The 286,030-nt window shown below is 37.7% G+C and overlaps 7 protein-coding genes and 1 long non-coding RNA gene across 14 annotated transcripts; 4 read left to right on the forward strand and 4 right to left on the reverse strand.

Moving 5' to 3' along the window:
* Positions 1-6,991: 6,991 nt before the first annotated feature.
* On the forward strand, positions 6,992-122,760 carry syt7b (synaptotagmin VIIb). 5 transcript variants are annotated; one of them, XM_028443009.1, is made up of 13 exons: positions 6,992-7,543; positions 59,479-59,582; positions 72,744-72,823; positions 73,375-73,509; positions 77,029-77,199; positions 85,056-85,403; positions 92,478-92,600; positions 110,956-111,094; positions 117,447-117,717; positions 117,796-117,965; positions 118,222-118,336; positions 118,540-118,739; positions 118,837-122,760. In XM_028443009.1, exons 1-13 carry the CDS (start codon positions 7,495-7,497, stop codon positions 118,909-118,911), a joined length of 1,980 nt encoding a protein of 659 aa, XP_028298810.1. In that variant the 5' UTR covers positions 6,992-7,494; the 3' UTR covers positions 118,912-122,760. The 5 variants fall into 5 exon arrangements, with proteins under 5 accessions (XP_028298810.1, XP_028298808.1, XP_028298809.1 ...); XM_028443007.1 differs by having other exon boundaries at positions 119,813-122,760; XM_028443008.1 differs by having other exon boundaries at positions 110,959-111,094; positions 119,813-122,760.
* Positions 122,761-129,453: 6,693 nt separating this feature from the next.
* sdhaf2 (succinate dehydrogenase complex assembly factor 2) lies at positions 129,454-134,269 on the reverse strand. Its single transcript, XM_028441910.1, has 4 exons — positions 134,112-134,269; positions 131,549-131,772; positions 130,818-130,927; positions 129,454-129,950 (listed from the first exon to the last, which is right to left on the reverse strand). Exons 1-4 carry the CDS (start codon positions 134,136-134,138, stop codon positions 129,820-129,822), a joined length of 492 nt encoding a protein of 163 aa, XP_028297711.1. The 5' UTR covers positions 134,139-134,269; the 3' UTR covers positions 129,454-129,819.
* A 112-nt stretch (positions 134,270-134,381) lies between these two features.
* LOC114459738 (cleavage and polyadenylation specificity factor subunit 7-like) lies at positions 134,382-143,450 on the forward strand. The gene is made up of 9 exons (XM_028441898.1): positions 134,382-135,101; positions 135,593-135,802; positions 135,902-136,005; positions 136,150-136,295; positions 136,381-136,753; positions 140,673-140,776; positions 141,626-141,770; positions 141,893-142,095; positions 143,163-143,450. Exons 1-8 carry the CDS (start codon positions 135,018-135,020, stop codon positions 142,089-142,091), a joined length of 1,365 nt encoding a protein of 454 aa, XP_028297699.1. The 5' UTR covers positions 134,382-135,017; the 3' UTR covers positions 142,092-142,095; positions 143,163-143,450.
* Positions 143,451-144,449: 999 nt separating this feature from the next.
* polr2l (RNA polymerase II, I and III subunit L) lies at positions 144,450-146,471 on the reverse strand. Its single transcript, XM_028441742.1, has 3 exons — positions 146,339-146,471; positions 145,653-145,757; positions 144,450-144,694 (listed from the first exon to the last, which is right to left on the reverse strand). Exons 2-3 carry the CDS (start codon positions 145,745-145,747, stop codon positions 144,586-144,588), a joined length of 204 nt encoding a protein of 67 aa, XP_028297543.1. The 5' UTR covers positions 145,748-145,757; positions 146,339-146,471; the 3' UTR covers positions 144,450-144,585.
* A 1,112-nt stretch (positions 146,472-147,583) lies between these two features.
* LOC114480961 (uncharacterized) lies at positions 147,584-150,244 on the reverse strand. The gene is made up of 2 exons (XR_003676203.1): positions 150,102-150,244; positions 147,584-149,503 (listed from the first exon to the last, which is right to left on the reverse strand). It is a non-coding gene; the product is annotated as an uncharacterized LOC114480961 (long non-coding RNA).
* Positions 150,245-152,510: 2,266 nt separating this feature from the next.
* dagla (diacylglycerol lipase, alpha) lies at positions 152,511-194,140 on the forward strand. Of its 2 annotated transcripts, XM_028475329.1 has the most exons (21): positions 152,511-153,424; positions 172,538-172,639; positions 173,270-173,481; positions 175,159-175,260; positions 175,361-175,499; positions 175,609-175,696; positions 176,524-176,658; positions 176,748-176,825; positions 177,810-177,934; positions 178,235-178,385; positions 179,217-179,300; positions 179,982-180,059; positions 180,247-180,327; positions 180,588-180,730; positions 184,464-184,532; positions 184,616-184,688; positions 185,116-185,324; positions 187,472-187,598; positions 191,527-191,693; positions 191,926-191,943; positions 192,367-194,140. In XM_028475329.1, the coding sequence occupies exons 2-21, from the start codon at positions 172,545-172,547 to the stop codon at positions 193,436-193,438; spliced, it is 3,246 nt and encodes a 1,081-aa protein (XP_028331130.1). In that variant the 5' UTR covers positions 152,511-153,424; positions 172,538-172,544; the 3' UTR covers positions 193,439-194,140. The 2 variants fall into 2 exon arrangements, with proteins under 2 accessions (XP_028331130.1, XP_028331131.1); XM_028475330.1 differs by lacking the exon at positions 191,926-191,943 and having other exon boundaries at positions 152,512-153,424.
* Positions 194,141-196,548: 2,408 nt separating this feature from the next.
* ext2 (exostosin glycosyltransferase 2) lies at positions 196,549-222,336 on the forward strand. 2 transcript variants are annotated; one of them, XM_028443046.1, is made up of 16 exons: positions 196,549-196,683; positions 197,593-197,935; positions 198,018-198,241; positions 198,377-198,466; positions 200,547-200,663; positions 200,819-201,014; positions 201,815-201,954; positions 202,052-202,145; positions 206,903-207,034; positions 210,529-210,718; positions 216,757-216,923; positions 218,298-218,441; positions 219,523-219,651; positions 220,265-220,347; positions 221,078-221,217; positions 221,311-222,336. In XM_028443046.1, the coding sequence occupies exons 2-15, from the start codon at positions 197,621-197,623 to the stop codon at positions 221,214-221,216; spliced, it is 2,160 nt and encodes a 719-aa protein (XP_028298847.1). In that variant the 5' UTR covers positions 196,549-196,683; positions 197,593-197,620; the 3' UTR covers position 221,217; positions 221,311-222,336. The 2 variants fall into 2 exon arrangements, with proteins under 2 accessions (XP_028298847.1, XP_028298846.1); XM_028443045.1 differs by having other exon boundaries at positions 221,078-222,336.
* A 3,637-nt stretch (positions 222,337-225,973) lies between these two features.
* alx4a (ALX homeobox 4a) lies at positions 225,974-249,017 on the reverse strand. The gene is made up of 4 exons (XM_028439154.1): positions 248,452-249,017; positions 235,185-235,504; positions 230,445-230,573; positions 225,974-228,239 (listed from the first exon to the last, which is right to left on the reverse strand). Exons 1-4 carry the CDS (start codon positions 248,843-248,845, stop codon positions 227,919-227,921), a joined length of 1,164 nt encoding a protein of 387 aa, XP_028294955.1. The 5' UTR covers positions 248,846-249,017; the 3' UTR covers positions 225,974-227,918.
* Positions 249,018-286,030: the final 37,013 nt, after the last annotated feature.

The raw sequence follows: 286,030 nt of genomic DNA on the forward strand, positions 1-286,030 counted from the left end.
ATTAACAGCATCATCTGTACTAATATGTACTTGTGTTAAAATAATCATTGATAGCTAGATTTGTAGTATCTCCTTCCTCACTCCAATTGAATACCTTTCGTTTCCAATTTTTTTACGGTTTACCCTAAACCAAATATCAATTGTTTTAAGAGGTGCAAGTTAGCACTAAATAATGTTTGTAATATTTTTCAACAGGTTTGTAAAGACCTCTTCACATCTTTTGCTCTGTTTCGTCATTTATGCTTTGAACACTTGGCCACTTTTTAAAAAGGTGAGTTTTACAGCAAAGTTTTTGCTTTTTTTAAGATGAATTTAATCAGATGTCCTAAAATTATTTCTTTATTATTTTAAAACACAGACAGATAATCACAGGCACAAACTGGAACTGGAAACTAATGATTTCTCAAGGATAAATTCTACAAAAGTATGAGCCAATATCTTACCCTCTACAGGGATTATTTGGTTCAAAAAACAAAAACCTTGTTGTTGACAACACGGAAAGTCCCAGTTTCCGGACCTTTTCTGGATCGGAGCACAGACCTGTTCAAAGTACGATCCCAGAAAAATACATTTTAAAAGCAAACCTATGATCCAGGTTTTTTTTCTCTTGGGAAAAGAAGGCAACAGCTGCTTCCATCGATTGGCATTTGGCAATTAAGCAAATATTTTCACAGCTGCAATCATTTGGTCCATTCCTTTCGAAACAACTACTTTGCCCCGATCAATCTCAAATTCTCATTTATATCAGTAATTATTAACTTTATGGCATGTCCATAGTTTTCTTATGGCACAAGGTGCAGTTTAGCCGATTGGAGTTTAAAGATTAAAGTGTGAAAAATCTTCAAAGGAAAAGTTTTTGTTTTAGTTTTTAAATAAAAACTCTGTAGCACTATATGAAGTCTGATTACTTTAGCTGTATCTAAAAAAGACATTTGTTTCCCCCCAAAAATCATGGGGTGACACTTTTTTATAGACCTATTGCTCTTGCTAGCATTATAACCAAAGTTGTTGAACGTAGTATGTATTGAATGTATTGTTTCAACAGATAATCAATTTGGCTTCAAATCCAAACATGGCATAAATGTGTATATAAATGTCCTAAAATAACTACAGTATTAACTAACTACAACTCATCCATTTTTATGTGTTTTCTAGATACCTCTAAGTATTTGGTCAGATTCCTGTCTTATTTGTATGCCCATCAGAACAGTGGGGTATAGTATCTCCTATTCTGTTTAATTTTTACATGAATGACCTTTTGAATCAGTTATGCTCCTGTAGAACAAACTGTATGAATAGCAGTACAGTGATAAGCCATCTTATGTACGCTGATGACTAGGGATGTAACAATTCACTCAACTCCCGATACGATTCGATTCACGATACTGGGTTCACGATACGATTCTCTCACGATTTATTTTACAAAATGGGGCTGTAGAAAAATGATGACTGAAAAATATTCCTTTATTTTTTTGGGGGAAAAAAAACTATAAAAAACTGTAGTTTTCCTTTTATTTTTCATTGTCAAAAGAATCCCTTGATAAACTATTCAAACAATGCAATTTAACTAAAAATAAATCTTGAATGAAATAAATAAAGGAAAAATACAAATGAAGAAAATCCCATTAATTTAAATTCTGGTTCTATGTAAACAATGCAAAACTGCATAATAAATAAATAATAAATGCAACTGAAAATGTATTTTGTGCCTTAACAATTGGACTTAAAAAAACAGTCATTTCACTGTATTTAGGTCAGATATTTGTTTGGACCAGCAGAGGGCGCTGGTAACCCAGTGGTCGGTTGGCATGCAGATATCTTGCAGTGAAGAAGAGATGCTATGGTAGCAGACAGAGCTAATAGAAAAACGTGAGTTTTACAGATATTCACGTAATATTACAGATATTCTTTCGGTGTTAAAGGGGTAAGGAATCATTTATGAACATGTTTAAAAGTAGAAGGCAGCCAGAAAGAAAGTATTAGCAGATTCCGCCCGCAGCCAACACTTCTGGATAGCGCCCTCTGCTGGTTAAAAAAGTACTGCGATTCAATTTTCACAGTATCGATGTGAATCGTGATACCCATTAATTGATTTTTAACTGCCTTACGATTAATCGTTACGTTCCTACTGATGACTGTGTAATCTGCAGCCGCTCCATAATGTGTGCTTTACATACGGGAAACAATATGATGTAAAGTGCAATGATGAAAAAAGTGTTATTAGGGTCTGTAGAACCAATGAAGATAAACATACGGCTTTTCTTGATTGTAAACTAGACACTGAACACTTGCAGCGATCTTGGTCTTGTGATCGGGGATCAGTTGGCCGATGACGAAGATATTTATCATCAGTGTCGCATGCACGTTGTACGTACTACAAACTAATGCATTGTCTTGTAAATGTAGGTACTGCACTGTTATAGTGAAACTGACTCTGTTCAAAGCGTTGTGCACACCTCTGCACTGGCAGTAACTCAAAAGTTACATGTTTTAAAAGACAAAATCACAACAAAACACATTAATATTAAATACATGCACCTCAGATATATCTGAGCAGGCCTCTCTACTTGTCAATGTCAACTTGATATGTTAGCAGTCATTGATTATATTCAAAGTTACATCAAAGTTCTAAAAGCAAATGGTAAATCATAAATTGACCATTTGAGCAGTACTCTCCTGCCAGCCTGTCAAATGTAAACTCCTGACCCTTCACTCAGTTTCAACACCTGAATAACACAGCTACAAGCAAAAGTTTGGCGGCTTCCTCTTCAACTCCATCTAGTGGCGTTGAACTCCATCTTCCACCACCTCTTCATGTTTTCTCCTCATCCTTATCTCTCTATGATTTTGGTTGAAGTTGCATCACTCTGAATCTGAAAATAACAATAATATTAAATACATTGTCAAAATAACCACGGGTTTCGTGACTAAAGCTGCAGCTGCCAAAATTTTGACAACTTGACCAACTTTCATATAATAGACAACATTTTTCATATCCAAAAATGCAAAACCAAAGCTAAAAATAAAGAAACTCCTCTTATACTGTTGCCCATGGGTGCAGTGGTGACATAATGGTTGAAGGCAAATCTATGGTTGCACTTTTGAATTTGATTAGGGACATCACTTGATACACATGATACATGCATGTACCAGTAAATATGTGATATCAGTGTGTTTTTGTTTTAACTTATTCATCTCTTAATATTTTGCTCTTTTATATTGCCCTTTTATGTTTTTTTTTTTTCAGAATATTTGTTTATTTATAATCAGAATTTTTTTAATTATTTTTTTCTATTCATATTCTTATGTAAAGCTTTTCCATTTCTTTCTCTTTTACTAATTGAAAAAAAAATAAACACTGTAGTTAGTTTTAGATGTGATAAATATGAATATGTTTCATGCTGTGTTGTGGGAAAGAAAGAAAAAAATGACTCACTGCATCGCAAGCTGAATCCACCAATAGGCATTAATAAACTTTCTTCGAATTAACAACAACAAATAAAATAAGACACAGGAAAAACCTGGGCTGTTGAAAATAATCTCTGTTAACGTGTCTGTTATATAACACAAACCTCTAAAGGAATACAGTATTGTTAGACTTGTGTTAGAAGAAAAGTCAGTGAAGTCAAACTAAATACTGTAACAGGCTAATAGATTTAGGGTGGAAGAGTTTTTAATCAGAGAAATAAGAAACGCTGCAATCAAATGCTTAGGATACAACATGTGGCTTGTTTGTAATATCTGATTGATAAAAGTGAGGTGAAATACATTCCCTACATGCTATAAAGCAGAGCCAGTGAACACTATCTGCTCCATGCAGATGCTCAAACACTGAACACAAGATGTCAGAGGTGCTATCACCCTGAAGGTGTCAGACAAAAAGGAGATGTAGACAAAGAAGCAAAGGTGTGACTGTCAGGCTGAGCACTGAGCTATGCAGGGATATTAATACGTGACATAATGAGGGGTAAACATGTTTCCTCAGATAACATCTGACTGTGTTAAAATACTGCCATAAACCCTTTTTTCAAAGAGCCATGTGGGAGTGTAATCGGTAATAAACGTGTAAATTGAGGACTAACCACTTCCATGCAAAGTCTTCAAAGGTTTTATGAATACTACAACAAAAGAAACATGAATGAATCACTGAGTCACCGGTTCATCTGGCATTTACACCCAAAAAAAATAAATATGATCATATGGAGTCACGCATTGAGAACTTTGTGTATTTCACTCCTTTGGTAGCAAAAAGCTTCAATATAAGAGGAAGATGAATACATAATACTGTGATGGACTGGCGCCCTGTCCAGGGTGTACCCCCGCCCAGCGCCCTATGAGAGCCGGAGATTGGCACCGGCAGACCCCCGCGACCTTGTTAAACGGGAATAAGCGGGTATGAAAATGGATGGATGGATGAATACATAATAAATGATTTTACTATATGAATTAGATTTTCTTTTTTGCAGTCTTCAGAAAAAAAAAACAGGAAAAACAACACTTAATTGTCTAATTCTTCAGTCAAAAGGTTGAAGCAAAGCTTATACATACAATATCTACCCCGTCACATAAACAAAACAAGGCTCTCTAGATAATATCACACCCTAAATTGTGTTAACTTATATTACTATTTTTTACAATATACAATCAATATCTATTCTGCACAAGTTTTATATATACAGTTTATACATGCATATCAAATTTATATATTTGATGTGCATATATATGTACACACTGAACAAAAATATAAACGTAACTCAAAGATCTAGAACATTTTCTATATACACAAAAGACATGTTTCTCACAAATCTGTCTAACTCTGTGTTATTGCAGACATAATCCATCCCACCTCACAGGTGTGGCACATCAAGATGCATGATTATTGCACAGGTGTGCCTTAGGCTGGCCATGTGTTGTTCTAGCATATTGTATCTCAAAAAGCAGTTTTCCTCTTAAATTACATTCCCTTTTTCTCTCTAAAAATATTTTCTGCAACCCTTTTGGACGTGAATCTTAACTTGCTTTATAATTCATTTGGACAGTTTTGAGTTGGATGAGATCTGGGAGTTTAAAATCTGGTGTTTTTAAGAATATTCCATTTGTGTGTTATTTGTATCCTGTGTTATGTAACCGTCGGATGGCTCTTTTTTTGCATTATGAATAACGGTTGGATGTTAGTCATGTACAGTATGTATTTCCCCAAACATCTAGACAGTAACTCAAAAATGGTCAAACAAGTGTACAGTGAAGCGTGTCTGCCCATGCATGTATGAATATATATACACATGTAGTTGTTTGTGAACATGTACTGTATGTATATATGTATGTACTTGTACAACCGGATGCATACGTGTGTATATTTATATATGTAAAATTCTGTACACAATCTTTTCCCCTTTTATAACATTTAAATTGTACATTTTGTTCTACATACAGTATATATAGTGAAAGCCTATTTTATTGTAATCTGATTGCTTTGCAAAAATGTAACTAACATTTAATCTTTCTGTGTGCACATGGTTGTCAGTCACACTTGCTTTGGCAATGTAAACCTGTTTTCTCATGCCAATAAAGCTGTTTTGAATTGAAATTGAATCGAGTGTGTGCAATGCTATCATGATGAAGATAAAGTAAATGGGTGGGTGCTATGGTGGAATCATACTGTTAACTTTTGAACGCACTGATGCGCCTTGATGTCGTAAATTGATCACGTTTCATTAGGGATGTAACGATTAATCGTAAGGCAGTTAAAAATCGATTCATAGGTATCACAGATATCGATTTTCTGACAATTGAATCGCAGTACTTTTTTTCCTATCCGGAAGTATAGGCGGCGGGCGGAGTCTGCTAATACTTTCTTTCTGGCTGCCTTCTACTCTTAAATATGTTAATAAATGATTCATTACCCCTTTAGCACCGAAAGAATATCTGTAATATTACTTGAATATCTGTAAAAGTCACGTTTTTCTATTAGCTCTGTTTGCTAGCATAGCTTCTCTTCTTCACTGCAAGATATCTGCATGCCAACCAACCACTGGGTTACCAGCGCCCTCTGCTGGTCCAAACAAATATGACGTAAATCAGTGCAATGACGGTTTTTTTTTTTTTTTTTAAGTCCAATTGTTAAGGCACAAAATACATTTTCAGTTGCACTTTTAAAAGAAAAAGAACTATTATGCAGTTTTGCATTGTTTATTATAGAACTAGAATTTAAATTAATAGGCTTCATTTTCATTTGTATTATTCCTTTATTTATTTAATTCAAGATTTATTTTTAGTTAAATTGCATTGTTTTGAATAGTTTATCAAGGAATTCTTTTGACAATGAAAAATAAAAGGAAAATAATACAGTATTTTCTAGTTTTTTTTCCCAAAAAAAAAAATTGTCTACAGTCCCATTTTGTAAATGAAAAAAATCGTGAGAGAATCGTATCGTGAACCCAGTATCGTGAATCGAATCGTATCGGGAGTTGAGTGAATCATTACATCCCTACGTTTCATACAACAATGATGTGTATTCATTGTCAGACTCCAAAGGAGCGCCAATGGTGAAATGTGGACACTAGAGGTCAGCAGTGAGCCGTGTGCAAACCAGGATGACAGCGGACGTGAACAGTGAGTAAATGCGCCTCTAATCGACTCAATGGCCCAATTGGCTGAAATGGAACGATGATAACATTGAGAGAGAGAGAAAGCGCAGACTGGTCCTGATAGAGACTGACAGATCGGAATCCTAAACACAGAAATAGAAATAAAAACGTCATCTACAAATATCATGTAACCAACATGTAAACGATTGTAAAACGCGCCTGTTGTTCCATAAATAAAGTGGAGAATCAGAACAACAGATACAAGGGAAAAGGACACTTGTGCTCATATATTTGAACAGAATAGCACCAGACACCTCTTGTAAACAATGTTGGAGAAAAAAAGAAAAAATGCTGATATTTGTGAAACGCAACAAACTAGGATAGGAGTGTGCGTGTGTCCCTGAGCCAACGTGCCTTTTAAAACCAGAGAGATTCTAGCGACTTTGTCCCAGCTTGTGCTGCTGAAGAGATGGTCAACCATCACTGGACCTGTACCTTTTTCTGAGCTGTACCACTAGAAGACCCCCCAGCTCTCGCAGACACACGCACACGCACGGATCCGTCTGCCAAAACGTCTCCTCCCTTAAATAAAACCCTCTGCTGTGATAAAACCCGTCCTGCCTTTGGAGCGACTCTGGCTTTAGAGCAAACACACCCCGTGAGAAAGTAACACACACACACACACACACAGTCCCAACATCAGCCAGACTACCTGTTCCTGTTCCAGCACAACAGCAGGACACAACAACAGGAGCAGGACGCACAAGTGGAGGCGCGTCCATGCGTGCCATCCGGAGGAGACGCTGGACTTTATTTCCCTGAACTCTTTGAGAAAAGCGCACATTCCATCCATCCATCCATCCATCCATCACTGCTGCTGTGAGAACGAGCCTGCCTCAATGAGTACATGGTGATAAGAATCATGCATCTGAACGGAGGAGAAGACCACGGCAAAGGTAGGCACAGGGTGTCACAAATCTCCCCCTTTTTTAGTTCAAAGCTGTCGGGCTGCTGTCAGATGCCCTTGAGTGTCTCCATGTTAACAAGTGAAGATGCTCGGGGTCATTCCAGAATGCTAATGAAACGCTGTCTACAGCCTTTCAACGAGAAACGTTCAAGAAAAATCCAAACATGGTACCGAGAAGACTGTTGATTTCACCCCCAAGGTGGCATTAGGCTGACTGTCTGGGTGGATAAACACTTGAGCACTTGTTGTAATCCTTTTGGATCCACTATGGAGGCTCTCATCCACGGTCATTTTCGCTCTAGGTGACCTGAGCATGTATGCACAAGGTCATATTGATGAGCGTCCAGCCGCGTCAGTGCAGCCAGAGGAGCGTGTGTTTGGGAATTATGGAGCAGACCTATGTATCAGGAGCCATAGCCATGGGGTAAACAGGTTCAGATCTACTGTCTATATAGACTGAGGTCGAGGTCACTCACAAACACCTGATGCTGGGGGAGATTTACTACTATGGCTGCACAATTCATTCAATTTTAATCGTGGTCACAATTTTGGTTGCCATGATTAAATAACCCTGATCGGGCTCTGTTATAGTGTATTCATTCAGTTAGTCTTCTGTACATTTTCAATTGTTGGGTTTTTTTTTTGAATTAAAAAAAAAATTACATTTCTCATTTTGCACTGTAAACTATACACGTTTGTTTAAAAGTAGTGAAAAAAAAAAACATTTTTTATAGACTTTGTTTTTTTGTTGCTATTTATAACATACTATATAACATATAACTTACAAGTGTAACAAAAAAAAACTATACAAAAATAAACAAGGGTAAAAGGGTAAACATAAAGACATTACATTTTTTTTTTATTATTATTATTTATTTTTTTTTTTTTACCAAAGTTGATCAATAATTGTTATTATAATCGTGATTACAATGTTGATCAAAAATAATTGTGATGATCATTTTAGCCATAATTGTGCAGCCATAGATAATTCTAGGGCTGCACGATAATGACCAAAACTCATATCTTGATATTTTTTGTCAAAATGGAGATATACGATATTAATCTAGATGTTTTTAAATCAATAAAGTCAGACCAGAAAGACAATTCTGGGTTAAATTTGCTGATTACAAATGCCACATAGGCACATTTATTAACAAACAGCTGCACGATATGTCGCTTTTATATTGGCTTTTTCTCCTCTAAGGGACAGCACGTGTGAGTGAGTTCTGTAGTGTGGCTTGTTCAGGGGCAGGTCTGGGTTAGGATGTACTCAGAAATCCATCAAACTGTGCTTTACATGCTGTTCTGAGAAGTAGCAAAAGCAGCGACTTCTAAAATGAATATTTTAATACAAAATAAGCTATAAAATAAATGGAAAATTGTAAAAGACACTGTTTTACTGTACTCTATGAATAATATTAAATACTTGTATGATGTGATTTGTACTGTGTGATTGTATAAATAAATACAAGTAAAAAAAAAAAAAATATATAGATATATATCAATATAGGTGATATTGTCATTTTCTATATTGCCAAAATAGAAAACTCCATTTATCTTGAATTACAATATATTTTTATTTATTTTATTTATTCAGTTTATTTCCGACATGGTTGCATTCACAGAAGTTTTCTGTTTCTCTTTTTTTTTTTTTGTACATGCCGAAAAAGGAGATGAGAGAAGCAGGTTGCTTATCCGAGTCCCGTCCCCTATTTTGAACACAGAAAATTTACATCAGCGCTCGTCTCTCTGGTCAAACGTTCTTTGGTTCTGAACACAATTTCATTTTTTTTCTTTTTTTTTTTTGTCCTTTTTTGTGTAGGATTTATTCTCATCTGTCAGTCAGTGTTGTCTTCTTTTTTTTAATTCTTCCTCTCCATCGTTGTTCGTGTCGTCCTTCTTCCCCGTAGATTTCATTCCCAAACGTTGTTTGTGTTGCTCCAGTTCAAAAGAAAAGTTCATCTTCTTTCTCATTGATGTGTTGATCTCGTATTCTTGCAAAAATGTTTTCCGAGTTTTTTCTTTACATCTAGCCAAGTTTGCAGCTTGTTTTGTCTCTGCATCAAGGTTATTCCAGTTGGTAACAGCTCTGTTGACAGTGCTGTATTGTCCAATGTTAGATTTAACCCTTTCTTGTATAAACACATTATTATGTCTTAGTTCATAAGCAGTGTGTTTGTATGTGAAACGTTTTTGCATTTGATATGGGAGTGTTTTTAGTGATGCCCTATATGCGAGAATTTGTGTGTTGTAGTGTATTATTTCTTGCAGTTTTAGGTATTTGGCCTTTTCAAATAGTTCATTTGTGTGTGCGTTGTGTGGTGCCTTATATAAAATCCTATTTGCTTTTTTTTGTAGTTTAAATAAAGGTTCAAGATACTTTTTGTAGGTGTTTCCCCAGATTTCTGAGCAGTAATTTAAATGTGACCCAACAAGGGAAGAATAGATTGTCTTCAGTGATTTGGTTTGTAGTATTTGTTGTAATTTCCATAGGATGTAGCTGCTTTTAGCAACTTTGTTTTTAACTACTTGTATGTGTTTTTTCCAAGTCAGTTTCTCATCTATCCACACTCCTAGTGCTCTATATTCTTTTTACTTCTTCAATTATATCCATGTCTAGTTTCAGTCTAATATTTTCTGTTATTTTTTTTATTTCCAAAGCTGATGAATTTTGTTTTTCTGACATTTAGGGCTAGTTTATTTACATTGAGCCATGTTTGGATTTTTGATAGTTCCTCATTCGTCGTTTCTATTAGAGTTTTAATGTCTTTACCTGAGCATAGGATGGTTGTGTCGTCCGCAAACAGCGTTAGTTTAAGGCAATTTGAGACTTTGAAAATGTCGTTTATATACGGAATGAACAGTTTTGGCCCTAAAATCGGGTATGGTTTGGCATATTGATATGTTTTGTTCAAAGTCCACATATTGTCTCCTATTTCTCATATAACGTTTAACCCAGTTTAGGGCGTTGTGCCTAATGCCGTAGTTTTGAAGTTTTTCCTCCAGAATATCATGGTTTATTGTGTCAAATGCTTTTTTAAGGTCCAAAAAAATGCCGAATACAAACAAAATTATTTTCTAATGCATCTCTTATATTTTCCGTGGTATCAGTTATAGCCATTGCCCAGCCCTAGATAATACACACCATCAGGATACTATGTGTGTTCAGTCACCAAAACCCACAATGAAGAAGTTTTGAGTAAATTGAATGGATCTAGTCCCAATTTAGCAGCACATCCACACTACAGTAAATTTACTTTATTATTAGAGGTGGGACGACATAAAAATTTGTGAATGATGCAATACGATATGCAATATTTTGGAGAGGTGCTTTTATTGCACTTTAACTCTGGACACATACTTGCATACTTACTTAGCGTATAACCTTTTCAGCTCAATGGGAATATAAAAAAATAAACAATAATATAAATAGGATAAATTTCTCCTGTTTAAAGTGCAAAAAAATTGCAAAACTGAAAATAAAATGCAAAAAACAGAGACTGACAATTGATGCCAGTATAAAATATCATGACATTCTTCAAAAAATATATTTTTATTTGCGCATGAAATTTTTTTTCTTCTTTTGGACATTGACTGTGTCTCCTGCAGTTGGAAAGACACACTCGCTACCACAGGTAATCACATTCACTCAGATGATGAAAATAGTTATCCAAATGGATCAGGAACTCAGAAAATGCATCTACACATAAGATCAGAACCACTACCGCGTCCTACTTTCTTGCTGTGCAGCAATGACGACACTTAACATTTACAGAGTTGCCCCACAATGACATGTAGTTCTTTTTTTTATTGTGCCACCCACTTGTTTTAAGGGGAGCTTATATCTCTTTTAAATTGCTTTGAAGCTTTTTTATTCAGCAAGGATTTCCCTAACACACCCAGCACTGTCAACCATGCAAATATCTATAACTAATTTCAAGATACAAAGACTCTAGCGATTCAAATGAGTTCTTACCTCCAACCCAGAGATACATAACAACACTTTGACAGGCTTAAGTATGCTTTAGTGTGTGTTGTTGCTATGAGTTCCTATTACAATATGATTTTAAATCTGACTGATTATTCCAACAACAACCACACCATTGGGACATTATTGGTGAATTTGTATGTTTGGGTGACGAGTTCTAGTTAAACTTGGGTGATGTGCTGTGGGTCGTTTCTAGACAAGTTACTTCTTATAGAATTGAGTAGAATCTGGTGTATTTAGTACATTTCATGAGGCAGGATGCATCCTAAACCTTACCAGTCCATCACTGGGATTTTATTTCACGACTTGGGTATTGTTAGTGTTGTTTTTGTTTAGTTTAATTCATTGATTTTTCTTTGTTTATTCTCGTTTGGGTTTAGTCTGTCTAGTCATTCCCTTAGGCTTTGATTTGCTTTCAATGTCTTGTTTCACCTGGCAGCTCTGCTTTGATCAGAGCCCAAGGTTATGAGTTCTCATACCGATTGTGCTTCTTTTTTCTGTTGAGCTTTACTTTGGTTGAAATTGGGTTTGATTTATTTGTTGACATATTATCCTTAACATGTAGACATTTCGGCGGTATTGTGTTTGGTTTATTCTTTGACATCGTCTCTGAGTATGAGCTTTAAACAATTCTAGTCTTTTCAGTGTGCGTGTGCACGCGCACCACTTTTCCTCAGGCTATAAAGTTTAATGTGTGTTTTTGTCTTTTCAAGTGTTTATTGCGTGTGTCAGTCAGAGGGAATGTGTGAGTTTGTGTATGTTTTTAAAAACCACAGATTTGCAGCAGATGTCACTCTAAACATTATCTGCACTTGTGCTGAATATAAATTTTGTAAGTTATCAAAATGCAGTAAATACAGAGTATGGAGTATAAAATTCCCAAGCCTTTTACACTTTCCTCTACATTCACCCAACCAACACGTGCGCTGCACGCATGCGCGATCAGATGCATATATGCTGCTGTTCAAGGCCGTAACCCTTAGCAACTTAAGGTTCACTGTCTTGCCCAAGGACACTTAATCACATGGACAAGTACAGCCAGGGAATGAATCCACGACTTTGAATAGAAAATTACAGTTAAATACGAATAAGTCAATAATTGATTACAGAGTGGTTAAACCTTTTGTTTGTATCTATAAAGGTTTCAGGAGGCTTTAGTGCTCTCATCTCTTGAATGGATAAGAAGGGTACATAAAATGTTTTCAATTTTTTTTCATGTTAAAATTTAAGTTTTTTTTTTTTACATTGAATGTAAATATTCCAGGAATACATTTCTTGAGGTTACCATTTTGACGCTATGCATCTCCTACTGATGATCCACTTGCACTGTGGACGAACATCATTAAGAGACGTGAAGCCATATTAGGATGTTTTAATTCACAAGTGTGTTAGGCTTGCACAAGTATTAATAGAATACATTTTCTAAAACCTTAGGAAGTTGATAAATCTACAGTACATGAACTCCCTGTTGAAACAGATTGTGTTTTATTCTCATCGTTGTCTGCAGTGTCAGAGAATTAAAAAAAAAAAGAGTCCCAAACTCATTACCAAGAAATTATAGCCTGGCCTGCTGCCTTCGTCACACCTTCACATTGTCGTCTTGAAAAGGATTTGTATTTTTTTTTCTCTGCACTGGAAGTGTTTGGAGGTGTTCAATTACTGATGTGGGTTGAGGTTATGTCAAAAGCGAAGGAGAGCAAAAGGATTTTCTGTCGCAAAGGGACTTTTGCCTGTGCATTCACAAGGAAGAAAAAAAAAGGCAATTTAATCTGTTTTTTTTTTTTTTTTTGGAAACTTTTGATGTTAGTAGAGCTGTAGGCAAGTCAAGGCAAGACTAATTTATTTGTATAGAGCATTTCATACGCAAGGCAACTCAATGTGCTTTAGGTGATCAAAAAGTGCAACGGAAAACATTCAACAGCTTAAAATCAATAAGAACATTACAATCGGCAGCAAGAAACATTTACAATCATTAGTAAAAACATTTAAAATCATCAGCAAAAAACATGACCAAAAATCTCTCTCTCAATCATACGCAGGAGAGAAAAAGTGTCTAACTTTGATTTTAAAAATGTTCACATTAGATGCTGACTTCAGCTCTGCTGGCAGTTTGTTCCACTTCTTTGCAGCATAACAACTAAACACAGCATCATCATGTTTACTGTGAACTCTGGGCTCCACTATCTGACCTGTGACCGTAGATCTGAGAGACCTGCTGGGTTCAGATAGAACTAAGTCTCTTACATCAACAGCAGCATGTTGTCCATTAAAGCATACAGTTCTTTGGCAGCATTGTCAATGTTATTGTCTACATGAATATTAAAGTAACTTGTTATTATTGAAAAGTTGGATTCAGTGCATATAACTGACAGCAGTTCAGCAAACTCAGCCATGAATTCTCCAGAATATTTTGGGGGTCTATAAACGACTAAAAACAGAACTCTTGACTCACTCTTCAGTAAGAACGACATATATTATTATTATTATTACATAAAGGAGATAAAATCACCTAATGTTATTTCTTTGAAATATTGACTTAAAGATGGCAGCAACTCCACCACCTTTCCTGCAAGTACGACACTTATTGAAATAAAGAAATTTAAATAAATATCACCACTTTCCCTCTGACAACAAAGCACAGAGTCAGCTCAGTGTGTAAATTTCAGTTTGTCGGTAAAATCACTTTCAGTTCAAAAAGGGTTTTTTTTGTGCAATTTTCTTCAGAGAGATGCGTATCAATGTTTTCCTTTTCTTCTAGCGGGACCTTGTAAACTGTCAGATTTTCCTCTTCTTTATAATCATTAGCAAATACTTTTTCAAAAAAGAAAACCAGCAGTCTGTCACAGGCATTGCTATTACGCTTATTGTTTTTGATGCCAACTATTACAGTGAGTCATCTTTCACCTGCTGAGGAACAGTGAAAAGTGTAACACAATACGACAAAATCCAAGCAAACAAACTGTTTTCAGATGAATCGTTTCTGTAAATAAAAAAAATCAACATTGGCCGCCACAAAAAAAGGACTTAATCACTTTTAAGTTCCTGATTAGTCTGAATTATATATTATCTACACACATTGGCTGCATCTGCTACATATGCACATTTAGGCTCAGGACATGATAAAACTCCAGCGAGAGGACTCCTGGGGGAACCCTTAAGCTGTGAATCAATGTTGCTACATCCTCAGCCCTATTGAGCAACCAGTGTTGCACAAAATGTGAAACATAAATGCACAACTATATTCATAAATAATAGCATTAAATGGGGCTGCTTGGAGTCTGGATTTGGAAGGTGCATGCTTCAGGATATGGGAATAATTTGAATAGAATTAATTACACTGAAATTGAAATGCATTGCGTAGTGTGAAGCTGAAATCCCCTATTTTCCTCATGCACAACACTCCACTCTACTTGCCATCATTTCCCATCAATTCTGGGTTAAATTTGCTGAAGAAAAATGCCACACAGGCACATTTATTTACAAACAGCTGCAGAATCTGTGGCAGCACGTGTGAGTGAGTTCTGTCGTGAGGCTTATTTGGGGAAGGTCTGGTTTAGGACGTACTCAGAAATCCATCAAACTGTGCTTTCCATGTTGTTCTGAGAAGTAGTGAAAGCAGCGACTCCTAAAATGAATATTTTAATACAAAATAAGTTGTAAAATATATGTCTCAGAAATATGGAAAATTGTAAAGGACACTGTTTGACTGTACTCTAAGAATACTATTAAATACAAGTGTGATTGTATAAATAATAAGTAAAAAAAATATAGATATGTATTGATATAGGCGATATTGTCATTTTATAAAATTAATTACACTGAAATTGAAATGCATTGTGTAGTGTGAAGCTGAAATCCCCTATTTTCCTCACGCACAACACTCCACTCTACTTCCATCATAAGTTGAAGACTTAAGGTCAGTGGGCGAGTTTTAATGGCCAACAAGTGTGAGTTATGTGACAGAGTGGTGAACGGTGTCAAGTCTGTGCTGCTGCTCTCCTCGTGTGAACTTGAAGTGGCTTCACCACTTCACCTCACATCTTCAGGAAAATATGATTTGATAGGAAGTAACAAAAGCCATTTGGATTTTGAAATGCATTGTTCTTGAAATAAATAAAAAATGAATATATATATATTTATTTTATTTTATTTTTTCAATTTATGAAGGAAATTTCAGTTGGCTTTGTAAACTGAAGGTGTTTTGGTGAGATGTGTCAAAAGTGGATCAGGGAGGATGTGGTTGTGGTTGTGTCGAGGGGAAAGCTCTGTGATGCATGTGGGGAGTGGAAGGTGGCCAGTGTGGTCCCATCCCACAGATAGACTGCTGTAGCTGAAATGACTGAAGAAGATAAGGCTGGTGTTGATGGAAGCCACCATCACAGTTTGATGGAGGAAGCAAAGGGAGAGCAAATACAATATATAGTTATAATGTTATGGCCGGGGTTGGGGTCAATTATAATTGTAATCACATAAATGATAATCAATTACAATTATGTTGTCATTATAATTGTAATTTAAAAAAATCTGTCGCTGTCGTAATCGTAATGGAATTGTAATTGACTTCCGATCATTGACTTTGTAATTGCAGTTGCCATGAAAACTCTATAAAAATTGTCAATTGTTATTTAACACAAAACTGGGGAACCACGTTGCAGTTCATGTACAGTTCTACACATAAGTAGTTAAAAATTACTAAAATATGTTTCATATCAAGCTTTCCCACTTTTTATAGTTAAAAAAATAAAAAATACATCGAGAGGTATACTGACACAAAAAAGGCTCATAAACCCACACCAAAAATATTAAAACCTACATTTTCATTGAATAAGAAACCTAACAATGTAACCAATAGGAATTGGATAGATATTTGTTTTTTGTGCATTTTACAGCTGATTTAGGACCAGTTATCATAAGAGATGCTAACAGAAAGCTAACAAAAGAGAAAGGTTAACTTTTATGGGATTTTTTCTGGCTCAGTAATTGTGATTGATTGTAATTAAACTTTAGTAATTGAGAATGTTATTGTCTTTCTGAGGATAACAAATAATTGTATTTTAATTGTAATTGGAACAAATGCTGGTAACTGTCATCGTAATTGAATTGTAATTGAACATGGGTAATTGAAGACGTGATCGTAACTGAAAAATGTATATGACCTGAACCCTGGTTATGACTGATATAAATGTGTATTCTTTCATTTAACCTGAAGCTGATGTCGTTCTCTTGGGATACAACCCTAGACGCGCTTTAAAAAAGGTGCAAAATCCACTCAGGAATGCTTATTGGATGGTTGTTGCTGTTTGTTGGGGTTTTAAAGTAATGTTTAATCCTTCTGTTGGCTTTTTTTATACTGCATTGGAGAAGTTTTACTCAACCTCAGGTCAGGTGTAAATGTCAAGTAATAGGTTTAGAGGAAAAGTAGATAAATGATCTTAGTTAATCCTTCATATGAGTTGTCAATGATAACTGATTCATATAATGCCCTTCAAATCCCACAAGAATAGTTAGTATTACAATTAGAAATATCAAAAGAACTGGAGTTTTAGCGCTCGGGGTAGATAAAAAGAGAACAAGAGCATAGAAAGAAAGCAGTCATTAACGTAATGTAGTTTTATTCCCTCTCCAGCTCTTCATCTCAGCATTAGAAAACATGGCAGACGTACACTGAAGAGGCCAGGTCATGGGAAGATGAAATATTGCTTTGTTCTGCTGAACATGTCTCTCATTTATTACTAAAGAGGAACATATACAGTATAAAGGAAATGATAAAGGATCCTTTTAAAATGTCAACTGAATTGAAACTTCAGACAAGTGGATGCCTATAAGAACACTCTATAAGTCACTGTATTGGTTGTTTCTGCTGAGCAGGAATGGACAAATACATTTATCAGTTTCTGTGAAAGGTCATGTTGATATATTGATTTATCTTATTGTGTAAAATGATATTAACAGCTGTTAAAAAAAAAACTTCTAAACCGAAAGACTATTACAAGCAAACTTTACTAGTAAGAATGAGAGGTGATTTAGAAGATAATAAGCATTTTAAACGCACGTTTGTAGAAATCAATATGATTGAGAAACTGTGACGTAGTGATTACTCAAGGAAGTGCGTCATTCACGTAACGCCAACTGGTTTCATCAGGTTAAAGGCATCCAATGGTTCCGATGGTGCGTAGACTTACCTTGCATACTTATTTCTTGTTCAGCTGGACGGATCTGGAGTGAGGTGGCATTGTAAAGTCCAATTTGTCGTTTCCTGGTAAATGCAGTGTCATCATCCATTCACCAACATATTCCTGTCTTTTTAGGAAAACTGTCATAATGTCAAATGAAGTGGACGACACATAACTTAGTGCTAATACATCATATTGAAATGCTATGCTAAGAGTAGTCCGGACATGACAAGAACATAAGCGAATGCTGATTGGCTGAAAACTCCAATATGGTAGCGCACTAGCGCCCACATACAAAGGGATATTTTAAGTGTTTGGAGTCATCTATATCTTGTACCTTTAGCCTTCAATGACATTTCGTACACAAATTAGTAACAACGTTGTATTATTCAGCTTTAGACCCATCATCTAAAGTGTATTCATGTGATGGGTTGTGTATCGCTGTGACAGGTTTGCGGAATAAAATCTCAGTGAGCTTTATTTGCCTAAAATCTAAAATTTCTAATTTCAATCAATCTCTTTCTGTATGTGATGCTTCACTTCCACGTGGTCATGGTGTACGTGAAGCCGTGAGCCTATTCCAGCTTAGTCAGGGCAGAAGATGGGATAGAGACTTAATTTGCTGAGTCCACCACAAGACTTACCTGTAGACAATCACAGACATACAAAGATTCACTATGAAGGCCAATTTAGACAGTTTAAAGGGCCCATGTTAAGCTAAATCCACTTTTCTGTGCTTTAAACATCACAAAAGTGCCATTTGTTTTGCGAGGTGTTTTTTCATTGATTCCCTCAATAGTTAGTGATTTGCTCCTTTCTTACTGCAGGGTGAGCCCAAACACCTCGCTCCAATTTGATGACGCGTTCCCACTTTGATGACGAATTTGACGCAGCACTGAGCTGGAGAAGCCACGCCTCCAGGAAGCTCTCTGCCGTGATTGACATGTAAACAGACGAAGGTGAGCATTTCAGCGTCCTTCGCGCAGTGCAATGTATGTATTTTCTACAGTCTATGTACAGTATGTACCGGCGAACGCCCCGCCCCCACGCTCTGTCTCCTGTTTATAAAGCAGCATGAGCTCAGCTACGGAGTGGGTGGGAGGAGGGCGGGCCGTCGTCTGGCCCTACGTCACCGTGCGGGGAGGAGGAATTCAGGGTCACGTCTAGAGACACGCCCATCCATGAATATGCATAAGTAGGCCGCAAATCAGCCTGTTTGTGTAGAGTTGCTCAGAAAGTGACTTTTCAGAGGCTAAAACTCTGGAAAACAGGCGAGTTTGAGAAAATAAACCTCAAATACTATGTTTTTCGGGTTCTTAGAACAAATGGAGATGGGTGAAAAATAGCATGATATGAGACCTTTAAAAACGTTCGGATTAAACGGATGTACCCAGTGAAAACGCATGCATCCACAGGGAGAACATGCAAACTACAATGGTGCTGGTGGAATGCAAATCTCCATGCTGTAAAGCAGTGAAGACACTTGAGAGGCCCTGTGCTGAATGTGAAATGTCTTTGAGTGTGCTTTTGTTTCTCCTCCTGCTTGTCTACGATGTTGATATCCAGCCCTTTCTTTGTATGCTTTGATTCCAGAGAGGACTTGGAAAAAAAAAAAAAAAAAAAAATAAAAAAAAAACTGGCTTAGGAAATTGAGAAGAATAGCAAAACAGTGCTTCGGCAGTGTAGGCTGAAAATATTCCAGGCTGATACAGGGGCCTGGTATAGGAAGACAGAAATAGATAATTGGAGACAGAGGCAGAGCAGATAGTTGAGAGATGATGCAGATTTTAAGAGAATATCTATGGCATTACTTTCCTCTTGTAAAAAAGAAAGAAAAGGAGCAAAATAAACCTACAGTGAGGCTTATGAAGTCACTGGAACAATACACATAAGCAGTAAATAGAAGGGGGATCAGAATAAACACTAGCAATATTAATGATCATGAATACAATAATAATAATACAAACAAACTATAAATAAGTAATGACGTTTTCCCCTAAGAAAATATTCCAACAAACTCCCATCCATTTCTGCCACATTTCCACGCACTTCCAAATTCTCCACAACTCTGTTGTCATTAGGGATGCACCAAAATAAAAAATTCTTAACTGAAACCCAAAATGAGAAAACCAAGGCTGAAAAATGAAACCCAGAAATAAATGATTATGCAAATGATGTAATTATGTTATATTATTATGCATTGCATTTATGGCTCTGAATGTGTACTAACGTAACTAAATTTAAAACATTTCAGTTATATATATATTAATATTAATGCTTCAATGAATAAATCAAATAAAAATATGTAAATATATATCTACCACTGACATTCCAACAAATGCACAATATTAAAAAAAAAAACTACAATGTTTAGCTTGACCCCACTCATACATTAAGTAATATTGTACAGGCCTATGACTGACTGGGCTGCTAAGAGAGAGTTGAATTAAATGTCCCCTCATTAAAACACAAATTACATTCAAGTTTAGGGCTGCACGATTTTGACAAAAATGTAATTAAACTAAAATGTATATTAAAATTTAAAAAAAAAAAAAAAAAAGTAATTAAAAGGTAAATATAAGTTATACTGACATGGATTATTCTGACTGCTCATTTCTAATTATTTATGTCATATAAAGATGTATGAGCATTGTCACTCAATTCCCCTCATGGATCAATGGTTTACTGAATATGAGCAGGTTTAAGTTTTGATCAACTTAATTAAAATTAACCTAATTTAAATGATCCTGATGACATCATTCCAGACCGCAATGATTAAACAAAAATAAATGGACGCAAGGATGCATCAGTTATTTCACCACTCGGGGCTAGAATATATTACAGTATCAGAAGTTATCATTAACCTACAATGTTTCAGACTCTACAATCCCTAGCATTGATGGTCTCGTCCACAACAACAGAACAACTTTATAATAATAATAATGCATCAATTTTATATAGCGCTTTCTCATAGACACTCAAAGTCGCTTTACAGAATTAACGCATTATTCTTTCACTTCATACTTAGTGGTGGTAAACTACGATTGTAGCCACAGCTGCCCTGGGGCAGACTGACGGAAGCGAGGCTGCCAAAGTGCGCCATCGGCTCCTCCGACCACCACCAACATTCACTCACACACTACATTCATACTAGGCAATGTGGGTGAAGTGCCTTGCACAAGGACACAATGACAGATACCATCCAACTACTAACCAGGCCCAGACCTGCTTAGCAGGGCAATGACAGGCTGGTATGGCCACAGATCTTCTGAAGCTCTGATGAGATGTTGATCAAACACTCTGAGCAGGTAAAACCGATTTTTCTGGAGCTTTACAGACACAATAAAGTTAAGCGGACACTGATCGGCTCTGATTTAGGAGTCAGTGATGATTTGCATAGTTTCTTGTCAGTTTAGACGAAGTTTTGGGTGGTTTAGGTAGTGTTTGAAGCGGCCAAGATGAGAGTGGAGAGGGCGGTGTGTCTAATGAGCGGTCCCCAGAAACATTTCCCAAAAAAAAATTGTCCTTTTCCTCATGGTTGACGTCATTTCATCCCGATTCTTTCCATTTCAGCTTTCAACAGTAGATTCCGTTTTTGTTGGTCGATTCCGTCCGCGATTCCGTTAACGTGGATTTTACAGGGCCGAGTGTTGTAGTTGTTAGAGCACTGACTGAGACTCCTTGCAGGCATACAAGCGTGCATGGTGTAACCATCTCTGATTGGCCAGCAGCCCAGGAAGGTGGTTCTTGGCAATTCTGATTGCAAACATATATGTCACTCAAATGATGGAGACAGAAGAAAAAACCTCAGCGTCTGAGGTCAATATCGATGCGATTAAGGTTAATCATTCAGCATTAGTTCCTAATGAAGATCAGCTTCTCTGCTTTACACAGGCTCTCTGTGCTATGATGATGGCGTGCATCAATTCTGGTGCGCGCAGGTTTATAACGCAGACTAAGTACAGTCGGGATGAAGATCAGAGGATCTCTGTGAAATGTGTGCTGACAGACTAAAACCAGATGCTGATGTGCAGCCATGTGTCAGGCTGCCGTGTATGGATCCGTGTTAACGGAAACCGAAAATTCACTATTGGCGGCCGGAATTTTGGTGCCTCACTAGTTGTGATGAGCCTCTTGATGGTTTCCACACAATGAAAATAGGTCTGTCATTGAACTCTTGAGGTGAAAGAAAATGGGAAATAAAATGAGGTAATAGAAATCAGATCAGGTCCAGTGTAGAGAAACTTTGCTTCAAAGCTACACTATACTTCTAAGCCAACAACAGCCAGATGATCCAGGTTGTTGCAGCACGCATGTTGTCAGAGTAAAATCACAATTCTCAGTTGTTTTTTTTTTTCATGCACTGAACAAAACCAATACCACTTTATCTCCTTAGAAACATAATGGTTACTTTGTGGCTGCGAGGGTTTTCTTTCACAGACCATATGATCATTATTAATGTGACTTTTCTGACTCAACCTTTTATGCCCTTTGAGGCATATTCAATTGTGTTCTCTACAAATACACAGATTTGGATCCTTTTTATTCAGGTTTGGTCGCTTGAATGGCAGAAAATGTCTTGATCCAGTCTGTGCAGATCAATGCTGTTGATCCGTTCCACGGTGTCCCATGAAAGAAATGATAAATTGTGAAAGAAGTGTAGTACGGATGCCTTGGAGTTTGCAGGGGTTTGAGGTTATCACGTTGAAGTCGCACTCAGCATGAGAACAGGTGCACCAGTCAATAGGAGTCATTTGTTCTGTGACAAAGACGTGACCCACAAACGCAGCCAATTGTTTGTTGGAGAAAACCAAACAAACATCATTCTTTTTATATATGCCATTTGGCTTTCGAATCTTGAAAACATTTATTTTGAAGCCTGGTGGGATTTAAGTGCACCAACAGAGATAAAATCATGAATAAGAATCCCTTCTTTGCAACCTTGGTCATAAAACTTGATGACCTTACTATTCATTGTACATGCTGGTTTTTGGTGTTGGTTTTCTCCTCTGCAGTCATATTTTTCTTTAAATATAGTTATGATATTTAATCATCACAGTGCTTCTGATCTGATAATAATCATTTTATCTATAAAATCAATTCAAATTTCATGCTGTTTTCTATGATGTTCACAGGATGTATTGAGTTTAGTGATAGTCAACAAATTGATTCAGTCACCAATACCTGCATTGTGATGTATCAAGAAGTTAGTTAAAAGTTGAAAATTAGAGTGGCCAAAAAACGGAAAGAAAAGGACTCAAAGTGTCAAAATTGGAACAGTTCGTAGGAACATTTAGTTTAAACTGTCAAACTGTAGTGGTTAAATTGTCAAAGAAAATATGGCAAAAAGAGGTTAAAAGTGACAATAATAGGTCAACATACTGTATGTGATAGGTAGGTAAAGTGGTGGATATGGTTTATAAGTGCAGAAAATGTCTTGTAAGTGGAAATAATGTGCAGAAAAGGCATTGAAATTTCATGAAGAAGTGGCAGAAATAGGAGTAATGTTGCAAAAATGCAATAAATGGAGCAAACATATGGCAAGAAAAAGTGATGAAGATAGGTTGAGATATAGCAGGTTTGGTGTAGTTGCAGAAAAAGGGACATAAAGAAATACGTAACAATTTCCTCTTATGGCAACTTTTGTTTTACAAGCTACATGTCACACATTGTTTAGGACTCCTGTTTCAGCCAAGGGTGGCCTTGTGTGGCCTTGTGTTACTGAAAGTCACAAGATGAGTAAGGCTATTTGTGGTTCACTCTCTTGCCCAGAATTGAGGCCTCAGAGTGGATGCTGAGCCAAGTCAATTGCAAACACAGAGTTTAGCTCCTCCTGTACGGTTGAGCAGGATGCACAATGTTAATTGGTAAAGCTGAAGAGCAGATGAATGAATGTTTAGAGGGATGTCAAAAAATAATCCATGACATATGCTTTAAACCATCACTGAGAGGCTAACATGATGTCATGAAGAGCTTTCAGTAGTCCATCCAGGAACAGATGGTGGAATAGAGGCACAGTATACTGTACAGGCTTAGAGCAGCGAGCACCACCACAGACACATATGAACAGTCTTTGATTTTCAAAGATCGTGATGAAAGTGATCTCAAAGTGGGTTGTCACTGTCACACCCTCAGCCCTTGACTTCCTCTTGCTTTTTTTTGCTCTCTTTCCCTTTAAACTCCTTGTTACTGTACTGCTTTCATCTTCTTCCACCAACACTCATAACCCAACCCCCGCAATCCCAATGTTTGGCACTTTGATATGACGCCTTTTTAGAGTCCTATTCCTCACTAAAACATTTACTTCAAACTGGTTAATTATTCATCCCAGGTAGTAGTGGGGCGATGTAATTAAATAAGCTAATGCTAAGAAGCTCTCAGAGACTATTAAATGCACCACAAATGTTTGGTTCAGAGTTAATTAGATTTAAAATTTTTGTGATGCACATCAGACATCTCAGCCTAAGTACTGCTCAAGGGAAAGTCTGGCTCCAACATTAATCCAGGTAGCATGTGGAGTCCGAGAGAAAATAGCTGGCCTAGTAAAAGGGGTTGAGAACACAGTTCAGTTTACCTCTGCAGCCAACTTTCATACTGACATCCAGAGCTTTTTTTTCCCCCAGCACCTCATTTGCTTTTAGGTGTTTTGATTAAATTTTGAAGTATGATGTTTGGGCAGCTGTGTCTTTTATTGAGTGCAAATCACTGGGATTTTCATTGTACACATAAAACAGAATGTAACAACACGAGTGAAGAAGAGAGGGGAAAGTGAGGCCACGCCCACGCTACGTCTAAAGTGTGATTTTCCTTCTCAGCTTGGAAGACGGTAGAAAATGGCTAAAAAAAAGGCTCTTGGATTTAAATAGTTTTTTTTTGAAGCCATTAAGTGAAGCCAAGCCTGAGGTAAAGAAGTTCAAGGTTGTTTCTGTGGAAATCTTGGAAAAGAGCAGCAGCACAGCAGCAGCTAGCGTAGCATGTAGCAGCACCTGTAGAGATGATGCTAATGCAGGAGAACCTGCCTCCAACAGACAAGACACGGGAGGGACAGAGAGAAAAGAAGTTGACAACGGTGAAATTTCTGCTATGGACGTTAAAGCTGCTATCTGGAGTTTCTGAGAGAACGTCTCCATGTCCCGCCCTCAACAGCTCCACTTCCTCCTCTGCCTCTGCCAATCTACCAGAAGCCACGCCTCTACGTTTGTGCACAGGCATTGCAAAACATAACAAAGTCACATAACTACAAAAACTACACATTTATTGTTAGAGTGACATAACTTTTGATTAAAACATCTTTATTACCTGTCCATGAAAAATATCGCCAAATCCTGGTCCGTTTGGAATCCTTTTGAAAGCAGCTCCGAGATAAATCCTGTTGCGGTCACAAAGACGTTTATCCACAAGCTTTGTACCCAGACTTTTCTTTTGTCTTTTAGTCGAAGCTTTAAACAATGGTAATCATGGAATGGGTAACTTTGGAGTTTCAGAGCGCTCCTCCATGACGCTCTGCTGATTGACAGTCCTCGCTCCAGGAAGTCAAAGCCTATTGGCTGGGTGCACTCAGCAATCGTTTCCATTTGTAGAGGGGTCTATAGGATGAAGGAGGGACTTATATACATTAATGTATATGAATGACCACCTGCAGTAGACCACAGTAAAAGACTAGTTAGGTATTTTTTTGCATTTCAAAAGAATCATATATAAACATAGATTTCTCAGAATCAGCTTAAGTCCAGGGAAGTTTGGCCAGAGGTTCAGTTTAGAGCCAAGATGAGCTTCTACTCTTGGCTTATGAAAGACAAGGCAGGGCTCGGCTGTGAAATATGTAAAACAGTGGTGAGGATACAAAGTTCTCCATGGCTGTTTTTTTTTTTGGCTGTTTTGGACAAATAAAAGGTAAGCACACGTTACATTTTCATTTTCTGGTGTGTTCCTGATTCATTAGAGGAGTTATGGCCTCATGGGTGTAAACATTCGTATATATTTTGTATTTGTGTTCTGAAAGTTTGGTGACCTTTGTGATCAGAATGGCTACATTTGCTGTTATTTGGCACTGTCCTTGGTGCTGAAACATGGCAGATTTTTGACAGCTGTCACTCAGAGAGAGAGAGAGAGAGAGAGACGGATGCGTTCCATAACGGGTGAATGTCCGTGCTTCTTTGAGGCTGATTCATCATTCTTTTATTAAACATATAGGTTAATTGGTTTTTTGTGTTTATGTTTTATTTTTTGACATTTTTTTTCTCTCTCTCTTACTGTCGAAACAACACGTGGCTGTTGTTCCGGGACCTGATGATTTACAGATGAAGCACTGCTGACATCACAACACAACTCACTCCTGCTGAGTCACTGAAAAGTCCAAAACATATTTTGCGACCATCTTGAACGTACAAATAAGCCATTACGACATCTTATCTTAAAGAGCTGCACAACACGCGTCAATACAGAGATTCATTTGTAAAAGTCACGTAATAAAAATTATGATTGTATTAGATGGTTAATTGAGTACATTTGAAAGGTTTTTAGCATCTTCTCCTTCACTGTATTTTACCTGAGGTTAAAAATACAGTGAGCAGCGTCTCCTCCGCCCACCTTATCATTCTGCTCTGAGCCCCCTCCTAATTTTTGTCTCACCTGCTCTGATGAAAGTAGATGTCTGCATGTTTGGCTTGGCGTGACGCTTCATTTGCAGCCATCAGCAGCTGGTCACTGTTTAGCCACATTGTGTGTTTTATGGCAGAGGAGCAGTAGCTCCAAATGTGCAGCAGTGTTCCTCTCCTGAGGCCCTTAGGCCGTGTACGTGACTCAGCTTTGCGCTTGTAGAACAGACTAGACAGGCTGTTCCATAGTCAGGGAGTTATTTTAGGAAGTCGTTTTGTAGGAGACAGATACATGTATCTCACTTTGCTCTCTTGATTCAATCAACAGGATTATATTTTAGCATTGCAATGCATTCAACTAACTTTTTACAATATTATATTCGGTTTTTTATATCTTTTAGGGTAAACAAAATTACCCATAATGCTTTGACCTCCCGGCACTGATTGGGTAGTTTTCGACCTTTTTGGTGGTTTTGAATTTTAATGAACTTCATGCACACATCACCACGTTTAGCGTAAGAATGATCGTCTATTTCCGGTTCAAGTTGCGCATTTACAGAGATAACTTTGTATTAAGCTCCATGAGTCATAGGTGTCATTTGTCTTCCTCTTACACGTGTGTCAAAATACCCAGTTACCCATGCTAGAATTAGAAAGATTTATTAGTGGCCGACTGCTCCATCTAAAGCATTTAAAGCAGACTTTACAACAAACAGGACCCCTGCCACACATACACCTCTCTCTATACCATTAACATCACTGCAGACACTTTTTTCACATCGTGTATATATTTAGCCTTCTTATTCATGTTTCATTTATTCCCAATGGGTGAAGTGTTATTTTACTATTTTTCTACTGCAAACCAAATGTACCCACTGTCGGACAAATTAAGTTCCATCTTTTTTTATGCGCTAGTCACTAAACAGTCAAAATATTGAGAATATAATTGTTATGACTCATTTTTTTTTTAATCTATTTTAACTGTTATTTGTTATTTTATACAGTTGACTATAACGACAAAAACATATTCTTTTAGAGTCAGTTTCCTCAGAAAGCAACAGTGTGTGAACACAGACAGAACATAGTGTTCCCACAGCTCCCAGTACTCCAGATTCATTTTTCATTTATTACTAATATATTCAGCGACCACAGACATGTCATCAGTCTGCATTGCCTTCGTGTTGGGTCAGCTAATGCTGTGCAATTGTGAAACACATCACACTGTCTTTGAAAAGACACTTTCCTACGTTTACTGGTCGTTGTTCTATGAGCACGCAACATGAATTAAAAGCAACAATAGCGACAAAAAGAGCAGTTGAGATTGTATTTGTGAGTAGCGATCAATGTCACCAAAGCAATCTGCGGTGAGATTTCCCCAGACATGCCGTCATCTCCTGTGCATAGATCCCATTCACAGTAAAGTGGTTAATTAGGTTAGATTTATACAGTGATAACTCTAAAATTGCCGTATTTTTTTGTTATTGTTACGTCTTGGAGATGTGGTGGTAGAGGACCCAAGTGCAGAGAGAGATCCCGGCAGCAGGCAGGTGTAGCGTTCATAGAACCAATCCATTTTTAATTTTAACACAAAGAAGAACCCAAATCCAAAAAGGCACAAAGGAAAACTGAGTGCAATAGACAAAACGCAGCTGCACACAAACAAGGTTAACATCGACAATGATTCAGCAATCATTCAGCATCCAAACACTCAGCTAAATGGTGAGGGAGGTAGGGAGGCTTGATTGGGAACGGGCCACACCTGGGTGCAAAACATGAGGCTGCTAATCACTCAACATAAAGACACTGGATGGGTGTGTCTAAATAGTCCCTAATATCTCCTTTCCTATCCACTGTTCCTTCATGTTGGCCATGATAAAGAGCATTCAAATTCTCTTTAAACTAAGGAAAGGAGGCTCAGTGCTTCCTTTATAACCTCCTTTAGCCGAGGAAACACTGATGCATCCTTTACCAAAGGAGACCAGATAATGCTGACCCACAATTCTTTGCGGCGACATCATTTAAAGGGACGACGCACACGAGTGCTCATGGAAACTCACGATGACTGAAAAGGGACGTAGATCATGTAAGTTAACATTGCAATAATATGCCTTGAACAACTTTAAATAATCTAAAACCCATATTTTATGATATACAAACCATATTCTCAGATTATGACTGACATAAAACAGAGCACTCTGTCATTCAAGAAAAAGGGATCAGAGACATTTTTAGCCACGTTATGTTTTATTCAACATATTTCATATTTCTGAGTAGAAGGTCAGTGTGAGCAACCATTCTCAATGTTAGTTTACCTTCTGTTCCTCGTAGCCTGGTAACCTCTTTTCCTTTGATTTACATTTAAACCTTGTGACATTTGAGATTATATCAAGGGAAAGTGTTATAAATGTGCTTTTGGTAGTCAATTTTTGGAAATGTATTTCCAGTTACACTAAACACTACTATCGTACTACACTATTACTCTGGAGATGAACACTGTCATATTGTTGTTATATAAATATGATTGAGTGTCCTCACCTCTAGGGAATGGGATGGAGAAATGTAACTGTTTGTTTACAGGTTAGCATAATAGAGAGCGCCATGCTTTTGCAAATGAGGGTGTTTGCTCATGCGTAATGCACATGTGTTTGCATTGATAGGTGGAAATTTCTGCACCTTTTTTAAAAGTTAATTTCAAGCTCATGTCTAACTATTCTAACTCCTATTCTCAGTCTACCAGTTCCCTTTCCTGCATTGAATGGATTGTCTTTGTTTTCCCTGCTCAGCTCAATCATTTATCTATAATCTTTTTTTTTCCCTCTAATATGTGACGGATTATTTTTGGTCTTTGTTAAATGTAGAAATTCAGAAGGTGAGATTATGAATTCAACACAAAAACCTGCCACTGGCCTTGCCTGGCTGTCTAAATTATGCATTTCACGTTCCATACATAGTAGCACATTCATATGTACAACCTGCCAACAGTTGACTATGGACCAGCAGACCCCCGTGACCCTGAAAAAAGGAACAAGCCAATCTGAAAATTGATGGAAAGGAAACTGGTTTTGAGTCAGCATTATTTGTTACTACCTCAGGTTATCATTACAAAATAAGTGAAGGTAATTTCAAGCTTTACTAAATTATGATGAATACCACATTAAGATTAATGTCTTGATATTTATTATTACTTAGGGGTATCGATATTGGATATCATTCCGAAATCAGCCTGAAAACAAATATTGTTTATATCGGATTCAAATTTACTTTTTTTTTTTTTTTCAATTCATTTTTTATTCATGTAATTTATGTAACCAATTGGTTAATACTAAATGGGTCAGTTTCACTCATACCTACTGTTGCTGACTATTGTTCTCTGTTTAAGTAACATCACTTGATCAAGCCTGTTCTAACATTCCACACTACAAAATATAAGTAATTATTATTTTATTTTTTTATAGTTATGTATTTTTATATTGTATTTATTTGGTCAACATTCCTCACTAAAAACTGTAAAAAATTAAATATCAGAAATGAAAGGCAACAGTCAAATAGTCAATAGAATATTTTCATGTCAAAAATTCAAAGCCATCAGATGGTGGTAAATTGTTAGAAAAGTCCCCAAACTGAAAAATTGTGGATGTCAGTCGTTTGTGGGCAGATGTGAAAAGAAAACCAAGATTTAGATTTCAGAGAAAGAGAGTGGTTGGTTGGGTTTTTCTTGAATCTCTTGCTTATGAGATGACTTTTGTTGTAATTAGCACTATATAAATAAAGTTCAATTGAATTCGATTGATTTATACTGATTGAGTGCTGAAGGTTACAAAGTTATAGGACTAAAATCTAGACGGCTGGGCCAGTCGGTGTTTCTCCAGAACCAAATGTACTGAATAATTTAGAAGAACCTTCCTTGGACCATGTGAGTTATTCCCTGGGAGGAGCAAGGAATCAGAATAGGAAGTCCTGACACTTGAAGGATCTAAAAATATACCCCAACTTTTTTTCTTCTTTTTAATCAAAAAAAAATGCATAGAGTTGTGCTTACTAACGATTTAACTATATCTTAAATCAGATAACATAAATATTGTTGCTACATTTGCCTTCTTTAAACTTCGCTAAACTGTTTATTATTCTTTTCTTTTTTTTACATTGCTATCTCAATCCGTCAGTCCGGTCTGTCTCTTTGTGCCCCACTATTTGCTCACCACAGTATTCGCAGTGTCTCTATGTCAATAGCCGAGGCACTTGAGCCTACAATCATAAAACAGCTGTGTGTCACATGGATCACAGGAGCGCAAATCAGACACACAAGGAGATAGGTAGAAAAGAAAATAATGTGTGGCAGCAGATTTATGTCTCTGATTGTGTGTGTAAGTGGAGCACAGATGCGTGTGAGTGCCAAAATATGAAAAAAAACAAGGTAGAGTTTTGTTTTTCTCCTGCTTCTTTGATATTGAAGCTTTACTTTGATGATTGGTAGAAGAATGGAACTAACTACAAAACAATGTTAGCAAAAAGGTTGAGAACTATTATTTCTTTCTATTATTTTGTCTGTTTGGTTTGAAAATCTGTTTGACAGAATGAACATTTTTTTAGAGATGGGCGATATTATCGGCCCACAGATATTATTGGCCGATATTAGCCATAAAATGTGAAATTGTGACATTAAGTTGACATTTTTGGACATTTGCGGTTTTTGAGACAACATATTAAACATGAATATGGCACTTTTTCTGTAGCTATAACCTCTTATTTCCATTGAGATTCTGTATATATTATGTTACCAAAACTTAGCTTTGGTGGGGAGGGGGTTTTATTTTAGTGTTGGACAATATCTTCACATTGGACAACGGCAAAAAGCTAATATTGAAATGACATAAAAAAACAAACAAACATAGTGACAATGTATATTGTCTCAATACGACTAATAAGATGGGTTAGTTTTACCATACTTATGAATAGGGGTGTCTTGATCCGATATTGATGTTGAAAATCAGTCCGATATCAGTTAAAAAAAATGTAAAAATTAAGTAAACTATATCTAGCTGCATCTAAAATTGCCGATACAAGCAGTCCATATTTTTTTTTTATTCATTCTATTTCACTGTAGAATAATTTCATATTTAAGTTAAACTAGTGGTTATTTTTCACATTAAGAATATGTATATTTTTTATTATTGTTATGATTTATTGATGTTGTTTTTCAGATCTTCTCATTTATTTTTTATTTTTCTTATTTCATTGTAGAATATTCTTATCCTCAAGCTTCAGATGTATATAACCCATTGGTCAATAATAAAAGGGTCAGATTTTCTCCTACCTACTACAAAATAAGTATTAAAAGTATGTATGATTTATGTTGATCAGATTGATATTAGTATTATTCGATACTGAAGGCTGTAATATTGGTATCTTATCTGAAGTTGGATTGGGACACACCAACTTCTGAATTTAACAATACAATCTACATATTCATCCCAAGCTATACATAATCATGCTGGTTAAGCAGCTTTAATAAAGAAAGTATGACTTGAAAATATTTTATAGTCAAAATTGTGAATTAGTGATAGCCAATGGCAAATATACACACAATAGGTTCATACAACCCAACAGAGAATTGAATAAAACATTCTGATCAGGTATGTGGTGTGTTTTCTGGCTCGTCAGTCAACAGCAAAGGTTTGTGAGACATTTCAATCACTGAAACATTATTATTTCCTAAGAGCCTCATTTTGCTGCTGCCTGTTGGTCATTTGTAGTCTCCTCCCTCAAACTGTTCCCCTCTTCATTTTTCCTCTCCCGCTGTTGTTTCTCTCGACTCTATTTCCCTGTATTCCTCCGAATCTTTTCTGCCTCTTCTGGTGAGTCGCTTTGTTTTGTGAGTAGTTGCACGGATCCGCACGGCTGCACATCCACAACAATGTAGACACAAACAGATCACACATTTACTCACTCAGACGAGAAAGGATATTCAAATATGTAAATATGACTCGAGTGGGGAAACATTTATTGAAAGCTTTCATTTCCAAGCTGGAGAGTAGTGAATTATGTTCAGGTGTTTAAATATGAAACATCATTTATTTTGAAGTGGGATCTAAACACCGGGTATTGAATCCTAAGCCTCACTTACTTACTGCACATCTTTGATGTTTGGCTAAGATGTCTCCTCTTATGGTGCTGAGATTTCTCAGTAAATGAGCCAGATGACGTACTTGATGGTCAGAGGAGCATGGTGATTGGTCAATGAGCCACAGGGGAGGGGCACTAGTGGCTCTAGAGCCATAGGTAGCTGACCCATTTAAGGCATCAAAACATGAGTCAGAAAGGTTTGAGTGGCAGATGTGTGACTAATGCTTTAGTAATTGTAATTGATAATTCATTACATATGTGGTGTATTTATGATTGTACTGCAATTGTTATTTTAGAAAATCTGTAGCTGTCACAATTGCAATTAAACTGTAATTGAGTTCAGATAATGGACTTTTTTTAGAAATGTATTTATTTATTTATTTATTTCTATTGTGCGTATTTTGTTGTGTAATCCATTCAGCCAGTCTGGTGGCAAGTGTGGAGCTTAAGTATAATGGTGGTGGCCGGAAAGAGTGGAGTGGTTATACCTCAAACTGGTATTTGCGAGTGTCTATGGTTTAGCCCAAGACATGCTAATGCATCCATAACCAATGTTGGTGCAAGAACCACTTCTGCGAACCGCAGTGCCGACCAGCCAGGCCAGCAGAAAGAGGGGGGGCAAAGGAGCCCCAGGCCACCCCCCCACGACCGAGCAGCCCCGAGAAGCCAAGGACCCAGTGCACCCGCCACCCCAAGCCCCCCCGCCAACAACCACGCCCCACCCCCACCCCAGCACCAAACCCCCCAAGAGGAGGGCCCTGAGATTCCCCCGCCCAAGATCCCAGCAGAGCAGCAAAGGTTCACGTCCAGTAAATGGCTAGAGCTGCGCCAAACAGGCAGCCAGCGGGCACCCGCTGCGGGCCCAGAGCCAGCAGAGACCGGACCCCAGGCCAGAAAGAACCAGAAGAGAAGTAGCACTGGCATCAGCCCGCCCAAGGACGATGGACATGATGGACGGAGCTGCTGATCATGTTCTACACCTCCATCATTCAGTCTGTTCTGTGCACCTCCATCACTGTGTGGTTTGGATCTGCAACCAAACTAGACAGACACAGACTACAACGAATAATCAGGACTGCAGGTGTCGATCTGGCCTCTGTCCAAGACTTATACCTGTCCATGGTCAGGAAACGGGCAGGTAACATCACTGCGGACCCCTCACACCGTACACACAATCTGTTCAGACTCCTCCCCTCCGGCAGACGCTACAGATCACTGTACGTCAAAACAACCTGCCATAAAAACAGTTTCTTCCCCCAGGCTGTCACTCTGATTAACGCTAAACAGTCAAAGAGTGTCAGACCTGTTGCTGCCCTGAAATGTTCATGCACATAAACATATACTATTTAATTTAAATATTCACCTGCACTACTCATCACTGCACCACTGCACTATTATTATTATTGTTATCTTGTTAAATTATTTTATTTAGTTTTGCACATATTAGTCTAACTACTGTTTATATTTATGTTTATATTTTTTCGAGCTGATTGTTATTATTTAATGTTCACATTTTTAGAGAGAGCACAGTTCACCAAGTCAAATTCCTTGTGTGTATAACATACATTACATGGCCAATAAAGTTGATTCTAATTCTGATTAATGCTATATGTCTGTATAGATTGGATATTCCCACAAAAATAAAATATTTGGTTATCATGGGTTTTTTTAAGTCTGTATGCAGCTAATCCTGCACCAATGCATCCACCACGATAAAAAAAACAACAGAAAAACCAAAGCCTGCAGCTTCATGTGCTTAATGGCAAAGTGCATTAGGTTACCATTCTCATGCCCTCTGGCTTTAATAGAACGGAGCTCAGCAAGAAGAGCCAGACGTCTCTTATGAATTAGATATGACTTATGAGAGAGCGCAATACTAAAGACAGAGTTTCCCATCTTAACTCTTGGAAAATATGCTACCTTTACTAATAACTCATTTCATTATGGATGCTAATTAACCTTGTAATGCAGGGTTCTTAACACATTTTGATTTTTTGAGGTGCTTAAAGTGTATCACTGTTTATTATAATTTTACTACTTCTATATGTTTTAAAAATGGCTCATATTCTTAAGTGAGATTTAAAGCTTGAAACATGTGCCATGGACTGAGCTTGGAGGGCCAAACTAAAAAGGTTGCCAACATGATTAACAGATTCCTTTTTAAGGAAAATCTGTGACACAATTATTTTTCCCCTCTTGCCAACTGCTTCACCTTCCAATCCAGGAATAGGCCAGAGCATAATTTCTCCTTCCACTGAACCTGTCGATATGAGGGCATATTTGAGTCACAAGTGAGTCACTGTTTGCACTGCGACTCCCTCTGTGCTGTTTCTCCGCCTATTGAAACAAAAGATTTCCTTGCATTGAAACAAGATGGCAACTTTACAGTCTGCAGGTAAAATACACAAGTGCAGTTTGCCACATTTATTAAATTATATCACAGCTAAAAAAAAAAATCAATCAAAGATCCAGGTCTTATATAGTTCATGGTGGGTTTATAAAAGCTTAAATGCTGATTAGGATCCATTGTGCTGTCTCACCACCCTCTAGAATCCATTCAACCCGTTTCAATACTCGGTTATTAGAGTCTAAGCTGGAGCATCTCGCACAATCCATTGGGCAAAAAAAGGCATTCAAACACCTTGAACAGCCTGCCAATGCAATCAAAAGACTCACACTGTGACACAGTCATCCCTCACAGTCGCAGCTACTGTATTCAGTGTGTGCCAGTTTTTCAAAGCAACGCACACACTCTCACATTTAGAGCCAAAAATAAATTCTCTATGTTGAAGACAATTGAAAAGTTTTAAAGCAAAAATAGTAAAAAAAAAGAAACCAAAAAAAAAAAACTACTTTGTAGTTTATTGCTTTCCATGCCAAAGAAAAACAAAAAACACATCTCACTGTGCAACAACTTGAGCCGCCACTGTTAAATAGAGTGATTTCAATGAGAGGCACTAAACAAAATTTTTCAAATGAAATTGGATTAGCGGCATGTAGCGGAATTATTGCAGAGTACATGAAGAACAACAAAGCACGACATGAGCTCCCTACAAGTAAGGTATTCACCCTCAACACTGGTAATCACAGATAATATCAGTGCTCTATTTAATAAAAATATACATTATTTAAAGTAAATTCAATCTGTGTGAGCAGCTCACTGAGCATTGGTACTGCGAAAATAAAGATAAATGGTGTGCGCGTATTTGTGCATGTCCACATACTCATATGTTTAAAATAACATTCATCATCAAGACAAGAATGTAATTATTCAAATCTATGTTCTGGCTCGGAGAATATCTGTTAATTCCATAGAAGGGACACATTACTGATGGTTGGTTGGACCGACTACAAGCTGTCCATATGAATAATTAGGGGCAACCACCTCGGTGAGCAATTGTAATAGGTAAGAAACAAATAATTAGGGTTGGAAAAACACAGCACGACTGAAAACTGTGCAAAGTGTGTGAGAGAAAGATTACTGTGGGATTTGTTTTTAAGAATGATGATGAGAATGTCAAAATGTACAGTGCAAATTAGTTTTTAGTGTGCAAGGTTTGGACAGCTCCAGGCTTGCTGTTTTGACAAATATATCACAAAATTTAAAAATATAAAAACTCATTCATTTCTGAACTGCAAAATCCAATGATTGTGTTCCACGCTGCACAGCCTGATTGAATCACCATCTTTGATTAATAACAATGTCTTATGAGACTAAACTTCTGAATACCAAATAGCACCACAATAGACATTTTGATAAAGCCGTGAAATCTTTGTAAGAAAAGTCAACTTACTTTAACTAAATTATCAAACATCATTAATTAGGTTTCGGTCAAGGATCAACAAACTACCGGGAAATTGGATTGATTGAAAATTTGATTTAATAAACTTCTGATTTAATGTTTCATTTATTTTATTTAATTGTAGAATTTTTTTGGATTTAGTTTAATGAGTCAGTTTTTTCATACCTACTGTTGATGTCTATCGTTCTCTATGTGAGTAATATCACTTGATCAGGACTTTTCTAACATTCTACACTACAAAAAAGTAATGTTTGTATGATTCCTGTTGATATCGGATTGCATCAATATCGGCAATGGCCAACACTCAAGGCTAATATATGGGTAGGAAAGTTGAATCAAGACAGAGTAACTATTGATACACATCATTTACTGACAGAAGCTGCATCGTGTAATGTCGTATTTATCTTTTCTTAGGTTTCTTTTACAGTATTTCTTTGATGAGATTCACAAAAGTATCTTATCAATCAAACAAATGTAGAAACAATTATTTTTGAGTGTTTTTAGTCTAATTTGAAATGGTAAATAGTGATAAATTCTTTGTGGAGACATCTGTGTCCCAAAACCAGTAATGTGCACTCTGCTGTAAATCCCCAGCCGAGCCTTGAACGCAGATTAGCCCCATTTTTGGCAGGTTTTAAAAATAGCTTTTATGACTTAAAGTTGGTAAAAGGATTTTTACACCACCACCCCAAAGGCTTGTGACCCATTTCTTAATTTGACACCTCATAAGATGTCACGTTTACCAGCATACCAGTTACCTAAATCTACTTTAGGCTTGTTTCTTGCTCTGTGCTGTAACTACTGCTTTCAAATCAGCGTTTCATGAGTTCAATTACATTATGAAAATTCTAACAGCCAGAAGGGATTCCAGAGAAGAGTCTCATAATATTTACCCCAATGAGTCAAGTGAGGACAATAACAACTGAGGCTGTGTCAGCGCTTTTTCACAACTCAGAAGCTAATATGAGCATTATTAGTATGCTGTAAATAAAATCTGTGGATATTTAGTCTCAGCAAGCGTTAAAGCGTGTTTTAATTTTTTTGAACATTTATGAAAACATGTCCCTTGACACAAAATCTCACATACAGCATGTCATAATAAGCATGTTTGAAATATAACTTAGTATCATTTGATAAAATGGAAACTGTGGTGCAAATACTGGGACAATATGTAACAAATACAAGATTATATCATGATTAACGTTGAAACATTTTTCAGGGGAAGAAAGATGTAGAAATGAGCATTGATTTTTTTTAAATATAGCTGGTCGACTTTATCACTTCTACACTTCTACCACTGAGGCTTGTGTTTGGAGTAGGGAGTCTACAAAACAAACTCTTTCATTTTGACTTTGCAGTTTTTGTGATTTCTTAAGCTCATTTCACAAACACCTGGCAATAAACCATTCACATCATCGGCAAATTGACTCATCAAATATCATCAAATCTTTTGTCAAAATGAAACTCAGCCAAATGGAGACACATTTCTATCGTGTGAACACATTTTCAGATCAGCAGCAACATAATGACTTAACACAAAATACTTTGTTTTTTATTTACTGCTTTTCATGTTTTTATCTGTGAAGCTCAACACACAAATTAAACATTTTAACCAAAGTACCAATTGTTTTTAAAAAAAACTAAAACAAAATTAGAATAATCATGGCTAAGCAATATATCAATTCGACACTGTATACAGTACAGTGTGTAATGCCAAAATAAAAGAATGCAACAAAAGTAAACTGCACAGTTATGCTCCGTTCACACTGAATGCGTCTTCTGCGGCATCGGATGCATTTGCCACACGAAACGTACCGCAGGGTCCGCAGGATCAAAAAATGTCCCCATTTGCTTCATACGCACGTTTGAAGCGACACCCCGCCCACCATTGACACATCCAACTCGGAGAGAGTCACTGCCTGCTGAAGCGAGGAGCTGCGCCCCTTTTTCTCCTCTCATAAACATAAACCACCTGTGAAAAAAGCCGGTGTGATTAGCGGCTAATGCTATCCTAGCTCAGTGCCGACTTTCAAAGATGAAAACTACAGAGAGAACTTTTATCTGCTACTACCACCTCCTCGCTGATTCTCCTCCACGCCAAATCCTTCGTAGTCCGGTCCGGTTATAAAGGCCGTGTCATACAGCTCCAGGTGGTCACACACAGCTTCTACTCCATGGTTGAATGGGTGAACAGATCGGTGTTCGTGTTGACGGCCTGACGTCATCGTCAACAAAGACTCTGATTGGCTTTCGTCATGCAAAACAGTCGCAGGAGTTCAATATTTTCAACTCTTGCGAATGTGCGGATACGCGTAAAATTGGGAGCGCGCTCGCGCGGCCACCGCACTTGACGTGCAGATCGGACCGCACCGCCTCACTGGAAAGATTTCGCATCTGGGACGCATCTATCCATTGACTTTGTATGTAATCTGGACGTACAGACATTTCGTCACGCATCTGGTGTGAACGCAGCATTGGTCGCAGAACATTCTGTTTTGCCAAAGAAGCTGCAGATCTTTTTGTCTGATTGTGTTCAGCCACAAATTATCATTCACCTCACATACAGTGTCTTTCATTGCCAGATATCTACAGCATTAACCCCTCTGGCTGGTCTTCCTCGACCTCTTTCTCTTATTGCCTCCCTGCATAGTACTCATCATGGCTAACCCTAGGCCTTTTTGTAGCTCTTGGGCCATAACTGTCTTGTTGTGTCATATTTTCCTGAGTTAAGAGTTTCAGAATAGTGAGCAAAGCATTTACAAATTGTGTTTGTGTAATTTCTCCATAGAAACCTTTAGAAAATGGTCTGAAGTTGCAGCTTTGGTAAAGAAAGTCAACACATCTCACATCTATTATTTAGCCCTGACAATAAAAAATGGCTTTTGCTAGACTGTACCAATACCCATTTATTTCTTGTACAAAAAAGCCACTTTATACAATATGAGTCAACAACATTGCAGTCCACAACAGTAGCTGATGTAACTTTAAAGATGTCGTCCGCAATGTTGTTAGCAAGACTTCCTCTAAGCTCCACCTCCTCCTCCCCTACCTGTATGCCCCCCTCAGTGCTCCGTCCAAAGCCACGCCTCCACAAGCTTGAACACGCATCTGATATAAAAATAATGAATATATAATAAATAATGAACATAATAAATAATGAACTGTCCAACAGAAAGACAAACCTCTGCATTGCTTTGGAAGGACAGAGGACGAGATATGCTGGCATCTGATTGGTTCTTTCCATTCGGACCGAATGGCAAGGATTACTAGTTTTCAGCTGCATAAACATGTTTTTACTTCAAATAACTGCCTTTTTATCAAACAGAGGGCTGGTAAGAGTACTTGGCACAGTAATTTGACCCGTGGCTCAGTGGCAGGTGTTCACGTCAGCCTGCAGTTTCCAAGCCAAAACTCACCTCTCAGCTAATGTTTCAAAAAGATAGAATAACAAAATTTGTTTCACTATGTTGAACAACTCATGTTTGACAAGCAGATGTTGACTGTCAGCTTTATGCACAACGGCTGCAAGCATGATTGAGATGAAAAAAGGCAACATTGAGGAGAGATTGTTCTGCTCAAGTCAAAATCAATTCTTGAGTGAGGTACAACCGCCGTGCCCTGAGCCCCACACTGAGCACAGAGAGGCACTGACGGTGCTGACGCAAGACTTCAATGCGAGAAACGGTAATCCTCAAGCATCTCTATAACCCAACGCAACTCAGGCGCACAACCAAACCTGGTCCGTGGACTGTTTGGTGCCAGGGTACGGTGGTTGTCCTTGCAAGATGACAGAATGAGCCCTTAGTTTATTTCCAGGTTTAACCTGAGAGTCCGGCTCTGTTAAACTGGGTTCAAACTGAAATGGCCGTTTCATCAAAGAGAAAACACCTAAGTTGCCAAGGAAACAGTCTGTGGCACAAACCTGTTTCCGAGCAGGTTTAAGCAGCAGGCTTGGTTTATCTGCTGCAGGCTGCAGATACACTTATACCACGTCATAATTTTGAAAGATTTTATTTCGTGGTGCGTTAAAACACTCAGTAAAGATCGACAAATGGAAAAAGGAGACAAAAAGTCTTCTGTTGTACATTTTCTCACCATCTCCAGCTTTAATGTGGTCTTTTAAAAGGAAATAAACAGAATGTCATAGTAAACGTGTATTATGTGTACCGTACTTTTTAATGAGATGAGTGCAGTCTCCATGTGTTTTAAACCATCCATCGCCTCTCGTTTACTTTTTACACCTAAAAATGCTGGCGACCCCAGAGACAATTTTTCTCTAGAATTAGCTTTTGATAATGTTTGTTATACAGTGTTACAAATATAGAGTTACCAGGATTAGTGCACAAAGTGACAATATATTTTCACACTGCCTTTCATTTGAATTAGATTTATATTTGAGAAAGGGAAAGTTTAGAATACAGTTGTTTGAGATTGTTTGTGGTAAAGAATAATAAATAAATAATAACATTAATTTAATTGATAATATTAGTTATATATATGTATTTTTTTTAATTGCTAGACATTTCAGGCACCCCACATGGGGTCACGACCCCAAGGTTGAAAAACACTGCTGTAGACATTACCAGGGTTGCTGGTAAATCTGTAAAACTGATTCTGTGTTAAAAGTACACATCTTTGTGTGTTTTTGCGTGTCTTCATGCCGTGTTATGCATCATATGTTATGAGTGACGATGAATATGTCTAGACCTATAGTGCAATTCAGTTTTTATCGGTTAAGGTTTTGGTAGATCCTTGGGTTTGCAGTCTTGAATTTTGGGAAAAATGTACACTATAGGATTATGTTTATAAGGCTGGGTAGACATAGGACTGATCATAAGCATCGGGATGATTTATGGTGTAGAGGACAGGGAGCATGAAAGCAACTTAAAGTACTGTTTTTTGTTTGTTTGTTTGTTTGTTTGTTTTTGCTTGCAGGTGTCCAGCTTGGCATTGCTTACAACATGAAACAATGTGAATGTTTTTTATCAGTTGGCAATTGTTGGTATAGGAGAATACCTAAAGACCAGACAGCCAGTCTACTGAAACACTGGCTCTTATAACTGTATAATAATTCACTTGATGTATTGCTGCTAAAAGTGGTGCTGCAGCATTGACTGTTTTCAAAAGGATTAATAATGCCAAATACAAATGTTACATACTGAATGTAAATTACTTTTTTTTTTCTCTTTGTGTAAGATAAAGCATTTTTATATGAAGAGTATTTGACTGTGTTTGGGACTTGAACCCATAAGTAGGCGTGTTATTCTAATCTAGGTCAAACTGCTCAAAACTTCCCCCCCAAAAAATACAATAGTTTGGAGTGTTTTGGTATTATAATTTTATAATTTCTTACCCAGTAATGTTGCATCAGATGGTTGTGTTGTTTCATTACTTTATTTTGGTTTATGTTGCAACAAATTATCATCACGATGAGGATAATGTTTTGTCCAAAATTTAGGTTAGCTGTACTATACTATATATAAGGCATGACATCCTGTCAGATTTGCAAACCACCATATGAACTGCCATCTGGTGAATAAACTATAAAAAACAAAATGAGTCACTGCTGTGTTAGAAATATTTTTCTTTACTGGTCATCTTTTCTTCTTTGGAGAATAAATATTGAAAGTCAACTGCTTGTGATCTGTTCACCCAGGAACATTTTTATTTATATGTACATAAATACTGGGTCATAAAGTCTTATGACATATCTTGTTTATTTACAAGAAACTATGTCGAGATAAGTACACATGCATGTTTTATCTGATTATTTGAAAGCCATACCTAAAGAAAACACAACGTACCACCAGATGTGATGAAGGTTCAGTGATGCTATGTCTGCACTAATGCAGGAGTTATTGATAATACGGATGCACCTGCATTAATCTGCTAAAAGACCACTGATAAATGGCACAGCGCTCATAAACAATCACTATGAACCACCGCAATAAGATCATTTCTTTAACCTCAAAGGAGTCATGCATCATTTTTACTTGATGAGATTGACCAGCGGACATTAGGGACCCTTTCAGGGCTTTATGTAATTGAAATAACTAAACACTTGGAGGCACACACACTGTCTGTGGATTGGTATTTCTGTTATCAGACCGACTACTGAGCTCCACCAAAGTTCAATAGTCTTAACAGCTTAAGGGAAAAAGCTGTTCCTCGTTCTGCAGGTTGTGATGAGTGCCATGAGACTGGTTGAATATGGTGCTATATGAACATTTTATTGAATTGAAGCTTCGAGCTGTCTCGTTTCCGTCCGTTATCATGCAATCACTAAGATTGGCAAGTCAGTTTTCTTTGGCTCAAAATTAATTCTAAATTAAGCGAGTGATGTAGCCATTCCTATTTTGAACACTCATTTTTCATTCACCACTCATTTTTCTCAACCAATTTTTTGTTCTTGAATTTTTTTCTTCAAAACAAGTGATGTGATAATTAGGGCTGTCACTTTAACGTGTTAATTGCGATGAATTAATTACAGGAAAAATGAACACGCTAAAAAAATAGTGCCGTTAATCGCATTTTTTTAAGCACTCCAAACAGCGCGGAACCATTCTTATTTTAAGAGTTCCCGTTATTAGAGTTCCTGATACTATACAAGATGGGAGTGTGCCGAGCTGCTCAGCTTTGTTTGCATAATTTTGGCTTATAAAGACACCGAATGGAAAACTATAGCCTAGTTGCGTGAAAATTGTGCATGAAAAAGTTTGCCTTACCACCAGAGCTTTGTAGCCTCTGCTACTACCTCAGTGTTAAACATGTAACGGATAGCACGGACAGCTAGCGCAGACATTTGGACAGTGCTAACTGCTACGCTGCGAGCATGCCGTGACTGACAAATGAACAAACCCACTGGATAAATATAATTATCCGAAGTAGAGAGAAAGCGACTAGTTCGGTGTCAGAAAAGTGTTCTTACTGTTTATGACGTGCTAATTTGTAGCACTACATATGATGTTTTATTTCACTCTTATTTTCTATTATTTGGAGATTGACAAAAGTACACAGCAATATGACACGTAGCCCGTGGGACTAATCTCAAACACAGCAGAATGTAATTGGCTATGCCTGCTTCTATTCTAGTCTGTTAAAAACAAACAATAAATGACTTTATGAAGCCACTCTGTTATACATCAATGTTTTGATCTGCCATAGTAATGTCATTTAAATAAAAATACCTCAAGTTGAAGGCATTTCTTAGCATTTTTTAGGTGCAATTAATTAGATTAATTAATTACAGAGCATGATTAATACATCGCATGATTCATTAATCGCACAAATTTTTAAATCTCTTGACAGCACTAATGATAATTATTGAAACTAGTATTAAGCAGCTTTAATACTTGTCCACTTCTGCATGCTCGCGTCATTGTCATCAACCAAAGAGGTAATATTTTCACCGGCATTCATTTATTTGTTTTTTGTCTGCTTAAAGCTGCAGTTTGTAAGTTATTTTTTGGCACAATATGATCAAAAATCCATTATCATCATCATCAGCATATTGTAATCCAAAATGTTCTGAGTGGACAGTGAATCTCATTTCCTTCTCCTAGCCCTGTAAATTAAGCTTATAAGTCCAGGAGCGTGATGCTCCTGGAATCTGGATCTCAGCCAATCAGAGATCTTTCTACAAGCACGTGTGATCCATGAACTGTTTTGGGAGTTTCTATTGGCTGCTCGACTGAAGTCAGGCACGTTCATGGACCATGGGTAATAAACGTGCATTTGCGGACATTCCACCAGAAGTCACCATAACAGCATAAGGCACATCAGTTACACGGCAAATCAAGCGGAAAAAGGCAGACCGAGGTGGAGAAGCAACAGAATAAAGTCACAAACACTGAGGAGGAACAGGCTGTTTTCTCTTTGCATCCTCGCGGAACGCAGTGACTGTGCAGGGTAGGACGGCAGCAGCCGCTGCTCGGGACAGTAACTACAGAATAATACGTGTATTCATGTTAGTCTCTCTAAAGCACCAAAAAAATCTCCACTAACACAAAATAACGTCCCTACATTTGTCACTAGTCCCTATTGAGAAAAAAGTCTTTAAGAAAACAAAATACACAGGTAAGGGAGGTTGAGTTTTGGTTTTGGTTTCAAAATGGAGCGGAGAGAGGATTCTACAAACTGCAGCTTTAACTCAGTTATGTTGGGTTATATCCGCAATAACCACACCAAGTTTCATCCTGATCAAATCTGGATTGCACTTTTCATCGCATTTCTTCGGGAAAAGATTTGGTTGCGGTGCCCATATTATATTTGGACCTATTTTGTCGATATTACAAACCTTTTAAAGAAAGAATGACCATGCTGCCATGATCAGGATCACTGATCCAGATAACTGTTAATATCTGGCAAAGGCAAAGAGGATATTTGGCGCTTGGCGGCGTATTGGTGCTCTCTGAGTGCTCTTGTTTCATATAAATATTCTGTTACTGCAGTCATCCTTGCTCTTGATTTTGACCTTGAAGCTGTGCCATCTTTAATCAGAGCCCATTTTAAAAAGGATCCCGATGTCATGAGTGATGAAAGTATCTTTAGCACTTGTCTATGAGTACAAACAAGCATGTAGGGATGACAGTGCAGCTCTTCCATGAGCAAGACTTTTTGCTGTCAGGCAGTTGGGTGGGAGACTGACTGTTGGTGTGACGGCATCCTGAGGCGATTTGAAGCTAAACCCACACACTTGTGCATCCACGAGCTCATGAACATGGTCGTGCATCCCTCAGCACACACACCTACATTGTTCCTGTTAGCTTGTTGTCAGCTCGACTCACCCTTGTATTTCACAGCTTGTGTGTGCAGATCTCTATCATTGTCTTCCATCCATCTACCTTCATGCCTGAGTGCATCAGAGATATATTTATATTCCCTCAATGAGCAGGATAGGTCATTGGGAACAGAGAATCATGCTACAAGCAGACACAAAGGTGAAACAAAGAAGAGCAGTGACAGACTTACCCAGTCAGGTCCCTCAGGGAGACGGTGAGATGGAGGGACTTGAGGAAACGGGTCCACAAGGACTTTCCTGTCAGAGCCACTTAGCTGTGCAGTCCATCATCATGCTGAGAGGGTGGGTTAACACTGCTCTCAGGTCTAAGTGCGAGTAATGAAGTCATAAAAGCATTCTCACTGGACTATCTAAAGTGACACTTTCAGAAACAGTGGCAGCCATCTCCTGGTGTTCAACACTGAGCTACTGACCTGCTCCACGTCTTCATGACTGTCTGGGGCATGGACTCCTGTTTTATGATTTATTTTAATATTATGTAGTTTTAGGAATTTTAAAATTCCTAGGATTCATGATTAACTTTATACAGGCCAATGATGCCTGGTGCCTAAAGCCGCAGTAAAATATTTTTGCTTTGCCACCTGGATATAATGTTTTGGCTTATGAGGCCTTGGTTTATCATTTAGCTAAAAAAACCAGTTTAGAATGAATAAAATAGAAAGGGCTTAACTGTTTTCAGTTGTTGTTTTTTTAAGAAATGACAGATGGAGAGTTTCCCAAACCCTCGGGGAGGTTTTTAGTAGCTTGGTGTGTTTAAATGAAGGCTGGCTTTTGCTCCTTTTCCAATCTTAAGTCAGAAACAGAGAAGAGGTTTAAACTCTGGAGTGTAACGGATCAAGATGGCATTAATTTATAACCCATGTTGAGACAGATTGACAGAATGAAAAAGCAGCTGAGTGATTTAGATGTTGGGATACCCAATTCCTGTCTTTGCAGTAAGTTTGGTCTCTCTTCGTAGTTCTGCTACATTGTTCTCATATACAGACTGAAATTCTGAATTGTGTCTGAGGTGTATTTTGATGTCTGAGTGATTTGGAAGACTACTCATGTCAGTCTCACTTACATGTATAACACCATTTAAATATATGCCTGCCTAATAAATCACATACACAGACATCAGTGACGTGCGGTGAGGTTCGTGGCTGCTGAGGCACTGACTTTTTCAGAGTCAGGTTTACAGTTATTTGAACCCATTTATAGAGTAGCTTGAATTCACCATTTAACTGGCAGCTTGCACGTTGTCTACTGGTTGTGTTTTATATCTCATATCAACATTATTACACACACAGAGACATATTTGACCATGGAAGGACGTTATATTCATAGCGCCTCAGAGAAAGAGTGCATTTGTGCTCCACCCTCATTGTTTTCCTAATTTGCCATTGCAATTCCACAATTCATACACAATAAAAATAAAACAGGTGTACAGTAGTCCCTCGTTTATCGTGGGGGTGTCGTTCTAAAAATAACCCGCAATAGGCGAAATCCGCGAAGTAGTCAGCTTTATTTTTTACTATTATTATACATGTTTTAAAGTTGTAAAACTCCTCACCACACACTTCACACACTTTTCTCAGACAGGAATTAACATTCCTCTCTTGTTTAAACGCTCTCAAAGTTCAAACCTTCATAGATTTTAAAGCATAAACCTGTTTTCAAACATACAGCACTTCAGAGTCACACTGCTAGCGATCAGACATTGATGCCGAACGCAATCAGTCTTTGTTGACAATGACGTCACGTCAACACGGATCCCGGTCTGTTCACCCATTCAACCATGGAGTAGAAGCTGTGTGACCACCTGGAGCTGTATGACAGAGCCTTTATAACCGGGACCAGACTAGGAAGGATTAGGCATAGAGGAGAATCAGCGAGGAGGTGGTAGTAGCAGGTAAAAGTTCTCTCTGTAGCACCGAGCTAGCATAGCATTAGCCGGTAATCACAACGACTTTTTTCACTGGTGGTTTATGTTTATGAGAGGAGAAAAGAGAGCGCAGCTCCTCCCTTCAGCAGGCAGTGAAACTCACCGAGTTGGATGTGTTATTTCACCAAAGATGCTTTGCTTAAATGTAGCTCAGGGGTGTCAAACTCATTTTAGTTCAGGGGCCAAATACAGACCAGTTAAACCTCAAGTGATTTTAGGCAGTAACTAGAGCAATTTTGGTTAGATCTTACCTTTACTTGTAAATGAAGTTCATTCACCTATCTGTCTGTACAAAAATATTCGTGACTTTCTTGTAAAAGTCCTACTTATCTTTTTTTTTTTGAAGTCTCTCCGTCTCAAATGCCTGTTGTGTTATGCCGCCAACTAGCTAGAGAGAACGTAGTAGCAATAGTGCTGGATCAATTTACTAATGCACTGTGAATGTACATAGAGCATTTAGCATAGCACGGTTACATCCAAAGGCAGCGTAGAGATTTGCATTTTTGCATAAATCGTTTTCCTATGGGGAACTGACTGTGCATATGCAAACATATCCATACACTGATCTGCTGTTCTGTAAAGGCAGAGGAGCAGTGTGCCTTTGGGAGAGGATGTGTCCTCCACCGTTATACGGCGTCACTGCCGTACCAGAAAATAGCGGTGTTGAGTCATTTGAGCTATGAAAAGCACATAATGCTAACACTTTCAAACGTATAGGTACTGTAGACTATCAGAATTTGAAAAATAAAATATCATTATATTGTAATTAAAACAAATAATCGAAATGAATACTTCATTCATTTCAATTCACCCTTGCCTACCCCGCCTACCCTGACTGCACGTCACTGACGGACATGTGGCTTGATAGAAGACTCTGAACACCAGATCTACGACATGGACTGCTTGACCTTATTTCCTTATAAGATACACAACTTTAAAAAAAAACGAGAAAATACATTATCAATTTCCTTGCTGTCATGTGCAGGTGTGCTATGTATTGTACATGGTAAAGTAGAGACTCTTAACGAAGAGTTGTGACTTGTTGGGATTGCATGTGAGTCGGTTCAGCTCCCCTTTGTTTTCACCTTCTTGTTAGGTTTATGTGATTGAGCTGACAGCAGTGAGCGTGTTTTAAAAATGCCAGTCACACTGCTGCAGGGCTCACACAAATGAATGTGCTACTGAGCAGCTGTTGCTACGTTACTGCTGAACGAAACATTGGGAGGTTCCAGAGTTAAACATCAAACATCAAGAGGTGCATGCTTTCTTAGAGCTTTTTCTACTCACACTAGGCAATGTGTACCGTGTCCATGCACGTTTGTCACCTAAAGTGAGTTTTAGTTCAGTGGTCTCCAACCAGTCCATCGCGATCGACTGGTTGATCTTTGAAACATTCCCTGTAGATCGCTTCTCCCATGTATGAAAGTGTGTGACTGCTGGGACACCTCATCTACATTGTTGCTCCGGTCAGACAGCACACAGCCACAACATGTCAACAGTGATAAACTGTTCATTAGTTCACTGATGTAAAGGATAAATGATGTGATGAGATGGTATTTTCCTCATGAGCGCCAAACATTTGCGGGGTGTGATCCTCGATTTCCATTGGATGCGTATCTGCACCGAAACTGCACCGCTGCGTGACTTCAGTGCAATCTGCAGTCCAGCAATCCCCACCGCCTCCGGTTTTGCTGCGCACCTGTTGCAGCAGGCAGAGGGCAGCAAGGACTCAGGAGATCTCGCTAATTCACGTGTAATCACGCGATACGTACGTGTGATTCAACCATGGATATATGCAATATTATTAGCATGTGAAATATGATTTTCAAAGTGCTCGGATTGAGCCAACCATGGTATCAACAGAAAGGTCTGGTCCACCCGAGTCCGAATATGTGTTTGGTTTTTCGATAGAGTCCGAATTGCGTCCGCGAAAGCTGAAACACACCATTTTATTGCCGAAAAAAAAAGTGTTCTTATTTTCGAATATGTTTTATTCCCCTGAGTCCGAATATGTGCTCGGTTTTTGGATAGAGTCTGAAATGGGTCCGTTGGAGGTTCCATAAGGTTGGTGTTTTCCCCCTTGAACGCGTAGTTTATTTTGAAAATAATTCAGATATTTTATTCTGTGTTTATGTACTTCTTCCTGTCCGGGCTTATTTTTGTTAACTTGCTCCAGTGCACAGCTCCAATTAATAATTGGAGTAATTCAAATAAAGTCAGCCTGAATAAAAAGCGTAAAAGTAAAATCCTTTATTTTTTATACACTTCACTGGTTAGATCTTGCCATCACCAAGGTGAAGGTCAGGGATCTTGGGCTTGTAAAGGTTGGAGACCACTGAGTTAGTTAGTGGGAATGGAAATGTTCCGTTCTATGATTTGGGCAGAGGACGGTTACCCATTGCTACGGCAATGTAGGTGCAACCGTAGACTTATGCTTACCCTGGGAAACCACAAGTGTTTAGAAAGCACTGTACCATGGTGCACTACGGTGCCTTGTGAGATCTTCAGAAATTGTCCAATTTTACGTAATCAATGAAAAAATTGTGTGCGTGCTGACAGTTATTTAGGTATCTGTCCTGGCCAGTGGGTTTCAGTAGGTAGCATATTAAAGTAATATCATGTTCATGAGTCTTGCATTTATACCATGTACTGCTGTGCGTGTGTTTGTATGTTTTTTGCATTTTTTTATATTATAGATTTAAATCTAATTTATAAGCCTACACTATAGAGACTGGATCGAGAATCCACTTTACCATACATTCCTAACTTGTCTCTTTTTAAACGCCCATTGTATCAACTGGCTGAAGCTCCAAAATTACACTGCTAAGGTCAGAGGATCTTTAGACTCACTTAAATTATTGTGAAGTGGTTGAGATAAGGACATAACGTTCACATACAGCGTTTACATGTCTGGCATTTAGCTGTCTCATCCATCATTGCTGGCATCCTTATTAGTTATGTCATCTGAATTACTCTGCAGCACCTGTCATTACTGTGACTGCTGTAGGGCTTGGTACCTTAGACTTTACTCAAATTAATGTGTTAAGAAATCATTTCTTTCAAATCATTCCTTTTGTAAAGAACATGAATCTGAAAGTTTCTGTAATTGACATGGTTAAGAGGACAATGCTGTTCATGTCAAACACATTCCCTCTACACTCTTAGGTAGGGCTGTGCAATTCAAAATTCGATTTACGATTTCAATTATTACACTTAACAATTACAAAAATAACATCATTGAGAAAAAACAATTGTTAAAAATGAAATAATCTACATATTTTTTTAATTACCCGTTAATTATATTTTTATTTGCTAAATAAAACAAACTTTGACAATTTAGGCGACCTGCAAAGAACAAAGTGTGGGACACAAAAGAAAAAAATGCATGCACATGCAAGCTCCTCCCCTCCGCCCCTCCCCTCTCAAAGCAAAAGCCAAAGCTAGCCTGCAGGCCAACACGAGGAAAGTTGTTGCTAGTGGTGTTGAAACATGGCAGGAGAAACACAGCAAAAACACAAGAAAGGCAAGTGAAATTCTCTTCTATGGGAACACTTTGGGTTTGTTGATGAAGACCTAGAGCAAAGACACATCACGTGCAACAAGTGTTTTGTTTTGTGCAAAAGTGAACATACTTGATTTTAGATTTTTGTGTTTTAAGGATTTTATTTATGTTTAGAGAATATATTTTACGTTGTTTTGTACAAAAAATAAACAACTTTTTGTTTGATAAATAATTGTTTGAATAATTGGGATTTCAATTATGACTAAAATAATCGTGATAATTATTTTTTCTACAATCGAGCAGCCCTATTTTTAGGTTTATATCATTTATTTGCTGCCCAAGATTAAACATGTGTACTCAGATAATTATTATTCGTTAAAATAGAAAAGTCAGTTCTCATTGCAGTATTATGATTTGCAAACTGGACTAACCTGATAGTATAAGGCCTTGAATGTGCACAGTAACGGCCCTATTGTGAGAAATTTAAGATCAACCAGTATAGTGTGGTTAACTAAACATCCACAAGTTCTAAACCCAATTACAATTTAAACCCAAAGAAAATATCCACACATCCATGATCTAATTGTAACATCACTGAAAGAATACTTACGAACGTGTGGACTGATATTTACACAAATAAAATGACAGCTGCAAACTTGCAATCCAATATTTTCTCATAAGTTTTTTATTACTTGTGCCAATTATTGTTTACATCCACAACTCTCCGGTTATAACTTCTCGAATCTGCCGCTACAGACGCACAAACTACCTTTTTCGCGTGAATCTGCGCTGCTTGTGTTTTGCGACATGAGTTTTGGGGGCATTTCCAGAGCTACAAATCTGTTTTGTAACAGTCGCCTCGCAAAATGTGTTGCAAAACTGTGGTTGTAAACAATAATTGGCACGAGTAACAAAAAAAAAAAAAATGGTATTAAATGTGGATTACTGTCATTTGTGTAAATATCAGTCTTTGTGAATATTTTTTCTGTGACTTCACATTCAGACAACGCATGCGTGAATATTATCTTTGGGTTTAGATTTTAACTCTTAAGGTTCAGATTTTTTACCATTATTTGTGACATGAATTTCATTTCAAATGTATGTGATTTTTTTTTATATACACAAGCTCACATCACATTCTACAATCTCTCTCATTTTGCAACATGTCTTCATTCATACAAAGATTCTCTCATTTAAACAACTTTAATACCTTGTTATGCCCAGTCTAGGAGCTACTGAACCTCAACATGAAATGCGCCGCCCTAAACCGATCTCAAGTAGCACACCAAGATACGTCTTACCAAAACCAGGGGCTATTTAATTACAGCAAGTAAAAGAGGATACGTAAAAACAGGGTTACAGAACCCAGTAGAAAAGAATATTTTTCAGCCAACTGAAAGAGCCTTTAACTAAACTAATAATAGTTGAGCGTCTGACACGCTGTCAACTCTGTCTGAAGGATGCGCTGTGTGTTGATTGGAGCACGATTAGGATGACTCGCCCACACAACAGAAGACAGCAATTTTAACACCGTATAGGCGATCTGCTAAAATTTACTGGCTACCATAAGACCTGGGTGGCTTTATTGTCAGTACTGTCTAATTCGGTGTAAGTACACCCCAAACCAACTTTTTTCTGCTGAATATATGTGTATTTGGGTATGAAGTAGTGCTGTTGATTGATCCTAGTCCCACTCTTCACATTTTAGTAAAAGTATTTTAATTTTGCATATTTAGCTGTAAAAAGTCCAGTATACTGGCCACTAAGGGTTGAACTGCATTTTGCTATTGGTTGAACGGTAAGCTCTTGAAACCCCTGCGTCATCACTTTAACTGTTGGCCCCGCCTCTCCTATAAAACCCTACACCCGCCTCCTTGCAAACTGTAGCGCGTAGGTTGGATTCAGTACCACTCGGAAACGTCACCCATCCTCTCCTGCATCTCCACCTCCTCATCCTCCTGTCTGTGCTAAAGGCTCAAACATGTATGGCTCTGGTGTCACGTACTGAGTTTACCTCTGTACTGAGATTATAACCCTAACATAATCCAGTAAACAAAAAAATCACGTGTCCGTTGACTTTGAAAACAAAAATAAACAAAGATGATTTTTTTTTTTTTTTTAGCAAAAAATCATTTTTCGGCAGTGCACATGTACACGCATGCGCATATATGCACATATACAATCTCGGTACGATGTGAACTCAGTACATGACACCGGACCACCGTTGTGACTGGAGGAGACTCTGGAGGCGAAAGTCCTCCACCTCAAATGACCTCTCTGTGGCAAAAGTGTCCACACTGTCGGACTAGCTCATGTTTAGCTCATTAGCTATCAGTTGTGATGGGTTTTGATTCTGTGTGTGCGGGGACGCAGGGGAGGAGGCGGTTACTGAAAGTAGCTGGGCGTGTCTTACTGCAACAGCAGTAACGCCCATAATCAAGGCTTTTTTTTAATTTATTTCCCTCCTAGTGGCAGCTCAGCAGAAAGCAGGGATGTACTTACCCTTTAAGTATGCATTAAGATGGATGGGTTTTCAATTTCAGATTAATTTCCATGCAAACAACAAACACTGCACGCAATGTTATTATGATACAACTAGATCACCTTAAAGATTCAACAGTAGCACTTTAAATCTGCTTTATTACTGTTGTTTTTCTGCACTTGACAAATAACCCACACCAGATTGTGTTTTTTACCTTGCTCTGAGAGCGCAGTTGTTGAGTTGTTGGTTTTTCTTACACTGGCTGCTCCCCAGTACTCCCGTACCTGTCCCCCATGTGATATGTTATTGTCCTTCATGTTTCTTGGTCGGTATTTCTCTGAAACTGGATTTCCCCTCGGGGATTAATAAAGTATAATCAATCAATCAATCCTGAGTAATTAGAAGTACACAACCCCGGAGGTCATTCTGGTTCTCATTCCATTCAATTTCTTTTACCTTTTTCTATTTTTGGCACCAGAGAAATGTGTGACAATTTCCAAGAAACATTCAAGAAAACAAACATCACAAAATACAACACAGAGGTGTCGCCCACTTTTTGGGACACATTCAGAATATGATAAAGTCATTTTTTTACAGACAGTTGAGAGGTCTACAAGACTCTGTAAGGGCAAGGAAATTAGTGTCCAACTTCATCAGCAGTGTAATACCTTATCCAAGCAAGTGATTTCCAGGTGCTAAACACTTCACCCTGCAGGAAAATGGAAATCTATCCAAGTCTACACATTTTTTTTTAGACAATAAATAAATGCTGCTCACTCCTATCAAGCACTGAGATAGGCTTAGTGATGATTCACAGCAGTAAACAAGAAGTAAAGAAATGCATTAGACATTTTTTACATAGCCCAAGTATGATGTCATGTATGATCATGATAAAAATAGTCAAAGATGACATATTTTCATGCTCTAATGACACAGCTAGGAGATGCTCTCTGATGCGTGGTTAACACTGCAGTTCTTGACAGAAGACACTGATAAACCTGTTAATTAAAAAGTCAGAGTGGATACACGTGAGACTAATGCACAAACACCTTTGGGAAATAAATAATAATCTCATGGTCGGCACCTTTGATGAGACATGTGACGACTCTCTTAAAGGATCTCATGCAATTTATAAACCATAAAATCTTCTTTTTTTCCCTTCTTTGGGCCTCTGTTCATCTTCCAGCGATAGTTGCCTCTTGCCTGACAGTGTCTCTGTGGTGCCAGTCAGGGATCACCTCCCTGAGTGGTGGCCTTCTCAGACAGTTGTGCCGACCCACAACAACAGACGCTCGTCGGGAGGTCCCCAGTGACTAATGGTTTCTACTCTTTGTGCCGTGCCAGGTGGTACCACCGTGGGCTGAATGAATGAACAAAGTGCAAACAGATAAGCACAGCAGGTGGAAGAAAGACAATGTGGAGAGAAAAAGCCAGAGATCCATTTGACAGAGACACGAGTGCTATAAAATGAAGGAGGATCAAAATTCTTTGAGAGAGAGGAGAGTAAAGTAGAGAAGGAATGTTTGTAATATTTTGCTATATTCAATGTGTTGTTTGGAACAATGAACGGGGAAATATAAGACCTTCACTAGATTTAAATGGTGTAAATTCTAATTTTATACTTCTAGAACAGGGGTCTGCAACCTGCGGCTCTGGAGCCTCATGTGGCTCTTTGACTCTTATGTAATGGCTCCCTATAGCTTTAAAAAAAAAAAAAAAAACAACTATTGAAATAAAGAGTTATTTTTTTTACAGAGGCTATTAATGATTCATGACAAATAAAAACAAGATATGACAATTTGTTAACCTAAAAATAAATCACGTTGTGCAATGACTCAGCTACCTTCCAACTTCACCTCCTGCAACATCTACAGATCATCAGCTTTCCTCGACCTGTGGCTAACCTTAAGTTTTAAATCCCTGGTAAATAACTAAACCAACAAAAACACTATTCTGGAAGAAAATAGAGATTCTAATTGTGTGGGAACAGATTCATTTAACCACCAATGTGTGGCAAGAAATGAGTAATTAGCATGTGTTGATCACATGATCATGTGTTATCAAACTTCAAGTTACTTTTTGTAGCCTTTCAAATACATTAACTAAAAAAAAAATCTTCTTTATGTAACATTGTGTTCATGTCAACTGAGATGCGTGAGAATTTGAAGATACAAAACAGTTTTTAATGAAATACATTATTGCAAAAGTTAATTATATTCAAGCACTTTATATTTGTTTGTTTGAATCACTGTTATTTGATCTTCTGCAGCAGCACGCTATAGCAAGGGAAGACATTTCTTTATTAATTTGAAATATGCAGCTCAAGCATTATACAAGTATGACAAGCATTTTGCTGGATTTGAATGTAGGCCAGTTTTGGCATACACCACATTCTTTATTGGGATTTATTGGGGTTTAGTGGTACAGTATGTGTGCAGAAGGGAGGAGATAGGAAAGGTTTGAATTAAGGTATCTGGCATTTGTTTACACTCAAAGCAATAAAGCAATGGGAGGTTTCCTTTCTGATAGGATACAGCACAGTGGGTACCTCATCACTGTTCAATTCTTAAATCTCTACATTAGCATGGCTGTGATTGTTTTAGTAAACTCTTTCATTTCATTTAGTTATGTGACTCAGACCATGTTTACATAGTATAGATTACAAGACGGCAACTGGTAAACCCAGTTTTCATGAATAGCCATTATTTAGCATGTGTTTGTTTATTGCCAAGAAAACTTTAAATCATCTGTTTCAGTGGCTAAAGTTTCTGTTATTTTAACTCTCACAACTCTCGGCTTTTGAGATATATTTGGAGCCATTTAAAAGTCAAAAATGTGCTACCTTTTTTTTGTTGTTATTGTTGAAAGGTTAGTTCTTACAAATGAAGAGTAAACACATTTACTAAACATAATTAGATTCTGGGTTTTTAATGAAAAAACACCCTATCAATTAATTATTTAAAAAAATGCATTATAAAATCAAAATATTTAAAATATATTGTATTAGTATCGCTGGCTCTCTCTCGACCCCTTTCTTTCTCTCTGATCCCACTGTCCAGAGTTTACATGTTCTGTCTAAGCCTTTATTGGGATCCCGGAGCTCTGGGTTTGTTAGGTTTACGGTGTTGTTAATTTATCTGTAGCAGTGTGTACTGTCTCCTTTAGTCTGTGATAGACTGTGTACTCTGCCTGCAGGTTTGGCAGACACATGAACCCTGGAGAAACAGTCAGATTAAATAAATTGTATAATAAAGGTTTCTGTAATTTTCTGTAATAAATGTGAAGTTTTAAATTCATTAGCTGCCATGCTCAGCTCTTTCCTTTGGATTGAAGAAATCCGTAATTTAGCTTTTAGGGGGAAAAAGAGACTAATACGTGTGTTATCTACTCATTGGCCTCATTTACCGTAGAACGTTAAATGATTTGTTGCCTTTCCAAAAATTACATTGTGAGGTTAACAGACTAACATTAAATTAATAGTTCAAACATGTTACATCACCTCTGTTAAGGTCCCTCATTTAAATATTGTTCACAGCGATTCTCATTATTTTTGTCCATCTCAGATTGCTCAAAAACATATATATTTTTAAACATTTCTTTGACATTTTTAATTGGGCTTGGTTACAGCACTGGAAACTGATGCGTTTACCACGGGTATCTGTCGAGCACGCATGAGTTAGTTTATATTTTGAACTATTAAACAATTAAAAGAATTAGCTCCTGTCTTTGGTAAGGAATGTGGACTTAATATTAAGTTTAACAGTCGTACTTTAGTGAAAACTTCTTAGTTCATGTGGTTTGTGAGGCCAGGAACATACTACTCATGGCTTGCTTTTGTGTAATCTCTTTGTGCTGTGACTGATTAGCTGAGTGAGCCCACATCCATGGTAATGATGTGCATAAAAAACAAAGAACACTTGCAATCTCAGCTCTTTCCATCCAATGGATCAGCAGCTGTTTGTCTCTCAAGGCTGAGTGAATAAGGACGGATTCTGTCTGTGATCTATAACCATCTCCATCCATCTTCTGTGTGTTTATCATGTTCAGGGTTGTGAGGTGCTATTTTCAATATTAGTTGACGTAAAGTGTCGGGCAGAGTATAGAGTGATCGGGTCACCAGAGCATGCTGGAAGAACAAATGTACACACATTTATGTTCGATGTATAAACTTTACCTAATCCTAACCCAGCAATAACAAACTGAAGTACCTGGACTCCAGTTTCAGGACATAACCAGGGTTCCCGCGAATCTTTTAAAAGTCTTAAAAAGCATAAAATTCAGGAATTTTAAAATAAGGCCTTAATTGTCATTAAAATGTCTTAAATCAATGTTTCAAAAGTCTTAAATTTTCACACAAATGTAATTTTATGATTGCAATTAGTCTCACATTTAAAAATAAATGGTAACATTTGTTTTTGAAAAAAATATATAATTTACCGTAACACTGCGCAATCACGACAGCGGAAACAACAACAAAACAGTGTTGTGCTTGCAGCAGGACTTTCAACAACATGAGGAAATGTAAATTTACCAAAAATTGCCTGTCCAACAAAGATTTTTCTTAATGGTTTTTTATTTTTTGTATTTTTGTTGTTGTTTTATAGATTTTTGGCTAATTTTGTAGTCATTTTGTGTGATTTTAGAGTTATTTTGATTATTTAAGTTTGTTTTACTTGTGTATTTTACTGTTATTTTGTGTATTTTTGTGTGCTTACTTTGGGGGCCGCCTGTCGCACGTCTGCACTAGACACTGGAAAAAATTTACCGTAACCCTATGTAATTGATGTGGCATTTTTTTCCCCCAAATTGTGTTCACTGTGATGTTGGTCTTAAATTTAATTTCAAATGGCAATGAAAAGTTTTGAAAAGTTTTGAATTGAATTTGACTGAAGCTGTCATGTCAAGGACACAAACTGATGACCATTTTCGTTGGGAGGTCAGAGTTGCTAATAACCACCATCTTGTGTTTTACCAAAAGTAATTTGGAGAAGATGTTACCTGGCTTGGCAAAGCTTGCAATTTCAGACTGTGAACATTATTATCATTAGATAGGAGCACAACATCGAATAAAACCAGGAGGTGGTGGTTGTGAATGTGGAGACAAATTTGGAGAAATTCTGATAACAGCCGAGACCTCCAATCTGGCAGGTAGTCGGATAGAAAGAATGTCCAGAAAGCTTGGCAAGTGCAGCATGACTGAATGAGCTAAACTGATTTGCTATAAATGCTGATGGAAACAGGGGAGCAGTGGAAAAAGGCTGTGATATGACTGGTGATATCAGTAAAGGCTAGACAGCTGGCATAATCTAGGTTTCAGCACGGTTAGTAAATGATAGACAGAACCAGGCATAAATATTTGGGGATTAAACTGGCAGACCAATGGATGATGCTACCATCACAGGAGGTCTGGTTGCAAAATGTTGCTGAATGTCATCTGGATAATGCACTGGATATTTGTTTTATAGCTGGCCTAAAAATATGCTGTGCTTATTTTCATTCTGTGCACACTGATCAAATTTAATAATGCAAATTGTGGCGTGAGTCTGACAAGCCAACCAGAGAGAGGTCCAACAGAAAACACTGCAGTGGTTGTGTGATTGTTGTTTTTATTTAGATTTTAGTCTAACATGGGTGCTCAAAAAAGTCAGAAGGCAGAATGATTATTTTTCTCCTTAAATCAGGCATATCATAATTGATGATTTTAATGATTTGGATTCATTATTTCTATTGTTACCTCTGTCAAGGGAGTTGGGTTTTTGTTAGTGTTTATTTATTGATTTGTCTGTGAACTGTCAAACTCAAAATCTGATGGACGGACTGTGATGAAATCTTCAGAAAATATACAAAATGGGATAAAGAACTAGTGATTAGACTTTGCATATGATCCGGGTCAATATACTGATTCTGGATGACCCCTATTTTAACCTCTTTGAGTTTTATTTTACAAATCCTCTTGCTGGTGACTTTGACATGACATGATTGTTTTTTTTTTTGCAGAATTATCAGCTCATTGTTAACATTTCTACTGATGCATTGTTCACTACAACGCAGACAGTAGAATTAGGAACATTATTGAAAGAAACAGGAGAATGACAGGCTCTAAGGAAGTTCTCATCTGATTAACAGTGTTGTTGAAGATTTTACACAATAGGGGAGAGAAAGAGAGAGCGAAAACAATGTCTGCGATTGCAAGGCTTCTCTAGCCTCCCAGTATTTTTCCCTGCCTGACACTTGAGCTTCTTCCTTTAATCACTGAGATATGCATAAGACATGGTGCATCTGTTTCAAAGATTTTCACATCTTCTTTATTCTTGTTCCTGTTATAACTCCCTCATTTTTTCTCTCTGTTTCTTCCTGGTAACTAAGATAATAGGGGAAGAGAGCGAGAAAAGAGGGTTACAGTTTTACAAGGCATTGATCGTTGAATGACATTCAACACATTAAACTGTAAGATTAAAGCAGGACATGAAACGTGGTCTCAGATATACTAATAACTGTGTCTGTTTTTCCCTTCTTTATTTCTGCTCCTCAGGATCAGTGTCTCTCAGTGTGTTCCTGGTATCGGTTGCCTTTTTAGTGTGCGCTGTTTGGCTGGTTGCTCTTTGCGGTGTGTGCAGCTGGTGCCAACGTAAACTGGTAAGTTTCAGCTGTTTATATACATTTATAATAACTACATTACCTCCAACATGTGTGTATGATGACCCCCAATAGATGATAAAGGGATATATTGATTTAAAGAGTAGATAAACCCAGAGGTTTTGGATAGTGTGCGTTTAGTCTGGAAATAAAAATAAAAATGCCTTAATTATGGGCGGGGCTTCTGGAGCAGTTAAAGGTGCAGTCTGCAACTCTTATAAAAGTGACTTTTAGTAATATTTTCTAAAGCTGTCACTATGTAAGGACAGCTTTACATGAAACTAGTAGTTTGTGTGATAAAAGATAGGAGCATTGCTCCTGCAGCCTTTGACAGATTGCCAGAATGCGCCACGACCGAGCAAAAAGAACCAATCAGAGCCAGGATTGTATTTGATGGGCTGTCTGACAGTTGTTACTCACAGTCCCCGCCCCCTTCCCGGGGCTGAAGCGTCATCTTTTTTACAGTGTATGGTCTGAAGGACTAGAAGATGGAATTAGCAACTTTTCAGCTTGAAAGTTAATTACTGCTGCTTAAAAAACATTATGTTTGATTTGTAATTGTTACACTAGAACTCTGTGGTGCATGTGTTCATGTGGATGGGAAGGGGAGAGAGGGATCTGAGAGTTGCGGGCTGCACCTTTAAGACACGCTCCGTCTACTATAAATGTCCAAAGTGCAACCGATGATATGGTAACTCAATACTCTCTCTACATCTCTATTCACAATGCTTTCAATTTAAATAGAAGGGGCGGGGCCAACAGTGGTGATTCGTGACATAAGAAGCCACCAAAACATCACAAACCACCATTCTCAGCCAATAGCAAAATCCAATTCTAATAGTTTCAACCCATAGAGGGCAGTCACTCTTACATTTTTACAGCAAAATATAAGATTGAAGAGTTGGACAAGGATCCATCAACAACACTACTTCATACCCAAATACATTTGTTTTCAGCCAAAAAAAAGTGGTTTTGGGCTTTAGTTACTCTTTAAATATATGTGTTAAGAGAAGATATAGTTGAACTTTTGAAAACGCTTTGCAGTGATTGACAGCTGGATGTGCTGCAACTAATTACCGTACAGCTGTAATTGCTGACAAGTCATTGAGTACTGAAATATTGATGGAAAAAGTCACCGGATTTGTTAAAAAGTGACTTTTTAACCAAAGAATGCAGCCAATGTCACATGTTACTTTTCATATATACCTCATTTGTTTTGCATGTGTAATCATGTATAAACTGCAAACATTCACAATAAAACACAAACACGGGGGTGCATGACAGATGCCCTGCAGGTTGCAGATACCTCATCAGACAGTAAAGTCTTTACTATTGAAATTATTTGCTGTATTAAAAAAAAAGTTTGCAAATTACAAACTAATAACAAATTATGATGTGGTTTTAAGCTGAATAATTTTTTTTGACAACCTTAGGTAAAAGGTTGATCAGTGTTGGCATCAGTAAAGGCATCAGTATTGTTTTTTGGGATGGATTTAAAAACAAATAAAAGACCTAAATAGCTCATTTTATTTCATTGAAAGATGGCAGCATTTCTATTTTACTTATTACATAGTTACATTTTTTAATCTATTGCTTGAGTTGTCTGTACATAAATTCAGGCTCAGTTCAGTATACTCCTAAAACAGCATGTGTATAGGGCTTTATCTTGGTTTTTGTTTTGTTTTTCAAAGAATTGATGGCATAGCAAAATATAATTATAAAAATATTGAATTGTTTCTTCTTTCAGAGTTGAACCTTTTTGTACATACAGTCCTCTTTTCCTTGGTGTTTCTGAGCAATGTAAAAGAGTGATGATGGACTGTAGTTGTGTGGGCAGCTGGGCAGTCCTCTGACAAAGCCGTAACCTTGAATTGGTTGTATACACACAAGTCTTTCAATGCGTAGTGACTGAATGATGTTTCCTTATTCTGCTTTCTGTCAGGAGAGCATTTGTGCTTGTTTTGTGGGTTTCACCAGGACAGCAAACATGACCGACGCCCGTGTGCTCTCTGATATAACAGCGTTACCTGTGGGTTTTGTGCATCATGGCCGTGAGCCTCAGGCCATCAGCACCCATGCTAATGAATCATATGTTAATGATCTATTGCCTGCTCGAGCCACTGTAATTTCTTCAAGGTAATTTGAGCTGATGGCATTTCTGCCCAGATTTTCGACTCACGCCTTCCTTTTATTGTGTAGCTTTTCCCACTTTTTAAAAAGTTGCCGAAGGACTGTATTTTTTTTCTGAGTGTAATGTGTAAAATCGAGGCCATTGTATTTGTATAGCGCATTTCATACACAAGGCAACTGATTGTGCTTAGAAGATACTTGACGTTTTTTTTTTTCTTTCCTTACATTCATGCTGTCTCTGTCTTTCTTTGTGTCATCCTGATGGGCTTTTTAGACTGTTTGTTCCTTTTGTCAGTTTATTTTCATTTCCTTGACAGAAGGTGGGTTGGTATTCTCATCCCCTTTTGTAGGATCTTTTATCTCCCTTGCTTGTTGTCAGCATGGTTTCCTGGTCCGTTTCTTATTACATTCCTCTTTATCACCCTTTTTTCTCCTTTAGTTCCACCGAGATTCATTTTGTCTTCTTTTTGAATAGTATGTTAAGTAGAGATTTTGTTTGTTCAGGACATTTTTATCTCCTGACATGTTTGACTGTCAACTGAGTTCTGCTGATCGCCTTTGACGTTTTTCTTGACTTCCATGTTATAGTTCTAGCGAGATTCATTTTGTCTTCTTTTTGAATAGTATGCTGACATAGTATACTTTTTTCCCTTTTCTTTTCTTTTTTTTTTAAATTCACATCTGTAAATATAAATATAAAACAAAGAAGCAGAATGCTGTGACATCAGTGTTATTATCACCTCACAGATCATCACTCAGCCAACCCTACACTGTAAAACACATTTTTGCCAGCATTTTAAACACGCAATTTTAGAAGCTTTAATGTAAACTACGGTAATTGCTGGAAGAATCCTTACAAAAAACCAGAAAACATACCCGCCACACCTGTCCTGCATTCTCTCCATTGGCTTCCTGTCTCCACCAAAATGAATGACAAAATCCTAACTAATCAATGGATGAATGGCAGTACCACTAAATAATTAAAATACATATAACAAAATCAATACAACTATGGCCTGTAGTACAAAGCTGGACTTTGTCTGATAACGCTAACTCCTGGGATTTATTCAGTGTGTGCTGTCCTAAGACGCTGGTTAACTTCTAACCGAGGTAAATCACCATGGTCACTTACGCTGAATGGCTAACCTGGTCGGGAGTAGGCGAACTCCCAATTTCCACCGTATCAGTAACTGCTCTGAAACTGCAGCGAAGCTGATAGGTTTCCATTAAAGTCAATGTGTCAATTTCCACCGGATCCAAATTTGCTCCAGCACAGCTCCGTAACTGCTGCAGCATGTTGGAGCCTTCTGCAGCAGATACGCAGAACTTCTATTTTTGCTGGACGCTGGAGCTGTGCTGCAGTGATTTCACAAAAATAAGCCTGTGCCGGACTGGACGTAGTGCATAGATACAGAATGAAATATTTGGATTATTTTCAAAATAATCAAGTAATAATCGTAATTCCATCACACCGCAGCTCTGCCCAAAAGGTATTGTAATGACGTGACTTCAGTCATTATTACAGTTTTACAGGTTTTAATGGAGGTTGTAGTAACGCCAAAAATAAACAATCAACACAAAGAACCATCTTACACCGGCATACACTCACACTACCGTGGGAACAGAATTGTTCACTAGTCTTTTCCCCGCTTACGCCCACCCTTTCCCCAGCCTCCTAGCCATTCAACACTCAGAACACATGTAAACAAAGTCACACATTGGCAGAGAAAGCTGCACGTAACCATGATGCCTTCACAGCCATGAAAGATCTCAACCATTGAATACACACAAGTGGAACATAACCAGAACGTAGAACCCAGTCCGTTGCAGTATTGCAGACCTGATTGGATGGCGCGTGCGTGGAGGAGCAGACCTGACTGAAGCACGCAATCATATTTGTTCCCTGCGCTCCAGCAGCAAGTGAGGAACGAGCAAAATCAGTAAATAATATTCAGTGAATGTGAACGCTGAACAACTAAAAGCAATACAACGCCGTCAATATCCCGTTCCACTACTAGCAGAAATCACTTTAGAAATGATACCACATAAATATAGTGTAAGTATAAGTGTTTTTGTGTTTATTAAAAAATAATATTAATGTAATAGAGATTTTAAAAAAAGCACATATTCGGACTCGGGGGGACCAGAACTTTCCGTTGATACCACGTTTGGCCCAATCCGAGCACTTTTAAAATAGTATTTTACATATTAGGATTGCATTTACTCATGGTTAAATCTAATATATATACACTCCTGATCAAAATTGAAAAATTGCAAACATTTACATTTTGCACTCTTGGATCTTAAGAAGGTTCTAAGTCGAGCTTCAAAATGCAAAAAGAAGAAATGCGAGTGAGACAAAGAAAAATTTTAGTAGGCAATTTATTGTAAACAAGAATAAAACTGAAATACGCTATTTTAAAGTTGTTGTTTAAAAAAAAAAAAAAAAAAAAAACTTTATTCAGTTTTCTACATTATTAAATGTTTGTGCAGCAGACAGAGAAGTCCATCTGCGTCAAATTTAACTTCCTCAAATGTCAGTGTGCTTGTGCCTACTGACGTCTCCACATTAAACGAGCAAAAACGCTCATTTAAATAGGTGTGATCTGCACCAGTTCTGCCCGTGCACTAATCATTGATGCAATCTTAGTGAATTCCGCGCAGCAGGTGAGGAAACTGTGTCACTAAAGGATTTAGGGAAGCAACTGGTTTACCACCCTTTATTTCAGATCTTAGTGAATCTGCCTCTTCGTGTCTAAATTGCATTTATTTATCAATATTTACAATTTGGTGGCGACTGACAGGTGTCTCTGAAAGATAAATCTGAAGGAAACAACTAAACAAAGAAAAATATCAACAACCGGAATCAAAACTTCCACTGGAAAGGGAGGTGAGATAAGCAAAGACTTACTAATCCTATCCTCCATAAACATGGCTTTATTTAATCAGTCCTCATATAGTCGTGGATTAACTCCATATGCCCACAATAATATATGTATATTTACATGTGATCTACTTCACATCGGGGGTAATGAGGAGACTCTGGGATGAAAGAGAGCTACATCAACTAGTCAGCCGACAGTTAAGGTTCACCTGATAACGATAGCAACACCAACTATTCACAGTGTGCAGCAGACCAAGATGCTAGCAGTGGTACACCTGTGGTCTGTGGATAGCCCAGCTTGCATGGCCATAGAGAGCGGCGAGGAGTCAGAGGCAGAGCACCTTCATGCAGCCTCAGGCAGAGACGCAATCAAAATACAAATATGATGAAAGCTACATTGCTATGGGGTTCACATATATTTCTACAGGTGGAGTTACGTGGCCACAGTGGGTTGTATAACGCAAAAGTTGGGAGATACTAAAACCCAGAAATATTTCAGAGACATAGGCTACCGGAGACAGAGTAAATTCTGCTCCGTACTGCATTGACAGGCTGTAATATCACCAAGTGTATCATTGTACCGGTTGTTAGAGCTACTGTCTTTATCATATTTATTCCTGATTATTGTTTTCCGAAGTTTAATAGGGCTTTATTTACCTGCGAGTAGTCCCTACTGCATATTTACAAGTTTATAAATATTATTTTGTTATTGTGCATGGTTCCTGTTATGAACATAACAATAATAATAATATAATATTAATAATAATACAACCAGTTTACAAGTGTTTCTGAGCATGAACTAAGTTGTTTGCATCCCCTCAACCTCACCTTTCCCATTAAAGTTGCATTTCACAGTTTCATGATGATGTACAATTTTCATTAATGTTATATGACAAATCAAAAAAAAAAAAGATCTAGACATTTCTTTTTTTTAAAAAGAGAGAATTATTTAAGTGCCAGTGGGCTAAAAAACTAAATAAATCAAAAAGTTATAATTCTGAATAAGTTGTTTTCTTGTGTGCTTACAGATTAATTATTATTATTATTATTATTATTATTATTATTATTATTATTATTATTATTATTATTATTATTAATTATTCGTCAACCGGATGGGTAAAATTCAGGGATACACTTCACTGTGGGGCCGGCTACGTTGTATATGACATTACATTATCATGTTTTATAAGTGTGCAGGAGTAGGAGGTACATGACTTCTGAAGGGGTACGCGACTGCCAAAAGTTTGGGAACCACTGACTTAACATAATACATTGAATAATTGATTTTTTTTTTGTTGAGCGAGTCCAAGATCCAGGAAATGCAGGACGACTTTACAGGTAAATTAAAGGAGGCTCAGGACAAGTGCAGCTGGTACTCTGATGAACTGCAGCTTTCCCGCGAACAGTGCAGAACCCTCTCCTCTGAGCTCAATGAGAGCAAGAACCAGTCCATCATGCTGTCTGCACAACTGGAGTTTTATTAAAACAATCTAGTCTGTCCTTCACTCATCACATGAAGCCCAGTGACCAGAAGAACATGTGTGACCAAAGCACAGACACGTGTAACCAGGTGTGGACAACACAACAGGTGGACAACAATGTGTGTGTCTCACAAGATCCTGATCAGCAGGTCATACCAGTATGCCAAGAAAAATAATAAATATAATCATAATAATAATAATAATAATAATAATAATAATAATAATAATAATAATAATAATAATAATAATAATAATAATACATATTTTAGACTATTTTCTCTCTTATCTGTTTGGGATGGGAGAGGGTTGGAAAAGGGGAAAGTCAGAGATAATTTGAACAAACAAGGCATTAACCTAGATGTTTGTCTTACATAACAGCTTTGGCATTAAATTGACAAAAAAAAAATAGTAACAACATTTGCTCTCCCGCTCCCTCTTTTAATTAATACTTGAATTGTAATTTAGGAGCGGAATTCTGCCTTAATGAGATTAGATCCAGTTGCTCACAGAACTCAGTAACTTCTGCCTCAGGCACAGGATAGAACACGGAAAACACTCTCCATCTTGACAATGAGCAGACTGTATCTGGCCACACCTTGAATAATTAAAAATCACTTTGCCCTGTACGTCTTGTGTTTGCATAATAGAGCCTAAAACGGCATAACTCAAGGCCCCGATGGAAAGCAGAGCCGCGCTGCTCTGAATCCTCATCCGTCCTCTATCCTCTCTTTATTTCTACCATGTGTGCTGTCATCACGCAGTGGCAAAGTTTCATCATTTTGGTTTGTGCTTACATGTGCCTTTATTCATGTCCAATCTACCCCATCACTCACTCTCTCTCCTTTTCACACTTATCTCCCAGTGTGTGTTTTGTGTTCTTCCTCTTTCTGCCTCTCCTCTCTATCTTTCCTTATGCTTGCCCCATCCTCCAACATTGTACCTTCTCCACCCTCTGATCTGGTTTAATGATCCACTTCATTGCACTCGTATAACCATTGAACCCTTATCCTTTTCTTAATCTTTGAATTTGATAAGTTAGCCTTTGCCCTGTACAGCATGTGTATTTTTGAAGTTCCAGTGGCTTGATTTGGATATAGACTGTCTCAGGTCTCTTGCTAATCTCACTGTTATTTCTGTGCTGCTGAGTGGGACATAAGGGATGTAGCATTATCAATAATAGATTGTATTTGGGATGCATTAGAGACACACTGGCATGCATGTAGAAGGCACTGCATGTCACTGAAAGCTACTACCATCTCCTCCTATGGCTGCGTGGATACAAAGTGGTGAGTTTATGCTTTTATTTCAGAATAAACAATTCTGCTTTTAATAAGTTTTGATGTTCTCAAATTTTTTTGGCCCCAATACTCCTTTGTCCAACTACAACATTTTGCTTAGAAAACTATTTAAAAACTATAGATAAGTGGAAAGAAACAGTATTTAGTGTAGTGGTTCCCCCTCCAGGACCTGTACGCCTCCAGGATTTTGAGGCGTGTAGGAAAGATTGTGGCCGACCCCTCCCACCCCGGTCATAAACTGTTTCAATCTCTCCCTTCTGGAAGGAGGTTTCGGTCCATCAGGACCAGAACTTCCAGACACAAAAACAGCTTCTTTCCCTCTGCCACCATCCACATGAACACACCCCAAGTCACCCACTGAACCCCCCCCCCACCCCACACACCCGATCACCACCTCCATGATGACATTATCTGCTGCACTGTGTATATATATATATATATATATATATATATATATATATATATTTATATATTTATCCTTTATTCTCTATCTATCCTTTATTTATCCCTCATCCTTTATATTTATCATTATTATTATTATTATTGTTGCTGGGTTGTTCTTTGTTTTTTTTAATTTTTTTTGTTGTTTGTTTTGTGCACCAACTACCAAGACAAATTCCTTGTACTGTCCTTAAAACTGTACATGGCCATTAAAAACATTTCTGATTTCTGATTTTCTGATTTCTGTTGTGGTGAAGAGGGAGCTGAGTCGAGGGGCAAAACTCTCAATTTACCGATCGATCTACGTTCCTACCCTCATCTATGGTCATGAGATTTGGGTAATGACCTAAAGGACAAGATCGCGGATACAGTTGGCCGAAATGAGTTTCCTTCACAGGGTGGCTGGGCACACCCTTCGAGATAGGGTGAGAAGCTCAGTCACCCGGGAAGAGCTCGGAGTAGAGTTGCTGCTCCTTCACGTCGAAAGGAGCCAGCTGAGGTGGCTCGGGCATCTGTTTCGGATGCCTCCTGGTTGCCTCCCTCGGAAGGTGTTTCAGGCATGTCCTATTGGGAAGAGGCCTCGTGGAAGGCCCAGGACACGCCGGAGGGACTATGTCTTTGAGCTGGCCTGGTGTCGCCTCAGGGTTCCCCCAGAACGGCTGGAGGAGGTGTGCATCGATCTGGAGGCCTGGGCATCTCTGCTGAGAGTGGGAGGAGATCATTCAAATTGTTCACAAAGAGGGCTCTTTACTTTCTAAAATCTGTACCACTTTTTGTGGTCAAACATGAAAATCAGTGAGTTATTAATGTTTTGTTGATATTTTACTCAAAGCCCAAGAGTGGAAAGTATGTCTTTTAAAATTGTGGCTAATATTTCTTCCTTACCTTTCATTTGTGTGTTCAGTTCAAACATGTGAGGAAGATTCACATAAGAATACAGATGATCAAATAAATAAATAAGTAAAATAAAAATAAAAACGTTTAAAAATTGATCTGAAAATTAACTGTAGATCTTTACATGATATTCTGTTTTGTTTATCGTTGTTGTACCATGTGTGTATTTCATCGTATTCATTTCTGCTTTCCCTTAGTCAGCATGTTGTCACATGTTATTTGAGGATTTTCCCATATTTCTGTTTTGAAATGGCTGAAAAATGTTTTAATAATACTTTTTTTTTATCAGCACATGTATGATGTGCTCCTCCGACAGTTATGAATAATGGAACTAACACAATTTCCTTCAGCTCAGCAAAACCTGATATGAAGCTGTCCTGGTTTCCAGGCTGTACGTGCCTCCTACATAGCTGCTCAGCAGCATGCTGGTTAGGACTGTCACTTACAACACAGTGCTGCTTTGTGGAACCTGCTGCTCTGCTGCTGCTCTGGTATTAGTGTGTGTGTTCTGTCATTCAAACCCCCACTCCAAAGAAACACAGCTGAAGTCATCCGGAAAAATGTCAATTTACAATAGACGGAGGCATTGCTAGAGAGTAGGACAGCACACGGGTTTAGAGTGTGCACACTATATCCATCCATCCATGCACCCATCCATTGATGGTGTGATATCTTTTGCGGTTCATGATTATACACAGTGATGTCCCGGAAAACAAAAGTAGTAGGCTAAAAAAAAAAAAGTAGAAGGCTAAAACACTGCGGAGAGAAATGACTGCGGCAGCACCGCCAATGGCAAGCAACAACTAGGACCCTCCTTACCCCCCGGAAAAATTTGCAAATATTATGCTATATGGTGGCTTTTGGTGCGTTTTATTAGTATAATTGTGGCTTTTCTTCTGTCTATTTTGTAGCACTTTTCTTAGCATGATGTATTTTCTGAAAAAATCCTGAACACAGAAATTTCACAAACTTCACAGTTTGTGAAGCGTATAGCTCCACAATTTAATTATAAATCATTGAATGTCTTTTTACATGTTTTAAGGAATACATTCATGACCTATTTGATATATTTAGAATAAATTGACTGAATTTGCTTTACACGTACATTTTCAATTCCATAGAGAAGAATTAAAAACCCCTTCAAAATCTACTTTTTTCAAATTCGATCTATGAATTATTTATACAATTAAAAATAAAAAAATATTCTTACCTGTGACGTTTTTCTTCATGACAAAGTCCAGTATTGATGGCTGGCTTGTCGTTGTGACGTTTACGTGGCATATTCATAATGGGAGAGGTGTGTGAAGCTGCTACTTGGTGGAGCATGAGATGAACTCTGACAAAAGACTTTGAGCAAGATTTAGAAAATGGCCAGTGAAAAGTGTGCTTAAAGTGTGGAAAACTTTCATGGATTTTAACTATTCTTTCGGTGCTAATTAGCATAGGTGTAAAGAGTACTGATATATCCTGCTCAAGTAGAAGTACTTTTTCTTGATTCAAATTGTACTCAAGTACAAGTAAAAATAAATCAGACATAAAATAAACAAGTTAAAAGTAGCTAATTTAAATAGTACTCAAAGTAAAAGTTACTAGTTCATTTCAACCCCGACGTTAATTGTTGGTAATAAATCTTGCCACGGTTCCCTTGCATACAGTAAACATCTCATGGATAAACTTAAAAAGGAAGAAACCAAACTTGCACAATTAGAACTTAATTCATTTTCCACAAAGGCACTTTATAAAATAAAAGGTTTGTCAAAATGAACAATTATTTTTACCAATTAACACCAGTTAATTCAATTCAAAATAAAAAAATTCTCAGGCCAAATTTACAAACTTTTTCTCAGGAACTTAGAAAACCCTAACCCTGTGGAAGCTTCTGTTAAATGTTCAAATTGACATTTTTATGACCTTAAAGAAAAGGTTGTTTTTTGTGTTTCCTTTTGAAGTTTAAGGGTTAGGTTGTCTTCCACAGCATCTCCTACAATGCCTACCTAATTTCTTTGATTTTCTTCTTTATTTAGTTTTTTTGTCGTGCTTGTTCATGCTTTCTTCATGCTTTGTGGTTTGTGGATCATAGTTTGTCTGTGCTTCGTTAAGGGTTCGTGGTTCATTTGTGGTTCATGGTTTGTTTGTGTTTAATTCAGGGTTCGTGGTTTTTTTATGCTTCGTTCATGCTTTGTGGTTTGTTCGGGGTACGGGGTTCATTTGTAATTTGTGCTTCGTTCTGGTTTTGTTGTTCGTGGTTCATTTCTGCTTCTTTCAAGATTTGTGGTGCATGGTTCGTTTGTGCTTCGTTCAGGGTTCATGCTTTTTTACGCTTCGCTCATGCTGTGTGGTTCGTTCAGGGTTCGACGTTCATTTGTGATTCGTGGTTTATTTGTGCTTTGCTCAGGGTTTGTGTTTTTTTCATGCTTCACTCATGCTTTGTGATTCGTTTGTGATTTGTGCTTTGGGTTTGTTTGTTCTTCATTTGTGCTTCGTTTAGGGTTCATATTTTATTTCATTCATGCTTTGTGGTTCATCTTTGTGAATGACATTGGTATGTAACCAAAGCGTCACATACATTTTAACCTTAAACGTAACAATTTTCTACAATTGAATTAAAACTGTAAAAAATTAGAAGACCCTGATGATAACCTCAATAAATCCAATAAAAACAAGTTATGTATCGGAGTGCCTTTGTTGTCAATAAATCTCTTTGACATCTTTACAGTAAGACATCATTAGAAATGTATGATGTTAGTCAGACTCAGAATGCATGTGCTCTTTTTATTGTTTTCCTTAAACACGAGAAACCAATCATTGTAGTGGCGCGCTCTTTAATGTTTTTTTTTTTCTGCTGAGGCTCTTGTGAGTCTGGGCATTGAACCATTTTATTTCTCTTCCCTCGTTTATTTTGTGCAACATGTGCTCAAGCTGCTGAATTCTTTAAAAGCTAAAAGTCATTGTGCAGGCCCTACAAACACAACTGAGGGGTATTCCATAAAGGCGGGTTAACAAACTCTGAGTCTATCCATAAACTCTGGGTCAACATTAAAGCTGGTATGAAGTGGGTCAATCAACCCTGAGTATGTAAACCTTGGGTTACTTACGTGCACGCGCGCGACAAAAAGCCATCATCAATGGATCAGAGATTTAATCGAGCTGCCATGGCAACCAAACAGAAAATAGTGATTTATTCACCGTAATGGGTGAAATAAGCCAATGTTTGAGGAATATGAGCCTGTTCTAAAGGTGTGTTCAGTCTTCAGTGACTATAGTGGCTTAAATCACCTGTAATTAGTCACACTTTTTGGTCACTTCATCACTTTATTGCTTCAGTGACATGACGAGCGGTGAATAATATAAATAAAATGTGTCTGAGGAGACGTGTCAGCAGCATAGGATGGCTACATAGAGAGCCCTCCTGTTACACTGGATATAAAGACAGTAAATGCTGCTTGATATCGCATCATTTATATTGACTTTTTATGTAATATTGTCACCAATTATCATCTCCTCCTTTATATTATCCACAGGTTTGTATTCAGTGAACTTTACTACAGACGTCAGTAGATGTTTTAATGCAGATCAACCTCAGTGTCTTTCACTTAATGATCTACATCTACAGTGTTAGAAAGAAAACTACCGTTTGCACAAAAAAAAAAAAAAACGTAAAGCAACACAACATTAGTAATGATGTGAAAACGTCTGTGGTGTGTGATGTTACTAATGTGTTTCAGAGAAAAGTGTTAAGGTTCATTAAAGTTTTCAGAAACGATGTTCAGGTGGGTGGAGCCAGGTAGAAACCCAGGGTTTCTTTGATAAAACCTGGCAGCGACCAGGTTTAGTTCACAGACAATGTTGCCATGGTAACATACTCAGAGAAGAACATACCTCGCTTTTTGGAATGGGATACTCAGAGTTTCCCTCATTTGAGCCTGAACATACTCAGAGTTTGAACATAACCCGCTTTATGGAATACCCCTCAGAAGTTAAAGATCTTTCTTTCATTTTTATTATTATTTGTCCTGTTCTCGTATCATTTCAGAGCAAAAGGAATAAGCCAGCGGTGGATCCTGCCAGCTCTCCTGAGTCTGTGAGAGGTAGAGGCGAGAATAAAGCCATTAAGTAAGTGTTTGGCAGGAGATGAAGGTGTATGGAAATTATCTATGATGTTGCAATATTGTTAACAGCCATTTTGGACGGCAGAGGAAACCTCTCAGCTCTCTGCATGACGTGGTCAACCCTATTATATACAGTATATATATATATATTGTGTGTTTATGTATCAAAATTAGTTTGTAATAAATTATTTGGAATTGTGGTGAATTTGTGTGAAAATTCAAATAATTAAGGTAATAAAAAGCTTTACTTTATAGCTTGTTTCAACCTGTTTTTCTGTCTCAAAATACTCTCAGACATGTATCTATTCCTGTACAGGGATAAACTGGAGGGCTCACTTTCTTGAAATACAATACTTAAACGGGAGAAAACAGAATTGAATGTCATCTTTTTATTCTGAGCACATTTAACTGTGGCTCATGTTTTTCCTGCATTTTGCTCTGAGATAAGATTTCTGAGATATGCTGATATAATGTTCTAATATAATGTGTGTTTTTTTTTTTTTCCTACAACATTTATTCCCCGTTTCATTGTGAGCTTTCTATCTGTGCCTGCAGTGATCTAGACAGAGACTTTTGGAATAACAATGACAGCAGTAATGTCCAACAGAGGTGGAGCTCCTACCCTCCTAAGGAGTTCCTCTTGAACATGTCTCCTTATGCTCCCTACGGAGACCCTCGCCTCACACCCAAGTGAGTCTCAGTTCTGGTGTGTATGGGACCCATCTGTCTGTGTACACCGAGCACCACATGACTCATTATCAGGGATGTATTCAATTATTAAACCCACTTTGTGTGTTGTTTATTGTAATGTTTGGCCATTTGTGTGTATAGATGTTGAACAAATGATATATACTGTATTATTGTTGGCTGTAAGGAGACTCATCTGACAGATTTAAAAGGGCACAATATCCTATTTATAGCAGTGTCTTCTTTCTAATCTTTGGCTATCCTCGTGTTTTATTTAAATCAAGCGTCTCCAGAGCAAGCTGGCATTTAGTATGCACAGCTGTCCTCGGAGCGTCTGATCGTATCATTCTAAGCTTGTCCAAAAACATTTCTGTGATTTCCTGGACTGCCTTGACATTGACAGAAATTCGGATCTGTTCCGCACATGATCACTTTTAGATAGAAATTCCTAGCACTGATTTCCTAATGTATACATTTATCTTTTTTGAAAGTAAAGATTTGCTAAGGGTAACATTCCAGAAACACTTACATTTATGATGGATGACTGGAGAACACGATCTGGTTGTTTCTGCAAACACACATAGATGAAAAAAATGATAATTATTAAAAAAATATATAACATTTTGCACAGTGAAGCACAGATAACACATTCTAATGCCCTTACAGCCTTAACCTCGCTGCCCCTCATCTTTCAACCTCTCATCTTATTAATGTTTATTATTATTATTATTATTAAGCTAACGTAAACCTCGGACAGTTGGACACCTTTACTCCAACAAAGAAGAATTGGGTCATGATCATTCTTATTTTCAAATATTTGAGATGTTGTGTTCATGGAGATATCTATGAAATGCTCTCTAGTAAAGAGTTTGTCACTTAGTTTTACTTATAATTACTAGTTGTTTCACTCTGCAGACGATTGATTATTAGCAATACAATAATACTGGTAAGTTGCCCACATTATTTGGCATATTAAATATTGAAAGAGTTCAATTTCCACTGGAAGCGGCCAAAATTCGCTATGCGATTGTGAATGCACATCCTTTTTTGATCACCACTCATAAATGAATGAATGAAATTTCCTTCGTTTATTGCAATTTTGAGCACTCTAATGTAAGAGTTTAAGCCATAAAACCACAAACACCCAGGTACTGACTTGCGTTAGTCTTGTTTCTTGCTTTGCTTCCTCCAAGATAGCAAAATTCTTCTGGTCGACTGTATATCTGGTCCAGTGGGCCCACACCTGGCATCCGGCCCACATACCGGATGGAATGATGGCACTTGGGCGCTCTGCTCCTGTTTGCCAAATCTTGGCTACAACTAAGCCATCACAATGCCAGATGTCAGCCAAGAACAGACCAAATAGATTTGGCACTTTATATAGGGGTCACTTTTGGCTCACATTCAGATAAGTCAATGCGAACTTGCCATAATTCAGCAAAAACTTCCCCACATATGTCACAAGATAACTACGTTGGAAGCATCTTATGTGAGCCAATTTCGGCTCATATCTATTTTGTATGGGCCAGAAAAATGCCAATAGTGTGGCACACATCCGTATGATCTGGGCTGTAACTGGAAATGGTTACAGATACATGAGTGTTCCAGGCCATTGTGTTCTTTTTGACAGGGAGTTGATCAACATCGCTCTCATGCTCTTGTTTTTTAATTAAAGTTGTTGTTTTTTATACTAATTATAATGTGTGTTTGCCTGAAGGCCATCAGAAACCTGGCTTTCGATTGGAAGCTGGTGTGTTTTAGTCGTATAGATCCGCACCAAATAACACTGTCAACATGGTTTGTTATGCTGGACCAATTTATTTGAATTAATCTGCATTGATCTTTTTTTTTCCAACCAGGCTCAGAAGTTTTTTGGGTTTTTTTTTTTTTTTTTGCAATTGAATCTTTTTCAGTGATAAAATATGCTTTGGCCACATTCTTCGCGCTAATGCACACCAGAGGAATGCAAATAGAGCTATCTGTTCGTTTAACTCTCCCCTGAGCATGCACAAATATGCAAATTCACTCTAATGTCCTGCTGCCACTTTATTTGGTTGATTGTCTTTGTCTGATTTTTCTCACCGGTTTGTTTGTGCTTGCGTGTGCGTGCATGTGTGTGTAAAGCTCTGCGTTTTCACTCCTCACCTCTCTCTGTCCTCCCTGTTGTATCTTCAGAGCTTTGCGACTGCTGAATAGTCTAAAAATAGTAGCACTGCTAAACTGGAAAGTTGGTAGATTTCACATCTAATTAGTTTTTAGTATCATCTCACTGTGTGAATTGCATCTAGCTGCATCTCACACAGCAAGACAATAAACAAAATCATTTTCCACAAACATATATTAAACATGTAGTATCTCAAACTCTCTATAGAGAGATCTGTTTCTCCACACCTCATCGAGAATAGTTTTTAATAAGATGGCTTTGGTGTTATTTCTGGAATATCTTTATCAGATGAACTCTCTCTCTCTCTCTCTCTCTCTCTCTCTCTCTCTCTCTCTCTCTCTCTCTCTCTCACTCACTCTTACTGTCAGAATAAAGAAAACTTTGGGCAGCTCATCAAAACTTTGAAACCGAGAAAGGAAAAAAAAAAGAGAATCGCTCAAGAAAGCATGAGCGTGCATTAAAAAAGCATGAGTTTTGACAGATTATTCACAAAGTGAAGTTTTATGGCTTGAAGCAATAGTTGTCATCAATTTTTAAGTGATGTACCCACCTGAAAGAAATCAGACAAGTTTCTCTTCACCAACACAAAACATTTTCAGTCAAGGCAGGACGTGATTTTCAATTTAAGCAATTGTTAAAACAGAGGAAAGTTATGCACCCAATGGAATACCCTCACAAACCCCCAAAGTAACACATCCTCTCATTCTTTTGATTTCTATCTTACACTTTTTCTTTTTTCTTTACTTGTTTAACCATTGGTCTTCCTATAGTGCCTGAATGTTGTCGCCCTGCTGTTGCGGTTACCCTGCTGCTGCCTGACATGTGCTTTGTCCTCACTGGCATGGTCTTGTGGTCAAGTTGGTTTCTTGTCTCTGTGACGTCCACGTAGAGGTGAACTGGGATGGGTTTGTGAGAAATGAGTGGAGGATTTGTGCATTTATTACTGTAGTTCTGGGATTATAACAGAGCTTTCTTCTGCTGCTTTTTCACTACCAAAGTATAGTAAGTTTTTTTTGTATTTCTAAACAGAAGTGATTGTGTGCACTGTGCAATATATTTTCAATATTTTGGGGTAGAAATAAACAGTTCCAGAGTTGATTGCACTCATAAGAAGATAATGATGTTGAGCATTATTTGTTGATCGCCGCTCTGACCAGGAGCTACCTCACCATCTTATTGGATTCATCTGGTTGGACACAGAAGTGTCTTTCTTGAGTAACTAAAACTTTTCTTTCTTTTTTTTTTTGCTCTCCGACTGTGCGTCTGTCTCGTCTTTCTCCTGTTTTGTGTTCCGTCGCGGTACTTTCTTCTGTCTGTCCTTGTTGTTTTGTTGGCGATCTACTCCATCGTTCCCCCAGTGGGGCTGACAAGGGTGGGCAGTGTGGTGCTGGACCATTGGGTGGTGCTTGCTCTGAGGCAGGGCCAAGTCGCAGTGACAGCGTTCGCAGTATGGTGACGGGCGGCAGCAAGGCCGGGCGCTGGCAGACGGTCCAGAGCCACATGCATGCCGGAGGCCTGCGGTTTGGCAAGTGAGTGGTGCATGGTTGATGACGGGAACGCATGAGGGTTTACATTGGGCATGACAGGACTATCAGATAGTAACAGAGAGCAAAAAGGCACTAAAAAAACCTGTGTCATGTATCCTATTAAGACGCACTTCAAAGCAGATGTATGTCCGAAAGACAAGTCGTTGATCAGCAGGAGGAATGTATAATGCATGAATAACCCGACCTCAGAGAAAATCATTAGTCTTAAAAGAAGCATGTTTTTGTCATTTACTATTCAGCTGTGACGTGTCAAAAATAAATCCACATAGTGTTGTTATTCTTTTGTACTGAAGGTGTTTACTAAAGATCCTCAAAAACAGCACTTGTTTATCCAAAATAATGGCAATAGCTTTTGAAATGCTGGGAATGCTGCAGAAAAAACACAGATACATGATGTGTTAAGGTCAGTGACGTGCCGTGAGCACTAGGGTTGGGTAGGCAGGGTGTTGCAAATTGAGACCACCAATGTCAACACCAATGACAATTCAGAATCAGAATCAGAATCAGAATCATCTTTATTCGCCAAGTGTATGTTGTACACACGAGGAATTTGACTCGGTCAACTGTGCTCTCTCCAATAGTGAAAACATTCAATAATAAACAATCAACTAGAAAAGATGATAATAAGTATAAACATAAGTATAAATATAAACAGTAGTTAGACTAGAATGTGCAAACTCGATAAAATAACAAGATAATAATAATAATAATAATAATAATAATAATAATAATAATAATAATAGTATAAAAATTAAAATAAATAAATAAAAAATAAAAATAAAAAAAAATATAAATAAAAAAATAAGATAAAAAGAAGGAAAATAATAGAAAAGAAAGATAATAATAAAATATAATAATAATAAAAGGAAAATAGTGCATTAGAGCATTGATAAGTAGTGCAGGAGAACATTTAAATTAAAGGTATGTACATGAATATTCTCAGTGTCAGATTGATCCAGGGTTGTTATGTTTGGTTCCAGGGTTTTTTCACAGGTTTTTTCCATATGTTTCTGCTGGCAAGTGTTGAATCAATTCAACTTTATTTGTATAGCGCAATTTACAACAAAGTCATCTCAATTATTATCAAAATATGAAATTCACAATAAGAAAGAAAAAAACCCAACAAGATCCACATGAACAAGCATTTAGCCATCTAGCAAAATCAACGTCGTAAAAAACCATTAAAGAAACATAACAATTATTCAATATAGCCTCCATACTCTCCCAACAAGATATATCTCATAACACGACAGCGCATTTGTTGTTTGTGTTGGAAACAGAGAAACACTGAGACTGACAACAGCAACAACTCGGAACAGCCTCAATGAGGCGCATCCACAAAGCCAATCCAAACATTCACTGTGGCAAATATGAACAATGTTCTGACCTTACCTTTGCTGAAGGTCTGGTATCTCAGGTGTTGGTCTCCCATCTTTTAAAAGCTGTCGTTTTTCCTCAAAAGAAAGTTTATCTATCATCTCTAGTGCTGTCATCCTGCCTGTAGTGTTATCCCGCCCACTAGCTAGAGAACGTAGCAGCTGCGGCTACGCTCCATCAATTCACTAATGCACTCTTACGTCTAATGCACGGTTACGTCCAAAGGCAAAGGAAATAGCGATATTTAGTCATTTAGGCTATGAAAAGCACAAAATGCTGACACTTTCAAACATATAGGTACCGTAGGCTAATCAAAATATCAATTCACCCTTGGGTAGGCACTGCCTACCTTGCCTGCTCTGACTGCACGTCACTGATTAGGGTACTGATATAAAAATGATCTGTTGATTCCTACTTGTTGCCACTGAGCTCTGTTCTTAGCAGGCATGGGGTGGGGGTGAATACCTGGAAGGACATGCTAAATCCTCATCAAAAGGTCCTGCTTTTTGAGGAGGAAAAACTAGCGTCTTAGAGAGCTGACCCCTGAACCACCAGCCTGCCATGTGGAGCCATATCTTTGCTGCTCATACTTGAGAAACATTTGGACATATGGTTTTAAAAACAAACTACACGACATTTGATTTCCAGACATGTCAGTTAAGACATATTTTTAATCATTTGTGACATTTGAGTAAATATATGTTTATCACGTAAATAAATTGGGTCACAATGTATGTGAAGTTTTATATATAATGTTGACATTACACTGTCATTATCTGTCATTAGCATGAAGAAGGTGTCATGAAGGCTGTCATTAAGTGTTGCTTGATAAATTATGACACCTTTGGAGCTATGTTGGCATTTTTTGGATTAGGTGGAGGGATCGAGTGGGGTTAGATAGGGTTAGGGTTAGGGTAACGAACGACACTTAATGACAGCCTTCATGACACCATATTCATGCCAATGACAGGTGTCATGTAAGTAAGTAAAGTGTTCTAAATATAATAAATTGTTATATTGATTGTATATTTTTATTATTCTGAATATGTATGCCATTATGTCACCAAATAATCTCAAGAATATCATAGCTATGTAATGTAGCTCATATAAATAAAGAGCTTTTTTCCCCCTGCATAATGACTCACATCCGCCACCTCTCTGTAGATGTCAAACGATTCCACACAAAGTCTGCATTTAGCTTTCTTTATCCTTTCTGGGTCTTTAGCCAACCAGTCTTTCTATTTGGGATTTATGAGCCAGTCGTCAGATAATTTACGGCATTTTGAAAAACTGTGTTTGGACCTAAGCTGTCCATCAAAGTAGAAGTAAAACTTGTTTACACCTGGACAGGCCTTAAATGGATTGGATGAAATAAGAGCAGATTGATCAATATCTATGTAGATATTCTTAGATTTATGTTTTAGAAAATAGAACAGTGGCAAAAGTCTTGGAAACAAGAATATTTCCCCATACACTAGTTTCCATTTTTCATACTTTTCCAGTACTGGAAATTTATAAAAATCAAACTCAATTTTTCATACTTTCCATACTTCCATTGATTGTTACAGTGTTTTCCAAACTCCAGAATGAAGTTTTTAATGATACTTTTTTAAAATTTAAATAATCAGTTTTTGTTAACCAGAGAAGGTGTTGTGGTTTGCACTTACGTCTCACACATCAACAAGAAGGCCCTGAGAATGTTTGGTTTCATTCATGGTGAGAGTTCTAGGACATTTCTGTGGGGAGTTTGCATGTTCTCCTTTGGCTGTGTGGGATTTCTCCCGTTACTCCAGTTTCATCCCACAGTTTCAAAATGGAGTGAGATCATTTCCTGTAATTCTGTGCCCACCGACAAACAGACCCTGTAAAGATGACTGTTTGTCACATGACCTTGCACATAATGCCAGCTGAGATAAAAGCCATCAGCACTACAGGATTAAGTGGGATAGAAAATATTTTGCACTCCTAATTATTTCTGAAAAATCATATATTACTATCATTTATTCCTAATTATTACAAAATGCTTCTTATTCCCAACGCTCCATTTATGTTACATTCCTGGGATGCATTGGATATTGGATTAAATATTAGCCAATTGTTGTTGGTACAAAGTTTAAAGTTATTCAATAAATGACTGTTTAGTTGAATTAATGACAAAGAGAGAGAAAAAAGACTGAACTTGTGTGTTACAAATTTCTTTAAAAGTTAAAATAAGAGGAATCTAAAGTGAACCATGCAACTTTACCTACATTTTGTATAAATATAAATTTAAAATAAAAAAAAAACTCAATATACATTACCAGTGAAAAGTTTTAGAACACCTTAATTTTTTCAGTTATTTATTGCATTTCAAGTCGTGCAAGTCCAATGAATAGCTTGAAATGACACAAAGGTAAGTACTGGTAAAAAAAAAAAGGTTTGAATTACAAAAATTGGCCTTTTTCAGGGAACATGAAGTGGGTTAACAATTTAGAGCTGTTCTGCAGCAATGAAGGTTGAAAGCCTGGTGTTTAGAATACATTTTCGTCTACAAATTGATTCCGTGATTTCTTTTTCAACTCAAATTGATTATTTGTTCTATACTTTCATTTCAGAGTGCAATGACACAATAAACTGAATGATTTTCAGTAAAAACTGGAAAAAGGATGTTCTAAAACTTTTGACTGGTAGTGTATACTAACTATAAAAACTATTTAAAAAAAAAAGTAAATTCAGTAACATACAGAAATGCATACAAGGATCATATCAATCTGACACCATGGCTTTGGAGCTATAGCATAAATTGCTTTCATTGGAGGCCTTGTATGATCTGCTGCTGTTGGTTTGTGAATGTGACTGGGAATGAGTGAATGCAGCTGATAATGGAAAGGATTTTGGAGCTGCTTAAGTAGAAATTGGTGAATTATTTAGAAAAAAAATCCAATCGCGAATCTGAGCTTCTCACTTCAGGTTTTTATTATTATTATTATTATTATTATTATTATTATTATTATTGTCCATCTTCTCGTCCACCTTTCAGCACGTTCCCCGCTTCAGCAAATAAACAAAGCCAATGTTTCTCACCAGAGGCTTTCATTTGTCATTATTTTCCATTAATGCTGGTAACAATCCAAACCCCCATAAAGTCTGCAGCCAACTTTTATCCATTTTCATGCCCAACTGGAATGTCAATGCATTAAGTGCCAGCAACAAGGTTTTCTAAAATCTGGGTGTGTGACATTGCATTTAGGGACTTGGTGTTCTCAGACATGGAATGAAATAAAAGTAAACTGAAGATCAAAAGTCTTATTATACTATGAGAATAAAAAGAAAGTTGTTTGCTGTAAGTTTATAGAGAGTGCCCTTTTTTTTTTTTTACCTGAATAACATTATAAACTAAATGTGTTGAAGCAAAAGGAAAATGTGGATAAATATTTAACTGGTGTGAATGCACAATGCCCTTCAATACGTTTTTATTTGATTGCGTTATTATTCAAGACTTACTGCTGCCATGACAAATTGTTAAAAAAAAACCAAATAAACACAGCATCTCAGAGAATAGAACAGATTATCATAGTATACGGGTGACAGTGGCTGATAAAAACCCACCTGAAGATACAAGGAGATGCAACTATTGAGAAAACCAGCCATCAGAAAGGTATCTGTGTTGTAAGGGATTAGGGGGTTTCAAATCAGTACCATTAGTGGCAGATTTATGACATCGAACAGACGGGCAAAGTGTATTAGTGTATGAGCTGGCTCCCTGACGTCTGTGTAGTGTCACCATTAATCCAGTCAAAAGTATTGATTTATTATGACTGTTATAACACAAATATTGAATCCAGAAATATGTTTTCCGAGGCAGCTGTTGTCCATATGGACTGACTTTGTTGTGACTGTCTCTTGGTTTTTTTTTTTAAATAATGTGTAAACTTTATTTAACTTTATTTATCTTTTGATTGGTGGACACCAATGTCCATCAATCAAAAGACATGAAAGATCTCATGATCTCACCACAGATCCTACACATCATGTGCAGAAAAAAAGCCCTGTCACCTGACTTTGCTCAAACAGAAAACTGCATGGAATGTGCTTGTTGTTGATTTAAAATGTGGAAACGTAAAATGTAGAAATGTGTTGAATTTGTAGATAAATACAGTATACATATCAGTGAATAGATGTATCTGATGAAGCTAACATTGGCCTCAGGATGAATTGGCAAAATAGAAAAAAAAAAGGAACTCTTTTATATCGCAGTGTTTGTTTTCAAAGAAAAAATACACTTTTAGACTGAAGTAAACATCTTGCTCCATGGTTTGCGTGACTACCATACTTATTTTCCTGAATGGCTACAAGAAAGATATAAATGTAGATTCCCTTGCAGAGTCAGAGTCCCATCAAAGTCATAAAATATACTAATTAGCAGTTAGTGTCAAAGTTGATGATTGCTATGTTTGGCTTGAAGGTAAGGAACAACTGTGAAAGCCTATGTGTTAATAAGCAAGAAAGGACCACATTAACATCATATCATCAATATAAATGCACACTGGAGTATTATTTAAAGAAATCTGTTGTTTCCACAAAAAGATCTAATGACTTTTAGCCAAAAAGCAATTTAAGTTTTTTTTTTTTTATAAAATCAGTCCAACTTCTACTGTAGCTTGACAGTTTTAAGTTTTAAGCCTTAAAAAACTGTTTACATTAAAGATTAAAATGAGTCAATTAAAGATGACGGTTGTGATCTTTCAGTTTTTTCCTCTGAAGCTGAAGGCAATCGCATTATAAGACATTTCCAATTACTGCATTGGAGCTTTTACCTGTATGTGCAGCTGATTCAGGCTTGAATATTGAGCTCAAAGATCTGTGATCAATTATTCAGTCCAATATTAAAATGAAGAAATCTTGATGTACTCCATATATAGGCTTTTGGAAAAATGTATTTTCCTTTTTCTGAAATATCCTGTTCTCCTGAGCCTTTGCGGAGTCTGAACGATCCAAATTGTCTGAATTGCTTTTTTTCTCAATTGTGTATCTTTAAGTTATTTTCAATCTCATGTGTGATTTGTGGTCAACTGTTAGGGTCAAAATCACATACATGACAGGTGGTTTGTGATTGTGTAAAACATTTCTTTGTCACCACGCATCCTCTGCGTGCGGAACCTCACAATAGTTTGGTACATTAATACCTCTTGCCAGCCCTAAAGCTCAATTGTCGCTTGAGCTAATGTCAAATTGCCATCGCACGAAGAAACTTATTTGCCCAATCTTCAATTTTTGAACTCTCCCTCACATGGCACAAGGCTGGCTTCATAGTTTAGAAAGCGATAGTGTTTTTTGCATTGTCAAAAAGCCCTTATGGCTAAACCAGCGTTTTATTTTAGCAACGCCTGAGTCTAATGCAGTCTTCAACGATAGATCTCAGCAGAAAGCTGGGCAAACAGGTGTTTTGGTGCAATGAGAGATCAGAAATCTGCAGGCTTGCAGCCCCCAAGGACTACAATGGGTTCACCCTGCCTTCAATCGCCTGTTCAATACAACTCTTCCCTCTGTAGCCCATCGTGTACAACAACACTTCACAGCTAGTTTTAGACCCCAGTGCACCAAAGGACTATAATATATTGATTCACACGATGATGGTTGTCTCTTGGCTCTCCAGCATAGTTAGAGCTGGGTTAATGATAGGTAAAGTAAACACAAAGTGAGCCCAAGCAGTAAATCCTCCCTCACAGACAGACAGAGCTGTTTAGCAGCAGCTTACAGTCATCAGGCCGGGCAATGATTGAGGGGAGGATAAGAGGTGAAGCACTATTACATGATTGTAAGAGAATCGAGTTGTAATTAGAAAGAGGTCTTAAAGATTTGTGATTTGAGGAGGTGTGGAGATGGAGGAGAGTGGGAGTAGAGGGTGAAGAAAAGAGGAATGGATGCAGAAGATGCAGAGCATCTGAGTTCAGAAGCTGAAAGGTAAAGAGAAAACGAAGCGGAAAGGCAAAGCAAACAGGGCCTCAGAGAAAGGCTAATGGAAGCAAGAGGCAAGAGGCAGAATTGGGTCAAGACTAATTAGTAAGAGAGAGATAGCATAGAGGTACTATTTAAGCTTTGCAAATGGAATACAAACTGAAGTTAAGTGATAGTGATACCTTAACTTCAGATTGGATTTAACTCCGCTTGGATGTAGGGTTGTTTAGACATTCATCTGCAGAGGAACAATTTAATATTTTAAGTTGTTTTGCTGCTCAACCATTAGCTCACACTCTCAGGCAACATTTGAATCCAAGTTAATGTCTTTCATAAATGTTCACTGCGTCTTTCTTATCTCTTGATTGTTTTGTTATTGTTAGTGTAGGTTTTTCTTCTCTCATGCACACAACATTGGGTCACAGCTCACAGCTACCTGGCCTGTATCTTTTATGCTCTCTGACTCATCTTTTCTTCTTCTTATATCCTTTTCTGTCCTTGTTGCTCCTGTTACCTACGCTCAGTTTCGGGGATGCCTCCCTCTCCTCTGCTTCTACCCTGGAGCACATCCCGTCCTCAGCAGTGGCTCGTCCTCGGCCTCTGGTCCGGCAGCAGAGTCTCCAACAGCCCCTCACTCACCAGCCCCCTCCGGGCCCCAACGACCCCCCTGTCACCTCACAGAGTCTAGGCCAGCTTCATACAGGCCCAGGCGGTGGGGGCCACCGTGGGGGCCCGCGTGGGGTCCGGGGGAGTCAGGCTGGAGCCCCCCGGTGCAGAGGAACAGGGGCAGGCCGATCGAGGTCCAATCCAGGCAGCTGGGACCACATGATGGAGCAGATTCGACACAGAGGGCTGGACGTCAAGTCGTTCTTGTGAGTGTCCTACAGTTTACTACTGGCAGGGGTGGGGGATATTTAAAATACAAATAAGAGATGCTTTATTGCAACATAACTTTTTTTTAATTGTCTTGTAAACATTCCTGCAGTAGATATTGTTTGAGTTCCCATTTTTAATTTACTGTACAGTAATGCATGAAGTTTTGAAATGGTTAAAAGTAATAAGATAAAATACAAACAGAAAATAGTATATATAATATACACCAATACTAATAGTCTAGAGATATGCCACTAGGGTTCAACCTATCTAACTACCATTAAAATAGTTATATATAGTTACTTATGTGTCTGTCTATGGTCATTTTGTGTATTTTTGGAGTCATTTTGTGGGTTTTTTAAGTCATTTTTTTGTATTTTTTTATATCATTTTGTGCGTTAATTTTAGGGGGCTCTAGTCCGAGGGACACATGTGGCCCCTGAGTCGCCCATGTCTGATGTAGACACCCTAACCCTTTCTCTCATGAGCCAGCTGAATCTATCATCATACAGTTCTATCAGCAGACCTGAACAAGGAGCTACTTATTACAAACTAGTGTTTTGGAGCAGGAAGGCATCTACACAAGCTTTTTATGAGCCCACCATACGTACACTCCTCATTCAACTTTGGGTGAATATATTTTACAAAGTCCATCATATGAACTGACATTTAAAAATACCAATTGACACAGTACCTCTAGCTTATGCTACTTTTTACTGCAATGTGTTTTAAATTAGAGGTAATAAAATGTACCTGGAATGACCGAGGTTGGAAGAGACAATGTGGTATGAAGGTAGATATGTTGCTATTTTCTTGTATTCCTGCATTTCTTCAGGTGCAAATCTGTTTTGCAACAGACGTCTCTATAAATGTGTTGCAAAAGTCAAGTAGCACGGATTCACGTGAGAAAACGAGTTTGTGCATCTGTAGCGGCAGTTTCGAGAAGTTGTAACGGGAGAGTTGTGGTTGTTAACTATGATTGACGCAAGTAATTAAAAAACATGCGAATACATGTCGGATTACAAATTTGCAGCTGTCATTTTATTTGTGTAAATATCAGTCTACACTTATTTGTGTGTGTGGATTTTTTACAGACAAGCTCACATCACACTCTACAAGCTCTCCCATTTTGCAACATATATACAATTTAGGCGTGTAAATATGACAATGTGATTGAGGTCTGCTTCAGGATTTGTTTTTCCACCTGATGAAATATGTATAACACTAGTTACTATCCTGTACGTCTTCACATCAGTTTCATAATGTGTTTAAATGTGTTTAATACGTTTTCTGGTATATTGATATGAGTGATACATTGAGAAAACAAGGTCCAAAATAAAAAGCCTGAGCAGCTGCGGGTGTTACTAAAAATTAAAGAACCAAACCCAACCTTTCAGTTAACAACCTATGGCTACGTTCAGACTCCAGTCTGTTTCAGACAGTTTGAACAGCACACATTTAGGACCTCTTTCATGTGCTCTTAAATCTGAAACGTATATGATATTTTGCTGTGTGACTTCTGTCTGAATGGCCAGGTGGCATTTACCCAACCTCTACATCATTGAAATGCAATAAACGTCAAAATTCTGCATCCCAGGAGGATTGGCGGAGAAAAACACAGTGGAGGACAGAGTGGAAAGTCAATCAATCAATCAATAAAACTTTATTTATAAAGCTGTATTTATTTAATAGTAGCATGGAGGGCAAAACAAACAGATAAAAAACAGCGCCGAGCAAAGCATCAAACAACAAGTCTACATACGTGGAAGGAAGGCGAGGTCTTCAGTTCATGCTCTAAACCGATAGAAGTTGCATTTAATGTGTAAGCACAAAAAAAAAAATCAGAATTCTTAAAAAAACTAAATTGAGCATTAAGATCAGCATCTGAACTTAGCCTAAGACTCTTGCAAAGCAGGCAAAACCACAGATAACACAACTACTATTGAGAATAAGCAGACAAAGACAAAGCTAAGTCAGAGTGGAATGGGAAGCAGGTAAGGAAGGCAGCATGGAATCATGGCTAAACATAAGAACAGATAAGGAAAAACACTCCAGACTAAAGACAAGACTAACAGGACATGCAGAATGAAAATTAAATCCATGACACTTAAGATCAAGTAAAATCAATGCTAATACCCAAAACATTTGAGTTTATATCTGGTTACATTAGTTACAAAAATTGTGTGTATTCAAGTCAATGAAATATGTGTGAGTTAAAGGTGCACTCTCAGAACCCTCTCTCCCCCTCCCTCCCCGCTGCTCTCTTGCCCTGCCTCCAAACTTTCCAAAGTTCCTCCCTCAGAGGAGCTAACAAGCTAGCGTTAGTCCGACAGCAACATCACAGTAATATAACATGCATATTACTGCAGCGCTTCTCTTTCTCTATGTGCACACACCTCAGCAGCACAGTGTCACTTACAGCAGCCCACACGGAGGCTGCTGCGCACACAAACAGCACATGCACTACAGAGTTCAAGTGTAGCAATTACAAATCAAACATAATGTCAATCAAGCAGCAGTATTTACCTTTCTAGCATGAACGTCACTAATTCCATCTTCTACTCCTTCAGACCATACACTGTAAAGGGGCGGGGACTGTGGGCAACAGCTGTCAAACAGCCCATCAAACACAATCCTGGCTCTGATTGGTTCTTTTTGCTTGTTCGCGGTGCATTCTGGCAATCTGCCAAAGGCTGCAGGAGCAGCAGGGGGGCTCAATGAGTCTTTTTTTTTCACACAAACTACTAGTTTAATGTAAAGCTGTCCTTACATAGTGACAGTTTTAGCAATCATGACAAAAAATCACTTTTATAAGAGTTGCAGACTGCACCTTTAAAACAATCTCTGTTAGTAAAAAAAATAAATAAAAGAATATAAACATGGGAATTCATTTGGATACAACCTGAATGAATACTTTGGAATAACTGTGATAATAAATAATGCTTTAATCTGGACCAAACACCAAATGCTCTGACAAAATGACTACTGCCCCATTAAGTGACTTTCATTATCACCATAATAGGGTTCAAGCAGTATTTACCACACAGTTGAACAAGATCATTGCAGGTTTAAAAACATTAATGATTTTTCAATTCGTCCACTACAGTGTGAAACAGCAGCAGCTGTGCAAAGGCCACTGTTAGTTTGAGATACTGAGCACGGAGAGCTCCCCTTGTCTGCTTGATGTGAGTGATAGATAACAGATGATGTGCTCTACAAAGCAGCCTCACGTAAAAGCCTCCCTGTCCTTGTGACAATAAACACAGACCTCCACACACATCCCCACACTTTGCCTCTTGCTCCTGTACTTTGTAGCGTGTCTACCCATTAACGGTGTCTCCAGGCCAGTGACCTCCCTGCCCATGTGAATCATCATTCAAAACAGCCAGGGCACATATAGTGAGGTAGTATCACCCATTGTCCCTGTCTTCATTCATCTTCACTGGGCCAAAAATGTCATGCGTTGACCCTGGAGCGAGATAAAGAAAAACACAGTGTTTGGAGTGGGAGTTGTTGTGCGTTTGTGACCAACAAATGCAGCAGCTTCACCTTTCACTTGAATGTGACTGAAACACAGTATGGCCACAGAGCGGATGATCTCCTCATCATCTGGCTGCAGTGCATGTCTTTTTTGGCTCAGTTCAAATCTGTTCACTTTATCTATGGTGCTGTTTACAAATGCTTTCTCACAAGTGCTGAAGTGCTCTTCCCGTTTGTCGATAGTGTTTTAACAAACAGCTTCTTGTTCGAGATGCTCTCCATCAAGCAGACAGAGACAGGAAATATGCAGTACAACTGTGAAATAGTCAGGGATAGAGACCTAATACTCAAAGGAACCTAGAAAACGAATGGGTTGATTAATTACTTAAAATAGATAATGTCATTCAGCGGTCACTGTTGGAGAAATGCTTTTAATTTGGCTTGGTGTGTTTGTTTTGCACATTTAGACAGAGTGAAAAATATCAGTATTACTAACGAGAAAACTATATGCATTACACTTGCTCAAAAAGTAGTTCTTGGCATGTCAAGGCGTTATTAATAGTGAACTCATAACTTCATTAACGTGATTGAATATTTTATCGCAGTTCAATTACTTGTGTTACAGAGTTCCACTGAATGCATGAGCTAAGGACTAAATGAGAAACAAGGCTTTAACTCTCACACTATCTATACTTTACAAGTCTCGCTAGATCTTCAACCCACATGGACCGGAAATGAAAAGACGTTTCACTGGATACTAATACAGTAATATCCTGGAGTTGCAGTGCAATGTATTGATACTTGTATTAACAATCGACTCATTCTGTGAATTATGAGAACAGAGGAGAGACACTTGGTTGAAACGTTTCCACTTTATCACACTTCATCCATGTTGCGCAGTAGCAGGATGTTATCAAAGCATATTTATTTTGCACGGATGGTTCTAGAAACTTGATCGCTGCTGTGTGACGCCTGCCTTTGAAACATCTTTTCCTGCATCGCAGACATTCTCCAGTGTTCAACAGCTGTATTTCTTATAGTGTATTTAACTCTGTCCTGTCCAAATCACCTCACGCTATGTACACTATATTTGTTTTACTTCCAGATGAAGTAAATATTTTTGCTACTATCTGGAAATGTCTTCATGGTAGTTTTTGGAGCAAAAAAAAAAAAAAAAAAGGTATTTTACGTCTGTTTCTTTGAGTAGCAAAAAACGCTCATTAGACAGGTTTGTAAAAAAACACTGACTGTGAATTTAACAATGAATCATACAGCAGCGGGAAGCATATGCTTTGCATCAAAGATGACTCTATCCTTTTGTAAGCAGTAGTATAGATATCCCACTGACTGGTAAAACATGATGTCATTCAAGATATATACAGTCAACCCACTAAGTGATAAGGCAATTAGCACCATTACAATGTATATTTTAGCCGTTGTTGTTCATGAATGACTGGGCGGTGTTTTATGGAGTCTGTAATAACAGTAAAGAAAAAGCTTTCTTCCAGAGATTAATCTCTTTCCCCCGACCTCTAATGAAGTCTCATTTAGCTACTGACACACCAAATGAACAAAATGTCCCTGACAGCTGAGAGATGTGCATGAATTATTAGTAAGGCACCACTGATGATGGCAGCGGCAGATTGTTTTTCTTTCTCTTGATGATATAAAGCTATCCATCAGTGAGCGAGCTGTAACAACCTTGGATCATTTTAAAAATGGATCACTATATTTCACACGGTCTGTGTGCGTGTGTGTTTTGAGTTATTTTTAGCCTTAGTCTTGCAGCCTGTGAATGTGGCTCATTTTTAGTGCCTGGTGCAACAGGGATGAAAATAGCGAACTCAGAGTTTGGTTTTGTCAGTTATTGATGATCTAAAAAAAAAAGTTCAATTAAACTTTGTTTAACTTGTTGATATTTTAGAACACGTGTCAAACTCAAGGCCCGGGGGCCAAATCTGGCCCTTTGGATCATCTAATTCGGCCCGCAGGAGAAAGTAAAAATGACCGGGAAAACATGAATCATTGTGTAAATGTGACGCAACAATATTTGCAGGGTTTTCACACTTTTACAGGTCCTTATATCACATGATTTCTGTCATTTTATATTTAAACTAAAATTCTTCCAAAATCTTTACATTTTTTAACATTTTCTTCCTTTATTAAATAGGAATTGGTCACAAATGTAGGAAATTTAAAGTGTAGGTCCTGTTGGGATTGATACCTGTCACTTACTGCTTGGATATTGTCGGTTTCTTACATATTTTCTATTTTATTTAAATGTAGAATTTCAAACTAGGAAACAATCATGTTGCAATCATTTGTTTTTCAGAATAAAATCTGTGGCCCACTTGAGATCAAACTGCTTGGTATTTGGCCCCTGCACTATAATGAGTTTGACACCCCTGTTTTAGAACATTTCTGAGCTGGAAATTTAGCAAAAAAAAGCTATATTCTTAAGTTGAAGCATTACTGTATGGTTTGGAAAGCTAATTTATAAGCTAGTAGGAATCTAGCTCCTATATTAGTCAATTTCTTCCACATTGTGGCAGTGTTGCTAACTTAGTGACTTTTCAGAGCCCCTGTATTTTTCCCCGAAAGCACAAAGTTATCAATACTTCTTTGATAAACATTTATTGACTGTTGAACGTAGGTCAAATTTTATTTACTCAAAAGGTTATATGACACAGGTTGTTTGCAAATGATCTCACACTCACAAATTGTATCAATTGGATATAATTCTTTGAAGTAAGCCACTGATTTTTTTTTACTTTAGTTAAACATGAGTGTTTAAATTCTTATTGCAGACATCAGATTTCAAGCTCTTACGTGTTTTTGGAACGTCAACTCAGTTCTAACTTGTAATTTCTCACCACTATTGGTGTAGAGTTGCTCTTTTGGGAAAATAAAAATATTTCGATATATCTTAGCTGGCAGGTTAGTGTCTGTTTGACCTGTTTTTCACATCATCTTCTTCAAAATGTACCAACACAAAGCTAACAAAAGTGTTGTTTTACATTATATATCGTTATCCGTGTTTGCATCAAATAGGCTACAACAGCAAGTAATTATATATCATACAGTATATAGACCAGGGCAAGCTTATGTCATTTGGTACACTAGGCAAAAGTGGACTGTGTAAACAATGCAATAGAATTATGTAGAATAGAACTAGAATGACTACATCTGCAAAAAAGACAATGTCATGAGGGAGGTGAAATAAATCAAAGAAAATTCAATAAAATAGCATAAATATTGAAATTTGTTAGACCATTTTAAATTATTATTATTTATTTATTTTTGGGAGGGGGTGCAATTTGGCATCCCTCCTGCAGATGGCACCCTAGACGGCCGCCTGGGTTGCCTAGCAGCAAGGCCGGCCCTGATATAGACTATGGTGTAGGCCTATATATCAATACAGTATAGTAGGGATGGGTACCACCCCTCTTTCTCCTACATGAATATTGTGTATGTGTCATTTCATAATTTTTTTCTTTACCTGTTTGTCTTCACGTCGGAATGTTTGCCTGTGTGTCCCCGTATCCTACATGCTTGTGTGGATCTTGTCATGTCTCGTTTGTCCGTGTGTCCAGTGAGGGGAAGATGGTTGTTCTGTCTCTTGCAATCGGGCTGGCTGAACAGGATGACTTTGCCAACCTTCCAGATCTGCAGGAATCACCATCCAGCAAAGAAAATGAAACTACACCAGAGAAAAGGTAATGGGAGAAAGAACGAGTAATGAGAGATGAGTGTGAGGCATGTGGTTAGTTAAGCATGGACATAAAAAGAGTATCTTTGTTGGTCATTTCTTATATGATGGAAGAGAATGCTATAATGTGCAATTTAAAGAAGAGATTGACCATTTATCTCTGTTGTGTTGATGTAGTAGTCCAGGCTAAAGAGTGATGTGACCTAAAAGATCAACAATTTATAGTCCTTTACAGAAAAAATGAATAGATCCTTACTTTGTTGAAGATAGGACATCTTAAGCAACACAGTCCGAGTTAATTTAGGTTCGTAGGCTCCAGCAGCAACTTCCTGTATGACCGGAAGCTTAAAAACATGAAATATAACAATAATATAAATAATATAAAAATAACTATACAGATTTTGTTAGTTTAAGCAAATACCTCAACTCTGAATCACTGGATATCCCTATATGTACTGCTCACAGGTACATGAACTTCTGCTTCTATTGTTTAACAAGGACCTTCAGACGTCTGATATGCATGTGTCATCAACAGATTAAACTCCTGCTCCTTGTTATGTCATGAATTAGCTTGAAATTAACCTGGCAAGAGCCAGATTGATGTGTAGCCCTCCCTCTAACTCGAGTTCTCCACAACGATCTGGGTCTGTGTCTTTCGAATCCTTTCGGAACCAGGGAGGGACATGAACAGAAGCTAGAAGCTGATTGGGCGAAGCGCCTGTCCACCATGATTTGTCCTAGCCAATCACACGGCAGAGACACTGCTATTGCTATGGCTACAACAACAACAAGGCTCTGCTTTACCTTCCAAAAATGCACAAAGAGCCTCTAGCTGTTGCTCTTTCAAAAAGGAAATGCTGGATTCTTCTAAAACGGAGTTCATAGCAGCTTCCACATGTTCATCCTCCTGCGTCAACATCCTCCTCTTCCCTCAACTGTGCATGCGCCAGGTAGTCACACCCGGATATTCCGCCCTAAACCACAACACTGCCTCACGATTGGTTCGGATCATTTCGGTTCGGGTTCGAAAAGGCAAAAGCGGGAGCAGCACAAGATAGATTCTGGTGTTTGTGAACACCAGGAGAATCCATCTTGCAGGCAAGGTTAGCTTGAAATAAACAAAACCAAAAAAAACAAGCACAAGCACAATCTAAACAATTAATATCAGCCTAGCTAACTCATCTGTGATGCAAAGATGGACTTACAAAATATACACATTAACAATCAGATTGTAGTAATGAAAAAGTGGGAAAGTCGGATTCATTGCATTTTACAGCATTGTTCGAGTGAGTTTTTAGTGAGTTTGTACTAATGGAGGAAAACTGTCAGTGGGATAAGGTTGTTCCTGAAGACACTCACGGTTATTGACTCGTTTGTTTGACTGTTAGCGTGATTACTTCAAAAGTATGTAGTAGATCTTTCAACACTTTCACCAAAGATGTACGCTAAAGAAGATTCCATTGAATTTTTGAGGGGATACGGATTATTTTCCTGATTCTGGATCAGATTCAACATTTTAAAATCCCTATCCCCCATCATTAATGATGTTTCGAAAATTCATATCTCGGTTCGTAAATAATCGACTTTCATGAAATATGACTAGTTGGTTGGTTAGGTTGGTTCTTGAATTACCTTCACCCAGAACGGATCCAGATCGCGCATTTCATTGTGCTCCGCCCAAAAAAATGGAGGCCCTACTGTATCGTTATTAATGGGAATAGGAATTTGTTGCGAGCCTTTTAAGTGTGAATAAGGACATTTGGTGCTTGGCGGAGGTTTGCACTCTCTGAGTGCTCTTGTTGTATTATCGTATCGAGACTATTGATTGAACAATGCTTTTGCTTTATTTACCATTTATAATATTATGTCATCGTAACTAATGTTATTTACGTGTATAAGAGCAGGAACTGGTATTCTCTCTCATTGTCTCTTGCTGGTTTTTTTCTTCTTCACATTTTGAAGGTTTCCCAGTGATACAGGCTTGAGGAGGGAATGGGAAGTTGTTTTAGGACAGGAGGGTTTTGTTGCTACTAATTCATCAGTGCTCTGTAGTGAGCACCTTCAAACCTCATCATTTTGACAGGACGGGTCAGATTGTCAGGCTTAGAGATGGTGTGACCTCATCTGTCTTCAACTTCCCATGTCATCGACAACGAGTAGTATTTTTACTCCACCTGTTAACAGAGATATCTATGATTCATTTCATTTTGGAAAACAAAAGTTAATATCACACTTTGCTAAACATTTTTTTTTTTTTTTTTACCGTTAGTTCTTTCTGCATTATTAGGAATTAGTGATGTATTGCAGTGTTTTTTTTTACTTTTTTTTTTAACCAAGCTACATCTTTTCATTGAAAAAAGCACTTATTAATAAGGCCCATATTAACAATATACATTTATTCTTATCAAAGTGGCTTAAATTTGAATCAAAAACACACAAAATAAGTGTTTTTAATGGGAATCAAATAAACAACAACAAAATCTATTTTGTTTTTCAAATAAAAAGTGCAATTAGCAATATGCAGTAATTCTACAAAAATGTTATCTTTCATATTTTGCATATTGGGATAAAAACTAAAACATAAAATATGATTAGTACAGTTAAACTTTATTCTGTTAAATTTTGTTTTATTTTATATAACGTATTTTTATATTACATAATTTAATATCATAGTTAGATAATATTGAAGTATATTATTATTAAATCTATAATACATTGTGTGTGTGTGTGTGTGTGTGTGTTTTATTTTCCCAAACTCGCCTGTTTTCCAGAGTTTTAGCCTCTGAAAAGTCACTTTCTGAGCAACTCTACACAAACAGGCTGATTTGCGGCCTACTTATGCATATTCATGAGTGGGCGTGTCTACAGACGGGACACTGACTTCCTCCTCCCCGCACGGTGACGTATGGCCAGAGAACGGCCCGCCCTCCTCCCACCCACTCCGTAGCCGAGCTCATGCTGCTTTATAAACACGAGACAGAGCGTGGGGGCGGGGCGTTCGCCTGTACATACATAGACTGTAGAAAATACATACATAGCACTGAGCGAAGGACGCTGAAATGCTCACCTTCGTGGGCGTGTCTGTTTACATGTCAATCACGGCAGAGAGCTTCCTGGAGGCGTGGCTTCTGCAGCTCAGTGCTGCGTCAACTTGGAGCGAGGTGTTTGGGCTCACCCTGCAGTAAGAAAGGAGCAAATCACCCTTTAACTAACGATTGAGGGAATCAAAGAAAAACACACTTTGGGCATGTGTATGAAGCCCTAATAGCACTTTGATCATGTTTAAAGCACAGAAAAGTCAATTTAGCTTAATTTGGGCCCTTTAAGATAATCTACCTGTGAGGTGGCTAATGAGAGCACCTGTGCACCACACTGTCACTGATTAAAATTTTGATGGAACAGATCCCTGAGCGGCCTCAAGCCTGGAGAGATAGTCTCTTCACTCAGAGAACTATGGTTACACCTTGTAACCTACGTTTTCCTATATGACTACATTTTATCTCCTCCAACATTCTCGGCTAATTTCCCCTTCGATCTAAATCCACATCTACTCTATCCAGATCTTTTTGAAAGTCTGCCTGCCTGTCTGCAACTCTTCACTGCTAGTTTGATCTTTGCGTAGAAGGCTCAGGAGAAGGGCACCCTCATTATTGTGAAGCAAGATTCCACACATGCACCACTGCCATCTTCTCATCTGGCAGTGATTTCACAGCATCCGTCAGCACCATAACAACACAGTCTCTCTACTGGTTAACAAAAGACTGAACAGGCCATTCTCTTATACGAATAATAGCGCTTGCTCCACTGTGTTTACTGGGCTGAGGCTAAAGCTCTGCATGGTTTCATGAAACTTACAATATCTGTTATAATTGAGTTAATTAATTAACACCAAAATAATAGTTATAAAGACAGGAAACCATAACCATGTCCTTTTCAAGTGTTTCAATTGTTGCCTAATACTAAAATGTATTAATGAATTAGGTCTAACTATTGAACATGTCAATTCAGGACCATTCTGTATACCTTGACCAGCAAAGCTTTAGATTATATATATAAATCTAAACCATTAAGGGACACAATTTGTTCTGTATTTGAATAAATATCCAAGACAGACAGACAGACAGACAGACAGACAGGGCTTTATTAATGCTTAATAACATTTAAAACAAGACTTATTAATCTAAATCCGGCCTAAACCCTTGTTGTAGTTAATAATAATAATTATTACTACTAGTAGTTAGTAATTTAATGGTAATAAGACTAGCATTAATAAAGCCTTATTACTAGTAATATTAATAAGTAATAAGTATTAAGTATTAATAAAGCTTTATTAATAAGTCCTTATAATGCTTATCACTACATTAGTCAAATAGAATACACCTTTATTGATCCCCAGAAGAGAAGTTCACAATAATAATTGATTAATAATTATTAACTTTTAACAGTATTAAAGCTTTTTATGTTTATTATTAGCAATAAGTCCTTATTAATGCTTATTACTAGTTATTTGGCCTTATTAATGCTTATTAACAATTAATAAAGCCTTAGTAATGTCTATCAGCATTTAAAAAAAGCTGTATCAATGCTTATTACAAGTTATCGGGCCTTAATAATGCTTATTAAAATGTCTATCTTTATATATATACATCAAACTTATCTAAACCATTACTGTTCAAGATATAAGGAATTGCCCTAAATCATTGACTAGTTCAATTGTTGTCTGAAGGTCTGTCAAGCACTGGACTCTAATCAGAGCTATCCACATAGTTTCTGCCCAGAAGGCTCCCGTGGGCCAAGTTGTCCAGTGTCCTTCAACAACTAATGACAGCTCTCTATCATCATCTCTGTCCAACCCCCCTGTCTCCCTGTCTGTGTAGCTGTACCTCCTACAAACATCTGCCAGTTCACTTTGTACCGTTTTCATGCAGCCCAGAAGACTGGCAAGATTAGGCAGTCCCACCTTAATGTGACAAGACAACACAGCATCAGACACTGACAGGGAGGCAGAAAGGCAGCCTCAAGAGAGAGAGAGAGAGATGCTACATTAGCTGTATACAAGGACTTTTACCGTTTTGCATGTTTATTAATTAAATCTGATACAGCACAGATGTACACAAGCATCAGTGAAACGGGATGGGGACTGAGTTTGTGAGGTTTGTTTAATTAGTGCAGACTGTTTTTCTAAATATGGAGAGTAAATAGGAATAACAGAGCACTGCACAGTGGTGAAAATTAGTCTCATCCACTTGACAATGAGCTTAATCAGCTTTCAGTACTCAGTATGTTTCAGTGCTCAATGAGTAAAAATACATGTGATATTTACCTTTTCGCTCTGCTCTGTTTGGCTCTCGAACCCCTCCAACTATATTTAGCATTGTTTGTGTTGAATTTTCCTCTTCATTTGAGGACAAATTATGTGTCTGTCAGAAACAGAAAGGTCAGGGTAATGCTAGAAATGAGGTTAAAAGCAGTGAGAATAAGCTTTTGATGTTCAGGCTGTACGAACAATAAGTGGCAATAACAATTTTACGAGAGCAAAGATCATTATAGATTGTAGGCCATTACAGTGGGTGATTTTGCTCATGGTATCAACATCATTGAAAGTATTAGTATTATGAGTTGGCACAGTAGTAATGAGTTTTTAGGATTGGGTCAACAGTCACTGATTGCAAAGTAAATCATCACTTCAAAGGAAAGCACGCTCTCATTAATGCATAACTGTGTAACTGCATCTTTGATAAGGGTTCAATATTACATCTAATGAAATGATTTATTTTTTCAAGTGCCAGAAAATTTAATTATGCTTTTCGTTGTAATTAAAGAACAATGAATGTTGGCGTAGCACAAAGGGCATTGCTTTTATAAGCTGATATTATTTAAAACTACCTTTTACAAAGCAATAAAGCCTCAAGTGCCTCAAATGCCCATGTGCACAAAAAAGAAAGAAGAAAAGACATTTTTAAAGAGAATAACTTGAAATACATTCTCTCCACCACAGAAAGGTTAACATGAGGGAACTTTATCAGGCTTCCTTCACATATGGACAACAGTTTACACTGAAAAGCTCCCCCAGCACTTAAAGGTGCAGTCTGCAACTCTTATAAAAGTGACTTTTTGTCATATTTGCTAAAACTGTCACTATGTAAGGACAGCTTTACATCAAACTAGTAGTTTGGGTGAAAAAAACAGACTCATTGAGCCCCTCCTGCTGCTCCTGCAGCCTTTGGCAGATTGCCAGAATGCACCGTGACCGAGCAAAAAGAACCAATCAGAGCCAGGATTGTGTTTGATGGACTGTCTGACAGCTGTTGCTCACAGTCCCCGCCCCTTTCCCGGGCTTGTAGCTCCGTCTTTTTTTTTAAAGTGTATGGTCTGCAGGAGTAGGAGATGGAATTAGCAACTTTTCCTGCCTAAAGGTAATTACTGCTGCTTGATTTACATTATGTTTGATTTGTAATTGTTACACGAGAACTATGTGGTACATCTCTTGTTCATTTGCGCACAGCAGCCTCCGTTTGGGTGCTGTAAGTGACACTGTGTTGTTGCTGCTGCTGTTGCTGAGGTGTGTGCACATAGAGAGAGAGAAGCGCTGCAGTAATATGCGTTTAACAGGGCATGTTATATTACTGTGATGTTGCTGTCGGACTAACGTTAGTTTGTTAGCTCCTCTGATGGAGGGACTTTGGAAAGTTTGGAGGCAGGGAAAGAGAGCAGCGGGAAGGGAGGGGGAGAGAGAAATCTGAAAGTCGCAGAATGCACCTTTAAAGCTGCAGTATGTACAATCGTGTGAAACAACCACGCTCCCCCCTCTCCTCCCTGTTTCGAAACCTTTAGTCCCTTACCGATAACCTCGTGAATGCGCACAAATGCGGAGCTCTTTGTGATTTTTTTTTTTCAATAGAGACTAGTGACAAATCTATGGACTTTATCTTGCGTTATTGGAGAGTTTTCTGGTGTTTTAGAGACTCTGACATGAATGCATGTTTATCTCTGTTGTGACTGCCCTCAGCAGCGGCTGCTGCCATGAGCTTGTCCCACCAGAAAGCTCACAGATCGACTGTGATTTCAGCTGCCGCAGAGTGAAAGCTGTCACTCTGCATCCAGACTGCAAAATGAATTGCATTTATTCTCTCCACCTTGGATATGCTTCTCTTAGGTTTACACACGATGTATCACATCTGTTCTCACACTGCCTCTGAAACCAATATGTGGGGCAGACCCTGTGCAGTCACTGGGACCCGTGAAGACTCGAAGCGGTCCTTTCCTCCCGAGTATGTTTGTGACTTCAGACTACGCTTGGGCAGTAATACAGTAATACCGTCATTTAAAAAAAGGGAATTGCATTTATATAGGAGACAAGGATTAAATATTAAATATAATTTATTTAATGCCTAAACATGGTTTTATGTCCAGGAGCACTTATGTGTTGAATGGGTTGTTGTTAAGTGAGAGATTCTCTCGTCTCTGCTGAAGCGAGTAGATTACATTCAAAGCAATGTAAATGGTGCAACCTCAAGTTATCTCCCCTCAAGTACAATAGAAAGGAGGTTTGACGATATCAAAATGTGGATACCGCCCAAGCCTACTTCAGCCTGTTACTTCTCCACCTCGGTCTTCTATTTTCCTCTTGCTTTGCCATGTAACCGCTGTGCCAAATGCCGTGATGGGGACTTCCGTAGGAACGTCCGCCATTGAACTTTTACTACAGTACATATGGTATGAACGCGCTTGACTTCAGTTGAGCAGCCGATGGTTATGCCCAAAACGACTCATGGAGCATGCTCTTTGTAGAAAGATCTCTGATTGGCTGAAATCCAGCGTCACGCTCCTGGATTTTTAAAACTTTTTAAAAAGAGCCAATAGAAGGAGCTTTTTATCCACCTCGGTAACCTCCGCCCCAGAGATAGAAGAGTCCACTCCTGGGTCCACAGGCCCTGCGACCCGAGAGCTTGCTTCTGGTCCCCGCCTTAGTCTGCTGCCCGATCCACACTGCGCCCGACTTCATGCCTTTCTCCTGCAGTTGGTGAACCCACTGACGGACTGCTCCATGTCTCCATGATTTAGGCTTGGGCCGACCAGGTTCCATGCGTAAAAGCCCAGTCACCAGGCGCTCGCCTACGAGCCCCATCCCTGGGCCTGGCTCCATGCTAGGCAGGGTACACTGGACTCTAGTGTTTGTCTTCATGGGATTTTATGAACCTCTCTTTGTCTGATCTTCCCCCTAGACCAACATGCCATGGGAGACCCTACCAGGGGCAATTGCTCTACCGAGGCACTTGCGATAAATACTCTTCAAAGTTAAAGCAAGAAACTGATACAACTAGGAGTATTGAAATTAAATAGAAATAATGGCTTTAAAATGATTCTAACAATGTGATTTATTTGTAACTATGCAAACAACAGCTATATATATATAGGCATTTTCCTTACAGGGAGGGTTTTAAAGATAATCTAACAATCTCACTCCTACTTTTAATGAAGCCACAGAACACACTCTCTGAATGAGCAAAGATATTTTTAGCATAGGGTGTGACAAAACACTTTGCAGCTGTAGTATTACCTGCGGAATAAACGTGTGTTTTCCGACAACCCATTTAAAGAAAGAATCTCTAATCTCTGCTGTGTAGCATTGTGTTGTGCAATAAGTTTGGGTCACACAGACTGGCCTAAGCACCGCAATGGACTGGACATAATCACCCACATGCAGATAACTATGATGGAAGCTTGTTTGTGTTATTATCATCTCAGAAAGCTGCTGCTGCTGCTGCACGGCAGAGCTGCATCATAATGAGCTCAGAGACTCACCACACACGGACACATCAGGGAAATAAATACGAATAAACCCAAAAAAGCTTTGCGGCCTCGGCGAACCTCCTCTGTGATCATTGGATTTTTTAAAGCTGGTAAGTGTGCAATTCCCAGTGATGCGAAGCACTTCATGTCAAAGTCAGTCTTGTTTAAACGCAAGCCGAATAAAATATGCATAGACGTGACACCATCACACATTTTTTTCAACATGAAGCCGCACAGCTGGATTACTAGTTAATCCCTTTTACCTTCATAATGGATAATCATATTGAGGGGTTTAACTGTGTTGTAATAAATTAACTTTTTTTAAGCTTGTTGATGTTTGTGAAAATGGCGTGAAGGGAAAAAATCACACAAAGATTATTGACAAAACTCAACATTGCTCAAGCAAATTGTATTAATATAGGCTTAGATCTTGAACTGACATTGCATTTATTACTCCACGCTTCTGGTTCAATTTCAGACAAAAAAAATGCAGACAATGTTGCTTCACATTGTTTTGGATTTAACCAATTTCCTGAGCAGCTTGTGTGGGTGCAATCTCGAGCAATAAGTGTATTTCAAAATACAGGTACACCTTAAAAATAGAACTATCATTAGACTATCATGAAAAAGTTCAATATTTATTTCATTTTAGATAAAAAAAAACCCAAAATTCAGTGTCTAAGAAAATTAGAATCTTGTGAAATATTTAATATCGGAAAGTCATGGTGTCACACCCTAATCAGCTAATTACACCTGAGCAATTTTCTGAGACAGTGAATTTTGGGTTTTGATTATCTGTAAGCCTTACTGATCAAAATTTCAAGAAATAAAGGCTTGAAATATTTCACTGTCACGAGTCTATATCACTTTCTGAAATGAGTGACAAAATATCTGGAACCTTTTCATGATATTCAAATTTTTTTGAGCGGACATGATTTTCAGCAATTTTCTTTGGTGTAGGGAAAGTGTTGGCGCTTAAATCTGATATTTTCACTCAAAGCAGTGAACAGGAAGAGGCTTTGTTAGACTGCCGATCCGAGATGAGGACAAACCAATTCAGACCACGCAGCAGTTCATGACATTTAATCAGGGCTTTTTCTCAGTCGTTGTTTGAACATTGTTGCTGTCAGTCACAACAGTAAAGGATCACAGTTTGTATCTCAGCAATGACAACATTGCGCACGAGTTGCTGAGTTGCACAAAGATGAACTGTACACAGTATTAATCAATAAGGAAGTTGTTGTCACCCTTCATCAAATGACATGTCTGACTCTTCCAATTGTGAGACCGAGCCAGCAATCACAGCACTTGGAGCCTTCTAATGACTCTCCTGGCTGACTGCTGGTACCAAATGCAGCTTGTGAAGCCGGCCGCAGCCTCAGAGGAGAGATGATTGGAAAGGAAAAAAAAGCAATGTAGGTCAGCACAAAAGAGGCATCTTTAAGAAAAAAAGCTGTCAGGGCCAAGTCTGGAGCTTATTCACTGTTTCCCAGGTATGTTGCCCGAGGCCATGAGCAGGGAAGCTGTTATTCCTGACAGGGTGAAAGTGTTCTCTGATGTAAACTATTCCCTGTCACTTATATCTTCAGGTATGATGCTTGTTAATTTATAAGGATAGGACCAGTGCTTCATTTGTAAATCATCAGGTCTCAGAACACAGGCCAGGTGTTGTTCTGGCAGTAAAAAAAGAGACAAAAATGTCACGGAATACCTTTTTTAAAGAGCCTTTTGCTGACTAAATGGCCCAATAATATATTGTGAACACAAACAACCAATTAACCTGAATGTTTAATGAAAGAATGATGAATCAGCCATAAAGAAGCCGTTATAGAGCGTATCTGTCTGTCACTCTGAGTGACAGCTGTCAAATCTGCCATGTTTCAGCACCAAGGACAGCGCAGAATTATCATCACAAAGATCACTAAACTTTCAAAACGCAAAAATACAAAAGATTTACAAACTTTTACACCCAGACGGTCATAACTCATCTAATGAATCAGTAGCACAGCAGAAAATGAAAATAAAAAAGGGTTTACCTGTTTATTTGTCCAAAACAGCAAAAAAAAAAAAAAAAAAAAAAAGAGCCATGGAGCCCTTTGTATCCTTAACTTTTTTACAGATTTCAGAGCCGGTGCTCCTGCATTAGCATACAGGTGCTGCTATTCGCTATGCTAACTGTTTCTCTGCTGCTGCTCTTTTCCTCAGGTTGAGCTTCACCTATTGGCTTAAAAAAGCTCTTTGAATCCAACTGCCTTTTTAAATTTTCTACTGTCTTCCAAGCTGACACAGTGAAACAATTTTTGTGCAAAATCACACTTTTTGCCCTAGCGTGGGCGTGGCCTGACTTTCCCCTGTGTTCATCACTCGCGCTCAATTCTTAAATTCAGTTTTGTGTGTATAACTCAATAAAAGACACAGCTGTCCAAAAATAATACTTCAAAATGTAATCAAAACACCTAAAAGCAAATGAGGTGCTGAAAAAAAAAACCAGATGCTGGATAAGTGCCTTGGAGCATAATCCGGCCCAAATTACCGTAAATTTTGGATAGGACGATATACGATACGGGATAATATTTTTGGAAAGGAAAAAAGACAAAAAAAAATGCAGCTTCAATATAACCATGCTTTATTATTGTGGAGCGCTGAGTTAGCTGACACCAGTGCCCAGGCATCATCCATCAAACCACACGGGACCTTTATTGGGTTTCATGGTGTGAGTGTATGATCAGCAGGACCCAGATACAGCATGTTTATGGAGACACGCTTTCCATCCAGGCCCTGCTGTTAACTCTCATCGCTCATGTCCCCACCCGTCCATCCACCTTCTCTCGCTTACCAACTGTCTCCCATTTCTCTCCCGACCCCCTCATCCATTTCCTTTTCCCCCTAGGCAGCTCTCATTTTGTTTATCCAATCTGAGCTTGTCCCCTCATCTCGCCTGAATTTCTTTCCCGTCACAGCACTTTCTCACACTCATTACTTGCTTATTTATTTGTGTCTCTGCTCAGTTATCTTCCTCCTCCTTGGTATTTTACCTGTTGGTGTCCTTTTTTCTCATCTGTTCTTTTCCACATCAATTTTTCTTCCTGTCCACTCGTCCCAGAGGGTGTTGACTGGCTTTATGATGGGATTATTCCATATCAGCATTTCTCTGTTTGAGTGAATGGCTGTAAGCTTGAGCTGAATTTGCCTCTTTGCTGAATATGAGGCAAAACAAATAAGATTCACCTCTAAAACAGTAGAGTAGCCGAGCCTAGACATTGTTTCTGCATTGGTAAAAATAAATCCTATTTGTTGCACCTTTGAATACTTTTGATCCTGTGTTATTCTCACTTTTTCCTCATCCATCTGATTTTTCACCTTCCTCTTTCACCTCAATAATACCAGGTTTCCTGGCAATGCGCTGAGCTCAGGTGTAAGAATAAATGCATTTGTGTCTCGAACCTGAAATTTATCTGATGGCAAGTCTGATGAATGATTTAGGTCCAAGTTCGAGATATTGTTTGTTAGTTTGAATGGATTCAGGCTGGCTGATCTCACAAACACTGGAACATTCATGACAGTGAAACAGTTTCACATGCAGCTCCAGTTTTTGGGAAGGATAGAAATGTAGTTATTCATTTGGGTTTTTATACATGCACTTTCAAACAACCTATAAACAATACATTCTTAATGATATGGCTTTGTTTATACTAAGTGAGACTTTCTGTATCTGCTTTAACTGCTGTGTCCAATTTTTGCATATTAGTTTGCATTTCCTAGTGTTGTTGGTATAAGTAGGAAAGTTTGAATTTGACAATTCATGCTGTCATTGACTGTCAAGGTTTGAGTTTGGATCATTTGTTAATTTCTTTGTCTGTGCATTTGCTTTGTAAAAGGCAAAGTTTGCCTGGTTTGAACCACAAATTAAAGCTAAAGGTCTGCAATTGAAACTTTGTGAAAGTGATGTTAAGAGCACAAATAAAGAAAAGTATGGCACCGCCCAATGGTTTTACGACCTGATAATGAAAATGAATGAATTTTCTGTAACAGGTCTGAAGTATCTTTTTAGATATTGTCTCCTAGAAGCATATTAGAGTAAAATAGACCTGTTGTAGTTGATGTGTGGATGATGAGGTATAAAAGATGCTTGTTTTGGAAACATCTACACGTCAACTTTATTAAAATAACACCGAGAGCACTCAGAGAGCGCAAACCTCAGCCAAGTGCCGAGTCTCCTCTTTGCCAGATATTCAGTTATGTGGAACAGCAACTTTGATCATGGTACCATGATCATTTTCACATTAAAGGTGAAAAGTCACCAGCAGGAGGTGCTGTAGAACCAGCAAAGAGCTGAATATAGGAAATCATTGATTACTGAAACTGATCCAGAATCAGAATCAAAATAGATTCTCTTGTTCCTTATCTTATTTAGATATTTTCTGAGAATGTCATCAAAATCCATACATTAGTTTTTGATTTCTGTTGAGACTGTTCATAAAGATATGAACAAATAAATAAATACACGTTTGCAAAAATGTAACCTCCTTGGCGGAGGTAATAAAGAATAAATATTCTAAGTCTCAGTTTGTGCTTGATTTTCTTTAGCCTCAAGTCAACTCTTTGATTTGGGAGGAAATGAACTCCAACCTTTTCAAAACTAAACCAAAAATTGTGGGATTCCATTCCCATATATTCTCATCTATAAAGTAAATTGCCTCCAGTTGTGGTAGCAGGTGGCTCTTAAGTATATCTGTATTGAATTTTATGAGATGCAGGGTAAGCTAAGATTTTTTATTCTCCTCAGACTGGTAAATACTGCGAAACAAACTGTCTGACAGCAACAGCTTATGTTACACAGGAGGAGGTATCTTGTCTGCGCTCTGTCCCTGGGGAGCTAATGACCTGCTTTTTCAGAGAGGATGAAGTCATAACGAGGCTGGGAGGTCAAAAGTTGAATTTTGAGCTTCACAGCCTCGGATCAAAGCAGTTTTTTTATGAGAGCATTTCCCTTGACCTCAGGGAGAATTATGAGTGTGCGTGTGTGTCCATTGTTTTATTTCAAACACTTGCTGGAGGTTCTTTTACATGTTACTGCCATCAGAAGTGGAAACATGCAAGAGAAACATGAAAACAGAGCTTGTTTGAGCCAGAATGTTTGCGGAACAAGTCTAAAAGCTTTCTTCCTGTGCCAGTTTTGAATAATTGACCGGAGGATATCAGCACTTCCTTTTTGCCATTTAAGAATTAGTCGTTTTCATATTGAGCATACATATACACAACCCAATGGTTTCTCACAGGGTCACATGAGGGGGTTGCAAAATTGCAGGTATGAAGAAGTGTGATTGACCCCTTTTATTACAAGCTATTGGAACATTCACCCCTCGCTCAGTGGAACTCCCTCAGTTTACCACTGCCCTTTTTTTAAAGCTTGTTACCATGGATACTGGCACCCGGTGCAAAATGCATGATGCTTGTGGCTACAACCTGAAGTGGGAGCACACGTTTTAGTAGTCATGGTTACAACAACCTCTACAAGATGAATTATGTAACCGGTGTTGTGTTTCAGAGCAGATAGTCAGTAGCTGGCAGCAAAGGGCAACTCGCAGCTTTTACAGTCATTTTTCAAAGTTCCTGAACAAGACGAGTGAACATATTATTATATCTCTGCAGAAAACGATTTGTCTGAATGGTTACAGGAAAAACTTTGATAAAAAAACTGATGGAACTCTTAACTCTTACCAAATCTCATGAGTCTCTTGACTACTCTGTTCATAAAGCTAATTTAGGGTTCATTAATCCTTTTTTTGTGTATATTATTAATGCCTAATATTTAATGTTGTTTCGTTTTTGTAGATAGATGTACAAAATCCAATCCCATATATGTGTATTCTTCCAAATTGCAATATTTATTTTAACTAGGGTTTCAGTCTTTTTGACACCATACACTGTTGTTGACAGACAGTAAATATGTTATTTGCACAAAGCAATAAACTTGTTCATCCACATCAAGCGACCACGCCTCAGCATTAGGTTTTAGTCATTTGAGTCACATGTGCAGTGTATGATTATCCTCTCACAAATATTTGTACCCCGCCTCATGTACAGTATTTTACAATAGATGGAGGTTGTTTTATTTATCCGTTGTAATATATATTATTTAAATTTTTATTAACTGTAGAGTGTATGGTGGATCTATTTTACAGAAGCATAGGAGTTTCAATTTGTTCTTTTGGAATATAGGACGTGGTATTCTCCCTCATTTTATGCTGATATTTGTTTTTCCCATCTCACCCATCCTATGGAGAACAAACTAAATAGCTGCCTATTTAATAATAGTTTTATAGCTAGTTATAGTTTGGTACCTATCAAATGATTATATTTTTTTTGCATTACAAGAATTTTATATGCACTTGGTAGAGTGTAGCCAACAGAGCAGGGAAGATGTTTATAAGAATATATATAGTAAAAGTATCACTGCGTAAATAATTGCAGTTTTGAGGTCTTACATGTTATGGTACTGCATGTGAATAGTTATCTTTATCTTTATTATAAATAAAGATATATAAAAAAAAAAAAAATATCTTTATATAAATATAAATATATTATTATATTATATTATTATATTATTATTATTATATAAATAATAAAGATAAATAACTTACTGTGTTTACATAATTATGATTGTGTAAGATTTCTTGTATAGCCTCTGTCTTGTGTATTATGAGATGAATTAGTTCATGTTTGTCTTAATTCACACCAGAGTCTTTTTAGCGTACTGTTTGAATTGTGTTTCATTTACTCTAACTCTTATACATACAGGTACATATACGAAATTTGTTCTCTGCATTCAGCGGTGGGCGGCCACGGTCCGGTGCCCAGGGGGCAATTGGGGGTTGGGGGACTTGCTTGGGATCTCGCGATGTTGACCCGAGTGAGACTTGAACTGGCAACCCTCCGATTACAAGCTCAGCATCCTTAACCACTAGGCCACCTCTCCCCCCTCTTTTTTTTTTTTTTACTTAAAATTTCAGTGTGAGGAATTAGTACATCAAGTATTTCTTAAAGAACTATGATGCTGGGGATAATGCTTACTAACTAAAGCCATGAGAGATTAGAATTTTTGGGGATAAAATCATAGTGTATGCCTCATAGCCCGTCTCCATATCCCACAATTCGTGTTTACGGCGGAGATGAAACCTAACTTTCAATTTTGTTGAGCAAATGATCTTCGATTTATTGATCAATGAGAACTATACAGGATTTGTCTGACAAAGGAGGATTTTGGTGTCCAGCAGCTTTAATATGGACTGGAAAAACCTTGACCAATTGATATCTCAATAATATCCAAAAAGCACTTCTTTGTTTGAGGAGCTGAAGAGCTAACTACTGGAACAATAGAAGTTATCAGCACATGTACGTTTGAGGCATCTTCACAGCACATCTTTACAGAATCAGCTGAATGCAGACTGAACCGAGGCCATCCTGCATTGTTGGTGCTCCAACCTGCACATCACAGGAAAGAAATGACGAATTGATCATTTTCTCTTTCGCTATGCAGCGTTTTCTTTCATTTTGTTCAGTATCGCCCTACGTGCACTTGTTTTTTTAGTCTTCAGTCCTTGTCTTGCCATCAATCCTCCCTCATATACAATATATATATACTGTAAATGCACGTCAGTTTCATTCCTTTGAGTCATATTTTAACCAGATTTGATCGTATCTCATCACGTTTTGTCCAAGCTAAAGTATTGCATTGTTTACTTTTACGCACCTGTGAATGTTTGTGGGTGTCGTGTTTGTCTCACTGTCAGGACAATTTGAGCCATTAGTTTTTTTATTGTCTACTTTTATTTACATTTTTATCATGTTTGTATCCTCTTACATGATCCTGTGCTGGTTCTCACACCAAATGATTCTATTCTTCTGCTAATGTCATTCTTTTAATCCAGTGAGTATTCAGCATAATACCAAGTCATTTATTTATCATTTCTCGGAATATCACTCACAACCTCTTTTTGTATCCGTCAGGATCACCTTGATCTATGCAACGAAAGTCCCTCTTGTCAATAAATTTCATTTTATATAATTTTTTTTTTACGTAAAAAGGTACGTAGCCCCTAAAAGGACGTGGATATTTTTTTTCTTATCGAGTGCTCGCATAAAGGTTCCACGCGACGCGCTCGAATGGAACACGCAATAAAAAAATGTCCGTGTCCCTTTAGCGGCTCCGTAAAAAAAGCAATGTAAACTAGCATTTTCATTTTATTTGTTTGTTTCAGTCTAACAAAAATATTCAAACAAAAATCTCAATTTAAAAATATTTAACAAAACTGAAACAGGCAGAAGCAAAAATTCTTATATTTTGTGGTTTTGTTTGATCAGTTTATGGATATAACAATGATTTTTCAAACTGCTTACTTAGTAAAAAAAGTATGTTGCACCATTGTTGTTGATCTAGGAGGAAATACTTTTTAAAATGTATTATATGAATTGTTTTGGAGAGATTTATCTCACGTAATAATGTATTAAGGAAATTGTAAACTTTTCATGACCTTTTTCTGTATCTCAAACACAACAATGAGGTAAATGAATGCTTTGTGATGTACATGTTTTATCAGTATGTTAGACATCATTACTTGGTTCCCAGTTGTTGGGCTAAAAATCTTTGTGTGAAGCGATATCTGCTGCCTACCAGCATAAGCTGGTATAAAGTATTATATTATATTATTATATTATACTATATTATATTATATTACATCAGTATTTCTTTTGCATGTTTTCCTGCACAACGTCCAAATGACTTATGTTTGATTAATTTAAGATTCTAAATCTAGTGTATGTGTGAATAAGTGAGACTGATTGGCCATTCCTGTAAAATGCAATAGACTGGTGTCTTAATTGTCTAGGATGATATTAGGAGAATATTTTAATACCTGGTGTCCCATGAAATGCTTTCAGCTTTGTATATGTTTGCTAAAATGCAGATAATTGTGAAAAGTGTGTAATAATCCCTACTTTAGCATTACCACCTGTCAGACATTGTGTTGTATCCTTAACTGTATTCCGTGGTACCTTATGTAATATTCTGTAATGTGTCATGTTCAAACTGCACCCTTTTTTAAAATTAATAAGTACGAGAGGTTTGACATTTTCCACTGTCGTGTCGCAGCTTGTTATAAAGGATCTGAAAACTAAACCAGTCACAACTGTACAGGATAATGTGGAAAAGATGAATTACTCAATAAAGGTTCGGATAAAGTTTAGGCTTCCGACTGTGAGCTTTTTTGATAATGAAATAATATTACTGTAAAATATTGAAGGTGTTGGTGTGACTGTTAATTACTACTGCTTTCATTTACATACTGTCATTGATTTTTCTGTGTGGATTTTCCTTTTGTAAAATTGAATTGGAATAAAAATGGGGGACAAAAAAAACACCCTCAATACAATCTTTTCATAACTGTGTAAACACATTACTTAATTGTAATGTAAATTACAGTAGTGTTGGATATATAACATATGTTAATGTATATATTTTTGTGTTTGCTTTTTTTCTATATATATATATATATATATATATATATAAGCAGAACTCCAGGTAACAAACCAGGCAGCAACCCCAGAGGACAGGGTGCTGACGAGAGTGGGCGTCGCCAGGGACAAAGCCATGAAGCCAACTCCTCTGTTTCTGACATCGCCAACTCAGTTACCAATGACATGCTTATGGTAATACATCCACAAATTACATCAGTAAACACAATCAACTTATTGTAAGGGTTCCGTTTTAAATGCAAGATCTATTGTCTAGTGCAGAGCTCTGCAACCTGCGCCCCAGAGCCTCATATGGCTCTTTGCAATAGCTCCCTGTAGCTTTAAAAAAATATTAAAATAATGAATTGTTTTTTCTTACAGAGGGTATTGATGATTAATGACATTAACTGCATACAATTATGGTAAAACAATTGGTTGACCTAAAAATAAATCACGTTGTGCAATGACTCCTCGCCACCTTCCTACTTAAACTATATAATTAAACTAACAAAAAGACTATTCTGGAAGATAATATAGATTTTATTTGTGTGGGGAAAGATTTATCTAATTGCCAACATGCCGGCTTAATATGAATGCTTGATATGTTGGAAGAAATGATCAATTAGCATGTGTTGATCGACATGATCACGTGTTATCAAATTCAACTTACTTTTTTGTAGCCCTTCAAATCCATTACCTCGTAAAATTATTTGATATTATTTTAACTGTATAGAATTTAAACACTGTGTTGTCTTCATTGAGAAGGTGTTTTTTTCGGCTCCAGAAGGACTTTATTCCAGGCGGGATTAGGAAAAATGGCTCCTTTGAGAGTAAAGGTTGCAGACCCCTGGTTCAGTTTTTGCTATCATTATACCCTCTCTTCATTTAAGATAATTACCCCTTGGGGATAAATACATTTTTATTTAAATTTGAATAAAGAATGGATGCATGTATTAAAAAATCACTTCTTTGCTCAATGCTTTATCCTTTACCGTAAACACTGTTGTGAAAGTGTCTCCAATGGGACTTTGTCCACATCTTTTAGGCTCATGCATTCTTTTGGGCCCTATTTTGATTCACGTAAAAATGTACACCAGACATGGGCAACTGTCGACCCAGGGGCCTCATGTGGCTCTCGGTCTAATTTTGTGCTCCCCCCAAAACAAATCCCCAAAAATTGTATTTCAAGAAGTTGGAACGGATAAAAAGCCACACACAATACGCAAAACAACTCGTAAAACACAAAATGACAACAAAGACGGATACAGCAACCACTTAAACAAAGTAGCAACACATTACAGAGTAGTTCCAGAGATGCACAAACTGCACAAAAATTGCACGAAAATGAAAACAACAACAAAATTAGAGAAAGTGACCCCCAAAAATGCACAAATTCACTACAAAAATGCTGAAAATGACAGAAAAAATAATAAAAACACACAAAAGGGCTAAAAACAAAACCCTTTTCTCTTCCTGTATTAATGCTCTGATTGGTCATTATTCTAAATGCCGACATGAATGTTGATCATGTGGCCCTCGGATCAGATGCAATGGCATTTTTGTGGCCCCCACTGTGATAAAGTTGCCTATCACTGATGTACACATTGCAGGAAACAATACAAAGGAGCCAGATTTTCTGCCAAATCAGGGTCGCCCTGTGAGGCCCCAGGACTATACTAATACCAGTCTGTGTGTCTTTGTCCAAGACACTGAACCCTAAGTTGTTCCCCATGCTCGACTAGTGCCTTCCTAGTCAGCTCTGTCCCATTGTTGTGTGAATGTGCTGACACTGCAAAGTGCTTTGGGACTACTTCATTGGTAAATAAAGTGCTTTAGAAATAAGGTCCATTTACTATTCCAAATCCCTAAAAGGGTTTTTCAAAAACTAATTTTAGGAGCGCTGATTAAAAACATAAACATAAAAATCTCTGTTTGCTTCTTTTCCAAGCCTATTTTATGGTTTGGCAAGCAGACACTGGAAGAAAAAAACAGCCCCAATCATAATCTTTGTCTGTCGAGATCTGATTTAGATTTTTTTATTTATTTATTTTTTATTTTACACTGTATTAAACAAAACATTAAAGTCGTAATAACCTACTAAAATGTGGCAAGGGTTTTATTAAAAGTAATGTTTCAAGGCATCATCAAAAAGACTCACGCACTCTACATTGAATTCAATTCCCACCCACCTGTAAAGCCTCAAAGCCAGTTATTGCCAAACAAATCAGTCAACTCAAATATACAGTAATCATCAGCCTAAGATAAGACGCTGTTAGAGGAGGATATACACGCCTTATTCAGCAAGGTTCGGTAATTAGATATGAAAAAAAAAAAAACGTGCAGGGTTGTGGGTGCAAAAGGAAAATGACAGAGTAGAGAATTAGCTGTGTGTAATTACGGGGGCTCCATGGTGTGTTGGAGGAATTCACAGTGCTGGTGGCTGATAATAATACTAATGTGGCCAGTGTTTGTGAAGGTGTTGTCATATATATTTAGGTACTCGAGTACAGTGTGCACACAGGCAATAATACAGTGCTGGATTTTTATACCAATACCAATGTATATTCAGAGCACTGAATCGTCTCAGGCGATAGAAGGATTAAAGGAGGATGGACAGGTCGCATCACAATTTCAGCATCACGCGTTTCTTATCGGGCTGCATGGATAACGTTTTTATTTGGTACGCGTGTGCACGTGTCCCTGCTTTACGTTTCAACCTACACATATTTGCAGAGCTTGTTGTAGAGACTCACTCCTGAGACCAGGTTTCCATAGTATATTTGTTGCTGTTTTTGAAATATGATTGAGTTGTATGCAAATTATGAATAACGTGTTAAAATATGCTTTGCCAGGGACATCACAAGTAATTTAATTGTGTATACAAAGGGCGGCAGAGGGTTTTTTTTTTTATTATATATAATTTGGTGTTTTCATATTTTGATCTTAGTAATTTATTGTTTGAAAGAAGTTTATTGATGGGTTTTATTTGTGATCCTTGACGTCTCTTTCTTTGAGGCCATTGACACGTGCATGGAAGTGCAAACCAGGTGAAAACAATTAGCCCAATTGGACAGAACCATGTGTGGCCCAGAGGGAGGGGAGTTTTAGGAGTAGCAAGCTAAAATTAAAAGGGTACAGTATCAATAATACATATTTGTAAAAACTGATGATGAATAAACAGAGATCTATTTTTGTCAAATGTTTTTGTTGAATTTGTAATTATTTATTGTGGATGTTGAAATGGACTAAATGTGGAACTCACCCACTCATGGACAAATGGGTTAGACCATTGTCTATTTATTGTTTGTGTTGTTTTTTTTCCCTCCGCTGCTTGTAAGGGAACACATTGTTTATCCTGTGTGGTGTGAAAAATAAATGTCCAGCGCAATCGTCTGGCTTCATCAGTTTGTTTTGTTTTTTTCAAATCTTTATTTCCGAACGTTGAGAAAAATACAGTTCATACAAATACATTCTCTTAGTCACAGAATTAGCAGTCTGCAACCACAGATTTCTACATTCTCAACATTTTTTGTTTTGTTTTGTTTTGTTAATGAATAAGAGCAAGGGAGGCACTTTTATAGCAAAGGAACATAGTGTAGCAGTGATGAAAAAATATATTAAAAAAATAAAATAAAATCACCATGATAATCACTATCTTAGTTACAGATCATCAACATTCAACACTTCCAGTTGTTGTGATGCATTGACATACAAAGTCCACTTTGACCATATCTTTGATAATTTGTTCATTTGAATAATACCATTTACAACATTTGTCCATTCTTCCAGGCTCGGGGAGGAGCCAGTGTCGGTTGGCTTCATTAGTTTTCTTTATTTTTTATTTTCCTTATTTTTTGGCAACTCCCTGTAAGAGAACCATCTAAATTATACAGGTGGCAACATGTTCGTTTCTAACATTGTTTTTGCCCGTGATCTACTACCTGTTGTGAATACGTGACCCTGGCATAGGCGTGTGATTGGCTGCAGAGGTTGCTGCGCTGCTTTAAGGAGTTGATTGCAACTCAAATCCCAGTGCTTAACTTTCTGAGTGGAGTTTGCATGTTCTCCTGTAGCGTTTACACTTGTATTTCAAGACTAGGAGTTTGCCTGTTTCTTTGCTCTACATTTGTTCTATTCTTAGTTTGGTGTTTCTGAGTTGACCATGTAACATTGTGTAGTAGGTGGCGCCACTCACACACATTTGTCTTCAGATCAACAGTTCAAACCCCTCTGGGCTCCTTTTTACTTTCTATTTTGCCTTTGCTTTCACTGTAAATATGTTTGTCTTGTGTTTTAAATTAGTGCTAAAGGTATTTGGTTGTTTTCAGGGTTTATTTTATGTATAGGTTTAGTTTGTGTATGTGAGAGGAAGGAGGCCCCTTACCTCCTTTCTGTCCCCATAAGGAAGGTTGCCATAAAAGTTGCTTAAAGTCAGATGACATCATCGCATAATTTGAATATTTAATTATTTGCATCTAGCCCACTTAATGTAGCCGAATGAATCACTGAGAGCTTGGATGCGGAAGAGTGAAAAAAAAATCAAAACACCCGAAATTGGAACTACAAATAAATCTTCATGTCACAGCAATAATCCTCATGTGGTTCACTGTCAGGTCCACGGTTAATTCTTTTTCTCCCCAGGTTAAAGCTGCAGAGTGAGCGCTCACATCTTAATGGCGCTAAATTAGGCACTAATAATGCCAAACCCAGATTGAGTTTAATTTATTTCATGGACGACAATGTATGGGTGTTAATTTAATAGATAGCTGGACAGAAGGTTGAAGTAGCTTGTTTGCATGAGAATTGCAGTCACCCTGAATGTGTCACTGAACCCTATTAAAAAATCTGGCACTTTTAGAAGGGGGCTGCAGTTCCCACTGCTATGTTTAGAACTAATAAACGATCTAAAAATGTAGGTGCAGTAAATGATCGCAAGATGACTAATAAAAGATAAAGGTACTGATGACTCAGATGAAGGTGCACGAGAACGGATAGGGACACACGGTAGAATACGTTGGCACTGTAGAAGGTCGCTAGATACACCGGAAAGTTGCTAGGTTTGAAGCTAGTCACTTAAAAAAAAAAAGTTGCTAGGGGGTCTGTAAAATCACTAGATTTGCAACACTGCTCCACCAAGGTTGTGGCTAATCTCCTGATGGCCTTCTCTGCGCTATTTAAAGGAGTGTTTGATAAACAGATTTGCTGCTTGGACATTGTGTAATGTAATGTGTTGGACTACCTAGTTCTGTCTGTGTGCAGTTTCTTTCTTAGGACTTAAATTTATTTTGTTATTCAACAGTATTTCATTTCTTTGAAGTTTTACTCTGTTTGCTATTGTTTTTTTCCTTTTGACACCACTCCACCTGCCTTTATCTTGTTCTCTGGGTGGTCTGCCATATTGCCTAAAGTCCCCTCCACAACCCCTTACAAAACATTACAGCATGTGTGTTTCCAATAGTTTCCTCAAGATGGTTGAAGACCTATTGAAGTTATGTGCCTCACATACCAATTCAGTTTCTAAATTCTAATCTATTTTATTACTGAATATATACTTCTTCAAGATTCATATTAATGCCTCAATATATTCAACAACACCTCTTTGTTTTGGTTTTATTAAAAAAAAAAAAGGTAAATCAACCCTGAAATAGGATCAATAACTTGAAGAAAATCTAGGGAGCAGAAAAAGCACAGAAATGGTGAAAAGCTATTTATAGCTAAGCAGCACCATCAGAAATGTGAAGGAGAATACAGAATTGGATATCACATTTTAGAAACTGCTCTTTTAATAATGCCATAAGCTCTTCTCCCTTTATCAGATAGACTTTTTTTTTTTTTTTACTGGATTTATTCCCTCCCCCCTTAAGGCCACGCTACGATCAGTCAGAGTTTCTGTCTACCTGCTGATAATCAATCTCTCATCTCACACATGCCCTTATCACACAGCAGTTAGGAGACATCTGACATAACATTTTGCTAGCATGCCTTGCTGATGCTGTGAGGTGCAGAGTTACTGGCCTCTGTGGAGCAGAGATTTGGTTTGGATTTCATCCAACAACAAGTGATCTGTGTGTGAGAAGGCTGTTAACTGCTACGGATGATGATGGTTGCGGTAAAACTCTTCTTTTTCCTTTTAGCTAAGAGAAACTTTGTAATTTTGTCAAGTCTTTTCAGTGTGAAAGCTTCATTAACAAACAAATGACAAGGTTTATCGAAGAATTCATCAATGTCAACACCTAAAGCCACTCAGAGTGCATTAAAACCCAAGAAAAATGTTGTCTATATAGGTGTGACGTGTGACCTTTACTCAAGATGGGATGAAGCATTTTAAAGCCCTTAGTGCTTTAATAAAATAGGGGGCAATTACAAATATCTGTAGAATAAACCATACAGATGTGCAGATTACACTTTTTGAAATGTGTAAAACACTCTCGTAGCTGCAAACATTGCTAAAAGTAACTTGTAATTGTACTGTTATTTGGAACATAATAATAATAATAATAACAATAATAGAGTAACATTTACCATCTTTTCATCCTTCATGTCTCAGTTGTCACCAGGTTCAGAGGACGATGACGGTCATGAAGGTCCAGTGTGCGAGAAGCTGGGTCGGATTCAGTTCAGTGTTGGGTACAGTTTTCAGGACTCGACCCTCACTGTCAAAATACTGAAGGGCCAGGATTTGCCTGCAAAGGACTTTTCTGGCACCTCGGATCCATTTGTTAAACTCTACCTGCTGCCAGACAAAAAGCACAAGCTGGAGACGAAGGTCAAGAGGAAGAATTTAAACCCTCACTGGAATGAGACATTCCTCTTTGAAGGTATTTCAAAAACGGCATTGAAGTCTCTCTCTCTTCTTTATATTGATCCATGAATTTGCTCTATGACATTTTGCTCAGGGTTCCCTTATGAGAAGGTGGTCCAGAGGACTCTATACCTGCAGGTTCTGGACTATGACCGCTTCAGCAGGAATGACCCCATCGGAGAGGTCTCCATCCCTCTCAACAAACTGGATCTGGCCAACATGCAGACTTTCTGGAAAGAATTGAAACCGTGTAGCGATGGCAGCGTGAGTAGGAAGTGGGAAGAGGATGGGGGGGATGGGACAGGATGTAATGATGTCATTCCTCACTGCTGTGATGCTCTCTGAGGAGATGTGACAAGGCACTAGTGGAAGAAGGGAAATATAGATTTTCTTGGAGAGGCTGACAGGTAGATGAGGAACACCTAGTCTGCCAGTGAAAGATGGAGAGATGGAGGTAAACAATGTGAGACAGAGGATGATGAGGTTGAAGAGTTCATTCTTTGTGTTTGCCATTTCATAGGGAAGCCGAGGGGATCTGCTGGTTTCTCTGTGCTACAACCCCACAGCCAACACCATCACTGTGAGCATCAACAAAGCCCGCAACCTCAAAGCCATGGACATCGGAGGCACTTCTGGTAGGCTGCCCCTTTATCCTCTGTGTCCTTTCTATGACAACCCTCTGCATCCATGCTGCTTCTAAACACAATTAGAAGGTCTGATTTTATGTTCTTTGCTGAAAAATTACATTAGGTGCACACGAGTGCCCAAAATTGCTTTCACATCTGGCAATGTAATCTTATAAAGCATATACAAAAAGGTCACATCTACCTCTCCTCAGACCCCTATGTAAAAGTGTGGCTGATGAACAAGGACAAGCGCGTGGAGAAGAAGAAGACGGTGGTAATGAAGCGCTGTCTGAACCCTGTTTTCAATGAGTCCTTCCCCTTTGATGTGCCTGCCCACGTGCTGAGGGAGACCACCATAATTATCACCGTCATGGACAAGGACAGACTCAGTCGCAATGATGTCATTGGAAAGGTATCCTCTTCCTTTTTTCGTCTCTTTCTTCTTCTTCTTCTTCTTCTTCACCTCTTCTCCTTCTTCTTCTCTCCCTGTGTTTTTCTGCCTGTGACAGCCCATCAGCAGCAGATCATTGGGCCTGTCTCTACTGACCCCTGCTGGAACATGTAGCACAATCTCAAATACATAACAGCCAAATAACAGCAGATGTTTTTATTTACACCAACTGTTATTTAAAAAAAATACTTCAATGGACAATTTGCTTTTTACTTATCTATGATATTGTTATACTATAAATTACGTTAATGCTTGTACAAATGTACCTGAATTGTAATAAAGCAAATTAGCAGAGCCAATTCACAAGTTGATATAGATTTTGCTTTGGCTACAAATCCTTTTTCTGTTACCGTTCTTATTCAAATAATGCATTGACGTAAATGTATGCAATCATTGATATCATGCAATGAAAACAATGCTTTTTAAAATGAATAAAACACATACACAAACAAGCGTTCACATTTAGCCTCATTGTACGTCGGAGAACGACTTGGTTAAGAAGTATTTTCTTTTCATTAACTCCATGTTTTGCACTCATTAACATTTGAAACAGTCTCAGTTAAATTGAAAATTATCTATTGAAAATATTAAACAAAGCATTAAAAAAGTTGAGACACAAACCAACTTGAAATCCTCAAAAACTTTGCCCCCTCAAGCATGGTAGAAAAAAAAAAGTTTAGATACGTTACCACTATCTCTCGTTGTCTATGAAGCTCAGCTTGGTTGTAATCCATTATTTCTCTTAATGCAGCAGGCATTTTCTCCCAGTTGTTTGCATTAAAGAAAAACCTTTGAAGCAGATCGCAAAATTTTATGAACTTGCACGATATATATGAATATACAGGTCAAGGAGTTTAGTTTTCCTATGTGGAATTCCTCTCAAGTGTTTTTAATTCATCCCTATTTTAGATCATTATCAGCTCTTGCTTGGCTCTGGGTTTAAATAGATTTCCAACTCAAGTGACAGGCTTTATAAATAACCTCAATCTCTGTGAGATATCCTAGTCTCCACTCTGACTCTGTTTGTCCCATAGATTTACCTTTCATGGAAGAGTGGCCCTGCAGAGGTGAAACACTGGAAAGACATGATGGGACATCCTCGCACTACTGTGGCCCAGTGGCATGCTCTGAAGGCCTGAGGGACCCAGACATCTACCTGCCAATTGTTTTTATTCTCCCCACAATTGTGTATCAACCGCTCAGCCTCTGCACATATCTCCTGCCACCTCCTGTCTAAGCTGTGTTGGGGTGCAGACCATGAATCATCTCTTTGCTCTCAGGCCTCTTTGATATTTCTCGTCCTTAGTCCTCCTGGTGCTGTCCTCATGTCACGCCCATGTCGAGCTCAGATTCCCTCCTGACCTCCTTCTCATCAGTCTGTCTGAAGTCCAAATGTCTTTGATGTCTTTACTGCACAGCCCAGGTTGTCTCTTAAGTTATTCCTTCAGCTCATGAGCTATTTCTGAGATTGACATCCGAGCAGCATGAGTACAAATTACCCAGCAAAAGTGAACCAGACCGAACGTCCTAACATTCTATGTAGTGACAGGATGGGCTTATGAGGAGTGTGAACCATTCTGACCTAATTTTCACCTACGCCTGTTCTTGCTGTGAGAAGTTTCCTTCTTTCTCCTGACCTTTCATTCTAATGCCCTTTTTCCTTTTGTATTTTCTTTTTCACCGTACCCTCAAAATGCCAGGAAACCCATAACAGGAAAAGAAAGACTTAGGAGTTGAATTAAAAACAGACTGCACTTGAGTCATTGTCATTTGATATACATTTGATCTTTCTCCACTTTCACCCTGGTACCACTGTAATAATTCTTCCTGGCTGGAAGCCTTTGTTGTTCGTACGTGCTGTGGGTGATGTGCCGTAGCCCCAACAAACAAAAAAAAATTTAAAAAAAAGCATACGTACATGAACATTTAAGCCCGTTCATGTGCAAGGGTCAAAAACGATTCTATTTTCTTGAAAAAGATAACCCCAATTGACAAAAAAAAGACTAAAGAATTAAATGTTGTCTTTTATTTTTGTGTTTAACTTACACACACAACTGGGTTTTTCAAACAAAAAGCAGCTTTTTCGAGTGTGAAATCATGGCCGCGTCACTGTAGTTGTTTACATTAGCACGTGTGACACAGAGGAGTTGGAGGAGGCGGGCCATGAGGGTGTGCACAGCGCAGAGTTATTAAGTCCGACTTGTAGTGAGGAGTAATAATGCCAGATTTGTGTGCAAATTAGATTTGAAATCCTGAGGGTTACAATTCTGCAGTTTTCTCCTGAGTGATTTGCCTAATTTTCAATCAAACGTTGCTTTCTTTCTGGATCACAGCCTTCTGATTGCACATAGCATTGAGTAAAACTGAATGAACCAGCGACAAATTCAAACTTAAACCGTAACGTTTACAAAAAAACAAACACTAATAGAGCAAAGATGTCACGTCAACGTCACGTTTCACTAAAGGGCCAATTTGTTAATACTGAAATCTAAGCAAACATCCTTTAAGAAAACCCTTTTTTCAAACCTGTCAAGTATGAACTTTTTTTGGTTTTAGGGTAACAAACATCAGGAAACAGAACGAGAGTGGGTGGGTGAATCTACAACTGTCGCGACTATCGTAATTATCCAACAATTGGTTGCATTATTCAACAAATCAAATACAAAGACAATATTTGTCAAAACCTCTGTTTTTTTAATGTGTTGCTCTCTGTGGAGCTATAGCTTTTTTATTAAAAAGAAAGGGAAAAAAAGGCTGATAATATGGGAAACAAAAGAAAACTAATATTGTCTGGGTGAAAACTCTTTACATTCCACTATTGATAAGCGTTTGAATGTGAACATTTGTTTAGTGTAAATGTTTGTACTGCGAGTCTGTGTTTTATCTCCTTTTTTTTTCCAGGTTATCGTCCAAGCAGCATTGTTTACTGTTTTTATGCTGTATGAATCTAAATGTACAAAGATGTATGTTTTCAAGTGGTCACATCTTAGGAGTCTCTGCACTCGGTGATGCTGGAACAAACCTCTCTTTATTGCAGGGTTACTTTTTGAATGTGTTTTTACAAGAACGTTTGGTGAGGGAGGGGGCGGCTGATATCTCATGTGAGCTGAGAGTGTAGGTCAAAGGAAACAAGCAGTAGGATCCTATTTCAGACAGAAGCAGCTATCAACATTTTTACCCTAAATGACCGATTCTTCCATCCTATCGCGTCTGATCTGATTCACCAGGTAAATTAGATGGCTTCTTAAAACATTTGCAGTTGGCAGTTCTCCAAAATGCCACCCATTGTGCACACATGCTTCTTGGCACAGAGTGTCCTATGTGTGCCTTAATTAAAATGCTGCCACGCCTCGCTCTTCACCATATGCCTGCCCTCACCCAAGTGTCAGGGTGGCAGGGACGTAGGGCTAAAAAAAATGTGAGACACAAGATAATCATCACCTCTTTGCATCACTGTCGGCTTGGTCTCAGGTCAGTGCACAGCTTTTGGAGCATCCCAAAATAAACCGGAACATACGTCACCCATCCATCCTAAGTGTGTAAACCTAAGGGGAAATTTTAAATGCTGCTGACAAAGCATTACATTCCAAGGCTTTCAATAAAGTCAATTAAATCAATGCAACGTTATACATGATACTTTCTTTTTTTTATTTTATTTATTTATTTATTTTTAAAGAAATCGAGCTAAAATAGTCTTTCTGCACTCCTCACTGGCCACAGGTTTACTGGACAAGCTCGCATTTCTGTTGTGGACTGATAGAGACAAAGAGAGGTTAACCAGCAACATTTTAATTTATAAACTGTACAAATGACTGTGAATTGTCCTGTAACTTAAAAATTAGGGATAAAAAAAAAAAAAAAGTTCACCTGTATTTGTTGGGGTTGTTGATATCTGTCTGTTGTTGGTATCGCTAAGCCCCTCCTCTTTCACTCTCTCACTCTCTTTGTAGTTACACTTCTGTGGGGTGCACAATGTTAAATATTGCCCATTTATTTTTTTTATTCTGTACAGTGTATATAGTGATATAAATGTGTATATATAAAAAAAAATATACTTCTGGTCTGGTATTGTTATGAATTTCTAAGAATATTGTGTCCTGTTATTTATTTTATTTTTTTTTAATGCATACATACAGTACAGTACATACACTCTTCATTAGTTCAGTGGTTCAACCAAGCTTAATGAGCTGTTATGTTTAGGTACAACCTCGTCTAGTGCATATCGCTGATGACTAACAGAGAAAGACAATTACACATGCACACTTGTACTTAATGGAAAGAGTATAATATACCTGCATTATCATGTATAGGGTCATGGGGTTGCTGCCTATGCCAGCTTATTTAGAGTGTAAGTCTATTGTATAGCCAACACACAGTCACACATCCATTTGGAAACTCCACTTGACTGAATATATAGTACATGCTTTTAGATATAGTGGGAGGAAAATAGAGTATCTACTAGGCCGCTTTGAAAGAGATCATGCAAACTTTTCTACAGTTTTTGGTACATTAATGTGTGACAGAGTACTAATAACAGAAAGAATAATGTCAGTAATGGACATACACAAATGAAAACATCACACTGCACTTAATTGTATCTATTATGCAGACAAAAAAACAGAATCAAAATCCTTATTATGTATACACAGGCATACGTACAACAAAATATTTGTTGGAAGTCTTGGATTCCAGAAAAAAAACCCTGACATAAACAAAATAAAATGGCATAAATAGTCTTTAAATAACAAAGTATGTACACAAATATGAAAGTAAAACACAAGAGTATTCACATTTTGAGATAAACATTCTAACAATAACCTAAGTACAAGCAGGCTATGTGAGGTAATGGGGCTCCTGTATTTTGATGTTGCTGTATGCATAGGAATAATAAATCACATCTCCAATTCATTCAGCTGAAAGGCATTCCATCTTGGGGTATTTTACGCAATAATTACTGTTTTTACTTCATGTATTTGACTCATTTTTGGCTCCTCTTGAGTTTGACATATTAACAGTAACACGCAGAGCACACATTAAGTTTTATTTTATTGTGGGGGGAAAAAAAACCTGAGAGCAGGTTTAAGACCATTTAACAGTTGAGTGTAAATTATTATTATTACATTCCAAAAAATCCTGGGCTGTGAGCATCATTTCCAGTCCTCACAATCGTAAAGAAAAGTTGTGATGTCTACTTTAACAACGTGTGTATGTATACCTCTTTGGTGCTAAAAATGAAACAAAATTAAAATTAAAAAGAATAGATTAGGTTATAGAATAGAATATATTGTCATTGTAAAACAACTTACAACAAAATTAAAATACCCTCCCATCAGTGCATCATTCATTAAAATAGCATAATACATATAATAAATAAAATAATCACACAGCCATCACATCTTGTTATTGCACTATACCTCATTGCACTAGCATCTATTATTAATACAAATCAGATGAAACATTCTGGTGCTTTTATTGCTGCTGTTGATGTTACTGGTGGTAGTGGTAACAGTGGTGGCATTTCACACATGAGATTGAAATAACTGGGGAATAGAAGGCGGTGGCACAGCTGAGGATAAAACGACACCAGAAGCAGTAGTGGAGGATGACAGGAGCGCTGAGCTGCAGATAGTCACAGTGGGTGTGTGTGTGTAGGCACAAGAAGAATTCTGATTTTACAGCAGCTTTAGAGCACAAAAAAAACAACAAATTAAACGTGAATCGTGCTTTTCTGAGCACATTGAATCCCACAGTGGAAACTTTTCTTTTAAGAGTAGAAAAGTAAATCATATTGAATTCAGTTCACTAAATAGCCAGTGCTGGGCCTTTTGTACTTAAGTGTATAGAGGATGATTTTCAAATGCAGTTTTCCTCATGCATTGCTCTGTTTACAAAATGGTGTCGACATTGGCTTTACTTTACTTACGACTGAGGCATCAGTGGGAAGCCCAACCTGTGAATGAATCTCCTAACCCAGTGAGAACGGCGCGCTTCAATGAATGGCTGAAACCGCAGCAAGCCAAAACTAGCTAGTGGCGCGCACGTACGACGTCCTTACGTAAACATATCACCAGAACGATTAACAATTAGGAGGACCAATAGATGGGTTTCCATTTCTCGAATTACCCATGATCCCCTGCGCGCGTCGCCATCTTGTGTGTCACTGTAACCCAAGTCACCGATTTTACCCGACTGTCATGTAGTGTATATAATATACATGCATCTCTTGTCGGCCCGCCGAGATGTTATGATGTTTTCATATGAATACACAACTCGTATGTTTACGTTGTCATTCAGGCTGCACATCATTGGAAAGCTACGATCCTTGCGATTGAAGCCATATACACCATTTAAAGATCCAGCAACAACAGCCAAAGTTATCAATGCTTCTGTCAGATCAATCGAAAAGTACAGTAATATGTCATCTTACCTTTGAAGCCTCATATTGACCAGGTAAAAAACAATATCCCAGCAAAAACGACCCTGTTAGCTTGTCAAAGGTCCACGCACACCCATCGCTATATGCCTCCTAAGACTTGTACGCTTTCATTTCATCCAATGTGTAAGCACTTACACTGTTCACCGGATAGTTTACAATTTCTGGATACAAAACGGCCTGGAACGTAGCTACGTCGGACACCCATTGTTGTCGATTTCACTCGACTTCTGTAAATACTTTGCTTTACAAGTTGCATTCAAACTATCTCTGTAGATTGTTTGTTCCTTTTGGCTATTTTTGTCCGGTTTTGTCGTCATTTTGAAAGCTTCCTTGGTCAAAAATGTATCGTGTCAGGATGTTAACAATGAAAAGTGACACACAAGATGGCGGACAACGGAATTGTGGGTGGTTTGTGACGTCATCGGAAACCCATCTATAGTCTTGATGATACACCTGGAATTAGAAGCCAAAAAACATCTTCCACAATACCTTTAAAGGAGCACGTGTGTGGATTGGGACTGAGGTGAACTAAGTCAGGCACAAATAACTCCTGCAATCACATGCAAGATAAATACGTTTGAAGACGAATGGACTAAAATCATTGATTATCTCTTAATTGGACTTAAATTGTGAAATTTTAGAGCAGGTATATATGTGTATGACAAGTTTATTTGACAGTACTGTCATGTTAAACTAAAGTCTTCCAGTTTAATAAGTCTACTACACTAAAGAATAGAAAGTTGACTTTACTTTTAAAAAAACGTATTTATGTTGAAATAAAACAATTGGATTTGATAACTTATAAGTTATTTTTAAGTAAAATCAACTCATCATCAATTACAGTGTTACTATTACAATTACTGTTAACCACTCAGTTTACTAATGTTAAATTGTTATCTCCCTGAAAATTTCCTGAAAAACCTTGTCTGAATAAACAAAACCTCAACGTAACATACTGTTCGAAAAGAAGACAAAGTTAATCTCGCTGGAACTATTACACTAAGCAGCAATGGACTGGCCATCTGGCATACCGGGAAATGCCCGGTGGGCCATCAACCCGAAGTGGACTTGTCCGGTGTGCGTTTTTTTTAGAAAGTGTCTATTCGTACGGTTGCCGTACGGACAGCCACTGGTGCTTTTGGTGCGTTTACCGAAGTACACGTATGTAGCATTTTAGGGTTAGGTCAAGGGTTTCTTTCTCGATTCATCCCCCTAGAGAGATCCTTCAACCACTCCAGTTTGGTGTAGGGATGAAAAGGCAATGTACAGGCCATCGCAAGTTACCATGAATCAGTCAGGACCTTGGTTTGACTAAAATGTATTATACTTCCTTCTTTCTCTTCTTTGCTTTCTCTCTTTTTCATCTCTTCTTCTCCCATTTCCTCTTCTTTTTTTTTCTTTTTCTATTTTTTCTTATTCCACACATAAACCAAATGGGGGTGACAAGGTTTTATTTATTGAACACGTAAATGAACAAGGCTCCCTATTAGCATGAAGGAAATTGCCACATATTACCCACAATTCCAAGCTCAGTATCCATTTTTGATAGCCACTGCCTTTTTAATAATGATTATTTTGACATGACCCATCAGACCACACCTGTTAAGTCCTGTTTTTGGCCAGGAAACTCACATATTTTATCCCTCTTTTCTTGCCATCGTCCCGTATTAGTATTTTCCCATAAATATCCCGTATTTTAATGTAGTAGAAATTAAAAGACTAAAAAAACAACAAACAAAACAAAATATTTAATAATAAATGAAAACAGAAAAGCGTAAGAAAAAGTTAAAAAAAAAAAAAAAAAAGTTAAAAAAAAACAAAAAACAATAATAATAATGCAAAACATGCATTATTATTAAAGATTATTAGAGACACATCTTACCCTAATAATATTTGGGGAATATTTAGGCTAAAGTGCACAAATGCTCAACTTAGTAAATAATAACAAAACTCATTGTGTGTTCAGTCAATTACAGGCATAACAATATGAGTCGTTAGAGTTTTGTTTATAACCTTGTCTTTACTGGTTTGGAGGTGGTCACCATGGTGTGTGTGTGAGAGAGAGAGATAGAATTGAATATATCTATATATTATATTATTATTTTACATAGATAAATGGTCTTACCGTAGGCACAACTGTGTATTTGAATAAACAGTATATTTCATTAAACACTGTCAAGACATCTCTAGCAGTGTTCCTTTGACTTCCACTTTCCATTCAGAATGGGAATTGTAACACTGTGGTCAGCTGTCCCACGATAAGCATCTTTAAAGTATTGAAACAGCATATGAAACTTTTAATTGGTGACTCTCATCCATATAGGCTGCTACAACTTATTTTAATTTTTTTGAAACAATACAATGTGCAGATATATATTCTCAATTGTTGTGTGCTTTTGCATATTGTATGGTGGTGGGCCACTATGGCCAAAAATGCCAGGGCCATTTTTTGGTCCCAGTCCATCCCTGACACTCAGTTTACTTTGAATGTCTATAACGGGATTGTGTGTTTGTTGTGATTTACTAAGATTGCCTGCACAAATGACAACAGGTGCAAAAGTGGTGGAGACTGCCCTATTTATGAAGACAAGAATTTGGTGGTGTCCAACATGCCGAGTGGCCACAAGAGTGAAATGTAATTTTGGAGGTGTAAGTGGAAGAGGCAAATACACATGTTCTGGAATTATAGCAAACAAATCCGAACTTTTGTGGAAGAAACACAATATGGTAGACTCTCTGTGAGAAAAGATGCTAGAAAAAGAAAGACAAATTTTCTCAAAAGAAATGTTTTTATAATTTTTTATTGCAGCCATCTGTAGGTAAAGCTGTGACAATTAACACCTGCCTATCAAGCGTGTTAAATAAATGTGCAAAAACACCCACCACAATCAGCTCCATGTTTGATAAATCACATTGCATGTGCTAAATTGATCAATTTGCATCTCCTCCACCCATTATTTTGTGTTTCCTGGCCCCGATTACAACTGCAACATGTGTATGTGCTTCATTTAAAGTTAGCACACATATTTGCGCACACAAACATTTAGTAAATTAGGCCCTTGGAGCCGAATCTCAGGTGCACCCTGGCCATGATGTATGAAGGCCCAGCGTAGTTCAGATGGTGATCAGTTGTATTAGATCTTTTAAATTGAAATGTCTACTATTTTTGAGGTAATTTTCAAATAAATACTGAAACAATTGTTTTCCTGCACATGGTAATCTGTGTTATTTATTTATTTATTTTATCTCCATGCAGGGTGAAATAAACAGATGGCAGAAGGAGACACAGAGGGGGACCCCTATGACATAATTTGTCTATTTTAGGACACACCAAAAATGGGGAGATTGAAGGCTATACTTTGTGTGTATTTGTAGTCATATGTGGGTTTAGATTCGATTTTTGTTGGATCCTGGTTTAGAGTTTGGTTTTGTGAATAATGATTTTCATGTGTTTTTCTTCTCAGGATTTAAGTTGTTGTATAGTGTTAGCCATGTTTGACTCATTTCACTTCCCACCTTAGCATTGTATTTCAATTCACTTGCCTTGATTTGGGCGCATGGTCATGTAATGGCGACACTGTCCTTCAATTAAAAGGTCATTGGTTCAAAACTAGGTTATCGCTTCTACTTGTGCATCACCTCTGATTAACTAGTTTATCTTTTATTAAGTTCCAAAAAGGTTACGTTTGATTACGTTTTTCTTGTCAGGTCTTCAGTTCAGTTTTTTTTTCTTCTCGTAGATCTGGGATAATCTGAGTGTTTTTGACTCACCCAGTCTTATCTGTGCTTGTGCAGTGATTGAGTAGATAGCCTTATTTCCTCTTGTTCCTTCGGTTGTTCAAGGCTTATGAGTTTATCACTATTTACATAGATTTTTTTTTTCCTGCTACTCGCCTATAACACTACATTTCTTCATTTTCAAATAATTTCTTTAACTTCATTTGTCATGGTCTTTGTGCTAGACTACTATTGAGCATATTCCATTACAAATCAAGAAATGTTGATCAGCAGGTGCGTTGCAAAATATATACAATCTGTGGTGCTCTGCCCCCATCTGCTGTCTGTAGAAAGACACTGCAGCCATTACAACCTTTGTTATGTAACAGATATTGTCCATGCTGTTCATAATGACATCCTCTCTTGAGGAGATCCAGTCTGGCTGTGCTGTAGGAGAGCAGTCATCAAGGACTTATACAGTATTGACTTCTATTGAAGCACTGAGAGGCAGAGTGGGATCAATGACAGAGCAGCTGTTATTTATTCATCAAAGCAGAAGAATCAGTGAGCTTTCCACACAAGCATTAATAATAATATACACAATTAATCACATCTTTATAGCACAATAACTCTGAAATATACAGAAGACCTTCCACTCCCCCAAACTCATTCAGATCTATCAGTTTTTATAAGAACCAAAAAGGTCCACAAACCTTCTATTTAAAATTACTGCAGTGCACAGATGTGCATTACAGAGTGCATCATTCAATGGAGAAAAAAAACAACAAATTCTTGAATACTTTTATATATTTTGAGGATTTTTGAACCTTTTCTCCCCCATAGTTCCTCTGTCTTTTTCCTTTAATGTGTCTCTGACAGCAGAGGAACTCAATGGCTTTCTTTCTCTAGGTACTCCAAACTGGGAGCATCCAGCCTCTGTTCATGGCTGCGATTCTTTGTGAACTCCTTGAGCAAATCCATAACATCTCCTTGGTACACTTCTGGAGTGGGCTGAGCCTCTGCACGACAAAAAGACAACAGCATTTTAAATGTTTTGGTTCCATTCTTGTATTTTTCACAAGACGACGTACTATCAAACAGTTGACTGCAAGGCCAGGAAAGAAAAGATCCAGGACACCAGGATGATGCCAGGCTTAGCTAAATTCAGTGGCTTAGCCAAGCCAGTTGTCACTGTTTAAGGTGAGTACGCATTCACGTTTTTCTTCAGAAAACCTGTATGACGTGAGGATGTATACATGTGAACAGCCCAAAGAAAGGAACGCTGAGAAGAACAGGATGCCATGTCCTTATTTTTTTTTTTTTTTTTTACTTCGCAGCAAAATAAGAATCAAGGACTGACGTTTAAGAGGTTTCTTATGGTTTCAACATTTTAAAAGTTGTAAACGGTTAAAGTTGGTGTTATACAGGAAATGTACAATGGAGAACAATGTACAACCTGGACACTAGCTGGGGTCTGATCAACCCGGGCTGGGTCACCTGGGGGAGAAGTGTATAATGTTCCAAGCACCTGAAACACTGTATGACCTCAGGTATCATCAATGATGATGTGTCCAGGTCGCATCATGTACATTAATGTATGGCACAACAACAAAAAGAATACCCTTATGTACTAATGAAATTAATAATAAACACTAAAACTAATCCGCTGTGAATAACCTAACAGTATAATCTCTAATTATTTATCATCATTACTGCTAGGAATGCAATATTTGTACTTTAAAATAATGTAAAAATAGTTTTTTTTATGTCAGTGAAAAAAACAAAAAGCCAAATAAATCTGTGCACAGTACACAATGCTTTGCTTCCCTGCCAATGCTAAAATAAATAAATAGGGATTGCTTTTCCAAGAAGAGCTTCTCTCTCACCTGTTGCCCAGTAGTAGATGTCCCAGTCGTTGCTTGGCTCATTAATCAGTCTGTCATACTGCAGCAGCTGCTTTTCACTCATTGTGTTCAGATATCTCTTTGCAAAAAGGCTACAAAAGAAGCAGGGAGTCAGATAATAACCCCAATCCTCTCTCTGAATACATTTGGCAGTGATTATCATAGATGACTTGGCTACAGCCAGAGCTGCATTGAGGAATTCAAATCAAACACAAGAAGCCTTGAAATGTTTCCAGCAACTGAATGGCACGACATCTTTATGGAACAATCAATCAGTCACATATGTTGGCTCAGGATGAGCTGGAAAGGGGTCTAATAGGCTTTATCTCTTCTTACTTGTGTGGAAATGCTATTTTCACGATAAAATATTGTATATGACAATGTCGTATTTTGAGCTGCATAAACAAAATTGAGGAGAAACTTCTCCCTGAGTCAGTACTAGTGTTCTTTGAGAGTCTCTCTGCTGTCTATAGAATCTGAGTCTGTTTACCATTCACCATGTTATTCAATATTCATGCATTACTCACAAGGTCAACTTTTAGGAAACAGTGTAATGGCATTGGAGTTTTGGGGGAATTCATACATTTGCTTTAAAGTTTCTGATTTTAGTAGCTTAACTTGTGCTTAATAGATCAGCATCAGACATCAGCTGAACAGCCAAATACATGACTGATAATATATGAAACAAAAAAAAAAAAGTGCACTTTAACAACCTGAGCAGAATGCAGTTCTCCAACATGCCCCTCTTGCGGCTCTCGTACAGAAGTCTCCGTCTCTTGATGGCTGTGGGCTCGTCTGGCTTCTCCTCCCAGGGAGGCAAAGGGATCTCTATCAGATCTCCCTTGGTGTCATCAGGAGCGTCTCCACGGTAACCACGGGATGATACCAGCCCTGTGACGACTGGTCTCCATGACGCTTGACAAACTCCTGTCAGCAGCTGAGAAAGAAATATGGAATGTAAAAGCGTCAACAGTAGCATGCCTAGGATACATCGTACCTATTCAGCTGTGAATTGTAATGACTAATATATATTACCATATTTTGTGTAAGTAATATGTTATATTCCTTGGCTACTGACAATATTACGTTGTTTTTTTTGTAACTTATTACTTTTGTAATATGCGTCCCCACAACACTGCTTCTGATGTAGCAACAAACGCAATGTGTGAAATTGTGAAAATAAAATAAATAATTCAGAATTAAGTGTGTATGTTAGATGTATTTGTGCTGAAATGTGCAAGTATTTAATAACTAAATGTTTGATATAATTACAGTATATTCAGTTTTGAAAAGTTGTTTTCTCTTATTTTTATGAAGGTACGTTTGTTATGTCAAAAACCTTTTTTTAAGTAATGATTTAATCAGATAGCTAATGATCATATATATGTAAGGGCGTCCCAATCCCATAGTGATATAAGATATTGGTCCAATATCAGTAAAAAAAACTGAATATGCAATTATTTTGACCTGCATCTAAAAGTTCTTTTTCAGGGTCTTCCAATTTTTTATCTTATTGTTTGTTTGTTGTTTTGTTTTTAATTCGTAGAATATTATTATGTTTGACGTTACATTTTATCATGTAACCCATTGGTTAATAAATGTTCTAAAGAAATAGATATTCTTGTAATAAAAGTAAGTTTGATTTGTAATAATTCCAGCAAGTTCTTTCTTACTTGTTTTTTGAAATAATATGTTAAGGTGTCGTTTATTCAGATATGATTTCCTGACATGTTTCGACTGCCAACTGTCAGTCTTCCTCAGAGGTGATTGCTTTGATGTGTCCCTATGTGTTATTTAATAAGGGAAGCATCTACTGATCTTTCATGTGTGCACATAAGCTGAGGAAGACTGACAGTTGCCAGTCGAAACATGTCAGGACTCAGGACATCAAATTTCCTGAAAAAAAAAAAGTTGTCTGAATAAATAACATGTTAAGTTTGAATCGTGTCGATATAATATCCAATCAATATCGGTATCGACCAATACACAAGGCTGCAATATCTGTATTAATTCAGAAGTTCATGTGGTCAATGCTTGTTCATGTGGATCTTGTTGGGTTCTTTCTTTCTTACTATGGCCTTTGTATTTTGTTAAGCGCTTTGAGATGACTGTGTTGTAATTTGCGCTATATAAATAAAGTTGAATTGAAGTGGAAAAAGTTGTATAGAGACTCCCCATGTACTGCAGTGATATTACTGGGAGTGTGACGATATCTCCATACGGCGATATATCACAATATTTTTTTTGCACGATCGATTATCGATATATGCTCGCGCTAAGTATCGATTTTTTTTTTCTGTTTTTCAAAACCTTTTCTACTTTTTCACTAAAACGTGCAGGTACGTCTTCACAGAAATGTTGACACTGTTTGTTGAAGGAACCAATATATTTGTTTACTGGAATATTGCACTATAATGGTGACACTGGTAAGAAAGACCCTATTTTTTGTTTACAGAAATCACTATTAGAGATACTTATTAGTTTACATTGGTATGTTGACACTTATTTACAAAAATGTTGCACTAAAATAGTGTCACTGTTCATAGGACACTTTTTCAATTTGTTGTCTTTCAGAGATAGAAAATAAATAATTTTTTTCTTGTTATGTCATAGATTATCGTAGATTGATTTCTGTCCAATATAACGATAATCGTTATCGTGAGCTTTGTATCGCGTATTGTATTGTGAGGTACCCAGAGGTTCCCACCCCTAGATACTACTATCATTAAAGTCCAAATGAATCAAAATCAAACTTTTAAATTGAAATATGTTGTATGTTCTTAATAAACAGCAGAGCTAACTAAAATGCTGGACAGAAATGAGAGGATTAAAAAACAACAACAAAAAAAAATAAATTGAAATACACCATTTTTGCGTTTTTTTTTTAATAAGTCCAATGGTTTAATTATAAATGTCATAATTTCCTCATCAGATGTGAATTAATTTAAAAACATGTATAAATGGGAAATGTTTATTTCAGTAAAGAGGAGTTATGTAATAGCTCACACTGTCCTGTTGTACAGCTGTTAATGTGCGGGTTGTACAACTGTCCTCTAACGCAGCATAGCTATGGATAACCACAAACAGAATGATTAAGAACTAGATTATTTCAGCACCAGAAAACTGAACTGTAAATGTCCCACATTAGGTGTATTATTATCATTATTATGTAGCAAAGCTCAGTGCTGTTTAGCCTAATCATTCCTTTATAAACGTGTTTATGGAGTTCTAGCAAAAGCAAGATTTCAAGCCATACCTGAACAGAGGAATACTCACCCTTTTGGCAACAGCAGATGAAATCATTTTAACTGTGTTTCTATTGCTCTGACCCTTGTATCCTTAAAGCTGTTAAAGCGTCTGGTGTCTCTCTATGAAGATTTCTCCTGTTACGTATCTGAAGCCAGCCCAGACTGCCCTTTTCTACCACTAATGGCGGACCGTCAGGTATTCTAGGCTCTCATTGGTTGAACTTTAGCATAAGATGCAGTTATTGGTTGGACCGCTGTAAATTTTCAGCCAATCATAGCTCGCGTGGTTGAACAGTGGCGTAACCAAGTACACACGCTGCCATATTGGTGAGGTTGTTGTAGTCTGAGCTTTGCAGTTTCTAGAGACAAAACACGCGAAACCGATGTTTAGGTTTCGAAGAGCGTAGGTTAAAAAAATGCATAGTTGTTGTTGTTGAAATATTTCTTAACAACATTACAGGTTTCAGGCCAAGCGAGTTGGTATTAGGAACTTTAAGTCGGGTGATTCTTGAATAGATTGTTTCGATACGGTGAACATTCGTGGTGCACACAGACTGATTAGCAACATTAGCATTAGCTGAAGATAAAACGTGCATGTAGTGTAAGAAAATAAGGCTGTGAGGGTATGCATATATGAAAACGCCGTGTGTGTTAGGAGGTTTGTGTGTAAGAATCATTTTCTGATATAGTCTGCTCTTTGTGCTATCAGTTTTTTCCCTCGTTTTGCTATGTTTACTTCCTAATTTGGCGTATTCGACGGAACCTCGACGTTAGCTAACTGATACGGGGTGCTGCGATTGACAAAAATGGTTGCAAAGTGACAGACCATCGCTTATCCGTGGAGCCCGAGACTTTGCAAAGGCTTAACGAGAAAACTGCCTGGCAAGAAATAAGGAAAGAAATCATCAGTGGCCGCTCACCTTAGATTGACGGAATGGCTGCGGCAGGATCTGCAACCAAATCCAGCCCCAGGGAAGATATGGATGACATATACAGTGATTTGAACCAAAACAATGAGGTGAGTCTAAGATCGATCTTAAAGGTTAGTGCACGCAAACTGGAAAATTAAAATGTTTAGAGAATACATGCTACTAGAGCCTGGCTGATTAATTTGTGCGGCCGATTAATCGGCCAGATATTTGCTATTACTGATTAATCGACATCGTTCAAAAGCTTGGCCAGTTATTCCTGCGAGAGCATGTATCTTATGTAATCACTTTTTTGTGTGTCTGAAGACGGTGATGTTAATAAAAGGGTTGAGTAAAAACATTTTTATTTTTTTTCAGATGCAGCTGTTTGGAATGAATTAGGTTTTTTTTGTGATTGTTTTGTTTTTTTACACATTAATAAGAAAACAAACTTTAACTACCACTGGTTCCTTAGGCTACTCTTCTGATATTTTTTTTTTTTGACATTTGTTTGTATTGTGTATAACTGTTTACTTTGTAATTACAATGTCAATTTGACAATATTCATGGATGAATGTCTATTATTCTCTGTTCCTCACAGGATTCTGATAGACTTGCTGAATCGAATGACCTATTTGATGCTGTTTTAACTGGAGCAGTTGACCAAGAGCAAGCAAAGATAAGAAAAGAGAAACTTTCCAATAACAGAAACAGTCAAGATCAAGAGGAAAGTCCTTCAACAGAAGTGAATACACCGACTGAAGAACAGATAAAGAAAAGGTTTCCTTTATATGTTGGAAATTTCTCCTGGGTGAGCGATACTTAGTCCTTTTGTGCTGGTGGCATGCAAAAAGCAACAGCACTAAAGAGACTGTCATTTTAAACTTTTCATTTAAAAATATGTTTGCAGTGGACTTCTGACAAGGACCTCATGACTATGGCCCATAGGCTGGGTGTGAAAGACGTCGTCGAGATTAAATTTGCTGAAAACCGTTTAAATGGGCAGTCACGCGGGTGAGTAATTCTCTTTATTAACTTCAACTAAACACTTTATTTTTGACAGATGTAAAGCACGTGTTCAGATGTTTAATCACTTAATTTCCTACATTGTGTCATCAGAAACATTTGTCATAATTCTGCTTTAACTTGGTGACACAGCTTTGCAGAGATAGTGGTATCCTCAGAAGAGTCTGTTAAAACATTGATGGATAAAGTTCCCCAGTGTGAAATCAACGGAGATAGAGTACATTGTCGCTTCGCCACCACTCCGAATCTCGCCATGTTTCAGGAGGTTGCACATCGACGTAAGAGCATCTTACTATTCGTATAACATAGTACTTGCAAACTGCATTCTCTCTGTTACACAAACAGATATTGTTGTTTTTGCAGGTATACCTCTTCGCAGAGAGTCCAAAGAATCAAACTCTTTGGAAAAGTCATCCTCATCATTACAGGAGCCCAGTCCTTCCCCAGTACCTTCATCTTTCCCCCCTTATCCACTCCCAAACACATTTCCTCCAATGTCTGCCCCATTTCCTGGCCAAATTCCTTCAGTGTTCCCATATATGCCCCCAACAATCCCTCCGCCACCACTATTGCTCCCCCCTCCTCTTGTCCGTGCCTCAATCCCACCACCAGGGCTACCACCAGGCCTACCACCAGGATTGCCCCCACACCTACCACCACCAAGTCTTCATATAAATCCTGCCTTCTTCCCAACTCGCTATGATGGGCAAAGCAGCAAATCTCAGAACCAGCAGAGGTAAGTACAAAAACCTTATCGAATGTCAACATTCAGGTTTTTTGCACTCATTAAGAACAGATAAAACTGTAGCTGAATTCATCTAGGCCTTAGACTTGTATGACTCATATCTACCGGTACAACACAAATCTGTTTACCCTCAGTTTTTTGGTTATTCTGTTTTAAAACCAAAACAAAATAACAAATAAACGGTGTGATTCTTTTTTTTTTTTTTACTGACTTAAAAACCAAAACAGAAACCACAAAAACCAGAAGAGCAGCATTTTTCTGTTTTAAAATTAAAACTTGCTGTTTGCGTGTAATTATCCAACAAACGGCAAGGTTTAATTTTAAAACAGAAATACGCTGCTTATTTTTCTGTAATTGTGTTTAGGTTTAATGTCAGTAAAACCAAGTACCAAACCGTTTAATGCTGAACGATTAACTTTAATCGCATCGATATTGAGGTTTTCACTACTGCAATAACCTAACCTCAGATGCTGAGGTTTTTTCTTCCGTCGTCATCATTTGAGTGATATATATTTTCACCAATCAGAATCGCCAAGAACCGCCTTCCTGGGCTCCTGGCCAATCATAGATGGTTACAGGTCACAAGCTTGTATGTGCTGCAGCGAGTCTCAGTCAGTGCTCTAACAACTATACTAGGGCCTTATAAAATCCATGTTAATGGACTCAACCAATGAAAACAGAATATACTTACGCGGAAATGGACAGAATCGGGTTGAAACCCCTGTCACCGTAAGGCAAAGGACGTTTTTTCGATGTTGAAATGTCCTCCCCATTCTCTTTTTTTTTTTTTTTTTTTTTTTCCTGTCCTCCCCATTCTCGTCCTGACAGCTTCTAACACCATCTAAACCACCCGAAAAAACTGTCTAAACTGGCAAAAGAACTATGTAAATCATCACTGACTTCTAAATCAGAGCCGACCAGTGCTTGCTTAACTTTAGCGTGTCAAGGTTTAAAGCTCCGTCCGTTTCTTGTGTATCGCTGCTGTATTCCATGACAACAGAAGCAGCTTTAATCAGTTTTACCTGCTCAGAGTGCTTGATCAACATCTAATCAGAGCTACAGAAGTAGTAGTAGTGGATAAAGTTGTTCTGTTGTTGTGGACGAGACCATCAATGCTAGGGATTGTAGAGTTTGAAACATTGTAGGTTAATGATTACTTCTGATACTGTAAAATATTCTGGCCCCTAGTGGTGAAACAACTGATGCATCAGTGCGTTCATTTATTTTTGTTTAAATCATTATGGTCTGGAATGATGACTTCAGGATCATTTAAATTAGGTTAATTTTAATTAAGTTGATCAAAACTTAGGCAATAAACCTGCTCAGATGCAGTAAACCATTGATCCATGAGGGGAAATCTTTATATGACAAATAATTAAAAAGGAGCAGTCAGAATAATCCATGTTAGTACAACTTATATTTACCTTTTAATTATATCTTACTCATTATTTTAAATTACATTTTTATTTTTGATTTACATTTGTTTAATTATGTTTTTTTATTTATTAGTAATAATAATATTAATAATATGTTTTATTTGTAATGCACTTTACATTTGATGCCAAACCTCAAATTGCTATAGGATTAAAACAATACAACACAACACATGTTAAAAGACAGGACTAAAAAGAGGCATTCATTGTTTAAATAAGTTTCTCTAAAAAAGTGATATTTCAAAAAAAAAAACTTAAGTGCACTAAAGGGGAGGTGTGATGAAAAAAATCACTTTATAATGGTTTTGCTACAGTGGTATACATCCCTTTAGTCTCATTCAGAGGGACAAAGTTGAAAAAGTTCTGTTTCCTCCCTTGTTATTCCACATTTTGTAAAAAGTCAGCTTTAAACGGGTGAGTTGGATTATGCCAGGTGACGTCACTTAACACGCCTCTTAGAATGTGAGCTCCTCCCTCTCCAACTATCTAACAGCTAAAACAACACTGCGGTTTAATATAGAATATATATTATCCTTTATTGCCATATATGTAAATGCAAACTGCACTACTGGACGCCCAAACTGCACACCTTTTTCTGCTGCCAATCGCGTTGGGAGTCACTGCTTGGAGACACGGCCATTGTTCACACACATCAGCTGTTAGCACTCCGTGCTAATGCTACACCAGTCTACAACAACAGACTTGGTTGTGGAATTGGACGGTTTCCAACTTTTACGCAGTGACGAACGACGGAGAGCGGTAAAGAGAGAGTCTGGCTGTGTTTGTGTGTGGAAAGGAGGCGCTGGTTCTGCAGCAACGCGCCGCACACTTTTCCAACTCAAATGTTGCTTTTTTTGCAATATTCGGCCGAATATATTCAGTGGCCGAATATTTGGTGCATCCCTAGTTTTGACTCCACCTGGTTTTGGCATCACAACCCACCTTCAGTGGCGTTGTCTATTAGGTGTTTGGTGCAGTGAAGTGTGACACAACCACAAAAATCAATGGATGAAATCAAGGGACTTACTTGCTTCTTGGCCTGTGGCTGTTTTGTCCCGTAATAAGAAAACTGATTTTCCAGAAGAGAGCCAAGCTAATAACACTTTACCAAAGACATCAGAAAAAGACAGCAGGGTCCTGAAGCCTTGTTTCTGAACCATTGCATAGGATTCATAGTAAAAAAAAGTTCGGATAAACTACAGCCGGGCCCGTGGAACATCTCCGCGCCGAATAGCACGTACCACGTTCCAGGGAATTCAGTCAAATGACTCGGTTCCACCGAGTAAGACATTGTCTCAGAGAGGCTCTTGACATCCGCTCATAGAATATCCATGTCAAATTACAGCCCGATTCAACGAGCATTAATGGAGGAGTAGTCACTTGAAAAATGGGGCCCCCTGGTGCCCCCGAGGCACGTACGAAGTAATGGGCCCCATTCATTAATTGGTATGTGTTAATGATACGCTCACAAATAAATGAGAAATCGACTTTCATTTTTGGGGGGTCCCCAAATCAAAAAACGGATGCAGAGCGTCAATGAGTTCACATCAATAGATTATGCCTTCCAAATTTCAGCCCGATCCGTTCACGAATAACATGGAGTAGCGATTTTAATTAGTGTAAAGAAGAACAAAGTGAGTGGTGTTTTGAGTCCGGTAGCCCGATCTAAAAATGTGTGTGCGTCGAAAATGTGCTCCACAACAGAGCGCGTTCTGGCGCAGGCACGTTAAGGAACACGTGATTAGGGTAAGTTAAGTGCGTTGCCTGTGCCTACTGTCTGCTTCCAACAATGCTGTGCATCATGATCACAATACATGAATCACGTGTTGATCTGCTACCGTGCACCAGATCCTAAATTAATTGTATGCACATTTTCTGATTCCCGTAAACGTACATACTTTTATTTCTACTCTGAGCCAAAGGAAGCTAAAGGAAGACATCCCTAACACAGCAGGATTTGATATTTATGTTATGTGGATCTATAAAGTCAGTTATGTGAGATGAATCTTGCTTCATTTCACCACCTCACCACCGGCGCTGTCATTTATCCACGCCTCCAAAATGTTAACGGACAAGTGCACACATTTCCACACTATGTTAGTTCTTTCTAAATTACAAAGTTTGCGTGGATAGTGTCATGCATATCTTTCAGGCCCCGTTTAGTGCATACACAACCTGAGCTTTAGGTGATGGGATGTCTGTAGCTACTGAAAGGTGACACTATAAGTGTGCTGCAACATCCTTTGTCTCATGTGGGCATCTGCTCTGACCTGAAGTAAATGGCAGATACAAAGAACCATGGCATCATGTTATCCAGCAGCTACACCAGCCTAAAGCAGAAAGCTCATGTAGATTTGAGTTGAGTTGCCAAGAAAGACAAATCAAGCAAAACATTCAAATTATCAGTTTAACCATTGAAGTCATTTAAAAATGGCATCTTTTACATTTTTAAATCATGTTGTTTTTTTTGCTTCCAGAAGCACACCCCATAGTAATAATAGAGAGTCAGAGGAGTTGATGAGCAGAAACAGAGTGATTGCCAGCAGTGCCATCAGCAAGGCTATCTCTGGAGCAGCAACTGGTAAGTACTGCACATCTGATTTAAAAAAATATAAATAAAAAATTGCATTGTTGTAAAGAAGACAAAATAAAATTAGCCTTGTGCAGAAGAGCAGCTTTGTAACTGCTGTTGAATCTACTTTGTTTGAGCTCCTGCCTCCTTCAGACTTTGGTGTGATCTGTTACTTTAATGTATCCTAATGTTGGGCAAAGGGATTGTTTTTTTATTTGAAACCAAGTGTTATGCAAATGTTTTGAATGTTTTCTTTTTATTTTAATGAAGTAATCATTAAGACTGCTTTTTGTTCTTATTCAGATTATATGTGTGATATCATGGTTGGATTTTTGTTTATTATTTATTTATTTCACTGAAACCAGCTAAAATAAAGGAAGACCAAAAGAGTCAGTCGCCAGCACTGTACAAAACACTTATCAAATGTGAGATTTTTGAAGAAAACACAACACAAAGCTACGGAAGCTGTAGTTCTACGGGTGTAATTCAGCCACTTGTTGTAACATCAGACTTTATCTATTTTTACAAGAAGGAAATGAAGAGAGATACACATTCGATGCACAGAGCTGGCCATGTGAACATGTCATTTTGCCATAACTCATGACTGATTGAATAATTTAAATTTTCCACTGTTATTTATCTGCCTTCTTTTTAGCATGAAAAATAAATTAGTCAATAAAATAAGCCAAGAGAAAGATTGATACATTTTAATTTTACTTAAAGTGGATTGATTTATTTATTTATTTTTTTGTATTGTTATCCATTAATAAAGAAAAGCAAGATAATTAACCATAACACACACGTTTGAAGTGCTTACTTTGCACTAAATCATTTGGTTCTGTTCAATTGCTGGTTCAGGAGACCTTAAAGACGCAATGGAAACTCTACTGACTGCAATCGCCATCATTAAGCAATCCAGAGTGTACAGAGACGAGCGCTGCCAAGCCCTTGTAACCTCGCTCAAAGACTGTCTCGTCTCCATCGAACGCAACTATGAAGACGGGTTTGTACTGCATCTGATCTTTGTTCTTGTCTTAACGGAACCTGAAACTAAGGAGTATTCTTTCATTTTTATTACACAAGTCCAAAAGCTGTGATGTTTGTTTTTTGTTTTTTTTGCCACAGGAAAAGGAGTCATTCCAGAGATAAAGATAGGGACCGGGGTCGTAACAGAGACCGACACGATTCGTATAGCAGGGAGGGGTCAGGAACGTCTCGAAGACACCGAGATGGTTCCCGGAGCCAAGAAAGAAGCAGGGGACGTTCCCGGGATCGTTCACGGGATCGTGACAGGCAGAGAGAGCACAGGGACAGATACCATTAACTTGGTAAGCTTGAAATAAAGAGATGTGAACATGTGCTGTTCACATTATGTATAAACCAATTTCATTCTTCACCATTTTAGTTTAAAAGAAAAAAAAAATGTAAAAAAAAATCCAAAGTAGACAGCCTGATTTTTGGTTGTAGGAATGCAGTATTTCAATCACAATGGAGTGTCACTTTAACAGATCTTGTTGTTGTAGTGGAATTTAATTAGACAGTTAATGGTGATAAGCTACTGATGTGATCTCCATTTCCAATTATATTTTACTTACTTTATAAGCTTGATCCAGCATAACTGAATAGAGCGTAGTTATTGATCACAACCTACAGGCCTTTTTTTTTTACACAAGCTCAGCTCAGTACTGCTGCCCCTTTACTTCCCTTTTACACTGTTTGATTGCCTTTAGTGTAATAGCAGCCTAATGCTCATCTAAAAACATGATAAAGTGCTTTTTTTTTTTACTAAAGCTTTCACTGTATAGTCAACCCTTCTTTAACATAAGCCAGATCCTGGAACTGATGAACTTGTGAAGGTCAAACAACATGGTCAGTTTGTTTTTTTGGCAACTGTCTTGATTTTTATTTTTTTTTCTATCTTCGAGAATGTTTTATTTCCTTGCATTATCCTTCCATGACAGAAATATTAGTCCATTTAAACTGACCTTACTAATGTAAACCAAAATTGTTATCAATTCTTAGTAAAGTATGTTTGGTTGAAAACTTTCCATGAAAAACATTTACTGTGATTTTTATTTCTTAGAATAACTTTTTTTTTTTTTTTTAATTTGAGGATCATTTGGTACTTGGGCTTTATGGTGCAATTATTATTATTTCCTGGGTCACAAATGGTATATATTACATTATTGATATTGTGGAAGAAATGCTGAAACTCCCAAGATATTGAATCCATCATGCCTGATCATAACGCTGCTAAATACAATCCACAATGTGCAGTAAACCAGGAGATTAGATTGCTTTCTAAAGAAAACACCAATATGATGATCACTTCTTATCTTAACCAATGGCTTTCGTTTTTGTTGTGACTTTGAAAAGTATGCTTTTTTTGTCCTAGATTTGGGGGACATCCTCATGTGTCAAAGTGAAGACAGGACTTTTTCTGCCGGAAGTTGTATAAAAAATCTGCAGAAATCGAAGCCAAAAGAGGGGACTTGTTTCAAAGTTGAAAATGTATCATGAAGTGTTGCTAATCATCTGCTCATTGAGAAATTTCACTTTTTTTTTTTTTCATTTTTTTTAAATATAGTTGTAGAACTTATTGGAAGGTTGAATGTACAGTAAACACTTAAGGTTAACATTTCTGTGTAATGTTCATTGTTTTCTTTTTAATAAACCTCCAACTTAAAAAGTCTGAATTTTTTTTTTTATTCAATTAAATTATTTGTATAGTACAAATTACAAAGTCATCTCATGCATTTTGATGTGCTGAATCACCCAACAATGTGCCTTTAAACAGATGAGCTATTAATTGGAAAGATAATATTGTCAATGTACCGCAGTATGGTTTCACATACTTGTGGATTTAGTGTAAGTATGCAGCAAGCAGTACAAAAGAATGAAAAGAAAACTGTTACATTAAGAAGTTTGTGGTAACCAATAACGCTAGACATAAAGGGTAATCATCAGTGTTGGGAACGTTACTTTAAAAATGTAATTAGTTATAGTTACTACTTGTTCAAAAAAGTAACCGCGTTAGTAATTAAATTATAATAAAAGTAACTACCAACGACAGTAACTATTAAAAAAAAAAAAGTTGCTCTATGTCAAAGAATTCACATTTTTTAGATGTATCATGAGGTGCTTCATTAAATTTGAGTCGCTTACAACGGATGTGGACAAAGTCTTCTCTCCTGGATAGAATGAACACTTCACATACACATTCTTGCCTTTGACCACAATTAATTTATAGTGTTTGTATCGTCACCTTAAAAATGTCAACTTTTCATCAGATTGCTCCACGTTCGCCATCTCTGCTGCTTCATCCAATCTGTAGTGTGTGTGTCGCAGGTGCTGGCACGTCACCTTAGCCAATCATAATCGCTCACCTTGTTTTTAACCCGCCTCCTCTTGCTGGCACGTGTGTAAAAACACTGGCTCTGATTGGCTACCATGAAACATGACGCAGCCTAAGCCAATCATAATCGCTCACCTTGTTTTTAACCTACCTCCTCACTACAGTTGAGTAAGAAGCCGGGGATGCTTTCGGATAACATTTTATTCAATCAATGCATGTAACGCACCATTAACGTTCAGTAACGATAACGGCGTTGTAACGGCGTAAAAAGTCAGTTAGATTACCCCGTTACAGAAAAACAAACGCCGTTATTCCAAACACTGGTAATCATCTCAACAAAAGATTTTATTGAGAAAAACATGAAATTGATGTAGCTACAACTCTTTGAAACATGTGTTTGCCACTGCACACTGAAAGAACATACATTTGACTATATTACAGCGCCATGAAGTCCGTGTGGCTGTTATTTCTCCAGGGGAGCATAATTTAACAACTTCTCAATAAGATCTACGTGAGACAGCAGCATTCTTCGACAGCAGTACCGCTTCAGGCCCAAGGCATCCAGAGCGTCGCTTCAAGAACAGGAGAAATAATGTCAGTCTGATTGTGCACAAAATCATACATAAACAGCAGAGATCTGAGAATATATATGGGATTCCTTCATGTAAACATTACTATTTAAAGGTTACACCCAACAAGTCTGATGGGAGATGATAGAAGTGAAATGTGCTTTAAATTAAGATAATGGAATTTAAAGATCTGTTGCGGAGTCCATATGTGGATATTTAAGACTAGATGCTGTACTTTTATGACGTGATACAAATGCAATACAAAAAACTATATTATCACTAAAGATTTGATGCAGATGACTTCCTTCCAGGAAAAAAAACCCCAATAAAAACATTACATATATTGCTGCATACACATACTTTTGTGTTCTAAATGGAGTGGATGGAAGTATAAATGTTTAAGTCCCACCCTTTTTCCTACATTAGTTACAAATGATCAATTTTTATCATCCTGTTTTCCAGCCATTAATAAATTAATTTTATATATGATTTTGATTCAATCCACACACAAAAAAAAAAAAGACATGCCACACTTTCAAATTTGTCTTAAAACGTAAATATATTTTCTTTTAAATTGCTTGATATTTGTAGACTCTTTAATTTCCAATGGCAAACTGTTACAGAATCTTATTCCACACACTGACACTTTTGACATGGGAAAAACAAGTAGGTTAAAAATATTAGGTAGCTGTCATTAGAAGCTTAACTATGGTACAACAGCATTTTTGTTTTGTTTTCGACAGCAGTAAACCTGGGTCTACATTTTTCAACAACAACAAAAAGAAGAAAAAAATAATATGAGTATATATTGGTCTAGGTCAATCCAAAGTGATCAAAAGAAGAACAATAAAGAATGGTTTATTATGCGCAGTCATGCTGATTTTGATATTAAAGTCCTTATTTTGTTCCCTAAGGCTATGAATACCCTAAAACCCTGTAGAAGTGTAGGTGTTCTTCTCACCCCTCAGTATATTCTGCTTGAAGTAGACCAAGGTAGGCCTCCCATTTGTTGCCCACAATCTTCCCACACGTGAAGCATCTAATAGGAATGATCATTATGGATCACCTGAAGAAGGAAAGACATTATCATGTGGTCAGTCATGGAAACAGGTGCAACCCTAATAGATTCCCTGCACAGTTGCTGTTCTGGGTAATGACATGCTAACACTGCTGGCACTGCTTGCAACACGAGCTACATGGCAGTCATAATCGTGCTTGTTACCTCATTATTATTATTGTCTCGAACAATATTCAGTACACAATAGCAATACCCACTCTACTGCAGCACTTGGTGCTACTTAATGGTTATTTTTGACCTTAATGTCTGACCATTGTACGTCACTGTAATGCTAATCTGATGCTATTCTATGCTATGCTAGCACAAAGCAGCACATGAAACAACTCCAACAATAAGTCTGTAATGGCTATATTTTAGCTGGTTAGCAACACCACTTTAAAGCGAAAAGCCTTTTAATCAAAAGTATTTTATGGAAATACAAGGCTTGTGCGAGCAATTAGCCACAACGATAGCACAACTACGTTTCTTCTTCTTAACAGCACTAAACCTCATGGCCCGAGATACAGTTCATTACATAAAACAAGCAACATAGTGATAGTAGAAAGAAACATAGATCTTAAGCGTCTTACCGTCACTACTTTGTTTAAATGTGTTCTGAGAGTTATAGCCAGGGACTGGAGCCCAGCACGTTTTGAATTTAACGCGACAGTAAAGATTTGCCTTTAGCCTTCAAAATAAAAGCTTAACCATGTGGATGCAAATTACCGCGGTGGACTGTACTGGTCATGTGATCCTTAACTTTGTAGTTTTCTTTTTTTTCCTTCTTCTTTGTTAGGTTTATTTAAAAAAAAAAAAAAAAAAGAATTATCGGGTTATTCAGTCGTACAACTAGTTAGCCTTAATATATTTGCATCAATTCTGTTTTTTAGCTACTTTTTTTTTCAGCCATAGTCTGACGTCATAATGGCTGTACTACTTGTACAGCCATTATGACGTGTGACTACTTAGCCTACAGGAAGTAGATTTGTGTCTATTATTCAATCAAAAAAGGCTTAATAATAAAAAAAAAAATTAATTGCATTTGAACATTTTAATACTTTTTTGCTTTAAACTTTTTTTAAATTATTATTATTGAATTTTTTTTCAGTGATTAAATTTTTGTTTATTATTATTATTATTATTATTATTATTATTATTATTATTATTATTATTATTATTATTATTAACATTGAATCATAAATACACAAATTTACTACCCATATTATGACCCAAAAAAGATTACTCCAATTACAAAACAATAAAAAAAAAAATTAATTTGAAATTCATGCATTTGAACACTTTTTTTCATTGAAAATATTTATTATTGATTGAAAATGTTGTTTTTTCATTGTAGTGATTTTTATCTTATTTTATTGATTTTTTTTTATTTTTAATTATTATTATTGAATAATAAAGACACAAATCTACCTTGTACCATTGTACAGCAGAGACATATTAGCACATGATCAGATCACAAACCACAGAAATTATGTTCAGGTGCAACGCATTCATTCTTAAATGTCTGAAGCTTATTTCCATGTGCTCATTGAGTGCAATCATGTCTGTACAGGTTAAACAGGTCTTGAGCAAGACTGAATCCATGTTCACAGAGTTCTGGATGATGGCCAATGCTGTAGTTTCTACAGTTTTCTGTGAAAGTAGTTTAGTTTGTGTGAGGAAAATAGCTTCCAATCTTTTTTTGAATCCATCATACTTTAAAGGTTCACTGCAACATTTCTGTATGTCTGTATTCATATTTTATTAATATTAACCCTTATGATTGTTGCAGGATTGTTTCACTTTAAATTCATACAACAACAACAAACTCATATGGGTTGGTTGACTGTCTTTATTATGGTTTTAATTTCAACATATTTCTTTTTACATTTTGACATTTGGGAGCAGGGCAGGGATGCTAAAAAATAAAATCAGAACTATAAAAAATATGTCATACACAAGTTAAATATCATACATTTTCCATGAGAAACATTTCCATTACCATTATTAACAGTAACATCTCTATCATTGCCATCGATAACATCATTCAATATTACATATCATTTCTGCAATTGAACTTGCTACAGCACATATGCTAAAAGGAGGAGTCCTATCAGTATTATTGCATTTATACGCTGTTAGTAATATGAAAATAAGAATTTTCTTTTTTTTGGTACACTGTATTGTACAACATAAGGTGATGTCTGTGTTGGCATACTATCTTTTCGATGTAAGTAAGGTTTTAAATGTGATCATAGTGATATGCTCATACTATATTTCTCCTGTGAAGTGAAAGTTACGTGTGAAATTTATACAGTTAAAATAAAAATGGATGTGTGTTTTTTTTAATCCAACTACTACAGTGATGCCCTAATGGGAGTTGTACGGGAGTTGATATCATGTGGAAGTGTAAACAACAACTTTTTAGCTAGCTACCAGTTCACCCACTGAGTTAGCTATTTGACCCTAGCTCATTACACTTATTGGCTCACAACCTTGGCCAATCTGGCACAGATAATAATGGCAAACATGAATTTCAAAACCACGTGAGGAACACAGTGAAGATTGAACAACTCAGATATTTTGGCAGCAAGTGTCCTACATGACTCTTAAGCCTACGACAGCTAAGTTTCACTGTTAGCTAAAAACTAACGGAACCGACATGCTTTTGTTGTTGGGAAAGACATAACATGTTATCGATATCTGACATCCTTTAACAAGAATTCAGATTCAGAACACTTTCTTCCATTACTAGCATGAACAAAACGTTACCTCTGTTTTTCCCCTTTAAAGTTTCATGGGTTTTCTTTTTAATCTTATTTGTTTTATTTGCATTAAACATTGGGCAATTAGGAACTTTGTATCTTTCTATCCTGGGTGGTAATGTTAACTGCTCATTGCAAAGTGTTGTTCATTAGTTAAACAAAGTAAAAACCTATAACACTGATGGTGTTTTTTCTAAATCTCTTCTGCTTTAACAACATACTTACTTACAGTCTTTCGTTATCATTTGGCACAGTGAACTAAGTACCGTACCTTTCCATAGTATGTACAAACAGTTTTCCTTAAAAAAAATTGAATAAACAAGCTAAAGCAGTTGAGTAATGTGCCTTTAGAAGGTTTAGGCAGTAAAGCTAAGTGGAACAATATTAATCTTGTGTGAAATAGATATGTACACAAGTGACATGGCAGCAACTTCATGCATATAGTTTGTATATTAAATATATGCTTCATGTACAGCTTTGATAAAATTTTAAATGGTTTGATTTACTATCAGTAAAACCAGGCCAGTAACTAAAAAAACAAAAACAAATTGCTCCCATTTGCTAATCTGTACCATTGTCATCTGTGAACCAGTTGAATGGTCCTTGAGTTACAACTGGAGATAAAGACTTGGCTTAATTTCTTCTTGCCAGTAACAGCACTCCTAGCAACACGGCTCCTGCAGCAATAATAGCACCACCGATGAGGAAAGGTTTTAAGTGTTCCAGAGAGTCTGTGCTGGAGGCTGAAGCCTCATCACCTGCTGCTGCTGTTTCAGGCGCTGCTTCATCCTGGGATGGAGGAGGAAACTCAGGCTCAAGGTTGATAAGGGCCGGGTCTGCTTTGCGTGGGGCTACTGGCTCCTTTTTCTCTGCTTTGGAAGCTGCCTTGGCTCCAGGAGCCCCCGACTTGGCCTTGGCTTCCATGGACTCTTGAGTCAGAGGTGTGGTCTTGTACAGGAGGAGCCTTTATACGGTCAGCTCTGTGCTGCTTCACTGAGGGAAAAACAGCAAACAGACACATTAAGATAATCTTTCTAAATTAGGCTTGGGTCTTGTGATACATCTTCTTGTTGAGTGCAGACACAAGTGACGTTAGAAAGCCCTGATTTTTGGTGATTTAACTGCACGGGAGTGAGGAAGCCAAGGGGCCTCAAATGTGACCTTGGAAAAAAAGGACATTGACGTGAACTCCACTGCTCACCACACCAGAAATTGTTTCAGCTGCAGCTATGGTCATAGAGAATAACTCCCTTTGCCAAAATCGTTGTCTTTTGAATTCCTACAGCTTTCCCCACATGCGATAATAGGCACAATCCATGTTTGGTTTTACTTACTGCTCACTCACTATAAAAGACTGCATGAGTCATTTGTGCCATGAATGGAGGACAAGATGGAGGAGAGAAAAAAAGGATCACAGTCAGTGGGGAAAGGAGACTTCGGTAGAAAGGAGATGAGGGAATTTGAGCTCAAATAAATACTGCTGAGGCTTAAGCTGACCATAAAGCTTTACAGTTACGGTGAGATCTTTACAAAAATGGGTTCCTTCTAAATCTTCCTGTGATGTATTAAGGAAAATATTAGTATGACTTACCTCTGCCACAGCTCTGCAGAGAATACAGTGATAACAGATGGAGGAAGAAGAACAGCCGTCTGTGGAAGTTGGACTACCCTGAATATGGGGAAATGAGGGAAAGCAGAGAGATGGAGGACGCCGAAGGCAGGAGGGAAAGAATAATAGGAGGAGAGACTGGGATGTACCATTTGGTGCATGAAAGGGTGGGGGGAGTCACTCACATCATGGCTTTTGAGGTTTATTTTTTAAGATACTAAGTCTTTTATTCAGAAATAATACATTTTCTAGGCATCCATCCATCTTCTGTTCCTTTTGTTCTTACATTAACACTGTATTAGTGGATAAGTCACTGTATTTTTGCATTAAAAATGAAATAACTTGAATGTTTGAAGGTATTATTGGCAAACTATCCACTGAGGTTGCACATATAGGTCAACACTGACACAAGTGATATGTGAAGCAAATTTAAAAGCAGACTTTCTTCTTAAATTTGAGGATGTATGCTTTTTGTTTGATAAAAAAAAAGACATTTAGTCATTCAATTAAATTGTAATCTTTATTCTTTACATTGAGATCCAGATAATTGCAATAAAATGACTTCTAATGACGCAAGGTGTCGGCATGTTTGAGATCTTTGACTTGGGTGTCTCCTAGGCAGAGCACATGGCCTGAGGGCAGGCATGTCTTGGCAGCAGCCTGTGAAGAAGTCTGTGTGACTGGAGCAGACCACAAGCTTTGCTCTCTGATGAGATTCAAACCTGTGTGTGTTTACGATGAGAACATGCTAAGGTTTTCCTGTTTGACTTCAAGAATTTAGAAAAGCTTTTTTTTGTGAGTAGGCTACCCAACTACCCGCCTCATGTGTGCACTGTAGCGTACTATATAATTTATAACGTGACGCAAACCCACACCCTTGGATTCAAAGAAGAGCATACCAAGATGGTACCCAGTAAGACAATAGGATCTTGGTGTGGTGAATGTATGACGACGCAGAGAAGTGTGCAATTAAGAAAACACGAAACAACCCAAAGCCTTCCTCAGTGTTTCAGATATTGGTCCGAATACCAGAACAATTTTTAGAGGAAGTTCAAAAACATTTCACCAAAATAAAAGACATGGTGCATGGTTGATAGATGCAATACCTGATTAGTTTAAAACATGCATTAATGTTTGACGTTGGTTTAGAGATATGTTTTTCTAATTACATCCCCTGTGATAATACCTGTAACAATTAACATGTAATATTTAGTGGCCATGGGTATATTGTCCAACAAAACTATTATATTTAAGTCACTGAGCAGATGAAAACAATAGAGTTCTTTCACATTTGCATGTCAGGTGCTTTATTGATAGACATTTAACCTTTCTGCTGTTTAAAGCATAAAAGCATTTGGAAGGTCATCCAAATACTTTGGCATGGTTTTAACTCAACTGGCTTTATAGGACAAAAATCTGGTGTGTCCAAAAACAAGGAACATGTTAAGGTCTTTAAAACATAATGCAGTAGTTCAAACCTCAATTCCCATTATTTAAAAACTGAATGCACATTTCTAGAGAAAAAAATACACAACAGTTATAAACTACAAATTTACTTTACTATAAAATTATACAATTGGAAATCAACCAAATCCAAAATATCCTAAAATGATGTGCCAAAGTACTGCTAGCAATTGTTACCAGTGTTGTTGTACTCAGTCCGAGACTCGTACTCAAGTCCTAATATGTAGGACTTTTCATTCGACTCGGACTCGTTTGTTGATGACTCAGACTTGAGGTCTGGCTGCATTAGGACTCAGAGAAAGACTCGAATGACTTATGCTTGTTTATCAACGAATACTTTGTCAATTTAGTAAATAGTAAGGTGTAGTTGTGCATTAGTTAATCAAAACTGAATACATGCACTCCAAATTGAAGTACTAGTACAGTTTAAATATGGTTGATATCACTGATATCAAATGTATGCTCAGCTGTCAAAATTTGAAAGGATTCGTAACTCGTAGAGGGCAGTCACTCTTACATTTTTACAACAAAGTATGCCAAACTGAATCAGAATCACAAAGTTTTTTTTGCCGAGTACAGTTTAAAAAAAACAAAAAACAAAAAAAAAACAGCACAGGGAATATTCTTGGTAGTCGTGCACAGAACAAAAAAACAAAAAACAAAAACACAAGCCAGCAGCAATAATAATAATAGTGATAAATATAAGGATAAGGGATACATAAATGGTAGAGGATCAAGAAAAAAAATTTCAATTTTGTGTGCCACATTAATCCGAGTCTGTGCCCCTGAGGTGCCCCCTTAACCAAAATCTCTTAGACCCGCCCCTGGTCCTGTCATACTTGGAAGATCACGTTGCGGTTTTTTTTTTTTTTTTTAACTTGAACGTTATATTGAGAGAAAATGGTTAGTAATTAGTAATACATGGTGAGACTTGTGTGAAACTACTAGCCAACCTAACACACAGCTAGGGGCCAGTGCTGGGTGCCCCCTGGCTCTTTCTGGATGACCTCACAAAGGGGAGCGGCAGCCTCTGGAAAAAACACTGCTCTCTTTGACGATGAACCAGCAGCTGATTCCTGTGCTCGTCACTAACCACCGGTGGCGCCGTTTCACCACAAGATCCTCCTCCAGTGTTCAACACTATCTGCGGGCTGCCATTTACACACAAACCGAGTCAGGTGTGCGTAAACCAAACGCCACACGGCATCCGAGCAGCCACACACGGAAAAGGATTTACCCCGATTCATGCCTATTTTTATTCGGAAACATGTCTTTCGGAGATGGGCTGGACTCCCGAGGAACGCTGGCTATGTTTTAGCTGTTCGTGTCAAGGCACGGGAGTTGTTCGACTGAGCACAACGTGAAAACCGAGGGGGCTCGCCCAGTTCTTCATACCGGAGAAGCAGTGCTTCCTCTGGGGACTGGGCACACATAGTTATGCCGAGCTCCGACCGAAGGAAGGACGTAAAGAAAGAAGCTTGGTCCCAGTGAGCAGCCTCAGCCGAAGACGTGTTGCAATTACACCGAAGACGTAGCCGTCATTCTCCAGCTGTTCCTTCACATCTGTGTTAATAATTGACGCTATGTATCTGAGCTGCCTGTCAGCCGGTGGATAACAGTGGAGGCTCTTGCTTTTCTCTGCCTCTTGGTCCATTCATCCCGACGCGGCAATGACGTCTGCAGAGCCGTTTTAGAGCCTCCGTCGTGAGACGTTTGAGGACCCATTCCTGCCGGTGCGCTCCGTGGGCTGAGGCGGAGGGTCTGCAGCAGCCGAGGGGATATGCAGGGTCGGAGAGCGGAACCGATGCTGTGGGTCTCGACAAGGCATCGTCAAAATACAGGTAGGTGGAGCTGAAGAAACGCGTGGCACGACTCCTTAGGAAGTGTTAGCCGGCTTTTCAACTCGTGTCTCAGCGCTGAGTGAGACTCAAATCTGAGGCCGTGTCACCGTTATCCAGGCCCCGGGGGAGGAAGCCACCTGAGGCTGCTGCCCTGCTTAGATGAGATTAGGAAGTACCGGAATCACACATTAGGAGGCTGTAGCATGTATAAACAAGCCGGGCAGCAAGTCATTATGGTCGGTTACGCCATACATTTGCATCCGTGTCCTCATTTGGACAATTTTCAAAAGCGACCTGGGACAGTTTTCTGTACAACCTAATATACTATAGACTTTAAAACACTAACATACAAGCTGTGGATTGATCAGTAAATCACAACATCTCATTATCTCACTGACAGCTACATTTTATGGTTTTCTTTTTGATTGTGGGTCCCTTGGTGTTAATGTAGACGGACATGATGCTGTTGGTCATTTATAAATCAGGGTTTCTCAAATGGTGGTGCGTGTACCCCTAGGGGTACGCAATGGCACTACAGGGGGTACTTGAGAGGGAGAGAGAGGAAATTAACAAATAAAGTGTCAGTCTTGGTCCCACCTAAGACAACTATAGAAATAATCTGTTAAGGAGCCACTAAATCAGTGTTTTTCAACCTTGGGGTCGGGACCCCATGTGGAGTTGCTTGAAATTTCAGAAAAATTCAAATAGATTTTATTTTATTTTTTTTATAAAAAACCTCACACAATCTTAAACAACCGTATTTCAATACTTTCACTTTGTGAAATATAAATGTAGATCAACTAAAAGACAATAAAACATTTTATTTTAAAATCTGAGCTCAGACATGATCAAAAACTAATTCTAGAAATTCTTGATATAATAATGGGGTCACGATCCAAAAAAGGTTGGGAACCACTGCCCTAAATACTGTTTCTTTCCACTTATTTATAAAATGAGATTCTTTAAAATGTGTGTTATCATTCGTTCATTCCATCATTATGCTCTATAGTTGTTTTTAAAGCAAAATGTTGTAGTCAGAAAAAGGGGGTACTTGGATTCAGAAATAAGAGAAAGGGGGTACTTGAGGCAAAAAAAAGTTTGAGAAGAACTGATTTAAATCAAGCATTTTAGCTTACGGACTGAATACCAGTCAAGGTCCAGTGGTTTTTAAACAAGTGAAGGAACATAACAGAAATCACAGCGTGCAATGATGTCCACAGAAAATAACTAACTCAGCTGCATAAACTAAAGTACATCAAATGTACCACAAAGCATCAGTGTGTCAAACTCATGGCCCAGGGGCCAAATCTGGCCCTTAGGAGCATCCAGTTTGGCCCACAGGAGAAAGTGAAAATGACAGCTAAAACATAAATCATTGTATTACTAACAGTTTTCCCGTTGTTTATATTGCATGATTGCGGTCATTTATAATTTTAAACGTTTTTTTTTTTTTTTTTTTTTTTTTAAATCAATATTCTTACAAAATATTTAGATTTTCCTGAAAGTATTCCATAATATGTCCCTTAGATGAATATAAATTGGTCACAAAGTCTAGGAAATTTAAAGTGAAGATCCTGTTGGGACTGATATTTATCATTTATTGCTTGGATATTGCCGGTTTCTTACATAGTTTGTATTTTATGTGTACGTAGAAGTGCAAACTAGGGTACAATAATGTTGAAATGACTCGAAAACAAACTGCTCTGTTTTTTGGCCCCTGAACTAAAGTGAGTTTGACACCCCTGGGGTATAGTAAGAGTAGGTAATGAAATCTTACAGCCATTGTACTCAAATATTATGGAGAAATGTTATAAGTGAGGGATCACACTTGCCTGGGAGCCTGATGGATATATGTGGTTTGTTCAGACATCATTACTTGCCTGAATTGTAAATTTTAGAGAGGGAAGATTTATTGTGAGGTTTGATTTTTTGCCCCTTTTTTATTGCTTCACTGTACAAATGCTTCCTGATTAGTTTTATGCTCTCAGCTTTGTGGAACAGTTTTATCTTATCTTATTCTGGTCTACCCTTGCTCCTGTTTATTGACCAAGTTTGGTGGCAAGAACTTGACTGGTCTCCATTAAGCCTTGACCTTTGTTGAAATAAACACATTCAACATTCAGGAAGGTTTTGTTGAGAAAAGGTCACAGGTCATTACCATAACCACCAATTCTTCTCACACTGGGAAGTAGACTTTGTCATAGCAGCAAACAGTGAGCCGACTTCATATTAAACCCAAACTAAACTTGAATCCAGGCCTGTTCATAATGCAAACATTTAGTTAGAGCTTGTCCGTTATGTAGGACATCGTACAGAGCAGAGGCAGCAATGACAAATGCCATAACTGGCTCTGGTGACACATGTGGCAGGGCTCGAGGCTGACATTTCACCCCAAGGCGCTCTTGGGAGTGGTGGCCTACTAGTTAAGGACGCTGGCCTTGTAATCAGAGGGTTCCAGGTTCAAGCCCCACCTGGGCCATCACTGTGGGATGTTGAGCAAGTCCCTTAACCCCGAACTGCTCCCCAGGTGCCGCAAAAATGGCTGCCGACTGCCCCCCAGGGGATGGGTTAAATTGCAGAGGACAAATTTATATGTGTAACAATGTGTAACAACATATATGAATAAAGTTTGAGTTTTTTTTTTTTTTTTTAAACTAAAATAGTCGGAAGCAGCAAAAACATATTTATTCATAGACTCAAACAAATTAATGGCACGTCGTGCTTTTTTTTAAAAATTCATTTTTATTTCCATCGTTATTTCTCATTTCTTTCTTCTGTGAACTTGTATGTTGGCTGTCCGGCACATCTGTTTTATCGCAGATGAAACGGCTTGGTTGCTTACAGGGCTCTACATTAGCTTTCAAAGGTCACTTGTCATGTATTCAATCTTCTAGTTCACCAAACCATATATGATGGAAATGGTTAACCATACAGTTTTCAGTAATTATCCAAGTGTATGTGTTATATTTTGACACTTGTTTTACCAATTTAGTTAATAAATATTTAGTTTTATTCAGTTTATCCATGTCAGCACACTCACCTCAACTCTATTGTGTGTCTGTCGCAACTAATTCATTTATTTATTATGCTTTTCTAACATTTTTTGCTAAATATAAAGACTAACAAATATGATATCCATGTGAAAAAAGCATATGAGAATTGCTAGGAAAGACATATTGATCATTGGAAATCAAGTTAACTAATACAATCCATTGATTAATGTTTTCTTACACTTTGGCTTATGATATAAAGAAAATGTATTATTGGCTAACCTAGAGCTGGGAAGGATTTCCCCCCCAATCTTACATAATCTGAATCTAATTCTAAAACCATTAAAAAATTGATACATTTTACCCCAATTTCAAAGTTAAAAGGTATCTTTTAAAAGTGATTATATTACAAACTATGGACAAAGAACTGTAAAATAAAACATTTCCCCCATCTGTTTTGTGTTGTCTATTTTATTCATGCACGATTCATCAATTTATTGCTCAAAGTCAAACAAAACTCATGTGTTTTAGTTAGATAGATGGATAATTAAAAACATCTGGAATGGTTTTTAGATTTAATGTTATGATTCAGTTTCATGAGGAAATAAATTATGGTTTGCACAACTACAAACTTGTGATTTTAGGGAGGAAGAGTGACAAGGGATTGTAAAATATTACCAGTCAATATATACAGTAGTCAATAAATGCACAAACTATTGTCAGATTAAGTTTTCAACCCAGTGGTCAGTTGGCATGCAGATATCTTGCAGTGAAGAAGAGATGCTATGCGCTAGCAGACAGAGCTAATAGAATATAGATATTCAGATATTCTTTCGGTGCTAAAGGGGTAAGGAATCATTTATGAATACGTTTCAGAGTAGAAGGTAGCCAGAAAGAAAGTAGTAGCAGATTCCGCCCACCGCCAACACTTCTGGATTGCGCCCTCTGCTGTTTAAAAAAAAAAAGTACTGCGATTCAATTGTCACAGTATCGATGTGAACAGTGATACCTATGAATTGATTTTTAACTGCCTTTCGATTAATCGTCACATCCCTAGTGGAATGAGATATAAGCAAGGCCGAATAGCAGTAGCGTGACGCAATCAAACATCGTGCAGTGCTTTTGAGTCGGAAAATTGTGTGCGCGTTGCTGCAGAACCAGCAGCAGCTCCTCCTTTCCGCACACAAACACAGCCAGACGCTCTCCTTTCCGCTTACTGATCTCCGTTACCGCGTAAAAGTCGGAAGCCGTCCAATTCCACAACCGAGTTTTTTGTTTGCGCTGTGAGCCACGAATTTGTAAACATCCCCTTTGTTTCCTCCTCATTTTACAAGCGATGTCGGGTCTCGCTGCACAGGCTGGTGTAGCATTAGCAGGGAGTGCTAACAGCTGATGTGTGTAAACAATGGGTCCGTGGCTCCAAGCAGTGACTCCAAACACGATCGGCAGCAGAAAAACTAGTGCACTTTGCATTTACATATATGGCAATAAAGTATTATATATTCTATAATAAACCGCAGTATTGTTTTCACTGTTAAATAGTTGGAGAGGGAGGAGCTCACATTCTAGGAGGTGTGTTAGGTGACTTCACCTGCCAACGTGGGCAAAATCCAACTCGCCCGTTTAAAGCTGACTTTTTACAAAATGTGGAATAACAAGGGAAGAAACAGAACTTTTTAAATTTTGTCCCTCTGAATGAGACTAAAGGGATGTATATCACTGTAGCAAAACCATTATAAAGTTTTTTTTTTTTTTTTCATCATACCTCCCCTTTAATGCACTTTAGTTTTTTTTTTGGAATGCATGTTTTGTTTTATTTGAAGGGCTAATATAAATGAAAACCTTTGTTGTGCTTTTTTTTTTTTAAAAGCAAATGCTATTGGAATACTTTAAAAATGTCAGAATATTAAATAAACATTTACTTTCTTTGAAAAAAAAAAGTCCAAAAATGTATTCTAGGCTATTTATGCACTATTTAAAAAAAATAGTGAAAAACTTAACAACCGCATTCGGTATTCCGCCAATCGTTTTTATTTAATTCGGCTTTGGCCACAAATTTTCATTTCGGTGCATCCCTACTTATCATAGTCTTTATATGATTATTAGATACATGTAGCCTAATTATTCTTTTGCGTCAAAAAGTAACCAATTCAGAAGTAGGTGACTGCCTACATCCATTATTTTTGCTTTGTTTTATTCTGAGCGCTGTCTGTCATCCTACACCTGTCAGCAAACTGGCTGACCTATCTACATAATATTTGATTAAAATTTAGGCATTAGTGAGGCCAAATCCCTTGGATGTGAATATAAGTGATTTCTCTACTTTCACCTGAAAGGATGCAAAATGTAGCCCAGCTATGTGAAAATGAGTGTTTTTGTGCTGAAAATTACCTGATAAAATGGATTTTCTTTGGTAATGTGTTTGTTTTTTGTGAGGTTGGGTGGATAACTGCCTACCCTGCAATCTCTGCTGTATACTTTGTTTCTGGTGGAAACTAGCAGTCTTCTGAGAAGGTTTTGTTTTCATTATCAAATGTGTGTGGCTTTTTACGTCACTGAAATGCAAGAGAAACTATTTATTTTCTCAGTGTTGTTGCATGTAGTTAACACCTGTGTTTGCTGTTTCACGGTTTGAGTAATCCCACTCTTTTGGAATATCATGGCAGCGGCAAAGACTACTGATTTGAATCAATTTGTTTTGTTACATTTGAATTGGTATCACATTCGGTAATTTCAGAAAAATATAGATTTATTTATTTATTTTGTGGAAACTGTGTTTTTTTCTGATGTTTACCAACCATGGTTTTATGTTAAATCTGTTGAATGTATAAACCAGGAATGTTTGGAGTAGGTTTAGCAAGAGAATGTGTAAAGAGTGGTTTCAATCCATCAGATAAATCTCTATGCAGTGTATTTGACCAATATAGTACAGATTAAGATGAAGATAAAATCAGAGGTGAACATCTGAACAGGGATTTATTTACATTTGGTCAACAAAATAGATTTGGAAATTAAGGTGTATGTTTATGGTAGATTTTCAGCACAGATTTGACGGTGTTTGTATCTAAATGTGAAGTTTTGAGCAAATCCAAAGTATTTTATGTGACTAAAATAATCAGATAAATTAACACAATCTCAAATTGTTTAATTGCTTTTCATTAGGGATGCACCAAATATTCGGCCACCAAATATATCCGGCCGAATATTGCAAAAAAAAGTAACATTTGGCCTTCAGTTTAGTGAGTTAAAAGCAAGGCCGAATAGTAGCGTGTGACGCAATCAAACAACGTGCAGTGATTTAGAGTTGGAAAAATGTGTGCGCGGTGCTGCAGAACCAGAGCAGCAGCAGCAACAGCTCCTCCTTTCCGCACACAAACACAGCCAGACTCTCTCCTTTCCGCTTACCGCTCTTTGTCGTTCGTCACCGCGTAAAAGTTGGAAGCTGTCCAATTCCACAACCAAGTCCATTGTTAGTGCTGTGAGCCACGAATCCGAAAACATCCCCTTTGTTTCCTCCTCAGTTTACAAGCGATGTCGGGTCTCGCTGCATAGGCTGGTGTAGCATTAGTACAGAGTGCTAACAGCTGATGTGTGTGAACAATGGCCGTGGCTCCAAGCAGTGACTCCCATCACGATCTGCAGCAGAAAAAGCAGTGCAGTTTGGGCGTCCAGTAGTGCAGTTTGTATTTACGTATATGGTGATAAACTATAATATATACTCTATATTAAACTGCAGTATTGTTTGAGCTGTAAGATAGTTGGAGAGGGAGGAGCTCACGTTCTAGGAAGCGTGTTAGGTGACGTCACCTGCCAACGTGGGCAAAATCCAACTCGCCCGTTTAAAGCTGACTTTTTACAAAATGTGGAATAACAAGGGAGGAAACAGAACTTTTTCAACTTTGGCCCTCTGAATGAGGTTAAAGGGATGTATATCACTGTAGCAAAACCATTATAAAGTGATTTTTTTCCTCATACCTCTCCTTTAATTCACTTTAGTTTTTTGTGGAATGCATGTTTTGTTTTATTTAAAAAATGTCAAAATATTCAATAAACATTTACTTTCTTTAAAAAAAAAAAAACATGTCAAAAAATGTATTCTAGGCTATTTATGCACTATTAAAAAAAAAAAGTGAAAAACTTAAAAACCGCATTTGGTATTCGGCCAAGCGTTTATATTTTATTCGTCTTCGGTCACAAATTTTCATTTTGGTGCATCCCTACTTTTCATGTTTGCTTGTGTGTTAAACCTAAAAGCTTGGTTTGGATCCTAACCTTCATTTACAACCGTCTTTGGTTTTAGCTTTTTGTTGAGGGTATTTTGTCTTGTTTTGTTGTTGTCAAGTACGAAGTAAGATTGTTCATCTTTAAACCAGAATCTTGACCGGGCTACGATTGAATATCTCGGTTTGTTTTTTCAATGTTAATTCCCTCAAATAAAGTGGCTTCTAGAATTAAGCCACATTTTATTGTTGAATTTCTAATTCATTGTGAGGATGAACAGAGCTAAAGTGCGGGAAGATGTGTTGGTGTACCTATTTATGGACATGACTGTTTTTATTGATCTGTAATCACTCACACAGAAATCCTAGAGCTGACGTCAAAAGAAACCCAAGCAGCTACAGGATGCTTTACTTCAGGCTTCATCAGTTTTTTTCACTCTGCTTTCCTCTTCTCATATTTGCATTTCATCTATTTTATGTGTAAAGAGGCTTTGTAGACCATAGTTCTGGAACCTCAGATTTTACATTTTAAAACTGTCCCCAATTCTGTTTCATGTTTTTACTCATTTTTCTTTCATTGGCTTTCCCAAATTAGATGTCATTACTGGACATTAAACTTGTATACATTGTTCCAAAAAGGCTCAATACAGTTAATTAACTCTTGTTTTTCACCAGAGGGCCAAAAACATGCGCTAGAATTACGAGATTTTGCACAAGTTTTGACATCGGTCTGTTTGCTAAACTTGATGAAATTGGGCCATTAGTTTCATGAAAATGTAGGTACGGGTTTAGCTCATACCATAAAATATACTATTTCATTTGCAGTAGCTATATTGCGTGAAAGTACGTAGAATTGACAAGTCCGTAACTTTGGTCATCTGTTTATGGAGAGTAAATGTGTGATATTGTCTCAATGTGCATGTAAGGGTATATTCCGTGTCATATTGCAGTTTTGGCTTGATATTATTTTAAAATAATATACATACATTAATAATAACAATATTACCCATTTCATCAATTCATAAATTGTGTAATTTCTGTCCATTTTTCGTGTTCTTGGTGAAACCAAGTTTTTACGAAACCACCATATTTCTTATGTGTTCAGTTTAGAAAAAACTCATCTTATCAAATGATATCTTTACTTGTTTTATTTTTGGGTTTTTTTTTTTTTTCCAAACTTGCATAAAGTGTTAGAGGGATTGTACAACAATTTTGCATCACCCTGTGAAATCGTCAAAATTTTCTTGAAGGCTACATTCACGTTTTCAGACACAGCTACGCCATTTTAAAGATCTCAAGGAAAAACAATATCTTAACAGTTCCAGCAGTAGACTTTACATAATATGTGTTTGGTTTAAAAGAAAAAGAATAAAAAGGAAGCGTCTGGTGGCTTGAAGTCACACTATTAAATTTGTCTTTCAGTCGTGGAGCTGCAAATGGAAATTCAGAGGGGATAATGATACAATTAACATTTTTAGACAAGCACCCAATAATGAAGCTATGTTTTATCTAGGACATGTGTAAGACTTTGATTTATGCAAGAAAGCCTGTATTGTTTGTGCTGCTGCAAATTAGGTAGCATACAGATTGATTTTGGGGTTTGCTCTTTTTACCAGTTGACATCAGTCATCCATTGAAGTCATTGCTCAAAAAGCATTACTCACTTATTAAATGGGTCGAATATTTTCAGACAGGTGTGTGCTCTCCTTCAGGCACAGTTGCGTGTATTGCTTACCAGAATGAATGGCTGCTCTGTCGCCATTTGTGTGCGTATGTGTGGGAGCGACAAAGACAGCGATTGATTAAGTGAGGGGTTTAATTGAATTGGATTAAATTGGTTTAATATATCCTAAGATATAGTATTGCATATGAATTCTAAATCTTCACTATCGTGGTGCACACTTCATGCTGTTGCCAACATTAAACAACCTTTCAGGAAAAAATGTGTGTAAAATGTCATTAAAGTCAAGATAAATTCAAATTCAGGACACTGTTTAACTTGCAGAGCTCCTGCTAAGTGTTTCAAGGATTTTCATCATCTGAGTAGTAATAACAAACAGATCTGTTCATGGTGTGGGCCAGCAAGCCTCAGACAGGTTGGTAGGCCACATATGCCATTCTGATATAAAAATAACATGCATGTATAAACAAATGCACACATGTGCTCATCAGTACACGCACAATCACATCAACTGAAAGAAGAGAAAATGGAGTGGGAAGAGGTGAAAGGGATTGAGTGGGTGGCAGTGGGAGAAAAAGATGGAGAGAGAGGCAGAGGGAGAGTAGGAGTGAGTGGCACATGGCTTTCGGTCTAAAAAAAGACGAGCAACACAAACCCGGAATCTGGATTAGCTAGATATAGGGAGGGGAGAAAGGGAGCACGGGAAAAGTCTAGAGGACAAAAAGAAGCATTCCTCTGCACTGGAAAACAGCACTGATGCACACGCTCATCTTCTTGCTCACAAATGTCCTCTACAATATGAATACTGAATGAGTGTGTGGGTAGGAGAGAGCAAAAGGATGGGAGGATGAAAGATAAGAACGTGTGAGATGGAGACAGGAGGTGGCGAGATTCTTTAGGATACTTTAGAATGCTGCGGAAATGTGGCAGAAAATTAATCGTTTGAGAGCGGAGGAGGAGATCCCGGGATGTGATAAAAGCTGTAGAGAATCTTGGTCCGAGATGGGTGTAGCGCTGACCCAGGCAGAAAAACAGACAGCGTGGAGCAGATGGATTTCTGACAACCAGCAGAGGAGACAGAGATTTGGGACTGTGGATGCCAAGTTCTCAAACCAGCAGAACCTCATCCTTTTCTGCACATGCTTCAGGGGTTAATCTCTTCTACTCCGTCTCCAAAAGTGCTGCAAGTCCTTACCTGTCAGTGGTCAGTGTCCCGTCAGAGAAACTTGTTCAATTTCTCGGAAATTCCTAGTTATCCTGACAAATTGTGAGAGTAGAAAGTCTCCTCATAGTCTTTGGCTTACGGGTTCAGTTGTATAGTTGGACGCGGATCACCATCATTATCACAGCTTTATGACGCAAGTCTCTCTTTTTGTAAAAATCAATTCCAGCACAACATTGCATGAAAATCCCCCCCTCAAGTTATTTCAATTTTTAGCACAGACAGGGTGGCTGAGATGTAAGTGGTTTGTGAGCATAAAACATTACTCATCTATGGATGTACAAATAAAAACTGTAAAGCAATACACAAATATTGACATGAGGTAGTGTCACAACAGGCCTGCACTAATACAGAAATGTCTGCAATGACTATCCTGGTTCTGCAGGATCTCTGATTGAAAGCTTGTGTGTTTTCTGTTTGGCACACCTCAGTTTACATACTGACTTATTACCTGAACCTTAAAGGTACATTTAAAGAGTTTAATTCAGTAATCCATTGCAAAACATGCAACAATGACCTTTTTAGTTAATTAAACTTTAAAGTCTACACCTGCTAATGTATTTTCAACATTAATTAAATAGAGTTCTATTATTTCATAACCATAAAAAATGCTCTTTAAAAAATTTTAGTTTTTTATGATTATACATATTGAGTAAGAAATTTATTTTTCATTGATCTTTAAATAATAAATCCTTCCATGCCTACAACCTGTTGGCCAAAAGAAACTCATGAAATAAACTTACTTTGTATCATTTCCATTTATGCATGTCTGTAGATGGTTAGATGTTTCTTAGACAGGCTAAAGTCACAGTTACCAAACACATACATGAGCATGAAGCTCTGTCATTGTTGTTGCATCATGGTTTTTGCACCACGTTGGAATGCATCTGCACACAATGAACACTCATATCAAGGAATACATTATACTTTCACTACACGTCATTTGGACACCGTCACTTGCTAACGACAGGAGTCTGGAGTTTGCATGAGTCATGCCTCAAGTAGAATGCAGCGACCTCAGCAAGAACTGCTATTCAGCTGGTAGTTAACTGTGTGGTTGCGTCTAGCTTTATATGTGCAGTTTTGTTGTTTCAAAGGGTTTAGATGCTCATTTGTACTTGGGTTATGGACAGTGCAGATTGTGTGGTACTATATGAAGTGATAAAAACAGAGCTTTTCCTGCTTAATGGGATGTAATGAAGGTTTGAACCAAACTTCACCTTGGTACAATGTCTTGTTGCTCACTTAATTCTAATATATTGGCCTTAGATTTACTTTCATCCTGACTGAACATTTTAAAAAAGAAAGTCAGGTATTTTCTTTAAGAGGAGGAAATAGTTTGAATCTACATTCTACTAAAATAAAAAGCCAATGATAATGTACAATTATTTGGTTATCACATGGTCTATTTAATTAAGGGTCATGGTTATAAATGACCAGATATTCAAAACAATGTACCAGCAAAAGCCTGCATACCTTAAACCTTTTCCTCTTGACTTAACATCAGTTATCGTGAAACGAGCAGCAACATTTAATTTTTAAACCTAGATACATTTTTACAAAATATAGTAGCTTTTATTCTAGAAAAAAGTTAAAAAATTTGTAGCAATTATTCATAATTTTGTATGTAAATAATAATGCTTTTTAAATAAGGATGCTTATTTACACCTTATCTCATATGGTGACCATGCGAAATACAATGCATTAAGTTGAGAAACCTTTCACAGCAAGTTGTTATCATTCATTGATGTAAAAGCCTTTTTGTAATATTTGCTAGAGCTATCACTATGTAAGGACAGCTTTACATCAAACTAGTAGTTTGTGTGATAAAACAAAAAGAACCAATCAGAGCCAGGATTGTGTTTGATGGGCTGTCTGACAGCTGTTGCTCACAGGCCCCGCCCCTTTCCCAGAGCTAGAGCGCCATCTTTTTTACGGTGTATGGTCTGGAGGAGTAGAAGATGGAATTGGTGACTTTTCTGCTTGAAAGGTAATTACTACTGCTTGAGTTATATTATGTTTAATTTGTAATTGTTACGCGAGAACTCTGTAGTGCATGTGTTGTTCATGTGCGCGTTGCAGCCTCCATGTGGCTGCTGTAAGTGACACTGAGTTGCTGCTGCTACTGAGGTATGTGCACATTGAGAGAGAGAGAGAGAAGCGCTGCAGTAATATGCTTTTAACAGAGCATGTTATATTACTGTGATGTTGCTGTCTGGCTAACATTAGCTTGTTAGCTCCTCTTAGGGAGGGACTTTGGAAAGTTTAATGGCAGGGCAAGAGAGCAGCGGGGAGGGAGGGAGAGAGGGATCTGAAAGTCACGGAGTGCACCTTTAACTAATTTTCTAGTGTGATGATAATAATATCATTTATATCAAGCTACTGCATGCGGCATTATTGATTTAATATAATCACATTTAATAGCCTGCTACAGTAGCAACACAGTTACTAAAATGTAGAGCTAAAATGTATTGTATTCCAGGTAAAAGGTCTGACCTTTTGTCATTATTGCATTACTTAGTTTGGCTTTTACGACACATCTGTTGTTGATGTTTTGATCCACACACATCTGGTTATAGGCCTCCAAACCTTTATAAGATTTAAGGTCTTCCGCTGCATATATGCTTGGTGAAAACCAGATAGTTGATGATATCAGGATACGTAATAGTAGGAAGTCTCTCCGGGTCGTCATTGATCCATGACGATGGAGCCGACTCGTATGGAACTGCACCACCAATAAAGCTTAACTTTTCCAAATATCATGCCCTTTCCTGCGGACCCAATCTTTCCCTTTGCATCTATAATGCTTTTCATTACAGTTTTCCCAATTCTTAATAAAATTTACATACTGTATACAAATATTTTAAGTGCCAAAACACAGTGACTAGGACATAAAAAAAATGGGTATATTAAAAAAAAAAAAAATCACACGGGTACTTTGTAGACTCATAAGTCTGTTGTTTGTAGTGATGCACCGAGAAAACAACCGACTGGAACAGAGAACGAGCAAACACTGCGATCAGTGCGCACTTGTCTGGATACAAAGTGGTGGATTGAGGGGTGTTGTTCCAATCTACTCCCCCTCCTCGACAAAATCGGCGTCCACTGGCCACCGGGAGTGTGCATGCATTTAGCATTCAGCGAAGGCGGAGTAACGTTGTTAGACTTTTAATGCCATAAACTACGTTGTTGGACTTTTAAATGCTTTTCATCCTTATGTATCCCTTTATTCTATTTTACCTGTGTCTAACTTAGTGATGTACGACTGACAGAAAGTCTATCCCTCCATGTTAAAGTGTATTTCCCATATTGAAGTGCAAATATCCAGTGTTTTATGATATATTGTGGAGAACATCACGTGTTTTCAAGCATTTACAGGTGTATAGTAAATGCACATGCTTAGATAATGTTTCTCTTCCTGTCACTGTTAATTGAATTACATGCTTTGAATGCTGGTGGAGATGATATTTTAACCCTGGCAAAATCAACCTTTCAACAGAGAAGACTTGCAACATGAAGCCAGTGCAGCTGCTCTCCTTTTTAATCCCTTTTAATTCATAATTATGTCATCAACTCTACACAACTATTGAAGCCTCTGCAGTGAACAGATAATGCAAAAGCAGGTTTAGAGGGGTGTGCAGAGTCTATCTCAGTTGCTCTTTAGCAATTAAACAGGATCTTTTGTTCATCCACCTAATCGCTCTGGCCGTATTGCAATTTCAATGTAGTTCAGATGTTTGCTTTTTTCATTCTTTTGTTTTGTTATTGAGCTTTCTCCCTCCTCTCCTTTTGTACTCCACTGTCCTCTTTTATGTTTTTTTCTCGTCAATGATACTTGAACCCAAATAGAATTTCACAAGTAGCTGGAAAGAGACTTCTGTCGTCTGAACAGTTTCACATAACCTTGTTTTCTCTCTTTACACATACACAAAGATGGACAAATTCAACCTTTTTGTTTTGTCATTTAAAACGTAACTTTTATAATATCTATGTCAAGATACAAATTCAAGGTACAAATGTTTACCTCTGCCATAATGGTTCATCAGCGTTTGTTTGTCTGTCTGTTAGCAGGTTTACGTCAAAAGTACTTAACAGATTTTGACAAAAATGTAACCAAAGATGGACATTAGGCAATGGAAGATTCCTTTATGTTTTGGAGAGGATCTGAATCTATATACTGATTCTGGATTTGTGGATCGAATATGAAAATCTGTTAATTGGAGAAAATTCAAAAATTCATATCTCTGTTTTTATTTGACCAATCTTTATGAAATTGGACTCAGTTATGTAGGGTTGGTTTCTCAATTACTCCACCAACCAAAACACAAATAACTTATTATGCCAATTACTTGTACAGCTCCATGGAGTGCACTGCATGGGTTTCTTGAAGTTCAAAAAATGTTCTTTCTCTGGTGCTCTTCAGTTTGGGGATCCAACTTAAAGTTTTGAGAAGATCTGAGGCACTTAGAGGGACTTTTGATGGAGGCCTGAAAAGCTGAAACATGCTGGCATGTTTTTTATGAATCTGTAGCCCTCATGGAATAAAGGGTTTTTATCAACAATCCATCTGAGGGCCTCAGATCTTCTAAAACATTCCTTGTACCATTGCATTTATGGCTGTGACTGTGTACAAACCTCATTAAAATGAAGGCATTGCAAATGCATGAATTCATATTAATGTTTCAAAGAAAAAAATAATTATAATCAAACAATGCAAAACATAAAATTAATTACAAAACAAACTTTAACTTCAATCCACCCACTCATTAATACATTAGATCAGTGGTTCTCACACTGTTGTGGCTTATGTACCCCTTTCTCTTATTTTTGAATCCAAGTGCCCTCTTTGTCCGCCAACAACAGTTTTTGGAATGAAACAGTGTTTTGGATCATTCCGATATCAAGTATTTTTGGCGACCCCAAAGTTTCATGTTTGAGCTGTGTGTGTGTGTGTGTGTGTGTGTGTGTGTGTGTGTGTGTGTGTGTGTGTGTGTGTGTGTGTGTGTGTGTGTGTGTGTGTGTGTGTGTGTGTGTGTGTGTGTGTGTGTGTGTGTGTGTGTGTGTGTGTGTGTGTGTGTGTGTGTGTGTGTGTGTGTGTGTGTGTGTGTGTGTGTGTGTGTGTGTGTGTCATTTAGTTGAACTAGATTTATATTTCACAAACTGAAAATATAGAAATACAGTTGCTAAAGATTGTTATTTTAATTAAAAAAAAATAATAATAGTAATAATTAAAACATTATCAAAATCTATTCTAATTTTTCTGAAATTTCAGGAGACCCCATCTAAACTTATGGCAACCTCACATGAGGTCCCGACCCCAAGGTTGAAAAACTGTGATTTAGTGTCTCCTGGATCAATTTAATCCTTTAGTTTTTATTATTTCCGGTAATTTCACTTCTGGGGTGGGACCAAGACTGACACTTTATTTGTTAATTTTCCACTCTCTCTTTCACTCTCTAGTACCCTCTGGAGTGCCGTCACGTACCCCCATTTAAGAATCACTGCATTAGATAATAATGTACAGGCTCATAACTGACTGGGCTGCTGCAATAGAGACAAGTAAAATATGTTCTCTAAGGAAAACACAAAGTGCATTGAAGTTCTTGATGGAGAGCATCTTCTCTGCTTTATTGCACTTAAGTATGCGCGCGTCTTCATCACTCTACAAGCGGTGTGCGTCATTTCTCGTTCGACCTGCTTTGTTCCCACATTCAAAGTAATGATCTTTATAATGCGGATCAAGTACAGTCTCCTGCAACAGCTCACGTCTCTATCAAACTAACAGATAGTGTTTTTTTTTGTGTATATATATATATATATATATACCTCATGCACTTTTATATTTATGAACTTTTTATACCTCATGCACATTTATATTGATGCACTTTTGATACCAATGCACTTTTATTCTGATGAACTTTTATACTGATGAACCTTTTACTCAGTCAGACTTTTACCATACCTTATGTTGTTTTTTTCTGATAACTGTGTCTGTCCTGGCTTCAATCTTTAAGTGTACTTGAATGTTGTGTGGGGAGCATTTGCAATTTTGTTGTACTTTGTACAATGACAATATAAAGGATTCTGGTTCTGGGTCACGGCTGCAGTAGCTGTCATTTAACAATGTAGGTCACTGTGCTGTAAAAGAAACATGGCCCGACTCTGTCATTGTTGTTGAGGTTGCATCTAATTGTGACCTCACCTTTAAGCAATGGCACATTGGTTTTTGGTGGATAAAATGATCACGTGGTTTCTTCACAGCTCAAGGTAAAATGTCAAGCAACTGTTGAATGCATTTCACAGTCGGGTGCACAGTGGATTCCTGCTCTAGCTTTCTCCATAGCTTACTCACAAAGCAGAACTAGTTTCTCCTGTCCACTTTGAAGAGGAAGGATTTACTGCTACATCCTGTTAGCTTGTAATGTGTGGTTCTTTTTTTGTGTATTTTATTGGGTCACTACATTGAGTTCAATATTGAGTTGTTTCTTGTTTTTAGTTTAATACAGCTGGGATTGGGCAGTGTAGAAGGTAAACAATGCCTTCAATCACTTAACTGTTTGTCAATGTTTCCTTTTAGTTTATATTTCACACAACCAACTTAAAAAGATGAAGATTTTGGCAAGGTTGTGAATTGCATTACATTAGACAGCATACATGCCTGTATGCCATCTAACATGAGAACATCTTATTTATATTTTATTGCTCACAAAGGGCTTTTAAAATGTTAAAATTGAAGAGTAAATCATCCTTAAAATATGTTATTATAGGTAATAACATGTTTTAATGAATAGATGATATTCAAGAACAACATTAAAATCACAGCAATACAGGGCATTGCCTGTTGTTTGGCTTGTTTTTTTGTTTTGTTTTTAAATTGTATCACCAGAAAAGGTCAAAAGTCATTTAAAATAAATGGGTAAAGACTTATTTACCTCTTAACTAGGTCCTTAGATTTTTTGGATGGAATTGTACTCACTCTTATGCGTACAAAGTAAAAGAAGAGAGAGAGTTGAGCAATAGACATTCCAAGACTTAATCTGTTAATGCAGACTCAGAAAGTGACCACATGGAGAATCAAAGAAAGAACTGTTTCAACTGAAATACTGTAAGGGACACTAAATCAGAGGTGGCTGTTATCATTGGGTCACTTGCAATTACTTGGCTAAAAAATGTAGAGAAAAACATTTGTGGCTCTTATTTTAAAAGCTGTTTCTTCTGAAAGCTTACATCAGGGAAAAACACCTTTTAGTGTTTATATTCTGATAATTGTGACTTTATCTCTTTAGATATTCTAAATTTTAATAATTAGTTTTTAGTTTCTTGATTACGTAGCTTTCTCAGCAAACCTACCTAAATTCAGTCCACAATTAATTCTATAATTTAGAAAGGTTGTGATGAATGTTGTTTTTTTTATGAAGCATAAGTTTACCAAATAGACTTCAGAAAGTTGAAATCCTCGTGTTGCTGTTTCTTGTCAAAGAGTAATGACAAGTCATGAAGACTAATGAGGTAAAAATCTCTATCTTAAAGGAACATGAAAGGGCTGTCACATATAAAGGGCATAAAAATGAGGGGAAAAATATGTTACTTGCTCTCAGTACAATAGAATGAAAAATAAAAAGCTGACCCTCCAATAGAAATTGCAACCTAGTAGAGATCTGAAAGAGCCAGTTACATAAACCTGCACATGAGGAAGTGCCAGTGTATTTCCCTTATGCTTATCTAAGATCTTGTAGGAGGAAAATCACAAATACCTCCATGAAGGTATTTTCCTTTGTCCTCATTTGATTGTGTCAGTGTAGTAGCTGCATTCTTGTTAAGATACACACAAAATTACAACTTTTTTGCCCCTGAATGAAACGTTTAGCTTAATGGACCATGTGTTCCTTTTCTGTATATAATGATTGCAAGTCATAGTGTTTGATTATATCTGTCTTTTTGCTGATCTTACAGCATGCAGTAAGGATAAACACACTGCCGTCCCCTCACTGCAGGGGAACCATTACATCTGTCTCACCTGTTTATTGTCACAAGATGATAGAATCTGACCAAGGTCATGTTCTGATAATAACACGGTAGCGTGACAACCATGTACAAGGAAACCCATTCCTTGCACTTAGATATTATACAGTGCAGTCAGTTGTTTTGACATTATAGAAGTTGATAACGTTTCATTTAGCTTTCAGTAGACGTGCGGTAAAAGCCATAAAGTGTGTGTTGGCCTGCATCAGCATCACTGGGCTTAAATCAGCCTCTCTGCAGCTCCTTGTCTCTGTCTCATTTCCCTCCATTTGTGCCTTTTACAGTAAATTTAAGTTTGGCCTGGAGGCAACCTCACTATTCTCAGTGCTTTCTGACAAAGAATGGCCAGACTAGCATAAAAGATCCCCCCCCCCATCCCCCGCCCTCATCTAACCCTAACCCTAACTTGCTACAGTAGCACTATATATTAAGGTAGCTCCTTGCTCACTTAGTCCCATTTCCTTCTTCTTTCATTAGCCTTCAATCTTCTTGTGAATAGTCTATTTTCGTTATCATACCTCCAGGCTTTTCTCAGTTTAACGTTAGCGTACAACACTGAGACTGTAAGCATCACACTGCTCTGCACTACTGTAATATATCAGTTATATTTATATATATTTATTTTCATATTCATATTTGCATTCTCACTGTAAAAACGATGTATAACTGAGAGGCAGAGAAAATAGTCATTTCAAATCTCTACATGTCTTGTACATACAGTGGATTTAACAGCAAAGATGTCTTTGACTAATGATCCAAAAGCAGCTGCAGTGTCCTGTGGTTGATGCTGAGCTGTTCACAAAATCCAAATTTGTTTCAACACAGAACAAACCTCAGTGTTTAATTTAATTTCAAGTTTTTTTTTGTGTTTTCTCATTGTATTGTTGGGATTTCAAAAACAAAACAAACCAAAATGCTGGTCAAAAGTAATTTGATTTCTCTTTTAAGTTTGTCTATGTGCGTCTTGTGTCCCTGCAGGGCAGTGATGCCTGGGATGGTGATGTTTCGACGACGCTGGTCAGTTGGCAGTGATGACCTGGTGCTGCCCGCCCTCTTCCTTTTTTTACTGCACTGCATTTGGTAAGTCTTATACAGGGTTCCTGCAGATCCTTAAAAAGTCTTAAAAGGAATTAAAAATAAGGCCTTAATTGTCATTAAAATGTCTTAAATCAATGCTTCAAAAGTCTTACATTTTAACACATAACTATGATTTTTATGATTGTAATTAGTCTCACATTTCAAAATAAATGGTAACATTCATTTTCTTTTTTAAATGTAATTTACCGTAACATTGCCCTATCACGACAGCAGAACCAACTACAAAATAGTGACGTGGTTGCAGCAGGACTTTCAACAGTCATTTGGTGTGTGTTTTAGAGTGATTTTGATTATTTTAGTTTGTTGTATGTGTGTATTTTATTGTCATTTTATGTTTTTTTGTGTTTACTGGGGGGGCCCACCAGTCTGCACGAGACACTGGAAAAAATGTACCCTAACTTGATGTAATTGATGTGGCATTTTTCCCCCCAATTGTGTTCACTGTGAAGGCATTAAAAAGTCTTAAACAATCTTGAATTTAATTTGACTGAAGCTCTGGGAACCCTGTTATAGCCTGCACATGTATATATTTTATGTTTGCGTTACAGTCTTCAGGCATGCATAAAAAACATGTTTCTTCTTTTTTCTTTCTTCCTTCTTTTTGCCACTCAGGTTGGTGGTTCTGTCGGTGGTTCTCTTCGGCCTCCCTTATGGCTCAGACCAGTCATGCTCAGTGACACTGGTTGACCATGGCCGAGGGTACCTTGGCATCCTGGTCAGCTGCCTTATATGTGAGAGTGCCATCATGTGGTTGAGCATGAGGGGGAGCATTTTGTACACGCAGCCCAGAGAAGCTGTGCAGTATGTTATCTACATACGACTTGGTAAGATGTCCTCAAACTTGTTGAAAACATAGTCCCACTGTTTGGTTTTATTGTAATTTCATTGTGACATTTGTGTAGGGCACGTGTGTCAAACTCAAGGCCCAGGGGTCAAATCCAGCCCTTTAGAGCATCCAATTCAGAGTGCAGGTGACAGTAAAAATGACAGATAACATATAGTGGGGCAAAAAAGTCTTTAGTCAGCCGCCAATTGTGCAAATACTCCCACTTAAAAAGATGAGAGGCCAGTAATTTTCATCATAAGTATACCTCAACTATGAGACAAATTGAGAAAAAAAAAAATCCAGAAAATCACATTGTAGGATTTTTAATGAATTTATTGGTAAATCCCTCGATAAAGTAAGTATTTGGTCACCTACAAACAAACAAGATATCTGGCTCTCACAGACTTGTAACTTCTTCTTTAAGAGGCTCTGTCCTCCACTCATTACCTGTATTAATGGCAGTATAAAATACACCTGTCCACAACCTCAAACAGTCACACTCCAAAATCAACTACGGTCAACACCAAAGAGCTGTCAAAGGACACCAGAAACACAATTGTAGACCTGCACCAGGCTGGGAAGACTGACTCTGCAATAGGTAAGCAGCTTTGTGTGAAGAAATCAACTGTGGAAGCAATTATTAGAAAATGAAAGATATACAAGACCACTGATAATCTCCCTCGATCTGGGGCTCCATGCAAGGTCTCAACCTGTGGGGTCAAAATCACAAGAACGGTGAGAAAAAATCCCAGAACCACACGGGGGGACCTAGTGAATGACCTGCAGAGAGCTGGAACCAAAGTAACAAAGGCTACCATCAGTAACACACTACGCCGCCTGGGACTCAAATCCTGCAGTGCCAGACGTGTCCCCCTGACACAGCGACAGCCCCAAAACATCACTGCTCTAGAGAAGATCTACATGGAGGAATGGGCCAACATACCAGCAACAGTGTGTGAAGACTTACAGAAAATGTTTGACCTCTGTCATTGCCAACAAAGGGTACATTACAAAGTATTGAAATTAACTTTTGTTATTGACTAAATACTTATTTTCCACCATAATTTGCAAATAAATTCATAAAAAATCCTACAATGTGATTTTCTGGATTTTTTTTTCTCATTTTGTCTCTCATAGTTGAAGTGTACCTATGATAAAATTACAGGCCTCTCTCATCTTTTTAAGTGGGAGAACTTGCACAATTGGTGGCTGACTTATTACTTTTTCACATCACTGTAAATTATTGTATAAATTACCAAATAATCCAGTTGTAGATATCTCAAACTCACCAATTTAATGATACACTGCAATATTTTTAGAGGCATTTTTAACTACAAATTGAGGAAAGAACAATTTTTCCACAAAGCATGCAATTTCTTACAAACAATTCCACAAAATTCCTTTAAATTAATCACCAATTGGTTGCAATATCAATAATTTTTTTAAGTAAACATCTGGCAAAAACAAACTAGGGCAAAATTTACATTAAAATTCGTCTGTTTCCCACATAAAATCTGCAGCCCACTTAAGATCAAACTGGTCCATATTTGGCCCCTGAACTAAAATGAGTTTGACATCCCTGGTGTAGGTTGATCACTCGTGTTTGCTTTTAATGATTGTGTTAATGTTGATTGATAAGCTGCTTACTTCTTCCTGTTTCTTCTTTTTCACCCAGCAATTCTGTTGGTTGAACTTGTGTATGCTGTAGTAGGAATTGCCTGGCTTGTTCAATATTATCAGCCATGTTCCGATGTCACGGCCAAAAATTTGGCATTGGGTGAGTAAAAAAAAAAAAAAACCCATACGGTAATAACAATTTCCATTGATGCTTAACAATATCAGGTTTAATGAATGTTCCATCTGATCATGGGTTATAGGAATTGTTGCATGCAACTGGCTGGTGATATTAAGCGTTTGCATTACTCTTACGTGCACCTTTGATCCAACGGGTCGGACTTTTGTCAAGCTGAAAGCGACCCGTCGGCGTCAGCGCAACCTCACCACAAACACACTTAGGTATTGCCATGCAATTAAGATCCCTTTTCGATCTCAACTCAAATCCTTTGCACAATCTATCTAACCTGTTGTATACACAAATCCAATCTTTCTTGTTTTTTGCTGATAGACACAGACTTGAGGAAGGCCAAGCCAGCAGTTGGAGCCGGAGACTCAAGTTCTTCATGTGTTGCACAAGAGCGCAAGACACACAGTCAGTAAGTCACAAATCACATTTGGCCAATTCCTTTTTGTGAATAACGGGAAACATGGGGTTATAAAACCAGAAGTATCTTATTATTGACATTATTATAAAAAGCAACAGCAGTTATTTACTCATCTGCTCACAGGTGATATTAGGCATTTACAAGTAAATGTTGTCCTTCTGCCTTATTATATTTAATAGAGAGAAGTCCTAATATGTAAGAAAGACCCAGGAAAATTGAATCAGTTTTGTACCTTGTTTTACTCTAAAATGTGAAGCTACAAACTGTCTTTTGTGAATGCAGTATGCATTAAGAGGTTTGGTTTCTAGGTTCTTACTTCTATAACTCTGGCAATGGGGAATACTGATGTATCTGTGAAGTTATCAATGATTATCTTGCTTTCATCTTTGGGGAGTGTGTTGTGGTCTATTTGAGATGCAATTGTCTTACCACTGACTTTATTTTGTGTTACATAATTCAATCAGGATAAAAATTGCATTAGGGATGCAGACAAAGATCTCTCCATTTAGTCTGAGTCAGATCTTGGCAGCAGTCTGCCTTGGAGGGAACACATCCCTTTTCTCAATAATATAGAGAAGTTTTTGTGGAAATAAGCTCTCAGAATTGGATTTTGTGTGAAAGGTTTCACTTGGTTACAGTAAATTGGCTGTCACCATGGTTTCAATCATGTTTTTTTTCTGTTTGGTTGGTTAGACCTAATAGTATCAAGCTAAAATGTTATTCTTTCACTACCTTACAGCATTTATTTTGCCACTGTGGTTATTACAATACCTGCTTTTATAGGCCACATTGTAAGAATTCCCAAATTCTATTTCCAGGATGCTTATTCAGAGGTGGCCAGCCTTTTTGCTGAATTCTTCAGAGATTTGGACATTGTGCCGAGTGATATTATTGCTGGCTTAGTGCTACTTCGCCAGAGACAGAGATCCAAGAGATCAGCCATTCTGGACCAGGTAATACAAAGTATTTAAAAATATGTCATTTAAAGTTGATCAAAAGTATCTAATGTTTAAAGATGTGATTGTGCTCTACGTTCCCAAAGGCCAACAACGACATAATAGCCTTCTTATCAGGAATGCCTGTGACACGCAACACTCGATACCTGGACCTTAAAAGCACAGTGAGTTTACATATTGAAAGCTGTTCTCTGAAAGCATTTTCAAAATTAATGAAATTATTAAAAGCCATGTTCAATTTAAAAGATTTTATCTATCCAATAAGGAATATTTTACTTGTGCTAAGTTGCTTACATATTTACACTTTATACAAACTACCCAAGGTCACTTTTTTCTTCTGTGAGACTTAAAATAATAATCATGAATTTTGTGCTAAAGGCCACAAATTCATTGCATGGCATTTTCAGCAAATTCCAAAAATTTATCTCAATTATTTCAGGAATTTAGTTTAATTTCAGAAACCTATAGAAACAGCAGAGAGAAAAAAGCCTTTATTTAAAAGCAAAAATGGACTCTGCAGTATTGGACATCTATCTCCGCTGGTTGGGTGTAGTAGAAAGTAAGGAAAGAACTGGATAAAATCTAGAGATAACATCGGCCAAGCTAATGGGACCTGGAATCACACATCAAGAGCTATCAGCTTCAATTTCAAGATAATTTATAAAAGCCAAAGAGTAGAGAATGTAAGGCAAAGCAAATGTATTTGTATAGCATTTCATACACAGAGGGACTCAATGTGCTTTATAGAAATAAAAGTGAAACATTCACACAGAGATACATGTTATTTAAAAGTATATCTAATAAAAGAGAGAGAAAGAACATGGTTAAGGCATTCCAAATTCACTCTTTACTCATCTGTGCTACGTGCTGCTGCATCTACTGACACAAATTAGTAGCAAGCATATTTATTGATAGATCTACTTAGAGATTAACAGTGCTTGTTGATGGTGCTGTTTTTCTCGCATTTTAATTGTTTTATCAAATGTAGAGGCAAGTAAACACTTTCCAACTATACATACTTTTGCATGTATATCTTGCTGATATATTGTATTTTCTCTATTGAATAATCTTGGTAATAATAAGCATAGTTTATATTCTATTTGCTAATATATCGGAGTTGCTGCATCTTTGTTTTTTTCTCTTTTCAGGCTGAGATGAACATGTACAAGGACGTGTGTCATTACATGCTCTTTGCTCTAGCTGCATATGGTTGGCCCATGTACCTGATGAGAAAGCCAGTTTGTGGGTTGTGTCATCTCGCCACCTCTTGCCCGTAAGCTGTCAAACACACACCTGCATATGTTATATGCCCGTTTATGTGCTTCAGTACAGTGTGCCTTTTATACCAAGTGGTAATAAACCTAGACAATACCTCTCAAGTTAGATCCTGCTCATTGGCACAAGCGGTGTCAGAATAATGACATTGTTCCATCTATACTTCAAGCCCATTTATATCTCCTTAATAGCACCTGCTTTACTGCGTTCCGCTGGATTCTGTTCAAGCCTTTTGTTTACAGAAAAATCTTCCTGTATTTTTCTTCCTTTTTGGTCTCGACTTCCTCTTTTCTTCTAGCTTCACCTCTGTATCTGGCTCTCGGATGTCTCAGTCAGTCACAGTGGAGGAGGACAATTGTTGCGGCTGCAATGTCTTGGCCATACGCAGACACTTCCTTGATTGGGATCTCAAGCAGGTTCACATTGTCTACACATCCTGTCACGATGCAGTAAGTAATCTGGCAGCAGGCGCTCAGAGGTGTGAACTTTCACAGTTAAAATGAAAATGGAGCAGTAAACAACAGTGATTTTATCTTTTGTGCACCTTCATTTTCTATGTACTTTACAGCACCGATACATTTATGCATCTCTAAGGACAATTATAAAAAACAAACTTGTAAACTAGGACTGTTTCGGTTTCAGGTATGTGCACATACACCAACTTGGTTGGTGTTGCAGTCAGTTAAGCCTGGAAATTGTCACAGATTTTGTATATAAAATACTGCCAAAGAGGGGAGAGTGTGTCCAATAGAGGTTTTTGGGCCTCGTTCTTCAATTTCAGTTTGAAGTAACATGAAATTATGATACCATCTGTGAATCAATGAAAAGCATTCATCCTACTTTGTTCCCCTTTTTGGGATAGATTTATTTGTGTAATGCCTTATACGATTACTTAGTTTCGAGGTGAACGTTTTTTGGTTATGTTTTTTTATTGGTTTAAAAATGTTTTATAAGTCTCAAGTAGGACTTTTAAAACATTGAAAGCATCATTGCTGTTTTGTAAAGCCCCCACCCTACCACCCCCTATGACTTGTGAAACGAATCACGTCTCTCTCTGCCTACAACGAGCAGTCCAGCAATAAATATTTCTTGACTTTAATGGTTGTGTGCACTGTACCAAGGTAAGAAGAGTTCAGTTACAATGACAGTCTATGGGAATTCTTGGGTTGGTTTATTTTAAAAGTCAAACCTTAAAAGAAGGTTTAATACCATCATTAATATTGGCACACAGTTTTCACACATTCTAACCTCTTTTGCTTCACTCTGTCTATTCCATACAGGTTTATGAGACGCCTTTTTTTGTGGCTGTGGATCATGCAAAGAAAAAAGTTGTTATCAGTATCAGAGGAACCCTTTCACCAAAGGTGATTTAAAAAAAAAATGTAAAAAATCTTAATGGTTTTAAATCTAAATATTTGCTCAGTTCTTTAAAAAGATCATTTGCCCCACTCCCATCAACTTACCAGAGTGTAGTGTTATCTCAATCTACACTATTCATGGTTGTGTTAATGTGCTATTATTAAGAAAATGCTTTTAAGGTTGATTTCCTTTAATGAATTGGGAATTTGTAGCGAAGCCAAAATTGGTCTGATTGCTGTTTTTCTAACTAACCTTTTATTTTATCTGAGAAGAGTTATTAGTGGGATGGTGTTTAAAGCCAAGAGGGCTTTAATTTCTAATTTAAGTCTGACAATCACATAATAGCACTTCTTTTGTGGTTGCCTTAAATCCCAAAGTAATCCAGGAACTACATCTATTACAGACATGACATTATCTTTATAAAGTACGTAAATATTTGTTACATGATGCTAGTCTAAAAACAAAGCATGTAATACAAATACAAAAATTAAGCAATTTATAATTTACTTCCTATTGTTTTTTCTATAACAGAACAAGCCTAATAATTTTGAAATCCCTTTGTTAAAATACTTGCAGTCAAATACTGTTTTAAAATGTTAACATTGTATGTGTATTTCATCCTTGGAATTTCTCTTATTTTGATATGTGCTCTTTTGTGTGCATGTGTGTGTACTTGTGCTTGTCAGGATGCTTTGACTGACCTGACTGGGGACTCGGAGCGTTTGCCTGTCGAGGAGCAGCACGGGAACTGGCTCGGCCACAAGGTCAGAGAAAAGCACTCAACTGAACATACAGTATATTATACATGCGTATGTGTTTGTGTAGCATCATAATTTACTTGTGTGGTCGGGGGTATTTAAATAGAAGGTCATTGAAGACGACTTATCATGAATAAATCTTTCCCCTATAGTCTTGATTAAAGGCTTTCCTCCCTTTTTACCTCCACTCCAGGGAATGGTTTACTCAGCAGAATACATAAAGAAGAAGTTGGAGCAGGAAATGATCTTGTCACAAGCCTTTGGAAGAGACTTGGTATGTGATTCAGTTTACTGTGTAAAGAACAGCTGGCTCAATGTTGAAGATTGTGCTGAATTTGTTCCGTGAATGTACCACCACAAGCTGCAGTGTGTGTGTGTATGTTTTTTTTAAAGCCACAATAGCGGTGTAATGGCTAGATAATCCAGGCTGTGGTGCATAAAATCTAATTATTTTATAAACTGCTGTAAATGTAATTTGTCGAAGTGACTTTTTTCATGGTTGTGTGTGTAAAGCTCTCCAACTGTTTCTCACAGAACAAGGGCACCATGCACTATGGGCTGGTGATAGTTGGACACTCACTTGGGGCAGGCACCGCTGCTATTCTCTCTTTCCTGCTGAGACCTCAATACCCCACGCTTCACTGCTATTCTTACTCTCCACCTGGTGGCCTTCTAAGGTAAGCCAATCCATTGTCAATCAAATGTAACATTAAATGTTAAAAAAAAGAACAACAAAATGATTGAAATAGGCTGTATTTGTCTGTCATATGATTTGTCTAAAGCTGGTGGTTCGATCTCTATTTATTCTCAGATAGGTACAGCAACAAGCTGTTGTAAATAAATACAGTGAAGGTGTTCAACACATCTGTATTACACTGAAAGAAGAGACAGACGTGTCCTGACAATAAGCAGCAGTGGGATAGTGGTTATCTCTCTGCATGAAGGCCCTGGTTTCAATTACTTGATTCAACTTTTTTTGTACGGATTGTAGGGGTTTTGAAAAAAAATTGATTCAGCGATATATCGCGATACTACATTGCACGATTCTCGGATTTAAAATGTATCCATATCCTTTTTTTTTTTTATTTTTCTTTCTTTATTTATTTTTTAACCTTTATTTAACCAGGAAAGTCTTTTCCACTGCAGGAGACATTGTCACTGCACAAAGAAGTGCTCTAAAACTTTCAATAAAATCTAAAAAGAAAGTACTAACTTTCTGTATTTACCTGTTGTTCAGCAGTCAGGAGCCTCCATGCATTGCCACAAATTACACATTGGCCTCTGTAAGGCTACCTTCTAGTGGTGACGAGAAACAATTTAATCATAAAAGCACAAACATTGCTTTGAGCTATAGCCAAACATGCTGGCATGACTTTGATGCCCTTTGCTATTACGTAGTTCAGTGAAAGTGGATTTTCAGCTTTGACAAATGTGAAAACAAAATCCAGAACCAGACTTTGCATAGAGAAGGATTAAAGATTCAGACTCTGAGTCTGAGTGATATGCATCCTCACATTCAAGTTGTAGCGAGTTGTATTTCAAAGTTTCAGGCTGATGGATATAATGTATTACTGGTGTATGTCCAATAAACAAATGTTTGTTTTCTTTTACCCCAAAAAAACAATTGTTTCTCACTGAATATGCCAGTTGGCTAATTAATCAAATAATAAGTGATAATTGTGCATAAATAGGCCTGCGCAATATATCAAGATTTGAGATATATCTATATTTCTATTATGGCAATATAGAAAATGTCAATATCACCTATAAAGATACATTTTATTTCATAGCTTATTTTGTATTAAAATACTCTTTTTTGGAGTCGCTTCTTTTCCTACTTCTCAGAACAGCATGACAAGCAGTTAGATAGATTTCTGAGTGCATCCTAACTCAGACCTTCCTCTAAACAACCACACTACAGAACTCACTCACACGTGCTGTCCGTTAGAGTAGAAAAAGTCAAGAGTTCTACATATTGTGCAGCTGTTAGTTAATAACTGTGTCTGTGTGGAATTTTGCATGAGCAAATTTAACGTAGAATTATATTTCTGGTAAGACTTTGTTGAGTTAAAGCCACATTGAAATGTATATTGTATATCGCCATTTTGAGAAAAAAAATATTGATATGAATTTTGGTCACCCAGCCCTATGAATAAGATGTTTTATTGATTATTAATCTTTTTTTCTGATATTGTATTCCTAAACAAGATAGGGAAACATTGTATATGACATTACATTATGTTTTTTTATGTGTGCAGATGTAGTAGTACATGGTTTCAGGTTAAATTAAATTACTTAAGGGGTACGTGACTGAACTTTTTGGAAATCACAGCTTTATCATTGTACAATAAAGGCCCTCTACCCTAATTTGCTTTATCAAATCTTGGAATCTTATTTAATTAAAACAAGTCATATTTTCCACACTATGTAGTTCTATTATTTGGCCTTTATTCCTATGGTTGACCTCCTCAGCATTCTCTCACTTTCCATTTGCACGCAATTCAACACCCTGCTACTGGGTGTTAACCATATTTACCATTCAAATATTGGCAGAGGAGAGTCTTTGCAAAGAGGGAGAGTAAATGCAGCACTTAGCTAATGTTTTCCAGGTGATGAGGTATTATGTTTATTTAAAGGTTACCTGAAGTGAATTTTAACTGCAACTCTTAAAAAGTTTATACATGGTACTAGAGGTTTAGTCAGGTAACTTTCTTTAAGAGTCTTTGTAGAGCAACATGGAGTTTGTAAAGCCAGGTTGACCTGCAGACACAGTGGCTGCCACTATGCTTACCTCAGACAGCTGTAATGTTGTAGGGCAGTTACATATAGCTGTGCCTGTGGGCTGGCTCTGCAACATGCTTTTCTCTAGCACATATTTAATCCTTATTTAATTAACAGTTTTTTACTTAATGATGTATTTATTTCTTTCTTTCTTCTTTTCATTTGTAATATTTTTTTGAGCCTCTGTAACAAAAGAAATTTCTCCCTACATCTGATATATCTGTTCTTAAAGAAAAAAGCACTACAAAATGTAAATAAAGAAAATCAGGAAGGAGCCATTGTAAACACTGCACCAGAAAACTAAAAGGGATAACATTGTGCAAAGAAGTGCTTCAAATATGTTTCACCTTCTTTTTTTTTTCTTTTTTTTTTAAGTAAATGTGCACAAATTTTGTTAATTAGTAGTATTTAAGCTGATACATTTGAACGAAAAAGGTAAGAACAAACAAATGCCCAAGAAATATTTAAGTAAGAAAATAGAATATTCTGGTTGTTGAAATTTTAACTCCTAGTAGTGGGTCTGTCATTCAAAAAAAATGAATGTTAAGTTTGTCTCAACTGTTTACACAGACACTAAATGTTATTGATAATGTCACCTTTTCCTGTCTAAAAGCATTTTTTGAGGTTCTAGAATGCTTGTGGTAACTGTGCAGTGATAAAGTTAGGTTGCATGTCTGAAGACACAGTGACAATCTGAAGCTGCTAATGACACCGCTGAACATAAAGTGTCTCTAATTAGTCACTAAAGCACTCTGAAGGATTGTGCAGCTTTAGCACTGGTGCTTCTCTTCTGTGTTATGTATGCCCCATGCTGAGTGAGCTACAGCAGTCACACAGCTGCAGCTTGAACTCAAGACAAACCCATTTGTTGATGATTACATATTCATTTTAATAAAGAGCAACGCTGGGATGCAGGTTATCGCTCTGAGTGCAAGTTATTTTCATTGTGGGAGTTGAAATTATTTTCCCTCCCGCAGCTTATTTTGAGTACACTAAAAAAAAGTTTCATCACAGAGCTAATGCGAGGTGATAAACGTAGTGTGCGGAGACACACCAAAGCACTTTATATCAAATGAATTGATTGGTTTTACTGCTGCTTTAATTGATGGATTCTTTTTTTTTTTTTTTTTTTTGTATTGAGTAAAGAATACTGAAGGACTTTCTGAGACATAAACCCAATTTCCTCTTGCTGTCTTGCAACAATCACACTCTGCAGTGCTGCAGAGGTTACTTACATTTATAATTCAGTGGATGTGAAAAATTTAGTGCACCGTTACAAATGTCGTTTGTTTTTGTTTTTTTTCACAGGGCACTTGTCCGCTTGCCATTTTCTTTTTATTCCACAACTTTTTTAGCAATTGTCTGATATTGTAACATCCAAGGGCGAAGGTACAAGTTTGTTGAGTTAACTTCAATCAATTCCAATATTTTACTGTGTGTTAATATCTGAGGTTTTTATGCTAATAGTCAATTGCTGATTTCCTAGTTTAAACTCTTATGGATCAGAGTAAATGTTAGTTATGTGTTTTGGTAAATGATGTGTGCGTGCTCAGGATGTTTGCTAAGATTTCCACAATGGTTTCCACCCATAACACTGTGAATCCTGTTTTTGTGTGTGTATTTACTCAGTGAGGATGCCATGGACTACTCCAAAGAGTTTGTCACATCTGTAGTGTTGGGAAAGGATCTTGTACCGAGGTACTTATTTGATTGACTTTTGCTCATTAAAGTTAATTGAACTTTTCTGTCGTGTTTATATAAAAACTTCTGCTCTTTCATAGACTTGGCCTGTCACAGCTTGAGGGTTTCCGACGCCACCTTCTGGAAGTTTTACAGAAAAGTAACAAGCCCAAGGTAACAGAATCCAACTACACCATCTTTAATAATAATAATAATAGATCAAATTTGTATAGCGCTTTTTTGGACACTCAAAGATGCTTTACATGGGGAATAAGACAAAATAAAACAAAAGGGGTTTATGGAAAAGCCAGTTTGAACAGGTGGGTTTTGAGTAATGATTTGAAGTTTGGTAGTTGAGTCTGAGTTTCTAATGGGCGGTGGGAGTGAGTTCAAAGGGTGGGGGCAGCGATGGCGAATCTTCGGTCCCCCATGATCCGGCGGTTAGATTTACAATTTACAAGCATGTAGTGCCTGATTTTGATGAAATCACAAATCACAGCATCATTTAGTGAAGCCCGCACTGACTCAGGGAAAACACTTATTCAGTAGAGTAATTGAATATTAAGCTTTGTTAACAGGAAGACATCTCTTTTTCTAACAGTGGAGGATCATTGCGGGAGGCACTAAATGCATCCCAAAATCAGAGCTTCCGATGGAGGATGAGGATCCTCAGTCTCAGCCGGCGGCACCCCCCAGCAGTCGCCTGTGGCTCCACCCCAGTGACCTTAGCATCGCCCTGTCAGCTTCCACACCCCTTTACCCTCCAGGGAGAATCATCCATGTGGTGCACAACCATCCTCCAGAGACGTGGTAAGAAGAGCAGTTTAAAGATGTGGGTGGATTACAGTAATTAAATCTAAAAACGCTGTTGTGTTTGTTACTGTTTACTTGGAGCTATTTAAACCCAGTTTGGCTATTACTAAAGCCCAAGTTGGCACAATTAATTCGTTTTTTTTGTAAGAGCTCAACAGTAGTCAGGTGGATGGCAAGTGATAAAAAACGTATATAACTTATAATGCAGCCTAACCAACTTTTGTATTCTCAATTTCAGTTATTTATTGTCAGTAAATCAGTCACAAACTCACCAATAGCAACAAAGCTGCAGAGTGCTGTTTTTACATTTCCAATCGGGAGTGAATCGAGTTTCAGTTTGTCACCCAAGGACACATGGTCCCACCAACTGCTCCACCACCTGAGCCACCCCCACTCCTGCAAAACTTGTGTAACCGAAACATTGCAAACGGATACTTTTCAAGCCCATCTTGTCATTGTTTCACACGTGACGAAAAGGAACTACCAGCTGAGTGGGAGGGATTGTGCACTGCCTGCTTGTGATGGTGTGGGATTATAGTGTGGCATGCAGCGCCTCTCTGTCCCTCTGTCAGCTCACTGCTGTTGGATAACTCTTCCTTTCATGCTTGTGTTTTTGTCTCAGTTCTTATCCTTCAACAATAATTATATTCTCAACCCTTTGTCACTCATATCTAAGACAATTATTTAGAATTTTGTGTTGTTTTAAATTTATAAATCATAGATGAGTTAGGCTGTAGTCCAAGACCAGGATGCATTGCAGGGGTTTTGTGACTAATAAAGAGAAATGCTCTATTTTGTTAATAGTAATCAAATTTTCTAGAATATTTTGTTTGCTTTCTTTTTTCTTTTAAAATGAGTGATTTTTTAGGTGTCATTTTTAGGTGTAATAATTTTTGCCTTTTATTTAAGCTCTCAGACCAAAGGGACGGTTAAGAACTTGATGAGGCCACGTTTACATGGGAGCTTTAATTCCTCTTTAAAGCAGAATAAAAGTTAGTTCCTCTTTAAACTGACCTTGTAAACACTTTATTCCTAATGCTAATTTAATTCTGAATTAAAGTTGAAGCCTTAGAACATATGAATATAATGAATAGAGTGGATGGACGGAAGCATCAACTTGCAGACTTTCACACGGACACACAAGGACTTATTACACACACAAACGGACCTCGGCCCTCGGTAAACGGAATAGGCTTCACTGGACGGCTGGCACTAAGACCCGGAGAAGGAGTAAATGTGTCCCCATACTGCATTCACAGGCTGTAATATCTCCAAGTTCATCATTGTACCGGTTGTTGGAGCTAATATCTTTAACATGGAGCAACTATTTATTCCTGGTGGTTGTTTTCTGGAGTTTTACTGGCTTTATTTACTGGTAATTAGGTCCTATCTCCCTTTCGCTCCGTGGACCAAAGTGTGTTATTGTCGAGCTGTTGCTTCAAAACTACAATCAAAATAAAAGTGAAAACAGTTCTCATGTGTGGTCTTCTATGTTGAAGCCAACAATAAAAGGTTTGTTTTGTGTTTTTTGCGATAGACGCGATACGTCATGTTCTCCCCCTGTCCAATCAGAGCCTTTCCAACCTCCAAACCGAAAGCAGAAAGGCGAATAAACCAGCTTTCTATGTAAACCTCAATACGGGAATTACGATGTCCATGTAAACATGAAGCAGAACACTTTCGTTCTGAATAAACTAATTCTGAATATCTAATTCTGAATAAAAAAAAAACATCATGTAACCGCAACCTAGTCATATAAACCTCCATTTAAACCATATGCAGTTCTTTCAAACCTCTGTGATACTAGTGCATGTCTCTAGTCATTACACAACAGCTCACAGCCTCACAAACCTTAACCATCAGCGACAAACCAGTGCACAACAAAAAGGCAGAGGCATTGTTTTTCCAGCCTCACCCTGACAAAGATCACAACCCGACAATTTTTGATTTGGATAAAGTGCAGCAACCCTGTTTGTCCTGTTTTTCCTTTGTCATATTTACCTCCTGTTGTTGGTGCTTTAATAGTGGAAGTGACAGCACGCATTATCATAATGCGTTGCCTCTTTTTGAGTCATTCCGCTGTTTAATATCTTGGCTTTTTGTGCCATTCCAAGTTTTATACCCTAACGTCTGTCTCCTTTTAGCTGTGGTCAGGAGGAGCCGACCTACTCGGCTCTGTGGGGGGACAACAAAGCCTTCAACGAAGTCATCATATCACCTGCCATGCTTAATGAGCACATGCCCCACATGGTGATGGAGGGTCTGAACAAGGTCGGTCTCGTCTTTGTGCATGCTAATTTTTCCATCTATCTAGCTATCATTTCTAGCACAGAGGGACTAAAAAGATGGATAATGTGAGCGATTCACCCCTGATTGTAAAATGGAAATCATAAAGTTTTTACAAAATCGTAAAACTGGTCAAATCCATTTAGTTATATCCAGATACATACTACGCAACGTCAAACATTTCAACTTAAACAAACCAAAAATTCAATAAAAAAATATTTAGTCTTTATTTGAAATAGACGTTCAAAGGCTTAGATCCATTTTCATTTAAGTTTATTTATTTTGGTGAAGGTTTGAAGGGGTTACAAAACAATATATTGCCTTATATTTCTTTTAGCTGTGCTTTTCGAATGCTTCAAAATGATAATAAAACTAGTCTCGGCACCAGATGATCACATTTATATTTGCCGTACTTAATATATCTACCGGTAGTTAAATGTCACTCATATCAGATTATTTCTTTCAATAAAGACTGCCTAAACCAACAGTGATCTGGCCACATCCCTTTATAAATGCCATATTTCTATCTTTGAATCTTCTGCTGATCCAGGTTATCCAGTTACTTACTGTTGGAGAGGAAAACCTTATTTCATTTAAAACACAAAAGAACTTTGACATTTAGAAAAAGAACATTTCATTTGAATCTGGCCTTTCTTTTTACCCTTTCATCACAGACTACTGTAGTACAGTACATAGGATTGCCATTTATAGGAGTTGGGATTCATTTTACTTGATAAGAAAGATCACAAACGCAAAGACGCAATAGAAACATTACATTAGTAGTTTTCCCCTTTAAAGTTAAGTTGACATTAATTGTCTGATTATGTTGATTTATGCATGCATGTGATTATTAACTGACAACTTAACGCATCCTTTTTTTCTCCACATTGCTCCTGTCTCAAAGCATGGAATTTGCTCACTCGTGGTCGGTTTTATGATCTTCTTTGGTTTCTAGGAGTGCATTCTCCACGAAAGGTTCAACATTTATTTTCATAACAGGGTTCTGTATATTTGCATGTGATTTATTCAGTTTGGGGTGTGCTTGACAGTGGCTCCGGATTCAATGCTACGCATCTTCCTATCGGCCTTTAGTGACTTTTTTTCCCCTTTTTTTAATTCTGTCTGGGGTTTGCAGTTGAGGTGCATTCTTGTGGGTGTCTGTGTATGTGGCTGTAGAAGAAAGTGTGTGTTTGTGTCTGTTGTTTTTTTTGTATGTAGTGTGATACCTGTGGTCTTTCTGCAGGTACTGGTCTCGTGCCCCCTGTCTGAGCAGGAAAACTTGGAACCAGAGGAACTAGGAGTCAGTCAACCAATCTGCAGTACCAAAGTGTTTATACCCTCAGAAGCTAAATTAAACTCGAGCCCTTGTCCTTCTGGTTCCTCATCACCCACCCACCAAAACCTGTCTCGCACTTCTTCACTCTCTGGTGGCCAAGCCATCTTTTCCCCTACTACTTTTTTCCCAGATGCAGATTCTGTTTTATCTCCTCCTCTGTCCAACTTTTCTTCTGCCTCTCATGCATGCACAACGTCTGCGTCCACACTTTCTAATGGCACTTTCAGTTCTTCTTCAGCACCTGTAGCTGAAAATGATCTGTGTAATCCAGCTCACACCCAATCAGGGCCTCCCAACTCATCTCCTGGGGAACACGTGATTGTTCCACATGAGTTGTTGGAGCGTAACCATTCTTTGGTTGCTGATGTGCCTGTTGAGACAGTGGTATCGCACACCACGCAGCCAGTATTGACCATTAATTGTGAATCACTTGTATAGAATTGATCCCATTCAGTATTCATCTGCCTTGTGGGCAGCACAGCTATAGCTTTAAACAAATAATGAAAAAAAAGAGGCTTGTTGTACATAATTAAAAGCCATCATTACTATGAATACTGTGATTAATATGCCAGACTGAGGTTTCATGGCCTTGCATTTCAGTAGTGGAAACCTTCTGCCTGTGATTTCTTTCACTGACAGAAGCCTCAAAAGAGTGGCCCAAGTGCTAGAACAGTAAGAAAATTGCTAAAGCTGTTCTTGCTGTTCAAGCTGGCATATGTGCTTTGTCTAATTGTCTGTCAGCAGTTGGATGGATACATCATGTCCAAGTTCATACAGAGAACCTGCAGGAAGCAAAGGAAGAAAATAAGCTAATGAAAGTGTGTGAGCACATAAAGCTGTTCTTTGTTTTGCCGCTGAATTGGCTCTGATGCTTGTTCGTGATTTAACAACACAGGATGATTTGACTGATTCGTTGAGCTGTGAAAAATCTTTTGTCAAATGCATGCACAATGACTCCTCCCCCTTCTACTTTCTTCTCTTCCTAATGAGAATCTGGTCCAGCTTCCATCCCTTCATTCTTTTGCTTTTCTCTACTCGCCACTGTACTTTTGGTCAACTGCTTTGGCGTGAACTCGCTAACCCTGTTTTGCAATGTAACAAGTTTTCTTTGTTTTAGCAGAAGTTGCTATGGTAACCCGATTTCTTTCACATTAACTGCTCTTTCCTCCTTTTTAGCAGTTTTTTTGTCTTCTAGTCATTGCAGCTCTTCTCTATGATATTGCCTCTTATGTTTTTGCTCTCTGAAAGTGCAGATTGAGCCTCTCTTAAGTTGTAACCTTCTGAGGGAGAAAAGGGGTTTATTACACATCAACAGTATAAATGTTGTTAAAACTCAGTGTGCTTTATTCCTCTACCATAATCACAGCTCCCAGTGACTAATGTATTCATAATTTAATCTGACATGATGGTGTGGAGCGCTTTATCTGAAACACTGTTTTTGTATGTTATTTGGATTACCTGGTAGTGTGTTGTCATATGTATGGTTATGTGGTATTGTTTCTCAAAGCCAAATACCAAATGTGAAGTGAAGATTAATAAATTTTTTGTTTTATTGTATGCAATTATCTCCATACACTTACTTCCAGATTCTTTCTGTATTTTGTCTCGTACAGTGGTCTTGTGTTCATGAATCATTATGACTGATATCCATGTAACATACTCATTTTCATTTGTGTCCTATAAAAATCTGCACATTCAAAAAAAAAAAAAAAAACATGTTTAACTGCTTTTGTATTCGCTTAAAAAGAGCCTAATCTCTTTAGCTTTTTGTTGATTTGTGTTGGCAATTTCCTCTGTTCCATGCCACCATATGTCATATTTGTATTGTTTGTCATCTCATTGTTTTACACCAGTGTGATGTGCTGTTTGTGTTATTAAAATTAACCAAATATATGTAAGTGTGTTTTGATCTGTTTTACTTTGTGTATTTATGTGATTGGCCTTAAACTGCATGAACAGTAGTTGTACTGGTTATACATTATTTTATGGGTAATGCAGGTCTTGTTTCCTGCTCAGGCTTTAAGGCTCCAATGTGGGTGTTTAAATGTCAGTTAGAGTAGGAGGAAGCTCATCTTTATACACTCGACTACATTGCCTCTTCAATGTTATAATAGCAGATGAAATTACTTGTACCAGTAAATATATAGTAGATTTAGTGATTCATTACATTTCCTTCCATCGAGCAGTGTATTACATTTCATGTGTCGGTAAATATCTTTCTGTAAAAGTGTGCTTTGCGAAAGAGTGACTCCTCTTTGACTGCATGCATATGTAATGTGTATATGTTTGTTTCTTTCCACCAAGTGGTTTACATTTTGTGACTTTTTTTTTTGGTAAAAGTAAAACCTAATAAGCCAAAAAAAAAAAAAGAGAGTATATCAATGTGTATTTACGTGTGGAAGTGAGGTTTGTTTGTTTTTTTCAAGCATTGTGTTTTCAAAATAGTTTTCAATATATGAAATTGAGAGATTAATTCGCCAGCTACTAATCTGCTAATACCAGTGGAATAAGTGCAATTGGCTGCTATTCTTTCTCTGTATAGTCAATTATCTGTCCTTGTATTTGTGCTCCCAATAGGTGCTGGAAAACTATAACAAAGGGAAAACGGCATTGCTATCAGCAGCCAAAATTATGGTGAGCCCCACAGAAGTGGACTTGAACCCAGAGTCCATATTCATGGATGCATCAACAAATTCCCAGCAACCGACGCCTACAACCCACCACCGAAGGAACAGCAGTGTTCGGTTAGTACGCCATGCACTGCTGTGGGTGTGCTTGATCCTCAAAAAAGCTTCTGCATATATGGTTTTTATATTTTCAGAGTAAACCTGGTTCTGAATAGCAGGCGTATCAATGACACATGCCTTTATTAAACTGTAGCGCAGCACTAAACAGAAAATACTACTGCTACTAATTGCTGCTTTATTGTTTTCTCAAAATCATCATTTCTGTCTGTTTTGTGTTGTTAAAAAAAAGACAAAAACCATTGTTACGGTAAGCAAAGCATGTTAATAACTTTGCATAATCTGCTTCCCTCTCCTATGCACGCATGCACGCTGTCTGATCACAGAACATTTACAACGTATGGTACTATTCAGTTCTCACCTCGGCCTCTCTGGTTAAGTTTCTGTCCAAAGTCAGTGTTTAGTCCTTGTAGTCACTTTTAATTAACAATTTTTTCCTACTTTCAATCATAATACGAGCACAATGGGACACTTCTGTAACCCCCTTCTCTCTTTTTGTCTTTAATTGATGTTGTTTCTGTAGTTTGTAGCTTGTAGATGTAGATTCTGTGTGAATAGTTAAGTTTCTCTGTACCCCTTTGCTACTTGTTTTTACCCAAATATAAATGTTGTGCTCTGAATATACTCTTATTTTCCTTGTCACTACTCAACATTCTGTTCTTATCTCCTCCAGTTCATGTGCCCAGTCGGAAATATCTCTGGATGGTTTCTCTGAGTGTCCTCCTCCCCCAGTGCCTGTTGTACTGCGTGGAGCACGGGAGCGCCTTGTAGTGGAGCTTAAAGACCGCAAAGCACCACTGGCCGTCATGGAAAGTCTATCAGATGCTGAGTCCCTTTACAGTCTAGATTCCCGAAGGTCCTCGGCTGCATTAAGGGGTTCCCCAATGCTTGGCAACCTGCCATTCCCTCTAGACGCTCCGATCCCAGAGGAAAATCCATCTCTTAGCTCTCGCACTGAATTGCTAGCTGCAGACTGCCTTTGCCAGGCCACACCTGAGCACATGGGAGAGGTTGGACCCTTTATCTCTCCAATGGAATCCAGATCCACTCCAGATTACTCAATGCAGTTGTCTCCTGCTACACCTCGCTATAGTAAACAGCATTCTCCAGCTATGTTAAACCAGAACATCTCAGCTCAGCCTAATTCTGTCAAAAACACGCTACCTGATGGGGATCACCAACAGATGCCTGGTGTCTACAGCCCAGAAGGCACTCCTAACACACCCCTGAGCCCGCAGGTGGGTTACAGGCCAGTGGATCGAGAAATGGAGGATTCGAACAGGTTGAACGTTGATGGTGAACCAACAGTTTTGTCTCCTTCATCTCAACTATCCAATGGAAACCCCAGTCAGGCTGTGCTAGAGTTTGCCCAATACTTAGACTCTCTATTCAGGTTGGACGGCAGCAACTCTCCACCTCTGGAGCTCTCTGATGGAGAGTCGGAGTCAGGTCGAGGCTCCCTAGGGCAAGCGGAGTCTCTTGAGGGTGGGACACTTTTGGAAGACAAACAACTTCTCGCCAGAGCAACAGTGGAGCCAAATCTGGTCCCCAAGCCCCCACGCACATTTGCTGGATCAGCTGACCCTTCTTCTGGTATATCACTGTCACCCTCCTTGCCTCTGTCATCATCTGAAGAGCTGAATGACCTTTCCCCTGGCGAGGGTGTGCTCCCAGCCATACCCTCCTTACGAAAATCTTCCCCGTGCCATTGTCCTGAAGAGAACACACTATCATCTATGGTGTAGTGGGCTCTCAACGCCTTCCGTTTTCTTTCACTCTAAATGGAGAGTATCAGTCATCCAGGTTGAAAACATATCACAGTACATGCATGCGATTGAATGCAGTCACTCATTAGAGACCCTTGGACAGAGTTCGGCTGGTGAACTCAAAAGACACTCTTTCAGGTGTCCTTTTTGAACGCTGTTTAAAGCATTTCCACTTTGTTGCAATGACTATGAAGGAAAAAAGATACCTCTCTCTGCATGCCAGGGGGCCGTGCTGCTTTCGGGAGAATATGAACAACTGTAGCTTCATGATGCCATTCCAAAACAAGAATGTCTCTCTCGCACGAATCAAAAGGAGAATAGTTACTTGAGCAGGGATACAAAAACTAGCACTGCGGTTAGCACATCTGCACATCATCCAGGTTGATGGACTTTTACAACTTCCCTTCACCCTCAGCGACTCTGGAAATTTATCCAGCTTCTTTTTTTAAATCAGGAATGTGACGTTGGCCATATATGGTAATAAATACAAGTGAAAAGATTTTAGAAAGGTTCCTCAGGTCTACAATGAATGGACTTTGAGAAAGGAAGTGTGTAACATTGGTGAGAATCCATGTGTCTTAAAAATGTAGTGATTGTGATGAAGGTATTATGGATGCCTGTGGATGTTTCCAAGTCTTTTGCTTTCTCTTTATAGTGCATGAAGACTTTTCAATATTTTTATTTATTTATTTTTGAAACAGACATTGTCATTGCGCCACTTAGACTGACGATTGGTTACTTTGGCTGTGGCACACACATTGCTTAAATTACTCCCATTGCCAAACAATTAAAAATGTTGTCATGCCAAATGTATTTATAAGATGTAATTTTGTATATGTATTGGATTTTTCTTTATTTAAAGCTAGGTTAATTAGCGACTCTGCTGGTTCCCATGTTGACTGTTACACAGAGACACAGAAAGACAAAAAAAAGTATATCTGGACATAAAAACGCTGCCTTGGCTTTCACTCAAACATAATCTCTGCACATTATGTTGGATTGAATCACTTACTTAAAAGAAGTTGCCATAGTTTAGTCAATTCTGTACATTTCCCCTACGGGTCCACTTTGTGTTGTGCCCCAGTTTGAGTTAGCATGCTTTTATGCTGTAGCATGGCTGGTAAAGAACAAATCTAACTATGAAGCTATGGTAACTGAGACATGAATATGTCAACGAGTGAGTTTTTATGCATAATTCAGACATTGAGGGACACGATCAACAAACCAGACCAAAGGAAGAATTCTCAAGGTGACCCAGGATACCGTTTCTGCTGTATTGAAGGTGCTCCTGATTATTTTTGGACGTCCCTTTAATCTGGCTCATCTCAGACATGCTAAAGGTTTGTTAGAATAAATGAGCTTGAACATTTTACATATGCCTGTTCTAAATACAGCGTGTGGCATACGATCTTCCATATTACTCTTGGTGTAACAGGCGGTGCGCAATTTGCATTATTTATTACAGTTAATGTTCGTATCAATTTTATTGCTATAGTTAATGGTATTATTATCCGTATTGCTCTTGCAACAGATTGGTTTGATGTCAGTGGTTTTATTGTGTTTTTAGGACAGTGTGGGGAATGTTTTAAGCTTTCCCAGTCATAAGAAGTTAAATTTCAGCTTCTTTTGTGTCTGAGTGGAAAAGTATGACATTCTGCAATGGCATGGGACAATATGTTTTTTTAAGCATTTTTTTTTACTTATTTTTTTATTTATTGCCTACCGTCATGTTGTAGTGTGACATTTTCTGCCGTGGTTACTTGCAGCAGGCACTCTAAACTAAATTGCAGGCTGACGTCACAAAAATCCTGCTGCCAGTCCAGAGTTTGCACATTGAGTCACAGTTGGTCATACACTTAACATTACTGATCGAATGCACTAATATTTTCCACCATTATGTGTATAGCACCATCTTCTACGTGTTATTATTTATGCAGATGTCTCTCTAAAAAAGAAAAAATGAATTCCAATAGAATCATGTGGAAAAACAACTATATATCGATAAAAAAGATTAATATATCAACTGTAATTAAAGATGTCAGCACTAAGAAACATTTTATCTCAAAGATATTTATTCAACCTATTGGTAAATTCACAAATCGGTCTTTATGAAGAGGAGTAAGGAATAATTCAACTGTGTCTTGTCCATGTTGACCTGGTTTGCTTCCCTTCCTTTCCTGCCCCATGATGAGAATGTATTTTATCCCCCTCCCTCACTGCCCTGCCTGTAATGAAATAAACTACAAACTATGGTAAGAAAAAGTCTGAATTATTTTTTTTATCATTTAACATGTTATGTAAAAATTCATAGAAGTTGAGTTTAAGTTTTTCATTTTATTGGGGTGATCTGAATAAACCGCAACTGTATCTTGGTAAAAAAAAAAAAAAAAAAGATATAATCCCACTTTCTACACAGACAAAGTTGGTTGAAGTTCTTAGATATTTTGAGTCCACATCATCTGACTCGTGCTATGTTTAGGCCCAAGTGTAGGTGCAAAGTATCTTATATGTCCTGTGTATGAAAACAATGTATCTTCCACTGGGAAAGATTTGTTAAATGATGCTAAAAAATAAAAATAAAAAGAACCTCATTGATCATGGTTAAAAAAAACAAGCTGCCTGGTAAACTTTGATTAAATATTGTTAAAGCATCTCTGCCTTTGCATTTGCTTTGACACTATGTACACTTCTCAGCTGTCTTACAGGCAATGAGTGGGCGTAAATAATAAAAGTGTTAAATGTGAATGCTGCTGTGATGGATCATCAAGGTAAGGCACTGAAGAAGAATTGTGAAATGGTTAGTACATGTGAAACTGCTGTTAACTTCTCAGCCACTGCTGAGAATCCTTTATTGATTATCATTAGACTTATTTTGCCAATGATTGTTATTTTCCATTACCAAATACAACGTGATCCTCAATGGTGTTCTCATTTTTTAAATTGAACCAGCAAACTGTTGGCAATCGTCAGACATTTTTACCTTGTTGGGTCATTTAAAAAACAACAAAGAAAAAGGTTGGTGCACTGTCGTAGTTTCGCCATGTGACCACTAGGGGGCGGAGAGCTCCTTGAATCCTGATTGACGTCCACAAAGAAGAGCGTTCCTCTGAGGGCGCTGACGTTAGCTCAGCTGTAGCTTAGCATCCTCACCGTGTTGGACTGGAGGGTTTTCATCAATAGCTGTAATGGTTTAGGATTTTGCCGAGCGCCCCCTTCACTTCTTGGTACGTAGACCATTTGTTGTAATGTTGCTGAATAAGTTACAAAGCAAGTCGATTTTTTAGTAAGAATGATGCGCTAGAGAGCTAGCTTAGCTTCAATGTTTACATAGCCGAATTAAATTCTCGAGCTTCGCCTCGTTAGCTGCTCTAAACAATCTTAGCTTGGATGACATTTAGCCCATCTACGTGATAATAAATACATACTTCTGTCAGAAGTAGTTCTTTTCCCTTCTTTATACTTGTTTCCAATTACTTATCTGTGGGTTATTTAGTGTACAGCAAAGACAGACATAAGTTTAGATGGTTTGGGAATATTTTTACTCAGGACTGATCTTGGCCCGAAATAAAGTGTATTAGAATTCATGTTTAGATGAATATATGTAGGCAATGAAGAGGTTTTTCATAATGCGTTTTTGTAGCTTCAAATGATTGTAACAGTAAGAGACATGGAGAAATCAATTTTTGTCTAGTCTTCACAATACCCTGATGTCCCAAAACCTCTTGTCTGCTGGCTCTGTTAATAAAATAAATAAACTGCCATTTGTGGTAAATATTATTTTCGAGATACGCTTTAAGGAAAGCAGACTGAGGATGAAGCCTTTAAGGTTTAGTTTGATTGATTCAATTGAATTATGTTGCATTTCCTGCTGTAGGACACAAATGTGTGGTGTATGTAACTTTACTGTCCATTTAGAATGATAGTGCTCTTTTCATATGTTTAAACTGCATGCTGCAACCCAGATTGTGAGCTGGAAAGTTCAACACATGAGATAACTAAAGCAATGCTGTCACATGTTCATGTTGTACTGCCAGTGTTATTAAAAGTGCCTGTGTGGCAATTTGCACCGTGACTTAAATCATTTGTTTGGTATCAATTTATTGACAAAAAAATGTGCTTTTTTTCTTTTTCAGCGGCTGGACAAACAGAGGGTGTGAAGGCATGTATGCCACTGGGAAGTACACTTCTCGGGGCCCTGCTCTTATCCCACGAATGAAAACCAAGCATCGGATCTACTATATTACCCTCTTCTCTGTGGTCCTCCTTGGACTCATTGCCACAGGGATGTTTCAGTTCTGGCCTCACTCTATTGAGTCAACAGCAGACTGGACCATTGAGAAACGCAGTGTCCATGACGCCCCTCTTATTCACCTGCCTGTTTCTAGTCCCATTCCTGAGAGGGGTGACCTCAGCTGTCGCATGCACACATGTTTTGATGTATATCGATGTGGCTATAATCCAAAAAATAGAATAAAGGTATCGCTATCCAGAATTCACACGTGTTTTTAATACTGTTTGTTAAAATGTTATATTCAGCTGTAAACAACTTTTTTTACAGGTCTATATTTACCCACTGCAAAAGTTTGTGGATGAATTGGGAGTTCCTATTAGTAGCACTGGACTGTCTCGGGAGTACAATGACCTGCTTAGCGCCATTTCTGACAGCGATTTCTACACAGACGATGTCACCCGGGCTTGTCTTTTTATCCCATCTATTGATGTGCTCAATCAGAACTCTCTGCGAATCCGGGAGACTGCTCAGGCATTTGCAATGCTACCCAGGTATTAACCTTGTTTGTTTTTTTGGGGTTTTTTTTATTTAAAGCTGTGATCTTGTAAACTCAAAAGCAGTATTTAGAGATATTCTTTTGGTATATTTTAAATCTCTAATAAACAAAATATTTGTTTTTTTAATAGGTGGGACAAAGGAATGAATCACCTCCTTTTCAACATGCTACCTGGAGGGCCACCTGACTACAACACTGCCCTGGATGTGCCCAGAGACAGGTCGGTGCAGGACATAGAGTGTTTGTATGATTGATTTGATTTGAATACCCTAATCTAAGTCATTGTCATAGAAAATATAGTAACCAAATAGATGTGAATCCAGAGGACTTTGGCTTTAGAAATGAGAAATGATAATGTGGTGAAATTCAAATTAAAATAGTGTATTCCTGTAGGCTTGCTTCATGAATGCATCAATTCAAACCTATTGTCCACTCAAGTACATTTAGGGTGTACTTGAGTGCAGATGGCGACATTGTTACATTGTTTTAATTTGGTCTGGTCTGCTTTCACACTACACTTTGCCAAGTTCACCAAACTTTCTAAACAACATCACGCAGGCAAAACGGTCAGTCGCCTATTGAACAGAATACTTCTGCCTCCTTTGTCGTAAGTAGATGAAAACAATGCTTTGGTCAAAAAATGAGTTTTCAAAAGGAAATACTAAAACAAACCCCCCAGGGACATAATAATAATTCAAAATAACCCATAATCACATGTTACTACGACCCGAGCTTATGCGCTACATAAACACAAAGATGATGCCGCCCCATCTTGCCTGTCAGTGCTCAGGGGCGTCATGCCTCAGGTAAGGATGTATCGTGTGAAGATGTGAGAATGTTTGCACAGATGAAACATAGAGCAGTCAAAGTGTGCGGCCATGTCTGAGTACGTTAACAGTTTGGAGAAGAAAGAGAAGTGAACTAAATGAATGATGTGGGAGAAATACGAAAGGGAGTGGGGAAATGTTTGTGACGTGTATGTTTGTGTGCTGCCTGGAGAACGCAGGAGCGCTGGGTGTGTGCGTGTTCGTGTGTCGTTGCCGCGTTGACAGTTTGTGTGATTGTCATGTGCCGTCGCTGCCCACTTCTCACAGAGTACATCACATCCTATATTTGGTCCGCGTTTCATTACTCATATTGTAGAAACCGCACCAGGCTTCACTTGAGGCTGACCGATACCCACACTTTACAGAGAACCAGACTTCGAGTGAGCTTTCACACCACCGCAAAGGGACCGGACTATCCGAGGAAACAAAGCACGATGCGGACCAAAGTGGTATATGTGAAAGGCAATGAAATCACAACGCTAGTATTATCACAGACGGACAATGCTCCGCTCGGAGAATTACATTGACAACCAGTTTCTGAGTCACCAAATGACACAACAATTATGAACTGTAGCTGGAAATCACCTCTTAGAAAACCTACTCAAACATTCTGTATGTAGAGCATACAAACGGACACAGTCTCAGCCTGTAATCTTGCTAAATGCTAGATTTCTTCCCTACTCTGTAACTACTTAGTGAAAATGTAACCTTGCATTAACAACATGGAGGTCAAACTCATGTTAGTTTATGAATATCAAGTCATTACCAATTACGTCTTCCATCCATCCATCCATTTTCAAACCCACTTGCTCCTGTCTCACAGGGTCGCGGGGGTCTGCCGGTGCCAATCTCCGGCTCTCAATTATGTCTTATTTTGAGAAAAAAAAATTACTTAATTTAGAAAAGTTAATATGTATGTTTTGTTTTTAAAATTACGATCTTGTACATGTATCTTGTGGAAGTTCCTGCAACGACATGTTATTGAAAAGTTCAGTGAATGATGGTTTCATGAAGATGGATTAGTTGTGTACAAAAAAAAGAGAGAATATTGTTCCCATAGGTTTTGAGCTCATATATTAAATCTGTTTGCATTTACCAATGAAGAATCACGTGTCCAAGGATGTCCTGTGTGTCGGCTGGATGGGAGAGGTTGGCTTTATAAACACACAAATTTGGAGACAGCAAATGCTATCTTTAGCTGTAAGGCATTTCCTGGACTCAACCAGATGGAGTCCATTTGGCACAGAGCCTCATCAGAAGCAGGTGTGAGTGGGGTTATGTTTCCAATTTGTATTCACCTTGTAGAATAAAATCCCAAATGCATTTCTTCACCTAGTAGACTTTATGGGACTTCTTAACCAGTTCGCACAGATTTTTTATGGTTCTCATGTTTGCATTATTAGTGGCAAAAATGTTCTCAGGAGAAAATGAACAAATTGACGCATCGGTGTGCTCACTGTGTGTTTATTTCAGAGCTCTGCTGGCTGGTGGTGGTTTCTCCACATGGACCTATAGACAAGGGTATGATGTCAGCATCCCAGTGTACAGCCCCCTCTCTGCAGACGTGGAGCTACCTGAGAGACAGCCGGGGTGAGAACATGTCCCGTTCCATGTACGACCACAACGGTCAATTTAGAAAGATTCTTCCCACAGAAATGTTTCTGGAAACAGTTGTTTTTTTGTTTTTGTTTTATCAAAACACTTAAGGCTAATTTAACTAAATAAGCGATTTTGTCCCTTCCCAGGCCACGTCGCTACTTTATTCTCTCGTCACAAACTGCCATTCACCGAGAGTACCGAGGTGAACTGGAGCGCCTGAAGGAGGAAAATGGAGAGGCGCTGCTCCTCTTGGACAAGTGTACAAACCTGTCACAGGGTGCAGCCTCTGCACGGAAACGCTGCTATAAGGGACAAGTGTATGACTACCCCCAGATCCTCCAGGTGAGCTCAAGACAGATAATCCTCATTGCACATATTTAAGAAGTCGTCATTATTTTACATTTCACTACTAATCAACAATGTCTTTAAAGGTTGTCTTAATACCTTTGTGTGTCAAACAAATTGTTTTCACAAATTCAAGATTAATACTGTATAATTATTATTGCACCCTTGTTTGCACATCCATGTATAACTTATATATACAGTATGTAAGGCACTGACAATATCCAAGCAATAAATGACAGATATCAATGCTGGATCTTCTCTTTAAAATTCCTTCAAAATTTTGTGACCAATGCTTGTGTAATTTAAGGCAATTTTGTGGGATTGTTTGTAAGAAATGGCAGGATTTTACAAGACTGAAGCATACTTTCAACAACTACGATCAAAAATGACTGCAACCGTGTAATAAAAGCATGTGGAATAAGTGTGCCCATGCAAATATTGTGGAGTTTCATTCAATCTGTACATTTGAAGGTACTGATGTATCTATTTGGTAATTTGCACAATTAAAATTGACAATATCATTTTTACTTTTTCCTGCGAGCTGAATTGGATGCTGTAAAGGGCCGCCTGAATTTGAAACGTGTTTTAATGAATGCACCAATGCCAGAATCATTTACTTTTGTTTATGATAATAACTGCATTGGTTTTTGATTTTCGTTTCAGTATTATTGGCAGTACTCAAATCTTACTACTTGTATTTTTGTAGTAGAATGTTCTCATTTGATTTTGTAAGTAGAATGTGGTTTTCATGTTAAATCCAGTGTCTTGGTAATAGTTTGCTCTCATAATCTCTGCAGGAGTCGTCTTTCTGCGTGGTGCTGCGAGGTGCCCGTCTGGGTCAGGCTGCTCTCAGTGATGTACTCCAGGCAGGCTGCGTCCCCATCATCCTGGCCGACTCCTACATCCTGCCCTTCTCTGAAGTGCTGGACTGGAAAAGGTCTCCCTTATAATGACAGAAAATAAATGAACCTATGAGACATTTTTATTTATTTATTTTGACATTACTAATAATTTTTTTTGCCGTTTCTGTTTAGGGCATCAGTTGTTATCCCAGAGGAGAAGCTATCAGAGATGTACAGCATCCTAAAAAGTATCCCTCACAGACAAGTTGAAGAAATGCAGAGACAGGTAATCATCAGGACCAGTTATTCTAACGCTTGCCTTTCATTCACTGCCAGTCTGAGAGCTCAGATTGACACAGTAGTAAGCGGTGCTGTCACTGAGAATAAAGAGCTAATTCATATCGTTTCTAACATGCGAACCAACCAATCCATCACATGCTGTAAAGCCCAAACCAGTTTTCAATGATAAGCAGAAGACAAAATCTTTCTGGTTGAGCTCTTTTGTGACTTTTGATTTCCTTATTTTGCTTAGTTTAGATTTCAAACGGCTCTTAGGACGCTCAGCTGTTGATTTTATCTTGAGTAAAATGAAGGAAAGATGGCTCCATCTCCTTTCATTTGGCATATGCGTCGAGCCACAATAAACAAAAGGGAAAGAAACCATGAGAGAAGTGCTCCAGTTCAGCTGCTCCCTTGTTCTCTTGTATCAACTCTAGTCCATTTACCAATTACGCTGACCAAACACAGAGTTTGGGCCAAGAGCTCAGAGATGGGTTTAGGGTTGAATTACACCAACAAGCTCATATATACCACTCACTTATATTTCTGCTTTGCAGTTGGTTTTTTATCTGGCTAAAGTGAGGCTCTACATGTGCATTACGATGCTTAACGCTGGAGTTTGGTCCCATGTGTTTTAATACAGAGGGAATTTTAATTGATAAAGTTTCCACTTTTAGTTTACACAAACATTAAAATTATAGCTTTGCTGAATGAGTGAGTGATGATGAATAACAAGGAAAATATTTTCCTTATTTGTTAATGTTGAGTGAAAGCTCAGAAAGGCAACACAATAATATTTACCTAACTGAGTTCCTACTGATATCTTTACCTGCTAAAGACTTAATAGTTTAAAGATTGAGTTTTGATGCCAAGTTCAGGTTTTCAGAGCTGAGTTTTATGGTTTCCTTTAACACTTTCAAACGCATAAATAAATCAAGATCGAGTGACGGTTCTGTACCTTGTCTAATGTGATGTATTTCCAGTTGTATCCAGCAGGAGGCTCAGCTACCCCTGATAATTCATTCTTACAAAAGTCAGAAAAAAGAATGGGGAAACTTTCACTAACTAAAAGATAATGCCTGATAACGAATACCATAACTGCTGCAAACCTCAATAATAAAATGCTGCGGTTTGTACCTGACATAAATACACTATGGAAGCTTTTTTTAATAAACTTAAATAAGAAACCATAATATTTTTACAGGTGATGCTAGAGAGGGAAATGTTACGTCTATGAACAGTTAATTTTATTTTTTTTATTTTTAAAAAGAAAAGTCTTTAGATAAAAGTGGCTTCATGCACTAATATAAACTTCCAAAGGCTCTAATGGAGTGGTTCCCAAAATGTTTCTGCTGCGCCCCCCTTTGAAGAGTGAAAAACTCTCAGCCCCCCCCCAGTCGCAACAAAATGTAAAAAAAAAAAAAAAAAAAAAAAAGTGAACCTTTTATTTAAAAAAGATAAAATTTGAACTATTCTTCAAATCTCATAAAAATAACATAAAATGTGTGATCACATATTTTAGAACAGTAATAAAGCTTTTTATTAAGTGCAAAAAAAAACATTTTCTATTTTGAATGCTCAAGATTCAGCAAGGCCATTCTCACACGCCCCCCAGTTTGGGAACCACTGCTCTACTTAATAGTTTTACCCTCATTTGACAACCAACACTGTATTATAAGGGGGGGATTCAGCAATTAAAGCAGTATTTTTTTATCCACAAGCTTGTAACTTAAAGCCTACAACACATTTAAAAAAGAAAATGTATAAATAATTGTTATCAGAAGAAAAGCACGTTTCCTTTATAAGAAAATTTACCAATTCATGTACTCAAGTGTTAGAAATGTGAAAACAAGGGATTTTTTTTTTTTTTTTTTTTTTTTTTTTTTTTTTTACTCCTACGGAGCCCCGAAAGTGACATAAATATATTTATTTATTCACTTCAACCTGAGCACATAAAAAGTTTGTCAGCACTTTAAATAGAAAGTTGTACGCGGTGGCATAAATACATAGATTATGTTACATGGAAGTGATGCCAGTGTTGCACCCTAATTTGTTTCCCATTAATTTCTGTGACTGCTGCTTCTGAAATGTTACCATGCCAATCAATGTGTACATGGTCAACATCAGCGCAGATACAATTCCATGTAACCCACTCTGCGTATATGTATGCCTTTGCGTAAAACGCTTGCATTAATCTGTTAACGTGGACATGTAACAATTGTTTCCACAAGCATATAAAGGCTGATGCAGCGACCAATCGACCTCTAAAACAAGGGCGCTTGAAAGAATAAACTGAAGAGAGGAGGGTTAGTGTTTAACCTCAATCTTTTTTTTTCTAATGCAAAGCTGTCTTAGACTTTTTCAGTAGTCAGTTTGTGGAGTTGTCCATCAACAAGGAGCAAATAAACCAAGTGTGTAATCCTTCATGAAGCCTGCAGCTACAGCAGTGGTTTGTAGACGAGGCCAGCTTTGCTTAAAGTCCTACAGTTTTTTTATTTTTTGTTCTAGCTGTTATAATGTGAACTGATTTACACCGGGTAATTATTAATAACAAGTAGTTCCTTTGTGTGTGCGCGCCTGTGTGGAAATGTTTTGATCACAGTTAAAAGTGACATGCCAATAAATCTTGGGCGAAGCAATATTCCCAGTGAGTGGCTCACACGGCCAGTTCAGCCTCGGTTATGCTGCTGTTTTTGATTATGTCAAATACACTAATGATTGCCTCGCTGTGTCCACAGCTCGCTGACGGCCAAATCTTATCCATAGATTCAATCGTCCATCAGGCACATGACAACTTTAACAGACCGAAGCAGATTACTGTTCATTACCTCGACCTTTGTTTTTTTATTGAAGCTGTTTAAACCTCTGAAGAGCAGAAGCTGCCGGGGAGTCGTTTAACTAAAGAGTAACAGGAAGCTTTTTTTTTTCTTTGCTTTCTTTTTACCCAAGCATTACATCAGATAACTGCTGTCTTTGATTTGCAGTATTGCTGTTTATTGCTGCTATGTCCATTTGAGGCATTTACGTGATTGGTGTTTAATATTAAAGTTAACTCGTGGATTGTAAGATGGCTTTGTGCAACGTCACAGCCTTCTTCAGTAGCTACACAAACAAATGCAGATCAATCAGGAAGAGCTAATTTGTGGACTGTAGAATAAATACTGCCATTGGAAGACAGGCTGTTAGTTTCTCATCTCTCATGCAATGGTGTCTGTTGTCTACTTCCCATGAAAATTCCTCCAAGCGCTGAGAGCGAGTGGGGGGAGGTGGGATGGGCCCTCAGGCCTGCAGTTTGCTTTTAGCCTCCCGGTCGAGAGAGAAACTTTCATCACTGGTCTGATTTATGGGCCGTTGGGATTCCCCTCTGAGATGAGAAAGCCTTTTTGGGATTCTGTTTTGCTCCTTGTAAAAACAACTGGTGTTATTGTGTTTTTGAACATCACTCGCCTTTTTGCTCGACACTGACATTAGTGTATTAATTCACAATCGCGTGTCACGTATTCTCTAACATAGAGCCCACAGTCAGTGATACACATGAATGCATTCACTGGCAAAACAAGATGCATTATTTTAGTGCCTGAGCGCTGTCAGTGCAATGAGTGAAATATTTACATGCTTATCCTTAGCTGACTTGTGTTTGGAGTTTGGTTGCTGTGGCTCAGCACTGTTGTTAAAAGCCTCATTGACTCTTATTGAATTTAACCTCATCTGACCAGCCCCTTGAAGTTTTTTTTAACTGATCTCTGTTCTAATAAAGGACTATATGCATACCTACATTGCAGCATAACATTTTATAGTTTTTGTTTTTCTGGCAGGAAAAAAATACAAGTGAAAGATAAAAGTTTACTTGTAAAATCTGCAGTTAAAAACTAAGCTTTTGAAACAAAAGAGAAGCAAAAGACACGGTGTGGGGTTTTAGGGAACCACTGGAAAATAACATGCTGGAGAGGTTTCTCAAAAGGGTCTTTAGGGATGAGGATCAGTGGGACACTTGGATTACTAGGCTTTACATCAGGGGTCACCAACATGGTTCCCGCGGGCACCATATGAGGAGCCCTTTAGGCCTTTTAAGGTCCTCGCGCCACCAATGAGCTCCATCTAAAATCAAACTCATGCAGATGACAGATGTAGTCGGTGCCTTAGTAAAGTTACATACTGCTGCACTTTATATGTTTTTTTGTATTAAATTACCATCTTTAAATGTTTATTTTCACTAAAATTGTGTAAAAAATGTTTTTAGGTGTTGCATAATTGGTATATGGGTTGTGATATGATAAGTTTAAATAAAAAAAAAAAAAATGCAAAGTGAATCTTCGAAAAAAATATGACAATGGTTAAATTAAACGCGTTACATGTTTTTACAATTATTTCAAGTTGTTAATGGCTAGTGAAATAGGAACATGAGGATTTTCTGTGAAACTTAATGAAAATGAAACATTTGCATAAATTAGGGGAAATAAAGTGCTGCATTTTGAAACCTGAAGTGTAAACGTGAAATTTTAGTATTTAATAAGTGCTTTTTAAACTGGTTGCCCTTCAGACTATTCACTAGCTTTGAAGTAGCTCGCCGCCATGCTTTACATATTCTTATATCCTATGACATGCCAATTTATTTAGTTTGTCCCTAACATTTAACTGTGAATTGTAACATGTAGTGTATGTATTTGGATTTGGCTAAGTTTTGTGCACACGCATCAGTTTTTTTTTACATTTAGCTGCTCAGAGTAAATCATCATTTGTATTTCATTTACTATCAATTTACAGGCACGTTGGTTCTGGGAGGCGTACTTCAGCTCCATGAAGGCTATCGGCTTGACAACGCTACAGATCATCAACGATCGCATTTACCCGTATGCTGCACGCACGTATGAACAGTGGAACAATCCTCCTGTGGTGGTACGTCATTATGGGACGTTTTGTGTCCCAACTTTACATTTCTATGTGTATACTTAAAATAAGTCCTATTCATCTATTGCAGAGTGACAATATAGGCTTTGCTTTTTATTAAAGGGACACATAAATTTGACACAAGCTGCCTTAGTTTGTGTCAGTGATGTTGCTCTGAGGATTTCACCAGTTGTGATGAGAAATGGGTTTATCTATTTGTGCTCATTTGTATGTGTGTGTGTCATCCATGTGGTCGTGGGAGTTTGGGGATGCAGACGTCTTGGCAAGGTGATTATCTCTAAGGAGTTGTTAATCAGCCAGAGTCTAATCTGGAGTCTCAGCCGTCCTTTGCTTGTTGTATTGAATCGTGCACATGTCAGCATATGTGCTGATGCATTATAATGCTTTTGGATCCATCTGACTAAATCTACTCAAAGCACCAGAAACCAGAGGGGTGACAATCATATTGAAAATATGTTTGCGTAACCATGCAAGGTTAATTTTTCCCTGTGATCATTGGTTTTATTTTGTTGTTGCTCAGAGTCGTAATTACTCAGGAGTAAAACCAGGCAGCAGCTTACTGCTCACAGTGACCGTTTTCATTGTGCAAGTCGCTTTATTTCAACATGCAAACGTGACATTCCTCAGACAGGTCAAACTACTTTATAGTGTGTAACCCTCCGTCTGATCCATCAGCATTACATGGACTCAAGGTTTGTCTAGAGTCAGAGGAGGTTAATTGTGGCTGCGCTCAGACCTTTGGTCATTCCTGCCTCAGGTGGGAGATGAAGTGTTTTCTAGATGGATTCAGTGAATGGTTGGTGAGAAGAACTTGCACACAGCACTAAATAAATCAGGCAGACATTTTCCCTCCTGCAGTCTTCAGACTGGTAATTGAAAGCACATTTCCCAAGATCACTGGTGCCTTTGGAGAGGGGGTTTCTGTTCGGGAACAGAAAAAGAAAAAAAAAGACAAGCTGCTTTTTGTTTGGGATTTTTAGATGGGGGCATACTTTTAGGTGCTAAAGCACAATTAGCTTAAGTTTAACATTTTTGTGCAGTTTTTGATGTGTGAATAGGAAATATAGAAATCTAAACATGTACACATCACTCAGCAGATACTCAATCCTAGGACTGGGATCAAAGATCACTGCATCTTCATTCTGAAATAAAAATCAATCATTGATTCATACATTTCCAGTAATCTATTTTTAAATAGTATCTTACACTGAATACTATAGAAGTAATGTGAACAAATATTTTAAAAGCACTCCAGTGAAGCTGCTTGTTTAGTTTATTACGTATGATAAACTATATAGAATGTAATTTTTATACCAGCCCTTTTTACTCTTTAGTGTTTGTTTGTTAAACTATATGTTTATAGCAAGGATGCTGCTACTTTGGCACATTACCATGCTGGTCTAACTGAACAGTTTACACATATCCTCTGCTGGTTTGATAAAAAAGGTAAAAGATAAATTGTTTGAACGCAAAATGCTATGTTTTTAAAAGCAGCAATTTATCAGTGATCATGGTGAGAAACAAACGAATGCTGTGAAAATGTGCATCTACATGTAGCGATTCCAGATGCATCATGATTCATGGATATCAATTACAAATTGAACCGTGATGTGCCTAAAGATTCCCACCCCTACTTATTACTTTACATTGCATTTAAGATTATGGTAATAATTTGGTGTGAAATAATGAAGGTTTTATACTTTTATTGTATTTGTCACCCATCAGCTTTGTAAAAACCTATTTTACAAAAAATGTATTTAGCACTGCTAATTTCTTAATATATTACATGACATTCTATTGATAGTAACAGTAGTAAAGTAATACTAAAGATGATATAATGGTATGAGTGGTTGTGGGCTCTTTGTTTGGTTTTTAAAGTCAAGCAATGTTCTCTAAGTTAAGTTTTGTTTTTTATATAATCCCTACATCTTTAATTGTAAACATATATAATATTAGAAAAGAACAACTCAAAGTATTAATGGTGGTTGAAAAAAAATCAAGTTTACAATTTATATGGCGATTTTTTTTTTTTGGGTGCTTATTTTAAAAATCAATATTTTTGTTTTTGTATTTTTCACATTTTTGTGGACATTTGTTTTCTACGGCTGGAGACATTGTCACTTCTCAGCGGAGCAGCCTAACTACTGAGCATGTTGACCAGCTGCTGTTCCTACATAAAAACCTTGACACTCCAAAGCACTAGCTTGATGAACATTAACAGTGTCAGTGGACCAACTTCAAAAAGTTTCATACAAATTTGTTGTTTTGTACATGTTTTCCATTATTTATTTCAGTTGAAATAATAATAAATCAGCAAAATACTGAATGTGATGTGCATTGTTTTTTGGAAATGTGACACATTAGTGTAGGATTCAACTAATGTTTGGATAAGGGGGGGGAAAAATTGTGATAATCGTCACTGTAGAATTGCAATTTAAATCAAATGGTATCGTCCCAGCCTTACAAAGTATGGTGTTTTGGCAAAAATCAAAAATAAAGCGAATCCTGCTCAGCTCCTTTGGTGGCAGGTTGGTTTTTCTTCTAATTAAATTAGTTGAGTTTAACAAATTATTTAAGTGGTTTAGCATCTTGTATTTTGGTTTAATTCATCTCTGTAGTTCTTCTTATGTGTTAGTTTAATTATTTCCGTGACAAAGACCACAGGAAAGTTTCCACTTGCCAATAAAGGGAGTTTTTATTGGTGACAAAGTGACTGATGTTGAGTCAAAAGCCGTGGTTTTGTCTCTTTTGACAGACTCATGTTGATGCTGTGGAAGGAGCCACATAATCACTCTGTGGCCACATGGGTCCAGAGTAGAAACGAGGTTTATATGTACTTCAAGAAGCCCACAGATTTACTAGGTTAGATGTGCTCACATTGCCCCCTCTCAGACTGATTGTCACTGTACCAGGTTGGAACATTTATGAAGCCTTTGATGAAGTTTGTCAAGTGCATAACCTGATGCTCTGATATGGGGGGAATAACAGTATAAAGAGTTTTGGGTAAACTTTCTAATATTCGATCTAAAAGTCAACTTGGAAAGTTCACTGCTGAGATTCACTCAAGCCTTCAGAAATCTCTGCTGTGGTTTCCTTCCTTTAACAGTGTCATTTGATCCAACCTGGAGTCAGTGTGGCTCCCAGGATTTACAGGCCATTTTAAAAGAGAGCAATGAAAGAAAAGCTGACGATAGATGACCACAAGTCACAACCTAGCAGACTTGCTTCTTTAACCCCCTCCTTCCCATTTCTTCCAGTCCTGTGTCCCACCAGAGTTTGACTTGCTGTGATTAAATTCTAGAGAAATGGACAAGCTTTATTAGTAATAAGTGTCCAATTAGAATAATGCTAATACTAATAATAGAAATTACACTAAATGCAGGTAAAGGTGTTAAAGTGTAAATCTTATTGAAATGAGGAAAATTGATGAAATGGTGTTAAAATAATCCTTTTTTTGTAACCTGTCCTTTTGTCTTTTGTAGAAATGGGCCAGTGTGAACAGCCCACTGTTCTTGCCACTTATTCCTCCAAGAGCTCCTGGATTTACAGCAGTGGTGCTCACCTACGATCGTGTTGAGAGCTTATTCCGTGTCATCACTGAGATCTCCAAGGTGCCCAGCCTGGCTAAGCTGCTGGTGGTGTGGAATAACCAGAACAAGAGTCCTCCTGAGGGTAATTTGTTTTTTCTTATGTAAATTAGACCAGATTAAACTAGACCTACCCTGTACAATAATCCAAATTACTTTAATAATCTCTGGGGGAAGGCACTTTTGTCACAATGGCTCCCAAAGTGAAGAAGTTATAGCAAGGATGGAACGCTTACTATGTAATTAGATAATTCTGGTGATTTACAGACTGACACAAAGCGGACGTGGCCACAACTTTCTTGGGGACTGACATAAACCAAACAACCTGTAACTTTAACCCTTCATTTGTATTATGCATAACTCGCTATTGCATGAGTAATGGATTCATGTCCAGACGCTGAAATGGGTTTCCTTGTGCTTTTTAACTGCACTTAAAACTATGGGGAGTTACTGGATTAGTTAAATATTAAAAGTTCAAAAATGATGTTAAAGGTGAGACTATATATTGTATCGTGCAACAAGATATTAAAATACCACAAGATGTATGACGAGTGAGGGGCCACACGATTTACTCTATACCAGATTGTTATGGTTTGTTTTTATTTTGTATATTCCTATTGAGTTTAAAAGGTCACATCCAGAGTGACTCAAGTAAGTAAGTATTTCCAGAGTTTTTTTCAACAGAAAATTCTTTTAGGCTTTTTTTTTCTTTTCCAAAAATATTGTGAGCTCTTTATCGTGTATTGTATAATATCGTAAACTTACTGTATCGTCATACCGTCAAGTTTTTGACTTTCTGTTCCACCAGAAGTGAATGAAAAAGTTGTATATCTTTTAAAACCTCTTAATTAACAAAGAATTATACAGTGGTAGAGTAGATTCTCCTATAATTATTTAAAAAACACTCCATCCAATCCATGTGGTTTTTGGTAATAACCAAAATATGTCTTTGGATGTGGGGGTGGTCTGAAGGGTTGTTGGCACAAATTGGCATCATATTTCATCATGGTTGTGATGGGGGAAATTGGTATCTTTCTGCACTTATTTTACGCTTATTTTAATGATGCCATTATTATAAAGAAAAATCTGTGCGTAGTCAGACACATCATGGGTTTAAAATGTAGAGGTTAGTTAAATGTATTGACCTTTTAACAAAGACATTTAAAAATAATGAGTTAAAGGTTAAAATGTCTCATTTTGTTTCTTTGTATCATGTATAGTTTAATACATTGTTTGCTGTATTTGTTTTCTTTAGTAATGTACTATAAACCAGCTGGCAGTACTTTATTTCAGTGACGGCTTAAGTCAGATGAACACCTTTTTTAAACCCAGAATTAAATCTGTCCTCCTCGTGTGAGTAATTAAGTTTTGTAATGACTTTGAAGTGCCCCCTCATTGCTCCTAGTAGCCTTTTCATTAGAGGCATCAGCAGCGCCTGGCTGGAGCTTTGTGTCCCATTAGATTTAACAAGGGGCCATTGACGGGTCAGACTCATGAAGCTCAGGCCAATATAGAAGCACATCTTTACCCCAGTTTGTGAAAGATTTAGTTTTGTTTATTATAGGATCTTCATTGGAGACACATAATTAAGCTTCTAGTCATCCTAGGGTCCCACAAAGGTAATGCAATACAATTAGGGATGGGAATTGAGAACCGGTTCCCAGTAATCCAATTTCTAGGAATCGTTTGTTTGCTTGCCTGTCAATTCCACTTATCGGTTTCTCTTACGCTGCAAATATGTGACGATGTCGCATGCTTTCACGGAGCGCTGCTCCGAGAAACGGACGAAGATTCATAGACATTGTAGAATTAAAGGGACACTGGTGGCTCTGTATTTAGGAGTCAGTGATGATTTGCATAGTTTGATGGCAGTTTAGATGGTGTTTCGGTGGTTTAGGCAGTGTTTGAAGCGGCCAGAACGAGAGGGGGGGCGGGCGGTCCACCTAATCAGCAGTCCCCGGAAACATTATCCTATAAAAAAACATTCCTGTGACAGCTTTTCATGCCGATTCTGTCCATTTCCGCACGCAACAGTGAATTAAATTTTCATTGGTCGATTCCATGATTCCATCAGCGATTCCGTCAACTTGGATTTTATAGGGCCTTGCGTAGTCCTATATAGTTGGACTTCTTGATCCACTCTTCGAAGCTTTCCTCCCATCCCAACCTAAGACAGCGCCACCCTCTGGTGGTGGAAGAAGAGGGACACATTGCCAATTGTGTCAGCTTTAGCTGAGAAATATCTGTGTCCAATAATCATCACCATCTGAAAGGTTGTTCTCCACAGCTGGAGACACCCTAAGTCCAGAATGATCTTGAATCCTTCCTGACAAGGCAAACATGCTAATTTTTCTACACAAAAATAGTTAATCTACCACCGTTGATAAGTGCAGCTGTACTTTTGGTTGATTTGTTCTTTTTTTAACAGAATAATTATTAGTTTTATGACTGAATTATTTTTGGATCAAGTTGTTCAATTTCAAAAGGATCACTGTAAATATTCTCAAATGTTTGTAGCCATAGTGTCATATATTGTATATTGTACAAACTATACCTGCCTTACCTGGTGGATTGAAAGAGAGCCGATATCCCTACAGGAAATTAAATAGAAAAAGATAAGATAATAAAGAGTTAAAGCAAACAAATTAATTTGTATTATTTCATTCCGAATCGATAAGAGACTCAGTAAGGAATTGAATCAATAAGCAGTATCGATAATGGAATCGCTAAATTCCAATACACAAACAAATACGAAAACAAGCATACCATTAAGGCACATTTAAAAAGGAAAATGAGACGCATTGAAAAAAGGAAATAAACTAATAAATTAAAACTTACATTAAGTAAATTGGGGTAAATGCAGTTTAGCCAGATGCACAATTAACAAGATACTGTATATCTTGATTAGATCTTTAAAGGTAGATTTGTTATGAACTGTAGATGAGATATTTTTATAAATACTGCTTCCCTAGAGCTGTAACCAAGTGCAGAAGTTCTATGTAGTTGATTAGCTAGGCTAGATGGGTTATTGGTGCTAATGATGCTCTGCAGTAGCATTAGCATTAGCAGACGTCCAGTTTCTGTTCCACCATCATCCGTGTCAGATGTTGTGCTGTATGAACATCCTAATGCTAATCGAGCTGCCTTATTTTAAGTAACCTGTGACTTCATCAAATCAGATTTTCTGAGTTTGTGTTTTTTTTTTTTTTTACTGATGACCAGATGACTGGACAGTATTCTAAGTGAGACAGACGTGAGTGACAAACAATTCTAGTGATAGGAGTAGGAAACGTAGAGCATTTTTTAGTCATACAGATTCCTTTCTCATTTTAACAACAATGTTTGTAAAATGTTTTGACCAAGATAATGAGCTGTCAATTGTTACTCCTGAAAGTTTTATAGAATTCACTTGCTTAATTTATGAGGTACCATTTGACAGCGTGTATCTGCATCCCAGAAAAAAAATGGCCTTTGTCTTAAAGATGTTTAACACTAACTTATTGCACTTGATCCACTCGTTATTGCTTAAGCATAGATTTTCAGTTGCGGCCTGTGCCCAACTGGCGCTACTATACACTGTTGTGTCGTCAACATATATGATCGTTCTTGCATTTTTTTTTTAGGCCCAAGGCAGCTGGATTGTGGAACTCCACAACTTTTGCCTTTTCCCTGAAAGATAACTTGGCATTGGAGATGAAACCATATAGCATTTTGACTTGTAATTAAAAAGATTTTACTTAATTTTGCTTAACAATGGTAAAATACTCATGGGATAAAATATTATTTTCTTTTACTTTTAGAAGTGTGATACATTTTGCTTCCTTCCAATGAATGTATGAACCTCATTCATTAAACCCAGATTAAATAATTGTTAATTTATCGACTTTGTTTTTTCATTTCAATTTATTGATTATTTAAAAGGGACAATGCACATTAATAAACAGACGTTGTAAATGAGCCAGAGTTAGCCAAAAGCGGCTAGTTTTGATCGAGTGTCCCTGGCCAAATTTTGTTAAAATACAAAGAGAATACAACACGACAAAAGAGAGCAGGTATGACAAATAACAAAATAATTACTGATAAAACAAAGCATCAAGCTTGGACTAAATCTGTCAGTATTGCCACACAGTACATGACAACTGGAACACAGTTCAAGCAAAATAGTCAATCCATACTTAACACAAGAGAAACAATGTACAAAAATCAAGTCAATAAAGTAGTTTGTGATATTGTAGAGTTTTGTCAAGATTACTCCTTCAGATTGTATATGTGAAATTGTTGTATTTGATATTCTGCCCATTATTTCATTAAGTGTTTGGCTTCTAATACTTTTTTCATATTTGTTACCTTTTTTTACTTGCAGTAAACCCGTTTGTCTGGCTTTAAGATGACTTGTAAAAAATTATTTTATGCTTATTCGCCAAGAGCGAAGCACAGAAGCAAAGCAAAGAGCGGTAAGGTTATGTTTTACCCTCTGTTTATTTGTCAATCTGTTGACAAGATAACTTGAAAAGTTATGAATGGATTTGGAGGAAATTTTTAGGAAAATTGGACAAGGAACAGTTGATTAAATTTTGGTGATGTTTAGGCTACCAAAAGAAAATATATAGATATATCCCATTAATTTTCTCTTTGTGATGATGTCATAGGTTCTGTCAGAGTCAACAGCTCAATGTTGACAGGTAGTCATGGTAATATGTTGACAAGTAGTCATGTTAATCCTGAGTTTACCATGTTACCGTGACCAGAGCGTGTTGGCTGAGTTTGAGCTGCTTGGCGGGGGTGTGCGCTCTCTGAGTGCTTTTCTAGTTAATTTCTGTTTTTGATCGGTCATGTCATCTTCCATTGCTTGTTTTATTGGTATTAGGCAAAAGTCATTCTACAAAAAACTAAAAAACCAAACACTTTCTAAGACAGCTTTTTATGAGTTGTCTGTAGAATTGTGCCTCAAAAATGAGAAAAGATTTTATTTTCCGACGTTCTGTAATAGCTACAGTTCTCTCACTCATGCTGAAATTAAACAAATGAAAAAAGAAGTCTGCACGTATAACATAGCAGTTTTCCTCACAATTGCTTCTGACAGCGGACCTCAGACGTGGTTAGGACCTGTAGCTTTTCTCAGAGGCTGCCAGACCCCAGTTACTCCATTAATGAAGGGACACATTCTGTGTGATGTGTCTGTGCCATACTCCGTGCCATGGACGCTGCCCAAGATCTTTGTAACGCTCCCATTGGAAAAAAAAAACACTTTGTTCAGGGGTGTCATGGCTTCATGAAGAATTGTAGTGTGGTTACATTTGCACGTGCTTGAGGTTAGAGAAGCAAAGCAAGTGCATTTACTCCAAGAGCACTTTTTTCCACTGCCAACACATGCTTCAGAGTCTGTCAGGCGTAAATTCAGTCATTTTCTTTTAATCTGCTTTTAATGTGTTTAAGGAAGAAGAGTGCATTGCATGGTCAGGATTGTAAATGTGCTTTTTGTCAAGGTAAACCTAATCTCCAATAGTATCTGATAAGGATAATTGTTATTTTAGTATTGATAGGCCTGGGTAAGTAGTATTGCCTTTTAATGCATTAATTCAATATTTCATCCACATTAATAATTAATCTTTCCTAATTTTATCATTGAGAGGAGAAACCTGAGGTGCACTAAACCAGTGAGGAAGAAGAACAAAGTCGGACTGACTATGTTGTGTCCAGCGTTTGGAGAAAAATAACTATTATTATTTTATGACATAAAATTTAAAAAAAATTCTTCATATATTTAATAATTTGTTAATCAAAATTGCAAATGTGTTTTTAGGGAAAAAAGAAAAGTCAAATCATTCCTATTAATTACCTGATAATATGATTGAATTGAATGTGTAACATTTATGTTTTTGCTGGATCTAATTAACTGTTTTAATAGAATTATTCATAATTGCTGAGTACTAAGAATTAGTTGAAATATTCCCAGAAAAGACTGTTTAACATTTTTATATTTTTGTTAGAAAAGTTCCTCAACTAAAGAAACTGGTCTCAAATATGTCTGACCTCTCCTATCCATTGGTTTCTTGTGCGTTTATAAAGTTTTAACTTTTCATTAACATACTCACTGTTTCTCTGTTTTCCTCCTTTTTCCAGAGTCTCTTTGGCCAAAGGTCGGGGTTCCTCTCAAAGTCGTACGGACAAAGGAGAACAAATTGAGCAATCGATTTTTCCCCTACGATGAGATCGAGACCGAGGCCGTGTTAGCCATTGACGATGATATTATCATGCTGACATCTGACGAACTGCAGTTTGGCTACGAGGTGAGACAACAACACCTTGTTTAAAAAAAAAAAAACAAAAAAAAAAACCGGAAGAAAGAAAGAAAAATATGACCTTGACTAGACTTCCCCATCCCTCATGTGCTGCAGATATTGCAGTGAACCACTTAAAGTTGATTTCAGAGTTTAAAGTCATTGAGGAAGATTACAGTGCTGTTTTGTGCGAGTTGAGGATTTGACTGGCTGCTTGTGTGTGTTTGATGTGTTGGGGACGATGACAGCTCTGGAGCTGATGCTTTCCATGCTCACATACCTGCCCACAGTCCCACTCAGCTTGGCTAGCTCACCTGAATCCATTTAGCAGCTGTTTAATAAAATTGTGCCCAGTTTAAAGATAATTACTTGGAATTACAGACGGGCGAGAGCCTGTCGGTCTGATTGGTGACTGTGCTTTAGGCTTTCAGCAAAAGCATCAAATTAGCTGCTGCTGTTAAAGGGCTCACCATCAGCAGCCTGAGAGATATCCAACTTGTCATGAAGCAATTTATTCCTGAAAGTGTTTTGGTTTGTACTTTTCTGCCTGACTCTTAGGATTTTTCCCTTAAAACTTCCCACTGAGCGAATGGCAGAAATTCTTTATCACATTCATCTCTGTGTCCATGTTCACACTTAGATTCTACTTATGGCTTCAAAACCAAAGAAGAAATAAAAAATGATTTTATGGATCGGTCCAAAAGATATAAAAGCAAGATGTATTTGAGATATTTATCCTGTCTATTACTCAACTGAGGTTTCATAACTTTCACTTGCAGCATTAAGATAAAAGTTTAATCCTTAAGAATTTCCAAACTGAACAACCGTTCCAGCTCTCACTCAGCTCACATTTTAAATGATCTGCCAACTTCACACTTTCGAGGCTGGACCTCATGACTTTGAAGGAGACTTGGATCCATTCCTAAAAGGCATTTTGGTCTTAGTGTTTGGGGGTTTTATATATATTCTAAAGCTAGATGACTATCAAACATCAACAGGGTTCCCCTAACCCTCATGTGTCAAAGTCAAGGCACGGGGACCAAATCCAGCCCTTCAGTTGCATCCGATTTGGCCAGCAGGAGAAGGTTATAATAAGCATTAATCATTATCAACTAATTCAGTTGTAAATTGTTGTTGAAAATCCCGTGATTTTTTGTTTCCCCTCAAAATCTCCCCAAATTATTGTAAAAATTGGTCGAAAAATAAATAAATCAAAGGACATTTGAGTACTTATTGCTTAGATGTTGAAATTGTTTGTTTTCCTGCCTAAAACTGGAGATTCAACTGCTGTTTGGCCTCTGAACTAAAATGAGTTTGACACCCCTGCCTTAACCTCAACATGTCAGACAGTCTGACTTCTTCTTCTCCTGCTCTTTCTTCCAGGTGTGGAGAGAGTTCCCAGACAGATTAGTGGGTTACCCGGGGCGGCTGCACCTCTGGGACCATGAAATGGGAAAGTGGAAGTATGAGTCCGAGTGGACCAACGAGGTCTCCATGGTTCTGACCGGAGCAGCTTTCTACCACAAGGTAGAAGCTTGTGGTGCTTTGGTTTTGTTGTTTGAATTCCTAAAACAAGAGCCTGAGCTTTTTCCTTCGTCAGCTGGAAAGCACAGAGCAGAATATTTAACAGGCATATAATCAGAGGTGAAAGTAACTAATTACAAGTACTCACAGTAATGGAGTTGCTTTTATGGGTACTTGTACTTTTTTTTCGTATATTTCTAAATCTGTAATTTTACTTGTACTTAGAGGCACACCGTGGACTTTCTGACCTAAAGAGTTGACCCATATGAGTTATTTTAAATGGTTCCTCAGGCCAATATACAGCACTTGACAGTATCAATGCTCCAAGTAGACTGTAGCCGCGGTGCGAGCCCAGCCCCTAGAGCTGATCTTTATCCCGAAGTTACAGGTCAACTACTGTCTGCATACACAATCAAAAGACAAAGGAGGCTGGCCCGACTGACTGACTGTTGATTTTTGTGACAGTACTGCGAAGTTACTGGTCTAGCGCCCCTAGTGGCCAAGAGTTACACTGTGTGCCTTTAAGTATGTGTTAAAAGAAGTAAAGTAATTCGTTTCATTTCTACCCCCAACCTTTACTAAGTAAATTATTATTTTTTGTTTTAAAATGGGCATTGTGAAACTACAAAAAAATGAAATGACCAGACGACAGTCAAATGCATCACATCATAGCCGACCAATCAGATTAAACGTAATGCATCGCGCCAAAACAGCATTGAATGCTGGTTATTTTTTCAGTTTTAGAGTTCATAAATGTAGCTATTCTTAAAGCATTAGAATTGTTTTTATTTTAAATTGAATTCATTGGTGTTATTTTATTTAAAAAATAATTGCACATTTTGATGAACATTTTGTTTTATACAGATGCCTTTGTGGAAAGTTAATTCAGTTGCAATTGTCCATGATTTAGTCTCTTCCTTAGTAACAGTAGTTCTACTTGAGTAGGATATATTAGTACTCTTTACACCTCTGTGACTAGTACAGGGACTCTAGTCGGGCAAAGTATTTCCCTCTATTTCACTCTTTACACCCCTGCATACTGTATATTTATTGATCTAAATCTTTTGGTTTTTTCCCCATCCAGTACTTTAACTATTTGTACACGTACAAGATGCCAGGAGATATCAAGAACTGGGTGGACGCTCACATGAACTGTGAAGACATTGCCATGAACTTCCTGGTGGCGAACATCACAGGCAAAGCCCCCATAAAGGTAGCACACCCCCCCCTCCTCCTCTGTGTATTCTCGCACATAGCAGAGCAGCTTCTCTGGGTCTGATCAGCTCTCACCCTCTGACACCACGGCCTCTCCTCCTCCTCGTCACACTCACTGTGCCCAGGTACGGAGGCTGCGAGCTGAAGCCTGACCTCAACCTTCGTTATCTGAGTGTCACTCACCGACCCCCTCCACCCCTCACCGTGTGTTTTCTTAAACTTGCAGGGACTCATGCACACCCTGCTGTCAAATCACAGGCTGCACACTTCCCTCCACCTGTAGTCGCTCCTCCCTCACAGAACACCAGACTAGTAGTTCTTCCTCTTCCTCTTCCTCCTCCTCTTCCTCACTTTAAGTTCCTGATCACATTTGTTCATGGGTTTCATAGTGCAGGGTGTCGCTATGTGCTGCCATGATGATGAAGATTACGTGAAGGACTGACATGCATCATCATCATCATCGTCGTCTAACTCTCGCTCGCTAATGACAGATGTGTGTCCCTGCTGTTGATCTCATAGACTTATTGAAGCTACAAAGAGATTTATATACAGTACGTCTCTTCTGTAACAAACTGGTTTTACTGGGGTGACTCTGCTCTGCTCCTGTTTAGGTGACCCCGAGGAAAAAGTTCAAGTGCCCTGAATGTACTGCCATTGATGGGCTGTCACTCGATCAGACGCACATGGTGGAGAGGTAAAGCACATTGTTTTGAGAATGCTGGGTTTGATTAAAACCATTGATTTATCTGTTCTTGTATCTCTTTTCATTTATCTGACTGTCGGGGTGTTATGTGATGAACAGAGTGTGTGTGTATATATATATATATATATATATATATATATATATACACACACACACACAATTAAAATGTTTGAAATACTTTGTGCTAATTTTTCTCAGCGCATTTTAGCCTGCGTTTGTTTTGCATCGAGGATGGAGCATTTTTTCCAACTTTTATCACCTTTTTTCTGTTTCCTTGCTGTAAACAGCCTGTGTGTTGCTATTTAAAAAAAATAAATAAATAATACAGATAAAAATGTTGGGGCAGCATTTCAGGAAAGAGAATTCAAACCATCAAATGTCTGTGAAATGGGTTTAAAATGTCCCATTAAATTGAAGTTCTGGCTGCTGTTGTATCTGTGTTATTGTGTTTTAAACGAGGAGACGCACTCAAGAACAGTCAGAAAATACAGCTTCTGAAATTGTGATTAATTAAGTAATTTTACAAACAAGCTGACGGATATAAACAAACATACAATTAGGAAATCATAAAAACAAGGAAAATGCTGTACGTGTACGTATTGATATGAACATATTTTATGTAGTCAATTATAAAATAATTTGAAGCAAACCTCCACATTACCTTCAGATATGACCTGTGAATGTTCCTCATGGTGTTTTTCTGTCACTGCTTCACCCACAGATCTGAGTGCATCAACAAGTTTGCGTCTGTGTTTGGGACCATGCCTCTGAAGGTGGTGGAGCACCGTGCAGACCCAGTGCTCTACAAGGATGATTTCCCAGAGAAGCTCAAGAGCTTCCCCAACATCGGCAGCCTCTGAGGTACAGTACGCTGCCCCCCTCCCTCCGTCCAACACCAGTTTACACTGGTGGCCCCTCAGCACAAGTGGGTTTCTGTTTTTGTTTCTACATTAGGTTTAAAAATCAGAGGATACTGAAACACTGGAACCCAGGAAAAGTACTGAGAGTGATGAGAGCGACTAGTTTATTGTGCTTAAGGTGTAAAACATTGTGACTTATGTTCTAAAACTAACAGACGTTTTTATGAGACACTACTGAGGGTCAGACGTTGAAGGATTTGCGAACCGACTCGAGGCTTGTGGCCCTTCATTGTTACTGTATTGGAACTAAAACCTGAAATCAGCATATGCAGTGTATATACAGTATGTGTATTTTTCAGCAGTGTTCTACCAGAGTCATATTCACAAAGAACTGTCTTTGTGTTTTAGTCTTTTTTTTAAAAGTTGACTGGGATCTTACTTTCCAGCTGCACCATATAAGAAGATAAATGAATGAATATATATGTTCAAATCAATCAGATTTCATTTATATAGACTTTACTTTGTGTTTGAATAAACATGATGATACAAAGTATAGTATCTGATCACATAAATATAATGCACAGGTATTTGTTTGACAAAGCTGGTACCATATATCTAATATTTAGAGGAAGTAACTGCTGATGTTTGAGATGGAATATTTAAATGTTAAATTATAACTGCCAGAAAAGTACATTTTATGCAAGAAAACAACTGTGGTTACATGGTATTCAGATTAAAGCTTTTACAATTGTATATTCTAATCATTCTTTTCTGTTTAAATGAAGCCAATTAAAGGAATATAAACTCTCTGAATGTTAATACAGAGCGGGGATCACTGTGACAGTCCAATCGCTCTCTCGGAATAAATTAAATGTGATTGACAAAGAGGTGAGAACATGTAACCATAGCTACCGACTACACAATCCGCCAAATCATTCCCTTATTCAACAAAAGCTTCACAAACAGTGATTATCAGAGTGTGTATTAGACTGTGAACTCTGATGATTCACAAATGCAGATCATAAAAAACAAATGTACAAATGTTTTCTCTTTTTTTTTTTAATTTATCCTTCTCAAGCTTTTTTTCCCGACTTCAGTATTTAAGATTAATTTAAAGGTTCATGACAGTTTTTTTTTCATTGTTTTTTTTTTTTTATATTGTTGTTTTTTTGCTGTAAAAATAATGTGTAATAAAACACATGAAAGTATCTGAAAGTTTGTCGGTGTGTTTTTCTAAACTCGTTCCGATCCGTGTTTCTCCTCCAGCTCGTCACCTGTTGTTAATATATGCAGCCTTAATCCACCCCCTGTTCAATGTCAGGAGTTCAAAACGGTGCAGTTCAGATTTTTGTCAGCTTCAATTAGTGTGATACGCTCACGGGTCGCGCAATTTTGTTTCAGCACTCATGTCCGTTAAAAGGGGGACTGAATGTTTTCAGATCTCACCATGTGACGGCAAATATGACACAATATGTTTAGCAGATTTAGCTGTGTTGCAATGACACGGGGCAATTTCACGAGTTTTTTTTAACAACCTCTGAGGTTGTTAGAAAAAAAACTCGTGAAATTGCTAGTGACGGCAAAACAACTAGGAATCACTGGAGAAGGTGCGTTTGTGCTGATCCCATCTCATTAACACCATTTAATAATGACTGAAAAGGAAACCCAAAGTCCAATAACTTATTGTACTTTAATCACACAAAACTTAACACAAGCATGAGTATTCTTTTCCCCCGACCCCGCCCCAAACAAAAGCTTAAAGCGTGACAAACATGAAACAAAGAAGTCGTATTACACAACAGGGGGAGGGGGGAGATGTTCAAACTCATGGCAGGAAACAAAACAAAACAAAAAAATATACACCAGCAAATCAAAGACGGCTGATAACACTAGAATCCTTGATAAATCATCCAAAACAAAAAAAATCTAACTAATAAATTTCATTAAACACATCAATCCATTGCACATGCACCAAAATGTACATGCACATGACGGCACACGAGTCTATCAGAAAGTTACTCCACACGGATTGCCTGATTCAGTAGTATCAGAAAATGGACTTTGAAAAAAGCACAAAAATAAGATTGTTTTCCCCCAAATAAAGTAAAAAAAATTGGGCATTTTAATCAAAGGAGTAACTGTCCACCTTAAATAAGTCAGTCTTTGTATCAGGAACGTACTTGTACCACTAAACATAGAGCACGTCCATGCTGGTGTGTGTGTGTGGCTTTTACAGAAGACGACAGGCGCTCCTGTCCATCCTGACACACAATACTGCAGCACACAGCCTCCACATGGCTCAGTGTTAATTAAATAGCCTTCCTGGGTTGGCCTGTAGCGGCTGTGACTCGGATACTGCAATCGAGAGGCTGCATCTTTTAGAGCTGGTTGGCGTTCGTTGTGGAAGTGAAGCAGAGGTGTGTGTGTGTGTGTGTGAGATATTGGAGGGGAGCACATCTTTGAAAGCGGAGCCATGACAGCTGAGGGGGAAGTGTGCGTGAGGCATGTTTGTTTTGCATTTACCCCTGAGCACAGCTGTGTGCACTGTCCTTTTCCCAGAACACCGGAACTCAGCAGACACCCTCACGGCTCACCCTCTATCCAACCCCTCGGGCCAAAGCACGGGGGTGGGGAGGGGGGGGGTACGTTCACCATTTCAAGCTTTGTGTCGCCTAAACATGCTCATGTCTCAGATTGGGAACGGTCTGTAGAGGAATCTGGGTCACAATCTTTTGGGTTTCCCAAGAGTAAAGAAAATGTGGTTTCATTTAAAGGTGGAGTATGAGGTATGCTCTCATTGTTCAGCTTCAGGCCTATGCTGACCCGTATAAAACATGACTCAATGCCTCTCTTATTAACCCTAGTTTTAGGGATGTCCCCATCCAATATGGCTTCTTCTCTCACAGCGGGGGCCACAAAAATGTGATAGTCTGATCCGAAGGGCACATTTATATCAACATTCCTATCAGCATTTAGAAGAATGAGCAATCTGAACAATAATACAAGCTTGAAAACACGTTTTGTGTGTTTTTAAATTCATTTTGTAGATTTTAACGTCACTATGGCACATTTTTGTTGTCTATTTGTTATATATTTTTTGTATTTTTCTGTCATTTTGTGTAGTGTTGTCTCTTTTGTATTTGTTGTTTTTCTAGTAATTTTGTGTATTTAATGAATATTTTTTGTATTGTTACTTTTTGTACTTTGTGCATTTTGCTGTTGCTCTCTGTGTTTCTGGAGTTTTGTGTGTTATGCTGTTGTTCTTATAACTTCCAACTTAATTAATTACAATTTTGTTTTTGGGGGTCACACAAATTTAGACCGAGGGCCGCATGTGGCCCCCGGGTGCCAGTTGCCTATGTCTGTTGTAATCGCATTATATCAACCTGCATCGGCCATTTCAGTCTCCGCTCCAGCATTTCTAATAAACAAGACAGGTTATCTCATTCCTACTGTTGCTGACTATTGTTTTCTGTTTTATAGCACTTGATCAACACTTTTCTAACATTCCACACAACAAAATAAGTAACGGAAGTCGGCCAATACTTAAGAGTGCAATATGGGTATTGTTTTGGAAGTGAAAAAGTTGTATCAGGACAGTCCTACTATAGTTTCTGTTATCCTTAATATCCTGAGTGAGAAATTACATCTATAAGGCTTTAGCTTTTCCTCAAAGGGACATAAACACAGACACAAAGTTCTAAGCCTTAGCAGTCGTCTCCACCAACCATTTTTTTTCTTCATATATCAATGTCAGACACGTATAAAACACTTAGAACTTAAAAGCCATTTTAAAATATTTTAATATTGAATCTATCAACTTGAATAAGATTATAAATCAGCTAGAAATTTACTTTATCGGAAATATAACCTGAGATTTTATTCTTGAGGCTTCATTCTTTCGTAATCCAACTATTTTGCATTAAATTATTATGATTTCAAATACAAGATTTTGACTAAAATAACGCAAACAATAAAAAAACAGTTATTTATGCACGCAAATGGGCCAAACTAAATCAACACTCACTCACATTGTGGATGTCGTTCTTGTAAATAACTCAGTGGCATTTTAAATTCTCTTTTTGAAATTATTTCATACACGCATAAAGGAACTATTTTATCAGTTAAGCAGTGGAAGTTATTAAGATTTGACTAAATGAAGCCTTATCTTCGCTGGTAAGAAATCAAGACAACTTTAAATTCAGAAGTGGAAAATATAGGTAATAAACAGATGTACGCAGGGGTGGACTGATCATCTTCCATACTGGGAATCGTCCCGGTGGGCCGTCGACCCAAATTGGTCTAGTCCGCTATGTTTTTTGTGGGGGGTTTTTTGACGAGGGAATGGAGGCAGACATGGTAACAGGTGTCCAAAAGTGGCAAAAACGTGGCAAGGAAAGAGTGTAGAGTCATTAAAATAGGCCGAAAGCAGTCGAGTGGCCAAAAAATGGGCAAATAAAAAGGATCCAGGTGGTATGTAATGGCAAAGGGTAGCTTAAATGTGGCAAAATGTTAGTGAAAAAATGGCAAAAATGAGGCAAAATGTAGGGGGGAAAAAATTAAACAAGTGGTATTTATTGGGTAAAATTTAGCTTATTTGCATAAAAAGATTAAAGAAAGAACAAAAGTTTGATAAGTGTTAAAAAGAACTTGCAAAAACTGACAAAAAAAAAAAAAAATTGGAAAAAAGATACAGTATTTATTGGCAAAGGGGTAGCTAAAGTCTGAAAAAAGTGTGAAAAGGGGAAAAAATGTAAATGGTGAAAAAAGGGGTTCAAAAGTTTCCCCCTTTTAAGGTTTTCTGGGGGAATCATTGAAATTAATACATAAAAAGCCACATGTTGAGCATCACTGACTTAATAACGGCTTCTACATGGTGTTGCTGATAATCTAGTGGGCTGGTCAGGACAGAAAATGCCAGGGCTGAATTTTTGTCCCGGTACACCCCTGGATATATATAATATCAGATAAGATGTAAAATGTTAACGTAGTCATGTTTTGCTGGTAATGAGCAGAGGCAAACTAAACAATGCTCATATGTTTTGCTTTGACATTGAAAGGGAGGGGAACAGAGGTGACTTTGCATGTTTGGGATAGTGAAACACTGGTTATTTGGCCAGTGACGGCAAAAAAAAAAGAGCCAAAACGCCTGTTAAACTCCCCACATCCTTTCAGTGTTTTAAGTGTGGACACACTGTGCTCTGCTTCAAAGGAGCTGCTGCTGTGTTCTCTGTTTGTCCTGCAGACTCACTGACTGGTGGGCACTTCTAGGCCCGTGGGACAGGAGATACACAAAGGGGTGCACACTACACTCATGTGTGTCCACTCCGTGTCCGTCTGAAAACAGAGCGGGGTCTGTTTTGGACAGGACTCAACCCTACTGTTACACGCACACACACACACACACACACACTGTGCATCAGCAGCCCCGGTCAAATCAGCAGGTGGATCTCACACACCCAGATCACACTTAAACAAACCTCTTCTCCTCTGTTTGACTTCTAAATGCAAGAATCCCAGGCCACTGATATAAACACCAAGGGATGGTTATTTTTAGGTTTATCTGGACTTGAAAACACTGGGATTTTCACATTTTCTGCAGCTTTTTCCCCTTCATCTCAGTGGGAATTGAGTCGCTACAAGTCACCTTAAAACAGAGATCCTCAACCACAAGAATCTTTGGTTTTGAAAGGGATTTATTCATGCATGCAGCATGGTTATTATTAAAGCTGATTTCCGGAGTTTCTGAAAAATCTGTATGTATGAATCTTTTGAAATGTGAAAAAATACCTAACTAGTCTTTTACTATGGTCTACTGCGGTGGTCATTCATATACTGTACATTAATGTATATAAGTCCCTCCTTCATCCTGTAGACTCCTATACAATGATCGCTGAGTACACCAAGCCAATAGGCTTTGACTTCCTGTTTTTGAGACTGTCAATCAAAGTGAATGTGGAACAGTGCACGGTAACAAGGCCGCGCGTCACAACAGGTAAATATGATTTTGGCTCTTACCTGACACATAGACCTACATTAATGTGACGCGATGCGACCTTGTTATGTTCCGCAATGCCCGTGCAGAAAAGTAGAGGCGTGGCTTCTGGTAGATTGGCAGAGGCAGTGGGAGGAAGTGAGGCTGTTTAGGGCGGGACATGGAGATGTTTATCAGAAACTCCGGATATCAGCTTTAATTCATATCACTAACATTAGATGATATTAGTTTTGGGTTTAAATGTGTTTAATAAACCAAATGTTTTCAATGAGTTTTTAAAATATTAACTTGTTTTCTAATGATCCTTTGCTCACAATCATATATGAGAATTCAACCATTTACTTTGGGGCCATTGCGTGTTATAAAGGGCTGATGGTGGGTCCTGATGCCAGCTCAATGTGAATTTAGGTTTTCTGGGATGTTTGGCTGACTCTTCCGTAAACCAATACTATAAGGTGTGAAGAATAAAAAAAAAAAAAACAAACCAAAAAAAAAAGCTCAATATTTAAATAGCAAGGTAAGAATTAGTTAGCACCAAACATGCAGACTGCAGCCACCACTGTACACACACAGAAGCAACCTCTGTAATTAACAAATAAGTGCATGGATTTGTTTGAAATAATTAAAGATCTATCGTCATTTTGACTCCTGTTATACAGTACAGCACCTCCTGCCCTGCGAAGCAAGGCACTGCCTATGTTACCAAATCATGTGGCCCAGGATATGGCTGCGCTGTGCTCTTTGGCTTTCATCCTCAAAGCAGCGATACTGGACGACTTGCGGTCAGGGTCCATGTTGAGATCGTACGAGTTGATGCCTGTAGCCATGCCGTGAGATCCTCCGAACAGGCTGCTCATGTGGGGTTGACCCACGTGACCCCCGGGGCCGGCCACGCCCAGGAAGTCGCTGAGCCCGCTGGCAGAGTGTGGGTGTGGCGTCATGCAGGGAGTGACGGTGTCGCAGGGCACCACGCAGCCTGGGACAGGAGACGCTGCACTGCTGCCACCCAGCCAGGACGGGTTCTGAATCTGAAATGACAGCAAATCAGATTTGGATCTATTTATTCACCACTCACACAATCTTTAGATTAGATTATTTATTTATTTTATCCCACAGTCGGGAATTGAACATATTACAGCAGCCAAAGACACAAAAAGCAACAAAACAAAATACAAAAATTAGGGAAAAAATAAAATAAACAAGAAGACAGTCATCAACATCCCTCACCAGATTGGTTCTCATTATAACGCACAACCTTTTCCTAAATGTCCTAAATCTAACTTAGAAAATATTATCACATCAGAATATAAAATTACTATCGTAAACATTTTCTAAGAAAAGTTGTCCCCTTTGAAGATACCTCGAACAGAGTAAAAAAAAAAAATGGAACAAGGGCAATAACTCCGAAAAAATAATTGCTCGCTTCTCATTTTCAAACTCCATCAAGGTATTGATACCCTGAAGCCACACGCCACATTTGGTTATCCTATCTTAAACAGTTGGCAGGGGGGTAATAATGGATACTGGACAAGTTAACAGTATAGAAAATATATAAATAAGTGATAAGTGGGGTTTTACAATGAGTAGTGGGTAATAATGGGTTTTACTATTAATAATATTTTATTACACTGCTCATGTGGTGGCAGTGGCTGCCTCTCAGTCTGAGGTCTCTAGGGCTCTTATTGTTTCTGCCGGCCTGGCTGCACTTTCGTGCCTGAGTCCACACAAGTGGTTCCTGCACAAACATTGGTCATGGATGCACTGGCCTTGGGCTGTGGGATAAGCTCGTACTGAGCATAACCTTAGACACGTTGGTCCCAAATACCAGTTTTAGGTATAACCACTCCCTCCCTCCCCCCCTCTGTTCACGGCCACCACCATTATATTTCAGCTGCGTGCTGCGTCGCCCGCTTCACTTTCTCCACACTTGTCACCAGCCTGGATGAACTGATTACACAACACAATAAGCACAACTATAACATCACATCTCACTGTCACCTGAAAAACAGTTGACTCCTCCCCACCCCTTCCATTTTCCTACCCTGACTCCCTCTTCCCTGTTCCCCTTCCCCTCACCCAGGTGTAACACTGCCCTCTCTGTTTATGTCCTCCCTTTAATAAAGTGTTTCTTACCCTTCCTTAGGGGGGGCTGGTGATGGCCACAATTATGCAATACAATTAATAAAACACGCATTGCTGTCGTGAAAAGATTGCACTTCATGTAGTGTTGACCTTCGACAGAATGTGCAGACAAGGGACAAAAAAATAAAAAATAAATGTATATTATTAATAAGGGGTTTTATTTCTTACTGAAACACTTAATAAAAGAACAGATTAAAAGAGTACAGACATATTTAGATGATATTAAACTGTATTTCTGTACAGCTTTTCTCTGAGTATTCACTAAAAGGGTTTTTATCTAATCAAGGGTTCCCAGAAGGGGTTCTATACTGTTATCTTGACCAATATCAACTATTTATTTTCTTTTTAAGTTTTTTTAATTTGTTCTTTCCGTATTTGTATTTACCTTTCTTGTTTGCTTGCTCTATGTGTCTTTGGCTGCTGTAACATGTGAATTTCCCCACTGTGGGATAAAATGAAGTATAATCTAATCTAATAACCTGGGCTTGCTCATACAGCCATTTATTAGAGCACAGGTCTGTTTCACAATGTGTGTTTTCTGGGTAAATAAAAGTGTGCTTTACAAGTTGGTGCTGGATTGATTTAAATACTATTTTCTCCTTCATTGAAATTCAAAAGCTGAAATCAACCCAATTCCAAAGATGCATCTTTTTAGAACTAAACTTGATCCTGATCAAATCTTGATGATCCTACAAATGATTACATTTCTAGAAAAACAGGTGGTGGATCAGATTTGATAAGTTTATAAAAAACGTTTTGTATATTTAATTTTTTTTTTGCATGTGTTTCTTTGTTCAAGTTTATACCTAAATATAAATTCAGCTGTGCTTCTATCATGGATGTTGGAAATATATCATCAAAACATCTTCAGTGTTGGACTTGAGTATCTATAAGAGTTTGGCTGCCACTCATGTGATTTTTAGAAATTGGCTCCAGATTTAATTTGGTCCCAAATGTGAGTACAGAGTGGAATGTTTCTATTCTACAGCTTATGTGAATGAATTACAGGTCAACGTGCTATAAATAGTCTCTCCTGACCAATGAGATATTTATTATGGATTAAAATCCTTGTTTTTTTGTTTTTTTTTTACCTGTGCGTAGTTCTCAGGGCGTGTTAGAAGTGGCAGCTCATAAGCAGTGGAGAAGTGAGTCCGGACCTGCTGCATCTGACCAAAGCGCTCCCTTTTCCTCCATTTGGCTCTTCTGTTTTGAAACCAAACCTGCAAACATTTTAAAAGAACATTCCGATTGTTTACAAATAACTGAGTGGTGTACAGTATTCTCGCACACTTGAAACCAAAAACCTTTGACAGATAGATCAATATTTCTCTTTCAATAGAAATCCATGTTTCCTTTATAAAGGCCAATTCCTGGGAAAATGCTTAAGGCAGTGAATCCAAATGAATACCTGGAGCACTTTATTTTTCTTTCGATTGTGTCGTCTTTATTCCGTTTTGATTAAAAGGCATAAACATATGAAGCTGTAGAGGAGATGGTAGTAGAGTCTGAGAACAAGCTTTCTAAAGTAATCCAAACACAACTTGTCCGTCTCACTTTTGCTTATTTATCGCTGACAGGAACAGAGTGCTTTTTGTTGTCTGTAATCATCTCTGACATCTCACTCTGACGCCACTGTTTACCCAAAGCTTCAGCGTGTTTGATTTTCCATCAGAGCATTTAAAGCCAATCCATATACATTTGTGTCTTGTGGGCTTCGGATGTCACCTGACAAGGTTCTCTTCTAAACTTTTGAAAAAACCATGAGGTTGTGTTGATTGTGTTATAAACTCAACAACAATAACTTGTCTACCTCACTGGTTTCTGATACCACTTCTCTTATTCCGTCTACACTGGTAACTGCTGCACTATAAACCTGAAAGGGAGAATGGTTTACGACTGAGGTTAGTTCTCATTTTCTTTTTTAATTTCCTGAAACTTGAACCTCGTGACTTCTGCACGTCGTTTCCTTCATGAATTGATGCAACCCTCGGATCAGACGAGATCATCCGTCTTTTCTCGGTGGTTCACACTTCCATTCCTGCTCTATGTCTCACTCGGGACCTTCAATCCCAAACACACGTTCACTATTACTCTAAAGACACAGTTGTTTGATGATTGTGGTAATTACATGAATCCTGCTGAAATGTTTGCAGGTATTCCCTGTAACATAACCTTCCTGTATCCGCACACAGTTCCACCAAAGCCTCTGTAGCTGTACAGCCATGCAGTCTGTGGGCTATTACACCAGGAAAGCACATTTCTGTGTTGCACACACTGCACTGTGACAGTAATTGGTAAAGACCTTGACAGCTTAAGTAGCTGGTGGACCTTCATTGAGGCTTTATTTATGTTACAGCCCAAGAGAGAAAGAGCAGAGAAATGCCAAACTGGCCCCAGCAGGAGGGCCGTGTGGGGCTGTGTGCACTTTGAAGTGAGAGAGCGGCTCAAAGGATTGATAGCCCGCCTCTGCTGTCACTCATGTCAGCCCCCCAAACCAAAGTACGGAGAAATCCAAGGGCTGAGCCTGGCTTTGGTTTTCCAACACCACCCCACCCCCACCACCACACCCCCACAAAGTACTAATAATAATATGACTGAAACACCTCAAACCACTGTTGTTCTTCATTAAATGTAAAGTTTATTCTCTCCTCCACCACATCATGTCTGATTTCCCCTGTCAATTAAAGCTAAGCTAAGCACACAAACACACCCCGTAAACTGAAAAAGAAAGAGAAACTCAATCATGTAGAAGCTTTTTCAACTAAAGTTATTATATCATTATTAGCTGCAATGATAATGTCCCAGTGTTTTAGAACCTGCACTTTATAAAACAAGTATATCTAAGTACGTGTTTCAGCGTAGCGCACTCAGAGCCCGCAAACCTCTGCCAAGTGCCAAATATCTTCTTATTCAGATATTAGCAGTTATCTGGATCAGTGATCCTGATCACGGTACCATGATCATTCAAATTTAAAAGCCTTGGAAGAAATTTCTATCCCCATTAATAATGCTAAAGTAGGTCCATTCAAATGCATGAGGACGACATTTTTTTTTAATTTATAAATTTACAATGAAATGCGCAATCCGGATCTGATTCAGGTGAAACTTGGTGGGTTGATTGAAGAACTAACCCGACATAACTGAGTAAAACTTCATAAATATCAGTCAATTACAAACTGAGATATGAATTTTGGAAAACTCGCTAATGATGATAGAGATTTTTTGACTTTTCAAAGATTGAATGGAATGTTCCATGGCGTAAGGTCTGTCTTGGGTTAAGATTTGTCAAAATTATGTAATTATGAAGTAATCCTACTAACAAAGACATAAAGGCCAGTGAAAATATCACCCAATAAAATGAGTGATTAGAAAAAAATGGAGTACTTTAGTAAATAATACATGAAAAAAATCTTATTCCTTGCCTTTCAAACTAAATGTATGTTTTTATTACTGTTTTCCATTGAACATTATGTAAATGTGTATTCGGCCAACAATGGAACTTAAAATTATTTACACTCCTCTCTTTACCTTTTAATGCAGGCTATCTAGAGATTTATCAAACAGCAGAAAACAATACCATGAGCTCCAGCTATTTTTTTTCCGTCACCCAGCAGACGTCGCCAGTAAATTGTCTGAATTCTGCACAAAATGATTGAGGACCAACTAGCTATGAGGGTTTTAAAAGTATCACAATTATACAATTATCATAATATTTTCACACTAAACAGAAATCTAAAAAAAAAAAAAAAGTTCTTATTTTAAAAATGATGATATCTGCAGGTAAGTCTGCGTCCTTCCTGCTTACTGGGCCCCTCCAAGTCCCCTCCATCACCTTAATGAACTGTTTGGGTTTATGAAGTACGAAGAACACCTTGTGAACTCCACGTCAGACGCCTTTCGGGCGCTTTTTACCGGCAGAAGAGAAAATCTGAAGGATGTGTTGCTATTGAAACCCTTGCCCCTTGACCTTTGACCTTCCTGTGTAGTGCATGTGACTCAGATCTGAGCCCCACTCTCTTCCTTTGAAACACTGAGACTGAAAAAGCAAACAACTCCTGGCCGCGTCTTTCTCTGTGCTTGAGTTTTACTTCTTTCAAAACTCGCCTTTCAGTCACCGCCATACTAAAACTCTTACATATTTTGAATGTAAGATTTCTTCTTTTTTTTTCTCTCCACCCCAGATGCAGAACTGATGAGCTGTGAGCTCCTATAGCGTGTGAATGACTCGAGCCGCGTTCAGAGCAGCCTCCTCTCTGACTGACAAGGCATCTCGTCTCTTTTATCTTTTTAACTTGAGTGTTTAAGAGGTCCGCAGGGAGAGCTGGGAGCTGTAAACCTGCGTCCATCTGAAGCAGACAGTGCCTGTGATAGCACGAGCAGTGCGGCATACCTTCAGAGACCCTGGAGGCTGCACACACTTCCTGTGCTTCAACCAACGATCTTTGTCACGCAGGAGTTTATAGTTTGAATGGATTTCTATCTTGTCCCGTGCTGCTGCTGCTGCTGCAATGAGTCAAAAGCGAGGTCGGAGTAGTGATGGTGAAAGATTTCAAATATGGCTGGTTGATCTACAGAAAGCTCATGGGAAGGGTTTCACACCTACCCAGGAGACCCCAGCAGGGACACATTCTTTTCTGAGCTCAACTTTAATGAAAGAAAAACAGAGAGAATCTGAGGGCTTTGGTGGTCGTACTACACGCACACACACGCACACACACACACACACACACACACACACACACACACACACACACACACACACACACACACACACACACACACACACACACACACACAGTGCAAGAACAATAGAGAGCTCATTCTCATGATGACAATGACGTGTTAAACTCAAGGCCCTCGGGCCATATCCGGCCCTTTGGAGCATCCAATTTGACCCGCAGGTGTGAATGACACTCAATATTTGTAGGGGCTCATAGTTTTTCCCGGTGCTCATTTTGCATGATTGCCATCATTTTTATTGTTAAACTGTTGAAAAAAAGCGAATTTTTTTTAACAAAATGTTTCAATTTTCCTCAAATTTTTACATAACATTTTCCTTAATTAAATAGAAATTTCTCACAAAATCCAGGAAATTTAAAGTTAAGACCCTGTTGGGACTGATATCTATCACTTATTGCTCAGATATTGTGGGTTTCTTGGGTATTTTGTATTTTGTGTATACGTAGAAGTGCAAAAACTAGGGCACAATGTTGTTAAAATTACTTTGTTTTCTCGCATAAAAATGTGAGAGCAAACTGCTCAGTATTTGGCCCCTGAACTAAAATGAGTTTGACACCCCTGCTTTAAATCAAGTAATTTGTATCAGGACAGTGAGGACACACACACACACACACACATGCTGACCACAGGACACATTCACAAATTAAGTACAACTAAACTTTAACGTTTCAGAGTAAAAAGCAGTTTGTGTTGATGCCGTGGAACCAGCAGAGCCGACCAGGTCTCCCCATCTGTTAGTGAAAGTCTGGACATATGAGGCGCAGGCGGCTCAGACCTCACCACCCCCTACAGGGCCCCTGGCCTCGGTGAGCTCCCACTCCCCCACACTCTCTCTTGACTCCTACATTAGCAGATAAATCTCTGGTGTTGTTCTGTGAGTGACGTTATCTCTGCTGAGCAGCAGATGCTGAATGATCCATGAGGTTGAGTTATTTACGCCACTCTGCTGTGATGTAGGGATCTTCCGTATTTTCCTACAGGTCTAACATATGGGGGCCAAAATCAAACCGCAAACTCCCACATTCACTATAAGAGAAGTAGTTTTACTTCCTTTGCAGTGCAGTGCATTGTTGCTACATGTAAGGCATTACCTGTACGCGGGCCTCTGTAAGGTCCGTCCTCAGTGCGAGCTGCTCTCGAGCGTAAACATCAGGATAATGTGTCTTCTGGAAGACCTTCTCCAGCTCCTCCAGCTGGTAACTGGTAAACGTTGTGCGGTTGCGTCTCTTCTTTCCTTTGTTGCTTTCGCCGCTGTCTGCTTTGTCCAGAGGGCTCGCCAAATCTGCGCCTGGCTGCATATCAGAGACCACCTTGACACCTTGTTCCTTCCCCGTCAGATATCTGGTGTCCATCCCAGGAGGGTCAGAGTCCGGTCCCAAATCTGAGTCTGCCAGACCAGAACTGTCTTTACCTGCAGAGAGTAGAAGAGGTGACATAAGGTAAACAACTGGGATATAGACGACATGAGCTGAGTTTTCACTACCCTTGGAATTACATGAAATCAAAATAACGCAATAAAAGCTGGTAATGGAAACACCTGAATTTTGAAAAAATACTCAAATATTGCTAAAAAGTTTCATGAGGAGGAAAATCGGACGTTTCAATATTGAAATGTGTTGCAAAAGTGTCTTGGAAACACTTTTTCCGCAAACGTCACCGAACGTGACGTACCTGGTCACATCACCACTTGTCTCCGAGAAAACGTGTGGACAGAAGAGGAGACCAAAAACATTTCTAAGCATTATACGTTAAAATTATTACTACCACAGTAAACGTGAAACAACAAAGGAATGCAGAACGTTATAACGAGGTTCTGAGCGTCCATCTTACCATCCAGTCCAGTTACGAGGCTCCTGCCCAAAACAACCTTTAATGGAAACGCGCAATTATACTTTGTCGACATTCCGTCATAATTTCGTTGTTCACCTGTGATCAATGATAATAAAGACTATTCCATTCTATTTAGAAATATCGCTTTTATTTTGCAAAAATCTGTAATGGAAACACAGCTACTGTGTTTTTTCTCAGTCCAGTCTCTCAAAGTTTGTGACAATGGCATGAAATGCATCTGGATGAATTTTTTCGTGTGTGGCAACATGTTTTCTAATATTTTACGTGCTGCAGGGTACGATATAACCCAAACCCTGAATGAAGCGCACAAAATTAATTCAGATTGAAGCAAAAATAAATTGGAAATTTGTGTCGCGCAGCACGAAAACAAAAAAAGCTGAAATTGTGGTGGCACGTGTTCACCATCAGAATGTGTTATTCTTAGAGACAAATATGACAATGAATACTTAAGGTGTTGTCTCTTGAGCCACTGTTGTTTTAAAAGTGTTGTTGGTTTGAAGCCCGCCTCTTCCCAGTAATTCTCTTTGTGTCCTTATCTGGTGGTTGGAAGGTCAGTTCCCACCTACTGACAGCCACATGGTACAGCTACAGATATGGTTTACCTCCGCCAGAATGACTGTTACGTCAATAAAAAAATACATTTGAGTTTCTGGGAACAAAAAAAAAGGCACATAAATCAAAGCCATTATCATTATTAATATTGTTATGTCCAGTTAAAAATGATGGCCTGTTTTTGCTATTACTTTTAGTTGACATGACATGAAAGCATAACAAGATAAATGTGTGTTTAATGTCTTTTGTATTACCGCTTTTCTTCAAGATTTAAGGCCACAATGCTGATTAAACTCATGTGTGAATCTCCAAGTGAATCAGACAATAGAAAGAGATCTGTCCAGGTTTGGACTTTATGTTTTCCCTCTGTTTGGCACCTTATTCACAGGACTGAATCTGTCTTTTCCTTCTATTTTCTTTTTTTTTTTTGGAGGCCAACTGTGTTTCTGGTCTCTGCACGCATCTGCGACTGCAACTGGTGACATGCAAACATTGCTAATCCTGGTCAGACTTGCAGAGAGCTGGAGCCTTTACCATCTGACTCATCGCGAGGGAAAGACTGGGTAACTTACAAAGAACAGGCGCACTTCATAGTCTGCAGGGAATCGAACTATTACCATCTATTTCATCTCTATGTACAGAACATAACTTCAAATCCATTCAATATTTTAAGATGGATTTCAGTTCATTTGAGTTTTGCGGGCGGTGGGGAGTGTGTCATGTTTTGTGTCCTTGTGTGAAAATTGCTGCTGAACATTTGTGTCAGTGTGTTGGGCTATCAGAGTGTGTAACGGATGGCTTGGATCTCCGGCTGCTTACGGCATCCAGTCGTACTTCATAGATCATCCCGTGACGGGCCGGGTTAAATAACACACTGGCCATAATTTAGGAATGGCAGAGATGGACCGATTTGTTCTTTTGGAATACACCCTCCATTATACACTCATAAACACCTCTCTCTCTCACACACACACACATGCATCGCTTTACGTCCTTGTATCAGATGCACCTTATCAGAACCTTGTTGTGGCTTCAGTTCCTATAACAATTTAACTGATTTCTAGTAGTTTTTCAGCCAAACATGAAGAAAGATTTCTGTGCTTTGCACACGTGCTCCCATCATGGCTGCAGCTTCACTGTAAAATCAAAAGCAGCTTCAGGGTCATAAATCTCCATTGCAGTCTGTGCCAGTGCTCTTGTCTTTCTTTCTTTCTTTCTTTCTTTCTTTCTTTCTTTCTTTCTTTCTTTCTTTCTTTCTTTCTTTCTTTCTTTCTTTCTTTCTTTCTTTCTTTCTTTCTTTCGCTGCTGCCTCTTGCTCAACAAACCAATCCGATTGAGTATTTGGTGCCATAAAGAAGGAAAGACAATGAAAGACAGTGTTTCAAACTCTACTTAATGATTTTTTTTTAGTTGCCATTTACTGCCCCGGACCATTTGCTCATCAATGCATGAGCTGATGCAGAAATGAGCTGAAACCTTTTGAGTCCTACCCTAAATGTTGCGTAGTAGTACAGTGATTTGTACTTATTATTTAATATCCGTCAAAACATGACAGCCCTGATCATTATATTCACCTTGACTTTGCACATTGACAATAGCATTATTGGCTTCGTAACAAACACTGAATGACACAAAGGCAGTTGCAGTTGTGGTCTAAAGGTCAACGAAGCACAATATGCACAACGATAACATCACATTGCACTCTCACCTTAAAACAGTCAACTCTTTCCAACCCCTTCCATTTTCCTACCCTGACTCCCTCTTCCCTGTTCCCTTCCCCTCACCTTGGTGTAACACTGCCCTCTCTTACCCTTCCTTATGGAGGGTTGGTGATGGTTAAAATACATGCAATAAAATAAATTCATTTATTTATTTAATTGCAATAACAAAACATGCATTGCTGTCATAAAAAATGCACTTCATGTAGTGTTGACCTTCGACAGCATGTGCAGACAAGGGGAAAATAATAATAATAATAATAATAATAATAATAATAATAATAATAATAATAATGGTCAATGAAGAAGACGTGTAATAGGAGAGTCACTGGTTCCAATCTGCTGTAGGTCTTCACTGTGCCTACAAGCAAGACAAACTCCCAGGGTGCTACACTGTGGTTTCCCACTGCTCCCCATGGATGCAGAGGAAGAAATTTGTGTAAGTACCCGAACATATGTGACAAAAAGTCATCTTTATTTAAAGTTTTTAATTCTGTGACCTCGTCCTCATGAATAGTCTCATGCATCTGCAAGATAAAAGCTAAAAATATTTTCTTACATCGACAAGAAGAGCATAAAACCTGTCTTTCTTTAATGCGCACAATATGTCGACTTATAGGACTGATTGCATTTCAGTAAGTTGTGGTGTGATGAATCGCCCACAGTAGCTGGACAAAAGGCTGGTGCTGAGGAGCTGATGGTGATTTTTTGCTGCGGGATTCACCCAAAGCTTAAACTGAACAAATGTGCTTCATGCTTGAATAAATATGTTTCAGTTTTTCTGTCTTATCTTTTATTTTCCCCCCAAAGCTGGAGCTGTGCGTGAAATCCTGAGGCCTCTTCCTGATCAAAGGCAGTGGACATTACATCACTGAGGTTTCTTTTGGCAGGAGTGTGTATTGGAAATGTGTCCTGTATGTTATCTGTGCAGTCTGCGCGGGCCCCGGCCCCTCCTGCAGAGGATCTCAGATGTGTAAAGAACATGAGTAAGTTCTTCTGATAACAATGTAGTCATAAAAATGTGCCGAACATATGCTACTTCAATTCTTTCATAATGTGCTTATCGCTTCATCTAACTTTACCTGCTGTGTATAAAAGAGTCATTTATTCATCAGTAGGTCCTACTATTGAACCAACAAACCTCCACGACAACATCTTTGATTAGAAAATGACAGTTATTGTGATTTTAGTTGAAAACACATTGTTTCTGTACTGATGACTCCGACTTGAACTCGGACTCAAGCTCTGGCAGAATTAGGACTCTGAGAATTACTCATCAATTCATATTTTGTTACTTTATTTTTTATTACTTATTTCTTCTGGTATGTGTGTTTAACTGAGTGTGTGTTTACGTGCCGTTGGCTGTGCGTTTTGCCTTTACAGATATTACAGCCAGCGCTGCAAAATGCATAGCAACATTATTGTTGTCACAGAACGATCGAAGAAAATGTCGAATTTTAACCGACATCTGTCCAGGAGGCCCCCAGAGAAGTGACTAGATGCGGATGCTAATGCTACTTTGACTGTTGATGACGTTGTCATAAGCTAGCTGCTATAATGAAGACAATGTTGGCCTCTAAAGTTACTCAAGCAATGGCTCCACGATGTTTGGTTAAGTTGTGATATGTTTTTAACGTCACAAACGTGCAACCTTAAACACGAAAGTTAGGTAACATTATGTGTGTTCTGCATGTAAAGCAAGGGTCACCAACATGGGGCCCATGGGCACTTTGTAGCCCTCGTGGACCGTGTGAGGTGCCCTCAGGAGCTGTAGTCACCAATGAGCTCCATCTAAAATCTGATTTACTTGCCAGGTTTCAAACTCACAAAGATAAACAAAAATGACAGATGTAGTCAGAACTTTAGTAGAGTTAAATACTGCTGGACTTGATGAGTATTTCTATTAAATTAACCATCTTTAAATGTGATTTTTGTTTTTTACTAAAACAATGTGTTCAGTTGTTGCAAATATCTTGTTAAAGATGTTGCTAATTTGGTGTTTGGATTGTGCAAACAGTGTTGTTTTAAATAAACAAAGAGAGGATTTTTATAAAATATTACAAACTTGTCAAATTGCACAAACAAGTCACATGTTTTACGATTGGTTAAAACATTGTTAGTGGCTTTCAAAACAAGAACATGATGGTCCTTTATGAAATGTATTGAAACAATTGCATAAATTTAGAAAACATTAAATGTTGCATGTAACACTTGAACATTTCTTGGTGTTCCTTATCCTTTTAATAGAAGTGTAAATCAAAGTGGTAGCCCTTCAGATTAAAAGAATGTAAAGAATATTCTGGTAAATTGGATGAAACGTGACAAGAGGACTTGGACTCAGGCTATGGTGACTCGTCTACAACACTGAAAGCCACGGAGCAAAATGTATAACTCTTGCATAGAATCAACACAGCTGGTTTTAAAACGGGGAGCTAACCTTCACACAACTCCCAGTTGATATATGAGGCTGAGTGTCAGCGTGAAAATGTTGTTCTGGAGAGACATTCGGTGTGGACAGCTATTAATTCTCAGTCAAAACATCAAAGTGTAAATTAACTGGCTGTAAAGCATTGGGGCTACTTCCCTGCCTCTTTACTGAGAGCGACTGCAGGGGTCAGCTCATGGTGTTAAGAGGAAACACTATAAATTACACAGCGAACAGGGACTGACGGAGATTAACAACATGTTGCTCAGACTGAGAAAGGAAAACTGAATCTGAATTAGTGCCGAACAGAGAGGATCAATCATGAAATTAATCACACGAAAGGAAGGAAGGAAAACCAAATGCTCAATAAAAAAAGGTTTGTTTTTATGTAACATGGAGCGTTAACATAAACAGAGTATAAGTAACACCTGTCAATTCTACTACATAAGCTGTGGTCCAAAGTGTCACAAATAAGTAAAAAAAAAAAAAAAGACAATCCATTACAGCAGTAGTAGAGCACTAGTAAATAGAGTCAGCCATCTTGGAGCACATATTCCTACTGGTTTTTGTTCCAATAGAAACCAGTATTACTCTTCTTTAATTATCTTGAACCCACTCCTGTATAAAAATATCATTCTTATAGTAGCTTGACATTTTTGTAATGTTTCTATCAATGATCCAACACGATCTCGTGGGAAAATTATAGTTTCACTTTGTGCGCGTGCCAACACAACTTGCACATTTTTTTTGCACAAACTTTTAAACTCGATTCAATTGGAAGTTATATGTGCAACTCCATCATTCAGGGTTTGGGTTTGGTAGGGGTGGGGATGATACATATAAATACATTTTATGATGCGCAGCATGATTAAAAAAAAAATTTAAAAAAACCAACAATTGTCCTGCACTTCTGCAGCACATAAACATTTCGTGCTGTGTGACAAGAATAAATATTGTGCCCTGCAGCATGTAAAATATGAGGAAATTGTGTAGCCAACAGGGTTGGAGTCAATTACATTTTTAAATTACAGTTACGTCTTCAATGATCCGTGTTCAACTACGACTAAATTATGAGTACGGTGACCAGCATTCTTTCCAATTACAATTAAATTACATTTTTATTTCATTTCTTTTTTTATCCTCAGAAAGTCAATTATGATTACATGTCAATTACTAAAGTTCAATTACAATTAATCACAATTACTGAGCCTGAAATAAATAACCTAATAAAAGTTATAACCTTCCTTGTGTTAGCTTTCTGTTACCATCTCTTATGATAACAGGTCCTAAATCATCTGTAAAATACACTAAAAAAATAAATATATATCATCTCATTTCTTTCCTATCTGTTGGTTACATTGTTAGGTTTCCTAATCAATGAAAATATAATTTTTAATATTTTTGTTGTGGGTGTCTGAGCTTTTTTTGTGTCAGATTTAATTTTTTTTCTAAATGGTAAAATGTGGGAAAGCTTGATATGAAACATAATTTAATATTTGTTTACTACATGTGTGTAGAACTGTACATAGAACTGTAACATGGTTCCACAGTTTTGCGTTAAATTATAATTGACCATTTTTAAAGAATTTCCATAGCAATTACAGTACAATCAAGTATCATCGCTGTAAAAAGGTCCTCAAAACGTAATGAACATGTGCTTAAAAAGTATTAGGAGAACATGCATACTCCACACCCAGGGCCTTCTGGCTCTGACATAAGAGTGCCAACCACCATGCTGCCTGATATGAAGACTATTATAGATATATGTGAGATAGAAGTGATAGGCATTGGTGGACATTCAGTGGGTCAATGAAAGGCTAAACGTGGAGCTGAGCTCAGGCATGATGCAGACTTCTATTGTTGTTCTTTACACACACGTTCAGTTAACATGGAGTAGTGACAGGCAGAGCAAAGGAAGCCCTGGACTCCACCAGCCTTTTGGCCCTGCTGCTCTCACTCGGCCATGCAAACTGAGCCTAATGTAAATTACCCTGCCAAACTTTGGGCTAAATGGTAAAATGATCCTGAGTCCTTGTCACCTCCACTCATGTCATTGAGTCCATGAAGTGTGTCTCGGGTTTTCTGGGCTGTGGCTGTTTCCCATTACACCCTGCTCTAACCAATCAGCCAGACGGACATTACAGGAGGCTACGACGCTGTGCTGGTTAGAAATCAGACGGGGACAAAAACAGATGAAAAGAGGATTACAATGATTAACTAATGCATTTACATTTACGGTAGATCCCAGGTTCCCAAAGTGGGGTACGGGTACCCTCAGAGGTATGCATATTGTAATAGGGGTTACATGAATACAAAAAATAACCATTGGAAACTAGAATATAAATGGACCAGCGGTCAGGAGCCTCCGTGCATTGCCACAAATTACACTTTAGCCGACTACTCATGGATACAGCTTATTATTATTGTTATTATTATTATTTTTAATTATTATTATATATTATTCCTCAATAGGATAGGTAATATTCAGAGACAAATTTCACTGTAGGGCTACATTGTATGTGACATTACATCAGTGGTTCACAATTTTTTTTGGGTCGTGACCCATTTTAATATCGATAATTTTTGGCACCTCCAGAGACTTTTTTGTTTTCTTTTTAGAATTAGCTTTTGATAATGAGGTTTAGTGCACGAAGTCATATTTTTATGCTGCATTTTATATGAACTAGATTTTTAATTCAAAGAGTGAAAGTATAGAATACAGTAGTTTAAGTTTTGTGCGTGGTGTTGTAATTTGAAAAATAATATGAATTAAAACATTTAAAAAAATAATTTCAGTATTTTTTTTTTTTATTATTATAAATTATAAGACATTTTAGGGGATCCCATTTGAATTCCAGGCGACCGCACCCACGGTTTAAAAACACCGCATTGCCCCATTGTGTTTATTAAGTGTGCAGTGGTTAGGGGGTACATAGCTCCAGGTTAAATGTCTCAAAAGGTACCTGGACTGTGAAAATGTTGGGCAACACTACGTTAGATGTTCTAAAGTGTAACTATGGCGTAACTAACATTTGAAATGAGAATAATGTGCATTGAACGCCTCTGACACAAGCAGTGTGTCATTCATGGAGAAAAGAAAACTGGTGTTACTTCTCTAACATCACAACAGACGTAGACGGTATAACGCCAAAGTCCCGTCACACGTAGTCTGCGCTACGTAGCTTGTTGTTCCGACTTTAAATTCGATCCGTGCTGTTGCAGAGGGCTGTGCTTTGACACCAGAGGGGATCAAACAGGGTTGCTAATGGATTTTCTCTGCTGAGTGTGTGCATACAGGCCAGGGGAGCTCATCACCACAACAGATGAGGGCAGGAACGCTAAAGGTAAAGGTCAGCACGCTTCCACACGGGGGGAGTGCACGGGAAGTCTGATGTTTAGTGGCATTACACATTAGGAGTGTGACGATATCTCGATATGGCAATATATCGTGATATTTTTCACACGGTCGATTATCGATATCCTCGCATTTTTTTTAACTATTAATTTTTTTTTTATTCATTTATTTATTTTTTTGATTCAACATTTATTTTAATATTTTCAAAACCTTTTCTGCTTTTTCACTAACACGTGCAGGTACGTCTTCACAGAAATATTGTCACTGTTTGTTGAAGGAACCAATATATTGTTTACTGGAATATTGCACTATAATGGTGTCACTGGTAAGAAAGACCATATTTTTTGTTTACAGAAATCACTATTAGATATACTTATTCGTTTACATTGGTACGTTGACACTTATTTACAGAAATGTTGCACTAAAATAGTGTCACTGTTCATAGGACACTTTTTCACTTCAGAGATATAAAATAAAAATTGTATTTTTTCACTTAATCTTTTTTTTTTTCTTGTTACGTCATAGATTATCATAGATTGATTCCTGACCAATATAGCGATAATCTCAGTATCGTCATATCGTAAGATAATCGTTATCGTGAGCTGTGTATCGCGTATCGTATCGTATCGTGAGGTACCCAGAGGTTCCCACCCCTATTACACATACTGGGATGAGTTCCATAGCTGTGGCCACTTCATGATTCTAAACTATTGCTTGCCCTTTAAATTAAAAATTTGGTTTTATTTACATCATTTAGTCATTTGCTATTCTAATTTTTCAGTCTGCCAAAAATAAGTATTATAGCCTGTGCTATAAACCACATTTAAATATTCTAGTTTTCTGTTTTTTATTTTGACATTATTCGGTCAACGTTTCCTTAAAAAGTCATGATATGTCATTTGATCGTAAATGTTTAGTCAACTCTATGACGTTATTTAATGCAAACTTGTGTTGATTTTGTGTACCCACTGGATTGGCAGTGACACGACAGGAACTCTAAGATAATTATGTAAATGTTTAGGAGACTTTCTATCAGAAATGTCTCAGTTACAGTTAGCAGCTGCAGTCATCACATCACCCCTGACTCAACTTGTCAAGCTGCAAATGACTAGAAGGGAGAACATGCATTTCTGAGTATGTTTAACTACACACGGAGGCTGTGAAGTACAGGTTTGATAAAGGAAATGCAGCAGGGAGTTAAAAACACTCACACTTCAAATGAAAACATTGGAAATGATTTCCACCTTAAGGCTCGACTGCCTCCAGTTCCAGTTTGGTGTGTGGGGAGTTTTATAAACAGGGGACACTCATGGTTAGAACCACTGCAAAATCACTTTTTATTTTCTTCTTCCGGCATATTAAAATATGTTCAATATGTACAAGATATGTCAATATCTGTAGGGCATGTTCTCAAGTCATTGGTTGCATCCAAAATTGGGTCGCGGACCCTTTTTTATTAGGTCACCTTAACAACAAAAGAGAAAATAACCTTACGCTTATTTTAATACGCTAATTTTGAAGGGCATTTATATCAATTTACTTCTGTAACAATGAGTGTCAAAAATGTAGCGCTTAATTTTATTCTTTCTTTTTTTAAAGTTAATTTCAGCTTGTTTTTTTTTTGTTTTTTTAAACCTACACCATCAGATATTTAGAAGAAAAGTTGCTGATATTTTTTCCGTTTTTTTTATTTTTTAGTTGCTCTTCTTTTTTCTTGTTTTTAGCATTTGAATATAAAGAAAAACTGCATCTAGAAAAGAAACTGAAAGGCGATATAATATATAATTTGGCTGGTAAAATAAAGCGTACAATAAAATATATTTATATTTTAAGGCTAAACTGTGACCATGACCAGACCAGCCTTCAGGATTGGCCTGTAATTATTTTAATTTTTTTCCAAAGGCTTAACTTCCAGAATAAGACTTAAAAAAAAAAAAGTTTTCATAACATTAAATAATTCATAAGTTTGAAAATAAAATCATTCAAAAAATGCGTATTTTAGGATGTTATATTTAATATTCATTTGAAAACCTTTCATAACAAATTTTGCAGGGCTTAAGAAATATAAGAGGTTTATTGCGATATTTGAAGTTATATGTTGTTCAATATGATGGATTTATTATTAATAATAAATGGAAGTGCTCAGTCAAACCTAAACTTTGTAGAATGTTACATTTACATTTTGTAAAATCTCACCAAGGTCACAAGTAGCTTGTGATGGACCATCGTTGGACCGCAGCCCGTCGGTTTGACACCTGCGTTCTTTGATACAGAATCTGATGAGTGAATATGTGGATGTCTGGGATTGAGTCGTCCATGTGTGCTGCAGCGTGTTCGATCACATGACTAAAAATGAGAGAATGTGTTGTTGATTTTAAACATGAAGGCTATATTATTTAATAGGTGTTCATAAATGTCTGTGTTACTTTTATTCCACAGGTTGAAATGGTTCATATATGCGTGTCCTGCTTGGGTCTGCGAGCCATATTTTTAACACCAGTGGTACAGAACATGGAATATGCAGGAACTGAAGCAAAAATGTGAAGAATGGGAATGTAGGCTATACTAGAATTGAGTCGCAGTGAGTGAAAGAAAATCAAATATGATAAATATTAGTTTCTATAGAATCATGGTTTTAGCTCTTGCACACAATGAAGGGACATTTTTCTTCTGATTTATTCCACAGAGATTTGTCAATACGTGTTAGTGACTTCACTCCAAAACAAGATGAAGTATTTTTAATTAATAGGTTATTAAAAAAATGATATATAACATTAAAAGTGTCAGAATTAGGGAGTTGATCACATTTGAAGAAGAAAGAGATGAATGAATGAATGAATGAATGATTGAATTTCATGTATTTTTAAGGTTTTTAATTGATTATGCTGTTAATCAATAAAGAGTAAAGGCTTATTAGCGATATATTTTTATTCAGTCATCATTTCCCTCAACTCACCAGGGTTAATGGGTCATAAAAACAAATGGAAACCTTATTATAAGAGCTTTGGAGCAGATTGATCTGTGTCTTGTTATGAAGCCATAAGGGAGTATTTTTAAAGTTCTGTCCAAACGTTCATAAAAAAAAACAAAAAAAAAAAAAAAACTCCTCCAACAAAAGGAAAAGCCATGATAATGATGGACAAGCAGAGATGAGGAATAAATAGCCTTCTACTACATTTCCTGCCAGAGATTGTTCCAAGATTATAATCCAGTTTTATTTAAGTGTTGTTTTTATTTCATCCTCATCATTATTAAACTCAGAGCTCACTTTTTTTTTCTTTTTTTCAGGGAATACAACAGGATTTATTTAGTCATAAAATTGGACGAGGGTCGGATTTGTGGGGTATTAATTTATATCCACAGACCGGTTCATTTAAAACTCGGTCTTGTTGTGAGGATGTTATATTTCACGGAGTATTATCCTCCTTTTTTTTAATTTTTCTAGGTGAAACAATTTATCAGATAATTCACAAAATATTTGTGACGATTCAGGCTTTAAATTTCTATATTGTGTGTGCGAGTACAAAACCAAAAAAATAAAGTTATTAAATGTCTAAATCCTCATTACGAGTCACTCTTTTCTTTAGATTTCGATTAGATTATTATTTCCAAATGCACCCGGATCCTGATTTGGTTTTTTTTTCCCCAAAAAAAAATAATATATTAGGTTATTTTCTTTTTATTGTGGTTACGTGAGCGTTCAGTGACGCCTTCACTGGCCTTCCTCTCTATTTATTTCCCACTCTCCTAGACTTCATTAAAACAAGATTTGCAGTGGACACTTTTAATTTGGCATAAATAAATAATTAGGATTGTTTAGTTGTGTCCCAAACACATCAGGTCAAGTATAAGAACCATGACCTGATGTGTGAAGTGAGGAGAAAACGGAAATCCAAAGAAAGCTGCGGCCTAACGAGGGTCAAAGTTTTATTCCTGCCCTCATCATTCACCAATTACTGCCGCGGCCTCTGCGCAATTCAACCTAATTGGAGCCAATCGGGTCGCAAGTATCAGCGCTTCTTAAAACCGGTTAATTCAATTGTCCGACTCAGCTCCAATATTAAGGAATGTAATGCAGATTATCGCGTTAAATGTGCTCTAATTTAATTTTGATGAGCAAAGAGACAATTTCATAGAATGGGGGAGGATTATGCTTTTTACGCTCCTGTGCGCCACGACCCGCTGCTGCCATGGAACGAATAGAAGGTGATTTACGCACGAAATCTACCTGTTTTTCTCCTGAAGTTTGTGATACGCGCATTTATAATATGAATATTTGACTGAAAAGTACTAAAACACAGGCTCTTTAAAAATGATTGACCAGGACAGATCTGTCAGTGCACGAGTGCATGCCATTTAGGCACGACATGTGTTTTTTTACACCGTTTTGTAGCTTGTAGCTTTTAACACGTGTGTTTCTATAGCTTAAAATATGTTTTCCTTTGACGCACACTCACCGTAGCACGGGATGAGCCCACCGTTGTGGCCCCTGTCCTGCTGCAGTTTCTCCTCCTCCGGGGGTGTTCTGCACGGAGACCTCTGTACAAAGAGGTGGTATTTGCTGAAAGTGCCTTGCCCAGCTGCAGCGGCATCCAATGACTGGCACTCCTGCTGGAAGGGGCTCCGGGACTTGTCTCCGTGATAAGCCTGACCTTTGCTGGGCAGGAAGGCTGTGCTGGGGCTGTATTTGGTGTCAGTAGCTGAGTATGTCCTAAAGTGGTCCGCCTGGTGATCCCTGCCTTGCGCAGCGGCAGCGGCGGCAGCAGCAGCAGCAGCAGCAGCAGATGATGGGCTGTAGTATGAATCCATGGATGTCATTTCGCTGTATGGAACACAGGTCTCTGCGTTCATGCTTAAAAAAGATTGAAGAAGAAAACAAGACGAAACTATGTCTCTCTCTCTCTCTCTCTCTCTCTCTCTCTCTCTCTCTCTCTCTCTCTCTCTCTCTCTCTCTCTCTCTCTCTCTCTCTCTCTCTGTCTCTCTACCTCATCAAATACGCACACAGCCCATACCAGACCACAGCTGGATTTGGTTATAAAACCATTCAGATCTTTTCCAGGAACCACTGGCTGTCGTTGACCAAACACTCCAAAAAAAAAAAAAAAAAAAAAACTCCCCCTCAGGTTGGAGGAGAGCTACACAAAGCCTAGAGTCTCTCTCTGAGGACATGCAGGACGCAGCGCTACGGACCTCAGGCCTCTCCACAGAGACTATACCGATGACACGAGCTAGTTATACAATGTTTATTTGCTCCAAAAAAAAAAAAAAAAAAAAAAAAAAGGGGACGTTATAAACACAAGGGGCGGAGGTCCAACCACGTGACATTAATGCAATTTGGATATGAATAAAGTGAATGAGTGATGGCACTGGAGCGGAGAGGGCACGATTTTACGCATCGTTCGCGATGGTTCATCAGGCCTTTAAATAAAACTGCTTTTCTTTGGGTTCATGACACGAACACTTTATTTTTTAACCTACAAAATGAAACAAAACAAAACAAACCAAAAAAAACAAAACATTTTTCTCATTGATGAATTTCATTATTTGCGGATACAATCATTAATTTATAGGAGCAAGATGAGGAACCTTTCGTTTTTGCCTGTTATGATCCATAAGCATTTCAGTGAATCAAATGAACTCATTACGCACCTAAAAAGCAACGTATTAAAAATATATATTAACCACATTTCCCAGACAAACTTTCCCACGTGTATTCGATGTTGCCCTCGTATTTTTTATTTATTTATTTTTGGGTTTTTTTCAATTTAGTTTTTTTATTGGTGAAACCTACTTTTATGTGCGCATCTATTAGAGAAAACCTTCAAAATACGCGCTGCTTCGAGCAAACGTCTCACAGATTGTGATGGGAAAAAAAAAACAATCCATAACAGATTTACTGTGTTTATCATTCACTAAAGGTTTACATATAATGTAAATTTAATGTAATTATTGCGAACCATCCAACCATGTATAAACTGTCTTATTTATTTATTCATTTTTAAAATGTGTCATGATTTGTGAAAAAATAAAAATAAAAAATCTCTTTCGTTTTTTGTAAAAATAAATAAATTGGTTTTTATGCTATAAGGTTTTTTTGTTTGATTTAATGATTTTACAGATTAAGGATCATTTCCCCCATTTTTTTAAAGACGCATTTCATTAATTGTTAGATGAAAATTGTGCCTCTTAAATGATCTAACAAAAGCATTTGTTGTTTTATTTTCTAGATGAAACGTTAAAATGCTCTATAGTTACTCTGCTTTAAATGTCGTCGTTATTTCAATAAAGTTAATAAAGTTAATGAAGTCAATATTAAAATGAACTAAAAAAACAAATTCCAAATAAATCTGTTTTAGGTTAAATCGTTTAAATTTGTTTATCATTTATAGATTTTTTTTTAATGTATATATATATATTTAAAAAAATGAAATAAGTAATTGTTTTTATAGATTTTTGAAGAAAATAACGTGTAACCGTTTTGGAGTAATTTTATTATTTGAAGAAGTTGTGGTTTTAGTACCTTTCTCAGTCAATTGATCATCAGGTTTTTATTTAAACTGTCGGATAAAGTTTTAAAATGAAGTTGGTGGAAGTTTCTGGATCAGAAACATGATTTATGTGCTCGGATTTTTCCCAGAATGCTTCACCAATTTGTTGGTTGATTCCTTTTCAACATTTTTGGAAGTTTCCTCAAATGTTTGCTCATTTTGTCTCAAAATGTTGAAAAGACTTATTGTATGATAGTGAAAGTGAAATGAAGATTGTAATGTCGTTATGTGCAGTAGTTTTCTGCTTTGTGTTAATGTTGCTCTTGTGCCAGGCAGCAGTTTGAATCCCTGAGGTCATCGAGGTTTGGTGGAAAATGTGATGAGCTCTGAGTTTATAAGCAACCAGCAGAGAATTGACAAACTCACAGCCTGAAACTATATGTGGGTCTATTCTTCTTCTTCAAAAAAAAAAAAAAGGACTCTCATAGTCTCTCACACACACACATGGTGGACATATGCATGCACATGTGCGAATTCAGAGATATTAAAAAAAAACAAAAAAAAAACTGTGTGAAATAGTAGGAAAAAAATCTGCTGAACATAGAATTCAAATGTTCTCTGAGAGTGAGAGGTGATGAACTAATGCTCACCAGTTCTGAGGAGGACACCATTACTTTACAGTCTTTGTAATTAATTAATAACAGTCCAACAAATAATTAGTCTCAACACTTCTTCTAGACTTTGATTCAAAGCACTTTGCTCTATAGTAGCTTATTGTTTAGCCCTTAAAGATCTCATATATATATTTATATATATATTCAAACTTTAATATATAAATAGATATATATATATGGCAAGCCGTTCAGGAAATTAAATATATATATATTGAAGTTTGAATATATAGTTGAGCATCTGATATATATATATATATATATATATATATATATATATATATATATATATATATATATATATATATATAAAGAAACTTGTGGACCAATATGATAAATTTTTTTTATTTATTTTTTTTTTCTTTTTAAATCATATCATCAGACATCTACATCTGCAAAAAAACCCAAAAAAAAACAAGATAATTAGACTTTTGTATCTTTGCGGGCATAACCATTTTCATATTTGTTTATTTCATTTAAAGATGGTATTTTATCATCCTTGATTGTTATATACATATATGTATATTTATTTTATTATATTATATTTTTTGCAATGAAGTGCACAATGTGTCTGCAAATGGTCTAATCTAATATATATGGCAGCTCCAGGATGTCTGTAACCACTGCAAACAAAGGCTTTATATATTTACTGTCATGTGTTCACGCCGCAAAGCTTTGGTCTCCTTTTATTTCACAGAGAAAAAAAATGTCTTTAGTTTTTATTTTTTTTAAATGAATAATTTTTACAATGAGAAACATTCACCGTCTCCTTTCTGATTTCTGTGCCATTATTCAGCATGTAATGGTCTAAGAGTGTGAGAGGCTCTGATCCTCACTGCTGCTGAGACCATATTCATGCTTTCAGCTTTCTGGCAAAGAGTAAAAGCTTCCCTCTGTTAGTGGCCACCTGGGGCGTATAAAGCAGTGTCAAAACACACATACACACAAAGTAGAAGCGTGTGTAGAGAAAATAGAAAATCATGCAATGATTTACTCCAAAACAATTTCTTAACACCCCAAAAAGAATCACAGGTTCCCTGAAATAATACGGTCAAATTAATTCAGGAAAAGATCACCTGAAATGACAAAATTTCACATGAAATCACATGTCATGTCAGACCGATAATTAAAGTTTAAATGTACAAGATGAAGCAGTGTATGATCACGCTGTATGTGGTATTGCAAAATATACATGTTTTAATTAAATGTCCCTGTAATGTACTGTAAGAGTAGAAATTAAAACTTACAATTTAGGAAAAGTAACATCATCATATTCAATTCAATTCAATGTGCATAGATGTAATTTAGTTTACAGTCTGCCAGTCAGGAAAAATGTCAAAAAATAACAAGGAAAACAGTTGTAAATTTAAAAGAAACACAGCCAGACGCTACAGAAGCAGATTCAGAGTTCATGGAAGGACAATGATCCCAATGAGGAAATAAATAAATACACACAAGAGTTCGGCTACAAATGAGAACTTATATCTGACACGAAGAAGAATAATTTCAACAACAAACATTTTCTTTCACGAGTATATTATTATAATTACATTGTTTTTCCCCCACTACAGCTTTGTTCTCTCCATATCGAAAATTTAAAAAAAAAAAATTCATAATACTTGACAATTTTAATCAAAATTTATTGCAGAATATAATGGCACACGGGTGGATTTGGATCAGTTATTCTGCTTCTGTTAAAATAATGACTTTGTGACTTAAGCCAGCAGGATAATTCCTCTGTAAGTAAATAACAAATAACATAATGTGCAGGGGCTACTTTAATATTTTAACCACTAAACGACATTTTATCTTGAATATTCTATATGAGAAGTTTGGGACAGGCTCAGGTCAGTACCATCGTATAGTGCATCCAATATTTTGTCCAAACAAAACAACAACAATATTTAAAGTGTGTTTATTGTAAAGCCAGAGTAAACCACACATCACACCACACTATTACCAACAGCTTAAGATCCAGAAAAAATAAGTAATTTACGATGTTGTTGTGGGCCCATAAATGTAAATCTGTTCTTTAATTTTAATTTTTTTTTTTTTTTGTTCACTTGGCAGCACAAAAATACTCTCTTTAGAGAACATAATGCTTCTGTAATCAAGACTGATGAAAAGCATCAGCATGGTAGAAAAGCTTCTTTACAAATGTTTCTTTTAGCAGATATTTCACAAACCATCTGTTCATGACTCAATCTTTTGTGGAAGATGTGTGTAATCATGTTTTATTTGATGCATTAACTCACAAACACACCACACTGCCTTCCATCAGGACATTGTCCTCATAGCACAAAGAGTAAGACTGTGGTCACAGTCTTTGACCTTAACGTGGCCCCTTAGTGCGGCCTGATGCCTTGTTCCACAAACCAAGATATTTGCGACCGTGGGGTTAAAAAAAGAGACGAGAGCCCACATCCATCCTGTACTGACAGCATTAAGCTTCCAGTTTGGTTTTAGCCTGTGGCAAAGCAACTTGATTGAGTCCTTTGATGGGCCTTAATACACCGTGGAGAGACGGCTTTGTTGGGAAATGGAAATGAACATAAAACGGAAAGCGGAACAGGAAGCAGAGAGGCCCACTAAGTGATCTGATTTAATTTCACATAAAAGAGGCATTTCATCTCTGCGAGGCTTGTTGAGGCATCTCGGCGTATGTGAAAACCCAAACTCTCCCAAAGAGCTGTGGGATCATAACTCTGTGCATGTGTGGCACAACAGAGATGTTGGTGTTTTCTCCAAACCAAAGCTGCATCACACACACACACAAACGTATGTCTGGTAAAAACGTTTCAGTGATGATGATTCAAGCCACTGGCTAACATTATTACAGGCAGCGTTACACAATAAACCTACGGTGAAAGCCTAGGCCAATGAGATCTGTTTCTCTTACTCAGAGAGACCAAACTTCTACCAAGAGCCAAATCTCCACAGCCAGATATTATTAGTTATCTGGATCAGTGATTTACCATGATCAACATCCAGAAGAATGACCAATCTGAGCGTTAATACAGGATAGAACAAAGGCTTTTGTCTTTATCGTCCTTAAATTTTGTGTGGTGTCCTTGTTGTTGTTTTTTGTTGAGTTTTTAGACATTTTGAATCCATTTAGTCTATTTTTGAGTCAATAGGAGCATTTTTTACTGTGTTTTTCAAGTCATAATGTGTTTTTGTTGTATTTTTTGTGTGGAATTATATTCATTTTGTGTATTTTTCTGTCACTTTGTGTATTTCATTGGCATTTTGTGTGACTTTGAAGTCCTTTTGTATATGTTGTTGTTTTGCAGTCATTTTGTGTATTTAACTGGTTGTTAAGTGCATATTTCGTGTCATTTTGTGCGTTTCATGAATCTTTTTTTTTCCATTGTTTTTTTAATGTTTTTGTCGTTGCTTTGTGTACTTTTGTTGACATTGTGTGCATTTGGCTGTCATTTCATGTAATGTGTTGGATTTCATATGACCTCCAACTTCTTCATGAATTACAGTTTGGTTTTTAGAGCCCAACAAAATTAGACTGAGGGCCGCATGTGGACCACGGGCTGCTGATCCAGGATCTATATATTAATCTGGATCATCTCCAAAACCTAATCACTTTCTCCTTATTCCATTTTGGATATTTCCTGACGAACCAAAAACCGTCCATAAGTCTTTTTGAGTTACATAGACAAATAAATAAATAAATAAATAAAATAACGCCAGTAAAAACAGAACCTCCTTGGCGGATAAGCCAAGCGGACTAACAGCTGAAATGAAAAAGTCAGCTGTCAACTTTTGTCTATCTTTTTAACGTTGGTTATGAATTCATACAATTCATAAACCAATAATAATAACAACGATAATACTAACTGCAATAATAATGGTTAGATTTTAATTTAAGGTTTCTATTGCCAAATGTTGACTCATGACTGCAATTTAATGCACACATTCATACCCTCAAAATAACTTTAAAACCTTGCTTGAAAACTTACTGACGTATAATTATCGTTTTAAAATGTATATTTTTTTCTTTTTGAAAACCAACTAGATTAATTTAAGTTTACTTTGAAAAAGCAAACTTTTTAAATAAGGAGCCAGAGTAGATAAATGTCTTCAATATGAAATATGAAAGTTATTAAAATATTTTACGCACACAAAGAGCTACTGCCGTTGGGCATGTTGGTCTGTGTGTGTGTGTGTGTGTGTGTGTGTGTGTGTGTGTGTGTGTGTGTGTGTGTGTGTGTGTGTGTTATGCTTTTCACCAGCATGTAACTATGAACTGTGACTGTTGGGACTGTTTCTGTGTTTTCCACCTATAGAAGTGATAACCCAGTATTGCGTGGATGAATGTGAGAAAAGTAGCACAAATACACTTAAATCCTGTAAATGTTTTAGTTTTTTTTTTTCGTTGTTGTCGTACACCAGTGAACAATAAATGTTCGGATGCACTAAATGAAACCCAGATACACGAAAGTGACGTGTTGTGTGACTCATTGCAGATACCCTGAGAATACAAAAACATTATTAATCTTCATTTTCAAAGTGATGTTTGGATGCAAAGTTTTCCAAAGAGTTCTTACCAAAAAGCTTTGGACATAGCTTTTTTTTTTTTATTATTAATATTATTGTGGTAAACGGTACAGCTTTGTATCGTACCAGTCAAAAATAGTTTTCTTTAGTTTTCCTCACATGCTTTTAACAACTCTTAAGCATTGCAGTGCCAAAAATAATCATTGTAGTAAAGCCCTCATGTGTATGCTCAAATTGACCTTCTGAATTTGATGGGCTAACAAGCAAACACTGTATAAACTCATGATGTTTAGCATCGTATCCCACTGCAATTCTCTTACAGAAAGCATTTGATTTCAGGCATAGATTCCAGACGTGGGATTAAACTGATAGTGTTTTATGTTTATAACATACACAGCCTTTGCTTAGTGTACATTGTTTTTACATTTTTAGAGACCAAGCCTCCAAAATGTTCCTCGTAAAGAGATCTATACTCCTAGAAATAAATGTCTTTGTTGTAAAATATATTATTTATGTTCAGTTGCATTGTTTTATTCAAGACTCCATAATCAAGATCTGTTATTTTTACATTTTAAACTGTTATTACATTGTTTAAAAAAAAAAAAAAAAAAAATCATGCATTGAGTTGTACATTATTGAAATCTAATTTCTTAATTCCTAATTATTACTAAGATACTGAATATTGAAAGTTTCAGGGTCACTGGGAAACCTCTGCTCAGCACCAAATCTCCTCTTTGTCAGATATTGACAGGTATCTGGATCGATGATCCTGATCGTGGTGCCATGATCATTCACACTGTAAAAGATTGGAAGACATTTCTATCCCCATTAATAACCATACAGTAGGATATGGGCACCTTTATTTTTTAGAAAGATCATAATAAAATGTGCAATCCAGATCTGATCCAGGTTAAACTCAGTGAGGTAAATGAGGAACTAACCCGTCAAACTAAAATAACAATTAGTCAATGACAAACCGAAATATGAATATTTGAAATTTCTCATATGATGAGAAATGTCTGGTTCTGTTATGTTTTACACTTTTGGTCGTCTTTCTGTTTTTTTCTGAGAGTCTTTGTTTATTCTGTTTGTGAGTCTTGCTTCTTGTGTTAACTATTGTCTTTGTGTTTCCAGGTCGTCCTGCTCGTGTCTCCTCCTCCCAGTGATGTCAGGTGTTTAGGATGTCAGTGATTAGCTGCTACATGTTTAGCATCCAGGTGTGGCTCGTTTCCAATCAGACCTCCTGCACTATTTAGCTGAGTGTTTGGACACAGAATGGTTGATGCTGGTTTGTTGTGAATGTCACCCTCCTCATGTGCCACTGTGTTCTGTCTCCTGCTCCCAGTTAGCCTCGTTCCTCCTTGTGCCCTTTTGGGTTTATGGGTTAAACATGGACCACCATTTTGAAAGCTGTGCCTGCCTGCTTCCTCAATCTGTCCCCGCATTTGGTTCTTACACCACCACATCCTCACATCATGATAAGAAAATCCACTTTAAAATGATCCAGGTCCCCTCCAGATTTTTATAGAATCTTGCGTGGCGTAAGGTCTGTCTTGGGTTCAAATTCTGTCAAAATCCATTTTGTACTTTTCTTGTTATCCTGCTAACAGACAAACAAGTAAACACATGTGAAAATATAACCTTGACAGAGGTAATAAGAAAATAAGTCTGGAAAGACATTTTGACATGAAGGTGTTATGTAATTTTGTAATAAAAAGATAAGTCTTTGTGAGGCTACCGTTTTATCATTTGTATTACCGGAAATGACAGATACTTATTGTATTTGTGCATTATTTATCTTTTGAAGAAGGCTTCCAAAAGTGTTCTCAGCGGTACCTGCTGTCATTTTGCTAATAGTTAACGTTTGTATGCTGCAGTCATGAGAACGTCAGCTGGGATGGGCTGAGTTTTCCTAAGGTGTGAATAGTTCTGGATTCTTTGTGGCTTCTTCTTGGTAAGGATGAGCTGATCCTGGTTTGTTTGAAGCACCGCCACAGACATCACTGTGCAGCTTTCAATTAGTTTCACATGAGCAAGAGACTAAACAGAGTCAGCAGATTGTTTGATTAAATTAAAAGAAGAAATAAGTCAAAGCCAAAATAGACTGATTTATCTAAGCTTTTTTTTTTTTTTTTTTTTTTTTTTTTACTTCTAAGAAAAGCTAAAGGGGATTATCAATGCATTTGTTCCTTCTCTTTTAGTTATAGATAATAAGTCCTCCTTTGTGCACAGAACTGGTGAAACATCTGCTGGACTTCCTGTTACTGTGTTAAACATCTGGCTCCTTGTGTCAGGTTTACAGACAGCAGGTAGAATCTCATGTTTAACATAAACATGATATAATTAGGATTGTGAATATAGCTTTTTTTTTTTGTAATTACTATAAAACTATAGTACAATGTCACCATTTTTACTGTCCATGTGTGATTTCATTCTTTTCTTCTCATCTTTCTAGAGCTAAAGTGCTTTTATAGTAATAGGCCTGAAGAGGCCACCCAGCACCACAACAAGCACTGAGTCTGAAGATGAAAGTTTATCAGGATATGTATTATAATGTATCCCACATGTAACTCCAGAATCTGGTGTTGATCATGGGATTCCTCTTTTACTGATATGACAGTATTATCCGGCCTCATCCAATTCAGAGCGCGTGTGTGTGTTGAAAAGAAAGATTAAAGTCCCAGTTGGCAGATTTCTGATTCCTGTGACCAAATAAACTTCTGCAAAATATTAATAAAGAATGAGAGTTTCCATGTTTGTGTGCCACTGATCCAAGGGCTTTCACTCAGCAGTACATCACAACTTAATTGTTTTATTCATCACTTTATGTAAAAAACCTGGGGACAAAATATGAGAATGAGAACCACTAGCCAGCCTAGAGCAGAGGCTTGGAAACATCATGCAAGGCTGGTGTAAAGTGTCAAGGACTGTCCATGATAGTTATTCATTGTTCTTTAGGCAGTGGCTATCCGTACGGTTGCCGTATCAATGTACCGACATTCTAGCCGTACGCAGCACCCCTATTCGGCCAGTTTAGGTCACGTGATAGGTCAGTCATTGGTCAGTTTAGGTTGCGTGTCTAAGACTAAACCTTACCCTAAACCTAACCATAACAATTGTTGCGATATTGCGTTACAACCTAACCCTAAGACGCTACATACGTGTACTTCGGTAACCGTACCAATAGCACGGGGGGTTGTCCGTACGGCAACCATACAATACACTTTTTTGTTTTTAACTATGCATTTTGTGATTGAAGTTTAACATTATGATAACTAATCTCAAGTGTTGTTCATAGTCTTTTTTTTAATGTCCCTCATGTGATTTTCTACAGCTGTTTTTCTTATGCCCGAGCACAAGACTTTCTACCACCATCCAGCAAACAATGACAATGACACTGTTTTATTAGTTAGAAATTATATACGCTATATCAGAAGTTAGAATTTGTACCTGCTTATACGGCAAAAGGTCACAGAGGATGCTGTAGTCCACAGAGGTGAAAAAGTAACTAATTACAAGTATTCAAGTTACTGTAATTGGGTTGCTTTTTTGAGTATATTTCTAAATCAGTAATTTTACTTGTACTAAAGTACATTTTAAAAGAAGTAAAGTAATTTGTTACATTTCTACACCCAACCGTTACTGAGTACATTATTATTTTCTTGTTTTAAAATGGTCAACGGACAATATGAAACAACAAAAAATGAAATGACCAGACAACAATCAAATGCATCACATCAAAGCCGACCAACCAGATTAAACGTGATGCATGGTGCCAAAACAGCATTGAATGGAGGTTATTTTTTTTTCAGTTTTAAAGTTCATAAATGTAGCTATACTTGGAACCTAAAATTGTTTTTATTTTGAATTGAATTCATTTTGACAAACCTTTTATTTTATACAGATGCCTTTGTGGAAAAACAATTAAGTTCCAATTGTGCAAGATTTTGTCTCTTCTTTTTGAAGTTTATCCATGAGATGTTTACTGTATGCAAGGGATCCATGGCAAGATTTATTACCAAAAATAAAAGTGGGGGGTGAAAGTAACTAGTAACTTTTACTTTGAGTACTATTCAATTGAGCAACTTTTTACTTGTACTTGAGTATTTTATGTGTGACTTGCTTGTACTTGTACTTGAATACAATTTCCATCAAATAACAGTAGTTCTACTTGAGTAGAATATATCAGTACTCTTTACACCTTTGGTAGTCCATCCCTACGGAGCCCGGCAAGGGTCAGGGGTAAAAAAAAAAAAAAATCCGTTGAATTGGATTGTTAAACCAATCCAATCAATCCAATACAATCAAATCTTTATTTCTATAGTACTTTTCATACACAAAATGCTTTACAAAGTTAAAATAGCAGCAAAACAAGACAGGAGAATAAAAGAGGACACACGCATCCTTACACACACACACACGTATACACATACACGCAACCAAAAAACAAACACTGGAACTGAGTTAGTGATTGTGAGGAATTGTGTTTCTTTGGGTTTTTGTTGATGAATTGATTCACAAAAGATGGATCCTAGGTCCATACACTGAGTTTATTTTCAGTTGTTTTGTTTTTATTATAATCTCTCTATATATATATGTGCCTCTATAAAAATGGAAAGTTAGACTGGTTAGGACAAACAATAGATCACGTTATTGCAATTTTATGCCTTGTTCATTGATGAATTCCAATATTTTTTCTGTTTTTATTGTTACCGCTGCAGGATGAGTTGGATTCCACCAAGGAATCATGGAACAGTCATGTGATTCGACCATCAAGAAATGACCATGTTCCTCATGGCCGTCCAAATGCAATGTACTTCATTCCCGAACTTTATGAGACTGAGGACTATCTGTGCCAAGTGTCAGAGGAAGCTCTTACCATGTGTGAGGATGACTGCATCCACCGCAGTGACATTGCTTGTGATGATGATGTGTTCACCCTCTGCATGCACATCATGGCACTAAACAGTCTGGATGTTCCTGCTGATGTGTACATGGTCATTGACCTCTACCTTTTCTTAAGAGGAGAACTGATCACACTTTTAAACCTTGATAGATAATATCAAATATATTTCTTTTCAGGTGGAAACAGTCATTCTCACTTCCTGAAATGCATAAAATGAGCTAGTTCAGATTTGCCCCCAGTTTGGACTTTTGGGATGGATGTACTCCTAGGTGAACATTCAACCACATCTGTTAAGGAGTTGAATCACTTTGTGCAACAATGAATCTGATCAATCAAAAAATTACTTATATAAATTTCCACAGACTTCACATTTGTATTGTCAATATAGGTTGTGTGTGCGTGCGTGCGTGCGTGCGCGCGCGGAGGCTTCTTTCTTAACAAATATAGTAAAACATTGTCCTGCCTATACAGTATATTCTGTTATGTCACGTTCAGTATTTGTAATATTGTATTGACAGTTGCTATGATGCTGGGTTTGAATTACCCAGGAGCTTCTGAGAAGCCTTGTTTTTGATTGTGCATACCAGAATGGATTATTTGTGCTATTTGGAAGTTTTTACGTATTCATTTAATAAACAAAACACTGACAAATTAGTGCTATTCTTCTCATTAAAACATGACATACTATTCATATTTTTTGCCTACACAGTAAAATGCAATTCATTTAACTGGACCAAGAGTTCCCTCATAGTAAGGGTCTACACCAAATTTTTAAATGGCTTTTGTCACAATAATAAATGCATGATTAATCCTGAAAAAAATATTTCAGAGGGCAGTGAGTATTTTTTTTTTTAGGTTTCAGGATTTGTACTACGAAAAAAAAATAATGAATACACACTATTCTATCTATATCATTGGAAATCCTAATCATCTTTTTTCTTTAGTTTTTCTGCATTTCCACTAGGTTTGGCCATGTACTTCATCAAAGAGCTGTAGTCTTTGTACTGTACACGAGTTGGCTTTTCAAGCAGAGGAGCTAAATACTACCCCATTATCAATTCTAACTTAACATTTTAACTAACAGCATATTTTTATATAAAAACATCAGCTTTGCTACCAGCTTCTTTCCATCCGTCATCTTCATCAGAAGGGCTGAAATTAGTCTTTTTTAAACGTGATTAATTCCCACCACCCTTTCAACCCCAAATTATTCAAACATATTCATGTGTATATCATTTTATTGCAAGTGTAGACCTTATGTCCCTGTCACTGCACCCTCTGATCGTTTTATGACTTCTGGTCCTTCTGTGCACCATATATGATCACTCCAATGCTGTTTTAACATTTCAAGTTTTCTAGATTCCCCCATGCCCCTTCAAAGTCTGTCTCTGCAGGAACTTAGGCAAATGGGATGTGATGGGATATAGTGACAGTAACCATGTCGTCTGTTGACCTTGCCACCACTGTCCTATAAAAATACACCCAAACATAGCCTGTACTGTTTTTTAATCTGTTTCAAGACTCCTTAACACTACAATTTGCCTTGATATGACCCACACTACTACATCTCACTGTAAGAACAAAGAAACAAGACTTAAACCTTTATAATACAAATTTATTTTTTTGCTGTCATCATAAATAGTAAACACAGCAAACATTGTATTCAGTGCCGACAGAACAACACTCTTTACAAACAGTTATAATACAGGAATTTTGAATAAGAACTGTGGGCACTTTTGCTTTTGATACATTGAAAAATGAAAACAATATTGTGGTGGTACTTTCCACAGTATTTAGTGCTGGTAAGAAACTAAGAAAAAGGCCCTGCAGGGCTAGTCAAACTGCAATATCATACACAGAAATACATTGCATGTAGATGTTTTAAAATAAAAAATTTTTGGAAAAAAAATCAGACCACATTACTGATGAGCTTAAAACTAGATGTTGAATGTTTATTTCTGTTTTTAATAATGTGATAGGAGGTAGATGTACTTCTCTACTGACAGACCTGAACATTGTTTTTGCAAAGTCACCAATCATCATTCAGAGCTTGGATTTTCCCTACATTTTTGGTTATGGAATTGTTCTGCTCTGCTTATGAAACTCTTACCTCCGTCTGGAAAAGGTTTTCAACTTAGGGGTCTCTTAAGTGCTAAAATGATTTCCTTTTATACAACCAAATAATGAAGACAAATTTGTTGGATTATAAGTAAAAAAAAAAGCTTTTGTAAAATTTCAGGTTTTAAGAGTACAGCCTATACAATCACAACAAGTACAATGTGTCACTATTCAGAGACATGGCCAAGAAGGCAGGGTAAAACCCAAAACAAGAAAGTTTACAAAGTTGAATCATAATATCTTTTTCAACACTTTGGGGACAGATGGACTGATCCACTGAATCAATGTAGTTAGTTAATAATGCTCACAAGGCTACATTTGAAGTTAAGACCAAGCAGTGTTAAAGGGACAACAGCATGGGTTTTTATTAAGAATGAGCAACTGTTTGCTCTTTTCAAGTTACAGACGAACTGACAATCTTTTTTAAAAACTTACTGCCAACTTATAAAATAACTTATGACATGTGCAACAACAAATATTGGATACTGTTTACTTTTTCCATCAACCTTGACTGTGAACAGATCCGGAAATGGATAGACTGAACGAATGGCCATTTTCATAAAGAAGATAAATTAAATTATCCCTTTTTTTAAACTCTCTGGAAGTGTTTGTTTTGATAATTTTGTTGTTGTTTTTTTGTCTTACCTACAAATATGAAACAAAATAACATAAATATTATGCACACATTTAATTGCATGTGAACCTTTCACTTACTAAATAATGTCCATCACCCACATGTTTGCATCAAGGACATTGGTAAACTCTTCTGCCAATTCAGGGTATGATGCATAGTTGTTTGGGACCTCCAACAAGCAGCCGCATGTGTGGGATGTTGGTCTTCTTGTAAACATGCTCTCCGGCTCGATAAACTGTACCTGGATCTTTTGGGCAACCAGGAGATCTGCACCTGTTGAAAACCAGACAAGAAGCTGTATCAGTTAGTGGGATCAAAGTTCACTGTGGTTTGTTATTGCTCAGTACAGCAATCATTCTTATTTTCTTATATCAAATAGTAGTCGATACATCAATAAAAGCTCAATTATAAAATCTAATGATAGGATTCATGATTAGGTTGCAAGTGGAAGCATTCACCCTGGCAAATGAATGTCTCAAGGCAAAAATAATTAATCTATACCATAACATTAAATCTAAAGCTTCAAATACCCACAGCATAAAAATGCTGTTTTTTCTCCATTTGAGATGATGCCTACAAGAGAAATGCACTAATTCATAGTAGGCCCTGTTCCATGATATTACATGAATCAGTAAGGATTCAAGCATTGTGAGAAATCCCAGTCTTATGTTGGCGATGCAAACAAAACATTAGTCGCTATTTTATTTAGCTTGGGATTCACAATTTTAAAAGTGTAAAAAGCAGTTGCTAAAAATAGAATTTTTGTTTTGAATTAAAAACATGATTGACTGATGTTAAGTGTTCAGTTGTTGGAATTTTTTTTTTTTTTTGAATAATATTTGTCTTTTGACACATTTGATCATATCATAGTCAATAAAAATTAAATTCTAAAATAAATAAATAAATAAATAATTACCTGTACAAAACCTGAGAAATTTCCTCAGCCGAAGTTCGGAACAGTTCCTTAAAAACTTCTTCAGGAAATCAAGAATCTGACTGTCTCTTTTGTTGAGGGTCTCATGTTGTAACAGGGCAATAACCTTCCTGGGAGTAGGATGGAGACTGGACAGCACTTCATCCAATCCTCCTGGGGGCAGTTTCAGCTCTCTCAGGACATCGCTCCAACATTCTGCTATATATGCAGGATCCTGTACTAGTTCTTTATGTGCCACTTCAAGTAATGTCTTTCTGACATTTGCTTGTGTTACCAAAATTTTGACATCATGGGCCTCAAGGAAATCCAACCATTCCTCGGTTGCAGAGACAGAATTAAAGTCTTTAACAGCGTGTTCAGCTACTTCCTTTTCTTCTGAGGGAACACTATCTAAAAATGTAGAAAATAAATCATCATCCATGATATCAAGTCCCAGACAGTAGGCAAGGAAGGGCTTGGGTAGTACAATGGGAAAGTACTTCACCATGTTGTAGCCAAGGACCATGACTTTAGCAATGTTTTCCCACTCATCTTTCATGTCATGTCTTGTGACTAGTATTTTAATTATGTTTCCAGAGGTGCACTTCATAACAAAGGTTTCCCAGTACTCAGTGAGTGCATCACGTAGAACTCCACCATTGTCTTCATCTTTTTCTGTAGTACCATTGGGTTGAACCATCTCAATCTCCAGGAGGCACTCATTAACAGATACAAGACCCTTACTAAAGGCAGCATTTAGTTCTTGGAAAATATTTCCCCTGTGAAGCCTTAGTCTGGTGGTCTTTGGTAGTTGGCAGGGCTCCTGGACTGTTAGTAAACTTTCCACCTGAACTGAGTCCATTGGAAGAGTGTCATCAAGATCATAAATGCCATCAAAAAGAGGATCACGTCCAATCACAATCTCTTCATCATCTGAGAGTGATGGCTGCGTTACAATAATGACATCTTCCTCTTCACCCATGTCATGCTCTGCTGACAAGCAGGATACAGTATACAAAGATACATGGGCAGAGACTGCTGTATCAGCAACTTCATTTGTTTGATCTGGGAAAGTAATGTCTTTTAGTGTTGCTTTGATCAAAGCAGTTCCTTGTGGAGTTGTTACTGCACTTGCAGTTCCATGAGCAGATGCATGTGGTGGCTCCCTTTCAAGCGCCCATACATTTTCTGATTCAATATTTGAGGCGGAATAATTCCTTGTTTCATTTACATCTATTTCATTCTTTTTACATGACAAATACAATCGTAGCATCCGAATTTTTCGCTTATCGTATTGCTGACCTAATGTGATCATTGGATCCAGCTCTTCCTCTGTAAAATCTCGCATAGTGAAATGAAAATTATTCATATCTCCAAGCCTGCTTTTTCCATTTGGAAAAAAAAGTTCTTTGCCAGTCTCTAACAGCTGTGCCATTGTGGCATTCTTTGGTGCCTTCAAATGTCTGGTACCTCCTCCTCTTCTTTCTTTAACCTGAATTCGACGGCCACCGACTTCTTCAAAAAAGCCCATTTGAAAAGCACGCTCAATTCCTCGAGCATTTGAGTTACCAGACAGTTTTTCTGTACGTTGATCTCTGTGATTTTTTTTTTACACTTGACCTGTGATTGAGCTTTGCCATGAGACTGGCTGTCGCCTTTGAAACAGATGTGGTGGTCCCCTCCAGAACAGCCACTTCTCTTCTGCAGTACTGCCATATTGCTATTCGATCACCAATTTTTGGCACATTTTTCATTAATTGTTCCTCTGTCATCTCATTGGCAGCATAGCAGTCAATCTGGAAAATGGAATTGAAAATTATGTTTAATTTTTCCCCTGAAACCTGACAAATAATTACAGGGTAAAATCACAACATGTATCCGAAAAGCTTAATTTTCTTGTGAATGTTATAATTGGAAAAAAGAAAATACAATATACAGTTGGCTCAGTAAGCACTTAACTGACTCCATGGACTTGATTGTATTCTTTTGAGAAGTGTTCTTTCTGCCACATTAACATGTGCACACAGGTAACTCTATAGTTACTTAGTAAACTATGCTACAGCACTGGAGAAAATGTACAGTACTCATGTAAGTAGAATTCAGAAAAATATAGATAAAACCACATGTATTTCAAAATACACCTGAAACAATGGTAGATAAAAAAAGTAAACATTGTTAACACATGCTGATAAATCCACAAACCTAAAATGTATTAGTTGTTGTAATATTTTGAGCAACAAGTCCTTTACTGAAATTTGGTATGTGTGGATGTATCTATTATTTTCACTATGTTATACCTTGCTTTAAGGGTGTCACATACCTTCTCATCTATGAAGTTTGCAATCACGGTCTCATCCAACCGTCGCTGCTCTCGCAAGAATTTCTGGAAATTTGGTTCCATTCTGACAGATTAAAAAAAAAAAATCTGTCAAGCAAACAACACCACCAATAATAATAATAATAATAACAACAATAATATCAATAACAATAATAATAAGTTTGGATATCTGAAATGTGCTTTGAGTCATTATAGCCAGGGAGTTTTAACTGAATCAAAGGTTGAACTCTTCAGAGTTTTAATTTGCTTCAATAGCCTAGATTGATTCCCATGACACTTCCTAAAGGAATACATCACCAGTTACCATGACAACGATACATAGTTGAATCTGGGAAGCGACTATCAGTCAAAATAAAGCATGCTGGCAGCAGCCTACAACTTGAAACCATCAAACAACATATTAAACATCAATAAATACAAGTATATCATTAAACTAGCTGTTAATAAGCTATTTCATATTATATACTACATAGGCTATGCTAATAGGCTACATGTTTATTATTATGATCATAGCTGCGTAGGCTACCAACCATGAAAAATTATAATTACGTGCATAGATACTTAAAATTGTACACCGCTGAAGTTGGCTACAGTTTTATGCTACTTTGTGTTGGGACAATTAGACGGGGTGACGCTCTATCGTTGCCAACACAAAGCTTTATTTGCCTCCTTTTCCTCTAAACCAAGAGAAATGTTGGAGTGGCAGTGTATTGGATGACCCACTAATGTCCAGTGAAGTGGCGAATTTGCAGATATACCATTCTGACTAATGCATATACTGGAAAACAGCGTTGAGATAGTGGACACTGTGCATCAAAGAGTTAAATCTGAAGACGTGGGTTACAGAATCTCTTGTGCTTATAATCATAGGCTATCTTCAAACAGCACACTGCAGTAGATGTACACTGCGAGTATGACAATATGCAGCTTGTGCATTTTTATGTAGGCCTATGCATGTGCACCGAGCGCACAGTTTAATAATCTGTGGGCACGGATTTTCACCGGATTTTTTTTTTTTTACCCCTGACCCTTGCCGGGCTCCGTAATCCCAGCGGACATAGGGCATAAGGAAAGTAAACCGCCTAGATAGACGCCAACCTATCACAGGGCTTGACAGTGATAAGTTTGGGGGCCACTGGCAGGACTTGAACCCATGACCTCTGCACTAACCGACAGCACTGCTCACCAGTACACCACAAAGTGACCCATATATCATATAAAAACCACTAACTCCTTCTTTTGCGTTCCACAGGGCTGACACAGCAAACTCAGCCCAGTTGACTAGACTAAATGTTTAACATACACATTCATAATTTAAACATGGACATTTAAACCAACAAACCTCACTAGATATATACAGGTAAATAGTCCGTAATGTTTGTATCAATGCAGAAGATATAGTTTTACATTGTGGTGGAGACGCTTAAACGGGAAAGTCATTCAATCGTGTATGCTTGTGTGTCAGGGTTGGTGGGTTTGGTTTTTCATTTTATTTTGAGGGATATTTTCTGCTGTCATGTTTCATTGTCAGGTTGGTTTTAGTTTTGTATACAGTGGGACGTGAGGTTAAACCCTAATGGCAACCTCTTCCGGTTGGACTTTTGTTTGTTTGAGTTGCTCTTATTTCTATAGTTAAATTATATTATTGACATTGGGTATGTGTTTAGTTTATTTCCCTGTTTTTCTGTGGGTTTCGGAGTTTGTTTTTTGTCAACTCACCTCGTCTTGTCAGTATCTGTGCTGAGTGTATTTAGGTTCCCTCCTGTTTCCGCTCAAGTGTTGCTCATCTCCTGATTGCCTTTACTCACTATTAAAATGAATGAAATTAAAATTGTTTGTGGTGGGATCTTCTATATTGCCTACTTTGATGATTTTTGCTTCCTGTTGAAAAGAACATAGACTGGATGGAGCATTTCTCCTGTCTACTTCCTCCTCCTCTGAGATTGTGACCACATTTCCCTTCTACCTTACCCAGTCCAAGTTGAGGGATGATCTGCTTAAATGTCCAAAAGCTGAATTAGTGCCGAAAGTAAGATTTGCATGCTGCTTTGCCAGCAACAAGCCCTGGATAATAGTGTCATCAAAGGCCTTCTGAATCAAAAGAAGAACACCGCTATGGACGGTGACACACAGGAGCTTAAGCGGCTTCAGACGGAACTCAGAGTCCAGTTGGAGGCAAAGGAGCAACACAGAAAAGAAAATAGAGAACGACATGATGTTGTGTAAAGGGAATAAAAACCATGACTGGCTGAATCTCAAATAAAGGTGCCCACCCTGAGGGAGATGTTTGAAGGACAAACTATTTGAACAGGTTTTTTTTTTATTAGATTTGATCAGCCAATCTCATGCACACCCATTAACATGGCAAAGGCCACCAGTCTAGCCTCACAAATTGTCACCAGCAAAGGAGAAGAATTGCAGAAGCTCATGGATGACATGCGCAGCGTCAGGAGTGGCCAGGAGGAAGAGTACAGGGAATCCAGGACTTCGTCACATGGTGTTACTCCTCAACACCTCCAAGACCAGGAATATGGTGGTGGACTTTAGAAGAACCAGGACGTGTACAAAACCTGTGCTCATAAAAAGAATGCGTTGAGGTCGTATACACACCTACAAATACCTGGGAGAGCAGTTTGAAGACAAGCTGGACTTGACTGTTAACACATGCCCTGTTCAGGAAAGGACAGAACTATGTGTACTGCTTTATAAAGTTGGGTTAGGGTGCTACACATCTGTGGTAGCGAGCGCCCTCATGTACGTAATGTTCTGCCTTAAGGTGAAGGACGCCGCACGCCTGGACAAACTGGTGGGGAAAACAAGCTCAGTCATTGGCGCAGAGCTAAGCAGCCTGACACCATTGGTGGACTGGCCATCTGGCATACTTTGCGCTGTCCTGGTGGGCCTCCGACCCAAAGTGGGCTGGTATCATTGTAACAGGTGGCAAAAAATGGTCCTAAAGTGGCAAAAATGTATCAAAAGAATATAGAGTGACTAAAATAGGCCAAAAGCAGTCAAGAGTGGCAAAAATATTGGCAAATAAAGAGGAACCACGTGGTATGTAATGGCAAAGGGTAGCTTAAATGGGCAAAATATGGCAAACAATAGTGAAAAACTGCAAAAATGTAGAATAATAAGAGGCAAAATGGAGGGAAAAAAATGAAAAAAGTGGTATTTATTAGGCAAAAGTTCGTTTATTTGGATGAAAAGTGGCCCAAAAAAGTTAAAGAAGACACAATTTGGATTAAAGTGTCAAAAACAACTGGCAAAAATAAACAAAAATAGGAAAAAAAAGGATATTTATTGGCAAAGGGTAGCTTAAGTCTGAAAAAAGTCTCAGAACTGGGGGAATAATTATTAAAATTATGACAAAGAGCCACATGTTGAGCATTACTGACTTAATAACGGCTTCTACATGGTGTCCACTGATAATGTTCGGTGGGCTGGTCTGGACACAAAATGCCAGGGCTGAATTTTTGTCCCAGTCCAGCTCTGCTGACACCTGCAGCAAAGCAACGTACACGAAACAAGTTCCTGTCTATTATAGACAGTTCATACTGTCCACTGCACAGCACCATCTCCAGGAACAGGATCAACTTCAGTGATAGACAGATCTCAGTCCTGCTCCACTGACAGGATGAGGAAATCATAATAATACAATATACTTGAACCTTACATGCCCTGTAATTGCATTTTTGTCAAGATGCTGGAAATGTTAAAAAAAAATTTGGAGATGAATAATAATTATCTATCTATCTATTGATGGTCTGCATTATTATTTATTTCTCTGCTTCTCGTCTTTCTGGCGGTTTTCATAGCGTGTAGTTCCACATATGGATCGTTGTCAGTCTTCTTTAGATTATCTAACACATGCAATTCATATAAATTTTTTCAGACAGAAATGATAGGTACATGTCTTCAAAGTTGTCAATTGCATTCAACTGAGATTAAAATGCATCAGCTTGCATTTAATTCTTCAAAACCACTGAAGTGAAGTTACTGCCAGAAAATTACATTACTTTTTAAAGATAAAATTTACTTTCACTGCATGTCATTGAGAACAACTGACTTTTAGTCGAACAGATACTTATGAAGTCACTCGCTGGAGACCTAATGTATCAGACTAACCTCAAGATCGCTACCAAAAATTTCAGAATTCCACCATGACAGTGAAAAAGGAATGCTGTAATAAAACCATGATGTACTGTATCTGGCCTGGTTTCATGGGAATTTTACTGATTCGTTCTAATGGCAAATATGTTGTATCAGAAACCATTTTTGGCCTTTTGAAGTTGAGTCTTTTGAATCATGATGTATTTTGATGACCGTTTCTTCCAGGATTTGCTCATCCCAATGCACTTATTTTGGAGCAAAGCGTTAAAACCTTAGCTTCATTTTAAAAATGTACACACAGTGGAGAGTAGGAAAACCAGCCTCATGCAGGTTTTTTGATGTGCACACAGTCATCAAACTACCAAACTTTCCTAGTGCCTGTGTTCGGCAAAATGCTGGCAAAAAGCTAATATTAAATATCTTATATTCCATGTACTGAGCACTTTGTGTTTCTGGGTTCCAAGTGTTGTTTTCTCTGAGCTTTTTAATTGATTTTTATAGGATAACCTTTACTTTAATTAAAAAAAAAAAAAACCTATGACCAAGATTGCAATTACGGCATTAGCTTTGGAAGTGATGCATTTTGGCTATCAGAAGCTGCATTTCCATGAGGTCCAGAGACACACAGGAGTGAACAAAAAAAAGATAAAAGAATCTGATTGAAGAAAGACGTCCACACTCTCCTTCAAGTGGTGGAGCAAAGCCATGTTTCACAAGAACAATGTAGCTGGGATAAGAGTCGACTGTGATCTCGCAACTCAACCTTTGACCCTGACAGTATTTTGATTAGAGGAGGCAAGATCCTGTGCATCCTTGGTGTTTAATCTCTGAGACCAAAGATTAGACAGGGTGTGTTGTGGGAGGCCCGGAGGAGAACCTCCTGTGTTTATTTTAGTGGGCAGATAGAAGTCTCGCAGCAAGTTGCTCGCTGTCATCGCTGTGACCTTCGAACTCAGGCCGCCGGACATCATCATGACTCCACAGGCTAGGCCTCAGCAGCATGTGGGATGCCCACTGAGGAGGCCAAAGGGCAGGGCTGCTGCTCCACATATGCACTGATATCAAGAAAATGTCTATTAGTCAATTTAATGGCAGAATAAACTAGATATTTGGTATATATTGATAGATGATTGGTATGAAAAAGACTTACCTAGACATACTTGCTTCAGAAGTAATCTGTGCTAATATTCGTAATTTTAATATTTTGAATGAAAAAAGGAAGGACAAAAAAGAATCACAAACCTATGTAAACAGAGTTTGCAAATATTTTGAGAAACACAAATAAAAAACTGTTTTTAATGTTTTTTTGTTTTTTTTTCAAGAGTTTCTTGCCTCAGTATAGTTTGCATGTTCTCCCTAAGCATGTTGGGGTTTCCTCCAGGTACGTTGGTTTTATAAAAATGTGGTTTATTAGAATACTCAGACATTTTTTTTGTCTTTCTGGAAAAAATGAAGATCCATGAATGTTTTTATTCACTGTTACACACAAGAACAGCAATGCTCAATGTAACATATTATCTTATCAAGCGTCAAACTATTTAAAATCAGAAAGCTAATAAAAACACTCAAACTTAACGGTAATATACAAAAAACCTCAAGTAAAGCTGACCATGTTCGGTCTTCACCAGAGTCCATGAGGATCGTGGGTCATTGTGCTTTGTTGAAACATCGTGCAGTGAAACCCGAGTGACCTTTATTTAAAGCAAAGGTCAGTGTGAAGAGAAAACAGAGAGGACACTCACTGCTCTAATACCCTGGAATGTCCTGGAAGCATCATGAGGAGAAAAAAAACAGGATCCTAATCAGAGTCATGTTATTAATTTAATTTTCGAGGACACTTTCACAGACACAGATGCCACCCCTTTAGACCACCAGTCAGTAACTGGAGGCAGTCATTGACGAGTGATGGAATACTGTTCCTGTCATTGACATATGCGTTACAATACTGCAAAACATTCTAATTAGTCAATCAATTTTTTGGTGGTAACGCTTTAAATTTTGAACTGTTGTTGCTGTAAAAGATTGTTTCATGCTTTGCCTCAAATCATCCACACCCTTCACACGCAGTAAGAAGCCTTTTTAAACTCAGCGTCCATAATGTGAGAAGTAAATTCAAACCACGCCACTGTTGAGTCATGAAATAAGTAATAGAAAATATGTCATTTCCAATCAACAATGTGCATCTCTTCTTCTCATCCTGGTCATGCAATAACCATCTGGAAAAAGTTACAAAACAAACTCTACTTTTGTTCTTTGCATGAATGGGATAAAACCAGTGTCTTTCTTTTTCACAGTTTTATCTCACTTTCCTCTTATTCTATTTGTTTGAATTAATTATTGAATGAATCAATAAAACAATGGACTTGTGGAACTGCGCAACACTTTGTTTTGTCACTGTGTTGTATTCATAAGGTTTTTACTGTCCCAGCAACCTCTGTAGAGATATTTCAGGTTTTGGGACCTGCCATGTTGACAACAAAGCCCTGTTTATCCTGCTCTGGGTGACCAAGTGATTCCAATTACAGCTGCATGTGTTGTTTACTAAGGCTGGGGTCGTGCAAGTTAAACACAATCCTAGGAGCAGGGAGCAGATTCTGGGACAGTTCTGACCTGAGTCTCCACGGACAAACACTAGGATCTTTTGTCTTGCTTGTTGGCCAAGCATCTGAATCGCCTTGCCTTCATCACAAGATGGTTCTGGTTTTACAACATGTCTCGATTAGATAATGAATGCCGAGCCATTTTCTAGAAATATATCTTTATTATGGATAACAACCTTTCAAAAACAACAAAATGAAATGCTTTAGAAGGTAGAAAGTAATATGTGAGACGAATCAATTTGTTTTTGTATAAAATGACATCCGCTGACGAGAAGAGAAGTGACCAGTGTCTGAGAGGGCAGAGGAAGGAGGAATCTGAAGTGCCTGGGGACAAAAACTCGGACACTGGAGCTTATATGTTTGTCCGCTGTGGTAGTCCCGTGATGCAGGACACTTTTATAAAATGATAACCATGAGACATTAATAAAGTTGTGTCGCTTTTGGCTTTTTATGATTTTAACATCTTATTATGCTTTTTAGACCCATCCAAAAAAAGATTATTTTTATCAGAATCAATATACTCTTACATTTGATTTTTTTTTTTAAGATGCATGTGACACGACAATTAACAGTTGTGTAACTTGTGTTGGCAGTCTTATGAAAGATAGTAGTGCCAGCAAAACCAAAATGAATAACGCTGTTTCCCCTTGGTTCCTACAAAAGCAAGTTTGCACCCTGTGAGAGCAGTTTCACATGAATATATATACTTCTCAAAGCCTTAGGCATAACATGTTTTTTAAATAAGTGAGTCAGTATACTTTTTTTTTATACCTAGACATAAAGATTTAACCTCAAAGTACAGTGTGGGTCATCAATGTCATCTAACTTGTGAAGAGAAAAACATATTATCCTTAGTCGTACATATTAAACATCCTTTCTGCCCAGTTAGCACGTGTAAGAACACCAACATTTAAATACTACTTGTTATTTACCCACAATAAATGTAATACATTTGACACACAGCATAAGTATTTTTTTAAAGTTTCAACATAAAGATGTGTGAATAAATGTTAAAACTCAACAGATAAATGTTTTTCAGACTAATATGTCATACAAGGTGTTTAATTGATTCTTAAACATTCCTCCAAGAATTCTTCTACCAGTTTAATACTTTCAGTATTACAGGATGCAGAAGTACTGCTGGAAAGTTCACCAAACCCATTTTCAATGACTGTGTTGTTTAAAAAGCTCTTCAAAATACTTTTTCTGGTTAAAAGGCCTTTGGTCTTCGAAACGTTAGACTACGAGTTGTTCTTTTGAGGATATTTAGACATTCTTATCTGGATTTTACTGTTAATAGTTGAAAGTCGAAACCTTTTTGAAACATTCTTGGCAATCCATGAGAGCAAAAGATTTGCATGTAAGACTAAAGTACATGAAAAGCATTTAGGAAGAGCTCATTAATAAGTTAAGAGAAAAATTTGTAATTTGGCTGGACCTTACACTGGGTGAAGCCATTTAACCCAAGTACCAAAGGGTGGACACATGCTTGTGACTTACTGATTGCCAACCATAGGGACTGTGACAGTGTATCTAGCGAGCTCACTGAACAAATGTCCTTTTCATTTCATGCTTTGCACTGGACACTCTGGTCCTCCACTCCTGATTCAATTTCAGCTAATCACAGAATTGAAATCACATGTATGAGCGAGTGAAAATGTCATTCACAGGACTAGATGCAAAAATAACTTTTAGAGTCGTGAGAAAGAAATGCCTTTGCATTTCTCTACAGCTGTGGTTCCCAAATGTTCCCAGTCCCATACCCCTTCAGACATTAAACCTGAAACCATGTACCCCCTACTCCTGCACACTTAAAAAGCATAGTAATATAATGTCATATACAATGTAGCGCTACAGGGAAAATTGTCTCTGAAATTTGTCTATCCTGCTGAGGAATCATATATAACTAGAATATTAGCATTTCTTGAAGAAATTGCAAGTGAGGATGCAGGTGCTGGCCTGCGTCATTGAACACGGCATAAGCATTAGCTTAGCATTACCATTAGCATAAGCTAGCATTAGCATTAGCTAGTATTACTTAGCATTAGCATTATCCTGGCATTATTTAGCATTAGCATTAGCCTAGCATTACCTTTAGCATTAGCTGGCATTAACATTAGCATTTGCTAGCATTAAAGCAGAACTAATAACTTTTTGACCTTAATAAATCCTTCTCGTAGTCCCTCTGAGGGTAATACATGTGTTTATGGGGTGATTGGGGGGTCTTTCATCACCCCTGCTGTCTCTGGCCAGAAAACCACGCTTGCATCTTTCCCTGCCTCCGAGCCGGTTCCAGTCTTGCAGCTCTGTACTCGTTCTCACAACAAGACGTGCTGCTTTACGACAGCCCAGTACACACTAATGCTAGACTATCACCAGCCCTGTGGCTATCATGGCAGACTCAGCAAAAAAAAAGGCAGAGAAGACCTTTTTCCGAGGATGGGAGGAAAAAGAAACGGGAATCAATTTGACAGAGGACTCAAACACAAATCCACTTGGGGAAGGCATATGCTGGATGGCGAGAGCTCAAAGAAAAAGGCGGCTGTAAAATGGACGCAGCGCTGACTTGGCAATGTACATGTTCGATAGTACCCACCTCTTCAGACATTTCTTCGTGTTATCCTTCTTCTACCATCTTGGGAGAGCGAAGGTGTGCACGTAGCTGTGGGATGGGGCAGGTGGCGGGGAATGCAGAGTATTTACGACACTGACATAACCAAAAGGGACCTTTAGGGGGAGCTCTAAGCGCAAGTTACTTAGTTCTGCTTTAACATTAGCCTAGCATTTGTTAACATTAACATAACATTAGCCGAACATTAGCATCAGTATAGCATTAGCCTAGTATTAGAATTAACCTAACATTCGCATTAGCTTAGCATTAACTTAGCATTAGCATTTCCCTAATATCATTAGATAGTATTAGCTTAGCATTAGTACTAGTACCCCCACCTAGGCTCTATAACCACTGTATTTGGGAATCAGCTTAGACAGAAGTCTTCTGTGAAAGTTTGATTTCAATATTGTCCTCATCTTGTCTTATGTACACTAGGCTTATTTAGCTACAATCCAGCTTTTTGGATTCCGGGAGCTTACAGACATACAGGTGAAGAAAGGAAATAAGACCTGGCATGTTGACTTAAGACTGAAGTCCCCAGGAGCCCAAAACAGACAGCTGTTAAACTTTAATTGCTCCTTTCTTTTGGGAGAGCTGATAAAAGGTGAAAGGTGGTTGGGTCTACTGTAGCGCCACTGTGGACAAAAAGCAGTCGAATCCCACTCAATGAGTCAAGTGCTTGATCATACGTGCAATATACAGAAGGATAGACAGGTCCAGATACTAAGAAGTCTTTGCACTCATTTTTTTAGAGGTAATATAACAAATGCATAAGGAAAGCATTCATTATGCATTTGGAGAAAGGGGAAAGTTGTGGCCAAAAGTGATGCCTTAAATTTCCAAACTTCAGTTCCATTTCCCTTTATCCTAGAATAAAGACAGGAAGAAGACAGTGTAGCTGAGGTTTGTTTTCCGTATATTTGCATAACACACTTTGATGGGTGAATACTGGTCTCAATCCTTGGCTCTTTTCTATCTGCAGATTACAAACGGCCCTTTTCCAGCACCATGCAGGCTACCATGAAGAGACTATCAAAGGGAAGAATCAAGCTTTCAAGTCAGGGTTCTTCGATTGTGTTACTGATTGGTTCCAGGTGGGGCAGCTTTGGGAAGTTCAGCCGGAGGAAAATTGCCTTCTACACAGTGCTTGAGAGAGGCAGGGAGGCTTCACGGTTGGCGTGGTGCTCCGGAATTCTAATACTACTCACGTTTGGTGGGATTTCTTTGGGATGAATGCTGGGCCTCAGAAATCTTGTTGTGGTTGATTGCAGTTACATTAAAAGCTAAGCTCAGACAAAAAGGGGGTATGATGAGTGTATAAAAGACCCACTGAGTAGCTGGATATTACTGCAGTCCACAGACAGTAAATGTACAACAACAAAAAAAAATGTTCAAAAGATCCTCTTGATTCAGTCTCAGAGAAAATTCTCGTTTTATCTTTGACAACAGACATTTTCCAGTGTCATTGCGGTGATAACTTTGTTTTTCTAAAACGGGTTGTTATCCTTCTCCTCTTAATCCATGCCAAAAAAATTAAATCTCAAGGTTTCACCTGAAATAAGAACTTTACTCTGAACTCACTAAGCAGTAACACATATTGTCATCTCTAGTATTACTTTTTACTTCCCTTCACGGATCTTAGTCTGATATGATATATAATAAGTGCATTATTACTTAATAAAATTATAGTGATTGCCACATAAATCAATGAACTGAACATCATTAACTCCATAAAGAAAGGGAAAAAAGGTCAAAATTGTCATCTCATAAAAGCTCTGTTGACTTTTTTGTGCAGTGCATTGTGGGATGTGGAGTCATTAAATGTTTTTACTTCATTCTGAGATCACAGGGAATACCGGGAACAAACTCGAACAAAAATTGTGTCAAGCTAATCACTGTCCACTTATTGCAGTAATAATGTAATGAAGTAAAAACACTTTTATGCATTCGTTTACGAGACTCCACATCCCACATTGCAATGTGCGAAAATGTCAACAGTGTGGCCATTTTGACCTTCGAACATCATTTACTCCAAAATGAAAGGTAGATGTGTTGATCCAAGAGGCATATATATGATTTCATCTGATAAAAAATGATGGTGGATAGCAGCTTTCACTCATCTTAGCAGTGTCAAAAAAAATGGCTTGCAGGCCAACACTGGTTTACAAACTGTGAAAATTACAGTGTCAAAATACAGATATGTAGTTTCTGCAACTAGATTTTAAAGTAAAAAACCACCATTCATATTTTGACCACTGAAGCTTGCATCACATATAATATTACCAATACGGTCTGAACATGTGGTACATTGGCGCCTCGTACGTAGTGTGCTTTCTTTGTGCCGTGAATCGACTCTGAGACAGTCCAGCACCACAAGAACATAAAGCATAAGCAGGAAAAAAAGAGAAAGTTGAATATTTGTTCAATGTTAGCTAATTGTTGGGGTACCATCCGCAATTTCTACTGAGTACATTCACAAACATCACTGCTTTATTATCATTACTACTACTCCCTCTTCCCCATTAATATTTTTGCTATTTATATCTTTATTGACCTCTTTTTTTATTTTTTTTATTTCTGTCCTATTGTGTTTTCAAAGACACGTTTTCTCTCTCTGTAATTACTCCTCCTGCACATACTGGCCATGAAGGCAAACTGTTTTACTTGTTGTTAATGTTGTTTTATTGATTTTATTATCTCATGTTGTTGATATCAGCCTGCTGAAAAATGGAAATTAGCTGTTGGCTATAATCTTGCATACTTACATGTATATGTTCATATGTATTGTCCCTGTTTTAAATAAAATAAACTTAAACTCAAAGAATGAGGTATTGCTAAAAAACTGGGAGGCTAAAGCAAGAAGACTTGTTTTACAAAGGGGAAAGTTTGAGTTGGTACTATTCATTGGTTGTGATGCTATAGTTTTTCTGGTCCGGCTCTATTTAGTAATAACCCTAACCCTAAACATGTCATGATATTTTGTTGCACGCTTTCTTAAATAGAATATATTTGGACAACAATTTTATTTGAATTTGTTAGCAATGAGATATTGCACTTGATATTGTCAAGATGTCCAGGCTGCCTCATTTCCCGCATTATAAGATTTTACAGATACCACGTCATGGTAAAATGGCACTCTATTATAGTGTTCATGGCTGCTGGCACGTACCCAACATGGTGGTGAAAGTCCTAAAATATAACCAATATTTGTTCAATTTGCCAATAATTTGCCAAAAACGGTGAAAATACTTTTTAGCTACCTTTGGTTCCAATAACGTCTGCCATCATTCATCTTGTCTTTCGATATGGGAGAACTCACCTCTAGCCAGGCCCATCCATGCATTTAAATGCACCTCAATCAAGTCCTCGGGGCAACTCTGAGCAGTCCCTAAACAGCCGTGCACAGAGTCTGTCTGCTGTATGCACTCTGTCAGATCTGATCTCAACCAGGCTACGTGTGGGAAGGACAATTAGGTGGAGTAAAAGCTGTGCTGTACACAGGCGTGCCAAGCTGTGGCATTACGCATCACTCACCTGTCTGGCCAAATAAAGCAAGACAGGGAAACATCTGCTCATGCTTTCAAACCAGTCAGAAATGTCTCTCTCATTTAGGATTTTGTGGGTTTTTTTATGCTGTGCAGCAACAATTCTTAAATTTAGCTTTAGCTGTTGGCCTTTTTCAAAGGGCTGTTGGGCAGTTTGCATGTTGTTAAAGCTATTTTTGTTCTTGCATCATTCAACACGTGTTGATGAACATTTTGTGATGATTTATTTATTTATTACAACGATTGAGATAATTTCCCCAACTTTCCTAAATCCAACAATTGAGAGATTGTCAAACCTCCACACAGACAGAACCCTCCACAGAGGCCACACAGAGCAAATAAGCTGTTATTGCACTGTTGTTTGGAAGGCTTTTGAGGAGATTGGTTCAGTAATGAAAAGAAAATAGAAGGGATGTTCCCATGACGGATATGGTAAACTAAATGAGAGAGGCTCCTCTGTCGGCTTCAAGTTCGCACCTTTGGTCCCACAGTGGCCCTAACCCCCCCCCCCCCCTCCTCCACTCGCCACCCTCCACTCTCATCCTCAACTACCATGCACACATTCGCCCTTTGTCCTCCAACATCATTGACTCACCCTTTCCTTCTTAGAACCTGATCCAGCCCAGAGGCCCATGTGCTCATGTCCTGTGGAGGATTTGTTGATTTCTCTAATCACTGTTCCAGCTTTGCCTGCCTTTGTTTGTTTTGTAGAACAAGCAGCAAACACAAGTGCTTAAGATGCTCCTCTAAAACAAAGACATAAGAGGCTTCTTGATTGTGCCTTTAAAGCCACAATAATTATTTTGTCCTGGGCACCTCATTTTTCAAAGGGAAACACATCGGGACAGAAACATGTCTCATATAATTATAGATGGGAAATGTTCAAAATATGTCTTCATGAACATAACAGTTGAGTACATTCTTAGTTCTATGGATGTGTCAGCATGTGGTTGGATATCGACATTTCAAAGGAGGCTTCCATTTCGCGCTTGACATTTGTTGCTCCTTCAGTTTAGTCTCTGAGATTGTGGAGATGATACAGTAAAAAGTGAAGTAGGTCACAATGGACCTCCTAAGGCAAAGGGACTTCAGTATTTATGTTGATTCTCTGTAGTGACAGGGCGAAACATACACTGCTGGCTATCTGCATAGTTTGCCTTATTTTACTGACAGCAGAGTTTGCATCCTCTGAACCCCTCTCTGTTCCTCCTGTGGCAATACAGTGTGTTTAAAAACCAGAACCACAGATCCCTTCCTATCCGCGGGGACCCCAACGTGCACCCCCTGACCTCCAAAGATGTTTATTGACGGGAACTGTGTGGCTTTTATGAAGGTTTCAGTATATTTTTAAACAACATAAAAAAAAAACATTGGCAAGGATTTGGAATTACGTTTTTTTTATAGGGTGGTCTAATAATCTGCTGGCAATTACTGTGATTAATAAAACAGTTAAAAAATATATAAAGGATTTCAGAAACCTCAGGGCATAGAACTTTAGTGGGTTCGACTTTAGTGCAAAATTCAAGTGTTTCTGAAATCTCCTGTTTCTCAAATAGACATAGAGCCACAGGAGGGATTAGACACAGCTTGATATGAGTCAAAGCAAACAGACGACTAGCATGTTGACCACATGAGGAGGCTACTGCACCACCATATTCTCATTACTGTTGTTCATGATGACAGATTAGCAAAACAGATTGCTTCATGTGTCCCAACAATACACGAGAATGGAAACCACCAATATATTTCTATCACAATGTCTTACTAAATCACTCTTTAGCACAGGAACGATCAGACTCAGGGAACGAAGGCAACCGCAGACAACTTGCTTAACTCTTGAGTCACTAAGGACAAACAGTGCAGTTGACATTGGTAACAGATTGTTTTGTTGGAAAATATGCCTGTTAGTACTGACATAATAGTCAAAGTTTACAAAGAAAAGAAAAGTGCAATATTTTTGATATGCCTCTACAAGAATGAAAAAAAAATTGGTAATAATAGAATAAACACAAATATTGTTTGGCTTTATGGAGGTTTATGACCTAGCTATAAAATGTCTAAAATAATCTCTCTTTGATTTAACACAAATATTAATGAAGAATGTCTACAATCATGCATTGATATAAAAAAAAAAAAATGCTTCTAATGTAATAGAAAATCAACAAATTAATAGCTGGTTCTAATTTTTTCACATCATTTGAGACAAATAAATAAATCAAATTAATAAATATTGGATTTTTTTTTTTTTTTTTACTGATATTTTGTTTAAGAAAATCCACTTTAACAGTCATTTACACTCTTCTCATTGGGTTAAACCAAAAATACCTTTGACAATAATTGCCGCACTTATGGTACTTAAATAGTTTCTTGAAAAACAGAAAAAACTGAGATTTTTTTAATGACATTTGTACCTAAATAGACTTTCAGGCCCTTTTAATGGAAGAAGACTTTACATCATTCAAATCTGGCTTTTATCATTACCAAGACAAATTCCTTGTACTGTCCTTAAAACTGTACATGGCCATTAAAAACATTTCTGATTCAGATTCTAACTGTTTATTTGCATGTTTTTACTCAAATTTAGTTTGTTATGAAAATTATGAATGTTAAAAATCAATAAAATGTTATACTTGACTGAAATCTGAACATCTTTTTTACTAGTTTAAACATGAATCCTCAATACCAGCTTTTTAGGGTCACAACAGGAACCAAAATCAATTGAAACCTCCACACCCCAAAAATAGGAAATTAACTGAATTGGTTCAAATTCAAGTACAAAGTTAATATAAGGAGAATTTTACAGATGGAGATCAAACACATGAATGTGAAGATCTGAGCGAAATGAAAATGTCATGATATGCGTTTGCTTTCAAGCCCTGTATGGGTTCCTCTGTTAGCTAAAGTTGATCAGTTGCATCTGCTGATGTGTTTTCAGGTATTCCTGCTTGTGTTTTCACTCAGTCCTGTCAGTGTGTCTGTGTTGTCAATGATTAGGAGCCCTCCTGTTTTGCACTCAGGTGGGCTTCATTCCTAATCAGCCTCATTTAACTGGTTCAGTCTTTGTTGGTCCCTGCTCCTGTGCTGTGGCGTCTTCCCCCTCATGTCTTCAAGTCAGGTTTTGTCTCCTTGAGCGTTCTCCTGCCTGATGCCTCTTTTCTTTGCACCCGTCCTCCGACACAACTAAGCAAGTTTGGAAATCTAAAACAAAAATCTGTTACATCCATGCGTGAGGGAGCTCTTTTTTTTGCACATGTTGCTTTATAATTGCTTAGCATTGTCTTTGGAGGTAGGTATAGAATGGGGTGGGGCGTGGTGGGCGTCATTTGAAAATACATTAGACCAAATTAAAAAAAATCCAGCTGGTAATGGGAGATGATCCAAGCCCAATTTTCTTTCTCCTTCTTTCCTCTACCCCCAATTGCGCTGGCTTTACAATGAATGCAGAGTCACACTGTAACCAATAACTTTTGATCTATACTTTAACTACATAATGGAAGGTTGCTCCTCAGATGTCAGTCACATGGTAACCCCCCTCCTCCTTTTGACAACCCCTCTCCATCTGTTAGTCTACATCCTGCTCCTCCAGTTTGTTCATCCAATGAGCGTGTTGAGTTTGCATGTCCTCCTTTAATTTGTACACATTTTTTTCCTAAAGTCCTATTTTGATGTCTGTGACTCAGAGCCGTTTCAAGCTTTGTGGGGGACCTGTGCAAGATGCCGTTTGGGTCGCCCCCGTTTGAGTAGCTATACATGGAGAGATTCGTAATCTATTAAAGGATGTACGAACTGCTGAATGACAGACACCTGTCAGTCGTTTCTATATAATACCTGATGGCTCACATACTACTTACTTAATAACTCCTCATAAACACACAATTTCAAATACATTTTGGAGGAGATTTGGTTCCGTATATTGATTTTGGATCAGTTTGAAAAATCCTTATAACTAATCATTGGCGAAATTTAAAAGTTCATATCTTGGTTCACAATGAAAGTTGACTCAGTTATGTTGGGTTGGTTCCTCAATTACCCCACTGATCGAGATGAGTCCTGGATTGTACATTTAATTGCAATTTTTTGCTATTTCAACATTATTAATGGGGATAAAAATGTCTACCAAGCCTTTAAAGTGTGAATAATCATTGTACCATGATCAGATTCACTGATCCAGATAGCCAACAGTATGGATATTTACCATTTAACAGAGATTTGCACACACTTTATGCTCTTGTTTTTATACTAAATTTATTTTTGAAGCACATTAGGGATAATAAGTCAACTTCATTCTTCTTTAATAAAGCAGATGGCTCAGCTTTACTGCAAAAGTTAAAAACATAAAATGTTTGTATATTTGCTTGTATGTTTTTCATTTGTTTGCTAACCACATTTTGTGACTTTTTACCTTATATTTACATTTTTCTTATATATTAATTCAACATGAGTGAGGTTCAAACAACACTACACTAAAACCTGCATTGTAACTTTATTGATTCAAACTGTTCCTAATATTAGCTGTACTACTGCAGTGCCCGTAGGAATTGCTATACAAAAGTGGGAGGTTAAGTAGGTTTTCATGGATGTCCAAATCAGGTTGTGTTTGAAGGTGGGACGTCAGTGACATTTAGGTTTGTTGTGAAATGTGTAGAGTGATAACTATTGTTTTCATATTTTTAAATGAATAAATTGGGGAAAAGCAATGTACCAGCATGAGGTTATACCTGGAGAAACATTTTGTGACGTTAGTCACGTTTACATGGGAGCTTTAATTCCTCTTTAATTCACAATAAAAGTTAAATCCTCTTTAAACTGACCTTGTACACTTAATTCCTAATGTAAATTTATTTCTGAATCTCACACACACACACACACACACACACACACACACACACACACACACACACACACACACACACACACACACACACACCAGACAGACAAACAGAGATTCCTTGCTTTATAGATGGACGTTTACAATATTTGGTGAATTAAATAATTTATTGATGTAGTAAATCGATTTACAGTTATTCCAAGTAAATACTGTAAAAAAAAAAACTTGGAGAGAACGTTGTATAATAAAACTCAGTTTGGAACTCGTTTGCTGAGGCCTACACTTATAGATGTAAATATTCCCCCATATAATATTACCTTAAACATGCTACCACAGCAAAAATGTTAAAAACACTCTACTTTCTTATATGCACAAGCTGAATGGAGAGCTGTTGTGTGAGTTATCATTACTCACGGGTTCTCGGGCATCTGGCAGTCTTCTTACGGGTATGTCACCTTGTGCGTGCCAGTGTGTGTTTGTCTGTGATTCTGTAGTTGCTGTTTGAATCCACACACTGTCACAGAAGCCTGGTGAATAAAGTCAAAAGCATGCTGTTTCTTTAAACGCTCTTCAATCTCAATCTAGAGCCTGACCCCAGATCAACTGCAGAGCACCTGCCACGTCAGCCCTTCATCAACCTCGAAACGCCCACTCACTTCACTGTGAGCTCCAGACATGGCAGGCATGGAGGAACACACAGTCTTCCACGAGCAGAGACAGAGAGGGATGGGTGGAAAGGACAAAACACATAACCTCACGTTTTTCCCATCATTTGAAATAGCAATCAAAAGTGATCTAATTAAGCTGGTTTGTATAATTGATGCCTTTTGGGAAGCATTGACGGGCTCCAGATACTCAGTCTCACTGTGCAGTACCAGCAGAAGCACTGGGATTTCTGGGATCTCGGAGGCAGCCATGACAGAGAAGTTTGTGGAGGACATAAACCAGGCCTGAGCCGCCTGTGTGTCCCGAAGTTGCATGAATGGTGATCGGAAACAATCATGCCTGTATGAGAGCTCTGCACACAGTTGTGCTGTTGTCATTGTCCAGGTCTGCAATTGTTTGTTTTAGTTCGGACTTGGCACATGATGGACCTGTATTGCATTTCTTATTCAGACACTGGGTTTCCAACTCAGTGGTTGAGTTCTCTTCTGTCAAGGCTTTCTTCCTCTTATTGTTTCTTTCATACTCGAGCACTTTGAATGTCCTATACTTTGAAACCTACTTTAGTTACCCTTTAATCTAAAATGCATTTCTTGTAGGACTGGATTCACAATGTTTTCAGAGAGGTCACAGACTTTGCTTCAGCCCACTGCTTCTGGTTGACCTTGTAGTCACGGTCAAGCTACGTATGACTGTTGTTTGACTTTGCTAGAATTTCAATTAGTTGTGGGGGTGTTTTTGTTTTGTTGAGGATAGATTTCACTCAAGACAACGGTGGGACTCCAAAACTCTTCATTACCTTTTCAATACAGTATAAGTTATTAACACAGGGTTTTGGGTTAGTTGGGTTCAGTTTCATTAAAGGAAAAACACAGAATGTTTTCAGTAAACTGTTTGGATAATGGGAAGGATGACAGAGAGATGAAGGGAAAATGTTTTAGCTTTGTGTTTTAAACTTGTATTTTCTTGTGTTCTATAAAACAACAGGTATTTTGATATGTATTTGTATACCTGTGTATGTATTTTAGCATTTCGTTTTGAACTATATATATATATATATATATATATATATATATAGTTTTCAAAAACAAAACA

The sequence above is a fragment of the Gouania willdenowi genome, chromosome 3 (assembly GCF_900634775.1).
Source record: "Gouania willdenowi chromosome 3, fGouWil2.1, whole genome shotgun sequence".
Lineage (NCBI taxonomy): Eukaryota > Metazoa > Chordata > Actinopteri > Blenniiformes > Gobiesocidae > Gouania > Gouania willdenowi.

Coding starts and splice junctions, on each gene's coding strand:
- polr2l (XM_028441742.1), bottom strand. CDS start 145,747: ATGATCATTCCTATTAGATGCTTCACGTGTGGGAAGATTGTGGGCAAC. Junction 144,695..145,652: donor CAAGCAGAATATACTGAGGG/GTGAGAAGAACA, acceptor CTGTTCTTGAAG/CGACGCTCTGGATGCCTTGG.
- alx4a (XM_028439154.1), bottom strand. CDS start 248,845: ATGAACGCAGAGACCTGTGTTCCATACAGCGAAATGACATCCATGGAT. Junction 235,505..248,451: donor TGGGCTCATCCCGTGCTACG/GTGAGTGTGCGT, acceptor TACTCTCTGCAG/GTAAAGACAGTTCTGGTCTG. Junction 230,574..235,184: donor TTACAGAGGCCCGCGTACAG/GTAATGCCTTAC, acceptor AAATGTTTGCAG/GTTTGGTTTCAAAACAGAAG.
- ext2 (XM_028443045.1), top strand. CDS start 197,621: ATGTATGCCACTGGGAAGTACACTTCTCGGGGCCCTGCTCTTATCCCA. Junction 198,467..200,546: donor CTGGATGTGCCCAGAGACAG/GTCGGTGCAGGA, acceptor TGTTTATTTCAG/AGCTCTGCTGGCTGGTGGTG. Junction 207,035..210,528: donor GGAACAATCCTCCTGTGGTG/GTACGTCATTAT, acceptor TGTCTTTTGTAG/AAATGGGCCAGTGTGAACAG.
- dagla (XM_028475329.1), top strand. CDS start 172,545: ATGCCTGGGATGGTGATGTTTCGACGACGCTGGTCAGTTGGCAGTGAT. Junction 178,386..179,216: donor ACACATCCTGTCACGATGCA/GTAAGTAATCTG, acceptor TATTCCATACAG/GTTTATGAGACGCCTTTTTT. Junction 180,328..180,587: donor AAGCCTTTGGAAGAGACTTG/GTATGTGATTCA, acceptor TGTTTCTCACAG/AACAAGGGCACCATGCACTA.
- LOC114459738 (XM_028441898.1), top strand. CDS start 135,018: ATGGCTGCGGCAGGATCTGCAACCAAATCCAGCCCCAGGGAAGATATG. Junction 135,803..135,901: donor ATGTTGGAAATTTCTCCTGG/GTGAGCGATACT, acceptor ATATGTTTGCAG/TGGACTTCTGACAAGGACCT. Junction 136,754..140,672: donor AAATCTCAGAACCAGCAGAG/GTAAGTACAAAA, acceptor TTTTGCTTCCAG/AAGCACACCCCATAGTAATA.
- syt7b (XM_028443007.1), top strand. CDS start 7,495: ATGGTGATAAGAATCATGCATCTGAACGGAGGAGAAGACCACGGCAAA. Junction 7,544..59,478: donor AGGAGAAGACCACGGCAAAG/GTAGGCACAGGG, acceptor TCTGCTCCTCAG/GATCAGTGTCTCTCAGTGTG. Junction 118,337..118,539: donor GGACATCGGAGGCACTTCTG/GTAGGCTGCCCC, acceptor ACCTCTCCTCAG/ACCCCTATGTAAAAGTGTGG.
- sdhaf2 (XM_028441910.1), bottom strand. CDS start 134,138: ATGATTTCATCTGCTGTTGCCAAAAGG. Junction 131,773..134,111: donor CATCTGCTGTTGCCAAAAGG/GTGAGTATTCCT, acceptor TTTCTTTCTCAG/CTGCTGACAGGAGTTTGTCA. Junction 130,928..131,548: donor GAGAACTGCATTCTGCTCAG/GTTGTTAAAGTG, acceptor CTTCTTTTGTAG/CCTTTTTGCAAAGAGATATC.